Source organism: Musa acuminata, chromosome BXJ3-8 (genome assembly GCF_036884655.1).
Source record: "Musa acuminata AAA Group cultivar baxijiao chromosome BXJ3-8, Cavendish_Baxijiao_AAA, whole genome shotgun sequence".
Taxonomy (NCBI): Eukaryota; Viridiplantae; Streptophyta; class Magnoliopsida; order Zingiberales; family Musaceae; genus Musa; species Musa acuminata.
This window is the reverse complement of record NC_088356.1, coordinates 6,795,220-7,077,500: the sequence shown is the minus strand read 5'-3', so window position 1 is coordinate 7,077,500 and position 282,281 is coordinate 6,795,220. Positions and strand designations below refer to the sequence as shown.

Here is a 282,281-nt window from a genome sequence, read left to right as displayed (position 1 = left end):
AGCTGCTGCCTTAAGGCTGAGATCTGATCTGCACTGCACCAGAAGTACTAGCAACAACTGGAATCTTGGATGAAAAAGAACTTGGTTCTTATTCTGGTAATGATCAGAAAATTGATGAATTGTTCTTCATGCTGAAGTAAATAACTGGCTTCCGAGGGTGACTATCGCTGTGCCGTCACCCATGACCGTTGTCAGTGCCATCTCTGTCTCAAGAATCCGGTCAAGCTCTACAACAACAGCTCTCATCTTTGGACGGCTGTGCTCGGATGGATTCAAGCATTGAAAAGTCAGTGCAATTAGCTCTTTCATCCCTTCAGAAGTAAAACCACTCTCTAGCCGGCGATCAATGAGATCATTTGAGCCCATATGTGCTTCCACCTTGTATAAAGAACCAAGGTATCAGAGGTGAACTAAAAGAATATATATCGAGAAAAAAGAGTACTTGAGGACTAGTATAATTATTTGTCTATTCAATGTCATTCTCGACAATATATTGATCCAAAGCATTGTAACTAATGAGAATATCCAGGCCGCAAGTACAAGACGGGAATGTACCAGAAAACTTCTTAGCTTTCAAAACAAAACACAAGTGAATTTCACAGTTTACGAAGGGATTGTAGTATATTTTCCTGGACAAATCCTGCAATCTTTACCTGAGATGTTGCAAAATTTTTTGCTATCTTAGACATATTGTGGCCTAGTCATGCTAACAGTACCATTACTGTTGATGGAACAAGGGACAAAAATTAAGAAAATTAGACATTTATTAGATGCGTTAATGCTCCAGTCAAAGTCATTTTAAATAATATCGAAAAACCTGAACAAAAGTTGGCCTAATGCACGAGACTCTTGTCAATTTGAGATCTAATATACAGACTTAAGTCAGCAAGCAAAGAGTTTGTTCTTGTGACTCAAATTATTGTCACCCAAGTCAGGAAGAAGCAATTTATCATGGTACGAAGCCTCTCCTTCATGAAAAGGATAGTCAAGTGCACAAGCTGGCCAATGCGAGTCATGAAGAAGATCAATGCATGCAACTTGATCCTTACAAGTGGAAAGGTCATTTCGATGACTCGCAGCCTAGTAAGCCGAGACACATAGAAGTAGTCTCATATGGCACCAAGATTCACCCTTGGAAAATACGAGCAAAATTACCCATGGTATTCATGTAGAACAGTGATAATTGATAAAGGAAGTGTGCTTCTCCTATGTAATCTAAACAATATCCATAAAAAAGGATCAATATATGTACATTAACAATCAAACACCACTGCCGAGGCTGAGAAATATGCTAGATTTTTTTTTTATTGTTTACAATATATCATTGATATAAGCCTTAACATGATGAGATCTTGGCTTTTGTTCTAATTCATCTTCATCAGTTTCTTACGAAAAAATGCATAATGAACTACCATTTATATTAAGCAAGGATGACATCACAGACAAGCTTGGCATGTGATAACACTTCATAGCTCATAAGGCTTATTTACATAAATATTGGCAGCTTAAATGCTTCATTACTAGCAAGAAAATGAAACAATTAGTGCCTCTAAGCATTAGCACTTTGATACCACCATTTTTCCCTGGCCATTTTGTTATTAAGAGGCAAGAAATATGTCATGAGTTTGAGATTTAGATTAGTTCTTGACAATATACCAGAAATTATTGCCGAGTATGTTGATGACTCAAATATCTTTCATGAGTCAAATTTCACTAGAACCAGAGATTCTTTTGGTTGGACACCAACGCTGAACAATAGTTGCAATTTTCTGGAGATAAAATTCCATACTAGAAAACTTGTTTGTGAAGCTGCACTAGATTTGTTCTATCTGTTTAAAGATAGGTTGAAGAAAAGTGTCCAATTAGATAAGTGCAGGATCAAAGACAGGGACTTCATAGAAGCAGAAAGTTAGATTATCCTCCTCTAACCATGTTGAATAAATTAACCCCTTCAAGATCTCCAATTGTTGTATATTTATATCTAGAAAATTTTGTTTCTTCAGATTGTAAACAATAGCCGGAGACTATAGCAGCCGCTGCAGTTTCCTTATCATCTACAAAAAATTGGAACTTACAATGAAGTGTTGCAACATGAAAACTATTCTGTTATTTGCATTCCTTAGAAATACACTTTGAATGCCTTGTTGTTTCCCTATCAGATCTCTGTCAGATATATCGATACTAATTAGTATTATTATCTAAATGCTGGATACATTTCGTATAGGGGATCCTCTATGGAACTCTCGCTAAAATATTCTTTACTTGAATATTTGTCTTGTGATTAAGGGCAAGATGAGCATGACTTTATGAACATTGTTTTATGACAATGTATAACGAAAAAACATGACTGTAACCAATGAAATTGAAAGAATGATTCTGTCTTACTTCATGCATCTCAATTTCTAAGTATCTTCGCTCTAATTTTGGTTTATTATATTTAACATATGAAGTGTAACTAAACTCATGTTGGATCACTGCACCACACCCAGATCCATGCTTCATAGGCATGGTTGCCATTCTATGCAAGCACAACAGTGACATACTTCTTGTCTTGAAAAAGAAGTGCCAAGACATTCTTTGTTGACTTTTATACGTGGCATAGTTTGTCATGGCTAAGAGCATGTATTTAGCCTAAAAGTTGTTTGGATGGTTATCCCAGAAAATTAATGAAATACTTATTTGCAATATTTTCTGTTGTTCTTGTGCCCATTTTGTTAATGTGAAAGCACAGTAGACCATTATATCAGCCAGCTGACCTTTGTGATCATATACGGTTCGTAGATTTCTTGCTTATGATTGCTTTTGTCTGCAAAATACATCGACTCAGGTGTGCAAGCCTTTATATAATGCCTTCTCTATTACTTACATCATCAACAACAAGCTACTTTCAGAAGAATAGTAGATTAACGGCCATTCCTTGTTATCTTGCATTAGCTTTTCCATATTACCAGCTCAGCTTTTATCATTAGCAAGATGTCAACTAGACTAAACTGTCTCTTTACCTGATTCTTCTCCTAGACCAAAAGGACTTGTTTCAGCTTTATGCATCTGTCATCTTTAAATCCATTTGGTGAATTTGTCTTCTGTTTATGCCTTTCAGTAAATGGTGATTAAATAATTACCAACTAACTAATTTGTTCACATAAATGGTAAAAAAATAGAGCATCTCCTATGATGAAAGTTGGTCGAAATTTCTCGTTCAATTTTCAAGTGATAGAGATTATATCATAGAAGTTTTGTAATAGCTTACACATACATAGAACCTCTTAAAGGTGGTAATAAAACTAATTTCATTATGTATAAATTAAATAAGACAATATGTAACAAAATTAGATTCTCGGGCCTACATCATATTCTGACCCAATCATATGCACCAAGGAACTCTTCCTCTTCAAGTTTCTTTAACCTATAAATAACATATTCTTTTGAACTAACAACTACCAGAATATGATATCAATTTCCCTGATGCATTTAAAACCCATGAATTGTTCTGGAAATTTGTATCCAGCCACCAATTTGTCACTTGGTTTAATCTATTTGAGACACAGATGTTCAACTAATAATGCACATGCAAATAGAAATTGGAATCATATTATGAGATAATTAGAAATGGTGATTATAGTTTCTCAAAAGTCGATCTCATAGAATTTTATTGGCTACAACTAACATACAAAATGCTCATCAAACACTTAAAAAGCTTCATCTCTATGCACAAAAAATGCATGTTCTACAACTTATCCTTGCAAATGAAGGTGCATCAACAAATTCAGAGGCCACATAATTATCAATTAATGCAATCATCCCGAATATATAATTCAATCTGCTCATAGTATGAATATTATTGTGAAAAGAAATTTGTTCATCTTTTGTCACACTGGGGCATCCTTAAAGAAAAAACAACATTATGATATATGTCTATGTTTTCACTTTATCATCAAGCCGAATATAAAGCAAAATGGACAGAGCAAATATACTCTTATCCTACTTGGTTATGTTTGGTTCAGGCAGACATTTGCTACTAATCTATCTATCATATATCAATGGGATGAGGTTCATTGCTTGTAGTTTTGGGTGTTTCATTTAATGGCTTATAACAACTGTATAATCAAGGAAAACATATATTTGCATCAAAAAATACATATTTTTATCAAAACATATATCTACATGTCCTGAAATAGTTTATTAGGTTTCGGTGTATCAACTTACCCACTGGACTAAGAAACTGTATGAATCTTGAGAGATGCAATGTGTCACTTCGATGCCACTTATGAGCTCTAGAAGAAACACCCCAAAGCTATAAATATCACTGGCTTCAGAAAATCCCTGTAATTCTCCAACCCTGGGAAACAACATATGGTTGTATGATAGTGATATAAGTCAATATGATGGTCTATCAGTTGGATGGCAGATATAAGAAACAAATTTTAGAAAATTAATATACCCTGGATCTTGGAAGATATTGCTACTTCCTTGAGGTCCAACTTCTCCACTTCCTTGTAGTAATTTAAAAAAACCTGCATCAGCAACTTTTGCAATAAAGTTCTCGTCAACCAAGACGTTGCTTGTTTTGAAGTCTTGATGTACTAAAGGAGGTGAAAGACTGTGCAGATGGGCTAATCCTGCAAATTAAGATTATGAATAGTTTTGCTTTCAGTTTATGATGAGGACAATTTCTACTCTCTAGACTATATAATGTATTAGCTTATTGTCCTTGGGCAGATCAAAAATCAATAGTTACCTTTGGCTGCTCCAATAGCTACTGCAAGCCTTTGTTTAAATTCAAGCCTTGTAAGGGAATGTTGTTCACTATCTGCCAGAAAAACAAAGCAGGTATAAATGAATAAAATAGTAACAAAATATCTTCCCTTTTGAGATCAATCGATCATTACCATACAAGTGATTGGAGACACTTCCATTAGGCAAATATTCAAAAACGAGCATTTGCAGACCACCTTCCTGACAATAACCAATAAGAGTAACTAGATTGCGATGCCTGATTTCTGATAAAATCATAACCTGTTTAAAATTCAGCAAATGTAGATTTTAGTATGCACTGATACTGAAAAAGTATATTGATTCTGGTGAAGCAGGCTCAGGACACAAAAAAAAAAAGAGTTCTTTGCAAATGCTCATGAACAAATTCAAGTGAAGCAAAAGAAGTAACGAAGAAGCAACCATGCCTCCATTATCCGATCTATTCGGAGGCCATACAACCTGATGTATTCAGAGTTCTTGATAAAAACATAGAGTACAGGAGATTAAGCACAAGAAAATCCTAGGTTTCAACAAGCTGTCTTACAAGTAAAAAACTTGAGAGAAGCTTCAGATCTAACTTGTAACAATTGGTCAAAGTCAATCTGTAGTGCAATGTCCTCTAAGTCAATAGCATATCAAAGTGATGAAACTTCTGGTTGGCCTTACAATATCAGTAAATTGATAAACTTATTAATCATGTAGGAATTTCCTATGGGCAAGTTCCACATCATTCTTGGATGGAGGAAAAAAAAATTCAAAAGAAAAAAGGAAGAATTGGTAGGATGATGAACAAGAAATTGCCGACACATTTTATTTCAGAAGAGCTGATTTACCTGTTCAATAAACGCCTGCCTTGGAACACTTACACGCCTTTTTATCGCTACAATGGTCCCATCAAGAAGCAAACCCTTGTACACCATACCGAAACTGCCAGTACCAACAATGTTGCTTTCACTAAAGTTCTTGGTGGCTTCTTCCAATTCTTCTAGAGTAAATTGCCTGGCACCCTGATGTTCGCTTGCAAGACCACAACCAGCACATGATATCCGATCTCTCCTACCCCATTCCACTGCCCATATACAAGTACCAAAAGAGCAGATTATGTATCGATCGATTAACATAAGCAATCAGAGACCTTAAATACTTGATGCAACATATATAGCGTGTTCAGTTACCTGGATTAGATGGGTCCGAAGAACCAGTCTCAGAACTTTTATTTGCAGGGGTCCTACAACACAAAATGTAGAACCACAGAAACCCAATGATGATCGCCAACAATGCAAGGCCACCTGCAGCAGCTCCAACTATGGCTGCAATCGAACTTGACATCTGGTAGAGGCTTGACTTGGTCCAATAAACCAAAACATGGATTCTTGGATGGCAGACGACGACACAAGAGACAACAATGTTAACAACAATGCATAACCTATTCGATTGAATGGAGTCCCGAAATGGAAAGAATTCAATAGCTATAGCACATTAATGTATTCCAACATCAACTGAAAATTTCCCCGTGATTCAGTTGTCCGCTAATGTGCAAAAGCATAGATGACCAGATACTTCTCCTTCCCGTGGCAGGGATGCTGGATCCAGTATCATGCTTCTTCATCACAGCAACTGTACAAATGCTGCCTGTTAATACTGTTTATTTGGCTCTTGAAGTGGTCAATTGCAGGCAGCTACAGCTTATAAAACACAACTGGCATGATCCTCAAAACCCACTCAGATGAGCTGACAAAAGAATTAAAATAGAAGACAGGCTGAAACAGCTAAACGACCAACTTGAAGCAGTCCACTGAATCACATATCACACAACCTTCCCGAGAAAACAATAACCAACATGCACAAGCCAAAGAGAATCCCAAACCACATACAAAAAACAATCAAGCTGACATATACCGTCCTACATTGTCCAGAACTCGTGGTAGTCGACGACCATGGTCTTTTTGAATTGATTAAGCACTCCCAACTCAGGCTCACACTCACTCCAGTGTCCTCAAGAGGTCCCAAAGCAGGAAGGAAGAATAAACCAACCAAAGGAGTCCAGGAGAGGAGAAAGGAGGTGCGAAGCCCCACATGTCAAATGGATGATGTGATTTTAATCAAAGGTAATTGGGTGAGCAGCCAAGGTCTGCCTCCCATGTGTCTGTATGTGCTGTATATACCAGTCCAGTGGAATCTCTCCATCCGAAGACAAGCTTGAGGTGGGGAGAGGCAGTGCACATTGTGTATAAGGAGGATTGGAGGAAATGAAGGTCATGTGGGCCTGTGGTTACCAAAATGTAAATGTGGAGGGAGGCGGGGTTTACCAGCAGGCAGAGGACAGGGGTGAGGGGACAGTGCCTTTTGATTGGATCAGAGCAAAGATGGTCATAGTGGACACAAGGGATTGGAGAAAGATGGTACAAGATCTCTCAATCTCAGGATTTCTCCCCCCCACCACCAAGATTCCACCCTGCCATTCCCCATGGTCTCATGTGGGAAAGAAGGGATGAAGGGCCTGCTTTTCTAGTACAAAAGGTTGAGCTTCTGCTGTCACTGAGGTGAGAGCCCCCACCCCCCCTTCTTCCCTCCCTGCTGTGGTAGACATGGTTTCACCTCTCCCAGAGCTGAAATGAGTGGCATGTGGGTATTCTTGAGAGTGGTAGAGTGCAGTCTCCCTCCTCCTCTCCCCGCCAAACCCACCCCCCTTCTTCCTGTTTCTTGGTGGCTAGGCTGGTGGCGGAGTATCTATGGATCCATCCATCTTCTCTCTCTACAGTGAGGGATTGTCTTTTGCTGCTGCTCTCTCCTGTGATGTTGGGTGTCTGTTGCATGGGCTGGGATAGGCTGGAAAGCCTGGTAAAAGGGATGGGTGGATTTGTCATGTTTCGTGAGGCAAGACTGAGCCTTCTGAAAGCTTCTTTCTACCTTCACTCTAAGCTTCACTCTGGAACGAGCTTCTTCGACTAACATTCTTTAATTGCAGCTGCTAAAAGCCACTTGGTGATACCAAATGATCTCTCTGCCATTACATGCCAAACTTGCCTTCCTTACTCATTTCAATCTTCCAGTTTTTACATACATATACATTATCTCTCTTTAAATGCTAACATAAATTAGAGTTCTACAAGTTTTTTATGTTTTGGAATGATATATGTATACATATATATATATGAAATTTTCAGTGCCTACCAAAATTAAGATGTTTTATAAGGGAAATTTGTGTTGGAGCAGCAGAACAGATTAAGCCTGTTTTGATTGAGAAAACTAACAAAAAATTGGAAGAGAAAAAGTCCTCATAAATTGAGATGAGAATCTCATATCTTTCTTTTTACTGTAAAGAGTTGCAGTTCTGCTTGAGAGAGAGAAGAAAGAAAAGGAAAAAAGAACTGTGTGTTCAGAAGTATATTGTTGGATCTAAAACTTTTGTAGACAAACTTCTTGTATTCATTCTGATCAGTACACAGGAAGAACATGCACATCATCGTCTGCATGTTCCCTGTGACAGCATGACAGCCAATAAATCATTCCATTATCGTCAGAGCTTTCTTCTTCGCAGAGAGTTGTGTTGTGCACATGAGAGGGTTCTTAGAGACAATGAGAGATGAGTTGTGCCACCAGCCAAGTTGGAGTTTGGTTGCAGGAGCAGTCCCGGACTGTGATGTGCAGTATTTTGGAGCTCAGCTGGGGGGGGGGGGGGGAGGAAATAGAGCTTGTGAGCTTCGCTGGCTTCCCTGTACTGCGGCTGTAGACAGGGAGAGGGAGGTGTAGGGCATGAGATGGCTTGGAGTTCTCCCGAGTACGGCTCTAAATAAGCCTCGGAGGAGGCAGCACAGTCCCCACTCATCATGCACTTACAGGCTGGCCATTGGCAGCAGCAGCAGTCATTGGATTCTCTCATCTCCATGTGTTCTTCTTCTTCTTCTTCTTCTTCTTCTTCTTCTTCTTCCCAACTATTCTAACCTTCCTCCTCCATCCACTCCATGCAAATATTCTGGTGATCAATGGGTTGCAATTGCATTTATTCCTATAGGTCACTGATAGATCTCAATTACTGTGTTCATAATCTGTTTCAACATCTGTGTCCACGTAAAATTGAATCTAAATCCATATTTCTAAGACAATATCAAAAATCTCAAACCTCTACATGTTGATACACACACAGCAAGTGTTAGCACCTCAAGCTTGTTCTTTGAGATGGCCTTTGATCTTAGCTTCAATGGGTGTATACCATCATATCCCAATGAGCCCAACGAGACCGAGGAATCCTCGTGTTGCATGATGCCCAACTTCTACATTGAGCTCCATATCACGCGCCGCCAGATGATACGCCGACGGAAATGGTGCCCGAAAGGTATTCGACCCAAGTCCGCATCCGCCGACGCCGCGCCGAAAGCAACGTGCCATGCACAGAACGGTGGACTTGGTGCCGAGGGAATTGCATCTACGTGAAAGCAAGCTTCGATTTGTTATCATTATCATCAATCATCCTAGAATCAATCAATCCATCCATCAATCAATCAGTCAGTCTCTCTCTTTCATTTTAGGAAAAGAGGACCTTTCTGCCATGTCCCACCTCGCCATTGCTTCACCTTACACTTTGTTGTTCTTCCTCATCTTTATCAGCAGGTAAAGTTGCTGGAGAACAGATGTTGAAATGGCATGTCAACGATCCGCATGCGCTTTCCCATCTCCTTCCACAGAATTCTTCCGCATACCACAGACTTATGAGTGTGAATCATGTGCTCAAATACATCTTAATGAGATACAAAAATGAGAGAGTTCCGAATCTTATCCCATAAATTTTATCTTCATAAAAAAAATATTATATATATTGATAAAGACATTTAATCACACGTTAATTTTGAGGAGTAAAGAACCTACTGAGATATTTTTTGGGTTCATCCCGAAAAGATAAAACCATACGAGATCACCAAAACGAATAATTTCTCATGAGTCGTTATGATCGCACATGAGTTATAATTTAAATATTAAAATAATTAATAATCTCAAAATCATCCATTATATTTGGGCATTATGCAAGATAATACCCTCAAATTAACTTAAAATCAACTAAATTAATGCACATAGCATTAATTTATCTCTTCTCATTTGTTCTAATCAAAATTTGCATCGAATTACCTAAATAAAAGGGAATAATAAAATAATGCTTCCGAATGAAAGAAAGTTGTTTTCACCAGTGACAGTCACTATTTCTTGTACAATAACTTACTTTTATGAGCACTTCAGCAGTGAGGAGGTGTTATTTGATATATGTTGATGGACTTCTCAAGAGAGGAATCATAAAACACAATATATGATCCATATCGATGGACAGCTTCTTGCCCTAAAGATGCCATATCACTGACCTTTTACATAGGATTCTATCTGAAATTTTTAGACAGGACATGGCACTGAATCTTGGATGATTGATGTGAGAGATATCTGAAGGATGGCATTAGCTATGTGCACCAAATCATTTCTAACACAAAGATCCATTTGAGAGTCAGCCATAATTTAGTGCTTGCTGGAAGTCAATTTAGATGCTCTTACTTTTGAGATTCTTAGCTTGTTTCTCAAGTTATACCTGTTGGGTTACTGACCATTGAGCTTGTCTTAATTACACAATTAATTAAGCCAAGTAAATAATTAGACTGTTTTCCTATGAACTCTAAAAGTCTACACTTAAGCAACACTTTGTTTTGTTTTAAGAAAAAATTATTATATCAATCTATCACTTGTGCAATAATACACTAATGAATCCGGATATCTAATTTTTATAATTTAGTAAAACTTAATACAGCAGTAATACGATAAATATACATCTATCAAAACAAAAATAATTATGTATTATTAAATTATTATATCAAAATATTATATAAAATGTCATATATGATACACTAGTAAACAATGCATTTACCAATCAGATATAATAGCTTTTATAATTTAGTAAAGTTATTATATAACTTTTATAATTTAGTTAAACTGCATGCAGTAGTAATAAATAAATATACATATATCAAAACAAGAATAATTATGTATTATTAAATTAAATTTATATTCAATATAGAAATATAATTAATCCATTGAAACATGCACTCCTTTCATTCGAATAAATGTCTTTCTTTCTGAAGCCAATAAACCCCATGGTTACCATTGCTATCACTCTTCTGCCAACAACTAGTATTAGTTTATAAGAATTTGATTGATTGATATATACATCAAGATAATCAACTTATTTAAGTTCGTTGAGTTTAAATGTTTGATCTGAATAAACCTAAGTTAATAGTTTAAAATTTTGATGTCATTATCATGATTTATCGTAGTTCAAAATTAGATTTCAATATGATGCATGTGAAACGTAGCCCTGAGATGACTATATGTTATAACGTATTTTGTAATTGATCATTTCGTACTCGAATCATTATCATGACTTATTAGTAAATCGATTCTTGTATATATCATTACAATTCAGTCTGATAAAATAAATAATATATTGTAGTCATCGATAAGAGACTAAACTAATTATAATTACAATGTTATTGTTTGAATTATATTTGACAAATCTATGGATGTTTTATTGGGTGTTTGATCAAATAAATATAATAATAATTTCTTGAAAAATCTAACATATAGTTGAGGCCATCTTTATTTCCATCTGTTTAGAATATATGAATCCATGATAATGTAATAGGACTTTCCAAAAAAAGATATGGAATTTGCAAAAGTAGAATATTATTCAGAATTTCTATATTCTATGGAAAAAGACATTACTACTTCTATATCTTAAAATTGAATAAAGTATACAAATAATTCTAGAGCTAAAGGGGAAGTAACTTCCAAGAATGACCAATGAATGACTGTTAGCAAACCATGGGCAGGAGTTGAGCTTCAAATCCCCTACTTCATGCATACTTGCAGTCCACTTCTTTATCTCATTTGAAGTGCTAAAGGCCTCAAATTTGGTGGATTCTAAGACCCACCATTTGTTCCTCCATGGCTTCCTATTCTAACTAAGATGGCCCCACCATATCACACCACCAGTCATTTCATCTCCCAAGGGACTAATTCCAAACATGTGCACATAATTTTATATACATATATATATAGTAGTCTTTTCCACTTCAAGCTTCTGCATGCTAGATAAATGAAAAGGGAGTATTAGCAATAAGCCTTCGGTAGCTGCCTCAAGGCATCCCATGGTGCAGTTTGGCCCACACAGATGCTGCCTTCTAGCCATCCAAGAAAAGGAAAATACTCGATCCTTATCACAGACACAAAGTATAAGAGTAGCCTTGGCATCAGAATGTGAAAGTGGGGAATGGGGGTAGCATCACTCTTAATTTTTGTATCAATGCTAATTAATCATATTGATAAATAATCTAAAAGAATAAGTTAGCAAATGAAACATAATGCATATTCTGAACACTTGGTCTCATATATAGATAACAAATGACTCAATCATGGAATATTAATAAGTGTGGTCTGATGAAGATTTGAACTCAATATATTTCACTTTAGTCTATCATCTTAAATGGTAGATTGTTATTGCATCTAAGAGCTTAAGTCAATAAATAAGACATAATCCTAATTTATATTCTTCATAATCACAAATAAAATACTATTAAATTGTCCAGTTGAGCTTGGTTTGAGTACCTGGACCAGCAGAGGGATGAGCCAGAGCCCCTTTCTGTGCAATGATCAGGGGGGCATTTTGGGCAATCCGGCACCAAATATCTTTGCCCTGTATAAATAGCTCACCACGGAGGAGCTCAACCCACCACAACCTTCTTCCTAGTCCAGCATACAAGCCCTGTGCAGGTTTGAGCACTCGGTTGCTTCCACAGACTGCCACCTGTTTATGCTGGCAGAACGTCTTTGGTGCTGTGTCCTGCATTTGTTCTCTCTCTTTCTCTCACTCTCTTAGAAGTGCTTGCAACCTTGCACTCATCTGCACCAGCTTCCAGTTGCGGGAATGGATAGGGTGAGGAGGTTGGCGTCGCAGAGGGCGGTGGTGGTCTTCAGCCTGAGCTCCTGCTGCATGTGCCACGCCATCAAGCGGCTCTTCTGCGAGCTGGGTGTGAACCCGGCCGTCCACGAGCTGGACGAGGACCCCAAGGGGAAGGACATGGAGCGAGCGCTGGCCAACATGCTGGGCCGCAGCCCCCCCGTGCCCGCCGTGTTCATCGGCGGCAACCTCGTTGGCCCGACCGACGAGGTCATGGCACTCCACCTCGGCGGCAAGCTCGTGCCGCTGCTCCGCAACGCCGGAGCACTCTGGCTCTGACACCCTCCTCGACCTCCTCCTCCTCCTGTCTCACTCTAATACCTGCACTACGCCGTCATGTTTTGGCTGCTGTCTTCTTTAACCTGTGTCGGGTTAAGATGTACATTGTATCAGTTGCTGCTGCAACTACAAACCTGTCAATACTACGTCTTCCATGGTGTTCGAATCATGGCGGCACAGACCCTGTTCGAGAAGGCAACACTTACAGTGTCACATTCCAGCTTTTACGTGTACTCCTCCTGTCTGACCTAGCTAGATTAAAGAGAAGGAAATATCAAACCAAACATGTCTGAAAACTAAGAATCATTTAGATATATATGCTTACTTTACTCACTAAACCGAAAGCTCTAATAAAAAAGGAAGAACACAAAGAACTCAACTTTTAGCAGCGGTTGTATTCCACCATATCCAACTGACCAAAAAGGAGACATCGTTAGATCGCCAAGGATGAGAGAATATGCATCTCTCGGCCACTCACTCACCTGTGCATTACTGTTCCGCATAACCTGCACGCATGGGTGACAAGGCAAGTGCTCATCCTCACTCCTTTCTGACACAGATTCTTCTCTCCTTATCAGCTTGGCTACAAACAGAGCCCTCTCTCTACTCCTGCACAACTTGACATTCCAATCAAGTAGGACCGACCATATCCAAACATTCTTTAAACTAGGCGTACAAAGAATCCAACAGTTTCACAGGACAGAGAAGAGAAGTATGCTTCACTGTGCCAAATTCTAAAAGAACCTATAGAAATCGAGAGAAATAATTAAAGGGTCCCACCTCTTACTGGTGAAAAGATATTGGCTATATGTTAGCTCAGATAATGATGAATAATTTTGTGAGTCGCATGTTTGGATATGACTAGAAGAATATTGTATTGCCATATCAGAAATAATAATATGGTCGAGATAATTTTATAGCTCAAGTGATTGTGCAATCAAGATGCTCTTTGTCTGGCCAAGAATTTGAATCATTGTACTCTCTTTCCTCACATGAGGTCTGAACAGCCTAAGTGTATGATAACAATCACGAGTATCATTCCTATAAGCAACCAAATGCACTCATCATTAATTCCACATATCGGTTTCTAGTATACAGAAATATATATTCCAGATTTTAAATAAAAAAGTTTCGAACAGGATAAGTATACAATGCTGTTACTACAATTCGTCTCTACGTTATTATTGAGCCAATTTCATCCTAATAATTCTAGTGGGCATAAAGACCATTTGTTTCTCATACTAGATTTCAGCATACATTTTAAGCAGATTAGATTAAAACTCAAACGTTTTCCCGGAGATTGAACTTAATGTCAAATGATCTCCTCAAAACTAGAGGCTGAGAAGTAGAAGGTGTTGATCATGCAAGATGCCAGAGTAACTCCCAAACTATTCACTAAAGTTATGATGTTGTCAAAACCTGTGACAGTCAATGATGATTTAAGTAATGGTCGCTTGATGTTCATGTCGATTATACCAGTAAAATTGACACCTACCAAAAAATCATATCGATGTACCTGAAATTTCAAATGTACAAAACAGAACGCCTAAGTAATCAGTCCTACAAAGACAGCAACCTCCGGCTTCCTTCTCTTGAACTCTTCTCTATTTTTACTCACTAAAGTGTCACCAACTACAAGCTCACAAATCAACAAGTAAATGCATCCATAAACAAATCAAGAAGTTATTGACTTCTTCTGAACATTTGCCTACAATCATCATAGAGAAAAAAAGATGTGATAATGATATTTAAAATTACTAGACTTGTACAGATATGACCAGAAATTTGCTTTATTTCTACTATAACAATTACAGATGGATAAATCCATGTTACCATTATCTAAAATATCACAGGAGAATCGCAAGTCTTATTTCTTGATAAAGGAAATATGTAAGGCAAATGCCAGAAAATAAATGTGCCTACCACACTGTCCATGATACTTCAATGCTAGGGACCTAAATACACGTCTTTAACCATTCTGTTCTTCTATTTGTTTAAATAGTTATCTTATACATTTACAAACATGATCAATCCTGTCTATATTGATTTAGTACCTCATGACCTATTGCCATGTAGAGGATCGAGATCCATTAACATATAATTTTGATACAATAATCTAAAAATTCCTTCTTTTATCTCTTGTTAACTCATATCTACTCTTGTAACTTTGTTGCCATTATTTTGATCTGACTCTTGTCCCATAGCTTTAAAATGATGATACCAAGGATGACTGGGCAAAATTTTGTCTAATTTTATGCCTGATACTACTAATTAAATTTCTATATGACATGAATCTAATTGTTTTATATGAATCTCATATAAATATATTCGTCTGTTATGTACCTGATAAACAAGTTGTTATTTCATCTACTCAATTGAATGATTGAATGACCAATATGTTCATCTAGTTATGTATTTGATCTTTCTGATTTTGTATTTGGCATTTATGTTATATCTATGTGGTATTTTTTATTAAAAATATTTGATATGAAATATATGCCTGCAAGTCAATCTCACATTTTGTCATATATACATATGTATTTGATTTCCAAATGGTTATTCATTGATATACCTATTAGTTGTATCTATTTTATTCTCTCAGGTGTCCCTTTATTAATGTGTTTGGTGATACTTATGTTATTGATCTACATGTTTGATCTGATTATATTACCACCTAAATTTATCTAAGTAGTATATCTATGCATGTAGGTAGATATATTACTATGTATATCATAATCATGTGCATTTGCATCGATGATGAAGTCCTGATTCAGTCTCTTCTGGTTATGTATACATTGGTTCAAGTAATAACTGTAAACATGTCCAATGTAACTTTGTTTGCTCTTGTTCATGCATTTATTCCATTGATTTAAACATTCATCAATACCTTAACATGAATGAAATTCTTTTATGATTAATAACTTCCAAGTTTACTAGCTCTGCTCTGTGATGTCAGATAAATTCTTGGCATAACAAGAAACAGGCAGCAAGATCCGCATCAAGAAATATTTCTAGAACTATAGTTGTTGGAAGATCTAGTTTTCATGACAAAGTGCGATTTACAAGCTAGAAGCTCCATGTCATAAGAAGGAAATGATACTGCCAAAGAATTGAAGCATGATACAAGTGATATGCCCTTGAATAATTTATCATCTGATTGCTGTGTTCCAATTTCAGAGTACATCTTATAGCCAATCAGTGATGATAACATACAGTTAAGTCACTTACTATGCTTGGACAGCAAACTAGTAGTGAGTTTGACCCTATTTTTTTAAAATAGCTAATCAGCTATTAAATATTGAGCGAAATAAGAAACAATCATTGTCAGTCCTAAAGAGACTTTGTCGATGATGGATGTGTTTTACTATGCCACTACGTTTCTGAAATCTATGCATCATAGAGACCTATTTTTCTTAGTCTATTGGATAAAGTTAAAGAACTGGTCGTAGCTTTCTGTGTTGCTTGACAAAGGACAGATCTTTTGGACTAATTAAATTAGTTTAAAGATAATTCTTTATGTTTGTGTGAAAGGGTATACAAGAAGTTCTAAGTTTTGATTTGGATTAAATCGATTTAATATATATCTTTATTGCAATAATTTTGATTCTCTCTGTAAACATATGCAAATGACGTTGAACCATGGAACTTTTGGGTTTGTGTTTTACTTCCTCGTTGAATCTTTTTATTGATTATTTTGTTGTTTCTTCAACAACGATACTCGAGCTTTCTATTCCATGACAGATTCATCTAAGTTTGATTCCGGAACACAAAACCTAGGAAATTCAATCAAACTGACACAGATAGCCTATCCCCAAATCTAATATTTTCCAGAACACAACATCAAAAGTTTCATGCCCTTGACATGTTGTATTAGAATCGACATGGATATTAGCCACCAAGCACATTTAGGAAACATTATACCGAAAAGGAAGGGGTAAAGCAGGATTCAGGTATGCAACCCCATCACCTGGTAGAGAAGCCGGGCGTTGTCTGGTGTCGACGGAAGCCATCATGCAATTGTAAGGTACAGCCAACGCCTGCTTCGATCTTTCCACAGTACCTAAAGGCTTCGATTTGGGGCTCCAACCAATGTGGCGAGGGAGGTAGGCATAGCGGACTGAGATGTGGGATCAGGGTGTGGGGAAAGGTCACTTCGAGGGCCGCCGGAGTAGGGAAGAGATGCGGGTGAGGACAACGTCGAGGAATTCGACGAATAGAGAAGAGAGTTTAAGCGTAATTAATGTGAAACCGCCCAATTCCCTGTTGTTTCGACGGTTCAAAGGAATGCGTTAATGAGAATGCCGGTGCGGGAAGAACTCGAATTCGAATTCAAATTTATAACTGCTGAATTATCTGATCAAATAAATTGATTGTATTTAAAGGTGTTAGCTTTCCAATATAAGTGCAAGGGGTTATGTCCATTCTATTTCATGTAATTTGGGTCCTACGTCACTTAAGTTATTATGATTTATTTATATCTAAAATATTTTTTTTATTTTTAAAAATATAACATATAAGTCTTTCTCGTTAAATCTAAATTAATAGATATTATAGTGTACTTACGTAATAGACTCATGATAAACTATTAATATAATGATATATATAATTTAAGTAAAAAATTATTAAGGTCAATTTTAACTTAATAGGATTTTGGTCATCGATTACTTAAGCTCTTACAATTTATTCGTATCTAAAATAACTCATATTTTTAAAAACATAACATATAAGCCCCTTCAATCAAATTTGAATTAACAAACATTAAAGTTTAGATTCATAATAAGTCATTAATATAATGACATATGTAATTTAAGTTTAAAAAAAATTAAAACCACCATCAATAACAAGATGAGACGTCATCATGGAAGTGACTACCAGCAACAGTACCAAGCCGCTATTATCTAGCAGGGTATCGTACGTATGTAGCCTCTATTGCGTTGATGATGAGCTCTGAAGCTTTCAGCCCTACCTTAGGTGGATGTGCATCGACTAGCCCGACACTATGTCATGGACAAAATTACAAACGGGATATTCAATGTAATGCTTATGCATGTTCATCTGTATTTTTTGGTTCGTTCATGTTTTGCATAGCATGTAGAGGGACAGTCGAAGGCTTAATAGACCTATTTTAGTTGGGTTTGATGGTCGTTTTATGCTTATAAATAAATGTTGTGTCATATGGGCACTTATGGAAGATTTCGATCTGTAATTGACCATTTTGAATCCTTGATTGTGCAACCATTAAGAGCTTGTGAAGTCTGTTTGTAATTTATATTAATTATGAAGTGTTTGTTGAAATGATTGCTTATGGATCCTGAGTGAAACGCTTTATCTAACATATTTTCTCCTTTGTAATGACCTTTGCGGACGGACATACAAGGGTATCGCACGATTTAAGCAAAATCAGTTAAGTGCGTGATAGTTAGACATGTAGTGGTCTCCTGATCCTTCTTCCTCCTCCTGGACGTATTCGTCTCCACTACCTCCTACTTCATCATCTCATATACCCTCACCCACCGTGTCTATTACGTGATAGTCCAACTCTCTATTACCTTCGCCTTCGACTTCTATTACCTTTGTTTCTCCACCTTCGTTCATCGCTACGGCTTTTGTCATTTTCTCTTTATTGACAAGATAGATGTTTAACTATTTTTTAAACTTAAATTTCATGTGTTATTATATTAATATCAATAAACTCTAATGTTTATTAACTCATACTTGATGGGAGGAGCTTATATGCTATATTTTTAAAAATATATGAGTTATTTTAAACACGAGTAAATCATAAGAGATAAAAGTGGTCCGTGACCAAAATCATATGGGCTAAAATGGACCTTAATTTTTTTTTATTTAAATTATATATGTCATTATGTTAATGATTTATTATGAGTCAACATGTTACGTAAGCAGACTCTAACATATGTTAACTCATACTTGACGAGATGGGCTTATATGCTATATTTTTAAAAATATAATAGTTATTTTAGACACGAGTAAATCATAAAAATTTAAGTAATCTATTCAAAAATCACATTAGCTAAATTGGGCTTTAACCCTACTAAAAATATATATTATTTTTCTTAATTTTTTTCTCCTCCAATAATAACTATTTATACTATTGATATAGTGATGTTTGCTTCAAAGTGTAGCTGAATTAATGTTTATGACTTCAACGGCATCGGTGAATATGCTAGCTAAAAAAAAAAGTCAACTATAACCTTAGCTAAAAACTCTTCATCAACAAGATGGATCTTAACTATTTTTTAAACTTAAATTTTATATGTCATTATATTAATAATTATATTAATATTAATAGACTCTAACGTCTGTTAACTCATACTTTGGGAGGAGCTTATATGTTATATTTTTGAAAATATATGAGTTATTTTAGATACGAGTAAATTATAAGGGATAAAGTGGTCCATGACCAAAATCACATGGGCTAAAATGGACTTTAATTTTTTTATTTAAATTATATGTATCATTATGTTAATGATTTATTATGAGTCAACATGTCACGTAATCAAACTCTAACATATGTTAACTCAGACTTGACGAGATGAGCTTATATGCTATATTTTTAAAAATATAATAGTTATTTTAGACACGAGTAAATCATAAAAATTTAAGTAATCTATTCAAAAATCACATTAGCTAAATTGGGCTTTGACCCTACTAAAAATATATATTATTTTCTTAATTTTTTTCTCCTCCAATGATAACTATTTATACTGTTGATATAGTGATGTTTGCTTCAAAGTGTAGCTGAATTAATGTTTATGACTTCGATTGCGTTGGTAAATATGCTAGCTATAAAAAAAGCCAACTATAACCTTAAGCTCGAGTCGCTTCGAGTATTCATTGTCATCATATCATTGTGCAACACTTAGACGGATTCATGTGAAGCTATAATGAATGCGATCCTATAATAGAAAGTGAACGATAAGAACACATGAACGATGACAAGATCTCGTGGTAAGGGGCGATAAGGCCTTGCATTGGATGCAATGGGACGAATGTCATATAAGTGACTAATGATAATAAGGGACGGAGATGATGGCGCACGAGGTAGATATCCCAAGTAATTTTATCTTTTATGAAAAAATATTTCATTAGAATAAATAGAAAAGGATGCTCAAATCATCAAAAAAATTAAAATAATATTTTTTTTGAAGAAATTATCCAAAACAACGAGGGATGTGACTAATGACACTTGCAACAATAATAATAGTGATGATGATAATAAGAATAATAAAATTATCTTTTAGTGACATGACAAATATTGTGATAATAATAATATAATAGATAGCACGATACTTGTAGAGACGATGAAAATAGTGATGACTATCACGATGTGGTATTTGTGACGATAATTACAATAAATGATAATGGTGGCACCAATAGTTGTGGTAATTCCAATGGTGATGACACCATCAACATTTAATAAAAGCAGTGATACAAGTGATAATATTATTAATAATGATAGTAACAATCATATAATTTTACATTGGTAGCGATAATTGTGAATTTGATAGCAATGATAATTATTTTATTTTACGAGTGATCGCAAAGGTTATAAACTTTATATTTTTCATTTTGAAGACAACAAGAGAAAACATTAGGATAACTTAGGTTTATTAGATAATCATAAATTTTATTATCCCATTCATGAAAAAATTATTAGTTTTGACAAGTATTTTTAAATTTCTGAAAACCAATAGTACTGAAAGAGAAGAATATCTAAGTATGAAAAAAAATATTTTTTTGTAAAGGTAATGAGCTCCTAAAAATAGAATTATATTATTCTATAAATAATTAAGTACCCCTTGTATCTTTAAGTTTAGGTGGGAAGCAGAATCTGAAAAAAAATATTTTGAGTTTTTCTTTAATGATGAGAAAAATATATTAAAAAAATCAAAATTTATGTATGAGGAAATTTATATTTGAGTTAGAACTAATTTAAAGGTATTTATAATTGATCTCTATTTTCTTGTAGGAATAAACAAGAAGTACAAAACCATGTCTACATTTTTTCGATTCTGATTTGGTTATTGATGATTTTTTCTTTAGTTTAACTTTTTTTCTTATAAAAACTTTTTAGAAAATTGTATACAGTTAACACAATGCACCTTAAGACTCTCCAAAAGTAAAATATTTATGTAAATTATCCTAAATAATTAGAACATATGATTTTATTATTATTATTATTATATATTAATTTATTCATGTTACAACTCATTTAAGAAAGTTAAAATATGATTTAAAATTCTAACAATGAATATAAGTCATTCAACATATCATATCGAAAGTGTATGCTACTAATTATATTAGGATATTTATGTTTACGAAAGTAAAATATTTAATTTTGTTTCTTCTCACGTTAATTTTGCTAACGAAAATATCACACATAATTTTAGGATTCTAATGTAAGTTTTGAAAGTAGAAAGATCATAATGTCATAGGTAACTAATTATATGTATACGACGATACTAATCATAAACGTCTTAGATGGTGTTGTATAACTAAATTTCCTAGAGAAAAATAATAATTTATATAAATAATATATCTGAGGAGATGTAATAATAGTCAAAACATGTTATTAGCTACTCGAATAAAATGAATAATAAATACTTGTATAAATAAAAATGAGAGGGTGCATGAAGCATGATAATGGCGACGAGGATGGAGCAGTTGGCGGGAATCCAATTCCATTACCCTCGCACGCGGGCGCACGAGTGTTGCACATGCCGATCTCTTATATATATAATGTCCCTCAATAACAATTGGAGCCGCTTTCGCTCCCCATTCCATTGCGACCTTTTTATCTCTCAACCTTTTACTCAACGCAGAGCGAAACCCTCGCCCCGCTTCGGTCGATGGCGAAACCCTACGATTCGGAGAGCTCCTCCGAGGAGACCCCCTCGAACGGCTCGATCGCCTCCGAGGACGAGCGCAAGAATGTGGCAGAGGCCAGTCCCGATGAGGAGGTCGACGAGGAGGAGCTCGAGGCGGTCGCCAGGACGGCCGGCCCCGACGACGATGAGGCCAAGGACGACAACGGGGACGAGGACACCAAGGACGAGGACACGAAGAGCGTTGATGACGACGATGAGGACGAGGAGGAAGATGAGGTAATTTTTGGTTTTCTGGTAGCAACAGGTGATCGATCGCGATCCGATCGATGGCACCGTCGATGCCCAAAATTTTCCCTCTCTGCCTTGTGTATTACTTTGCAAATTTTAATTTTATTAGGGGCTCGATGATCGCTCTGAAATAAATTATATATAGATACACTTTCGTTGATCCTTTTCAATGCATTTGATGTGCGTTCTTCATGTTTATAAAAGCGATCTAGTTTTTGATCGTTAAGCGGGTGGTACCGAAGTTTGGGCATTTTTTGGAGTTATTTTCCCGGATTATTCGCCATCTGGGACCTATGATCTTGCGGTTGGTGGACTAGATTTGGTGGACATTTCTATTTCAGATGATACGTGGATGTATAGGCATAATTTGTTTTGCTCCTCTAGCATTTCTTACATGCTCATTATTTCAGACGATTCTGATTTTTCCTCATTTCTAATGACACAAGTCGTTTTGTTGCTTTCTATTGTAGATAGTGGAGGTCCTTGTGGGCTACAGAGTGATTTATTGAATGTTCTTGCAGGAAAATGCTAAATTCGGAAAGCGTGAAAGAGCCAGGTTGAGAGAGATGCAGAGGATGAAGAAGCAAAAGATTCAAGAAATACTGGTTGCACAGAATGCATCTATTGATGCTGACATGGTCAGTGATCATTAATAATTGCTATAGATGACACATTAGCAGATATTCACTCGTTCTGGAATTACATTTAGATATCGATAAAAATACGTGTCTTGTATGTCATTTTCTGACCTGGAATTTTATGTTGTCAACTCACACGCAAAACAAACTTTCTTCCATCTTGTGGTTGATGTACTTATGAATCATGACAGGGAAGGATCTAGTCTGTTTCAAATGGGCAGGCATTTATTCAGTTCTAACCCTAACCTTCATGCAAATGGCATTGTAATTTAAAAAATACTAAAGTGCAGTTTAAAGCAACTACTAAATTGTAGTGGAGACAAGAAAGGAATGACAGAATAAATGCATTACATTTAAACATGACATATTGGTTTTTTAAGATAATCATTGTCAGAGTATTGAGCTTCTGGATTTGAAGAATGAGATTGCTGGTGATATTATTGTTTTCTGCTTTATGTTCTGTATATTTCAGGAATGTAATTTAATGCTCTTTTACATAATTGTCATTGGTCATGATTGTGTTTTCTGTCAATCATGTTTCATGAAAACTAACCCAGAAACTTCAGATAATAAAAGTATTATTAAGTTTTTTCTTTTTTGATGTTCATAATTGACTGAAAAAACCTGTGCCAACACTGCAAAGATGCTGTTTTCTTTGACTAGCTGCCAATGACGGTATCTCTCGCAGACAGAATATCTAACACGATAATGTTACCACAAGAAACAGATCAAAAGAACTTGTCAGTTATATCTTTCATATTCATGTGTGGATTTTGCCCACACCATGACCATCTTTATGTTGTGATGCATCTACACATCATATCCCTTGCTTCTTTTGAGGTTGTTAATATGGTGCAAATATCATGCATTTTTTATGGCCTCTGAGAAATTGATGCATTGACAGAATAACAAGGGAAAAGGGCGGTTGAAGTACTTGCTACAACAGACTGAGATTTTCGCTCATTTTGCAAAGGGTGCCCAATCTGCATCAGAAAAAAAGCCAAGAGGAAGGTAGTTTTGTTTGTTATATAGTCCTTGCATTGTATACATGTGATAAAGATAGCAAAGTTGGGTATTATGAAATAAGGCTATGAAAGTTTGTAGTTATGGTATAGCGAAGTTGTGTATTATGAAATAAGGCTAAGAAAATTTGTCGTTATGGTACTATGGAAGTGAAAAAGGGAGCCAATTGTCCTTACACTAGCTATTCATAGCTTGTTTCTCGTTGGCTTCTGATTTCTTTAAATCTTTCTTCATAAATCCAGTTCAGTATTGCTACCATTTTGTTTCTTGCAATTAATTCATCAGAGACAAATGTTAAATGTTTATCATTGCAGTGTAGTAAATTATATAATTTTTTGGTTGGCTACATGTTATTTTGTTACATTATTTTTGTGTAACCTCTGTTAGGAGCAACAATCTCATTTGGTTCAAGGGTTCAGATGTTGCTTTTAACTTCTTTGGCAAGTCTTATATAATCGACAGGTTTCAATGCTCTTGTTTAGTCGAACAGCGCCTGATTCTGAATTTGCGACAGTAAAATATTTACTTATCATATTCTCCTTCTAATTCTAGTTATCTTTCTTGACATCCATTAGTATCTTGCAGCCTGAATCTTTTTAGTGAAATAAAATCTTGTTAATGTTTGAGTCAATGTGGGTTATGCCATATATTATAAAGAGCAATGACCGAGTATAACTGAAGCCTTGGTGTTATAACATGATAATTTAAGGTTGGCCCTTTATCCATTGTTTGCTACTATTTGATCAGTTACACTGGTTGTTCGGTCCTGTATCCCTCATGCATGGATGCAACGCATGACAATTCATGATGTTCTTTATTCATGGTCTTAAGATAGTGATGATCTCCCGATGCCCAATCCAGACTTAGAAAATACTTAAAATAGATTCAGTATGCTTGAGAAAAGATGTTGATTTGGTTCTTAAAATGCCTCCAATTTTGCCTTAATTCACAGTTCAAGCTCATGATAGGAAAATTCATACACTATGCTTTGTTCCAATTCTTGTTGTGGTTATTCTAAAGTTTCTTGAAGGCGGATCTCGGTGCTTTAGGATTTGATTTTCACGTAATATATGATGGTAATTCTGTTGCATGACATGTAACCTGTGCTAACTTTCTCAGGGGGCGTCACGCATCTAAAATTACAGAGGAAGAAGAAGATGAGGAATACCTTAAGGAGGAAGAGGATGCCTTTTCTGGTGCAGGAGGAACCCGTTTGGTTTCACAACCATCTTGTAAGATTTTAGTTGTGCTTGGAACTTTTTTTTCCAATCTAATCTCTTTGTTCATTCTCCATATTCTTCTAGGATATGAAAATTTGCCAAAACATTGTCTTTGTATGCATTTTCTTTTTTTTTTTTTCCTTTTCCTACTTTTTTTTATAAATGATTAAAATGTAGTTACTACTTTCATAATAAACTAATAAAGTAATCAACAGCTTATATCCACCTGATAAAGCTATTAACTCTTGTTTGATGCCAATTTTTAGATTGCTTTTTGTTCAAACTTGGTATATATAAGCCCTAGGGGATTAGCATACTATGCTTTGGTCTATGATTTGAAGAACATAAGTCAGTGTTGTTACTGATGGCCAAAGATTTTTGGTGATTTGGTGTGAGGTTTGGTATTTGTAGTTTTGGCTATATTTAATGTTGTATGAACTATGAACTTCAAAATCTTGATAGATACTAGAAAAATTAGGAGAAGAGAGAAAATACTTCCATGCACTGCAGGCCATGAAATATAGACTATCTAATTTGAAAGAACAATGAACGGACAAAAACCTTAATTTTATTTAAGAAGATAACTATTATGTGTCATTTATTGCATATCAATAATTGGAGTTTTGGTCATGTGGACTTTCATGATCTAAAAAAATAAATGAGAAGTGTCATGTGCAAATTAATAACTTTGCTTTCACGCATTAAAGTTCATGTGTTGCAAATCAAATTTTGTATTACAAGCAAGGATTTTAATTTCGAACGATACCGCCTGTACCGGGCGGTATGTATTGGTCCGCCAACAAACCGTTACACGGATCGTCCGCTACCGTCGATTGGGGCTGTTTTCCGTTATCGTCCTAAATCGGTGGTGATCAAGGGAGAAGAAAGAAGAGGGAGAAGGAAGGGTGGTATTAACCGAAGGAAGAAAGAAGAGGAAGAAGAAAAAGGAGAACCTAGAGATCGGTGTCGCTCTCCCTACTCGTCTATTGGCGACTTCTCATCTGCGTAGGGAGAAGAATCCTTGGTGTTGCGGGGAGAAGAGAGGCGACATCGTGGGCAGGAAAGAGGCGACATCATAGAAAACAGTTTTTTTTACTTATACACACACACACACACACACACACACATATATATATATATACACACACACACACACATACATACATAGAAAATGAGGCAACGTTGCCTCGGTTTTCTCCCTGTGTGGGGGAGAAGAACACGTGCCAAAAGGGGGGACGAGGCAGTTGCCCTTTTTTTTGGAACTATATATATATATACACCAAGCGGTATATCGAAATGTACCGCTCGATATACAGTACTGTGTCGTACCGAGTGAATCTCGAAACTTTGGTACGGTATGAAATTTCACTCCTTGATTAAAAGTATATTTTTCTTAAATAATATATTATTATGTCCACTTTCAGTAGAAGATGAAGCAGTGTTCTTAAATCATGGCCCAACAGTTTTTCATGTCATATATTATTAACCAGTTAGCGAAATATATTCAGCAAGCTGATGTTTCTTGCATTCTTCTAGGATATTGCTACTAAACAATTTATGAATTGATATGAATTTTAAGGATCAATGTTAGATTTATGGTAATTAAGTGAAGGAATTATCTTTTCCTCTATGGAAAAAACACATACATGCCCTTGAAAAATCATGATTTTTTGCATAGACTTCAATTTGATATGGTTTGCATATCAGGAATAGTTCTTTTCATGTATACCCTCTTCACGATGCATGAAAACAATGTTTCAATATATGTTTCATGAGTCCCTAAATAGAATATTAATGATAAATTGTAATGTTCACTGGATGCATGATTTTTCATTTAAAGTGGTAAGTTTATAAATTTCTTGTTCTGCAGAGATACATGTAAAAAGGCCATTCTTTTTTTTTTTTTTTTTTGGGAAAAAGGAACTGCCCAAGCTTTTGTGCACATTAAAAATTATTGTTGAGGAATCAGAAATAAAGTTGAGGAATCAGAAATGGACTAAGAAAAGTTGAGGAATCATAAATAAAGGAAGAAGAAAATTATTGTTTTTTCCCTGGAATGCTTGTTCTTTAGGAGTAGCTTTAAAAAGCCACTGTTGTAGAACTTATTGGTTGTAATCTATTTAAATAATTATGTCTTGATAGTTGACTTTCCTAAAGTAAACACCTGAGTTATCTTTTATATTTCTTCCTTCTGGATTCTCCACTGGTCTCAGCTCTGCTTTTTGCACTGTTAGTTGCTAGTTTTGTAGCTACTTTCAACATTAATGACAACAGGACCTTAGAAGCCATTGCTGTCAGATGTTGTCCTAGCCTGTTATGATTGCCACTCAAAACATCAGACTACCTAAATAGAAAAGTATACTTTCTCTTCACTGATCTCTCTTCTTCTCATGACGGCTCTTAGAAGTTGTTTCTGTGTTGCTTTTCTCCTTGCTTTCATCTACTTTCGCTTTTTGATGTTTCTTTCAGTTTCTTAGCGATAGCAAAATGCAGATTTGTTCCTGGATGTTTGATAGGTCACAAGATGTTTGTGCACTTATATCATTAAATTTTCTTGATGGTTTCACAATGTTTCTTTCAGTTATTTAGTGATAACAGAATCTGGTCTATGGTTTCCTTAATTTGTTAAAGTAGGCATTGTTTCCACAATATTAAATCATCAATTTTTGTCATGGTGACTTCAATAATTATATGAAGCTTCAAGCGTGTTTGTTTTCTATGTTTTACTTGCACTATCTCATAATAAATGCAAGTACATATCAGATTCTTTTAATATGAATGAATTGAATAAAATGTCAAATATGACTCTTGAGCTCATGCCTTGCTTTTTGATCTTGATTTGTTTATATGTTGCTCTTTGTTTCTTTGTTATGAAGAAATCAAGTGAAATGACAAATATGACTCTTGAGCTCATGTCTTGTATTTTGATCTTGATTTGCTTATATGTTGCTCTTTGCTTGCTTGCTAAGTATGAATCTAGTAAAATGATATATATGACCTTTGAATTCATGTCTTGCATTTTGATTCTTATGCCATATGATTTGCCATCACTTATGTCATGGATATGATAGTGGCTTATTGAGTTTTGTCTTATTGTTATATATATTTTTTAGGTTAGCTTGTCTTTACGTGGGCTAATTACAGATTACCCTCTATAGTTAGACCACTTTAGTAACCCGGTTCTTAGACTTAAAAAAATTACATTGAAATTCCTTTAGTTGTGAAAGTGAAACATTTAACTCTATTTATCTTAATGTCTTTTTTGACATGAAAACGATGGGCAAAAAGATAATTTCAACGTCTTAATTACGTTTTAGATGGTGGTGAAAGACGGTGTCGTTGGGGGCCGTGGGTGGTTGTGGTCTACGAGAGCGATGCAGTGGTAGACAAAAATGCTGGGGACTTTTTCGGCTTCTTACAAGGGGAGGAGGATGAGGAGGGAGAGTGGCGGTGAGAGGTGAGGCAAAGGGAGAGGAGGAAAAGAACGACGCAGATGTTAGTGCTTTACATCTGTGTCGGTGCCGCTCGAGATTTGTATCGGTGCCGATAACAATGCGGGGAAGGACGATGCTCATCCTTCTTCCCCCTTTCGCTGCTCGACATGCACAAGGGGGGAAGAAGGATGAGCGATGCAGAACGATGCCCATCGTTTTTGTGGCATTTCTCCATGTGTTGTATCTTCCTTCAGTAAAACCGATAGCATTAGGGTAAATGGAGTTCGATGTTTCACTTTCATAACTATAGGGATTCCAATATAAATTTGTAAAGTCTAGGGAACGGGATGTTAAAGAGGTCTAACCATGGGGGTAATATGTAATTAGCCCTCTTTACGCTCATGCTCACGTTAGGTTTGGGCTGAGGCGGTGGAATGCTAGAAGATTGTAGCATGTTTCTGTTTTACAAGATGTTATTGTAAAAGAACAGTTTGATTGTAATGTTGTCCAAAAATTGAGTTAGATGTTTGTTTTGTAAATGTTATAGGACATCTTATATTTTGTAAGTTTAGAAATGTTAAATCTTACATTTTAAAAATTTTGACCCGCTTTTGAATCACTGTGGTTACAAGTTAGTGGTGGTGGTTCACAATTTATCCATTGGGAACTTAAGAGTTTTGACTTAAGATGACACTGTAATCCATAGCCAAGTCTCTTTCATGGAAAATATGGATGGATATGACATTACTCTAATAGTTACTATCAAAATATGTAGCTATATATATGCTAGAACTCAGTTTTTATCATTACTTTTATTGGTTGGCATTTGATCAAACATTTTGATTTTCTATCCCAATGTGTACTTCTGCAGGTATACAGGGCAAATTAAGGGATTACCAGCTAGCTGGATTGAATTGGCTAATACGATTGTATGAAAACGGAATCAATGGGATTTTAGCTGATGAAATGGTACTGCAATTGAAAGATTATGTCGTGTTTAATACCTTTGACCGGCATAACTTAGAGTTTAGATACCACTTAATTTGGAAAATTTTCTTGTCATCAGACTGAACTATATGGTTGACAATTGAATAACCCTCTTATTTAGGGTCTTGGAAAAACATTGCAAACCATCTCTCTACTCGGCTATTTGCATGAGTTTAGAGGAATTACTGGTCCTCACATGGTAGTAGCACCAAAATCTACTCTTGGCAACTGGATGAGGGAAATTCGGCGTTTTTGTCCTGTTTTGCGTGCTGTAAAATTTCTTGGGGATCCTGAAGAAAGAGTATGTCTGAAGTTTAAACTTTCTTTATATATTTAATTCATATATTTTACCCATTGTTAGCCTCAGGAAATGATCTCTGGATGTGCCTTCTGATTTTTTCCACTAATTTGGCAGAGACATATACGTGAGGATTTGTTGGTCGCTGGGAAGTTCGATGTTTGTGTAACTAGTTTTGAAATGGCTATCAAAGAAAAAAATGCTCTAAGACGCTTTAGTTGGCGCTATGTTATTATTGATGAGGCTCATCGGATTAAAAATGAAAATTCTCTTCTTTCAAAAACAATGAGACTCTACAATACTAATTATCGCCTTCTTATCACTGGAACACCTCTTCAGGTAATCTGTTATCCTTTTTAGTTCTGCAGTTTTCTTTCCTGAGAGCATGTAGAGTTTGAGGTCCCTATTTCAGTGCATTTTTTTTCACATATTATTGTTCTTGAACTCTTCAATCCTGTCATTATCCCATAAGCATCTCTAATATGAAAATAAAAAAATTTCAATTTTCTTGTGCAATTACCTGTCTTGTTTTGTTATGCTTCATTTTTCTGTTTTTGTTAAAAAAAGAGTTATGCAGGAATTAATTACAGTCATTGTTCTCCAGAAAGGTGGATGTTTGTGATCGTATAAATAAGAAATGCTTGATATTATTTTCATATGTCCTGTTGAAAATCCTAAGATTTACATTATCATTTGACATTTCTATAGAATATGTAAATATTTTTAGCATTGTCTTTCATGAGGAAACTGTTCATGAGGAAGCTGTGTCATGCGATCTGAAACCATTAGTTCAAGAATTTGCCATGTGGTCAACAATATCTACTATGTGCAGAACAATCTTCATGAGCTGTGGGCTCTTCTTAATTTTCTGCTTCCTGAGATATTTAGTTCTGCTGAAACCTTTGACGAATGGTTTCAAATATCTGGAGAAAATGATCAGCAAGAGGTTGTTCAACAGCTTCACAAGGTGTGTTTTCATGTGTCAAATCATTCTTTGTTGATTTGATCTATGCAGTTGCAAGCATTAGTTTTCTGTTTTTTTTTATTTGAAGGTTCTTCGTCCATTTCTCCTCAGACGACTTAAATCTGATGTTGAGAAAGGATTACCTCCGAAAAAGGAAACTATACTCAAGGTAGGAATGTCCCAGATGCAAAAGCATTATTACCGTGCTCTGCTTCAAAAAGATTTGGAGGTCATTAATGCTGGAGGGGAACGCAAGCGTCTTCTGAACATTGCTATGCAGCTGCGTAAGTGTTGTAATCATCCATATCTCTTCCAAGGTGCAGAACCTGGGCCACCTTATACGACAGGAGATCACCTTATTATAAATGCAGGTAGCTTAAATTCTATAAACATATTTTCCTTGGAGGAAAAAAATGCTTGTTTTCTGAACATATGCTTTTGCAGGAAAAATGGTTCTGTTAGATAAGTTGCTGTCAAAATTGAAAGAACGGGATTCCAGAGTTCTAATATTTTCACAGGTTTATATCAGTAATGTTTCTTGGTTTCTACCTGAATGATATTAACTAAATAATTTTGCAAGGGAAGTAATGTCTATGAGGAGGCATAGGCAAATAATTTTCATCTGGAAGAACACGCAAAGGTTGCATATGCAATTTTTAATGAAACATTTAACCTATCGGGGACTTAATATAGTTTGACCCAAAAACTTCAGAATGGCTTTATCTATTTTTTTGTTCTTTTAACATGTATAGATAATTTTGACCTGTTTTTGTCATTTAAAAGCATCTGTATGCTTTGAAATATAGATGACTAGACTTTTGGACATCTTGGAAGATTATTTGCTGTATTGTGGATATCAATATTGCCGGATTGATGGGAATACTGGGGGAGAGGAACGTGATGCTTCAATTGAAGCCTTTAATCAACCTGGAAGTGAGAAGTTCATTTTCTTGCTTTCTACAAGAGCTGGTGGACTGGGGATTAACCTTGCTACTGCAGATGTTGTCATTCTCTATGACAGTGACTGGTACATATTTCTTTGTATGTAATAATATTTATTTAATGATTCCGTTAATTACCATATGGTCCATGTCGTCATGTTCGCATCTTTTAGGAACCCACAAGTTGATCTACAGGCACAAGATCGTGCCCACAGGATTGGCCAAAAGAAAGAAGTTCAAGTGTTCCGTTTCTGCACAGAGGTTTGGCCTTGCCTGTGGATCTTACTAAATGCTGCAATATAAATGAATGATGTCTTCGAGAGTATATTGACATATGTCTGTAAAATGCAGTACACTATCGAAGAGAAAGTGATAGAAAGGGCATATAAAAAGCTTGCGCTTGATGCTTTGGTAATTCAACAAGGTCGGCTGGCAGAACAGAAGAGTAAGTGTATTTTTATTTTACGAGTTACCCGTCTTCACTTCAACAGCAACTAATCTCATTGGGACACATGAAACTTATATTATATATTATTGCAGCTGTTAACAAAGATGAACTTCTACAAATGGTAAGATTTGGTGCCGAAATGGTGTTCAACTCCAATAACAGCACAATAACTGATGAGGACATTGATCGCATCATAGCTAAAGGAGAAGAGGCAACCGCAGAACTTGATGCAAAGATGAAAAAGTTTACAGAGGATGCCATTAAGTTTAAAATGGATGACAGTATGTTGATTGTTTTTGCTGGCATATTTTCTTGAGTAAGATCCATGTTGGATTTATAAACTTCTGTTCTTCTTTGCAGCTGCTGACTTGTATGACTTTGATGATGAGAAGGTATACCTGCTGAACTTTGAAGTGTTACTTTGGTCAATGGTCACTGTGGAATGACAGACAGATTCTTTTTCACATTTCACATATTATTTTTTTTGCTGATGATTTTCAAGTTTGGTGATGACTCTTGAGGAAATTTGTTTCACTACTGGTTTGAGTATTGTTGTTGTGTTTCATTTTGCCTTTCTTGATTGTGAAGGATGACAACAAGGTTGACTTTAAGAAACTTGTTACCGATAATTGGGTTGAGCCACCTAGAAGGGAAAGGAAACGCAAGTAAGATGCAACATCGATTGCGAATTATGCATATGGATTTAACTGCACCTGTCCTAATATATTTTTGTGGTTTGTTTAGTTATTCAGATGCTGATTATTTTAAGCAAGCACTGCGCCAAGGTGGTCCTGCAAAATCGAAAGAGCCACGAATTCCTCGTATGCCTCAATTGTAAGTTGATTTCTTGATTTCAGATATCTTTCCTTTTGTATCCTAATGCTATATACTTAATTATTCTATTCGTGTATCATATCTTAGGCATGATTTTCAGTTTTTCAACACACAGAGATTAAGCGAATTGTACGAGAAAGAAGTTCGATATCTCATGGTGTGCCTCTCTTACATCTTTTGTTTTTTTATTGCACCTACTCACACCTAGTTTTTCCCTTTGATTTAAATAGTAGATATGCAATAAATGATGATATAGGACAAGTTTGTGACAAACAGAGTGTTCTTTATTTGAGAATGGAGAAAGGGAAAATGAGAGGAAGGAAAGATGATAACAGTAAAAAAAATAAAGAAAACACTGCTGGACTGACTTTGACTTAATGAGTAACTTACAAGAATGAAAGTCTATACCTTTGCACGGTTCACATGTGGACAGTAGAATCACAATTGGAAAGTAAAATGTGATCTGACACCACACACATTGTGAGAACATATTTTATCCATTTTTTTAAATCTTGAATTAAAATTCATTTCTTACTTTTTGTATACCCTCAGTATAAGAAACAATGTAAAAATGAGGAGGAAGACAATAGCATCCCATAAATCAAGGCATATTGAGCATTGCATCTTTTAGTTTTCTAGGAAAGGTATATTTTCTTATTTTGACAAATAATATTTGATTGATGGACTTATTCTTAAGATCTTGAAAGCTCCTTGTATATAAATCCTTGAATCAATTGTTAAATCACCAATCAAACTCAAGATGTATCTCTTTTTTTTTGTTTGACTTCCCTTTTTTTCAACAATTTTGATGACTAATATGAAATTGTAGAATATGTTGCCATATGACAACTTTTCAAAAAGGCGCTTGTAACTATAAAATTTACTCGAGAGAAATATAAACCAAAATGATCCAGCATCAAATAATTATTTTGATCAATTGATGTATCTTTATTTTGTTTCTTTTATCATTGATCAACATTTAATCCTGAAGCCTGCCAAGACTACTTGCTTTGTTATGATAAGACCTATCAAATTTCTGCACTATTCACTCCTATTTGTCATTTTCTAAACCAGGTTCCATGTTTAATTTCTGCTGTTTTCTTCTCTGATTTCAGCAAGCGCATCAGAAGAATCAATTAAAAGATACAATTGGTGATGAAGAAGAACCTGAAGGTACTGACTTTATTTTTTCACATGTATTCTTGGTTCAATGATCATTTAAAATACTATATTTGGTCGAACCAGACTTAGGTGAGCCGCTGACTGCAGAGGAACAGGAAGAGAAGGAGCGGTTGTTGGAAGAGGTGAGTCCACTAGGTGATGTTCATACTGATAATGAAAATCTTTCTAAAAGTTGCTTTCTATATTCCCAGGGTTTTTCAACATGGACAAGGAAAGATTTTAATACATTCATTCGAGCATGTGAGAAGTATGGCCGCAATGACATAAAGAGTATAGCATTGGAAATGGAGGCCAAAACAGAAGAGGAAGTAGAAAGATATGCCAAGGTCTTCAGACAGAGATACAAGGAATTAAATGGTACTTAAATTTCAATGCCTACCTAAGTGATTTCTCTTCCAAGTATATAGCATTTATTTTTTAAGTATTGTAGAAACTTAAAATTGTTTATAGAAAGTGCTCTTGTACCTACTAAGATCTTATTTGGTGACTTTTCCAGATTATGATCGTATTATGAAGAACATAGAAAGGGGTGAAGCGAGGATCTCTCGCAAAGAAGAAATAATGAGAGCAATTGGCAAGAAGTTGGATCGCTACAAGAACCCATGGTTGGAACTAAAAATTCAGTATGGCCAAAATAAAGGAAAATTGTATAACGAGGAATGTGATCGCTTTATGGTAGTTTAAGCTCCTTTATCCTTTTATACTTAAACTCCCTCTTGTATTTTCCAACACTTCTAAACATTTGCTATCAATTGTTTCAGTTGTGCATGGTGCATAAACTTGGTTATGGTAACTGGGATGAGCTCAAAGCAGCATTCCGTACTTCACCTTTGTTCCGGTTTGATTGGTTTGTAAAGTCTCGTACAACTCAGGAGCTTGCTAGACGCTGTGATACCCTTATTCGTCTGGTAGAGAAAGAAAATCAAGAGTATGATGAGCGGGAGAGACAAGCACGGAAAGATAAAAAACTTTCTAGGGTACAATCATTTTCCTTTGTTTTCAGATAGTATCAAAATTTTCAGTTACCTGCATAGTGTGTTCTCACGATCATAAAAAATAACGAAAGTTATCCTTGTCTCATGGTTGCATACCATTTTTCGTGCAGCATGTAGAGCTTGTAGCCCACTCATCTTAATGTTCTTTAACATCACTGTTCCATTGTCCTTCTAACATTTGTTGAACTTTTTATACCTTTCAGACACCAACAAAACGGTCATTATCAAAGGCACCAGCTATGGAAACTCCTGCTTTGACCTCTTTCAAAAGAAGAAAACAATCATCCATGGATGACTATATGAGCTCGGTAAGCTCTTTCGATGTTGTATATTTTCAGTGGATTAATTTTTGTGATATATATCATGATTGGTCTTATCGGTTTGTATCGATGTATCGATTCACTATTGATATGATACGTACTAATTTGTACTGATATATTGGCACATAATATGGTGGGATATATCGACAGATCGGTATGTACTACCCATATCGGTCTTTTGTCGAATCGGTATGTACCACCTGTACCGGACGGGTATGTCGTGGTATGATGAACCTTGATATTTATGCATAATAAGTCAGTCTAGTATTTGAATTTTTTTTTAATGCTTGTCGTGTTCTGCTGATCTGCTCTGTTTAAGATAAGTGGACATTAAATATACCCGAGTGATGATACTTAGCTGACAGATGTAGCTTGTAAAAGATTCTTGACCACTTAGAGGATATGATGGATTGCAGTAACTAAAATAATTGCAACTTGCTTTCCTCAGGGGAGGAGGAGGAGATGAGGTGATCCAGGGATGACTACCTTGGAGCGCAAGACAAGCTGTAATCATCTTGATAGCTGGATATTGCCTTCGTGTGGTCAAACATCGTACTGCAGCAAGAAAAATATTTCGTTTATCCTTATGAATGTAGGCTATATTATGGATATATACATGTGGCTATGCCTGTGGTGGCATTAAAATCAATTTGTTCCCATTCCGCTCTGTTTTGTCATTGAGTGGATGGATCACTGAATCTTTTTACCTTAATAGAACATTGCTTCCATCAAGCTACGACATCTGAAGGCCTAGAGCACATCATGAATGAGCTTCAACTGTGGTTAGAATTATCATAATAGAGACTTCTGGATTACCTTATAGATGTGTGTGCACATTACAGGTTTCAGTTTCTCTTGATGTGTTGGTTTTCTTCTATATGTCAGATTCATTCTCATATGAAGACTAATGCTGTCGTTTCATTTAGTCTAACCTTTTAATTCGGATATAGTTCAGACCAGAGATAGGCAAATTGTCTTGATTATTAAATCAGATTTGAGCCAAGCTTTGTTTGGCTTGACGCAGATGAACCATTTTGGTGGTGGCCCATTTTGGCTCTGCTTAGCGGCGCATTATTGCACGTTGAAACTAGCTTATATTCTTGTTGATAAACTATGTATACTCTCTTAGTTTTTACGCTGAGTTGTGTGTAAATATTTAGGAATGATTGATTATTCATCAAGCATCTTTTAATTTGCTCCATCGACAGTTCTATTTTTATATGAACTTCAGAATATGAACTTTAGATTATTAATGCTCCTATATATTTTTGAAATATAAATAATAAAAGAAAACTTTTAGCTAACTATAGATTATCTCTTGTAGTTAGTTATTTAGTGTTTCAGTTATTTTATTTTAAAAAAAAAATATTATTATTTTAATAATTACGAAAGTAAAATATCTATATCAATTTATCCTAATGTCATTAGTTTTATTAATAAAAATATGAAAATAAATAAAAAATAATAATTTTAATATTTTAGTTGGTGGTGACGAACGATGACATCGTTAGGGGTCGAAGGTGATTGTTGTGGACGAGGAGTGATAACAAAAAGTTAGGACCGCTCTGCATCGATATTGACGTAGTTGTTTAGTGACGTCACTCAGTAATTGTATTGGCGGCGACACAGATATGGAGCGGTGAAAGGGCACTCGACAAAGGTGTTGAGTGGGGTGTTGAGTGGCATTCCTTTACATCGTGATGTAGATATAGAGCAGTCCTCATCTTTCACTATTGCTCTCCTTAACCACAATAGCTATCCCTAGTCTCTACTAGCATCACCATCACTAATTAAAATATTAAAATTTATTTTGTTATTTTTTTTAGTGTTATCGTTGGTAAAATGGATGACTTAGGATAAATGAACTTGAATGTTTTATTTTCGTAACTATAACGATGTTAACTTAACTTTTTAAAATTTAACTATCAGAATACTAAAGGTCACACAGCTAAAATTCCTTGAGGTTGATGCTTACATGGATTCACATACTCTCTCCGGTTGTGTTAGTAGCTTGGAACTTAGCCAATTAGGTGTAATCGTCTCCTATAGATTTTGGCTTATTAACGTGGCATCTTTAGCATAAAATCAGGTTGATATATTCAATCAAGTATCATCATTTTCTAAATATATAAGTCAAATTAGTACTCTACTATTATGATTCAGACATTAGACATTGTTTGGAACGGGGATTTCTTCCCACATCCTAGCATTTCACCTAAATATTCTGTTAACTATCGCCACAAATTACAATTAGCTACTTGACTCTCTCTCTCTCAAAAAAAAAAAAAACAAGGACCTAACAAAATTTGTATATTAACATAATATGTATAGGGAGCCCCCTAATTAAATAAAAAATATATAAATTGACTATTTATACGTGAGAGTTCTAGTTGGGAAAACAAAATATAAAACCTATAGGAAATATTATGGTATCACCTCACAACGATAGTCGGTAACAACTTGAAAATCAATATTACGTTTCAGAATTGATATGATGCACACGCGTGTTACAACCTTGAAGCGACGTAGCAGACTCAAGAACGACACGCAGTCGTGCCCGAGATCGTACAAAGCAATCTCTTAGGGCATGAAATCGTAACAGTCGGCCCATGCCATTAGAATTAGACGAACCGATCACCTGGACTATCAATGGTTAGTAACAATTTACATATGACTAACCCTCGGAGAGAGGTATAAACGTCGACCTCCTTGCGGATCTCGAATACTTAATATTACAATAAAAATTTAACTTAAGTTTCGAAAGGGTTGAGCCAGGGATCCCCCTCCCGGTATCGACCTATTGTGTAAAGACTCAGCACCAGAGGCAATCCTAACTTCTCCTCGGGTCAACCTAAGAGACACTTACTATTGCTTCGACCTCGCCCTCATCTCTGCCTCGAAACACCTACGTGGATGCCCTAATACGATCAAATCAAACCGTACCAACTTTCATACCATGACATAAAGATCACAACACGATTACTACTTCGAACCTCATTTAAAACATTTGGAGAAGTCAGTCTCAAGATTTTTAATCCTCGTAGCAGGCCTTTGATGGTTGATGCCAAAATTATTACTAGTACGGTTTATAGTAGAAATACAGCTCAAAGCTAACCGGTGTTAATACTCTTCTCCTTCTACCCCCAACGCCCTTAATACCCTCATTCCACAATTAATGATTTGCTAATGGAGTATCAAAGAAGATAATCATTGTCAATAATTAATAATAAGCAATTTCTTCATTATTCTAAACATATAGCCAATGTATAAGTAATAATACCGTATATTTTCGTAGTTTATTCCCATCAAAGTGGGTGTTAAACGAGCTATCTGTGTGATGCAAGGGCGGTCTGATCCGAAAAGTATTCGGGATCCGGATCCGATAACCATCTCGGCCCACTATTGCCATCGTACGGTCAGGATTTCTCTGCTGCGTATTCCAACGGTCGGATTCCTTCTTCGGCCCTCCGCTCTCTTCTGTGTCTATTTAAGAACCCTCCAAAAACCCTCCATTCTCCCGATCGGTCTTCGGCGCCTCCAACGTTAGCGGCGCCGCTCACCGCTTCCTCCGGGCGAGCAAAGCTGCAAAGGTTAGCAAGCTGTAGCCTTCTTCCCTCCCTGCGCTCGGAATCCTCCGTCGACCCAAGACCGTAAACCCTTGTCAATCCGGTTCCGTTAGTTTTCCTCTTCTCCTCTTCTTGATCGACCTTCCACTTCTAATCCGAAACCATGAACTCGAACCATTCTGTCTCCGTAGCTATGGAATCACGGTGTTGGTTCTTCGTTTTCCTTTTCCTTGTTTTGAGTTGAAAAGTTTTCATCTTGGTGCTATGACCCCTTTGAAGTTCTGCTTCCATCTTCTGTATTGTGAGAAGACTTTCTTTTCTTTTATTCTTCTTGATCGTTGCTTCATTCCTGATTCGATGAGATGATATAGGTCGGTGGTGTTGAGCTGACTCGGAGATGTTGGTGTTGTTCGAAACCCCTGCGGGCTTTGCCCTGTTCAAAGTTTTGGATGAAGGGAAGCTGGATAAAGTTGAGGTGACAACGTCTTTTACCCAGTATTTGTCGATTTATCCTTTGAGTTGTTATGATCTTCTTCGTCTCGTGTTCATTTGGCTTGCTTGCTTTACCGTTTTCCACAATTTGCTATTTCAGGATTTGTGGAAGGAGTTTGCTACATCAGAGTCGGCTAGACAGGTCACTGCATATGTTGCCTTCTCTGTTCTGTTTTTTTTTTCCTTTTTTTGCTTATTTATGCGTTATCATCACAGATAGAATTATTCTTTCAAGTAGTGGATGCGACCATTATATACCATTGGTTGCTTTACGACACTTGTTTCTGTCTAATTGTAGTTTGGAACAATAAACATCAGTCTCGATGGATTTTGCTTATCAAATTCTTTGTCTGTGATCATAATGCTTTTACTTTGTTGTTCTTTCATCAGATCGTGAAGCTGAAAGCTTTCAATAAATTTGAGAACACTTCTGATGCATTATCTGCTGCAACCTTGTTGATTGATAGCAAGCCCAGCAAGGGTCTCAGGAAGTTCTTACGTGCCCACTGTGATGGCGAAACCTTGGCTGTGGCTGATTCAAAACTTGGAAATGCCATCAAGGAGAAGCTGGTTAGTTGTGTGTTGCATAACATGCTTGGTTTGATCATTGCAGAATCTCAGTTTTTCATGTTAAAGTACAATAGTAAATGGTTGATCTACAGAAAATTGATTGCCTCCACAACAATGCTGTGATGGAACTAATGAGAGGGCTTAGGAACCAACTGACGGAACTTATATCTGGGTTGGCTGTGCAAGATTTAGCTCCAATGAGTTTGGGATTGTCACACAGCTTATCTAGATACAAGCTAAAATTCAGCCCTGATAAGGTGAGTCCTTAATTTATTGTTTGCAATTTGTGCTAGGGTGTGTCAGTTGAAATGCTCAATTCTTTCTGTGTTTCAAAATTCTTATGCAAGGAATTTTCTAACTGATGAAAATAATAGCAATGCCAGCATGTACATTCTTGTACCTTTCCAGTTTCACATCTTTGTGGACCACATTTTAATTCTAATCCTGTACATTTTTATCTTTCTTCATGAGTGTAACTTCAATGTACCTTGACTTAATATGCCTAAAAGCTTGGAGATCTGTATATGGCTAATTTGTTTTTGGTTGACATATGTTTTGGATTCTTTTATAACTGCTTGTCTTGTGATCTTATTAGGTGGACACAATGATTATTCAGGCCATAGGTTTGTTAGATGATCTTGACAAGGAGCTCAATACGTATGCCATGAGAGTTCGCGAATGGTATGGGTGGCATTTTCCAGAGCTTTCGAAGATCGTACAGGACAATATTCAGTATGCAAAGGTAGTAAAGCTGATGGGAAACCGTACGAATGCTGTCAATCTTGATTTCTCTGAGGTAAATCACTGACTCTCTTAGAAAATTATTGAAACAAAAGAGCGGTTCTAATTGCCAGTTATTTTTTTCTAACAGGTACTCTCTGAAGATACTGAAGCTGAGCTGAAAGAAGCTGCAGTGATTTCAATGGGAACTGAAGTTAGTGACCTGGACTTAGCAAATATTAAAGAACTCTGCGACCAAGTTCTTGCTCTTTCAGAGTATAGAGCGCAGCTTTATGATTACCTTAAAAGTAGAATGAATACCATTGCACCAAATCTGACTGCTCTTGTTGGGGAGCTTGTTGGAGCTCGTCTTATTGCTCATGGCGGTAGTTTATTGAATCTTGCAAAGCAACCAGGTAGCACAGTTCAGATTCTTGGTGCAGAAAAGGTATGTTCTTGATTCAATGCCTTTGGCATTTTTATCATGTCCTCCTAAACTTTAGAAGACCTCTCATGAATATATCACACAGTAGTAATAAGGATTCTTTTACTAAAAAAGGTGGCATCTAATCATCCTATATTAATTGTGTCATTATCAAGTAATATAATTTTTGGATTTCCAAGCTTGAATGAGTATGTTTCTGGTTGCTGCTTATACAGTTCCACCGTGGCCTTTGCGTCAATTGCTTATGCCTAGAAATACTATTTGGTGGTTGGTTATTCTTATATATTGTTGTGTTGGTTTTTGCAATTAGCAAAAATTATATTCTTATAATTTTCAAATCTTTAGATGACCTGTAATCTGAAATCATTGTTGTTTTGTTGTTTATGTAGTTCGTATGTTGATGTTAGCAACAAAACAATTAATGCTTTATGACTGCCTTGCATCAATTATCTGTGTTGGCTTATTCCTTGAAACCCTAATCCAGTATTGCAGATTTCAATATTTCTTTCATAAACTTGGATTAAGATATTATATTTATTATGACAAAAATCTGTATAATTTTAGTTTGTCCCTGTTATTAACCGTTCATATCCAAAAAGCAATTTGAGTTACATAACACTACTCACTTTCTTGAAGCTTGATTATTCTAAAATTTTTTATTCTTTCTAGAAATTCACATATTTTCATAATGGCTTTATGTATTATAATTTAAGTATTTCCTTGCTTTGGATCTAATGTATTTATCTATTCTTAGGTTTTCTTTAGCTTCTAGTTGAATGCATGTCCTTCTAATCTATACCATCTCAATCGATGATTTTGCTTGTGCATCTGTATTTCTCATTCAGCGAATGAACTATGATTGTATTGCTTAGGGGTGGTGCTTATCTCATCTAATAGCAGCGTCATGGGATAGCCTCTCTTCTTATTGTGGGTATTGCTGTATATACTGACCCTTCTCAGACCCTGGATTGGCATGACTCTAATACATTGGTCCCATTTGAGGTTGGTACTTAACCCCATTGGTCCATGAGGGGGTTGTACCACCTACGGATTATGATCTGCAGTTGTGTTTCAGATTTGTGGCACTTTTTCCTAAACGGTGAAGTTGTTGAAATAAATGATCACAGTTTAATAAGTATTGTTTAATCTTATATGGTTAAGAACTGATGCATTGGCTATCTCCATACAAGAATAATACTCAAACTAACATAGCATCTACACAATTGAAATCCAGTTCAAAGCTTGTTAGTTTTCTTCCACCATTGGTTTTGGGACCTTATTAAACATAAAGCTAATGACTAGTAAGACAAAGGTATCTTATTTACTTTCCAAACAAGAGAATCTCAGAACTTTATTCTTGAGAACAATGAGAGATGTTCTCTTAAAACAAGTTGGAAGAGGTTCATGAGAACTGTTTTAGGAGAACGTATTTGCATGTAAACAGGATTATATGGGTGAGAACAAATGAAAAAGACCCTAATTCTTCTTGTAGTTGTAGATATTGAAACATTTTCAGTAACTGAGAACAAGAATTGTTTCATAGATGTCCTATTTTTGATTTCTAGAACAAGAAATAATGTTTCAGATACAAGAACAAATATGCCTTTAGAGCTAATATAGTATTTGATCCTAATAATAATAGTGCTTCTCAAGTTCTCATGTATATCAAGATAGGTGGCATATCCCATTCCTGTTATCTGGGACATGGAGCTTTCCAAGTAACTATGTTGAGACGAAGTCTGGATGAATTTTAGCCTCTATACAAAATGAATTTTGGTTTCTAAGCATGAAGGAGGACTAAGATATGCAAAAATGATATTGGAGAAGACATGGGACATATGAAAAGTGATGGGACGGAAACTATTGAAGTAATAAGAAATTATATTAGAAGTGGAAGAACACCGGAGATCTTTACAAGAAACTGTTGAAGGCAGAAAACCTTGTCACTAGTTGGGTTATATTCTTAAATATGATTAATATCTTCAAACATTTCAGCTGAGTAGAATATGAGGCCCTAAATTAAATTGACTGATGCAAATCATTTTCAAATAAAAGACGAGGCCCTAAAATAAAATTAAGAGTCATGCAAATCATAATTAAAATTCTGAACTTACAAGGAATTTATGGATGAAAAATATTAAGAGTTCCTAAAAATATAAATTTGGATGAAACATGCTAGGTAAAATTTTAACTTTTACCTAGATGCTTTAGTATGGATTGGGTTATATCAGTTCACTTCTGCTATAAACAAACAATCATTTTCATGTGATGACTTGTCATGGAAGTGTGCTGATCTCACAGCTGAATTTTATAAAACACTATTCAGAACATGATAATATTGAATTTTATAAGATTCTTATAGCTTTATACTTATAATATACACATTTTTGTAAAAACATGAATTTGAGATAGAAAATACTAAAAAATCTGAAATAATGAAGAGTAGGTCATGAAATCATAATTATTCTGTATTTGATAAAAATATAATTTATTCACTTACAAGTTTGAATTTAATGATTAGCTTTACTAGGATCTCAATACTTCTCTGATCACTATGCTGGTAAAGTGTGAGGCAATGCAAAGACAATAAATTATTTTAATAGAGTACACATAGGATTTCAAATTAGTTTCTAATCACATGACATTTTTCTACTATCTTCGTTATTTTCTCTTTTCCTTTGTCGTAGATGATAGTGAACAATAATGCAACAATGATGAAGGTCGATGAATGTTATTGTTGCAGCAAATGCAGATGCATTAATAATTGAGTCTTTTACACTATTCATAGTCAATTGTTTTTTCTTTGTCTTTGTTTTAATTTTTTTCCCTCCTTTCCCAAATAGCTTCTGTCTCTTTGTTTGAAGCTATGAAATTGACTAGACTTGGCTAAAATCTGGCAACTTTGAGTTCAATGATTCCTAGTGGACGTCACCTGATTTTTGACAAATAAAACCTAGCCGATGATAATTAATTTCTATTTTTTGGTAGATTTTGACTGGTTTCCACAACTAGGCCTAATTTTGATTGTTTTTTACAACTAGACTTCCGGTCTTGGAAAACGCCATTATGAATCATGCTTATTGTGTTAGACTGAGTGATAATGCAAGGTATAGATTTTGGTATTTACAGAGGTCTTCATTACGTGAATAATGTCTAATGTCTGAATCTTACATTCTAACATGGATATAACACTCAGGGTTATTCCTTGAGAGAGTATAAAACAAGGAAGAATTATATAAGATATTGGTACATTCCAAGGAATACATTAAGGGAGTGTGTTTAGTGTTAGAACTATATATAGTGTGTTCATGGAGTTCTCTATTAGCACAATATTACATCAAAGATCCATACTAAGCCCCTACATAATTGATGAACTTACTAGTCACTTACATGATAAACCTCTCTAGTGCATGTTATTTGCTGATGATTTTGTTTTAGTTGATGAGAGCTTAAGTGAAATTAATTATAAATTTGAACTATGGAGGCAAATCTTAGAAACTAAAGGTTTTAAATTAAGACTAAAACTAAATCTATAAAATATAATTTTAGTGATTCTAGAAATAGACATGAAAATATAGTTAGACCTTAGAAACTGAAGGTTTTAGATTAAGACAAACTAAATATGTAAAATATAATTTTTGTGATTCTAGAAATAGACATGAAAATATAATTAAGTTGGATGGATAAGAAGTCTCTTTAAGTAAAAATCTTAGATATCATGGATCAATTATTCAATAAGATGGAGAGACCGATGAAGGTATTATTCATAGAGTAAAAATAGGATGGTTAAAATAGCGAGGGGCGTCAGGAGTTTTGTGTGATCATCGGATACATTTGAAATTAAAATAAAAATTTTATAAGATAGTTATGAGATCAACAATGCTTTATGGATTTGTGTTGGATAGTTAAGAAACAACATATACAAAAAATTTGTGTTACCAAGATGAGAATGCTAAGATGGATGTGTCGAGCTACTAAGAAAAATAAGAAAAAATATTTTTATTTGTGAATAATTAGATATCTTTTCGACAGAGGATAAGATGAGATAAAATCGTTTAAGATAGTATGACTATGTGCTTATGACACTTTCGGATGCGATAGTCAGAAAATGTGAAATGATTAATAGTAGTGGGAAGAGGAGAGGGAGAGGAAGACCTAAAAAGACTTTAATAGAAATTATAAAAAAAAGATTTATGTATAATGAATGTAATTAAACATATGACAATTTTACATATCTCAATGATGGCAAAAAATCCATGTATCCGACCCTAAACAGTTGGGATTTACAGTTTTGTTATCGTCGTCCTTGTATAGATACATTCCAAGGGGATATATAGAAGTTGTGTCAATTGCTATTATTGGTGCAAGGAGAGGTAGAGTAAGACCTATAAGACTTCTAAAAACAAGATTAAAATTTGAGTGATCTTGGTTTAATTTGAGATATTGTGTTGTATATAACTCAATATTAGTATTGGATCCATATTGTTGACCCAAATAGTTGGGACATAATTATGTGGTATGTTGTTTGCTGCAGTTGGCAGTCATTATGTCAGCTCCTTATGAGGTGGAATACCCATGTGCATTCTTCTCCATTTAATCATTATAGCCAAAGGAAATCTGATATCTTCAGAGAACCATAATTCTTATCGCAAAGATTTCATTGTTTCTAGCTTCTTCTTCCTTGTGCAGATGTTGATAATCATATGTGCTTTATTGACATATGCAGGCCCTGTTCAGAGCTCTCAAGACCAAACATGCTACACCAAAATATGGGCTTATCTTCCATGCATCTCTAATTGGTCAGGCTGCACCAAAAATTAAAGGGAAGATTTCTCGTTCTCTTGCTGCAAAAACTGCTTTGGCTATAAGGTATGATGCTCTTGGAGATGGTCAAGACAACACTATGGGATTGGAAAATCGAGCTAAGGTAACATTTATGGTGGGACCTCATACCTCTAAGGGATATATGTATATTTGTGTTGACATGACATTTTTTGAAACTCTTGAACAGCTCGAAGCTCGCCTTAGGGTTCTTGAGGGCAGAGAATTGGGTCGCTCTGCTGGTTCAACAAAAGGAAAGCCCAAGATTGAGTTTTATGATAAGGATCGAAAGAAGGGTGCAGGGGCTCTGATCACTCCAGCAAAGGTATGAGTGGCCATATTGCCTAATTCAGCCTTCTGATTTGTTTTCTAGTAAAAAAATCTTGCAAAATTATATTTCAAGGAAGAAGCCCTCTAGAGAGCCCATAAAGTTCTGTTATGGTCGTCCACAAACACTGATTTCAATAAAGTCGGAAGTGCAAGCGCCTATTATGTATTTGTATTCAAGTAAAATAAGGGTTACCATACATTTTGCACATGATCACTATTACTTGAATTTATAATTTGCTTTTATTTTTTTTCATATACATACACAATCAATATGACATTCTTGTTCAAGAAATTAATTAAACAGTTTTTTTTTGTTTTTCTTTGCTTCTGCAGACATATAATCCCTCAGCTGATCTTGTGCTTGGGCAAACCACTGATCCAGCTCCAAAGAAGCCAGATAGTGAACATGAAGTGGCACGACCAAAGAGGAAGCACGGCGAAGCAGAACTGGCACCTACTGGAGAAGCAGCTGAAGGCTCTCTGAAAGAGGAGGGCGATGGCGAAGGGGAGAAAAGGAAGAAGAAGAAAAGGAAGGTCGAGTCAGTTGACACTGTCAATCAAATTCCCATGGATGAAGCAGAGGAGCCGATGAAAAAAAAGAAGAAGAAAAAGAAGGACGAAGCACATGCGTCAGAGTTAGCAAACCGTGATGACAGTGCTGCTCCAGAATCCAAAGAGGAACTTAGCAAAGAGGAAAAGAAGAAGAAAAAGAAGAAGCAGGCTGAAGAAGTGCAAGAAGCAGGTGATTCGGCAAGCAAGAAAAAGGACAAGAAGAAGAAGAAGAAAGATATGGGCCAGTGAGTTATATCTGTGTGCTCTGTGGCAAAATGTGCTTGGGAATGGCCTTGCTGTTCTCTAGTCTTGAGCTTGAGCTTAGAGAAACATGACAATTATGTATAAGTTTTTGTGTCTCTGTGGATTGACATTATGTTATTGTGGCTTACATTACAACTCCCAAATTGGAAGAGAGAAGATTTTGATTGGTTGTTACTCTACTCTTCCTGTTCCTAAAGCAGGTTGTTGATGCCACCTTTTGGCCCAAAGCATCAAACCTTCCCCACTTATATAAGTCATATAAGAAGTGCAGTGGCTTCAATGATGAACCCTTGATAGATTTCATGTTACAAGAACACCAAGATTAACACGCGAAGCCATCAGAACACATCACTTACACGTCAAAGCCGCAGGAGTTGTCGAAGATTCATGGGAGATACATACTTGGAGTCCCCATCAACAATATACTTGGCAAGGAAGAGATTGGCCGCCTCGCTCGGGTGATAGGGATCCCAAAAAACGTAGCCTGCGCGATCCTCGCACATGGACGACATCGGTCCGCACGGAATGATGCCTTGATACTGCCCGCCATTGCCACAGCACGCGTAGCTCGCGGTCTTGAAGCCTGCACAGTCCGGTGTGTCACGATCGAACACCTTCAGTGATTCCAGCCGAACCCGAAACGATGCTTACCGTAGGATCGGTAGTTCGTGACCAGCTCCATCACCAGATCATACACATTGGCAAGAACAAATCTGGCTCCGGGGAGGTTGTCATTGAGCTCGGCGAGCAAGTCCCTCAGCTGGGCATTGTACCGAACGGCGAGCAGGTTGGGCAAGCTGACACACTCGTTCTCCTTGATTCGGTTGATGGTCTTTTGGTAAGGGATGCATCCGACGGGTCCTACGTTGGACACCACGATCTTTCGCGCGTCGAGCGAGTACAGCCGCTGCCATGGAGTTCACGGAGAGAGTAAGTGAGGGATTAGTTGGGTGGCATGGGAAGGAGCGACCAAGTGTTCGAGGAAATTACTATGAGTTGGCTGCGCATGCTGGTGATGAGGTCGTTGACGAAGCCATCGGGTGAGTCGATGAGTCGTTCTCCCGCGGAGAAGAAGGGGAGAAGATAGTTGTTGAGGAAGTCATTGGATCCGATGGTGATGGAGAAGATGGCCTTCTTCCACAAGAACTGCTTTGCTTTGGCCTTCCCCAGCAGTCCATCCAATTGTCGCCGAGTGATGTTGAAGTAGTCGATTTGGACGTCCATTCCAAGCCGATTAACCTATCCAAGTTTGGATCGCATTACGTGCATGTTTATATATACAGACCAAAATTACACATATATCCCTCCACAGATAGTTCTTTTCATATTTGTCCACCCCATATATATATATATATATATATATATATATATATATATATATATATATATATATATATATATATATATATATATATATATATATATATATATATATATATATATATATATATATATCATCAAAAATAAATTTATGAATATGTCATTATAGTCAATTAGCTGATCACTAGCAATATTAAATGATATTAATACCCTCGGGAACCGTGGGGGGGGGGGGGGGGGGGGGGGGATCAATTAGTAATATTAAATGATATTTTAGATATTCAAGTTTTTATTTTTTAAAATTCAATGATAATCGTGACATTATAAGGATTCGAGCCCAAAAAAAACAAAGGAGATTATGATATTATGATTAATATTATAAATATCAATTGCTCTTAACAGTCGAGATATTTTAGATTTTTTTAAAATTTAAACTAATTAATATTACTTCCTATAATTAGTTATATTTAGTATTCTAATCTCTACATTTTTAAAGGTTATATTGGGATACCTATATTTACGAAAATAAAATATTAAGATCTCAGTATAAAATAAAAATTTTTTTTACAAGATTAAAAGTAAGGGATAGAGATTTTGTTGCGACAATGTTATGTTTCACTTTCGTAAGTATAAAAATATCAATATAACTTTTGAAAATATAAGAATCAGATTACTAAATATAGCTAATAATTAGCACTAAAAGTTCTGATAAATAAGAAAATAAATTTTTTTCTAGTGAGCAAGGAGAAGAGAAGCATACAAATATTCTTCCTGTCCCATTCAGAATTCCTGCACCTCCAGATGCATAGTTCACTCCATTTAGTATGACTGATCCTGTTGTATTGGGTGCTAAAAATGGTTGGGCATAACTTTTCTGCCCAAGTAACTCTCCTGCAGTATGTCAAAGTCAAAAGGAGCTTTAAAGACTGTAGAACACAAACTTGAACAAAGTGGATATGAAAATGCAGATGCAGATCCAAGAATTTGTATGCTTAATCTGCCCACAAAAACAGGGCTTCTAATCGAATGGGCTCACTGTTGTATCATTTTACCACCTACTAAGATGAAGATTTTGAATGAGCTTATGCACAACTGAAGCTTCTGTTCCTTTCTTTAAAGAAGTAGATGTAGGTTGCTGCTGTTACACTGCAAACGTGTGCAGCAGCACCAAGCAATCCTACACTGGAAGATTGCAGTTCACAATGCCCTGCATTGTGATGTCTGCAATGGTCAAGAAGAGAGGGAAGCTTATACCAATGATGTCCGCAATGGTCCTCCCGTTGGTGAACCTTCCGGTGGGCTGTCCACCGGAGGCCGCGAAGTCGATGCCGTTCGGTCGCAAGTCGGCCTTGGACAGCGAAGGAAGGTAGTTGTTGTTGCCGGCGTCGACGAGAGAGTCACCGAACACAAACGAAGCTCCCACAGCCTCATCGCCCTCACAAGCAGCTGCCATGGCGCAAAGCACCACAACCACCAAGGCCGAATCCATGCCCATTCCCTCACCGGCCTCTCGCTGTCACTCTGTGAGATGCTTAAGGCTACGATGGAGTTTATAGACCCTGTTTTCTTGACGAAGAGTAAAAAGAGCAGCAAAGAGTCAAACTTGCAGTACTGGCAGTGCTTGCTTGCTATAGCAAGTGGAGTTGGGTTTGACGCTCTTCATGTCGATGGAGATCGATGGTGGTTGATCCACCACTCTCAACGTAGCACACATTCCATGGCTTTTCCTCCACACTTTGTGAAGCCAAAAGGTGCTCCAAAAGATTGATCGTGTTAGCTTCATAATTTTAGGTAGCAGTTGGGAGAAAAGAATGAATGCAAATGGCGAACATTATCTTAGGTTTACTCATTTGAGATCTCCTATCGGTGGAAAAGGCTGCAGATTAAAGAATGAGAGGAACAAAGATTGCTTTGCTTGTCCACTCCGCTGCACCTCGTGAAGACTTGCACGTCTAGCTGAAACCTCTCGAGATTGGTCTTAGATCAAATTGTGGTTGACCTAACCACATATAGTCGTCAATGTTGGATTCAATTTGCAATTTGGGTTATCCACGTTACCGTAAAAAATGAGAGCTAATTACATATTATCCCTTGTAGTTGGACCTTTTTAGCATCCTGATCTATATACTTAAAAAAATTATATTCAAATTTTTAAAATTATAAAAGTGAAATATTTAATCTTATTTACCTTAACATCGTTGATTTTATTGATGAAAAAGACAACATGTGATAGCATATGCATGAATGACATAAAAATGATGGATAAAAATATAATTTCAATAATGCTGGTGGACGATGGCACCGTGGGTGATTATTATAGTGGTGATCAACAAGAACGATGTGATGGTTAATCTTATCAATGTCGATCTAAACATCGACGACGAGGAGAAAGAGGAAGCAAAGTTGTGAGACATTTGCATCAGAGTTGACGTCGGAGGAGAAAGAGGAGAGAGGTGAGGTATCTACGTCGGCACAACATCGCTCCTCATCTTCCTCTTCTAGTAATATGGTAGTCGACAAAAATGAAGAGGAGGCAAAGCAATACGATGTCAACGCAAAGGAGGCAGTGCAGTGCTGCACCAAATGATATGGTGGTCGACGAGAACAAAGAGGAGGCAAAGCGATGTGGCGCCGACGCAGATGTCTCACATGTCTCCTCAAGTGTTGACGTAGATACAGAGCGATGTTTGAGGAGGAAGAGAAGGTAGAGCGACACTGGATGAGGAAGAGGAGAGCAAAGTAGTGTGATGCCAACCCGGATGCTTCACCACTCTGCCTCCTCTTCCTTATCGTTGTTGATATTCAGATTGACATCGAAAAGACTGACCATCGCATCGTTCTTACTAACCACTACCACAACAGTCACCCACGATACAATCATTCGCCATCATCATTAAAATTACCTTTTTGCCTATCATTTTTATGTCATTTATGTACGTATTATCATGTGCTGTATCTTCCATTGCTAAAATCGACGATGTTAAGATAAATGAGATTAAATATTTTATTTTCATAGATATAAATTTTTTATAGAGGTCAGAATTATCATGTGCTGTATCTTGGTAGGGGTCAGAATTATGTTCTCTAGCAATATGTTTTCCGGTAGCCGAACTAATTAAAATATATGTATATCTTTTGTCCATTGATTTCTGATGAAATGGAAAGAGTAGCAAACACAAAATAGATCGAGAAATCCCCACACATCATGACTCGCTCACAGTCTGAGCTTTTTCCGAGCTGTTCTTCTCTGAAATGGCCACCACCTCTTCTGCTTCCTCCACAAAGATTGCCTCTTTGAAGTCCGCAGAGTGTTCACCCACTGACTCCCCTGCAAAACAAGTCATATTCAACGAAGAAGTTGTGATGAACAGCTGCAGCATTATTTATCGTGTCTTAATGATTCTGACATCATTTCAATTTATTGATGCTGCTTTCTTTTTAGATTCTCGACGCGTGATACGTTGGCTTGTGTTCTTGATATCGAGTCGTAAACAATATCATAAGATTAATTTGATCGTTCAGCATCTTTGTTCTAACTCAAGGATTCATGAAATCGTAGGGATGCGTACCGTCGTCGACGTCTCCTCTCGTGCTCGTCTCCTCTTTCTCCTGTAACGCTTTGGAGGTCTCATCCGCGCTGGTCTTCGATTCAGAAGCGTCAGCACCTCTATGCACGCCCGCAGCCATCTCTACGTGATCGGTTCCCACCGCATCGACGTCGGAGTTAGTCGACACCTCGAAATCCTTCGCGTCTCGCTTTGCCGACGACAAGACTCCGTCCGGTGACTCCGTGGACGCGAGCTGTGCCTCCTCGCCGTTGACTTCGTGTAGCCGTTTGGAGCCGTCGTCGGTGGCCGTGGAGCCAGTTGTGGTCGAGGACGCCTCGCTGTCAAAAGCCACACTCGATTCCTTCCGGAGAGGACGACGAAGGCTGACCGTGTTTCCGGTGGCCACGTCCTGCTTCGAGCTACAGCAACCCATTTGCCGTGGACGAGAGAGAGGGAGGAAGAGTAAAGAGTCCGAGAGAGAATGCAACGAAGAAGAAGTTGGTGAGATAGGAGAAAGAAGAGACATCAACAGCTTCCTTAAGAAAGATTTGACAGTTGTAATGACAGGAGGATATAGAACAAGATTTGACCGCTGCTATTTTTGTTGGATTATGTCTATTTTTGTTCCTTAACACATAAGACTGCTGCTATTTCTGTGACTTGGAGTTGGAATTACTTTATTATTATTATTTTTATTTTTCAAGAAAAAAATTATATTATATACAATCTACTCTTATATGAAGTCAAAAACATATCAACTATGCAAGAATGATTCAAGGAGGACACAATCTAATTTGATGTTTTACTTCTGGCCATTTTCTATCCTCTCATGCTTTACCTGTGAAACCCACAACTTGGATCCATTCTGTAGCCTTCTTTACCCTTTCATCTTCTAGTTGTGAACCCTACAACTTCCATCTTGGAAGAACAGCTCCACAGATCCAAATGGCCTTCCAACATTTGGGTCCACAGCAATTAACCAGATATCACCACCAAGTCCTTTGTCACACGCTTCTGGTGGCAACCTCAGTCAGATGCAGGCACTATTCTCTACTTATTGTGAGTCACAGGTATCCCCTGTCCATTGATGAACTGCGATAGATAGATATCCTCCAAAGAGGTACAAACCTCACCTTCTACCCTCTGTTTTCTACTGAGGGAATGCAGTGGTGAGAGTAACTTGGTATGTTTTCAGCTGTGACAATGAGATAGAACAGAAGTGATGCCCACAAGAAACCTAACATGGACAGACCTGTGAATCACCAGTCTTATCACTCATCAATCCCAATCATGGAGGCACATCACCCCTTTTTGGTTCTGTTTTCCCACCTTAATCCAATTCCTTGGTGTCATCACACCCCACACACCCATGTTATTTGATGCCTCAAGTTTGTCCCCTGGCACCCCATGCCAACCTGTGCCATGCCTCCTCCATCATCTTCTTCTTCCTCTCTCTTCCTCCTCTTCTAAACCTTGTTTCTCTCACTCTCTCACAGGTTTAGTTACAATGGCCATCGGCACCATCCTCGCCTCCGTTTCTTCCACACTGTACCACAGGAAACTGCTCTTCTCAGCCTTTGCAGCGCTGCTGCTTGTTGTGGGGAAGCCCAGGCCTGCTCACTCTTTCCCTCTCAAGCTGAAGACCTCCACCATCTCGGCGGCGCCGGGTATCCTCCCTTACGACCCCAAATTCTCGTCCCTTGCGCCGGCGTTGGCTCCAGACGTAATGCCGGTGTTCCCCACCCCCGGGGGCAGCGCCGCGGCGCCGCCGGCCAGCTCGTTGCCCACCATCCCATCCAGCCCGAGCCCGCCGAACCCCGACGAGCTGCAGCCCAATTCGGCCACCGCTCCTTCCGGCTCCGCCGCCCTGACGTCGGCCGCGGCGCGCTCCAGGGGCAGCCTCGGCGGCGTGAGCGTGGCCATGGTGGCTGGGCTCCTCCTCATGTGGTGGTTGGATGTTGCGGGCAAGTGATTCCCTGCACTGCCTCTGTGATTATTTTAGACTATATTACTCGTGGTGGAGTTCATCTTTTCATACTGCTTGTGGGTTGTCGTGAATTTGATCTCATTGACCGCATAAATTATTGGAAAACAGGTGGTGAAATGATGTGTTATCATTCACCGATCATATTTCTTTTTGCTTTCATTCACGCACTCCATTGCCTGCTGCTGATACAATCCACCATGTTCTTCTCTGATTGTGACTGAAACATTAGCACAGTCTCTTTCTTCTCTGTGCTACAGAATTAACCAGTAGCAGTGATGCAATCCACAATGCAACACGACCCTAATCAACCAGTGAGGATGTGAATCCTTAGTGAGGTGCCAGTCATCAAGGTTAGGCAATCCACACTTGAGACCTCAGTCAACTGATGGAGATGAGTCACTGCACACAACTGTGGCAGAAAAGAAGGCTTGTTTTTGCATTGCTGTGGCTCTAACATGTCCTCTGCATGTGAACAAGGAAACAGAGGGTCTGCAATGATAGGAAAAGGACAGTGTGGAGGTTTGAAAGGTAGATGGGGCTATTTGGCTTATACTGCACATGTGATGATGGCTTCACCTCTTGAGACTCTGCAGCCAACCTTCTTAGAAAGATTAACTTTCCTCATTCATCATGAGAGAATACCACAATAGTTACTCATTGTTCAATGCAACATCAAGTCAGGGAGTGAAGCATCAAATCAACCATGAATGACTGGTAAGTTCTTTTTTGTTTCACCTCAGACAATGTCTTCAATGTCCTTTAGAAGGCCAACAAACAGAGTAATTATCATTGTCATTTGATCATTAATTACTCACATGAGTTGCCAATTAGTAGTGCTGCAAGAAAAGGCCAGCAAGACATCTAGTGGAAGACCAAAAGGTCATGGAGTACAAAAGTGACTCTGGAGCCACCAGAATGGTAATTTTATATTCTAGAGAAGAACAGCTGCTTTTTGTCCTCAAACATGAACAGCATCAAGTGAAAAAAAAATCTTATTTCAATTAGCACATAACCAAATGCAAAACATGCATGAAGAACAGAACAAAAAAAATATAATGAAGTGTTGCAGTTTTGCTAATATTCTTACCAACTACAACTATATCATCAACCATATGCAAACTTTCAATGTAAACCCAGTAACATATATTTAAGGGGCCTAAGTATATATTACTAGGTTTCGATACTTACGAAACTGAAAATTTTAATCTCGTTTCTCCTCACGCTATCGATTTTATTGATAAAAATATTGGACATCCTATCACATACAAAAAATAATATTAAAATAAAATTAAAAAGATAATTTTATAGTGTTATTCTCATTGTTCAAAAGAAAAAAATTTAAGAGAGAAATATTTTGTTGGGAAGAACAGAAGGGCCGGCCAAGCCCAAACTCAAATCGAAGTAAAACCTTCAAGATTTAATTAAAGTTTTCTCAGACTATTAAGGAGGATACCGAAGTCAAAGAAAATCATAAAAATTATAGAAGAAAAAATTAATATCGATAAAAATAATACTATAAAAATATTTTTTTAATCTTATTTTGATATTATTTTTTGTATGTGACAACACATAGATATTTTCATAGCAAAGAAAAACAAAGTTAGATGTCTCGCTTTCATATATATATATATATATATATATATATATATATATATATATATATATATATATATATATATATATATATATATATATATATATATATATATATAATTTTAAAAATATATATATATAAATTAAAAATAACTAACTATAAGCGTTAATACGACTATGCTAAGGAGTTTGCTTTAATTTAAACCATATAAGCTCTTCAAGAAGACAACATACTGCCCATCGAAGAGCTTCCACCACTCATCTGCCATGTTCGATTACTTTCTTACGTAAGGTGTTCGACAAAATTCCTAATATGAATTAGCTATCCCTATAACATTAACAATCATCTATTTTGATGGGGTGTTCTCTGACACGCCATGCACGAAGACACGTCTTCTTTCTACGCCATGCACAAAGACACGTCATCCTCTTCTTCCCCATCCTCTGCTCTTTCTTTGGGGGAAGCTAAAAAACCGACGTCTTTTTCTTTTTAGTTAGCTGCATGTTCAAGTTATTATCTTATTCTGTAAGAGGATTTTGATCTCATTTTCATTGCATAAAGTCTGGAGTTTGTAGTAAGCTGTATGATCTCATAGAATGATAATTGATATTGGGCTGGGTCTAATGTGCAGGAACATGGTTAATGCTGTAGCTGTGCTTGGTGGCACCGAGGGTGTTGGTGGTGTTATCTACTTCAGCCAAGAAGGAAATGGTAGATTAAGTGCCAGTTTATCGAGTCATGTTATTCTTCATAATCCGCTTTTTTCTTTCAATTCATGTTAATGCCTTATCCAATGTGTTTGGAGGTCCAACTATGGTGAACGGGAACATCTCTGGCCTCTCGCCGGGACTTCATGGCTTCCATGTCCATGAATTCGGTGACACCACAAATGGCTGCATGTCCACTGGTAATCACGTCCTTTGGTTTGGATCTTAATGGACGCAATCTGTTTGACATAATGACTGAAAGAACAACCATGATGTTTCTGTGTTTTGTTTGCCGTCACAATGAGCAGGGCCACACTTCAATCCAACCGGAGAAGATCACGGGGATCGCGAAGATCCGGTCCATCATATTGGTGATCTTGGAAATGTGATAGCTGGAGACGATGGTGCTATTTTTTTTTACTCTTTCTCCACCTGGTTATGATTATGATGTTGTAGCTACCTTTGCTTGAGACATAGTCGAGACAAAATTCTTTGTTGTTTACAGTAGTCGTTCATCTGACATATTGGTGATCTTGGAAATGTGATAGTTGGAGACGATGGTGCTATTTTTTTGACTCTTTCTCCACCTGGTTATGATTATGATGTTGTAGTTTCTTTAGCTACCTTTGCTTGAGACATAGTCGAGACAAAATTCTTTGTTGTTTACAGTAGTCGTTCATCTGACATCTGCTTGTCACTGAATTATTAATAGCTTTGCTTTCCTTTTTGTGTGTATTTCCAGGCACTGCCAATTTTACCATGTTTGACAGCAAGGTTGTGACAGTACAGTTTTAATTCTGTTTTTTTTTTCCTTCACCTCTTACACAAATTGTAATCTTTTTTTTTTTTTCTTTCCTGGCACGCAGATCGCACTCGTCGGATGCGACTCCATTATTGGCAGAGCTATTGTTGTGCATGCTGATCCTGATGATCTTGGAAGGGGTATTCTTTTTCCCTTTGTGCTATTCGGTTCCTTGAACTGATTTGTCCTCAATTAGCAATATTGTTTTGCTATGATACTCATATAATGTGAAAGTAAGTGAATTCCACTGTGTAATTTCTGACAAAATGTTGTAAGAGATATAAATCCAAATTGAGATAGTTAATCAGACAAAAAAAAAAAAGTTAGAACAATGCTAAATTTCTTCAACTAGTTTTGATTCCATTCTAAGGTTTCTGTGTATATATAACTTCAAAGTAGTTTCTAAGCTTCCAAACTTGTTTTCCTACCTTCTGTTTTCAATTTATCTTCCTAGCTTCTGCCATTCAGTGGATTGACAATCTACTTCTCTGAGCTTCTCTCTCTGATATTTGAATTGGTCTCAAGAATGCATCATACCCTCCTCCATTCTCTCCTCTTGGAGAAAATTCTCTTGGTAGTGAATCATGGGGACAAAAGCAAGACTAATGTAATCAAATCTTCTGAACAACCATCTGCTTGTCCTTTCTGTGTAATAACATCATAGACAGTAATTATTCTGTTCTTTGGCTCATGTAGCTAAGTTTGGCATGTTTTAGGTGGGCATGAACTCAGCAAGACCACTGGAAATTCTGGTGCAAGAGTAGCCTGTGGTAAGTATTCCACTGTTCTTCCACAAGTCTGGTGCATTCCTTGTTCCTTGTGTTCCTGGTTTAATCCTGTTCTTGTGGCAGTATATACCATGAGGCATAATGTGTGTTATTTCTTGACATATCTTACCAGGTGTCATTGGGCTTCAGGAGTGACTGATCCAAGGGGAATGATGGCTAAGAATGGAGATGAAGCTGCTTGTACAGTTGCATATGAGCTTTGAGTAGTTCACTGCTTTTATGGAAACACTGCTATTATCACTTACAAAAAGAGTGATGGCTTCTTTTCTTTGGCTGTAACTCGAGCTTTTGCATGAGAAGATATTAGAAAATAGTTCTCGGGATGAATGGTTAGTATGTTATCTGAAGAGAGAATATAGTATGAAGACAAAAGGTTTTGCAACTCAAATTAATTCATGTAATAATACGAAAATAGAATAATATAAGGTCTTATGACTTGGAATCAACGTCAGCTCCAATAATGTTCGTCTGAGAACATTCTCTATCTCACTTCAGAGGTTTGTGTGATTGATCACCGAACACTCCGACGTATAAAGAAAGTGTTCCTCGTGTTTGGACGAAAAGATCTCGCCAGTGAATTCTCCTCGTTAAAGTTCAGCGTTGTAAGCCCCAGTCGAAAGAGAAGAAGAAGACGAGGAGGTGAATGATAAGAGGACTGAGAAGGTTTGTCCTTCCCACCATCCTCCCATCAAGAAGCCTAACATCGACAGCAGGACCTCGCAGATCGAAGTACCTGTTCCGAACTCCCATCGCCAATGGCTCCAGCATCTCTTCGCTATCCACCCACTACCTGCTCGACGAAATGTCTCAGACAACTGTGCTTGCCTTTCGTGCTCTCAGTTTCCTGAAGGGCACTTTCGTTGAGCCTGATCTTGTTTCTTCCGTCCACTGCTTGTCGCTTAAGGCCAATGCGCTCTCCGACCTTGCTGCCCGTACCTCCCTCCTCACTGCATATGCCAGAGCTCAGGATTTGCGCTCCGCCATGGCAATTTTCGATGAGACCGCTGCGCGCGACGTCATATTTTGGAATGCGATTATTAGTGCCTATGTCCTTAATTGTCATTACAAAAGCTCTTTTCTGCTTTTCCAAGAAATGGTGGAATCCTTTGGCGAGTTCGATTCGACGACACTGCTGATCATGCTGATGGCTTCCTCTCGCATGCATTACATGAATTACGGAACAACTCTTCATGGCACTATAATGAAGAGAAATTTTCTCATGGATGGTAATCTTTGTAATGCTTTGATCGATATGTATGCGAAGTGTGACAACATGAGTTCTTCAGAGCTTGTCTTCGAGGAGATGGAAGTTAAGGATATCTCTTCATGGAACTCTATGATCAGCGGATGCACATTTAATGGTTTTCCCGAGAGATCGGTGTATTATTTCAGGGAAATGCGACGCTCAAATGTCGACGCAGATGCAGTGACCCTTTCGAGTGCTGTAACGGCATGCTCTTTAGCGGAAGAGTATTGGGGTCACGGGGAATCAGTGCATGCTCTTGTGATCAAAATGGGGTATGAAGCAAACACTTATTCTTCTTTATCAAATTGCCTTATTTTATTTTATTTCAGATGTGAAAATGTGGAAGCAGCAGATGCAGTGTTTAAGGGACTTGCAAATAAGAATGTAGTTTCATGGAACGCGATGATTGGTGGGTTGTTGGACGATGGAAGATATGATGAATTCCTGAATCATTTTTGGGAGATGCAGTCAAAACACATGATTCAGCCTGATGATACTACACTAATTACCATTATTCCAGCATGTCGTGAGTTGAACCTGCTTCGTGAAGGGAAATCTATTCATGCTTTTGCCATCAAGAAGGAAACAGATCCCTTAGATTCATCTGTAGAAAATGCCTTGCTTGACATGTATTTAGAGTGTGGTGATCTGAACTCTTCATTCCTTCTATTCAGGAAGATGACTAATAAGGATATAATTTCATGGAACACCATGATATTTGGATTCTCTCGAAATGATTCGTCGAAGGAAGAGGCTCGAGCCTTGTTCTGCGAATTGCTTCAAAGCGGACCGAGATGCAGTGTGGTTACTTTCTTGGCAATTCTTCCTTCTTGCACTGGTGCTGAAGATCTTAGATTTGGGAAGGCACTTCATGCTTGCCTCATCAGGTATGGATTGATGATCAGTATGTCAGCTATGAATGCACTTATGCTAATGTATATTAATTGCGGTGATCTAAGTGCTTCCATCTTACTATTTGAAAGACTTCTACCCATATCAGATATTGTCTCATGGAATACAATGATAGTTGGCTGTGTGCAGAATGGTTATTACAAGGAGGCACTTGGCATGCTCACTTCTATGTGCTCCTTACTGCTTCCAATGCCTGACTCCATCACATTTGTCAGTGCTGTATCAGCATGTGGGAACTTAGGACTGTTATCTTATGGCCAATGCCTTCATGGCTTAGCTCTGAAGAGTCTGGTAAATTTTGATATCCGTGTGAAGAATGCATTGCTGACCATGTATTTTCATTGTAATGATTCCAAGAGCGCGGAGACGCTGTTCAAATTAAATGGTGACAGAAATTTGTGTTCCTGGAATTGCATGATCTCTGGTTTTGCACAGAACAAGGAAGGTGACAAATCTTTGCAGTTGTTTCAGAATATGGAAGGCCTTCGACCGAATGAATTTTCCATAGTCGGAGTTATCTGTGCCTGCACTCAGTTAGTAGATCTCAGCCATGGCAAGGAAGTTAATGGCTATGTGTTCAGGTTTTGCTTACAAAGGAACACATTTATACTGTCAGCGCTTGTCGATATGTACAGCAAGTGTGGAAGACTAGATATCGCCACTCGAATTTTCACAAGTTCTAATGAAAAATCTATTGCCTCTTGGAACTCCATGATTTCAGCATACGGGTTTCATGGACAGGGAAGAAGATCCATGGAGCTTTTCTCGTGGATGTGCGGTTTAGGCGTCAAGGCGACCAAAAGCACATTCATTGCTCTTTTATCAGCTTGTAGCCACTGTGGACTAGTCGATGAAGGATGGAAGTACTACCACGCTATGTCGGAGAAATTTGGGATTGAACCCACTGCTGAGCACCATGTTTGTATGATCGATATGCTCGGTCGAGCTGGAAGACTTGGAGAGGCTTTCGAATTCTTAAAGAGATTGCCCGTCGAAGCAAAACCAGGAGTATGGGGTGCTCTGTTGAGCGCCTGCCATGATCATGGCGATCTCGATATCGGTAAAACAGTGGCTGGAAAACTGTTTTGCTTAGAACCTGAAAACACAGGCTATTATGTTACGCTTTCTAACTTATTTGCGTATTATGAAATGTGGAGTGAAGCACTGAGAACAAGAGGCATGATTCTAGATGAAGGATTGTTGAAGCCCCCGGGCTGCAGTGCTATTGATGTACTCAGCAGTTGAGAACTCTCAACCTCCTCTGTGCTTTTCATGGATATATTTATCTGATGGGTAATGCGCTAAACAACTGATCTTTTTCTCAGAGAATGTTCTCGTCAGCTTTTATCTGCGTCAGTGCAATCCATGTTTGATTTCCTTTATCCAGATTGGCTCCATCCAGAAGACATTTTTGCTGCTAAACTCTTGCCAGTTTAACAAACAAGTTCAGACAAAAAGTAAATGATCTTTCGTACTTCATTTTCCAATCGAACGGCATACAGAGAAAGAAAGAGAGAGTAAAAGAAGAAAAAATGTCATAGCTGTACAAGAAAACAAAATTTAATATAATAAAATATATTTTTTTTATTGTTGTAAAGAATAAATGTGACATCCACTAAGGAAGAAAGATTACCAGTCACAATAAATCATTATGCTCATAATAGAACAAAAATTGGACAACATAGATGGCTAAAACATGATAGCTGAGATCAGAGACACAATAACTTTACCTCTGAGACAAGCCCATCGTTATTATACAAAAGCAACAGAGCAGCAGCACTGAGACAAGACCTTTATTATACCTCTGGTTAGAAGAAAGACTAGAAGCAAACGTTTAGAGCATCAAATGTGATGGCGGTGGGTGATGTCGGTGCCGGTGCTCAGCGAGCGAGAATGGCTTCTCCACGTACGGAATTGTTGGTGAAGGGCTCACTTGCATGAACATGTAGTTACCTGCAAAGAGTTCCCCCAGATAAGGCCTTCCCTCCTTCAATCTCTTGAGCACCTTGGCCACTGACACCCTCACTGCAGCCCCCACTACGGTGGCCTTACTCAGGAACTTCCTCAGCCCGGCCACCCGGACCCTCGGCTTTCGCCACCTCCCACTTCTGTTCAGCCTCAGCCAGCCGTGCCGCCTCCTCTTGAACACCACCGCCATCTCTTTGGATCCGCCACTGATTTCATCCTCTTCTGTCTCTGGAGGAAGCTTATTTAGCCTCTGGTAACGAGGCTTGTGGCAGCTGCAAGCCATCAAGCTCCACTGCCGGGTTGGATGGGGTGAGGTGAGAAGGAGGAGTTCAGCTCCCAGTCGATGAGAAACCTCGGATTCCTTCTCTCTCATAAAGAGGGATTTAAAGGAGTTGGATGGATGATGTTAAGGCTGTTTAATGCATGGCTGGAAGGAGTAGGGTGGAGATGGTGGAGAGATGAGGATGTAGGATAGGAAAAGGGTTGATGGAGTTCATCAGGTGGTTGCAAAAGATAAACATATAATGACTCTGACAATAATCTCTCTTGCATTTGAGGTGGGGGCAGTAAATGTCACCATCAATATCCCCTGTACCAGTCTCATCTCTGCCTCTGTGCTTCATAAGAGACTACAGCTCTGGGAACTTAACACAAGTTAAATTTGCTTTTCATTTCTTTAGAACCCAACCTTTAAGAGATCTTTAAGAGTTGGTGGAATAATCTCACCTGTGAGAGGGGTTATTGGCTGTAATCTTCAGTTTCAGTGACAGACAGCTCCTGTTGTAGATGGACAATTGGTTAGTGAACAATATATGCATTGTAAAGTTTCAGGATTTTTCCAAATTGGCCATATTATTATGATCTCTAACCTAATATTATGTGATTAAACCCAATTAATTCAAAACTGGCCCAACCAATTTAATTGTAGGTTTTATTACTTATAATCATGTCGAATTTTGACCTAAATTATTACCCATAATTAGGACAAAAATCATGCACAGAACAGTAATATAATCAAAGGCAACTTTAGTCTGAACCATTTGATGATCACAGTTTAATGAAATTATGATTTAATTGCATAAAATTGGTGAATCTGCACTATATCATTATATGATCAATTGGATCCATAATTGTGATTCCTTACTAAATTTTCCTAATTTCATCATCCTTGAATGTGATTGATTTATCAACCTAAGATCACCTACACCCAAATTTTGATGCTTTTCTTCCCCTTCAAGTATTTAAGCTGGCTTAGGGATCAAAATATCTTATGTAACAAACAAAGGAGAAATCTCTAATCTGGAAGTGTGTGGAGTTCTTCTAATGGAATTACAAGTTATCCTAATGACATGTTATCCTTCTCCGACCCCTCTCTTCTTCTTCTCCTTCTTCTCATCTCTCCTATACCTTTTTATCCATCATGCTCATAAGTCATCCAAATGACATGTTATCCTTCTCCTACCCTCTCTTCTTCTTCTTCTTCTTCTCATCTCTCCTATAACTTTTTATCCATCATGCTCAGCTACACAACTTCATGCAAGTATCTATTTGATTTCACCAAGCCTGTGACAAAGTATGCAATTTTTTATGTATGTGTCTTAATCACCATACATTATTAAGTCCTATAACACATTTTGGAGGCATTTGAATCAGAAACCAGTATGTGCAAGCAATCAGCTAACTCTGACTCTACATAATGCATCAAGGCTTCCACATTATTGCATGAATAGGCAACTATTGATGGATGAAATTAAATTGCAAGTTCCTCTTTCCAAGTTTGTCTTGCTCGACCAATACAAAGAAAGTGAATGCAGACAGGGAATGAGATTGACGTACTTGCTCAGAGAATCTCATGTGGGCAACCATTACTGCTTTAATACAGTATGAGAAGAACTTTTCTTTGCTTCCATGTTCGCAACAGCACTAACCTGAATTCATTTGAAACACACATAAGAAAATTGGCAAAACATAAATAAATGGGTTAGTATTACTATCACAAAAGAATGAAAATTTACAACGAATACTAGATTAAACAGCCATCTTTCGAAAACTCACTTATGAAAAGGTATGTATATTTCAACATATACCAAGAGCTCATTCTTTAGAGGAAGACCTCATCAACAGTATCAACTCATATATCTTTTTACTGACAAACTTCTCATAAGCCCAGAACAAACCACATGATATCATCAGAGTTTTATGCACAAGTGAAAAACATGGGAGTGTGAACTTGAAATCAAGGTTCGCTGTACCGTACCGTACCGACGTTTCGACCCGGGCTCGGTATGGTATGGTACCGATGTACCGGGCGGTACATCAGGGCATACCGAGCAGTACACCATGGTGTACCGAATATTTTTTTTTTATTTTTATACTGTAGCAGTGCTACAGTATAATACTGTAGCATTGTAACGGTACCAGATGGTCCGTGTACCGATAACCTGTCGGACCGGTACATACCGCCCGATACGAGTGGTACACTTCGGTACGATAGACTTTGTTTGAAATTAGTATAGAAGTCAAAAAAAAAAAAATTAAAAAGCAAGTAAAGCTTGAAAGTACTCAGAGAAGATATAGTTGCCAATTACCAAGCAACTCCAAATAAATTTCCAAATTTTAGAAACCTAAACATTTCAACTAACAAAACTAAACCTAATCTAATCCAATTACCATTCCACATATTAGTAAAAAATGAAAAAAAAAGGACTTGACTTGATTAAATCAACCAAAAACATTCTCAAACATGACAATACCTTGGCTTAATATAACCTGCTACAAGTGACTGCATTAATGTGTAAGATAACTAAACTCGTCTCTGTGAATATATCTGATGTCAAGCTGATTCCAATTAGACTTGCAGATTTTGTATCCGTTTACAAATTGGACTTGGGCTCAACTGAAAATGATCAAGTTACACCTGTACAAGTTGTGTTTCTACGTTCATCTAATCATCTCGTCTTGCATCAACTATCCATTTTTTCTTTGTCCGTTTCCCTGATAAATGAAATGCTAGAGCTAAAAAGTTACCTTTGAAGAATGCAACCAAACAGGTTGTGACTATAGTACCACGTTAGAAAAAAGACAGAAGAACAAGTAATTCATGAATGGCATTACTTCTGACAGAATATTTATTGCTAATAGAAGGACAACTGTTGAAGCCAAACTCCATCCATGTGCTCCTTCCCTAAAAATCGACGACCAACTATTTAAGATGTTTCTAGTTCACAAGAATCTAGAATCTTATTTCGGTTCTTTCTCAGTTGCAACCTCTGAATTCTTCTTGTCTATATAGACAAACAAGGCTTCGAGAAGGGATGTCCAACAACACTGTCTTCTTAAATCTTCACCCTTTTCCCTCTTCTACAAAGGCCATATCACACTCTTTGATCCTCTTTCCTTTTTTTAATGCTAGAACGAAAAGACTAGTGCAATTGGCAACTAACACCACAACTGACAACCTTCTTCATCCATGTGTACATTTACATGTGTGCATTTACATGCAACGATAACTAATATATAGTAGCAAGATAATTCAGGGCTTCATCCATGTTCTTAAGGTTTCAGAACCAGCAAATGATCATAACAAACCAAAACCATGATTTGAGAACCACAGAGGGGAAAAGGTCCATGTTAAGAACCAAAGAAAAAGAAGATGAAACGAGGATCAATTCAGAAAGAAGAGCCTGATTGAGAACCACAACCGAATTAAACCAAAAGAAAAATATCAGATCATAAAGAAATATTACAAACAAAATCAAACAAAATAAGAAGAGAAATAAATCAACCCAGAAAGAGAAAACAAGAGAAGGAAACACCTGAGTGACAATCAAACAACAAAAACAAGGAAAGATCAAATGCGGGAAACTAAATATTTGTGTCGAACAGGAGCCATGCAAATATTTTCTATATCGTTTCAATTCAATTGGATGTTTCCAAGAAAACATTTCGATATCTTGTCGACTCCTATGTAGAGCAAGTTATCAAATAGATCGTGAGTGGGATTATTTTCCTGGCCGCCACCATCTTTAAACCCTGGTTTAGCCGAGCCTGACTTGTGACCGGCCTTTGCATGTCTCTTAGGTCTGGCCCAGTGATGTGCCAAGTGAAAGTTAATACCCAAAATCTAATATTCCTCGCGTCTATTATTCTAATATTCTGTTCCTCCATTAACAGTAGGAAATGTAGTTCTAGATTCCAACCTGCCCATTTATTTGTCCTTGTGATTGACCTTGATAATAGGGAAGCACAATATTTGCCCAATTTTTAAAATTTTCACATAACACAACTTTAGCATTGTTCCTTTAGAAAAGAATATTATTCATATTAATTACCCATAATGTTTTAGTGTTACTAACACTATACGCTAATGTAAAAGATGTCATATGAACTGTACCAAGCTTGTATTACACCCTTTTTTCTAAACATTCATTCAAACACCTCCACGGTCCACAAAGAATTTCGTATTCTTTAATAGAATCATGTTGGAGGAGTAACAGGATGAGAGAGCATATATGGGACACAAGTCCTCTTGTTAATGAAAATGCCAGTTGAAGAACTAATAGATGAACTCCAAGTATCTATTTAGACAGATATCTAACACGATAGGCTTTACTACTTCAAATGCTTGGGTTATTTGGTGAATAGCTCCATCTTTTCTCATTAGCTATTTCATCCATTTATTTTGTCCTCTGCAGGACACAAAACTCCATCACTATCAAACACACAAATGAGATGGGCATCTCGAGTATATGGATTCTTCGAAATTAATACCAATGTGGTTATTCCATAACTATATGAGAATTATTACAAGGGATCATAATGGCATCGCCTTCCAAATTTCTACTTGTTTCTCATTTACTTCACATTGGTGAGAGGATCTTCGTAAGGTACTCTGTACTGTAGTACATGAATCCAATTAGTTCCACAAAATTAGATATATAATATGAAGCGCAGGTGAGGATGAATGTGAAGCAATAGATATGGGGTCGTTCATGTTGCTGAATAATTCCTAAGGTCAGTGACAAAGAGAAGCAACTCCATGTTTCCGGGGTTTGTTTGCTCAACAATAATTGGGCAAAACAAAGGCAAAGAACAAGTGTGATCCTATTGGTAACTATGAACAATCTGCTGATAGTAAAGGAAATTATTCACTATCGAGGATCATGAATGGATGGCAGCTACCCCAATGTACCCTAGGACTCAACTGGCAAGAAAAATTAACACTTCAAAACATCATGCTCCATTAAGTTTCTTTTTTGAAAATGCACAATTCATATTTTTATAGATCAGTTGCAAAGCCATGACTCGGTCATAAAGTACCAAAACCAAAAATCTCTCAGACATAAAAAAGTAAATCTGAAATATAGAATAAATAATATCTTAGAATCAGGCTGTGAAGACCAATATATTTTTCTTCTCAGCTACAAAAGCAGAAAGAACATGAGGACATGTTATCGAGTAATCTTGCTATTCAAATAAAAATCATTGTCTTTACAATGCATCACGCACTAATGAAAGAACGTTTATGAACAGCTTAATTTAGAACCACCTGTATTCATTCAGTCCCATTAGATAAACACAGGAAATAAACAATGACAGCTTAACCTAAAGCAAATGTTGCTTTGTTACATTGCAAGAACAGTTTTCATGGTGAACAAGAAGGTTTAGTAGGCAAGCCACCTATATATGCTTTCACTGCATGTAAAATACACGAAAATATACTTATCCACATGGTCAGTGTCTATAATTAGAGAGAAAACTGATGCAAGCAATGCAGCGTAGCAGGTTCAACATTCTGTACAAAGAAAAGTCCAGACATGATTTTCAATAATTCTGTCAAACTGGTACCTACTGCTAATAATCATAATGAACTTCAGGACATTTATATTTAGTTGCATTTTTCCAAGCAACTTATGTAAAGCAAGTAGTTGGTTTACTGTCACTAATGGAGTTTACACATCATCAACCTTGGTCCATTCCTCTTCTCCAGCATTTCCCTTAGTGCAGAACTTACTTCTAGACCCATTCCAGGTTGCTTCTCTAATTGAATTTATTAAAAGCCGTAATTGCAACAGCAATAGAAAGGCATCATCTCAAGTTCAAGTCGCATGCCAGCATGTTATTGTGGGAGAAATCCCAGTCTCTTCATAGTAAGTAAACTACAAGATCAAAACACATTTGCCAAAAAATATGCAGCGAGACAAGCAGGAAATTCAACACACTTTAGTATTAGGTTATAACAAATCGAAAGCGAGTACTGCTCAGCTGCTGAAGGGTCGTATCTAGTTAAAATTAAACAATGATGCCCATATGCTAGAAAATCCGAATACCGAAACACCTAATATTAGAATGAAAAAGTGCAAGCGGCCAAGGCAAATAACAAGAATCAATTGATGTGTTTCATGTATTAAATATATACTGGACGCATTCATGATAAATGGAACTGTGTGCATTACTACCCAGAATTTGATCAGTATATATATTTTATTTTCACTGCTGAATTCATCACAATGGTGTGTGATTCGAAAGGGGATGGCTAGTTTAGAGTAGAGTTCTATCTTGTGTTGAATATTTATAGTCCATGGTTGAGCAAAGAAAGACTAAAAAATGGAGGTGATATCCAGAAGTCAAATAAGTTGGAAGAGTAAAGCGTCAGCCACCACAATCGATAAGCTTCTTCATTCTGTTAGGCAAAAAATGCAACGTAAGTAGACAACTAACAGCAAATTTGAGATTCCATCCATGTTCTTAGGGTTTCAGAACTTGAAAATGATCTAAACAAACCAAACAAAAGAACCAAAAGAGATCGAATTAGGAACGAGAAACCTATTAAGAACAACAGAGGGGAAAAACCTAATGAGAACGTAAAGGGATGTAAAAGAAAAAGGAGATCGGTTCAGAAAGAAGAACCTGATTGAGAGACACAATCAAATCAAACCAAATAAAAATGAAAACGAAGAAGAGATAGAACCGACAGGGCAAGAGAGAGAATAAATTGGGCAAGATCTAGATTTATGCATGAAAAACCAACTAATTTAACGAGCGAGTTCATGGAATCCATACATATTCTTCGGGTGTGAGAACCTGAAACGTATCAAACAAACCAAACAAGAGAGTTCGAATCAGAAGGATAAACCCGATCGAAAACCACCCTACGCAAAGGAAAGGAGACCCTATCAGAAACAAACTCCTGATTGAAAGCCATAAACAAATCAAACAAAGACAAGGAGAAAGATCCAAGTAATCACAGAGCAAACAAATCATTCCTGAAACAAAAACACAGAGAAATCAAAGAACCACGGAGCCCAGAGATCGAATCAGAAGGATAAACCCGATCGAAAACCACCCTACGCAAAGGAAAGGAGACCCTATCAGAAACAAACTCCTGATTGAAAGCCATAAACAAGTCAAACAAAGCCATAACCACAGAGCCCAGAGATCAAATGACAAAAAAAATTTGGACCATTTCTCGATTTGTGCGTGTTATCCTTGCGCAGGGGCCATGCTAATCTTCTCTGTATCGTTCCAATTTTATCGGAGGTCTCCGAAGAGACAAATGTTTGTCTGATCATTGCCTATATAGTGTACATTATTGACAAACAATTAATCGATGTGGGACTATATATTGCACGCCGCATTAAAATTGGGCCGTATTTCGTCGTGTCAAAGCCCAACTTTAGTTGCTCGCTTTGGAGCAGGTCGGCCTGACCCAGTGATCTAGACAGGAAACAATAAATCCCTGCCACGTCCATGAATCATATATATATATATATATATATATATATATATATATGTATATATGTATATATATGTATGTACATATGTATATATATGTATGTATATATATATGTATATATATATACATGTATATACATATATATATACATATATATATATATATATTTATATATGCGCAAAACTCAAAAGCTTGTACAAATGGCGTTGTAATTTATAATATGGAAACTTCAAATAGGATCAATACCCATAAAGAAATTATTATATATTTCATAGAGTTTTGCGTTTTTGTGCTTTTAGAGTTTGTCTTTTAATGAAAGTATCAGAGAGACTTTAAGATATTTAAATTTTAATATTTTGAAAATCATTGGTAACCATGGTTGAGTATAGATAACCAGAGTTCAGTTTAACTCACATAAAGGACCGAGAAGGAATTCTAAGAACTGCATCACATCAGTAAAAGCAAAGAATAGATGACGACCAGTTGTCCAACAGTTGCAACATTAATGACAGGTGAAATTAGTGGGAGGAGATCAAAGCCTCTGTCTGATTCATGATGAAAATGATTGATTCCACCAAAATTAGCTAACCAATGCAAAGCATAGTTTCCTTCCTGATAAATGTGTGATGCCCTATGATCCACAAACAGATAACAAGTATTGTCGAATTGAAGCGCAAGTTATGAAAGAGGAGGCATCACGGCCTACTTAAGACATGCAATAACAATGGATGATTTGGGCAACACTTCGAACAGCTTTAACTTCAGAATTTGTTAGGCATGTACTGAAATGAATTGACCAACCATCTACGATCTGGGACCCAGATCAAAGGTGCAAGCAGAAAACAAAAATAAATGCACCTTCAATAAAACAGTCATTCGCAATATTTTTTTCTATTCTTCAAAACTGTGTAATAGCACAGCTAAAGCATAGAACAAACTGTGTAATAGCACCCAATAAATTTGGTACAAGAACAAAAGATGTGGAAATGAGCAAACAATCACCATTTAATCAGAAGTTATAAAGCACAAAAACACCAGCCACTCCACTATTTGATGGGCAAACACATCTTTTTAAACAAGTAAATTCACTAGTTTTTCAAACGATTAAGCTGAGAAATACAACACAATATAACAAGGCCATGGATTAACAGAGATCAAAGCTACCCAGAATAACCAAACTTATTTAGTAGCAGAATGCTTACAGCAACTGGGTTCAACTAGAACTAGAATTAGAACTTGAAGAACGAAAAGGCCACAAGTATGACCATAGACTCCTGCGTGAACGTCCACTGTTTCTCAAACTACTACCTGGACTTTGATTACTCGATCTTGAACTGCTGCAACTGCCAGAACCCTGAGTTGGCATCTCACAACGGCAAACTGGACATGAGTTATGCTGTTCTAACCATGGGATGATGCACTCAGAGTGATAGAAATGCTTACATGGCATCTCTCGTGCCTCGGACCCTATTTCAAACCTCTCTTTACAAACGGGACAGTGTGAGTCTCCATGTAGATGCCTCTGGTTGATTTTTATGGTGGGCATGGCATTAATAGATGATTGTGAGGCAGGTGGTGGTCCGTGCCTGTTATTCTGCATCAGTTGTTCAATCAGTTCATCCAACCCTGGACCAACAAAATAGTCTGCCGTGCCAGTCCGTCGAACTCCAACACCATGATGCCCATCAAGGAGGACTTCCAATCCATGGTCCTCGAATGCATGAACTGGGATCTGTCCCCTAAAGAGCAACCAAGGTCCTGGTCCAAATTCCATGCCAAAACCTGAATTCATGTTGGCTCTTCTCATGATCCCACCGTGAGGTCTTCTTCCCGTCCTCCCCTCCCTCATCATAACAGAGATGGCCTCCATCATATTAATCCATGGTTCATGAACAGCATCAGGATCCATCCCAACAAAGTGGCTCATGGTGTCCTCCATCTCATCAAGCTCCATCACAAAACCAGAATCACAATTGGGACAGAGCATGTCCCTCTCACGAGGTCGGACTCTTTGCCTGCACTGGTAACACCAGTGCGTGCTCCTGTTGTTTGACATCCTTCGCTCTCTTCTACTTCAACCTATCACTAGTATCTAAACCACGATCTGCAAGAAACTCAAGCAATTTCCAACAAAATCTTCACTTCAATTTGAACAGAATTGTGAATTAAAAATAACCTCATGCATAGCATCAATCAACAGCACACTGAGATTGAGTTAATATTATATGCTTTTCTTTCAGTTGTGTGCATAAAGAAATATGACAAGTAGATTCCTTAATTTCATCCAGAATTACTTGCCTTCATTTACCAAGGAGAAAACTAGTTGCTTTTATCAGAAATCAATGCACTGCCAAATCATAATAGTGTTGAAAGCTAGTCACAATTAACACTCCGGAGATTACATAAATTTGTTAACCCATCGTATTCGGCATAATTTACACATCAAAGGAGCTACTATTTCCAATGGAAAACACAAGACAGAAGATTAACAAAGCTTCTGAACTTGTGATATATTACATAGAAAAATCAGCTTGAAATCATGGGTAAACGGCATTTTGACATATTATTTAACCAGCATATTCCAACTTCAATTGCCGACAAAGCAATAAAATCATGTCTAATAATAAAATTAAACCAGAGATAGGAAGACATACTCTTGCTAAGCCATCAATCATCAAGATCAATCCAGCTACTACTCCCAAAATAACCAACAAAGGCTTCAGGGTCACAAAAATCTATCTATCCCAAACGCTACATAATAACAACCCTAGATCATGATTTTCCAACATGAACATACTAGCATCTCTAATCATCCAATCTTTGGTTCCTCATCTACTTATTAACAGAAGCGTAGCAGGAATTTAAAAAAAATGTTATATCACAGAAATATCAGTTTAAAGATCACGAGAAAGGGCGTAACATTATACCAGCACATACCAACTTCAATTGCCAACAACAAAAAAAATGAACTATAACATTAAAACTAAACCAAAAGGGGAGGACATACTCTTGCTATATCATTAATTATGAATTGCAATCCAGCTACTTCTCCCAAAATAACCAAAAAATACTAGGGGTAACAAAAAGCCCTCTACTTGCAAAGCTAAATAAAAATTAAAGAAAAGAAACCCTAGATCAAGATTTGGCAACATGAACATGCTAGCAGCTCTAATCATCCGATCATACTTCAGTTCCTTGTCTATTTCCGAACATAAAACTCGCTCACCAAATCAAAGCAGCAAGACAATTAACAAAAGAAAAGATTTGCGGGAAGCCAAGGCGAGCTCTTTTACCTGACAACAGGAACCATACATCAAAATACAAGTAACCAAGGGGAATAAATTAAGATCTATTGTACCTTAAGCCACGGGAAGAGAAGAAAAAAAGAGAAATCCACACAAAGAGAGATCAGATTGTGAGAACAACGACGATTGACTTGACTCCCATCACTGACAACGTCGAGGAAAGGGAGGGATGGCTCGCTCTCCGCTACCCATTCTTCCCATGGGGGAAGCGAAACCGATCGTCAATCGGCGAACGGTTAGATATAGACTCGGTCCTCAATCGTCTCGTTCCAGCCGTTCAATGAACAATCAAAGAGATCAGCGCCGTCCGTTCGATGATGGACGCGACCGATCCCTTAGGTTGTTCTCTTTGATTGTCCGACGCAACCAAGTGGGTCGTTGTTTAACTACTACAGAGAAGGATGGCAGTATCGTCAGTTAATGATCCAAGACTGTTATCAGGACCGTCCATTTGATCAATGCCCGTGGATCTATGATGTGATCAATAATTTGAATGCCAACTTTTCTTTGAAGTCGAATCTAAATCTGATTTGGGTATTTATTCTCGGGATCGGATTAATTCTGAATCGAATAAATAATATTTAAATAAATATTATATATCCAGGTAATAAGAAAAAATATCCAAGTTATTGAATTTGGGAATCAATAAAAAAAGTATAATACTGATAAATATTGATGTAAATTTCTACAATTTCTTCTTGTTTCGATTATCCTCTCCCTACCCCAACATGTGTTGCTATTTTTTTTCTTTTTAATATTAATCTTATTTACCCACATATGGATTTACTATAAATCCTCGTGCTAAGTAATATAATAAATAATTAATATATCATCTTTTACCTATTTAAAAAGCTAATATATAGCGACCTCACAAGCTTAAATTAAGGTAGATGAAAATATCTATTTTGGTTTTTTCATTCAAAAATAAGGAAAAAAAAGAATATAATTAGAATTAGGTTAAGCTTGACTCAAGTTCAAATTTACAAGATCAAACTAGGTTTAGGTTCATAAACTTGATGTTTGCCTTGATTGATTAAGATTTTTTTCATAAATGATCCTTCTCTAATATATAATCTTTTAACCGAATATAAGACATAAACTCGATTTCTTAACTAGATGTGTTGTGATCCAATAACTTATTTTGTTACATCCGAAACTAACATCATCTGATTTCTCTTACTTGTACTTCTTATTATTATGTTCAATTACTGATAGGTTAATTATCTCACTAACTTAGTCGAGCTTGAACCACCAATAAAAAATATTTAAACTTGCGTTACCAGACCATCCAACTAAATCAATCAAAATATTTGCCTACTTTCAGCATGGAACTAAATCGAAATATTACAACATATATTACATCTTACTTCCAACTTGGAACTAAATCAAAGTGTTACAACATGTGTGGATGTTATCTATCCTTTAGTATTGGAGTTTTAATGGTATCAATTCCCATCATGAATTCTTAAAGATTAGTAGGTTATGCTTTTTTTTCATTCTTAATACTAAAAGTTTGAAATATTTGATTTCTGATATATAAAGATCATCATAATTTTTTCCAAAAAAAGATGTCAGAAGAGGAAGAATGAAAGAAAAAAAGATAATCCATGCACATTTTTAATCTCAATTATTTATTTGTTTAAAATAATATAATTACTATATTGGAGGATTTGAGTCACTTAAAAGTATTATTAAATTAACATATTAAATATATAAATTATTTATAAATATTCATCATGATTCGTATTATCAATCTGTACTAATATATCAATCAATTATCGACACATACATATTGAATCATATCGAATGTATTGATACGTAATACAATGAAACATATCGATGTATATTAGATCGGTACATACGGTGGTATGATATGATAAGAAACATATGACAGTCTTTATTATCTACATTACATGCTGTTAATAAAATGAGAAAAATCGGTTCGAGCATCTGCTTAGGAGATTTCTGAAAGCGACGACGCTTCTCTTTTTCTTTTGGCTGCATTATTGATGGCTTGCGGGCTCTGCCTGATCACGCACAGCACCTTCTGATCCTGCAACATATATGGATCAGCAATAGAGAAAGAGGACGCAAGCTACACGGAGACGAAGAATCAGTCAGTAGGAGCTGAACGCGATCACCTTTGTGCCGTTGTTATCATAGGGTGGAGCAAAGAGTAAGTACTCGTCCATGACGAATCCGGTGCACTTCTTGACTTTGCCGAGGTAAAAGGACAGGTTGCGTTTGTGCCCCACGGTGACCTCATCTCCGTTGTCGCAGACGACGTTGACGGGCGTGCCTGTCTTGCTGGTGTTGAGCATCCAGGTTCCGTTTCCGGCCTGGCGTTGCACCCGCAAGCCGGAGCTGGAGGTCCTGAGGGTGGTGAAGAAGTAGGCCCTCTCCCGGCCGTGGAGGAGCGCCTCCGGCTCCTGGGAGTAGACGTCGGCTTCCTCGACGGCGTTGCAGGAGAGAGGCATGTGGTGGATCCACTCGCAGAGGTAGACGACAAGCTCTTGGTCGCTGGGTTGGAAGGTGAAGCCTGGGGGAAGCATGGTGGCTCGATGCTGCTCTCTATGAGTTCGGAGAGACGTCCGCAAGAGAGCGAGCGGACTTCGTTACTGTATATGTAGACATCACTAGGATTTCCGAGTTCGGGGAGGATTCCGACCTGATATCGTTTTCTGTTCCGATCATTACGGATATGGTTTCCTGTTCTGATCACAACCCGCAAGCGACCGAAGTGTTACATGGGTGAGATAAATCAACGGAGATTAAATCCGCCACGTGTAACATTTTTAATAGCGAAGACGTTCCGCCGTATATGTGTGATGCGCCTCATTGGTGATCGGATTCGGAAATCGGAGAGGAAAAAAGGACGGGGAAGCCATGGAGGAGAGGACGGTCAGAGACCGAGGATTTGGGCTTCGGCCGGCGAGGAAAGCCCTAGATCCTTCGTCTTCCATATGGAAACCCATGAGATCTTGTCCCGCCAGGGATCCTAAAGAAACCTCCGCTGAAGCAATCCGGGAAAGGAGTAATCCCCACCTTGATGATGACGACAATCTCCGGTCGCCAAATTCCCCCTACTTGGTCGGGACCTGCCCCGATATGTGCCCAGGTGCGGCTCAGTCTACCTCATCTGTTGCTCGATTTATTGTTGGATTTGAAGCCACCTTTTGTTTCGCCGAGGGTTTGAATCGAATAGTTGAAATTTTTTAGCCTGTTGCTATTGTAGCGAAGGAGAGAGCTCAGCGCGAGAGGCTCAGAGATTTGTCAGTGTTTGAGAGATTGAATGGAAATCCTGCAAGAACTTCTCCCCATCTTGCTGTGAAGAAGGTAAAGATTAGAATCTGCTGTATATTTCATTTGCAGTTTTGTAACAAGTGAAAACTACAAACGATTATTAGAAAGTGGTTCGGCTTTCTAACTTTAATATTGTTAGAAAATTTGAACTTGTCTCGACTATCTTCTTTGCAGATCTTAGGAGATGAATTGTGATATAATTATGAAGATGTTCATATTGAAATTTAGAAATTTTGAAGTAACCTTTTGATTGATATTTTTCACTAAATCTCAACATGTAGTGACTTCTAAGCATTGTCCTGTCTTGTACCATAGTATCTTTGACATCTTTGTGTGTACAGCTTACACTATAAAATCAGTGTATATAACTATCGGGATCTTCGTAATCTATGTAATGAGTCTATTTGCTGTTTTCATCGTTGCCAAGCACAGCAATCTATTTATTCACATGACTCAGTTCAGCATATTAGGCTTTTAGATGAAATTGCAACCTTTTCTTTCTCCTAAATCTGATAATTTTTTGTAATCTAACTTTTAGTCTCTTGTAGATATCTTTGACCATTTTTATTATTTTAGTTTTGCAGAACTATCTCCACTGTAGACATACAGGAATCAGATATACGGTCTCCTCCAGTGTTACAGAGAACATTGAAACATCTTATAAACTTGGTGAACTCTGAAGAGCATCCATTTGAAGTTGTTCATGACTTTGTTTTTGATAGAACAAGGTCCATTCGACAAGATCTCAGTATGCAGAACATTATTGATGACCAAGCAATTTCTATGTATGAGGAAATGGTACAAGTTCATTACAACATGCATGTACTAATAGTTTCAGGGTTAATATTTGAAATCTCTCATGCATTTGCCAATTTCTTCTGTTGTTTCCAAGGGTTTTTGCTGAAGCACTGCTATTAATCTTGAATCTTCAGTTCTGTTGGTCATTGGTGAAGATACAGAATATAAATACTATTTATCTGGCCATTGATTTACAAATTTCGTTCTGGTTATTTAAACAAACATGTTAACAATATAGGTCCTATCAAAAAGTGGACTAAGGTGATTTAAATTAAGTGTAAATAAGCAGATGCTTTTCTGGCTGTTCTCAGAAACCATTCATTAGTCATTGCTAATCTGATAATGCTTTATCTGGAATAGCTAAATAGAACTTGTGAACTTCTTTAAAACCAGAAATTTGCCTTTTGAAGTTCTGCAATGTATGCCGTTACTAGAGAACATGATGCATTGTTATTTATGTCTCATTTGTTCTAATCAATAACTTTTCCATGTTTCCTTCTTGTACGAAACTAAGATTTACTGTGTTAGGATAATATGACTTATGAAAATACCAAGAAAAATATTTACATCTGTTTTCAACCTTACCTTTTTATCAGTGTTTCCTTCTTGAAATGCCATCTTTTTTGACTTGGAATAGATGACTTATTCGAGGTTTATTATCTACTAAAACTTTTCATGTCATCTTCTTTAAAGTCTTCCATTAAGCATATAAGGAATGTGCTGATCATTTGATATCCACAAAATTCTTTCAGGTCAAGTTTCACGTTGTGTCACACAATAGACTTGCCATGTGTTGGGGGAAGTCTGACTTATCTTCATTGTGCCACCTCAACATTGAACAACTGATGAAATGCCTCCTTACTCTTTTCAAGTTGTACGATCTTAATAGATTATCGAGGTCACTACACACGAATGAAGCTGAGTTTTACTCATTTTTTGTACTTCTGCATCTAGGGGGTAAGATCCCAAAAATGGTCAGTTTCTGGCTTCTCCGTGTATATATCATTTCTTTTTCCACGTCAATGTTGCACTCATCAGAGTACAGGACCACATCACTGCTGTTCTATTTGTTCAACAGGGTGATTCACTTTCTTTATGGTATCGCCAACTATCTCTTCCAATTCTTCAATCAAAGAACATGCACTTTGCGAGGGCTTTGATTAGGTAAACTTAGCTTAAAATTAGGTACAAGTCATATTACTTTCTCATTAGATCTTCATTCTTATATTATTGATGCTCCCCTATGTTTCAGTAGCTTGATTGATGTTTTTCCTTTTCTTTTTATTAGAATTTTTACTCTTGGTCTGTTTTCCACTTTCTCATAGGTACTCTCAAATGGGCAACTACAAGCGTTTCTTTTGTAGCCTGGGAGCTGAAGCAACAGACCTGCAGTTGTGTCTTGTGGAACCTTTTCTCGATGAGGTTGTTTTCTTGTAATCCACTGTTTTTATAGGCCTTGCTGTTCTGCCATCTAGAGTTGTGTGTTTATCATTTACTCTCTGTGGTTTGCAATAGACCACTTTAGCATGCACTAAAAAAATTATTGAAGTGCATAAACACTTTCCAGAATATCTCCTTTAATTAAAACATGGGAAAAGATATGTTTTTTGAAAAGTTATTTTCTTATTTTCAGCTTTATGTTTGTTTTCCAGAAGACCATCAAAGTACACACATAGGAAGAAGCAAAAGTATTATATTTCATTGCTCCATATTTCTTTTAGTTGCTACCTTATCTTTCAATTGTTCTCTTTTTATGATAAGGAGGCGAGCATTAGTGGTATGATAAAGTTGTGTTCCATTCCTATCTGGATATCTAGGGTTTAAGTTTCAGAATCTCTCTTCTTGTAAGAGTAAGGTTGCATATCCTCATCGGTGGGAGGCTTATGCCATGATAAAGTTACAAAATGACCTTTCTTGGGAAACCATTTCAAGATATTCAAACAAATAATATTTGAATATTTTTTCTTTCTAGAAATGCTGGTGAACTAAGGTTTATTATGCGAACATTGAAGACTTGGAATAAAACTTGTTGATTTAAATATTCTTATAATTGGTCGATTAGAAATTCATAAAATATGAAAAAGGAAAATTTCAGTTATTTTGCAAGTTACTTAAGTACAAGCCTTCCTCTATATTTTGAGTGATTTAGCTTAAAAAAAGGCATTTTATAAGATAGTTGTATGGGTAGTCATGTTTCATGAAGTAGAATGTTGGACAGTCAAGAAACTTATATACAAAAAAGGGTTAAATAGTTGGGATGAGAATGTCGAGATTCTTGAGGGGATGTGTGGAGTTAATAGAAAAGAACGAGGAATGTTTTTCTCTGTGAACAATTAGGTATCAAAAAATCAAATGAGGATATAATGAAAGAATAGTCTAAGATGACATACATAGACAAGTTGATTAGAACTAGTGGTATGGGAAAAGGAGGGCTAATTACATATTATCTCTTGTACTTGGATCCTATTAGCATCGCGGTCTCTGTACCTAAAGAAATTACATTGGAATCCCTATAATTATGAAAGTGAAACAAATAGTTTCATTTGTCCTAACGCCGCTAGCTACATTGATGGTAAACACAACACGTGACACCACGTGTTGGATCGACACGAAAATGATGGGCAAAAAGATAATTTCAATATTGTCGAGATGCCCTGCCACCTGGGCCGCCTCTCGCTACGTCACCTGGATGCTCAAGGCGTGGTTATCGTCCTGCCTGGCTCCTGGCGTAGCGAGAGCGACTGCTATCGTGATGCTCAGGGTGTGGTCGTTGTCTTGCCTGGCTCATGGTGTGGCAAGAGCGCGACCCCTCCTTGCCACCAAGGTCATCCTTGAGCCCCTCCTTGTAGCCATGTAGCCTAGCTTCCGCTACGACGTCTCATTCTTGGTCCTCGTGACGTCACCTTCGGCGTCAGCGACGCCCACGTCGTCCTCCTCCGCACACTCGTCGCCTATGCTTGGTTCGACATCGAGACTCGGATCGATGGCCAGGCTGTCTACCTCCTCTCGGCTTCCTTCCGCTTATCCCCTTACGTGACACTGCTCCCATGGCTCACCACCTTGCCGTTGGAGCTTACCGCCTTCGTCCTCTTCTAGGTGGCCCAACTTGTGCTACTATGGAAGGGGATGCATGACATCAAATCGCTACAGAAGTTAGCATGCCCAACGCTTGCTGACGAAAGGGGGAGAGCATCCTAACGCTGCTTCCGTAGCACTCTCCCTTTTGTCAGCAAGCATTAAGCATCTCGGTGGTAAGGCATCCTGGCCTTCTGTTACGATTTGATGCCATGCATCCCCTTCCACAGCAACACGAGCTGGTCCACCTAGAAGAGGATGAAGGCAATGAGCTCCAATGGCGAGCCACAAGAGTAGTGTCATATAAAGGGACAAGTAGAGGGAAGCTTCAAGGAGGAATATGGCTTGGCTGCTGATCATGTGGGCGCCGCAGACACCTAAGGTGGCACTAATGGGATGTCGTAGCGGGTGCTAGGCTACACGACTGCTAGGAGGGGCCGAGGAGGGTGACCTTGGTGGCGAGGAGGGGCCGCGCCCTTGTGACACTAGGAGCTTGGCGGGACGACGATCACGCTCTGAGTATCTCGGTGGCAGTCGCTCTCACCATGCCAAGACCCAGGCAGGATGACCACACCCTGAGCATCTCGATGACATAGTGAGAGGTGGACCAGGTGGTAGGGCATTCCGATAATATTAAAATTATCTTTTTACCCATCATTTTCATGCCAATCTAGCACGTGGTGTGTTTCCCATAAATGTAGTCGATGACGTTATGGTAATTAGGGCTATTTGTTTTATTTTTAGAATTATAAAAATCTCAATGTAAATTTTTTAAGTATAGTGATCATGATGCTAATATGGTCTAAGTACAGAAGGTAATATATAATTGGTCCGAAAAAGGAAGAGTGAGATTTGAGAAAAACTTTAATAGAAGCAATGATAATACGTATCAATGACTAAATTTAATTAAATATATTCTTATATAGAGCTCAATGGTGTAAAAAGATTCATGTAGCGGACCTGGGTAGTTGGGGCATTTCAGCTAGTTGTTCACTTCATGGGAAATTACTTCAAGAGATTCAAGAAAATAGCATTTTTAAAGTTTAATTAGGAATGTCAATGTAAGGTTAGTAATGATAGCTCTGAAGACTTAAGGTAAAACTTCATGACTTAAATATGCCTATGATTGGTTTTTTGTAACTTCAGTTTATTTTTCATTGGCAAGTTTTCTAATTACTGGAGAAGTTACAGTTTGCATACTTCTCTAATACAGATTCGTGCACAAGCAATCTCACATGTCAATTACAGTGGGTACAAGCTTCATCCTTACCCATTGATGCATCTATCAAAAATCCTGATGATCAAGGTACTTTGGTTGTTCTCCCATTGAATGTGATTGTTAAGTATAGCAAAAATAAGAATAATAGAAAATTGGTAAAGTTGGCTATTCAAAATTAATGTGACATCAAACACTACCATTAACCAGGGAAGGCGAAAATGGTAACCATTGTTTCAACTGCAGATCTAATGCTCTGTGTTTTGATCATTTAGGAGTCTGAGCTGGAGGACCTGTGCCATGTTTGTGGCCTTGAAACAAGCATAGATGAAGCAGGAATGAAAGCATTACCTGTTAAACAAACAAAATTCAGTTTGCCTAAATCAGGATTTCGGAGCTATTGCCTTTCTGCTATTGATGATGTCAAGAGGTATGTCAGTCTTTTGATTAAAATATTTACATGATGCTGCCTTTGCTCCTATGCTGCCGTAACTACGCATGTAGCAAGTGTTCTATTTATCCGTTGCTTCTTTGTAAAGGCCAATAATGTGCGATGACGTGCCTCTGCCATTGCGCTAGACGCAATTCTACTTAACCAAACCGAGATAATTACTCATTGTAATAGTCTATCGATTCTTGGTATTATGTGTAGCATCGACCCTACCTAAAAGACTTCTTTTTCCAGTCTTAGTTACCTTTTTGCTGTTTGCATGCATAACCAATCGTGTTCATATGTTTCCACCAGGAGGAAGGATTTATGATTCAGAAAAAAAAGGCTCTGGCAGTTATCAAGAGTTTTGGGTATGCTGAACATATATAAAACCATCCTTTCAGCTCTTTCTATTGGATTGAAGATTTGAAGCTTCAAAGAGAACATTTTGGTGTTACTGTACCTAAATATCAGTGTAATTGCTCATCACTTTTTAGAGTTTGACTGTAGTAAAGTGTAAGATTTCAAGAGGGAACCAAAATGTAACAATGAAAGGGAAATTTCAAGTGATAAATGGTTGTGCTATTAGCAGCATTTATGTTATATAGGCCAAAATTCCAGCTAATCTATTTGCTTCCTCTCAATTTTACATCAAATGATAATATTATGTGGTTGTCTGTTACTCATCATCTCTCTGAAAGTTCCATACAAAGAATAATAAGCAATGACTCCAACTTTTAATCTTCATCAGGGAGACTGAAAGATTAGCTGACTCAGAAGTTGATCCTCAAGAACACAATTGCCACCTATGGTGGCCTCAGCCAAAGCTTTCCACCCCTCTACATCCAAACCCATCTTCCTTTTTATCATCTCCTCCAAAACAAAGCAAGCCTCCTCCAGCTTCCCACTCTCACACAGCCCCAGTATCAAACACCTAAAGCTCTCGGCGCGGGGGGAATGCTTGCTCGCCAGCATCGCATTCAAGACCCCCACTGCCTTCTCAAACTCCCCAGCCCTGCAGAAGCCATCCACCATCATGCGGTACGTCGCTGCATTTGGCTCGCAGCCTTTGATCTGCATCTCCACCAACACCTTGTACGCTTCCGCGGTTCTCCCTGCGACGCACAAGTAGTTGATCAAGATGCCGTAGATCACCACGTCGGGCTTCAGCTTCCTCCTATTCATCTCCGCTAGCAGCTCCCTTATCCTGTCGAAATCACCTCTCCTCCCGCGATCGCTCATCAGGACGCCGTAGTTCACCAGCGTCGTCTTGCAGCCCTGGTACTCCATGTCGAACATCAACTTCCTCGCCGCATCATACTTCCCCTCCGAGCACAGTCCTTCCATCAACAAGGCATAGGTGATGGCGTTCGGCTGAATCCCCTTCTTCACCATCTCCTCCTTTAATCTCATGCCGGTTACCGAGTCGCCGTTTCTACACGAGTAGCCGATGAGCACATTGTAACTCACGACCGTAGGCCGAACTCTCCTCGCGAGCATTTCATCGAACAGGAGACGCGCGCTGCCCGATCCTTCGTTCTCGCAGCAGCCATGCAGGAGTATGTTGTACGAGACGGCATTGGGGCGGATGCCAAAGTCTGCGCACCGGCCGAGCAAGGCCCTGGCCTGGTCGAGCCGGCGGTTATCGACGAGGGCGGCGAGCGCGGAGTTGAGGGATTGGAGGGAGGGGGCGGAGGGGCAGTCGAAGGAAGGAAGGTCGAGGAAGAGGGCGAGTGCCCTGTCGGGGAGACCAGCGCGGCCGAGGCGGCGGATTAGGGAGTTGAAAGCGGCTTCCTTGCAGGGGATGCGGTGGGCGCGGAGGAGGGCGAGGAGGGAGTTGAGCTCCGGAAGAAGGCGCGCCTTCGCGAGGCGGTAGAGGAGCGAGGAGCAGACGGGGTAGCTGAGGACGTCGGGGTCGGCGTCCTGGAGGCGGCGGAGGGCGGCGGCAGGGTCGGCGGTGGATTTGAGCTCCTCCAGAAGAGGGATTGGCGTTCGATCTCGAGCGGGCTTCCGAGGTCGGCTTCGTTTATCTTTAAACTTCGAGGCCCTGCGCAGCATATTATTATTATTACTAACACTTCACTTTGGAAGAGAGAAGGAATTTGATGGGTATATATATGGCAGTGGAACCCTTTTCTGTATATGACTGTTTATTGCTCGACGAAATGCTTCCAATAGGACACCGCAGATTGCACCACGCCTCACGTCTCTGTTGACCTGATGAGGCACCTGGTCAAAGCAGATCAAAACACCTACCAAGGCACATTAATACCCTACTCAGGCTCGATTCCCCACGCCACGCCAACAGCAATGTCAGACGCTATCAGAAGTACGATCCTGCTCCCTACGGGCAGGCACATCATGCAACGGTAATTCTCACTATAAAAACTCTCGCGCTCCGAGGAAGAGGATGGAGCTTAGCTAAAAAAACCCCTGCGACTATCCACTAACTTGATCGTCGGAGGGGTCGGGCCGAGCTCCCCGACCTGACCTTTGTGCAGGTGCGAAGGCGGAGGTCACCCACTAGACGCATAGGCGAGGAGTTCTTTCCCTGAGGGAATAGCGACCGCATCCCGATCGGACCACCATAATCGGCCACCTCAGCAGTCTCGAGGAACGTCCCAGAGAGATCCCCCATCATCCGTACCCGAACCAAGCCGCGTCGGCCCCGAGGCCACGGCTTAAAGTTGTTTATACCAACATTTTGGTGCTAGAAGGAGGGGCTAAATGTCGAGGGATCGGCAGATCGACTCAGATGAACCCGCAGCAGAGGGGTTACACCCGATCGGAGCTCCGGGGGGACACCCCCCGCGTGGAGAACCTCGTGATGAACACCCTATCATGACCTCAGAGTGCTATTGGCGGATATTCAACGACCCGGGCCGGTCGCCGCCTGAAGGTGCCCCAGCCGACCCGTCGCCCGTGTCGTCCGAAGCCTTTCTAGACCTCGCTCATCAAGTCCGAGCTCTGACGGGTATGGTGCAAACCATTATCCCGCTCGTTTCTCAATCGGCGCACCCGCCTGCAATCCAACCACTACGGCAACAGGAGCCGCCCGTTCGGGCCTGCACGCCACTTCCGGAGCTCCCCACTTCGCCTCGGGTCCGATCGACCCCACTCAGGGATCGAGTGATGGAAAACCCGAGCGGTCGCCCGGAACCCGAGGCATTATCTTAGGATTCAACGGACTCCCTGCGAGCCCAGCTATGCTTTGTTAGTCAGCGGCTCGACGAAGTGGAGAAGGAGGTTCGCAGGTCAAAGGGAGAGCTCGGGGAGGACGCACACCAAGGGTCTCTGTTCGCGCCCGAGATACAAGATCAGACGGTTCCCCCGAATTTCCGGCTCCCCTCTTTGGACGCATATGACGGCTCCACCGACCCAACGGACCACGTAGTCGCTTTCCGTGCCCAAATGGCGAGCCCAGCGAGCCCAGCTATGCTTTGTTAGTCAGCGGCTCGATGAAGTGGAGAAGGAGGTTCGCAGGTCAAAGGGAGAGCTCGGGGAGGACGCACACCAAGGGTCTCCGTTCGCGCCCGAGATACAAGATCAGACGGTTCCCCCGAATTTTCGGCTCCCATCTTTGGACGCATATGACGGCTCCACCGACCCAACGGACCACGTAGCCGCTTTTTGTGCCCAAATGGCACTATACGGAACCTCTGATGCTTTGATGTGTAGGGCGTTTCCCACGACTCTGAAGGGGCTAGCCCGCACATGGTACAGTTGTCTGAAGACCGGGACGATCGCCTCCTTTGATCAGCTCGTCGAAGACTTCAAGCTTAACTTCTTGGCCTACGCCCGGCCAAAGCCGTCCGTTGCACTGCTCCTCGGACTCAACCAAAGGGAGGATGAGCCCCTCTCCCATTTTGTGAATCGCTTTACAACATAAATCTGGGGGTTGCCGGACGCTCATCCCTCTCTGTTAGTGCAGGCATTTATGACAGGCCTGCGACCTTCCAGATTCTTCTAGTCCCTCGTGGAGCGACCCCCCACCACAGTATCAGATATGCTCCAGCGGGCTAACCAGTACATCGTGACGGAGGCCTAAGTGGCCATGAGGAGAAGGAGCGACTTTTGGCAGCGGGCTCCATAGAAGAAGTCAAACACCCGCGGTGGCTATTCGATGTAGTCCTCGTAAAAGGAATATAGGCCCTGCCTCAGTCTCTTCCGAGTGAAGGCTTAGTATCTACCTGACCGCCTCCCGGCTCGCGGTTAGCTCCGGCCTAACCCCCTTTGGTATCTACACAGCTCGGTCGCAGACTGCTCGAGTCCACCTCAACGCGCCCTGCCCTCCTGAGTTGTGTCCCCCGAGACCACGCCTGCGCGGCCAGCCCGCCTGCGCCGTGCTCCTCGGTCGCATGTTCCCCGAGACCACGCCTGCGTGGCCTGCCCGCCTGCACCGTGCTCCTTGACCGCATGTTGCCCGAGACAACGCTCGCGCGGCCTGCCCGCCTGAGTCGTGCTCCTCGGCTACGTGTCGCCCGAGACCACTACCTCTGTGCGACCTGCTCGCCTGAGTCATGCTCCTCGGTTGTATGTTGCCCGAGCCCACTACCTCTACGCAGCCTGCCCGCCTGAGTTGTGCTCCTCGGCCGCACACTACCCAGGGTCATCGCTGCACATCCAACCCTCCTTAGTTACTAAACTCCACGATTCCCACACCCCTGGCAACGAACCGACAAACACATGGCAAGGACAGTTTCTTAAAGCCAAAGTCATGCCTCGGAAACCCCTTACAGCAACCGACGCATAGCTTCCTTCGGGGGGGGGAATATGATGAGGGTAATAATTGCGATAAGACTCGCGTGACATCAGCTGCCCCAGATGACGCCTCATGCCTTTGTTGACCTGATGAGACACATGGTCAAAGCGGACCGGAACGCCTACCAAAGCACATTAACACCCTGCTCAGGCTCGATTCCCCACGCTACGCTAACGGCAATATCAGGCGCTACCAGAAGTACGATCCTACTCCCTGCGGGCAGGCACATCATGCAACGGTAATTCTCACTATAAAAACGCTCACGCTCCGAGGAAGAGGATGGAACTTAGCTAAAAAAATCCCTTACAACTATCTACTAACTTGATCGTCGGAGGGGTCGGGCCGAGCTCTCTGACCTGACCTGTGTGCAGGTGCGAAGGCGAAGGTCATCCACTAGACGCACAGGCGAGAAGTTCTTTTCCGGAGGGAATAGCGACCCCGTCCTGATCGGACCACCGTAATCAACCACCTCAGCAGTCTCGAGGAATGTCCCAGGGAGATCCCTCATCATCCGGACCCGAACCAAGTCGCGTCGGCCCCAAAGCCACGACTTAAAGTTGTTTACACCAACAATGGGAAGAGTGAGATTACCGCTTGTCTTTGCAGCGTTCTTGGTGAGAGTTCAATGGCAATTTCTACTGAGTTGTGGCATTCCAAGGTTTCCACGGAGGGAGTACAATGTCTGCTTCACATGTAAGTATTAAGCTCTCATGGTGCTGTAAGTATCATACGCTTATGGATGGCAACATCTTAACTTTCAATTTAAGACTCTACATGAGACCCAATCTATATATTCATATTATTAATGCTTTCTTCATGTGAACAAACACTATTCCAAGCGACTTCTTGACAGAGATCTGCAATCTACTTATATACCCTTAATTACGGTGACCACGATGTTATCATGTACGCCTTGAGAGACATGAAAGATTTACGCGTGCGATTTTACGCGCGGGGCTGTGGGGGTAAAATGGGGAATCCACATCCACCGACGACTCCCACGTGTCGCGTAGGGCTACATAAGTTTTGTTTCACATGAAAAACGTACGAGGCTTTGACAGCCGTGTGATCGTGTGATCTTAATGGCTGAGGAGAGAGAGCCACTGCCTAGATATCCCTTTCCCCTGTGACATTACCGCCTCAAAACGAAGAGCTTCTCACCGCTTCGGCTTTTGGGATCCTCCATTCCCGCACGCTGCCGTTGAGGTCGATCTCCCTCCCTTTGTTCCTTTTGAGAAAAAGATTCGGGGTTTCGATCGGCTTTTCCTGATCTGAAATCGATCCTTTTACGGTTGATTTTAATCGTATATATGTTCTCATCCGTGATCTGTTGTAATAACTTGTGCTGTTGTATCGTTCCGCCTTAGCATATGGGAGAATAACCCAGATGTCGTGTCTTTTTCGAAGATTCGCTTTTCTCATCTCCCTTTTCTTGTTCGTGATGGAATCTGTTGAATGATATTTTTTGGTTGTAGATCATGCGACGGTCACTTGATTGTCTCTGTTGAAGTTTACTTACCATGGATGCAACATGCGTTTATGCAAAGATGATTGTAAATCTTAGCAGAAAATATTGATCTATTGGCAGAGATTAGGGTTCCGATGATTTTCTTCTAATAGATTGTTTTGATTTGTAGATCTAAACGTTTTCTTGAATTAATTATTATGATGTGTGGTTAATTAGGACACCTTGGATATGTTTGTATGTAACTAGGAACTCACAAGCATGTTCGTGCGGTCTGGTGTAAAATTTAGCGAAGGTTTATGACTGGTGGTTCATGTAGTCTAGAAATTAACGCAACTTTCTCCGAGTAATTAATGGATCTTCATGCTTGTGCATGCATAAACTTCACCTGGAAAGATACCTTTGTTCTTTTTGGGAAAGAGTTTTCGTTAGATTTGACTTTCCATTTCTAGTTGCCATCTAATCTGGTAGGTTCTGATCAGATTTTGGTGGTTCCAGCTGTAACTATCAATGTTCATATGAAACCAGAACATGTAACTTCAATATATGTATTTAAAAATATCTTTTTGGCTTCTTTTTAATTTGCTTTACTCACTTTTGATATATCATAATCTATGTGCTTCTTTTTGAGGTTTAACTTTATTTATATGAGTTATTAGCTGTATTTTTACCCGTGAATAAATTATGGGTTCTCAAAACATGCCACTATCATTATTTTTATTCATTAGGTTAATAAGTAGATTTGGCTAGTTTGTGTTTCTTGTCTTTGGAACAAAACAACATGTGTCATCGGATTGTATGATTGATTGGAAGTGTTGCCAGAAGATTAAAAAAAATTGACGAGTATCTTAACGAAATAGAGTAATATACTTACCTCCTTGGTTTCAGTCAGATACTATGATATCTACTATTCATTAACTTTGACAAGATGGTGCGAAGAGCTAAGAGCTAGAGGCACAAGGGTCGTAGATTAGGGCATAAAAATGATGATCCTGACCATCTTTAACATCTTTTGACGAATTAGAATTAACTCGATCTTATTAATCTACTGGTCCTTCTTAAAATACATCTGACAACCGGTCCTCTTGAGAAAGAGCAAACAACACAGGCTAGGTGTTTTGCATCTTGTTCCTTTTTAAAGGAATGAAAAATTTAACTACTATAGTTCTGCCTAAATATGTTTTAGAGAATTGAAGAAAAAGGGATTTTTTTTTATTTTTTACTAGAACTAGATGGTGAAGTTTGAAACGTGTTAATATGAGGCTTTTTAAGAGTATCTTGGGAAAGGAAAGGATTTGAAATTTGTAAAGAAATGTTGCTAGTATCATGTGGATTATGATGGCCGGTAACGGTAAGATTAAAGATCAACAGAAGTTCTTGGAGTAAAGGTGTGAATGTTTGTCAAGGGAAAGTTGGTGGTGGTGTGAGGAAGTTCCAAAGGCATTTACAGCATGTCCTAAAGATTGGTAAAATTATGAAAATGAGTAGAATTTTGGAAGGCTCATTGTCGCTATAAAAGGAGGCTAAAAAAGATTAAGTGTGACCATATACAAGGTTTACAGTATTTTATGATAACTTCAAGTACTAAAGTTGGGGGAAAGGACATCTGCTGCCCTATTAAAGTTAGTGAAAACATCAACACTACCTAAAAGCTTAACCTATTATATAATAGGTCAACTTCAGAATATGTGGCCTGATTCCTTTTAGGTCTTAGTAATGCGGGACTATTCTTAAACCTATCATAATGCTCATCTCAGAAATTAATATCTCAGATCTTTGAACAATCTCCCCCTTCCATGTGTGACTGGATTAGGTTTTCATGTGTGGCTCGATCAGTCCTATTGGGTTTGGTCATCTTCCGCTCACTTGTTGAGTGCCTAGAGTTCTTGAGGGTTTAGAGTCCATCGTTATGCATATCTTGTCTGCATCATCCCTAGTGGCATCGGTATGACCCATTGGCATCATCCAGGTTGGCTTCATCCAACTCTTTGAATATTATTGGATCCTGATTCAGGCATGGTTCATTAGCTTTGTTGATTCTAGCATATGTTTGTATCATATAAACTATTCAACTTATCTTGACATCTTTGGTATATTCAAACCTCTAAACTTGATCTAGGCATGATTCATCAACCTTGCTAATCTTAACTTGAAGTCAAAATTTTGTTACTTGGATCTTTGGACTCTAATGTCATACTGAGAATTTAGAAGGTAGAGATTTGGATTTTTTCAGATGTTTTAAAGAGTACTTGTTAATGATATTGAAATAAGGGAAGATGCATACATTATTTTAATGCATTATTTAATAAACATTCTATAAGTGTTTTGTTTTTGGAGGTATGACTAAGCAAGGTTCAAAATACAGTCCATATCAGTTGCTATGGAGCCTTATCAAATGCTGAACAATCCATGGGGGACCAAAACCCAGAAGTTAGCTTGCTGTTTGGTTCCTGCAACAATTTTTATTAATTTCAGCAACTGTCACTTGCAGCTGCCATATTTTTCATTTTCTCTCTCCCCTCCACCTCTACTTGTCTGTCATTCTGCTGCTGCTTCACTTCCTCTACCTTGCTGTGTCGCTGTCATCTCCTTCTCCGGGTTGCTATTTTATTCTGTTGGTACTCCTCATCCTCTTCTTCTGCCAGTTCTACTCCCATGTGAAACTTTGACAATTAAACCAAAAGAATTTAGACGGACAATAATTTTCTAAATGTAAAAGTTTGAAATATCTTAGTTTTATTATTCAGTGGAAATAAGTGATCAATGAAGATCTTTTTGATTTTTCATGACCAAATCCACTGAGCGTGAAATTGGTATTTGAAAATTGAGTAATATCTTTAGCAGTCCTTTTCAATTGATTTTACATTTTATGTTTTATTATCCTTGATAATAACGTACATGCCATAGATATCTTTTGTTGATGTTAATTTAATTTGGTACATAAGTACTTCGAAATGTAATTTTGGAAATCAAGATTTCATATCTAAATTTTTTATGAAGGAAGTTTGAGATAGTAAAATTGGCATACAGATGGTGGATATGTGACAAATGTTAGTCTAACAATATGTGGGTGCCAAATTTTTCCTGCCCCCAAAGTCACGATTAGGAATAAATTTGGCATGTGGATTTTGAATTGTTGAGAATGCCTTAACCTATGTAATTTATTATCAGTAGGTTAAATGAATTATACCCATTATAATAAGGCCAGAGGGGAGTTTCATCTTTGGGCTTTTCTCCTTCATTGATGCATAGCTAGGTCACCTTTGTCTGGAAGATTCATTTTTGCGACCTTTTGTGGTCTAACGCTATCATTATGTGATTTTTGAAATTGTACTTTAGTAATAAGCTATGAGGGATAGTCTACGTGAGGTATTAGGTGTGTGCATTTTACTAGTGTTTTGTGGCAAAAGGGGGCGTTTTACTTTCGTTAATCATTTTACTTCTCTCTTTTTTTATCATTGTACTTTTCTTGTGCTACTTTTACAGTTCAAAGCTCTCACTTTTAAATTGTCATATAATCCTCTTTCACACTATTGATTTAGCTTTCTTTTTTTGTTTGTCAGATTAAAGTATAACTCATTTTACCTGATTTCTGAAGGGAAGCTTATGGTTTTCCCATGCTTGCTGACCAGTTACTTTAGTCTAAAATTGTAGTTAGTTTTTTTACTTAAGGATTAGATTACTAGTCGATGTTTTTGGACCTGATGCGGATGTTTCTTGTGTTTACTGTAAATCTTGAACATGTTAGAGCTATACATGATTTCTGAAAGGAAAGCTTATAGTTTTCCTGTGCTTGTAGACCAATTACTTCTAGTCTAAATTTGAAATTATTTTTTTACCCATGGTTGCGCTAGAAGTCACTGTTCCTCAACCAAATGTGGATGTTTATTGTGCTTGTTGAAATCTTAAATGTTGTTAGAGCTATACACTCTGTTATTTTTGTTCATGAAATTGCGTTTTCAGCATCCCTTCATTAAGCTGTTTCAATCTGTGTGGCATGTATGTACGTATGACATAGGATTCCTTTTGTTCCTCTGATAGTTCATAGTTAGTTCATAGTTGTTGCATACTTTCCATGTAAATTTAATATATATGTACATATATTCATTCTTTTCAGGTAGATCTACCTAAGCTATTTCTTGTGTTAGATTCATTGAAATGGCTGAAACAGATAAGAACATTGAGATCTGGAAGGTCAAGAAATTAATCCGGGCTCTGGAAGAAGCTAGAGGTAATGGCACTAGCATGATCTCTCTAATTATGCCACCTCGTGATCAAGTTTCTCGAGTCACTAAGATGCTAGGTGATGAATACGGAACTGCTTCGAATATCAAAAGTAGAGTCAATCGGCAATCTGTCCTAGGTGCAATCACTTCTGCTCAGCAGAGACTGAAGCTTTACAACAAGGTTCCTCCAAATGGACTAGTTTTATACACAGGAACAATTGTTACCGAGGATGGAAAAGAAAAGAAGGTCACAATAGATTTTGAGCCGTTCAAGCCCATCAATGCATCTCTTTATCTCTGTGATAACAAGTTCCATACAGAGGCATTAAATGAGCTTTTGGAATCTGATGACAAGTTTGGTTTCATAGTAATGGATGGCAATGGCACTCTTTTTGGCACTTTAAGTGGAAATACACGTGAGGTGCTTCACAAGTTCACAGTTGACCTTCCAAAAAAGCATGGGAGAGGAGGGCAATCAGCATTGCGATTTGCTCGCCTTCGGATGGAGAAGCGCCATAACTACGTCCGCAAGACTGCCGAGCTTGCAACACAATTTTTTATCAACCCTGCCACAAGTCAGCCTAATGTTGCTGGATTGATTTTGGCTGGATCTGCCGATTTTAAAACAGAGTTGAGCCAATCTGACATGTTTGATCAACGATTACAGGCTAAAATTCTTAATGTGGTTGATGTCTCTTATGGTGGTGAAAACGGTTTTAACCAAGCCATTGAACTATCTGCTGAGATTCTGTCAAATGTCAAGTTCATACAGGAAAAAAAATTGATAGGTAAGTATTTTGAGGAAATAAGTCAAGACACTGGGAAGTATGTTTTTGGTGTGGAAGACACCTTGAAAGCTCTTGAGATGGGTGCTGTTGAGACCTTAATTGTGTGGGAGAATTTGGATATAAACAGATATGTCCTTAAGCATAGTACTAGTGGGGAGACCATCATAAAGCATTTGAGGAAGGATCAAGAAACAGATCAGAATAACTTTCTGGATTCTGCTACCTCTGCAGAGCTGGAGGTGCAGGAGAAAATTTCTTTGCTGGAGTGGTTTGCAAATGAATACAAGCGTTTTGGATGTACCCTTGAATTTGTTACTAATAAATCACAAGAGGGGTCTCAATTTTGTAGAGGCTTTGGTGGCATTGGTGGAATTCTTCGTTATCAGCTTGACTTGAGAGCTTTTGATGAGCTGTCAGATGAGGAATTTGATGAAGATTCTGAATAGCAATCAGCCAACCGTTCACTGGATTCGGTCCAGGGGGAGCCTGTGCTGGCCCCGCCTATGATCGAACTTGCTCTCGGGGATTTCACGTCTCAAAAACTATATGAGGGGTTTGTTATATTTTTCTATTTTGCTTAAACATTAGCATTTACTTAGTTTCCTTCAGATTTTCTTAAAAGATTTGTATTTATATCTCAGGAGCTGCCGAACAGATTCAGGTGAACAGTGTGAGACATAGCTGGCTGAAATGAGATAAAATAACTCAGATGATAAAGGTTTCTCAGCGAAGGAAGAAAGATGTGGTGAACAGGGAAATTCAGGACAAATTATTTGATGGATAAGATAAGGAGACTGTAGTCACTAAGTTGGAAGAGCTGTCATCAGACTCGAAGCTTGCAGCTGTTTGCTTATGATAAAACTTAATTATATCTACGTCTCACTTTGTGTCCGACTGATGTGAAACAGCATAATTGAGTGATATGGCACTCTTAACAATATTGTATTGGAGTTTGATCAGTTGAACTCCTTGTTTGGATCGTAAACTGTATCTTCAGGAATGGATTTGTATGTTTGCATTTCAGTAATATGCCAAGTTTGCAGGATCAACTACTGCTCTGAGATGCTCCATGGGCTTGGAATCTATTGATATCTGTGTTTCAGGGATACGAGGTTGGAAGGATTTGGCTGCATGAGGCTGCCTGTTTGAGATGGAAGCTTCATGGACGTGGAGCCAGTTGAATGCAGTCTTGGAACAAAGAGGTACTGCTGCTTTCTGTCCTCTGCAGTAGCTCAGGCTTTTGCATCTTCCGTTTTCTTTCTTATCTTGTTATCGATCTTATGGTCATCATCCTGATCTGTTTTGCAGGGTTCAAAATCTGATTTTGGATATGCATGGGCACTTCCAAGTCTGTCGCTCCGTCCGTGTATGAGTTGGAGATGATAATGATCTCAAAGCAAGTATAACATCGGGTAAACTCTTTTAACTCACCCTCTCGTAAGTTACAGCAATTGAGTCCCCTCTTGGATCCTCTGCACAGCCCAACCTGATGGGGTAATGTCCTCCAGTTTCACAAATTTTGCGTTCGGTAATCTTAGAAGAGTCCTTGTTCTTCCCTTTAGATCGGAATCACCATGTGTTATGGTGACTTTCGTGCAAATTCAAGAGTACCAACTTTGTGTTAGGTGAATATATATATATGGCCTTTTTAATTTTTAATATTATATATATTCCTAAAAATCTTAAGAACTTTATTTGAAAGAATAGAGACTATAAAAGAGCTTGAGCTTGGATTATTTTTTAAATTAATTATATTTAGTATCTTAGTCTTCATATATTAAAATATTATATTAGAATCCTTATACTTACAAAAGTAAAATATTAGAATTTTTATGCAAAATTAAGAAGATAATTTTAGAGGATTAAAAATCAAGCAGGAAAGATTTTGTTGAGATTAAATATTTATATAGAGATTTTAAAATAATTTTAAAAAATATAAAATAATTAATTATATGAGCTAATATGTAATTAATTGTGTTCTTGATAAGCTCAGCGACTTCCAACTGGGTGTACAAGAATTAATTCTTCAAGATCATTTCAACCGCATCAATCAACTCGGTACATCAATGAAGTCGGAGACGAGCCTTGGTTAGCAGCCAGAATCCTAGGGTACTCTCTCAACTACTGTCATGTAAATGCCACAAACATCCCTCGTGTTCAAAGAGAACTGAGAAGACCCCATGACCACCCCAGCGAACGAAAAGGACTCTCCGCCTTTCTCACAACACGGGAGAAGCTCGCATTTATGGGCTTGATAGGGTCGGCCACATCACAAGCCTTCAATGCCTCCACCAACTTGAAACCCCGAACAGCTTTTCTTGCATCCATAGATCACACATTTTCGCTTCCTCGCCCACCCTCGTCCCTCCCACCACATTAAAACCCGCCCAAGTTTGGATCTTGTAAGTCCCAGGTAATCGTCAGCTATGTGAGAGCTTGAAGGAGCTCAACCACCGCTTTGCCGTGCCAACTAACAATGCTGGCTCTTTCTCTACCGGGCGCGGGCTTTACTTGATTGGAACTTGGACGAGCTGAGGAGAAAAAGGGTGAGAGATCTGATTGGTCATCAGTAACTTTGGAGCCTCCGACACGGAAGTATTTATTTGCCTTTTCTAAATACTTTTAGGTGGGGTTGATGAGCAGACCCGACGGCAATTACCAAGGCAACTGCCAGTGTTTTGCTCCTTTCGGTGTTTAATTTGGTCAGACAAAGGTGGAGTGGGGCGATTGAGGCGTTTTACTACCGATTTATGCTTGAAAGCTGTGATCTTTGGCTGTTTCCTTGTGGAGAGATCTACAGTTGGTTTGGTCAGAAAGCGTGGTAGAGATCGGCTGTCTAGTACTGTGATTTTCCATGACAAATTTGTGTATTTAAGCTGAATAAGTTTTTGTATTGTCCTCCAGGAGGTAGAAAATATCTTGGGCTGAGATACTACGTCGAAGAGCTGTCATTTGCCCGTTGGAAACCATCTCTCAGCAAATATTATTACTTGCCAAATTAGTCGTTTGAGCGAATTGGAAGTTCTCTGTGTTTGCTGCTCGAAAGAAGATGGTTGGCACTGTCGAAATTAATCATAGTTCTGTCAACTCGAATGGATCCCGTCACAATTCCAATGGAGCTGAAGAAAGGCTAGATGAGCTCCGCCGTCTCCTTGGCAAGACTGATGGTGATCTGCTTAAGATTGTTGGTGTAGGGGCTGGTGCCTGGGGCAGCGTGTTTGCTGCCCTCTTGCAGGATGCATATGGTCATCTTCGCGATAAGGTTCAGATTAGAATATGGAGACGGCCTGGCAGATCAGTTGACCGTTCCACAGCGGAGCATTTGTTCGAGGTTATCAATTCACGGGAGGATGTTTTGAGGCGTTTGATCAGAAGATGTGCGTACTTGAAGTATGTGGAGGCAAGGCTCGGTGATCGAACACTGTATGCGGATGAGATATTGAGGGATGGATTTTGCTTAAACATGATTGATACCCCACTTTGTCCATTGAAGGTTGTAACGAATTTGCAGGAGGCAGTGTGGGATGCAGATATTGTGGTTAATGGTTTGCCGTCTACGGAGACTAGGGAGGTATTTGAGGATATCAGTAGGTATTGGAAGGAGAGGATTACTGTTCCAATTATTATCTCTCTTGCAAAGGGTATAGAAGCGGCTCTAGATCCTGTCCCACGTATAGTAACACCTACTCAGATGATCAAATGTGCAAGTAAGAGTTCCCCTTGCTCTTTCTATATGCATAAACAAATGCATAAGCGCTTAGGCTCCTCAGATTCACAAATATATTGTGTGCTTCCATCATGATACATCTGTTTTTATTTGTGACATTTGCAATTTCCGTCTCTGCAATTCTGCAAGGAGTGGAAGAAAATAATTGAAAAGAAAAAGAAAAATTCATGTATACCATACACATGAAAACATAGAAAAGCTTGTTATTCTTCCATGACACGCAGAATGAAAAATGAAACATCTTGTACCATCACTTTAACAGCTATGGTAATGTGTCCTTCGGTCCCTAAATGATAGTGCTAATATGCTAAATGTGTCTCCAGAAAGCAAATAGTGTTAATGCACTTATCTTTGTGAACGTAATTGAGATTTTAACATTCTCTATGTGGAAGCTGAAGTTTAACTAATGTACAGTCAGTTTCTATAAGGTTCTTTTTTGTGGATATTCACATTATTTTATTTTCTGCAAGTCTAGGTATGGGATAGATGGTTAGTTTGCAAAGTTGTTTTCTTCTTATAGTTCTGTGATTGAGTGTGCATTGGCAGCTGGAGTTCCAATCGAGAACATTCTCTATCTTGGGGGTCCAAACATTGCTTCAGAGATTTACAACAAGGAATATGCTAATGCTCGAATCTGTGGAGCAGAGAAGTGGAGAAAACCTCTTGCCAAGTTCTTGCGGCAGCCACATTTCATTGTGTGGGATAACAGCGATCTAGTCACTCATGAAGTGATGGGTGGCTTGAAGAATGTTTATGCTATTGGTGCTGGTAAATTTTATTTTATTATCAATAATGCTTTTACACCCATAAAAGGAAACCGTGTTAAACTTCCATCATTATTTGATATGTGTATTAAACTTGTTTGATTGGTCTTCTGTTTTCTTTCAGTTGATTGTCTTCCACTTTCTTAACTTCCTTTTTCTAATTACATCCTGCTATTTGACAGAAACTATGATCACTAAAATGTGGCTAATAGATTCTACAGGCAGTGATGAGATATTAATAGACTCAAATTTTGGTACAAGAAACATTCAGATTGTACAATTTGATGTTTATATCATGACTATTCTGCACAAATGTAGTTTCATGTCATGACTGGTCTTATATTTGAAGCTCTGAAAGCAAACCTGCTTGGAAAGCAATGCTTACACTAGGTACAGGAAAAAGGCTACCACTTAAATTACTCTAATGATTCTGCTATGACAACTCAGGCAAATTGCACCCGTATGTATGTTAATAGTACTGCATGGAATTGTGGAATATTAGTTGATGGATACAATTGATCGTAGTCAAGTGACATCTCAAGCTTTTATGGAAATTACTCCATTCTTTTGGTTTTGGTTGTTCAAGTTTGGAGTTCGGAACAGTTTGAGCAGAACATTGTCTGTAAACATTTTTATTCTCTTAAGCAACGATATAAATACTCTAGGATAAAGTTGAAATGTAATAAGTAGGAATTCTGTACTAGTGATGATTCAAATATTTCAATGATAAGGGAGACAGGGGTCAAGATCCATCTTAGTAGTGTCATATTAGATGAGGCCATGGTAAACATGTCAGATCTATAGAGATGTTGTATAAATAAACTATGTTGTCTATTGCATCATGTAAAACAATTGCTGCGGAAGAGTTCAGGAGTTAAAAATCTTGTAACAGAAGACTTAAAGAAACCAGAATTTGTTTATATTTAGCATGGATGGAAATGAGAGAAGCCTTAGTTAAGATATCCATGACGTTCAACAGATGATTGATCATAGAAGTCCGTACATGTTAGGGCCTAGATAAAGCTTCGTTGAGGATTTGGAGAAGCAAGCGCCAGGAAAGAGGATATGAGAAGGTAAGAGTTGCATCAACAAAGAAAATAATAGCTGCGGAATCAGAAGTGTCCTACTTCCATTCCAGAAAAGTTGTTGGCATAACTCCTGCAGGGAAGGTATTTGATGCAGTTTACAAAGGGGGAATGTGTGAATTGGGATAGAGTTTGGCATGTATTAATTCACAATGGTTTCTAGATGGCAAAGAGAAATGCTAGCTGAAAATGCTAGTGGAAAGGTTGTATAATAGGGCCAACTGTGATTAAATTGTCCCTGAAAATTCAGGATTCAATAGGCTTCAGAGCATCCTTAAATCATGATCACTTCATAGGTACAGGTTGGTACAACTGCATACTCCATTTATCTACTATTGTGATTATCTGTGCCTGTTTCTATGTGCTTGCATCAATGTGTTGACGAGCCACATGTGCGTACTATTGTTGTCTACAATGTTTTGTTGTGTGCATGCATGCATGCATGCAACTGTGCATGTGCATGTGACACATTTGTGAACATGAAAGTCGTGGATTTACATGGATGCATGAGTGGTGTCTGAGTGTTAAGTGTATCTGAGTATGTTCCTACAGGTATTAGTGTGCTTGTGGTGTATGTGAGTTTGCTTGTGTATGCATAGATGTGTGGCTTTTTTTATATGTCTGGACACATTTAGAGAGTGTGTGTGCTTTGACATAACAAACTCAATGCAGAAGACTCTCGCCCACGGTGTCTCAAAATAGTCAATATGTATTCTTTTTTCTTAAAGTAAGAGTCTAATTCTGTGACGCATACCCATGTTATCCAAGTCACTGAAGAGCAACTTTACCGTGTTACCAAAGTTTGTCCTCATAAAATTCAAAGCAGGGTCCTTGTGATGAACGTTTAAAATTGTACTTCATTGCTGCATGACTGTTCTTTTTCCCACAAGTGCACTTCTGGTTAGAAAAAAGAAAAAAAGCTGAAGATTCAAAAGGTGGCTAGAATCAGGAAATGAAATATATTCTTTAAGAAGTTGCTTCTTGTAAGATATACTAGGGACCTAGAGTGTATATATTGTAATATAAGGAATAATCAGAACTCTTCATGTGATTTCTCGATGTAACCTCCTATTATAGTTGCACCAAGATATATGCATTTATTAGGTTTTTCAGTGTGAAAATTTTATCTATCTGGTCTGCTGATGATAAATAATGGGTAATTTTCCAAGAAATTGATGTAGAATTAATTTAGTTGAATCGATATTTTGAAAATGGATGTAACCTCTTATTGATGTATTATCATTTATTTCCTTAGGAATGGTAGCAGCTCTAACAAATGAGAGTGCAACAAGCAAATCAGTATACTTTGCCCACTGCACTTCTGAAATGATATTTATTACTCATCTGTTGGCCGAACAACCAGAAAAACTAGCTGGTCCTTTGTTAGCCGATACATATGTGACCTTATTAAAGGGTCGGAATGCATGGTATGGACAAATGCTGGCCAAGGGAGAACTGAGTCTTGACATGGGTGACAGCATAAAAGGAAAAGGAATGATTCAGGTGTGCCTCTTAATTTGCACTTTCACAACTATTCTTTTCGTAACTGGAACATCTAGATTTCGGTGACCCAACTTTTACATGTTTCAATAATGTTTTTGCATTGCATGATGTTTTCATTTTGTCGGAGCTGTTTGTCAAGTATTATTTATTTCATTCCTTCCTGTTGTAGGGAGTCTCTGCAGTTGGTGCATTTTACGAGCTACTTAGCCAGTCTAGCTTAAGTGTGTTGCATCCTGAGGAGAAGAAACCCGTTGCTCCGGCTGAGCTGTGTCCCATCCTCAAAACCCTTTATAAAATACTGATTAGAAGGTTCAGCTTCATTTCTTAACATTGTGATTATTCTACTTTTTTTTTTTTGGAGTTAGCTTACCGAAAAATCATTTTTGCTAGTTTTGTTTTATGTATTCAATTGAAGTTGATCTTAATACAAAATATAACTATAGTTTTCAGCCTACTATGTCCATGAAACTTAGGTGTATACCTTTTCTAGGTTCTCATTTATTCTCTCATGCAAGCCTAAAATAAATAATCTTAAAATTTGTTGTGTTCAGGGAGTGTCCTTCACAAGCTATTCTTCAAGCGCTACAAGATGAAACTATGAACGATCCTCGTGAAAGGATAGAGATAGCTCAGAGTCAAGCTTTCTACAGGCCATCACTTCTCGGTCAACGTTAACATAAACCGTTGATGGTTACAAAACTAAAATATCAAAAGCGAAGTCTTGCTGGTCATGTTGGAGCTGATACTGAGATTTTATTGCTTTGGTGGCATGCTAAATGTTTGATGAGAGAAGCTAAATGGTTAAAGAATGTAAATTTCTCCATCATGTAATGGGCTGCTTCTGCATAAAATCGAGTAAACTTGCGATGCGAGTGGGGTGTTTAGTTGTACTTTATGAATAATTATAATTCATTTATATCAAGTTGTGTTTAGTCAAAGAATAGAAACTTGTGTTATAATGTAATTTACAATGGTTGTGTTTTGTTTCTTGAGCTGAAGGTGCCAATGAATATGTTCCAAATTCCTTAGAAACTGGTATCTCAGTATTAAAACTCTTAATTCTGCTTTCATGGGTTCTCTCTTGACCTTATCTTATTGTCATAGATATTTCTGAAATTGACTAGGAGTGTATGAACTAATTTGCTATAAACTTATCTAACTTTTCTTTCTGGTGGTGTGAAACCAAGCACTTCATATCATGCATGTAGTAACTACATGTCAAATGCAAATTCATTGGAACTGGATATTCATATGTTGATTTGCTATTGATATGAAATGGGTTTTATTCCCTTTAGTAAATCACATGCATTTTAAAGAATACACCAATAAAAGTTTGCAATGTGCTTAGACTAATAGTTGTTTAGTTTGCTAATCAAAGCCCATAAAGTGAGGTCACTTTATAAAAAATATATATCTTTATGAAAAAAAGCATGTAATAATCTTTAAATGACAAGGGCATATATGGCATTTCATTGCCTTGGGGTCGTCCACAATAAATTTCAGATTTTTTAGTAAATTATATATATATATATATATATATATATATATATATATATATATATATATATACTTAATTGGCACACCGTTAATACGATGAATTTGATGTTTACGGAAGTGCCACGAAGACTTGTTTGACTGTTGTAATGCGAACGATTTATCGCGAGATGTGAGGCTGCAATCCCATTAGGATGAGCGAGGTGAGTCGCGCTCGCTGCTGCAACCGGCGTCCCCCTCAATGGCTTCATGTCTCATCACTCTCCTCACGCCCATGGTGCCAACATCCAGCTCACCTCCTTCGCCCGGTCTCTGCAAGCCACATGCCTTCGCTCATGCTACCAATTTCTTCCCTGTCCTCTCCTCCCCCCGTGCCCTTTCCTCTGCCTTCAGAGGCCACCACCATTTTAGGGGTAATGGTACCATGAGGAGGAGGAGGAGGAGATTGGTGGTGAGGGCTGGGCCCCCTAGCACCAACAGCCTTATCTTTGCCTTCGTGCTCCCGCTTTCCCTCCTCCTCGGCACCATCTTCACTGCCGCGCGTGTCGCCGACAGGCTCGACGAGAAGTACCTTGAGGAGGTACGAGTGTGGCCCGGGACGTGTTCGACATATGTCTTCATACATCCCTTCTTGCAGTAGCAACAAGCCGTTTGAGTGATTTCCGTTTGCAGTTCTTTTGCTTCTTCGTTAATTTGAATTCGAGTTCCTTGTTTGCTCGTGAAGCTCGCGATGAATAAAGCGATCATGGAGGAAAAGGAAGCAGAGGAGGATGATAGTGACAAGGACGGAAAAGTGGCGGCAGAAGAAGATGAAAGCATTTTGCCGGACGAAGAGGAGGGCGTTGCAGCCGTCCCACGTGTTCGGAACCGCCCCAAGCGAGAAGCACAATTGTAGGCCGCATGTGAACTTGTAAGTTCTTGAAGCGTTGGCATTCATCTATGTGTTTGTTCTATGTCACTGACGTGCATAAGGCCTAGAAATTAGCTTTTCTAGTGCAAAAATGTGAACTTGTCATTCAACTCGCTGCATATTATATGTTGAGCCTGGTGTTGCATCCAAATTAGTCTCGTGTCATCTGACTTAGAAGTGGAAGTTACATGATGTTATACCAAATTGATTGAGATACATTATATTGAACAAACTTGAAAACCATCAACGTGAAATGTTAATTCTCCATAGAACAACAAATGCACATCAGTAGTAGCTACTAAGAGTTCATTAGAGGCTTATGGCCCAGTGAACATTCTGTTCCTTTAATCCTTGTCTTGGCAGTCCTATACAAACCTGTGCTCTAGATCCCAATCATACCTTACATCTCTGAACTTCAGATAAGATGCTCCTGAAGATTGAGCAGAATAAAAAGCCTACGAAGCAAGCAGATTAAACTACTTTTACATTCCAAAATGTATTATGCAGTGCAAGTATTATTTGAAGGTTAGGAAAGATCATAACTCTTTTCTTTCATTTTCCATATAGGGTAGACAGCAGCATAATTGGAAGGAGCTTGGATATGATTATAGCCTATTAGATGATATTTGCTCCAACAATAAGCACCAAAAACATAATTTGCATGACCGAGCTCCTGTAACCTACATGGTGTAAAGATGAAACTCAATTATTCACTTAGCAGTTGGCATTCTCTAACTAGACAACATAAATGGAGGAAGCCGATGTATATTATTTTGTATATTTCTTCAGCGTGGCTAAACAGAAGTATGAGAAACTTATATATAGGAATATTGATATCAGTTGGTTTTTGTATGCACCAATCTTAAGATCTCAAAGTTCTTCATATTTATCACATACCCTGCTCAGCTCAAAGTTTTGAGTACCCTGTGCATAATGCTAAGACAATAGCCAATCTGCAGGCTAGCAGCTGTTGGCTTTCAGCATTTTGATCATAATAGGCACCAAAACTTTTATATCAAAATCAAATTGAATTATTCTCAAAATCAGTGTTATGTTACAAAAATCAAAATGCCAACTTAACATCTTGACATTAATCTATCATTATGATATTTGCATCCTGTACAAGATACGTACTAGTATTGATCAATCAATTTGTTATGACCATTCAATAAAAAGAAAACCAATTGTCTTTTTTTTGTGTCACACAGACAATAATGCATATTTTCATTATTAGTGAAATTTTACATTCCTATAGCACTTGTAATCATGAATATATATATATATATATATATATATATATATATATAATGGCATGTACATAAATAACTACAAAACATTTAATGGCAGTACATCTAAAGAAGCAAGAAAATCCATTAGCAGAAAGTCGAGGTCTTTCTGTCTGGTAACTCAAAACACAAAGGGTATTCATCTTGTTGGATGAAACACCACATCTAGTAACTCCTAGGAGGGTTTGAAAAATAAGGATTTAAGTATTGTTAAATAGTCCATTTTTGTTCCTAAAGTTCTTAACCCAAATTCTTAAGCTCCTTAGGTGTCATGTGCATTAATTTAATATAGTCCAAAACATGTACAGGTTCTCTCATTCTTGAGTGATGTCTAAGAGAAAAAAAATTATCTAGAGTAAGAGAATGTCCATTACCTGTAATTTCTCTTTAATTTGGTCTCCATAAGCTTATTGCCTTGAAAAAAAAAAAGATATTTAGGGAAGTTCAAAAAGAAACCATCAATTCCGTCAACATGATATCACTTACATATTTGCATCCAAGCACTATATTTATCATTTATAATAGGAACCCCTTTGTGAGTGTGGTTATATAAGATATTTCAAGTTTCCCCTCTTATGTCAGAAAGCTTGAACACTATATTAGAATCTCACATAGGCTATAATGAAATGGATATAGAAGGATCCAAATATACAAGTAACTTGCAAGTACTGATTAAAGAGCAAGAAAATATACTACTGAAGATTAACAAGCATATTGAAGAATTCTAATTTAAGAAGCATATTTGTTTTATTTTTTGTTATGTTTATTAGAAAACTAATCTCATGAATGATATCAATCATGGGAGGCTTGTTTTGTATACCCGGACATGTTTTTTTTTTCACAATGATAAATTGAGATTTTTCTGCCATTACAAATAGTTAATCTGTAAAAACTACCAGTTTATTCATTTGAAATTACGCTGGTATCTATAAACCCTCTTGACATCTACCTAGCTCATGAACAGATTATGCTGAACAAGACCATCCCATTGATAAGCTTATGAGAATGAAGCAAAGATTCAGCTCTGCCAACAAAAGCCTCCAATTATTTTCCTCCACAATTCTTCACCCTGTTGAACCCCAAGTCTCGATCGATAGCTTCTCCTTTAGTTAAAAATCCAAGTGATTCGAAGCTTGTTATTTAAATGTGATGTCTAATGCTTGCTTGATTGTTTCCTTCATTTGGTTGTTAATCTGTTAGCCACAATGTGTAGAGGTAGAAAGGATGGCACTGACAACCTTCAACCTCACAACCTTATCATCACTTGCTTGTTTTATGCTTCTATTTGTTGGTAGCATTTGCCAATTTTTAATGCTGCTGATGTTCAAGGAATTCCTATGGTTATTGTCTCTCATCCAATAGGGGACGATCAGCCTTTGGTTAGGTTAGGTTTGATCGTGCGTGCCGTGGGTGATCAGTATTTGAGTTGTGAAAATATGCCTTTAACTTGCAATATGTTCACAAGACTTGTCTTTTTTTATTTTTCGTTTTTTCTCTCTCATCTAAAAACAATGCAGTTGATATCTTTTAACAAACAAAGAGTAACATAGTCTCGATACCACCTTCCAGTTTCTGGCTTCAAGTGAAGTCCTCATCACTGACCTTTTTACCACTCTCACACATCCTTGGAGATCATGTTTGAGTTCCTTTATGCTGAATCTTGTGCAAAAGGGAGGATAAAAAAGCTTATATGAGGCACAGATGAATCTTCAGCACTGATGCTAGAATTAGAACTTTGGTGTTAAAATTAAATCCAAATAGTAAAATCTTTCTTTTGCTGAAATTAAAGCTTTGCTGATTGATTGAACCAGCTGAAATGTCATAACAATGATTCCCCATAACACAAAAATATTTATCACATTGAACTATAGGAAATCTAGAAGATCCAATTGTTTTAGACCTTTAACGGCATGAAGCATGCACACAGCATGGAATTTCACATGTTACATTACTTAGACAAACAAGAATAAGATTTAACAGTGTGAAAATTAGCATCATCTTCACATTACCATAGAACACCAAGAAAGAACACGACAAAACCTATCATCATGGAGAAATCCATCAACATATAAAATTAGCTGACAGCATCCTCTTCATCCTCAAAACTCAAATTTAAAGCTTGCAACTTGAAGCCTGCTCCTTGTATGGCCTCAAGTAAATTGGAAGCCACTCCAGTAGCTTGAACCGTCGTCTGTTTTGTTAACTGCAACATGAAAAGCCATTTATAAGAAGTAACAGCATAGGAACCATTTAGATGATACTTACACTTGTACAAAGCAACAACTTGCTGAGTTATCCCTTTCTTGCCCAAACATATCCACAAGTCACACCAGTGTTAGAAATGGGTTTCCTATAATGTACCTCTTCCATTTCTCTTGATACAAGAGAATGAGATCACTAAAAGACTTGTTCTTGCTCTTCCATTAATGACTAATTGCATGTTCACAGTTAAGAAAGATCTGGTGGGGATTGATACTCAAAAGAAAATCTCATGAAAACAATACAAGTATCCTATATATGATGCTTGGGCTTTGCCTTTCAATGAAGCAAACAACAATGCAAAGTAGCATACTACCAAGTGAAATAAAGGAGACGGGAAGACTGTCCTATGCTTAGCCGACACGACAGAGATGAAAAGATAAGCAAGACTCGCAGGGGGATAAAAGAAGGAAAACACGAATAGAAACCTCTGATAGAGATAAAGAATGATACGAGCATCCGACGGACAGAAACTACTTTATCCTGAATTGAGGAAATTGAAAAGAAAAATAAAGAATACATTCAAGCACTGGACAGATCCAGTGAAACATAAAAAATCGAACAAGTTGGTCAACTTGATGGAACCGCAAATCAACTGCTGAACAACACAAAATATTGTCATCTGAAATCCAGCATATGACAGTATGAAAGATACTTGATATAACGATAGAAAAAATCCTTTCCTAGGAGATTTACAAGGCTATTGTTTCTCCAAAGTTTTGCCAAAGCAGTCAACCTCATCTCCTCATAAGAGGAGCCACTTCAGTTCCTAAAATCTCTTCCTTGGCTAGTGCTACAGCAAATAGAGTCTGCTGCACAGAATAGCCAAAAAGAGGGATGAACAAGACCCTAAACTGGCTGAACCTGTCGCTTGAATCAGGGTAGGAGTTCAGACTAATCTGTTATGCAGCACTACCAGAAAGAAAGCTATTAAAGCTTAATTACAATATGTACAAATTTTATGTGCATATGTACCTGTTTTCTCTTATTAGCATGTAGAGAAAATAGATATTTCCAACAAAAAGGAGGACAGTGGATTATATGAATGCAGGATTGCTAAGACATTTGATTGCTTCATGAAAGTTGCAAGGTATAGTGAACCAGAAACTTAGAACTACTTTCTAGCAATATTAACTTAACATGATCAACTCATTGTAATAACCGGCGTTGTGTATGTAGTTCTTGCTAAGTGTGGGCTTATAAGAAACACTACATTCATCCTGAATTCGACATAAGTTTCTGCCATGGCTCAAAACAATATCCGAACAAACCCAAATTCCAAATGACTTAATGCATGACTATAAAGAGAACAGTCTCCATAAATACCGTCGATATACCTCAACAGTTGCAATACCCTCAGCCACTCGAACATTCAAATCACTGACTCCTTCCTGTCCCTGGAAAATACATCAAATTAGCATAATTCCGATTCAGGGATGATCATATCTTACAGCTATATCACAACAGGAAAGAACTTAGTCAGTACGATCATCTTTAAGATAAACTAACCAACCTCTAAAGCCTTGCTCACACCAGAAATCGCCGACTCATCCATTGTTCCTTCGGCCTTCAAATCCGCACACCGAAACCATATGAAACACCCGCAAAAACCGAATTTTTAGGGCACAAACAGAAAAAAGAGATTGAAAAAGGCGGAACCTGGAAGAACATGGTGAGCATGTCCGAGGGCGAGACCGCGACGGCGACCGTGGCATCCTCCTCCTCCGCCGTCGTCGCCGCAGCCGCTACTGCCTCCGCCGTTGGTTCCTCCTCCGAGGCCGCGGCCTCCCCTTCGGCGACGGCCTTGCGGGATCTCCAGGAGGCCGGGAAGGGCTTCGACGGAAGGAGGAAGAGGCTCCGTCGGATGAGAGGGGATGGGAGCGGAGAGAAGGAGAGGGAGAGGAGACGAGGAAGGGGGCGGAAAGAACGGGGAACGACGCCTCGGTGAGGGATAGATGAGTAGAGTGAGGTAGAGACTGCGGAAATGGTGGCCATTCCTTTCTCCAAGTTGCGACTGCGAAGGCTTCAGTCGAAGGTTGAGACGAGAGATTTAGGATAACGCGGATGGACGAAGAGGAGAGAGAGACGGGTCATAACGGCGTGAGCCATTATCGACCAATCTCTTGATTCGGCTCAACCGGTACGGTTCGACTCGGATTCGTTCTCGAGCGGTTCTGTTTCGATTGAGTTGAGTCAAGTCGAGCGGAAAATGGACCGTCGGTTTGTGTAACCCGGCTAGGGTTAGCCAGGTTGATTCACCAGGGTTGTTGATGGTCTTTTATTTTTTATTTTTTTTATCCTCAGCAAAATTGAATATATATATATATATATATATATATATATATAAATATCAACGGTTTATTATATTTGTATATAATGTTATGAAATTTAAAAATAGTTAATCTAAATAACATCATATTTTTATATTCCAAAGTTGCAAGGATCGATATGTAAAATTCCGCATGCTTTGGACTCGATTCCATACCCTCAGCCGGCGTCGTTCAACGCACCTCTGCTTTCTTCTCCTTTTCCTTTCCATACCCCTTGCCGGCGTCGTTCAACGCACCTCTGCTTTCTTCTCCTTTTCCTCGACAACGCACGCTTTGGGACTCGATTCCATACCCCCGGCTGGCGTCGTTCAACGCACCTCTGCTTTATTCTCCTTTTCCTCGACAACGCACGCTTTGATCGTTCCGAACTCGACCTCCTCGAGTATTCTCATCTTCTTTGCCTCCCCCATTTTCTGAGATCTCTGCTTGAGGTGTTGCGTCCCTTTGGATACTTAAGCTTAAGCCACGCGGAAGAGTTTCATCTGTTAGATCGGTCCAATGGAGGGGAACAGTTGGGGGCTGGCTGAGGGTGAACTTTCCGCTGCCGCTAATGGGAGGTCTGCCGACTGGAGGACCCAACTTCAGCCCAAGGCGCGCCAGATGATTGTAAATAAGATGTAAGTGGATTATATGTTTCTCCTTCAAATTTCCTTCTTTTTGATTTGCTTTTAAAGATTATTAATGATGTGACGGTGGATCATCACCATGGATTATGAATTTGATAGATGAGTTATCGATGTTGGGTGAGATTAGGTCGTCTCTGTTGCTTGGTTGTGAAATTTTGATGCTTTTGCAAAAACATCATCGTGAAGTGTTTTTGCAAAAACATCATCTTGAAGGAGTAATATTTTATTCATATATCAATCTATCGAATTTGTTTTCTTGAAGGAGTAATATTTTATTCATATATCAATCTATCGAATCTCAGCTACTTCAGATTCCCCATTTACTCTTCCAGTTTCTGTTCTTCGGAAATTGAGTGAATTGCACCCCACTTAAATAGTAACGTTACACCGGAGATACACAATTTGATTGTTACCTATTACACTGGAGATGTCGCTGCACCTTAACTGCCCTACCTTGCCATATGAGCCATATATTCTTCCAGCTCCCCTTTTTGGTAGACAGATTCATGGTGTAAAGAACTTTAGAGTTGTTTCTAAAAAACTAACCATTTTGTACTTTTGACCATCCATTTTATCTATATCCTTTGTTCTTGGTTTAGTTGTACCTATTCTGAAATCCTTGTATCTGGAGTTTTTCTCCTCAAGTTCTAAATAGGAATTTTTGTGAATGCTGCTCTCATAAAGGAAAGTAATTTAATTAGGACCATTGGAACCATAATAGATTGCTTGGAAAGTTAATTCATATATAGTGAATTCAAATATAGGCTAAGTTGATCATGCTAAGAGGAACTTTCTTATGTACTATTGCCATGACACAAGAAATTGCCCCTTATGAATTTTATGGATCGGATGTTGACATATAATGTATACCTCTTCATTTATTTCTCAACCACAGTGTTAGTTATGTTTAAAACCCCATCAGATACCTTTTCTTAGTTCATAAGAACCCTTTTCCCTCAGTTTTCCATCATGTATATTTATGAAATTGATAGCACTGGCATTGATATTAAATAAAATTGTCTTTAGAAGTCTTGTTTTGTAATTTGAATCTTCGTTCAATCATTTTCTTTCGGAGTTCAATATGTCTCAAAGTTCAATATGTTCAATCTTGACAAATTCTTTGTTCTTGCACATAGGTTACATGGTTCTTGTCCTTCTATCACCTATAATCCTATTGTTTCTCAAAATTTCTTCTGTTCAAAACTTTTGTTGTATTATTTCAATGTTTTCTGTTTGTAGACTCGAGACTTTGAAGAGGCACCTACCAAACTCTGGACCTGAGGATTTGAATCAACTTCGGAACATTGCTGCTCGGTTCGAGGAGAGGATATTCACAGAAGCTGATAATCAGGTACATTTTATTAGACTGACTTCAAATTCAGTTGTTCTAAATTACTACTCTGTCTGATTTTACTAGGATGGCATTACCCTCTAATAGGTACATGTTCAACTAGTTGTTATGGAGGCATTTGCTTCTTGTCTGATGATAATCAATACTTTCGTATTTTCTTCCCTGTGGTAATGGCTACAAGTAAAAAGAGCATAGCTTTGTAGTACAGAAAGCAATTTATTTTTTGTTTCTTTGTTGGTGTGTGTAATTAAATCACAGATAATTCTGTTTGTTAGAATCTCACCCTTCAGAAAACATATGTTACTTATGAACCGTTGGCTAACTAAACTGTACGTATGTTAATATACTTTGTAGATGCATTGTTATAAGCATTTTGAATGGCAAACTTTGGCCCCTCCTTGTCTTTATCCTTGTATATGTTAACTAAACTGCACTTGTATTTTTTTCCTTTTTCTTTCCTGTTGTTGTTGCTGTAAAAGTAAGACTTTGAAGAAGCACTCTTCTAACTCTTTGTCTCTCAGTCGGAGTATTTGAGGAAAATTTCTCTGAAATTGCTCTCAATGGAGAGTAAAACTCAGCATTCTGCATCAATCAACACTTCAGTGTCCAACAACAACAACCAAAATTCTACAGATCCAGGTACTTAAAAGTTGAGTTCCTTTTAGTCACAAATCAGGTATTTTTAATAATTGATGTGGCATTTTAGTTGGAATATGGAAGTCATTTTTCCCTTTTCAAGTATATTAATTTTGTTCTTTTTCCTTTTAAAGATGAAGTGTTAATTGCACTTGTATATTGCTGAATCGAACTCTTTATTTCCTTGCTGCTAGCTGCTCAAGAATTTCTTCCTGTGTTCTTTACTGTCAGCATGATATGGCTGAAACCTGCTGTTTGTCCACTGGAACTGATTGTCCATTATTACTAGTCAAGTTTTTGACAGGGTATTTTTGCAGTCTGATTTTTCTGCCACCTCTGATCTATCCTGTTTTTCTTTTTTTTTTTTCTCATTTTTCAAATGTATCTCCTTCGAGACAATTTCTTAGTTGGATTTCTGAAATGGTGCTTATCGTTTTGACAGGAGCATAATTTTCTTATCCAATTTATTGCTTGATTTAATTATTTTGTTTTGTATCCAATCTCCGAATTGAATGAACCAAGTTCCAGAGTTTCCTTTCTCTGAACTCTAAATTGTGAAGCTGTTTTCCATCAGCTTTTGATATGCCTTTAGCGAATAGACTAAGGTAACCTTCTTGATTGTTTTAACCCTATTTGAATGTTGAATAATTTTGCATTAGAGAATAGCTTGTCACTCTCACTAGCTGGTTTTACACTTATTTTGAATATATAAAGAATGATGCTTTAGTGTTTTTTTCATAAAATCTTTGGTCAAGAATGCTAGTTATGAAAGTTCTTGAGCTGCGATAATATTATGGATGAATTGTTTGATTTAGTTTACCATATAAAACAACAATAAAGAATCATAGAATAATAATATTATGTTCTGATCTAGTGAAATGTTTAATTGATATTGATGTGGTGGATGTCGGTGATGCCCCAGTTAGCCCGACTTGATTCAAGGCCGTGTGCACAAGAAATTTGAGGTGGTTTGGATGTCCATCGAGGAGCCAACCTATACGAAGATCGAGGTCAATGGGGTGCTTGACTAGGTCCCTTCGACGCTCGAGTTAAGGTGGAAACTAGAGTCACGAGAGAATAGTAACTAATATGAGAAATAGTAAATTGGTGGGTTTTATAGTGGGATAGGCTCAAGGAATATTTTGCAGTATGGGCGGACTATTCCTCCTTAAGTCCAGTACTATAGCTATGCTTTGATGGTTGCCATCCTGGCTGGGTCCCATCCCTCTCGTAAACCGAGCTGCCACATGGCGAGCTATTATTGGGGAGTGAACTTCGCCTCTGTCATTTGTCCCCCTCCCCAATGGTGTGCTTCGAGACCTTCCTATAGGTATCAAAGCATGGCCTAGTATCAACTTAGTACATTGCGTCTAGGTCATCATGTGTATGGTGGTTTGGACGTGTCGTGGTTCTGGTGTCCCATACTAGGAAGGCATCTAGGGCATGTTTTCATGCTCGACTCAAGGGAGGCATCTCGAACGTGTTTTCATGCTTTCGCCCAAGGCGCTTCACTCTTGGGTCGAGGGAGGTGTCTCGGGTGCATTTTCTCACTTGGCTCAAGGGAGGTGTCTCAGGCGCATTTTTGTGCTTAGCCCGAGGGAGGCATCTCGAGTGCTTTTTCACGCTTGGTCCGAGGGAGGAGAGCTTGTTTTGATGGATAATCAACTTTCCCTCCGGTCAACCTTCGATTGGTGGGAAAATTGCAAGTGTTACATCAGCATAACATCGAGTGGGAACTTCTTGAAGTCGAGGTGATGATTTGATGGGACCTTAAGAATTTTAACCAGTGCTTAAGGACTATGAGAGGGCCTCCTACTATAGTGGGGCTCACCTTGCATCTAGAGTTCCACCTTGCAATCTTTAAGCCTTCTGCCTTTCCTCTTCCTCTCTCAAACTTCTAAAGTATTGGATGTCTTCTTCATCAGGTCGAGAAGATTTCTTCTATGTCATTCAAGTCCCAAGGGAGTCGAAAACCTATCCTTGGATAGCCCAAGGATGAGAGGGGGTGCACTGTCCTCTTCCATCTCAAAAGAGATAATTAGAATTGATCTAAAGGTCGATAGGGATCTTCAGGCTATGAAGGATGCCTATGACCAAGTCTAGGGTCATAACTCCCGAGTACTTGAAGCACTTGCACCTTAAGTATTCTATCCCAATCGAGTATCGAATGTAGGTACCTTAGCCTGGGTAATGACCCTTTGATCCAATGTGTAGTTACTTTTGCCCATATTGTCTATACGTCGGAGGCAAGACTTGTGGAGGATCTCCCCATCTGAGATGGTGCCCAACTTGTGGCATTGTTTGGTGGCTTTCCTTAGGGAATGTTGCCGGCATAACTCCGACTTTGAACCTGTTCCTCTCCTGCTTTTGAGTTTGCAAGAGGGCAAATATTTATTTTCTTGCCCCTCGGGAGGGGTTTATAATAAAGGGAGCCTCGACTTTCAATAAGGGTTGGAAGGGGTGGTATTTCTTCATCACGATCGATTTGGAATAGGGCTTTAGTCTGGACTGGTTGACACACATATTCACCAACACCCCACCCTTCCTGATCGAGAAAGAGAGAAGTCAGGTGGTTCGGCTGGGAGAAATCTTATCTTCCTCTGCCATAAAATACATGGATGAGGATTAGTTAATCATTGTTGGCCTAAGTCCAGCTTCTCGAGGTAGACCCTATCTCTTGAGGTGTTTCAAATTTGGCTTTCCTGACATGCTGTTGGCTTTCTTGTTTCTCCTCTATAGGCATGAATCTTGGAGAGTTGAAGCGATGGGTCGTAACGGCCATGTCGAGGGCATCGACTCCTCCAACGCTAGTGCTAATGCTAGCACTAGTAGAGCCGTTGGCTTTAGCTTTGCCCGAGCTAACCCCTACGACCCCTTGGGTGGCCAACACGGAGCCTCAGCCCCAGTTGTTGTCAACCCCAGCAACACCTCGAAAGCGAGGAGTCATTCAGAAACGGAAAGCTTCCAAGGTGTTAGGGAGCCACCCCTCGAGCCCCTATAAGCCTACCAGGAAGACCTCGTGTCGGGGTCTCGTTTAGGACTTGTACAAGTATCGACTAGTCCCTTTCGTAGCCATGAAAATAGGGGACCTCCCCGACCTAACTAAGGGAGTGCCATTAGATCCGAGATGGGAGGGGCTAAAGACCTCCCAAATTGTCCGGAAGGACGTCCATCAAGCCACTGAAAACCTCCGAGGGGCGCCAATCACCCCCCTGGCTAAGGAGGTTTACACAATGCCTTCTGAAGCATTGATTGAGGCAGTGGTCAAGCTGGCGGTTGTGGTAAGTTGTTTCTTGAGCTGTTGCCCCTCAGTCTTTTGCTTCTCTTTCTTTTTCACTAATTGTCTATATTTCCTCCCTGCAACACATTCACTATCTGATGGGGCTGGTCGATCGAGTTCAAGACTTGGGGGTTGTCGTCTCCAAACAAGCCGAAGAGATCGATCGATTGTTGGCAGAGAATGACCAGCATAAACAAGTGGTTGACCTGCAGTTGGAAGAGAGGGTGGCCCAATTAGAGGTGCAACTCGGTGCCGAGAAGGAGTGGGCTAAGGGCCCACAAAAGCGCAACACCTCCTATGCCGAGCAATTAAAGGCAATACGTGACAAGTATCGCACCATGGAGGACAACCTACTGAAGCATGAGGCTGAAATAATGGAATTGAAGGTGCAGCTCAGTGAGCGAGATCGCCACATCATAAAGCTGGAGGAGCAGCTCAAGGCTGAGGCAACACTACTGCCAAAGAGGGAGACTAAGGCGGTCACTCGATATAAGACCTTGATCGGGTTCAATAAGGGGTTGCTGTGTTCGGGTTACTCCTCATTCCAATATGGCTACCTCCTTGCCCTCGCACGCTTCAAAGCAAAACATCCCGGGCTGGAGGTGGAGGAAGACCCGTACACTGACCATCCGGAGGACAAGGACGTATCGGTGCAACTAGAGGTGCCCTTCAATTACAATCCAACTGACTCCTTTATTAACGTAGGCACTCTAGGCACCTTGGCCGCACAAACCCCCTCGACTATCGCTCTCGCCCTGGATGCTCCTCGAGCAACCGAGTAATATGTTTCCTTTTGTTTGTTTTTATCTTTAGTTTTTGTGAGTCAGATTTCTTCTACGTTGAAAGCTGTAAAGACCTGAATCATATACTATAACTTGTCCTTCTATAAGTGAAAGTTCCTCATATTTCATTTACAAGTTGTTTATTGATGCATCCATCATATTTCAGTTACAAATCTCTTGTACAAGTTCCTCGGTTAGTTCGCTCATCGTTTGAGGCCCGACATAAGGGGTAGAACTTTTTTAAGTTTGATATGTTTCATGTACTTGGGAGCAATGTCCCTCTCGTCGTCTCAAGTCGGTAAGTTTCGTCTCAGACCACGTTAATGGCTTGATATGGTCCTTCCTAATTCGGTGCCAGCTATCCTTTAGAGCGAGTCGTGTCACTTATTTTCACCTTTCGAAGGACTTAGTTACCAAGCCTAGTACTTTAGGGATAGACACATTTGTTGTAAAGCTTGGTGACGACTTTCTTGTAGTTGAGCATCTTGAAGTGTGCCTTGGCTCAGACTTCATTATTATAGTCTAGATTTGCTCGAAGTCCCTTCTTAGAATGACCTCATCATAGCACTCGACTCGAGATCGGGAACACCATCTTGAGAGGTAATTTGCCTCTGTGTCGAATGCCAAGCTAAAGGGTGATTCGCTTGATCCGATCTTTGGAGTCATCCGAGAGGCCCACCAGATGTTGGTCGGCTCCTCTTCCTAAATACCTTTTGTGCTAGCGACCTGTTTCTTGAGTCCTTTCAATATGACTCGATTTGTCAACTTGGCCAGTCTATTGGTTTGGGGGTGGGCCACTGAGTCGAACCTTAACTGAATGTCGTAAGATTAGCATAATTCTTTGAACTTTGTATTGTTGAACTAGTGATGTAGAACAGAGTAGAGAGAAAGCAAGAACAAGATAACAAGAGAGGAGTGAAATTATAAAGGAGATTAAGAGATTATAAGAGAGAAGTTGCAATTCATTTAATTCAAATCTGAAGTGATTTATCCATTGATAAACTCCACTATTTATAGGGGTTTAGGTGCCTTGGTATAATCAATAAAGTCAATAATTCCTAAGAATAATCTCTTAGGGAACTTGTATGCCGTTTAGAATCTCGAAGACAAATGTGGCTTCTAGGATACCTAAATAGTAAAGAGTGTACTTAATACAAGAGCACACTTAATAAAGTAGAGTTCTTAGGTTAATACCAAGAAAGATCTAAAAGACTTTTCAGTTTTGCACACAACTCTTAGAGTTTCCATGCTAAATAATTGATGACATTTTGTTGATTTCTTTGCCTAGAATAAACTCTTCTGAATTACTTTATAAAGCTATATGGGTCTCCATCATTTTCCCCCATTGGAAAAAAGTCTTCTCTAATCTCAATCCTTTCTTTCTATCTTGCTCTCTTGCTTCTCTCTACTTCTCTCTACTTTGTTCTACATCAATTTGGTCTCATTATTACTTATTAGAAATGATAACTCCTAGAATCTTGAATCGGGTAATGATGTATAACCATATGAAACCCTCGTGATGGATGCAAGCGGCTAAACTTCGACCCACTTTATGAAGTAGTCCACCTTGACTATAATGAACTTGCATTGTCCCAAGGCCAGTAGGAAGGGGCTGAGGAGGTCCATGCCCCATTATGTGAAAGGCTAACCGTAGTTGATCCTGACGGGTATCACTAGCTGATGCTGGACTTGAGCAAACCTCTAGCATTAGTCACACTTCTGGGTGTGGGAGATTGCGTCCTTTTTGAGCATCGACCAGTAGTACCTTGTCATAACCTTGAAGGCGAGCATCCGATCGTCGATGTGCTATTTGCATATTTTCTCATGCACCGCAACCAAGACATGTTCATCCTCCTACGACGTCAGACATCTTAGGAGAGGTTAGTTAAAGGACCTGAGATATAGGCTATCATTTATGATGCAATACTGGGCTTTGTGGTATTTGACTTGTTTCGTCGAGGAATAGTCAGTCGGGAGCATGTTGTCCCATTTGTATCGCAAGATATTGTCCATCCAACAAGACTCATCTTCGATTTGGGAAACTTTCAGGGCGCCAATATGTTAGGACTCTAGCTAGGAGAGTCCTAATTGAGAGGGACATTCATGTAAAACCTACCTAAGCCGACCCCTATTAAAGACGTGAAGTGGCTGGCTAGGGTTAGGAGGTTATTTCTTAGAGAAGAATAAGGAGTTGTAAAGGAATAGGAGTGTTGAGTAGGAGTCTTATTAGGAGTTGGTTAGAAGTAGGAGTCTTGAGTAGGAGTCCTACTAGGAGTTGGTTAGAAGTAGGAGTCTTAAGTAAGAGTCCTATTAGGAGTTAGGGTTTAGAAGCCCTATAAATAGTCATGTATTCCACCTCTTTTCATAAGCAATAGATGAATCTTTTCTGCAGCCTTTAAGCAGCAACTTGGAGGGAGGAACCCCTATAGAGTTCCAAGGAGGCCGATCCCCTAAAGAGATCAATCCCAAGTCTAGAATCTGCAAGGGTTCTAACACCTGGTATCAGAGCAGCGTTCTTGGCGTCTCGCTGCCCTTCCACAACCATCCATCAACCCTCCACAATCGCCCAAAGCAATTCCCACAATTGCTTAAGAGATCATTGCCAAATTCCGCCGTCATCTCTACCACTACGGATCATCCTTTGATCTCCCCGTGAATTGCAACAGGTTCTGGTTTTCTACCTTACTGCTGCTGCAATTTAGTTATCCTTATTTGAAAATCCCAAAAAAATTATTCCTATATTGCTGTATAAACTTTTCGTCATAAAGTTTTCATCTCTACGACGAAAGATACATTGCAGAATTCCAACAGTATAGCACCGTCTGTTTGATCTTGCTACTATGTTTTTTCTATCCAAATCTCTACGAAATTTTTATGACATCTTTGACATTTCCTAACAGCAGATTTCCTTTAGTTTTGTCAAAAAATTCTCAGTATAAACCATTGATATTTTACATCTAATCTGCTATACTTGAAACTCTGCACTGCAAAATTTCAGCCGCATAGCACTATTTGTTTGATTTTGATACTACGTTGTTTCTATCCAAATCTCTACGAAATTTTTATGATAGCTTTGACACTTCATAACAGTAGAATTTCCTTTGGTTTCATCAAAAAATTCTCAATATAAATCACTGATCTTTTACGTCCAATCTGCTATATTTAAAAATCTGTGCTGCAGAAAATTTCAGCCGCATATTGTTGCCTTAACCCATCTATTTGCAATCTTTTTTGAATGAAATTTCTTATACACTTCATAGATCAGCTTGGCTTCCATCTATGATTGATCTATTAAGAAATTCATCTCTAAAAACGATTTTGTGTTGCTGCAAATTTTTGTCGTAACCCGCTGAAATTTCTCGACGAGAATTCTGCAATCGCAACTTGCACCAATTTCCTTGCTGTTATACTGCCGAAATTTTCTTGATTAAATTAGATATCCTTGCTGTCAAATAAACTGTGATTTTGCTATCAATTCCCTCCTCAATTCTCTCAAGTTTTTGGTGGTAATTACGTCGAGAAACCGTTGTTTCTTCGACGATAATTCTACTCTTACAGGACAGCACATACTTGCTGCAACTTTCACTTATTTCTATCAAACCTTTGCTACCATCTACCACAAATCCAAAACTTTCATCTACAGTCCTAAAACTCCACCAAACCACACCCTCAAACTGCACCCAAAATAGCCACAAAACAAGCCTAAACTGTAGCCTACATCCACCGATCTACCAACCCTTTCGACCATCACCTCTCTCAACCAATACATGCCTTTAACCCGACAACAAAAGAGAGATCTTAACATCACAGATTTGGTGGCATATACTATGACATATGAGGAGATAATCAATGCTAAATTCGAAGCCTTCGAGGCGCGAATGGAGGATAAGATTCGGACGCTCTTTACCGAACTCAGATTGGGCCGACCACTAAGCCCGAAGAAATCACATCAAGGAGAGAGCTTTGCCCAATCGCACCAAGCCCAAAGATATGACTTCCAAGAGAGGGGAAGCTCTATGACCAACCCCAACTATCCATGCATGAGAGTGGATTTCCCTAGATGGGAAGAAGGAGACCCGATTGGTTGGATCTCGCGCGCGGAGCGATATTTTCGGTACCATAAAACCGCGGATGCATCTATGGTGAAAATTGCAGCTATACATCTTGAAGGGGATGCTATATAGTGGTTTGACTGGTTTGAACATACTTATGGAGTCCTTTCATGGCGACAATTCAAAGAAGGACAGCTGATCCGCTTCAAACCAACCGATTACGAGAATATTGACGGACAACTAGCAAAGATCCGACAAACCTCTACCATTCAGGAGTACCAAACCAGGTTTGAAAGGTTATCTAATCAAACTTGTGATTGGTCTCAAAAACAACTATTGAGGACCTTCATTGAGGGCTTGAAGTCGGAGATCCGAGAAGAAGTTAAAGCGCGATAACCATATACGCTTATGGCAGCCATCTCTTTCGCACGACATCAAGAGGAGCAATTGAACCATGAAGCTCAAAGGACTAGGGTCGCTCCTCAACCAGTAATATTAAAGCCCTCAGCCCCCCCTACTATAGACCAAGTCCCTACACCAAAGAGGTTAATAAGAGAAGAGCTTCGGGAGCGATATGTGAAGGGGTTATGTTGGCATTGTGACGAGCCGTGGAGCCGTGAGCATCGCTGTAGTAAAGGGAGACTTCTTATGATTGAACCAATAGAAGAAGAGGTCATTAAACATCCAGAAGAGAGCCTTGAACATGAAGAAGAAGATGCAGAAGAAGAGCCACAGCCGACCGAAGTTACGGTACATACACTAGCTGGCTACTCAAACCCGCAAACGATGAAAGTTGGAGGCCTTCTCAAACAACAACCGATCACTGTTCTCATCGACACGGGCAGTACTAATAACTTTCTAAACAGTAAGGTTACTATCCAGATGGCCTTACCTATCGAGAATTGCAACAGGTTTGACGTTAAGGTCGCCGATGGATGGATTTTGAAGTATGATCGTAAGCGCCCACAAGTGAAACTGTTGCTGATCATGAGGCCTTACCAAGAGATAATTACATATTTCTTCTTTCTCCCTCTTGATGATCATGAGGCCATGCTCATAATTAAATGGTTGACGACATTAGGTGATATTTCTTGGAATTTTATGCAACTAATTATGAAAATTTACAGTAAGGAGAAACAGGTGATATTGAACGGGAAACGTGGGGGCGACGTAACGACGATTTGCACACAACAAATGGAGAAGGTTTTGCATAAAGCATACAGCAGCTTTTTGGTACAACTTGAGCAGCAAACTAAGGGAGAGCCAATAGAATTTGAAGATCCAAACCTACTTCCTTTGCTTGCTGAATTTTCAGATATATTTGACGAACCGTACAACCTACCTCTTACCCGTCGGCATGATCATTATATAACGATTCTTTCAGGCAAACCTCCAGCAAATACTCGACCATATCAATATCTACATCTCCAGAAGGATGAAATAGAAAGGATTGTAAAAGAGATGCTCGAAACAGGAGTTATTCGGCCAAGTTGCAACCTCTATTCTTCACCGGTGCTACTTGTACGCAAGAAGGACGGAATATGGCGATTATGTGTTGATTACCGAGCTCTCAATGGCATAACCATCAAGGATAAATACCCTATTCCAGTAGTAGATGAGTTGCTAGATGAAAGGGAGCACAAATCTTCATAAAGCTGGACCTTCGATCCGAGTATCATCAAATACGAGTATGCGAAAAAGACATGTCGAAAACCACCTTTTGAACACACAACAACCATTATGAATTTTTGTTTTCTTCAAAAGAAGGTGGAATATCTTAGGCATATCATATCAGAGGAAGGTGTGGCAGTAGACCCCTTCAAAATTGGAGCAATGCAAAACTGGCTGACCCCGAGGAACATAAAATTGCTACATGGCTTTCTGGGTTTAACAGGCTACTACTGCAAGTTCGTGAAAAACTATGGAGAGATCAGTGCACCACTTACTTCCTTACTGAAAAAAGATGTCTTCCAATGGTCGGACAGAGCCTCCGCTGCCTTCGACAAACTTAAGGCAACCATGACGACGACGCCGGTGCTAGTACTACCAGATTTCAGTCGACCCTTCATTATTGAGGCCGATGCATCTGGAGTCGGAATGAAGTCATTCTCATACAAGATGGTCGACCACTCGCATACACTAACAAGGCATTATCTCCCTCCCATCAAAATATATCAACATATGATAAGGAGATGCTCGCCATTGTGCACGCAGTAACGAGGTGGAGACTCTACTTGATTGGTCGACGATTTCAAATTAAAACCGACCATAAAAGCTTAAGTACTTTTTGGAGCGAAAGATATCATCCCCTGAGCAGCAAATATGGGTAACAAAACTTCTTGGAATTGATTATGAAATAACTTGCAAAAAGAGGAAATAGAATGTTGTTGTAGATGCGCTTTCGTAGCTACCCGAGCAAGCTGAATTTTTGGTCATTTCACTTTCGACTAGTGACTTCCTTGAGGATATTAAGATGGAATGGCAAGAAGATTTGGAGACCAGTAAGATCATAAAAAAATTGGAGGAAGCACTAAGCTCTGTGGCTCATTACAATTGGGACTCAAAAGAATTATACTATAAGGGACGCATTGTGCTTATGATAAATTCTACTTGCATCTTCACGAGCAGATTTTGGACAAAGTTATTCCATATGCAGAGTACTAAATTGAAAAGGAGTATGACATATCACCCACAAATCGACGGCCAGACGGAAGTTGTAAATAGGTGCTTGGAGACAGCCCAAAGCCACCCACCAAATATGACTACCCAAGGAGAACTTCAAACTCAGCCAAGTCCCATTATTGATCGACAGATCGTGACTCGACGATGACGATCCACTACTGAATTGCTAATACAGTAGGCAAACCTACTAACAGAAGATGCCACTTGGGAGAACTATGATGACTTGAAGATCAAATTCCCAAAATTCATGAATCGTCAGCCTCGAGGACAAGGCTGATTTGAAGAGAGCGGGTTTGTTAGGACTCTAGCTAGGAGAGTCCTAATTGAGAGGGACATTCATGTAAAACCTACCTAAGCCGACCCCTATTAAAGACGTGAAGTGGCCGGCTAGGGTTAGGAGGTTATTTCTTAGAGAAGAATAAGGAGTTGTAAAGGAATAGGAGTCTTGAGTAGGAGTCCTATTAGGAGTTGGTTAGAAGTAGGAGTCTTAAGTAAGAGTCTTATTAGGAGTTAGGGTTTAGAAGCCCTATAAATAGTCATGTATTCCACCTCTTTTCATAAGCAATAGATGAATCTTTTCTGCAGCCTTTAAGCAGCAACTTGGAGGGAGGAACCCCTATAGAGTTCCAAGGAGGCCGATCCCTTAAAGAGATCAATCCCAAGTCTAGAATCTGCAAGAGTTCTAACACAATACTCCTTGAAGACGGCATCTCGACCTACATGTGGTCTTCCTTCGTTGTTCAAGTCGAGGCCAACCTTGCTAATGCATCCGCTTGTGAGTTCTCTTGATGCACCTGAAAGATTTCAAATTTAGAGAAATGGGGTGTTAGCTTTTGTACCTAACAAGGTACTTCGCCATTGTTGTGTCTTAAGCCTCGAAGTTCCCCTTGAATTGGTTCACCATCAGTTGGGAATCGTTATAGATCGTTAGCTCTCGAATGACGAGCTCCTTAGCTAGTTGAACATCGGACAGGAAAGCCTCGTACTTTACTTCATTATTGGAAATCTTGAATATGACGTGGAGAGCCTACTTGTAAATATGCTTGTTTGGGCCTCTGAGGACAAGACAGGCTCCTCCTCCCTCGGTAGTCACTAGCTCGTCAACAAACAGGTCCACATAATTCGAGAAACTTTCCTGAGTTCAGCATTTGAAATGTTTCAACTATATCGACCAAGTGTGCATCAGTTGTTTTACTTTCCATAATCATGTTGTCCATATAGGCTTCGACGTTCCTCCCCTTATGGTTTTTTAACATCTTGTTATCATTCTTTGATATGTTGCACCCGTGTTTTTTTAGTCCGAAGGGCATAACTTGGTAGTAGGACGTCCCTTGGTTGGTGATGAAGGAGATGTATTCTGGGTCATGAGGTGCCATTCGCATTTGGTTATATCCCGAGAAGGTGTCTAAGAATGTAACTTATGCCCCGAGGTGACATCTATCAATTGATCAATCCGAGGGAGGGGGTAGTTTTCCTTTGCCAAGTTTTTAATTTTGTACTGTACCGGCTGGTATGGGTAGTATGTAACGGTCTGCTATCCTATTAGCACGCGAACCGCTCGTTACCGGATGGTACCAGATTTTTGGCCCTGTATCGGGTGATATGGGGCTGTTTCGACCATTACTGACTTGTATCAGGTGGTACTAGTCGATTTCAACCGTCACCAACCTGTATTAGGCAATAACGTTGAAACCAATCGTTATCGATTAATATCAATTTTCAAACGGTCAATTTGACCATTGGAGGCATCTTAAAGGGTTTTTAAACCCTTTCCTCCCCCCTCTTTCAATCCATTTCACATTCACGCTCTCTCAAACTCTCTCAAACTCATTTTTACTCATAATTTCTCTCTTATTCTCATATTTTCACTCTCCTAAACTCAACAAAGCAACGGTTTGACGATTTGAATCGGACCAAAATTGCTAACCTTCCACAAGGCTACTCCTCAAAGTTCAAAAAAGATATGTGGCACTATTCTTACCTAATTTACATTAGTTTTGCTAAAACTATACTAAATGTATATTTATTTCTAACTTAAAAACTCTATCCTAACTTTATTTTCTATTTTTAAGGTATTTTCGGAGGGTTTTATGCTTATTTTAGGCATACCGCTCGGTATGTCAGTACATACCATATCGAGCAAAGCTTGGTATGCCAGTACAATATGAAATTAAAAACCTTGGTCCTTTAGATAAGTTTTGTTCAAGTTGGTATAATTAACGTACATCCACCAGTTTTTATTAGCCTTCTTAACGAGAACAACATTAGCTAGTCGTTGTGTGTATTGTAATTCGGAAATAAAACCAACACCTAACCACTTATCTACTTCGACGTTGATGACCTACAAGCTATTAGGTGCAAACTTGCATGACCTTTGTTTAATTGGTCGGGCCTCCAGAAAGATGTTCAAATGGTGCTAAGCTACATCTGAGTCTATCCCAGGCCATGTCCCTTGGGGACCAAGCAAAGACCTTTGCATTAGCCCGTAAGAAGTTTATTAGTTCCACTCGACTAGACTCGAGTAGAGTTGACTTGATCTTCAGTGTTCGATCAGGTTGAGCCTGGTCTAGTGGTACTTCAAGAAGGGTCTTGATCAACTCAGGATGGGGTACTAGCTTCATGTTGTCCTTGGGATCCATCAGCAACACCTCGAGCCGGAGTTTCTTCGAAAAGGACATTACGGTTAGGTAGCATTTGCAGGACTCCCTTGGATTGCTCTCTAATTCCCCGACTCCAGACCTTGTCGGGAATTTCATGGACATGTGGTAGGTTGACATCATCGCCCAAAGTCTATTCAACGTCAGTTGACCAATGATTGCATTGTACACTGAGGAGATGTCGACCACCATAAATTTAGTCAGCATTGTCTTAGAATTAGGCTCCATGCCAAAGTTCACATGGAGATTGATCATGTTGAGGGGTGAGATGGAGTTGATGAACCTCGTGAGATAAGACATCGAGGTCAAGTTGTTAGTAGTCAATCCTAACTCTTAGTAGTCAACCCTAGCTTGTGAAAGGCATCAAAATAAAGGATGTTAGCGGAGCTACTTGTGTTGATTGTGACCCTCTTGACTAGGGTGTTGATCATTCTAACAAGGATGACTAGGGCGTCGTCATGGTTGAGGTTGAAGTGCCCTACCTACTCCTCTTTGAAAGTTATTTCCGGTTCACTTTCTATCGTTTGACGCTTCTCTGTTGCGGCTTGGGCATAGGCCTTCTCGTTAGATGAGCTATCACACTCGATGTCGGTTCACCAATGATTATGTTGATCTACTTCTCCACTGGGCCCTCTGGTTTCGAGTTTGGCTCGTCTCCTTTGGATGAAACACTCAAGGTGCCCTCAATGAAATAAGTTCTTCGATTTGCTCCTCGAAGTGGCTGTCCTCAGTGTCTTGCTCGTGGTCTTGGTGGAACCAATAGAATTTGGATCTATCTCTTCTTCTTGACACAAACCTCATAGGGCGAGGGTTGCAGCATCTCCTTATCTCTGATTTATATGATCACTCCTGTGCACGACATGTCGAGAGGGGGAAGGTTGACTCTCAACCAAAGTCTTGCTCGATCGAGAACTTTATGCCGTGAAGACCTCGGCATTGGGCACGTGTCGAGCGCTCCTACTTTAGGCACTTATGTGATTGCTTGTACCTTTGGCCACCATTATTTAGGCCGTGATATATTGCTTGGTCCTTCGAAGCATCTCAGGCATGGTGGTCGGTTGTCTCTCTATCAATGACCAGAATAATCTAATATACCTCAGTCACACCATAAATGCCTGTACAAGGACAGAGGGGTGAGCATTAGTGTCACCTTGGGCTTCATTGGTAAATCAGGTGGCAAAGTCCGATAGCAGCTTGCCCTTTGTATGTCAGCTTCCCAAGAGGGTAGTGGTCTAACGTCGAGGGTGCACGTTCCCAGCAAAGTGCTCCTCGAACTCTCTTGCCAATTGAGCGAAGGTACTCACTTGGAGGGGTTTTAAGCGGGTGTACCACTACCACGTTTAGGCCGCACCTTTTAGGATTATGGGGAAGGCTTAGCACATCATGGCGCCCAAAGTGCCATACAACATCATTTGGATATAGAATGCTGATACATGCTTTGTGGGATCTGCCTTTCCATTGAATGCTTCTAGATTCGATAACTAGAAGCTCAAGTGGACCAATTCCTCCTTAATCTGTCAAGTAAAGAGGGACTCGATCAAGGTGAAGTCTACGGGGTTCCTAGTTCTTGTCATATGGAACTCGTGGTGCAGGTCCTCAAGGCATTGGTCCATTTGCTGGAGCTACGCTAGGAGGGTGTCTTTTGAGTTCACCAACTAGGCCTCGGACTCGAGCATTATTGACTACGGGTGGTAGGGTTCGTTAAACTTGACAATAGAGGACCAAGGCAACCCCTTAGCCAAAAGGTTGGTTGGCCAAGGAGGCTCTTGGGCAACCTATGTCTGGGTCGATCGAGGCACTTAGGCAAGCGTTTGTGGTGCGACAAACTGTTGCAGTGGAAGGGTTGGCACCGACTGCGCCAATTGAGGTAACATAGGGACGACAGATTGTATCATCCTTGCCAGTGTTTGAACTTATTGAGTGAGGTTCATGAAGACCTTAGTCAGGTCCAACATCTGGATCAGGGTCTCTATTGACAAAAAGAGACTAGGATTGTCAAACAACTGCCAGTTCTGTATTGGTGTTTGTGTTGAGGTGGATGTGTAAAGAGTTGGAAACGTTGGTTGTTGTCCACTTCGGGTGAAGGTGCTATGAGTCGATTACGGAGCACCCTCAATCGAAGACCTTAGTCAGGTCCAACATCTGGATCAGGGTTTCTATGGACAAAAAGAGACTAGGACTGCCAAACAACTGCCAGTACTGTATTGGTGTTTGTGTTGAGGTGGAAGTGTAAAGAGTTGGAAACGTTGGTTGTTGTCCACTTTGGGTGAAGGTGCTATGAGTCGATTACGGAGCACCCTCAATCGAATGCTCATTGAGCGGGTTGGCAAAATGGCATTCTTGCAATATGGGCCCTCCTTCTAATGCCAAAATGATGTGATAGATGTAGGTGACGCTCCAATCAGCTCAACTTAGTTTAGAGCCTTGTGCACAAGAGATTCGAGATGGTTGAGGTGATTCGGATGTCCACCGAGGAGTCGACCTGCACGAGACCTAGGTTGGGTGGTGTGGCCGACTTGGTCCTTCCAATGCTCGAGTTAGTATTGAGGTGGGTAGTGGAGTCAAGGGTAAATAGTAACTCACATGGATAACAGTAAATTGATGTGCTTTATTGTAGGCTAGGCCCTGGGGATATTCTGTAGTATGGGCAGAATATTCCCCCTTGAGTCCATTATTGTAGCTATGCTTGGGTTAGTGCCATCTTGGTTGGGTCTCACACCTCTCGCTGGCCGGGCATCTTCTTAATTGTAGCTATTACTTTTAATTTGACTTTTGGTGGATTTTCTTACTTTGAGCTTGTATTTTCTTGACGATAATATGAATGGCGTACTTTTGGACTGGTTAAGCTTGGTGTTGAGCTTACAATATAAGAGGGTAATATAAGTAATATAGACTGTATTAAGACAAATAATTAAAACCATTATATTTATTTATTTAGCATGAGACATTCTGTGTGCTAAAGGTGTTTAGTATCATCCTGTTAGGTTTATCCTTTTAGGTAGCAAACCCTTAAACTGATGATAGGTGTTAATTCCACTAACGATGTCCATGAAATGGGACTTCTAATCCTTCAGTTTCAAGTGTATTTTAGCAGCACCAAGATTCTTGCTTTTATGATAATTACCATGCTAAGACATGATGGATGTGATATACATTTCAGACATGACAAATATGAAATTATAGGTCACAAAGAGAAAGAAGAGAAAAGAGAAAAAACAAGAAAAGCATAAAAAGAGCCACATTTTGGATGATATGTATTGTTGTATACAATATACAAGAAAAGAATGTGCAGTACGTATATCACATATGGGACGTGGTGGTCTGACATGAAATGGTGGAACAATGAAATATGACATGTTATTGTTTAATTTATATAAAATCATGTTACTTGCATATGATTATGCTTTGGTTTTCCTTATATAGTTTCCTTTTAGTCATACATCCTACACCTATTTGGCTCTATCTATTATGAGGGATGCCTTTTTGTTGAGTACATTTGTATAAATATTATTACCTCTCCTCGTTGCAGGAACTCTTTTCACTGGATCTGATGACTCTGATGAAACCAGTGGGTGAGATGATATTTATTTAAATTATAGAATTAGAAATGTAGTTATAGTTAAACGATATAGTGTTTTTTCATATTGTTATAAAATTTTTATTGGTTATTCTTTAGTTGATATGCTATGTCTTTATTGCTTCATCATCTCTCTATGTGTGTTATGATGTGCATATGCTTTTTGATGACATGCATATTTTTTTTATTATTCATGTTATACCTTAGTCAGTGATTTAAAAGGCGCTAGGCGCCAAAAGGCGCCAAGGTCCAAAAACGCTCGAAGCGCTAGGCGCTCGCCCGAGCGAAGCGAGGCGCTAAAATATAAAAATATATAATATAATTAATAAATATAATTATTTAAAATTTTAAATAAAAATATGCTTTTAAATTAAGAAAATCTAAGATACAAAATCACAATGTCACATTAACAAAAAGTTTCAAAATTCAAAACAATAAAATTTTACATCAAAATAAAAATCAACAACATTAAAATCAAAATAATATATTATTAATCTATTAACAGTATTGAAAATTAATCATTTCAAAATTCAAATAAACTTAATATTAAGAGTATACTGTATACTGAGCCTGACGGAGAAACGAGGAAGCAGCGGCGAGCTGTCACGAACGGTCGTCGCGCACCCGCAACAACTCCGTTCAACGAACCGTTCGTCGCTCACACCTGCATGTACAACTGCTTGACAGCATGTTTTCTCTTGGTTTTGGGTCATTTTGCTTGTAAATATGTAAGTTCGAACAAGCTGCAGCGTTACAAAGCGACCGCTCACCGAACCGAGCAAAACAGCCCCAAAACAGCTCCGTTTTCGCGTGCCGCGGGAGGTGAGCGGAGAACTGCCTCCGCTCACCAAAACGTCAACCATCTCAGACCCCAGGAACCCCCCGGGTGGCACAGGGCTGGATGGGGCTTCGGTTATATACCGGGCGTTGAACTCTCTTTCGTAAGTTCGCACGTGACCTTTACGGGAACTTGTCTTCGCGCCCGGGACCAGGTGAGCGGCTGTTTGTGGGCTTGCAGCTGTTCGTTCATCCTTGAAAGCCTTGTTTTTCTCCCTCTCCCTCTTTTCTCTTGTGCACACAGGGTGTTCGTCGAATTGCTTGTAAAGCTTCCCCTTTTCGCGAGACTTCGGGACTTGTCCGTTGCTCGTTCTTTCGAACTAACCATCTTTCTCTTTTACAGGTCCTTCGGGACCTGCGAGAGGTTACAAAGTGGGCTGATCCTTGCGGAGCAATATCGCAAGGGCGAAGCGCGACTTAGGCAACGCAAGCTAAGTTCGCGTCTTTGCCACAAGAGTGACTCGCGGCTTAGGCAACGCAAGCTAAGTTCGCGTCTTTGGCTGTAAGGGTGCCTCACGCCTTAGGCAATTCCAGCGAAGGTCGTGACATTGTGGTATCAGAGCGGGCAAGCTCTTCGATCGAACAGCGAACGAACTTTGCAACTTTGCCATGGCAAAGCATCGTGGCGAATCAAGCAAGACGGGGCAAGCCGAACCCTTGCCCCAAGCAACCGTAGGTGGGCTGTATGTGCACACTCGCTCTCATGCTGTTGGAGCCGCTCAAGAGGAGCGCGACAGCGAACAGGATGAGCGAGAAGTTGGCTACTCTCCGCGAGCGGAGGAAGCGCAATCTGGTGCGCTAACTGGGAAAAAGAGTCATAAGGAGAGACTCACGACGGCGGAAACCCGCCTGGATGTTTTGGAAGCGAGCATGGAGGAACTCTACCATGGCCAACAAAGACTTGTTGGGGTAGAGAGCTCGCAAGAGGAAGCGGAGTCCAGGATCGACAAGGTCGAGGCCCTAGTCGATCGACTGTCTGATGACACCAAAGACTCCGTACAACACTTACAGGATGTTGTGGCGGAACTCACTGCAAAGGTGGCTATGCTCACAAGAACACTAAATGCGGGAGGAGGCAACACCCGCGTTGCACCGCCACAAAACTTGAGGGCACCTGAGCCTCATGGATATGGAGGGGCCAGAGATGCCAAAGAGCTCGAGAACTTTCTGTTCGACATGGAGCAATACTTCCGAGCTACGAGGCCCGATTCTGAAGATACCAAAGTTTCTATAGCAACAATGTATCTGAATGGGGATGCGAAACTTTGGTGGCGAACTCGTTGGGAGGAGATCCAACAAGGTCGGTGTCGAGTCGACACATGAGAGGACTTGAAGCGGGAGTTGAGAACTCAGTTCCTACCGGAGAACACAGAGTTCGTCGCAAGAAGGAAGTTGAGACAACTCCGCCAAAGTACCTTCATCCGAGACTATGTGAAACAATTTTTTGCACTAATGCTGGACATACAGGACATGTCTGAGAAGGACAAGTTGTTCAGCTTCCTCGATGGTTTGAAACCATGGGCTCAACAGGAGCTAAATCGAAGGAATGTTACCGATGTGGTCGGGGCAATTGCTGCTGCAGAAAGGCTCACCGACTTTGTTTTCTCTGAAGACCCAGCGAGAAGGAAACAATCTTCAGGCAATCGCCCTCCAAAATATTCTCGAGGGAAGGAGCTCGGGGGCGAACAGAAGAAGAAGAGCTCCCACAAAGGGCCGAACCCGAAAGGCAAGGCCTCAAAACCTGGAGGATGCTTCTTGTGCGGAGGACCGCACATGGTAAGGGAGTGCCCACAAAAACAGGCACTCAATGCTTTGACGGCTTCCATCCACCCTCCCCGATCGGACAAGGGCAAAGCTGTTGCCCTTAGCTCAAGCAGTTCTGAATCCAGCAGCGACGACGAGGAGTCGCAAGGACCCCGAATGGGAGCAATTCGTCTGTTGAACGCTATGCGGGGTCAAGTGGGGGAGAACATGAAGACCAAGGTACAAAAAGCAGGAAGTAGTGAACTGATGTATGTGGACATCAAGCTGAATGGCCAAACGACCTGTGCAATGGTGGACACGGGCGCTACCCACAACTTCATAGTCGATCGTGAAGCACAACGACTTGGGTTGACCTTGGAGAAGAGCCCAAGTCGAATGAAGGCGGTGAACTCGGAGGTCAGGTGAATCTCCGGGTTGGCGAAGGGAGTCCCCATCAAAATTGGGACTTGGAGTGGAAACACCAACATGATGGCCGTGCCACTGGATGACTTCCAAGTGATTCTTGGAATGGAGTTTATGCACGCGGCGAAGTTAGTGCCGATGCCGTTCTTGAACTCCCTATGTATGATGGGAGGCGATGACCCCTGCGTGGTTCCCGTCTCTCGGAGAGGAACCAAGGAGCCCCAACACATTTCGGCATTACAATTGAAGAAAGGGGTGCGAAAAGGCGAACTAACATTCGTGGCTGTAATGAAGCTAGAGCCACTCAACAAGGAGGCCATTCAGGAACCTGCTGTGGTGGCGAACGTCCTAAAAGAGTTCAAAGACGTTATGCCACCCGAGTTGCCGAAGACTCTCCCACCACGCAGAGGCGTGGATCACAGCATCGAGCTGGAGCCAGGAGTGAAGCCTCCAGCGAGACCACCCTACCGCATGCCCCCGCCAGAGTTGGCAGAACTCAGGAAGCAGTTAGGTGAACTGCTAAGCGGTGGTCTCATCTGCAGCTCTAAAGCACCTTTCGGAGCTCCAGTTCTCTTCCAGAAGAAACAAGATGGGAGCCTCCGATTATGCGTCGACTATCGAGCCCTCAACAAAGTGACAGTGAAGAACAAGTATCCCATCCCGTTCATTGCGGACTTGTTCGATCAATTGGGCAAGGCAAAGTATTTCTCAAAACTCGACCTTCGGTCGGGGTATTGGCAGGTGCGCATTGCTGAAGGCGACGAAGCAAAGACTACCTGTGTGACCAGGTATGGAGCATTTGAGTTCTTGGTGATGCCTTTCGGCTTAACCAACGCTCCGGCCACGTTCTGCACTCTCATGAACCAGCTATTCAAGGAGTATTTGGATAAGTTCGTGGTTGTCTACTTAGATGACATCGTCGTCTACAGCCAAACGCTCGAGGAGCACGTCAAGCACCTCCGGACGATTTTCAAGGTTCTCAGGGAGAACACTTTGTTCGTAAAAAGGGAGAAATGCTACTTTGCTCAAACTGAGATCCTATTCTTGAGGCATCGAATCGGTGATGGATCCATTCGGATGGATAAGTCGAAGGTGCAAGCAGTTGCGGAATGGCGAACTCCAAAGAAGGTGCCAGAGTTGAGATCCTTCCTTGGTTTCATCAACTACTATCGACGCTTCATTGCGGGATATTCGAAGCGGGCAACCCCACTGACGGAGTTGCTGAAGAAGGAGCAGCCTTGGAAGTGGTCTGACAAATGTGAGAAAGCATTCCAAGATCTGAAGGCTGCTGTTCTAGAAGAACCAGTACTCAAATTGCCAAACTACGGAGAGCCCTTTGAAGTCCATACAGATGCTTCGGACTTCGCTATTGGGGGAGTACTCATGCAGGAAGGTCATCCGGTGGCCTACGAGAGCCGCAAACTCAACGAGACCGAGAGGCGGTATCCAGTGCATGAGAAGGAGATGACAACAGTGATCCATTGTCTACGAGTTTGGTGACACTACCTCCTCGGGTCGCGATTTGTGCTGAGGACAGACAACATCGCCCTGAGCTATTTCCAAACTCAGAAGAAGCTCTCCCCAAAGCAGGCACGGTGGCAGGACTTCCTGGCTGAATTTGATATGGCAATGGAGTACAAGCCCGGGAAGGCGAATGTCGTGGCCGATGCGTTGAGTCGGAAAGTGGAATGCGTGAATGCTGCACAACTGGAGGGCAGAGGCCAAGCAAGTCAGTTACACTCCAACTTCCTTTCCCGAATCAGGGATGGACTGTATAGTGATCCCCAGGCAGTTATCCTGATGCAGCTCATCAAAGAAGGCAAGGCACGACGATTTTGGGTCTAGGAGGGATTTGTTTACACAAAAGGAAATAGGGTTTATGTTCCCCGAGTGGACAATTTAAGGCGTGAACTCTTAAAAAAGTGTCACGATTCCCTTTGGGCTGGACACCCAGGCATTCACAGAACGTTGGCTCTCGTGGAGAGGGCATTCTACTGGTCGAAGATGGGGATTGATGTGGAGGAATATGTTCGAACATGCCTTACTTGCCAACAAGACAAGGTGGAGCGGCGGAAGCCGGTGGGTTGATCGGTTTTCAAAGTATGCAACTTTCATTGCTGCTCCCCTACACTGTTCAGCAGAAGAGGCGGCCAGACTGATGATGAAGGATGTAGTGAAGTATTGGGGAGTCCCGCACAATATCATTAGTGATCGAGACGCTCGGTTCCTGGGACGATTCTGGACCGAGCTATTCAAATTGTTGGGGTCAAAGTTATACTTCTCTACAAGCCTCCACCCCCAGACGAATGGCCAGACTGAAAGAATAAACTCGCTCTTGGAGCAATATCTCCGGCACTACGTGAGTGCCAATCAACGAGATTGGGTGAAGCTGTTGGACATTGCCCAATTCTCCTACAACTTGCAGCGGAGCTCTGCATCCAACAAGAGCCCTTTCGAAATTATCACAGGACAACAACCGTCGACTCCGCACACCATGGCAATTGGGTATACTGGGAGTAGTCCATCAGCCTATCATTTCGCAAAGGAGTGGCATCGAAATGCAGATATTGCGCGGGCTTACTTGGAGAAGGCGGCAAAGAGGATGAAGAAGTGGGCCGACTTGGGAAGGCGACCGCAAGAGTTCAAAGTTGGCGATTTGGTGTTGGTAAAGCTCCAACCAGCATCACTCCAATTCTTTAGGAACAGAGTCCACAAAGGATTGGTGCGCAAGTATGAAGGGCCCTTCCCAATTATCAGCAGGGTAGGCAACGTCTCTTACAAGTTGCAGCTGCCGGCGTGGTTCAAAATTCACAACGTTCTTCACGCCAGCAACCTAAAAGCCTACCACTCGGATCCGCAAGATGCTTCCCGAAGTGTTCCAACTCGGCTACCTCCCATCACAGCCTCCTACGAGAAGCGAGTGGAAACCATTCTGGCGGATCGCAAGATAAAGCTACCCAACGGAGCTAAGCAGACAAAGTACTTGGTGAAGTGGCGAAAGCTTCCCCGAACTGAAGCCAGTTGGGAGCCTGAAGACGCCCTGCGACATGAAGAAGAAGTCATCAACAACTACCAACAAGCGTCGACGAGGGCGTCGACAGTTTAAGTGGGGGAGAATGTCACGAACGGTCGTCGCGCACCCGCAACAAGTCCGTTCAACGAACCGTTCGTCGCTCACACCTGCATGTACAGCTGCTTGACAGCATGTTTTCTCTTGGTTTTGGGTCATTTTGCTTGTAAATATGTATGTTCGAACAAGCTGCAGCGTTACAAAGCGACCGCTCACCGAACCAAGCAAAACAGCCCCAAAACAGCCCAAAACAGCTCCGTTTTCGCGTGCCGCGGGAGGTGAGCGGAGAACTGCCTCCGCTCAACAAAACGTCAGCCATCTCAGACCCCAGGAACCCCTCGGGTGGCACAGGGCTGGATGGGGCTTCGGTTATATACCGGGCGTTGAACTCTCTTTCGCAAGTTCGTACGTGACCTTTACGGGAACTTGTCTTCGCGCCCGGGACCAGGTGAGCGGCTGTTTGTGGGCTTGCAGCTGTTCGTTCATCCTTGAAAGCCTTGTTTTTCTCCCTCTCCCTCTTTTCTCTTGTGCACACAGGGTGTTCGTCGAATTGTTTGTAAAGCTTCCCCTTTTCGCGAGACTTCGGGACTTGTCCGTTGCTCGTTCTTTCGAACTAACCATCTTTCTCTTTTACAGGTCCTTCGGGACCTGCGAGAGGTTACAAAGTGGGCTGATCCTTGCGGAGCAATATCGCAAGGGCGAAGCGCGACTTAGGCAACGCAAGCTAAGTTCGCGTCTTTGCCACAAGGGTGACTCGCGGCTTAGGCAACGCAAGCTAAGTTCGCGTCTTTGGCCGCAAGGGTGCCTCACGCCTTAGGCAATTCCAGCTAAGGTCGTGACAGAGCGGCGGCATCGGGAAAGGGAAAGGGAGTGGGAGGCGCGAGCAGCAGGAGGGCTCGCGGGAGTCGCGAGCAGCGGGAAGGCTCGCGGGAGGCGCGAGCAGCTGGAGGGCTCGCGGGAGGTGCGAGCAGCGGGAGACGCGAGCAGCGACAGCGACGAGCAGCTGCAGCGGGAGGAGGAGCGACGAGCAGCGAGATCGGGAGCGGCAGCGGCAGCGGGTTAGGGTTGGGTAAGGGTTAGGGTTGGGTAAGGGTTATATCGGTTTAGTTGGTTCGATTGAACCAACTAACAACTGAACCAGGACCGAACCAGACCTAAAATCTTGGTTCGGTCACTTGGTTTACCCAGGCGCTCGCCCGAAGCGCCCAGCGCCTGGGCTCGGGCGAGCGCCCAGGCGGCGCCTGTTTGAAGCGCGTCGCCTGGGACATTAGCGAGGCGCTCGGGCCTCGCCTCGCCTCGACCGAGCGCCTAGGCGAGCGCCCGAGCGTCTCTTTCAATCACTGACCATAGTTTTTATGGGATGACCATATTGATCTAAGAATTTTGGCTAACAGTTTACATCTCATGATAACTGTTGGGTTCTTGTCTCATACTTGGTTTTGGTGCATGACAAAAAAGGGGCCAAAAAAAGATGCATATTCATCCAGCCATAGAGGAGACCTACATTTCTTTGAAAGTGTATATAATATATAGACATTTTTATAAGAGCTAGAGTTTATGCAAGATGGAAATCCCAATGTACAGTTGAGTGACAAAAATATTCTTGGCAGGATATTATTCAATGACTTATCTTGATCGTCAGCTAATCAATGTGAGAGAGAAACTTCTTGAATGCCATATGGCCTTCCTCACCCTCGAAGAGGTTTTGAAATGATCTTCTTTTTCTCTTTGGAACTACATTTTCCTTACTCCTACACATATTTATCTAAAATCAAGGAATGATTACTTTTATAGCCATTTCTTCACAACCAAATATGTTTTGAGAAGCCTTAATTATTGTCTTTGCTTGCAAAATAATTTATGGCAATTCACTTTTAGGGTAGGATATGATTAGGATTTACCTTTATGATACAAAAAAATATTTAATAACTAATGAGACAATAATTGAATAATAGTTTTTATGGAAGGTAATATCCCTTGGGCTTTTCAGTTTTCTAATTTGTTGTAGTGAAGTGATAGTTCTCTGTTTGTCTCAAAGAGTAATCCTGTTAATTTCATTTTCAAGTGTCTAAACAATTTGGTTGAATGGAAGGGAACAGATGGAGTCTGGCTGAGGGTGAAATTTCCGCTGCTGCTAGTGGGAGCTCTGCCGACTGGAGGACCCAGCTTCAGCCCAAGGCACGCCATATGATTGTAAATCAGATGTAAGTGGATTATACCTTTCTCTTAAATTTTTCTTCTTTTTTATTTGCTTTTAAAGATTATTAATGATGTGACTGTGGATCACCACAATGGATCATGAATTTGATAGATAAGTTGTCGATGTTGGGTTAGATTAGGATGCCTCTGTTGCTTGGATGTGAAATTTTGATGCTTTTGCAAAAACATCTTTCGTCATTTGTGAAGTTTTAATTATGATCTTCTTCTTTCAAGAGTGAATTTTTTTCTCCAAGGAGGAGAAATATTTCATTCATATATCAATCTACTGAATCTCATCTACTTCGGATTCCCCATTTGGTATTCCATTTTTCGTTATTCATATATTGAGTGAAATGCACCCCATTAAAATAGTTACGATACACCAGAGATACACAATTTGATTGGTACATATTACACTGGAGATGTCACGGCACCTTAACTGTCCTACTTTGCTATATGAGACATATTCTTCCAGCTCTCCTTTTGATAGGTAGATTCAGCATGTAAAGAACTTATAGAGTTGCTTTTTAAAAACCAAACCATTTTTGACCATCCATTTTATCTATATCTTTGGTTCTTGGTTTAGTCTTACCTATTCTGAAATCCTTGGATCTGGAGGTTTTCCTTTCCTTGAGTTCTAAATAGGAATCTTTGTGAATTCTGCTCTCACAAAGTAAAGTATTTAATTAGGACCCTGGGAACCATAGATTGCTTGGGAAGTTAATTCATATTATAATGAATTCAAATATAGGCTAAGTTGATCGTGCTAAGAGGAACTTTCTTATGTACTATTGCTATGACACAAGAAATTCCCCTCATGATTTTTATGGATCGGATGTTGACATATAATTTATACCTCTTCATTTATTTCTCAACCACTGTGTTAGTTATGTTTAAAACCCCATCAGATACCTTTTCTTAGTTCATAAGAACCCTTTTCCCTCAGTTTTCCATCATGTATCTTTATGAAATTGATAGCACTGGCACTGATATTAAAGAAATTCATCTTTAGAAGTCTTGTTTTGTAATTTGAATCTTCGTTCAATCATTGTCTTTAGGAATTGAATATGTCTCAGGGTTCAATTTGTTCAATCTGGACAAATTCTATGTTCTTGCACATAGGTTAGATGGTTCTTATCCTTCTATCACCTATCATCCTATTGTTTCTCAAAATTTCTTCTGTTCAAAATTTTTGTTGTATTATTTCAATGTATCTGTTTGTAGACACAAGATTTTGAAGAGGCACCTACCGTTCCCTGAACCTGTGGATTCGAATATACTTCAGAACGTTGCTGCTCGGCTCGAGGAGGCGATATTCAATGCAGCTCATAATCAGGTACATTTTATTAGACTGACTTCAAATTCAGTTGTTCTAAATGACTACTCTGAGTCTGATTTTACTAGGATGACATTTCCATCCAGTAGATGTGTGTTCAACTATTTGTTATGGGGGCATTTGCTTCTTGTCTGATGATAATCAATACTTCCGTATTTTTTTGTTTCTTTGTTGGTGTGTGTAATTAAATCACAGATTCTTCTGTTTGTGAAAATTTCATCCTTCAAGAAATATATGTTACTTGCAAGCCGTAGACTAACTAAACTGCACTTATGTTAATACACTCTGTAGATGCATTATTATAAGCATTTTGACTGGCTAACTTTGGCCCCTACTTTTCTTCGTCCTTGTATATGTTAACTAAACTGCGCTTGTTTTTTTTTTTTCCTTTTCTTTCCTGTTTTTGTTGCTGTAAAAGTAAGACTTTGAAGAAGCACTCTTCTAACTCTTATTTTCTCAGTCAGAGTATTTGAGGAAAATTTCTATGAAAATGCTCTCAGTGGTGAGTGAAACACAGCATTCTGCATCAATCAACACGTCAGTGTCCAACAACAACAACCAAAATCCTACAGATCCAGGTACTTAAAAGTTGAGTTCCTTTTTGTCACAAATGAGGTACTGTGAATTATTGATATTGCATTTTGGTTGGAATATGGAAGTCAAATTTCCCCTTTCGAGTATATTAATTTTGTTCTTTTTTCTTTTAAACATGAAGCATTAATTGCTCATGTATATTATCGAATCGTACTCTTTATTTCCTTGCTGCTGCTCAAGAATATCTTCCTGTGTTCTTTACTGCCAGCATGGCAGGGCTGAAACCTGCTGGTAGTCTACTGGAACCAATTGTCCATTATGACTGATCAGGTTCTTGACAGGGGGTTTTGGCACTCTGATTTTTCTGCCATGTGTGACCCATCTTCTTTTTTTTTTGCTCATTTTTGAAATGTACTGCCTCCGATACAATTTCTTGGTATGATTTCTGAAAAGGTGCTTATCGTGTTGACTTGGACATTTTTTTTTTCCTAATTTATTGCATTTTTCCTCAACCTTCCAAAAATTAAATCTTGTTTTAATTATTTAGTTCTGTTTCCATTGTCCGAATTGAATGAACCAAGTTCCATAGTTTCCTTTTTCTGAACTCTAAATTGCGAAGCTGTTTCCCATCAGCTTTTAGTGAATTGAGTAAGGCAAATCCTTTTTTATTGTTTTAGGCCTATTTGGTGGTTGGGTCTAGTTTAACTCAATAGTTTTGCATTAGTGAATAGGTTGTCACTCTCATTAGCTGGTTTCATGCTTATTCTGAATATATAAATAAAGATGTTTTAGTGTTTTTTTTCATAAAATCATCAGTCAAGCGTGCTAGTTATGAAAGTTAATGAGCTGCTATAATATTATGGATGAATTGTTTGATTTAGTTTGGCATATAAAACAACAATAGAAAATCATAGAATAATAATATTATGTGTTATGATCTAGTGAGATGTTTGATAGTACAATGTGAAAATAAATTGGAATTTATTGTAAATGACAACAGCATATGTGATTGATTAATTAATTGTTTCTACTAGAACTACAAATTGATGTACCTTATTAGTAACTGTGCATTGTAACATAACATTCTTTCTAGAATGTGAAAGGACAAATAATATTTGTGACCTCTTTTTTTCAATAGGGTTCATTAGATTTTAGAATACTTGTCGACTCGATGGTATGCACAAATTATTTCTTCTTAAATGGACATTCTATCTTGTGGTAGTCCTAATTCTGTTCTTTTAATTTTCTTATACTTTTTAAATTTAGTCTTTAGAAGCAAAAACTGGCTTCTCAAGGCCTTTAAATGATTGTCTAATTAAATGAATCACAATGGTGATTGGAAGGGACATGTCTAAACCCTCTTTATCTAGAAGTTAGTAGGTGTATGGGCTTTATTTTTATAGCTTGAAGAATATGATTTGAGCAAAAGGTCAACCGCAGTTGATCAAGCTGACGGGTATCACTAGCTGATGCTGGACTTGAGCAATCCTCTAGCATTAGTCACACTTCTGGGTGTGGGAGATTGCGTCCTTTCTGAGCATCGACCAGTAGTACCCTGTCATAACCTTGAAGGCGAGCATCCGATCGTCGATGTGCTATTTGCATATTTTCTCGTGCACCGCAGCCAAGACATGTTCAGCCTCCCGCGATGTCCGACACCTTAGGAGAGGTTAGTTAAAGGACCTGAGATATAGGCTATCATTTATGATGCAATACTAGGCTTGGTGGTATCTGACTTGTTTCGTCGAGGAACAGTCAGTTGGGAGCATGTCGTCCCTTTTGTACCGCAAGATATTGTCCATCCAACAAGACTCATCTTCAGTTTGGGAAACTTTCAGGGCGCCAATACTCCTTGAAGACAGCATCTCGACCTGCATGCGGTCTTCCTTCATTGTTCGAGTCGAGGCCAACCTTGCTAATGCATCCGCTTGTGAGTTCTCTTGATGCACCTAAAAGATTTCAAATTTAGAGAAACGAGGTGTTAGCTTTTGTACCTAACAAGGTACTTCGCCATTGTTGCATCTTAAGCCTCGAAGTTACCCGTGAATTCGTTCACCATCAGCTGGGAGTCGTTATAGATCGTTAGCTCTCGAATGACGAGCTCCTTAGCTTATTGAACATGGGACAGGAAAGCCTCATACTTTACTTCATTGTTGGAAATCTTGAATATGACAGGGAGAGCCTACTTGTAAATATGCTTGATTGGGCCTCTAAGGACAAGACAGGCTCCTTCGCCCTCGGTAGTCACTAACTCGTCAACAAATAGGTCCACACAATTCGAGAAACTTTTGTAAGTTCAGCATTTGAAATGTTTCAGCTATATCGACCAAGTGTGCATCAGTTGTTTTATTTTCCATAATCATGTTGTCCATATAGGCTTCGACATTCCTCCCCTTATGGTCTTTGAACATCTTGTTAATATTCTTTGATATGTTGCACCTGTGTTTTTTTAGTCCGAAGGGCATAACTTGGTAGTAGTATGACCCTTGGTTGGTGATGAAGGAGATGTATTCTTGGTCATCAGGTGCCATTCACATTTGGTTATATCCTGAGAACGTGTCTAAAAATGTAACTTATGCCTCAAGGTGGCGTCTATCAATTGATCAATCCGAGGGAGGGGGAAGCTGTCCTTTGCCAGGTTTTTAATTTTGTACTGTACCGAATGGTACGGGCAGTATGTACCGGTCCGCTATCTTATTGGCACGCGGACCGCTAGTTACCGGATGGTACTAGATTTTTGGCCCTGTATCGGGCGATACGGGGCTGTTTCGACCATTACCGACTTGTATCGGGAAGTGCCAGTTGATTTCGACAATCACCAACCTGTATTAGGCGATAACGGTCGAAACCAATCGTTACCGATTTATATCGATTTTCAAACGGTCAATTTGACCATTGGAGGCATCTTAAAGTGTTTTTAAACCCTTTCCTCCCGTCTCTTTCAATCCATTTCACTTTCACGCTCTCTTAAGCTCTCTCAAACTCATTTTTACTCATAATTTCTCTCTTATTCTCACATTTTCACTCTCTTAAACTCAACAAAGCAATGGTTTGACTATTTAAAACAGACCAAAATTGCTAACCTTCCACAAGGCTACTCCTAAAACCCCAAAAAAGATATGTAGCACTATTCTTACCTAATTTATATTAGTTTTACTAAAACTATACTAAATGTATATTTATTTCTAACTTTAAAACTCTATCCTAACTTTATTTTCTATTTTTAAGGTATTTTCGGAGGGCTAAATGCCTATTTTAGGCGTACCGCTCGGTATGTCAGTATATACCATACCGAGCAAGGCTTGATATGCCGGTATAATATGAAATTAAAAACCTTGGTCCTTTAGATAAGTTTTCTTCAAGTTGGTATAATTAACGTACATCCACCACTTTTTATTAACCTTCTTAACGAGGACAACATTAGCTAGTCACTGTGTGTATTGTAATTCGGAAATAAAACCAACACCTAACCACTTATCTACTTCGATGTTGATGACCTACTAGCTATTGGGTGCAAACTTGCGTGACCTTTATTTGATTGGTCAGGCCTCTAAAAAGATGTTCAAATGGTGCTAAGCTACATCTGAGTCCATCCCAGGCCATGTCCCTTGGGGACCAAGCAAAGATCTTTGCATTAGCCCGTAAGAAGTTTATTAGTTCCACTCGACTGGACTCGAGTAGAGCCGACCCGATCTTCATTGTTCGATCAGGTTGAGCTTGGTCTAGTGGCACTTCAAGAAGGGTCTTGATCAACTCAGGATGGGGCACTAGCTTCATGCCGCCCCTGGGATCCATCAGCAGCACCTCGAGCCGGAGTTTCTTCGAAAAGGACATCACGGTTAGGCAGCATTTGCAGGACTCCCTTGGATTGCTCTCTAATTCCCTGACTCCAGACCTTGTCGGGAATTTCATGGACATGTGGTAGGTTGACATCATCGCCTAAAGTCTATTCAACGTCAGTTGACCAATGATGGCATTGTACACTGAGGAGATGTCGACCACCATAAATTTAGTCAGCATTGTCTTAGAATTAGGCTCCATGCCGAAGGTCACATGGAGATTGATGATGTTGAGGGGTGAGATGGAGTTGATGAACCTCGTGAGATAAGAAGACATCGAGGTCAAATTGTTAGTAGTCAATCCTAACTTATAGTAGTCAACCCTAGCTTGTGAAAGGCATCAAAATAAAGGATGTTAGCGGAGCTACTTGTGTTGATTATGACCCTCTTGACTAGGGTGTTGATCATTCTAACAAGGATGACTACGGCGTCGTCATGGTTGGGGTCGAAGTGCTCTCTACCTACTCCTCTTTGAAGGTTATTTCCGTGTCACTTCCTATCGTTCGATGCTTCTCTGTTGCGGCTTGGGCATAGGCCTTCCCGTTAGATGAGCTATCCCCACTTGATGTCGGTTCACCAATGATTATGTCGATCTACTTCTCCATTGGGCCCTCTGGTTTCGAGGATGGCTCGTCTCCTTCGAATGAAACACTCAAGGTGCCCTCAACGAATAAGTTCTTCGATTTGCTCCTTGAAGTCGAGGCAGTCTTTAGTGTCATGCTCGTGGTCTTGTTGGAACCAATAGAATTTGGATCTATCTCTTCTTCTCGACAGAAAACTCATAGGGCGAGGGTCTTGCAGTAATTCCTTCTCTCTGATTTATATGATCACTCCAGTGCACGACATGTTGAGAGGGGGAAGGTTGACTCTCAACCAAAGTCTTGCTCGATTGAGAACTTTATGTCGCGAAGACCTCGGCATTGGGCACGAGTCAAGCGCTCCTACTTTAGGCACCTATGCGATTGCTTGTGCCTTTTGGCCACCATTATTTAGGTCGTGATATATTGCTTGGTCCTTCGAAGCATCTCAGGCATGGTGGTTGGTTGTCTCTCTATCAATGACCAGAATAATCTAATGTGCCTCAGTCCCATCATAAATGCCTATACAAGGACAGAGGGGTGAGCATTAGTGTCGCCTTGGTCTTCATTGGTAAATCAGGTGACAAAGTCCGATAGCAGCTTGCCCTTTGTATGTCAACTTCTCAAGAGGGTAGTGGTCTAACGTCGAGGGTGCTCGTTCCTAGCAAAATACTCCTCGAACTCTCTTGCCAATTGAGCGAAGATACTCACTTGGAGGGGTTTCAAGCAGGTGTACCACAACCACTTTTAGGTCGCACCTTTCAGGATTGCGGGGAAGGCTTAGCACATCAGGGCGCCCAAAGTGCTATACAACATCATTTGGATATAGAATGCCGCTACATGTTTTGTGGGATGTGCCTTTCCATTGAATGCTTCTAGATTCGATAACTAGAAGCTCAAGTGGACCAATTCCTCCTTAATCTGTCAAGTAAAGAGGGACTCGATCGAGGTGAAGAATACGGGGTTCCTTGTTCTTGTCATATGGAACTCGTGGTGCAGGTCCTCAAGGCGTTGGTCCATTTGCTAGAGCTATGCCAGGAGGGTGTCTTCTGAGTTCACCAACTGGGCCCCGGACTCGAGCATTATTGACTACGGGTGGTAGGGTTCGTTGAACTTGACAATGGAGGACCATGGCAACCCCTTAGCCAGAAGGTCGGTTGGCCAAGGAGGCTCTAGGACAACCTATGTCTGGGTCGATCGAGGCACTTAGGCAAGCGTTTGTGGCACGACTAATTGTTGCAGAGGAGGGGTTGGCACCGACTGCGCCAACTGAGGTAACATGGGGACGACGGATTTTATCATCCTTGTCAATGTTTGAACTTATTGAGTGTGGTTCATGATGACCTCAGTCAGGTCCAACATTTGGATCAGGGTCTCTATCGACAAAAAGAGACTAGGATTGTTAAATAACTGCCAGTACTGAATTGGTGTTTGTGTTGAGGTTGAAGTGTACAGATTTGGAAACGTTGGTTGTTGTCCACTTTGGGTGAAGGTGCTATGAGTTGATGACGGAGCACCCTCAATCGAATGCTCATTAAGTGGGTTGGCAAAATGGCATTCATGCAACATGGGCCCTGCTTCTAACGCCAAAATGATGTGATAGATGTAGGTGACGCTCCAATCGACTCAACTTAGTTTCGAGCCGTGAGCACAAGAGATTCGAGATGGTCGAGGTGATTCGGATGTCCACCGTGGAGTCAACCTGCATGAGACCTAGGTTGGGTGGTGTGGCCGACTTGGTCCTTCCAATGCTCAAGTTAGTATTGAGGTGGGCAGTGGAGGCAAGGGTAAATAGTAACTCACATGGATAACAGTAAATTGATGTGCTTTATAGTAGGCTAGGCCCAGGGGATATTCTGTAGTATAGGCGGAATATTCCCCCTTGAGTCCATTATTGTAGCTATGCTTGGGTTAGTGCCATCTTGGTTGGGTCTTGCACCTCTCGCTGGCCGGGCATCTTCTTAATTGTAGCTATTACTTTTAATTTGACTTTTGGTGGATTTTCTTACTTTGAGCTTGTATTTTCTTGATGATAATATGAATGGTGTACTTTTGGACTGGTTAAGCTTAGTGTTGAGCTTACAATATAAAAGGGTAATATAAGTAATATAGACTGTATTAAGACAAATAATTAAAACCATTATATTTATTGATTTAGCATGAGACATTCTGTGTGTTAAAGGTGCGTAGTATCATCCTGTTAGGTTTATCCTTTTAGGTAACAAACCCTTAAACTGATGATAGGTGTTAATTCCACTAACGATCTCCATGAAATGGGACTTCTAATCCCTCAGTTTCAAGTGTATTTTAGCAGCACCAAGATTCTTGTTTTTATGATAATAACCATGCTAAGACATGATGGATGTGATATACATTTCAGACATGCCAAATATGAAGTCATATGTCACAAAGAGAAAGAAGAGAAAAGAGAAAAACCAAGAAAAGCATAAAAAGAGCCACATTTTGGACAATATGTATAGTTGTATACAATATACAAGAAAAGAATGTGCAGTACGTATATCACATATGGGACGTGGTGGTCTGACATGAAATGGTGGAACAATGAAATATGACATGTTATTGGTTAATTTATATAAAATCATGATACTTGCATATGATTATGCTTTGTTTTCCTTATATAGTTTCCTTTTAGTCATACATCCTACACCTATTTGGCTCTATCTATTATGAGGGATGCCTTTTTGTTGAGTACATTTGTATAAATATTACTACCTCTCCTCGCTGCAGGAACTCTTTTCACTGGATCTGATGACTCTGATGAAACCAGTGGGTGAGATGATATTTATTTAAATTATAGAATTAGAAATGTAGTTATAGTTAAATGATATAGTGTGTATTCATATTGTTACAAAATTTTTATTGATTATTCTTTAGTTGATATGCTCTGTCTTTATTGCTTCATCATCTCTCTATGTGTGTTATGATGTGCATATGCTTTTTGATGAAATGCATATATTTTTTATTATTCATGTTATACCTTAGATTTTATGGGATGACCATATTGATCTAAGAATTTTGGCTAACAGTTTACATCTCACGATGACTGTTGGGTTCTTGTCTCATACTTGGTTTTGGTGCATGACAAAAAATGGGCCAAAAAAAGATGCATATTCATCCAGCCATAGAGGAGACCTACATTTCTTCGTAAGTGTATGTAATATATAGACACTTTTATAAGAGCTAGAGTTTATGCAAGATGGAAATCCCAATGTTCAGTTGAGTGACAAAAATATTCTTGGTAGGATATTATTCAATGACTTATCTTGATCTTCAGCTAATCAATGTGAGAGAGAAACTTCTTGAATGCCATACGGCATTCCTCACCCTAAAAGAGGTTTTGAAATGATCTTCTTTTTCTCTTTGGAACTACATTGTGTTTAGTCCTACACTTATTTATCTAAAATCAAGAAATGATTACTTTTATAGCCATTTCTTCACAACCAAATATGTTTTGAGAAGCCTTAATTATTGTCTTTGCTTGCAAAATAATTTATGGCAATTCACTTTTAGGGTAGGATATGATTAGGATTTACCTTTATGATCAAGGTCTGCCATACCGAAGCATACCGCCCGTACCGGGTGGTATGTACCGGTCCGACAGGTTACCGGTACGCGGACCGCTCGGTACCGCTACAGTGCTATAGTACTATACTGTAGCACTACTATAGTATGAAAAAAAATAAAAAAATATTCGGTACACCTGGGTGTACCGCACGGTACGCCCTGATGTACTGCCTGGTACACCGGTACTATACCATACCGAACCCGGGTTAAAACGTCGGTACGGTACGATACAGCGAACCTTGTTTATGATACAAAAAAATATTTAATAACTAATGAGACAATAATTGAATAATATTTTTTATGGAAGGTAATATCCCTTGGGCTTTTCAGTTTTCTAATTTGTTGAAATGAAGAGATAGTTCTCTGTTTGTCTCAAAGAGTAATCCTTTTAATTTCATTTTCAAGTGTCTAAACAATTTGGTTGAATGCAAGGGAACAGTTGGAGTCTGGCTGAGGGTGAACTTTCCACTGCTGCTAGTGGCAGCTCTGCCGACTGGAGGACCCAACTTCAGCCCAAGGCACGCCATATGATTGTAAATCAGATGTAAGTGGATTATACCTTTCTCTTAAATTTTCCTTCTTTTTTATTTGCTTTTAAAGATTATTAATGATGTGACTGTGGATCACCACAATAGATCATTAATTTGATAGATAAGTTGTCGATGTTGGGTGAGATTAGGATGCCTCTGTTGCTTGGATGTGAAATTTTGATGCTTTTGCAAAAACATATGTTGTCATTTGTGAAGTTTTAATTATGATCTTCTTCTTTCAAGAGTGAATTTTTTTCTTCAGGGAGGAGAAATATTTCATTCATATAGCAATCTACTGAATCTCATCTACTTCGGATTCCCCATTTGGTGTTCCATTTTTCGTTATTCATATATTGAGTGAAATGCACCCCATTAAAATAGTTACGTTACACCAGAGATACACAATTTGATTGGTACATATTACACTGGAGATGTCACGGCACCTTAACTGTCCTACTTTGCTATATGAGACATATTCTTCCAGCTCTCCTTTTGATAGGTAGATTCAGCATGTAAAGAACTTATAGAGTTGCTTTTTAAAAACCAAACCATTTTTGACCATCCATTTTATCTATATCTTTGGTTCTTGGTTTAGTCTTACCTATTCTGAAATCCTTGGATCTGGAGGTTTTCCTTTCCTTGAGTTCTAAATAGGAATCTTTGTGAATTCTGCTCTCACAAAGTAAAGTATTTAATTAGGACCCTGGGAACCATAGATTGCTTGGGAAGTTAATTCATATTATAATGAATTCAAATATAGGCTAAGTTGATCGTGCTAAGAGGAACTTTCTTATGTACTATTGCTATGACACAAGAAATTCCCCTCATGATTTTTATGGATCGGATGTTGACATATAATTTATACCTCTTCATTTATTTCTCAACCACTGTGTTAGTTATGTTTAAAACCCCATCAGATACCTTTTCTTAGTTCATAAGAACCCTTTTCCCTCAGTTTTCCATCATGTATCTTTATGAAATTGATAGCACTGGCACTGATATTAAAGAAATTCATCTTTAGAAGTCTTGTTTTGTAATTTGAATCTTCGTTCAATCATTGTCTTTAGGAATTGAATATGTCTCAGGGTTCAATTTGTTCAATCTGGACAAATTCTATGTTCTTGCACATAGGTTAGATGGTTCTTATCCTTCTATCACCTATCATCCTATTGTTTCTCAAAATTTCTTCTGTTCAAAATTTTTGTTGTATTATTTCAATGTATCTGTTTGTAGACACGAGATTTTGAAGAGGCACCTACCGTTCCCTGAACCTGTGGATTCGAATATACTTCAGAACGTTGCTGCTCGGCTCGAGGAGGCGATATTCAATGCAGCTCATAATCAGGTACATTTTATTAGACTGACTTCAAATTCAGTTGTTCTAAATGACTACTCTGAGTCTGATTTTACTAGGATGACATTTCCATCCAGTAGATGTGTGTTCAACTATTTGTTATGGGGGCATTTGCTTCTTGTCTGATGATAATCAATACTTCCGTATTTTTTTGTTTCTTTGTTGGTGTGTGTAATTAAATCACAGATTCTTCTGTTTGTGAAAATTTCATCCTTCAAGAAATATATGTTACTTGCAAGCCGTAGACTAACTAAACTGCACTTATGTTAATACACTCTGTAGATGCATTATTATAAGCATTTTGACTGGCTAACTTTGGCCCCTACTTTTCTTCGTCCTTGTATATGTTAACTAAACTGCGCTTGTTTTTTTTTTTTTCCTTTTCTTTCCTGTTTTTGTTGCTGTAAAAGTAAGACTTTGAAGAAGCACTCTTCTAACTCTTATTTTCTCAGTCAGAGTATTTGAGGAAAATTTCTATGAAAATGCTCTCAGTGGTGAGTGAAACACAGCATTCTGCATCAATCAACACGTCAGTGTCCAACAACAACAACCAAAATCCTACAGATCCAGGTACTTAAAAGTTGAGTTCCTTTTTGTCACAAATGAGGTACTGTGAATTATTGATATTGCATTTTGGTTGGAATATGGAAGTCAAATTTCCCCTTTCGAGTATATTAATTTTGTTCTTTTTTCTTTTAAACATGAAGCATTAATTGCTCATGTATATTATCGAATCGTACTCTTTATTTCCTTGCTGCTGCTCAAGAATATCTTCCTGTGTTCCTTACTGCCAGCATGGCAGGGCTGAAACCTGCTGGTAGTCTACTGGAACCAATTGTCCATTATGACTGATCAGGTTCTTGACAGGGGGTTTTGGCACTCTGATTTTTCTGCCATGTGTGACCCATCTTCTTTTTTTTTTGCTCATTTTTGAAATGTACTGCCTCCGATACAATTTCTTGGTATGATTTCTGAAAAGGTGCTTATCGTGTTGACTTGGACATTTTTTTTTTCCTAATTTATTGCATTTTTCCTCAACCTTCCAAAAATTAAATCTTGTTTTAATTATTTAGTTCTGTTTCCATTGTCCGAATTGAATGAACCAAGTTCCATAGTTTCCTTTTTCTGAACTCTAAATTGCGAAGCTGTTTCCCATCAGCTTTTAGTGAATTGAGTAAGGCAAATCCTTTTTTATTGTTTTAGGCCTATTTGGTGGTTGGGTCTAGTTTAACTCAATAGTTTTGCATTAGTGAATAGGTTGTCACTCTCATTAGCTGGTTTCATGCTTATTCTGAATATATAAATAAAGATGTTTTAGTGTTTTTTTTCATAAAATCATCAGTCAAGCGTGCTAGTTATGAAAGTTAATGAGCTGCTATAATATTATGGATGAATTGTTTGATTTAGTTTGGCATATAAAACAACAATAGAAAATCATAGAATAATAATATTATGTGTTATGATCTAGTGAGATGTTTGATAGTACAATGTGAAAATAAATTGGAATTTATTGTAAACGACAACAGCATATGTGATTGATTAATTAATTGTTTCTACTAGAACTACAAATTGATGTACCTTATTAATAACTGTGCATTGTAACATAACATTCTTTCTGGAATGTGAAAGGACAAATAATATTTGTGACCTCTTTTTTTCAATAGGGTTCATTAGATTTTAGAATACTTGTCGACTCGATGGTATGCACAAATTATTTCTTCTTAAATGGACATTCTATCTTGTGGTAGTCCTAATTCTGTTCTTTTAATTTGCTTATACTTTTTAAATTTAGTCTTTAGAAGCAAAAACTGGCTTCTCAAGGCCTTTAAATGATTGTCTAATTAAATGAATCACAATGGTGATTGGAAGGGACATGTCTAAACCCTCTTTATCTAGAAGTTAGTAGGTGTATGGGCTTTATTTTTATAGCTTGAAGAATATGATTTGAGCAAAAGCAATTTCTTGTGTTGTGACCATAAATACCAAAGGCATGATAGGAGAAAAAGAATATGATTAGTAGTTATATGGGCTTTATTTTTATAGCTTGAAGAATATGATTTGAGCAAAAGCAAGTTCTTGTGACCGTAAATATCAAAGATATGATAGGAGAAAAAGAATATGATTAGTAGTTGTATGTGCGTTTTTTTTTAAGCTTGAAGAATATGATTTGAGCGAAAGAGGGTTCTTGCAACCATTAATATCAAAGACATGATTTGAGTAAAAGCAAGAATATGATTTGTCTCAGAATATGGAAACCTTATCCAGAATTCCACAAGATAGGGGAAAAAGAAAATTGTTGACGTCTGGCTATTTGGATATAGCTATGGCTTCTTTGAGTCCTTTACATGACTGTCTAATTAAATGAATCAGAATGGTGATCGAAGGGGACATGTCTAAACCTTCTTTACGTGAGAAGCTAGTTGCTGTATGGGCTTTATTAATATAGCCCCAAGAATGAGATTTGACATAGCAATCTTATAACAATTCACAGTGCCCTTGCTTTATTCTTGGTTCCTTTACTTTCTTAATATCATAAATATTCAAGACAAGATGCATTTTTGTCTCTGTATCTATTACCCTATTCAGAATAGTACTCTAAACTCGTTACCTCCTTTTAACTACACTATTGGACGAATTCAGCAGTAAAGATAAACCATATAAGAGGGAAAATACAAAATTCCAATTATCATGCATTTATCCAGTATTTGTTTGATACATGGAACTCATTCGTCACCAGCTTTCTCCAGGATTGTCTCATCAATCAATTCTAGTCATTTAATTTAGCTAGATGCACTTGTTTCTTTGTTCTAGCATTAGGTGTTTCAGTATTTGGATTTTTTGCATTTGGACCTTTATGGGTAGTACTGTTTTAACTTTTAACAACATACGACCCGTCAGCAACCGAGTGTTTTCTCTTTGAATTCGTTAGACCTGGTATTCAAATGTTGTGAATTTTCAGCATGTCTCCACATAATTAAAGAAACCTGGTTGTCACCTGAAAAGTTATATGCAACCAATGTTTTCTCGGCATAATCATAACCAACTGAGTGCGAAGATTCATAATCCATTAGAGATTTTTGTTTCCTTCCATTCTAATTTTGACTGATTTCCATTTATCATGCATGATCTTGTAGTTTTCAAGTGCTGCACTAACTTGTTTTGCACATATTTGTAAGATTGCTAAGACACTAGGATTGCCACTGAGAAGTAGCTGCTAAGAAGCTTTTAACTGAGGTGGGGCTTGGATCGAGAAGCAAGAAGCAATTGGCAACGGGATATAAGAGTAATCGGTTCATGTTTCTGGTGTAAACTCAATAAACTGTGATGTTTCAAGAGTTTGGAATTAAGATTTGGTGTAATCAACTTTGATTATCAATGCAGTGCGTTGTAATCGATTCGACTTGATTTGTTATTTCGGTTTTGTAGTGCTTGGAGATGGAGAATACAATCGAGAGAGAATTTCTCTGTAGCTAAAGATGAAATTCTTGTATTTAATAATGCTTATTTCGTTTCAATAAAAGACTATATTGGATATGTCTAATAGGATTCTTTCATCGATCAAATTAATTTTAGTTCATCGATCGTGGACGAAAAATATTTGTTATATAGATTAATTTTAGTTAATATTTTAATATGTAAAAAAATAATATATACTAATTACCAAACATAATTATTTCTTATCATAGATTAAAAAATACTATATTCTTTTTCTTATTTTATTTTATTTGCCATGATTGACTTTTTATTTTTTAGTCATTTTTATTTGCTTCCATTTAAAACTTTAATGTTCGTTTATTGCCTTTTATCTTAATTTATCTTTATTTTATTTTTATTTTCTTATATTTGAATTTTTTATCTTTTGGGTGGAAGGCGCAGTTTTCTTCTCGGCTGCTGTGTATATGTTTGAAGGGAATCCCCCACCGCACTTCCTCCCTTCCCTCAAAGCTTTCTTTCTACGCCCCCCCTCTCTCTCTCGGCTCTTCGCACGTTTCTCGCTCGTCCTCGGCAACCCACTTTTTCGTTGTTGCCGGATCGATTTCCCCGCGGATTCCTATCTACTTTGATTTCCCCGGCTCTGAGATCTCAATTTGAGTGGTGCGTGCTTTAGATCCTTCCGATGGAGGGGAATAGTTGGAGGCCGGCTCAGGGGGAGAGCGCCGCCGCCTCGGATGGGGGATCCGGCGACTGGAGGACCCAACTCCACCCGGAGGCGCGGCAAAGGATTGTAAATAGCATGTAAGTGGACTATTTCCTCTTCCTCAAAGTTTTCTTGGTTTTCCTGATGTGCAGGCGTCTTTCATCGCTCGATTTTGGTTGATATTTTTGAATTTATAGCAGTCTTTTGTGTGAGATTAAGGTCCTTCTGTGGGTTGGATGTGAAAAATCTAAAGCACTTGAGAAAAAAATATTATTGTTGTTGTTATTACTTTGTTAGGGTTTTTGTTCGTGTAATTTGTACCACGGTCTTTTTCTTTCGATAATGAACTCGTAGTTTCCTTGAGAAACGAGTCAAATTTTCTTTTAGTCACCTCTCTATCAACTTCAACTTCGTTTCAAATTTTGATATTCATTAATCGATCACATCGTACCACCTATGCAAATACGCGTGCTTATGACATGTCCAAAGGGTTGATCTCTCAGGGTTCTGGTCTCGATTTCATTTGTTGGATCATAGGCTGTGACTGAGGAATGCTCAAAAAATTTGTTTTTGTATCCGACCAGGAAATTTTACATGATATCATATTAGTAAACTGCTGGTGGATTGTATGATTGGAACTAAGAGGGAGCTGTACGGAAAAATTCAAAATGGGATCTTTCTTATTGCATGTAGTAAGCAGAGGCCGTTGAGTCTGTTGAGGGGGGAGAAAGTTTGATCTCTGATATCTTTGGATTTTCAAATGGGATACAGTTAAGATTCCTATACATCTTTCACTGTCTATGTGGCCGATACAGATTTCCATAGAGGCTCATGCTTTTATTGGGGAAGGGGGATGGATTAGGTAAATATTTTTGGGAGAGAATTGAAAGATAACATAAGGCATAGTTCCAAATCAACGAGTACTTTACATCGTGAAGGATTTATACATCTCTGGAGATGGAGAAATAGCCAATTTGAGAAACAGGTGCCACTCAGGTTTTTTGTCCAACCAATTAACTATCCATCCATAGATCTAAAAGAAAAGAAAATATCATTTTTTGGAAGCATACTGTTTTAGGTAGCATTTTTGGTGTGTGATAGCAAGTAGGAATAATTCGGTCTCCATATCAACCTACAATGATGATTGGTCCCCTCGAAATTTGCCGCTTTATCATTCGCTTAATAGATCTTGTCAGATGCATCAAGTGACTTATGAAAAACTATCTTGTTGAAATAAGCAATGAAGTCGATGATGCTCATTTTTGTTGGCCCCGACATCATTGTGACACCATAAAGGTCAGGCCTCTTTGTTTTTTGAATAATTTAATCCAGTCTCTAAGCTCATAGAAATCCTCATCTAGATGTCTCACGTATCTCTCTTGGGTTGGGAGGACAACATGCTTCGCTATCAAGGACCATTGGTTGTATGTGCTAGGATCTTATGAAAATTGAACTACGTTGTAATTGCTTTTCTAAATGGAAGAGATTCAAGCTAAGAATGGAAGAATAAACATAAGCCCCAACCTAATTGCATGAAAGTATATTATTGATTAGGTTCAGATTTATCTTAATTTGGAAAGAAATCAGACCAGATCTTGAGATTTCAATCTTCCTATGTTCCAAATCAACCTCCCTTAGTGATCTTCAATGAAGTTTTGAGAGATTTGGATTTTGGGGGTTGGGCTGGTTGGGGTTGGTGGGTGATTTTAAAGTGCCCAAAGAGACCCCCCCAATGGGTTTCGTTGGGGCACATCATATCTGGGTGGGTTTATCGCCTGGTAATGGATCTGTATTAGTTGGTAAGTCCTGTACAAGGGGGTTATGGTTATAACCAAGGATTGCCATACCGACCCGTACCGCCCGGTACGAGCGGTACGTACCGGTCCGATGGTATATCGGTACGCAGACCGCCCGTTACCGGGCGGAACGAATAATAATAATAATATATATATATATATATATATATATATATATATATATATATTAATAATTTAAATAAAATCGAGGCGACGTCGCGTCGCCTCAGCGATGTCACCGAGGCGACACGACGTCGCCTTTCTCGGCGACGTCGCTATATATATATATATATATATAATTTAAATAAACGTCGCCTCGGCGACGTCGCCCCGTGTGGGGAAGGAAAAGGCGACGTCGTCGAGGCGATGCGACGTCGGCCAATAAAAAAATAAAAAAAATAAATATAATATATATATATATATATATATATATATATATATATATATATATATATATATATATATATATATATATATATATATATATATATATATATATATATATATATATATATATATACATATATCGCTCGGTATACCGAGCGGTATACCGTTCCGTACCGTACCGAGAGATCGTCGAAACTCCGGTACGGTACGAAATTTCGAACCTTGGTTATAACCCCTTCAACTGGTCTTGAATCTGTCAGTAAAGAGTGGTATGAGTCTTGGCTACCAGTTGGAGTGGTAAATACCACCCGTACCATAACGGTGTGGGCGGTAAAGAGTTACTTAATGCAGCCATATAACAAAGAATTCAATCAAAATCGAATTTCCCTCGGATGATATGGATATGGATCAGATGTATCGTATGAGAATCTGGTAATACCACAAAAACACAAACTATGCCTAATTGTCCAGCAGTATGGTGAACATGAGTTATCTTGAAGCTAAATTTTGAAGTTTGTATCTGTTAATTAGATTTGCACTTGGTGGGTGCACCATACCAGAGATGTCTGCAATTTGACTACCCTGCTCTTTCTATATGAGAGACATCTTCAAGCTTTCCTTTTTGGTAAATAAATTCAAAGTGTAAACAATGTACAAAGTTGTTTCCTGTAAACTTACCTTTGTGTTTTTAGTATCTTTAGCTCTATGTTTAACGTTACTAATGGCTTCATCATTCTTTTCCCATATCTTTAGCTCTATATTTCATGATACTACAGATTTTTTTTTTTCTGTAGTTACTAACTTGTAACTTGGAACATAGGCTGACTCCGTTTTTACCAAAAAAATAAATAAATTAGCAAAATAATATACGTTGTTGGAACCTCATTGGAACATGCTTGGGAAGGTAATATGCACTTGTGAGTTCAAATATATCGAGTAAGTCTATTGTAAAAAAAGGAACATAATTGTTTAAACCTTTTGTTTGGCACTGAAAAGTGATCCATCATGCATTTTGTGGATCAGATACTGATATATAATGTATAGTCATGGCTATACTGACATATAATGTATACTCATGGCTTTTTGTTAGTCATTAGTCACTATGCTAGTTACACTGGAGTCCCTATCATACACCTTTTCTTGGTTGATATAATCAATAATTCTTTTGCTCTCGGTTTTCCATCACATGCCAGTTTTAGTTAGTGTTGGCCAAGGAATGCCATATCGTGTACCGGACCCATATGGGTTGTTGGTCGGACCAGTATGTACCGATCATTACTGGCTTATCATGTAGTATCAACACATGGTGCATTGGTATCAATCAGTGTTTCGAAGACGAAGAAGAAGGGGAAGAGGAAGCAACAGTAGAGGAGGAAGAAGAGGATGCGCTGGAGGAAGGAGGAGGAGGAAGGATGAAGGGGTGGTCGTGGAGGAAGAGGAGAAGAGGGGGGAGCGTACTAGGGACTGGTGACAGTGTACAACAATGATAGCATTGGTTCCATGTGGCTCACGAGAAGAGGGCTCACACTTGTGAGGCCTAATTGGTGTTTTTGTTTTCTTTGTTTTTGTATGGATTTGTACTGGACTAGTACAAAGCTGAAGGTATGTACTGGTACTGGCATTGATTTAAAAGAAAAAGTCGTAAGAAGTCTTGATTCATATTTTTACTCTTTTTTCCACTCACTTTATCAGAGTTTCATACACTATTTGTTCACACTCTAGCATGTGCAATTTTGGAAAAAATTCTGTAGATCAGTTAGTGGTTGTCATTCATTTGTCTTTCTCCTGGTTCTCAAAATTTATTCTGTTCATAATTTTCATTTTGTAAGAGTACAATGTTCTCTATATGTAGAATGGAAACTTTGAAGAGGCATCTGCCTATCTCTGTGCCCGAGGGCTTAATTGAACATCAGAAAATTGCTACTCGGTTTGAGGAGAAGATATATACTGCAGCTTCTGATCGGGTAAATTAACCAATTCGTCTTTAATCTTCGTCTTTGCTTTGCCATTGTTAGGTGCGTTCTCAACCAATGTTTGAAATGCTGGTTGGACCAGTACATATAGACTGGTGTTTATCGGTCTAACTAAGGTGCAATACTAGTTGGCATTTAAATTTTTTAAATTTTTTTATGCTACCGGATTGTACAGTTAAGCATATTGCCCAGTGTATTAGTACTATGCTAGTCTGACCATTTGCTAAAAACAGTACCAGACTGGGTTTTGAAACCTTGTGGTCGTTGCTTGTTTTGGTGGTATTTACATTTTGGTTTGATGACAATGTTTTGATAGTATTTGCCTTTTTCGTCTATTGATAATATTTTTATGAATAGTCTTCTTACATGCTGGAAAATGAAGAAGCACAAAAGATAGCCTTTTGTAGTACTCTCTTGCTGCACCATAGTAGCTCTTTTGTTGCATTCGAGTACCAGAATTTGTTGTTTGTTATAATTTCATCCTTAAGAAAACCTGATGCTTACTGGCTATAAGCTTGATAAATAAACAGTACATGTTAATAGGCTGTGGATGAGATTACTCTTGAGCATTTTGCATGACTAATTTGGATCTGTACCATATATGTCTTTCAGAATCCAATATATTTGTTTATTCTTGCTTATTGGTATGAACTGTAAGCACTGTATGAAATATTTTTTTCTTTCTAATTTTTCAGTTTGATTATTTGAGGAAAATTTCTCTAAAAATGCTTTCAATGGAGAATAAGTCTCAGCATCCTGCTTCAATTAACCCTTTAATATCCAACAGCGCAGTTCTCAACCAAAATTCTGCAGACCCAGGTAGGTACCATGAAATGCTTTCTTTTCTGTACAAATTAGACATTCTGAATTATGGATAAGATATATTTTATTCAAAATATCACAGTCAATTTTGTTTACTTCATTCCTTTTGTGTATTGTGTATATTATAATATTACTACTTATATTCATTCTTTTTCATATAAAATGAATCTATAGATTCTTTTTTATTTTGTCCTGTGTACTCTGTGGTTCTCGAGTGTTTAAATGACATTTGCCAGACTTTGAAGTTATTGAAGATTTTATACTCCATCCTGTGCCCATCTTTTATCTTGTTGTCATCTAGGTGTTTGATCTTTCATGTATCTTGATTTTCATCTCTTTGTAAGTTCTTCAGTGTTCATACTTTGACAAGAGCTATGCTATTATTTGATAAGTTTGTCATGGTTTTGACTGGATTATACTTTATAAAACCTAGAACTTGAGTTGTTTAAATTGATCTTCTTTTACATTGTTCTAAATTGCTGTTGTGGTCGAGTATTTACTTTTTGTCCTTGCTTATACATTAATATAACTGAGGAGGTATATAATAATCTGAAGCTGGTTGTATATTAATATAACTTGCTAGGCAAGTTGGACTGGCTGAGAAGCTGCCTCCTCTCGAATGACGGCCTTTCTGGAGAGGTGGACCTTATTATTTTTCATTTGTTAGTTTTAAACATTTGAAGCCTTTTAGATAAAGAACAATCCAGTGATCCACCAAATGTTTCACTGGATCTTAAAAGTCTGTGCAGAAAAGAAATTGGTCGAAGTCATTTGGCACACGCTGTCACCCTAAACTGATTTATTTACTATGTATAGAGGGGACTTTAAGTGTTGGCAAATAAATCAATTTATATTGATTCTGAGGCCAAAAGGACTTACAGGAGAGTTGAAAGAGTCATATGCTAAAAATTTAATGTTTTGTGCATATTGGATTTGAAGATGCAGTATACTAAGAAATAAAACCATATTTTTTTAATTATCTTGTCCTCTTACTACTAACCAAGGTTCGTTTTACTAGTCCATACTGGTGTACCAACAAACTGTCAATATGATATGTACTGAGTTGTATCAAGCTATATTGAGCATACCAACATACGGTACATGTGACCATACGAATGTCCCACTCATATCGGTCCCTTGTCGGACCGGTATATACCGCCCATACTAACACACGGTACGTTGTGGTACGACGAACCTTGCCACAAACTATTGTTCTTGAGTAGTAGATACTCTAGGAATGTGGTAAATTGGTGATTTACGGATAATTGTGAAGTATGACACAGGGAAGACGTATTAGATTCTAGCTAGATCAAATAACTTGTACACTTAAATTTGATTGATGGCTTACGGTGATAAGCAATAGTAAAAAGAATGATACGATTCCTCTCAGAAATATTACAAGGCAAAATTATTTTGTTACATCTTTTAGATTGGAAATGCTAGCTAATCAGCTAAGACATTATCGTGCTTACCCAAATGACTTTTCCATTCCATAATTAAAATGTTCATTTAAATGATTATAATTAGTTGACAATTTCTGTGGGGGATATGCTTCTTTCACGTTATATATTCTGCAGTCCCTACACGCAGTTATAATCATTCAATTGAAAACTTGTTGGTGGTAGTTAAGTTTTGGATGTGCATCTCAATATTACTTAATGGTGAGGTTTGGCATTTAAACTAGATGAGGCTTCATGCAACTACAACCCTTACTTGAAAATAAGTCTGCTCGGTCAAAATTTGTTAATGTTTATGTTCTCCATAAAATCAATGTATTTTTATTTATGAGTAAATATTGATGTGCATAATGAATTACAATCATGTACAAAGTCTGTGAACTCTTTTTGTTATTTTGTATTACGAAACAAGGTTCAAGAATTTAAGCTTCAAATGGGAGATATAGGTTCATTGAACTTGTGAATTTGGAATTACTCTGGGAAGCTTTTCCCTTGATAACACCATTTTAAAAAATATTTCTTAGAGGATGTCAAAGCAGTCTTACATGTGTCATAGCTCTAATCATAATGGCATTTTTTGTGCAAAAGAAATGATAACTCTGATAATAGTTCCAATCTAACGTGTGAAATTGCTATTGCAAAGTGATTTTAGTAAAACTACTTGTCACAATATCATTTTTCACAAAACAAAATATGCTATTTACAACATTAATTTTAGGCTTCCCTAAGTCATAAAAAATGATGTTTCTTTTACGAATATTATAAAAAGAGCTATTTTCAAAATATATTTTTGAAAGGTCTATTTAGGAAATATTTTATTTTGGATGAAAGAATTTACACATATATTTGGTACCTACAGATTGTTTGTTGCAATAGTATAGGTGTGGGACTGTGACTATATCCTATTGACATAGAGCACATTGATCAATTAAACCATGTTTCAATTCCAGTATGTGAGTTTGAAACTATAATAGATACCACCTACCTAGTGTTTGCTAGTTACAGGTGCCCTGCAAGTCAATCACGTAAGTGATGACACATGTGACACGCTACATAATCTTTTTTGTTATTATTTTTATAATATTTTTTTATTTTATATTTATGATGAATATATTATGATGTCCTTCGATCTGTGCAATGAGAATTGGATCATGATTAGATTATGATAATGTGACTAATTCGTCATTAGATACAAACCCTAAATATTCTCGGTTGTAGGTTACTTGAGAGGGTCATCAAGATAATCGGATTGATCGGTGTGCTATATACCTGTTCATATGATGGAGGCAACTGATCTCATAGCTGCTTGTGTGGGGATACTGTACTGATGCTCATTGGAGAATAAGTTTATTGAATGATCCGCTTACGGAATGCTGGTTGCTTAATAATACTTTATCATCAAATAGTGATTCCGTAGTTCCGATTGTGAATCTGGTTCTTAGACTTGAGACACCAAGGATGCCTTGTTTGAGTACTTCATTCTTTAATACCAGACTTATAGGTCTAGAAGTTCCAAATCTAACACATTCGGTCATTGGGAATGATAGTCAATCTTATGAAGACAATTGAGTGTCAATAGAAGATCATCCACTCTCGGTATCATAAGAGGAATATCATGTGTGTTCTCACTTATGCAAATCCCTAACCAGGGTCGATCGGATCGTGATAAATCCGATAAGCGCGAGATTCGGATTCAAAGACGAGTTCTCCGGGAGAATCTAATTATAGTAAGACTCGGATGAATTTCGTATGGCCCTGATAGCACCATGCTCTATATACGATCTCAGGGACGTTAGATAAATGAGAGACTATAGATACACGGTAACTGAGGGTAGACAGGTCCAATAGATTAGATCCCTCTGTAACATCTGGGGACTATGGCATAGTGGCTTAATACGATAATGGTCGATGAGTTGAGTGAATTATTATTGAGATAATAATTCACTTAGTCAAATGAAGTTTTGACAAGTGCAACTCACGGCCAGCTTAATATTGGGCATAGAGGATCATACACATATGGTGGAGAACGCACGAGTAGAGGATTGAATATGAGATATCTAATAATTCCCTATTTTCTTGTATCCATTTGGTTAGACCCAATAGGGTTTAGAGTGGTTATTGGACAGGGATCCAATATCCATTTAGTCAAGATAATTGAATGGAGATTCAGTACCCATTAAGGCAGGATCCATTATGGTAAGTAAATAGGGTTCTCAATATATAGGAGTTGAGGCTTAAAGGGATCATAAGCTAGACCCCTATTGTCGCCACCTCTTTCATCTCCTCCCTGCTTCTTCCTCCAGTCGACTATCCCTCTCTGGTGTGGTGCGAGAGGATAGCAAGAGGGATCGACCCCTCCTTGGTTGTTGCGGCATGGTGGTGCGCGAACACGAGGAAAGAACGTGCTGCACTAGAAGGTGCATCGTTGCCGCATCCGCTGTGTGGATCACCGCTAAAGAGGAGTTTACGAGAGCTCCTTCATCCACGGACTGAGATCTACATATTAGGGGATATATGGTTTCACCTAGGTGAGAACGTCTCACACCCCTTACGTTGTTTTATCGCTTTCGAGTTTTTCGCTTCCGATCATCGCACCACGATTCGATAAGATTGTTTTGGGAAATCAGTTTTTGTTTTCACTTTCCACTGCACATGTAATACTCCCCAAGGTTTCCCAATAGTGTTGATGCTCATTTAGCATTTTGGTTACTGGCTTAAGTCACCTGATAATAATAAGATGAGTGGTATTCATATAAGGGTTAGGTACTTGAACATTTCAGTGTTGATAAACCATTAGAGATACAAAAATCCTTCATTAAACATGGGATTGTTTCTGCTTATTTTCCAGAAAAGGTAAATGTATTGGAATGATTTTTACATTTTGTCTTCAAAATTTACCACATAAGAAAGGTGTAGGCACACACCATGCCGAACTATGCTGAAGGTGTTGAACTATCGCTAAGCTATCTTTTTGGCTGTGCCAGCTGATAGAAAGGTGTGGACTGACATGACATGCAATCTAGCAATGCTAGAAAGACATAGGAGACTCCCATGCCACAAAGTGGCAATCCTTATTCCTTGTCTCAACATGTGTAGAAGCACATATGAGATAGCTCAACAAGGACTTGCAACCTAGTTGAAGCTACACCGTCTATATAAATATTCATGAGGAATGAGGACAACTAATAGAAACCACAAACCTCATTGCCCAACCAGCATATGTTACTGTGGGGAATATTCACTAGATGTGGCCTGCATCAAGTGTCATGGCCACATGGGCATGTGACTCACATATGATTGGCATCGGGGCATCATGGTGTCATGTAGTAGGTCGTGGTTGGGCACCATTTGTGTTGCTGCAAGTAAATGTTTGTTAATGTGACAGATTTTTTTCCCAGAGCCATCCCTATAAGAAGTTGAAGAAAGCATATTAATCCAAGGTTTGTTAAAGTAAAAGCTGTGGTTGGAGGCTTGGAACTTGTAAACATGATATTCATTTTTCGAGGGTTCAAACTTCTTGGGACTGACCAAATATGCTTCCTTGATAGCATTGCTTGGTGTACAATCACAAGCCAACCAAGGGCAACCATTATCTGTCTCTATGGTGAATCAACCTTCAGCAAGGCAACAAATTTTGTCCCAGAATATTCAGAACAACACTTTGGCCATGGCACAAAATCCTGCCAATCTTTCCTCTGCATTTAATTTAGCTAGATGCACTTGTTTCTTTGTTCTAGCATTAGGTGTTTTAGAATTTGGATTTTTTGCATTTGGGCCTTTATGGGTAGTACTGTTTTAACTTTTAACAACATATGACCCGTCAGCAACCGAGTGTTTTCTCTTTGAATTCGTTTGACCTGGTATTCAAATGTTGTGAATTTTCAGCATGTCTCCACATAATTAAAGAAACCTGGTTGTCACCTGAAAAGTTATATGCAACCAATGTTTTCTCGGCATAATCATAACCAACTGAGAGCAAAGATTCATTATCCATTAGAGATTTTTGTTTCCTTCCAATCTAATTTTGACTTATTTCCATTTATCATCCATGATCTTGTAGTTTTCAAGTGCTGCACTAACTTGTTTTTCACATATTTGTAAGATTGCTAAGACACTAGGATTGCCACTGAGAAGTAGCTGCTACGAAGCTTTTAACTTGAGGTGGAGCCTTGGATCAAGAAGCAACTGGCAACGGGATATAAGAGTAATCGCTTCATGTTTCTGGTGTAAACTCAATAAATGTTTGTAAATCAATTACTTATTTACACCTTTTTAAACTTGTTTGGAAATTGCAATTGAATATAAACGTAGTGAAGTACAGCATTAGACTGATATGCTACATTATTGTGATAACTAAAAGTGGACAGACTTGTCAAATAGCCCATTCTGTCTTCCTCTTATGATTAGTTGCAGTGTATCTTCTTGTGACAGAGTTGCCGAAATTTCTATCCGGAATTTTTTTTGACAGGATTCTGATATTGCTCTGCATCAAAATTTTCTCTCTAATTATAAATGCTGACCATGTTGGCCAGTATTTTTTCATGTATTTATAAGCATATTTGCTTGTGGGATAAGATGGTGTTGTTTCCGAGCTGCTCTCTAGTGCTCGAGCTGCAATCAGTAGGAAACCACCCAAAACTTGGGGGCACTTATGCGAAGTTACTAAGCTTAGTTTCTCTTATATGGATCGTATCATAATAATGACCGGTCCTCATAACTGTTGAACAATCACCATTTTATTGTGCTGTGTGGTTGAAAATAACAACCTAATGGATCCGTCTCGTCCGTCATCGAACAGACATTATTATTTTCTTGAATTGTGTATCGGACGGTTCGAACTATCCGTCCATTGATCATCAGTTTAGCTTTTCCTTTTGGAATATGGGAGTCATGACAATCTTTGTTGGCAGTTGAAGTAGGTAAACACTGGTGATGTTCAGGTGTGATGTTTAAACTGTGTTGTTTCAAGAGTTTGGAATTAAGATTTGGTGTATTCAATTTTGATCATCAATCTAGTGCGGTGTAATCGATTCGACTTGATTTGTTCTTTCAGTTTTATAGTGCTTGGAGAGGGTTCTTAAGTAGATGGAGAATGCAATCGATAGAGAATCTCTCTGTACCTAAAATTGAAATTCTTGTATTTAATAACCCTTATTTCGTTTCAATAAAAGACTATATCGGATATGTCCAATCGGATTCTTTCATCGATCAAATTAATTTTTGTTTATTGAACGTCGATGAAAAATATTTGTATACATTTAAAAGAGCTTAAATCAAGACCTGTATTGTTATATAGATTTATTTTAGTTAAGATTTTAATATGTAAAAAATAATATATACCGATTACCAAACTTAATTATTTCTTATCATAGATTAAAAAATACTATATTCTTTTTCTTATTTTATTTTATTTGTCATGATTGACTTTTTTTTTTTAGTCTTTTTTATTTGCTTCCATTTAAAACTTTAATGTTCGTTTATTCCCTTTTATCTTAATTTATCTTTAGTTTATTTTTATTTTCTTATATTTGAATTTTTTATCTTTTGAATTTTGAATTTTTATCTTAATTTATCCAACGCATGATGTTCGTCATGTTACATATCTTTTATCATTTTTATTCCTTTTGAATACCATAGATAATTTATAAAAAAAGGATTTTTCACACTACTTTTCTATTTCTATACAATGATTTGCTCTTAGTGTCTGCACCATTTACAATTCTTTTTTTTTGTTGGGGGATAAAGTAAGATTTATAATTTAAAAAATTCAAAAAAATAACTCCAATCGGTTGAAAGATGTATTAAATTGTTTCCAAGATTAAATCAGTATAAAAAAAGAGCATAGATCAAGAAACAAACATCGATAACTTTTTTATAAATACATAAATTATCACATTAATGACAATAAAGGAATGAAAATTTAACTTATTATTGCTTATAATAAATGTTTTTTATTTATTATTTTTTGAATACTTATTATTATTTTTATATTTATGATAATTGTAATAGTATGATTTATGAAAAAATCGATCTTTTTTATTTTTTTCGAAAGGTGTCCCTCATTTTTTTTTTATTTAATATCTTTTTTTTCCTCTGATGCCCTAAATGCTCTTCATTGTTGCCCACTGCCTCTACATGATCGCCTAAGATCGATCGCCTCCATATGATCGTTTTGACATGCTCTCTCAACATAGTCTTCTACGTCTTATCTTATTTTTTCTTCTTGTTATATTCAATCACACAAAAACGATGAAGCCTCACGATGAAAAAACATTGGGATATTAGATGAAAAATTATTAAATAATAATAAAAAATTAGGATATCTTTTCATAAAGCTAAAATGGAGATCTTTTTAAGGAAATCATCTATTTGTAATAATATTTAAATTTCTTATATATAAAAATATTTAAATATCTAACTCTATGTAAAATATTTTTAAGTTAATTTTTTTAAATATATATATTTTTTTCTCTATATCTTCTCACCTCATTTATATTAATTATTATATCTTTTTAAAAGACATCATCTATATGTCTCCGTAACACTCATCCATCGTTATAAGAAAATGACACCTCAACCCCGATGATAAATCAGATCTTAAAAATTCACTAATATAAATTCTTTTATATCTGAAAGTAAAAATATCAGCTAATTTAATTAGTAAAAATTCTGATAATTTATCATAGGATCTTAACTCGAATATTATATTTATTATTTATTCTTTAAAAAATCACCTATGTCTATCATTAAACTACATTGGTAATTCTCAAACCTATAGGTGATTGATTGTTGAGTATTATTTTGGAGGACCGACCCATTGCAAAGTGGCGACCAGGTTTTCTTTTAGAAGGGGGCAAATTAAGAAACAGGCGGCCTCAAAAAGGTGCTGAGCGCAGATTCGCTGGGTATATATCTGAAACAAGTGTGCCATTATTCTAGCGGCGATTGGAACTTGTCGATGGGGTGAAGAAACATAGAGTGCATGTCCCATAAATAATTTGCTCATTCGTCAGCATCGGACTACTGGTATTGGTGGGAGGGAGTAGTTTTCTTCTCGGCTGCTGTGTTCGATGTTTGAAGGGAATCCCCCACCGCACGATTCCTCCCTTCCCCCAAAGCTTTCTTTCAACGCCCCCCCTCTCTCTCTCGGCTCTTCGCACGTTTCTCGCTCGTCCTCGGCAACCCACTTTTTCGTTGTTGCCGGATCGATTTCCCCGGCTCTGAGATCTCAATTTGAGGGGTGCGTGCTTTAGATCCTTCCGATGGAGGGGAATAGTTGGAGGCCGGCTCAGGGGGAGAGCGCCGCCGCCTCGGATGGGGGATCCGGCGACTGGAGGACCCAACTCCAGCCGGAGGCGCGGCACAGGATTGTAAATAAGATGTAAGTGGACTATTTCCTCTTCCTCAAAGTTTTCTTGGTTTTCCTGATGTGAAGGCGTCTATCATCGCTCGATTTTGGTCGATATTTTTGAATTTATAGCAGCCTTTTGGGTGAGATTAAGGTCCTTCTGTGGTTCGGATGTGAAAAATCTAAAGCACTTGAGAAAAAAATATTATTGTTGTTGTTATTATCTTGTTAGGGTTTTTGTTCGTGTAATTTGCACGGCGGTCTTTTTCTTTCGATAATGAACTCGTCGTTTCCTTGAGAAACGAGTCAAATTTTCTTTTAGTCACCTCTCTATCCACTTAAACTTCGTTTCAAATTTTGATATTCATTAATCGATCACATCGTACCACCTATGCAAATACGCGTGCTTATGACATGTCCAAAGGGTTGATCTCTCAGGGTTCTGGTCTCGATTTCATTTCTTGTATCATAGGCTGTGACTGAGGAATACTCAAAAAATTGGTTTTGTATCCGACCAGGAAATTTTACATGATATCATATTAGTAAACTGTTGGTGGATTGTATGATTGGAACTAAGAGGGAGCTGTGCGGGAAAGTTCAAAATGGGATCTTTCTTATTGCGTGTAGTAAGCAGAGGTCGTTGAGTCTGTTGAGGGGGGAGAAAGTTTGATCTCTGATATCTTTGGATTTTCAAATGGGATACAGTTAAGATTCCTATACATCTTTCACTGTCTATGTGGCCGATACAGATTTCCATAGAGGCTCATGCTTTTATTGGGGAAGGGGGATGGATTGGGTAAATATTTTTGGGAGAGAATTGAAAGATAACATAAGGCATGGTTCCAAATCAACGAGTACTTTACATCGTGAAGGATCTATTCATCTCTGGAGATGGAGAAATAGCCAATTTGAGAAACAGGTACCACTCAGGTTTTTTGTCCAGCCAATTAACTATCCATCCGTAGATCTTTAAGAAAAGAAAATATCATTTTTTGGAAGCATACTGTTTTAGGTAGCATTTATGGTGTGTGATAGCAAATAGGAAGAATTCGGTCTCCGTATCAACCTACGTTGATGATTGGCCCCCTTGAAATTTGCCGCTTTATCATTCGCTTAATAGATCTTGTCAGATGCATCAAGTGACTTAAGAAAAACTATCTTGTTGAAATAAGCAAGGAAGTTGATGATGCTCATTTTTGCTGGCCCTGACATCATTGTGACACCATAAAGGTCAGGCCTCTTTGTTTTTTGAATAATTTATTCCAGTCTCTAAGCTCTTTGAAATCCTCATCTAGATGTGTCACGTATCTCTCTTGGGTTGGGAGGACAACATGCTTCGGTATCATGGACCTTTGGTTGTATGTGCTAGGATCGTATGAAAGTTGAACTACGTTGTAATTGCTTTTCTAAATGGAAGAGATCCAAGCTAAGAAAGGAAGAATAAACATAAGCCCCAACCTAATTGCATGAAAGTATCTTACTGATTAGGTTCAGATTTATCTTAATTTGGAAAGAAATCAGACCAGATCTTGAGATTTCAATCTTCCTATGTTACAAATCAACCTCCCTTAGTGATCTTCAATGAAGTTTTGAGAGATTTGGCATTTGGGGGGTGGGCTGGTTGGGGTGGGTGGGTGATTTTAAAGTGCCCAACGAGACCCCCCCAATGGGTTTCGTTGGGGCACATCATATCTGGGTGGGTTTATCGCCTGGTAATGGATCTGTATTTAGTGGTAAGTCCTGTACAAGGGGGTTATGGTGATAACCCCTTCAACTGGTCTTGAATCTGTTGGTAAAGAGTGGTATGAGGCTTGGCTACCAGTTGGACTGGTAAATACCACCAGTACCATAATGGTGTGGGCGGTAAAGAGTTACTTAATGCAGCCATATAACAAAGAATTCAATCAAAATCGAATTTGCCTAGGATGATTTGGATATGGATCAGATGTATCGTATGAGAATCTAGTAATACCACAATAACACAAACTATGCCTAATTGTCCAACAGTACGGTGAACATGAGTTATCTTGAGGCTAAATTTTGAAGTTTGTATCTGTTAATTAGATTTGCACTTGATGGGTGCACTATACCAGAGATGTCTGCAATTTGACTATCCCGCTCTTTCTATATAAGAGACATCTTCAAGCTTTCCTTTTTGGTAAATAAATTCAAAGTGTAAACAATGTACATATTTGTTTCCTGTAAACTTATCTTTGTATTTTTTGTATCTTTAGCTCTATGTTTAACGTTACTAATGGCTTCATCATTCTTTTCCCATATCTTTAGCTCTATATTTCATGATACTACAGAAATTTTTTTTTCTGTAGTTACTAACTTCTAACTTGGAACTTAGGCTGATTCTGCTTTTACTAAAATAAAATAAATTAGCAAAATAATATACATTGTTGGAACATCATTGGAACATGCTTGGGAAGGTAATCTGAACTCGTGAGTTCAAATATATCGAGTAAGTCTATTGTAAAAAAAAGAACATAATTGTTTAAAACTTTTATTTGACACTGAAAAGTGATCCATCATGCATTTTGTGGATCAGATACTGATATATAATGTATAGTCATGGCTATACTGACATATAATGTATACTCATGGCTTTTTGTTAGTCATTAGTCACTATGCTAGTTACACTGGAGTCCCTATCATATACCTTTTCTTGGTTGATATAATCGATAATTCTTTTGCTCTCGGTTTTCCATCACATGCCAGTTTTAGTTAGTGTTGGCCAAGGAATGCCATATCGTGTACCGGACCCATATGGGTTGTTGGTCGGACCGGTATGTACCGGTGAATACTAGCTTATCATGTGATACCGACACATGGTGCATTGGTATCGATCAGTGTTTCGAAGACGAAGAAGAAGGGGAAGAGGAAGCAACAGTAGAGGAGGAAGAAGAGGATGCGCTGGAGGAAGGAGGAGGAAGGATGAAGGGGTGGTCATGGAGGAAGAGGAGGAGAAGAGGGGGGAGCGTACTAGGGACTGGTGACAGTGAACAACAATGACAGCATTGGTTCCATGTGGCTTACGAGAAGAGGGCTCACACTTGTGGGCCCTAATTGGTGTTTTTGTTTTCTTTGTTTTTGTATGGATTTGTACTGGACTAGTACAAAGTGGAAGGTATGTACTGGTACTGGCATTGATTTAAAAGAAAAAGTCTTAAGAAGTCTTGTTTCATATTTTTACTCTTTTTTCCACTCGCTTTATTAGAGTTTCATACACTATTTGTTCACACTATAGCATGTGCAATTTTGGAAAAAATTCTGTTGATCAGTTAGTGGTTCTCATTCATTTGTCTTTCTCCTGGTTCTCAAAATTTATTCTGTTCATAATTTTCACTTTGTAAGAGTTCAATGTTCTCTATATGTAGAATGGAAACTTTGAAGAGGCACCTGCCTATCTCTGTGCCCGAGGGCATAAATGAACTTCAGAAAATTGCTATTCGGTTTGAGGAGAAGATATATACTGCAGCTTCTAATCAGGTAAATTTACCAATGTCTTTAATCTTGGTCATTGCTTTGCCCTTGTTAGGTGCGTTCTCAACCAATGTTTGAAATGCTGGTTGGACCAGTACATATAGACTGGTGTTTATCGCTCTAACTAAGGTGCAATACTAGTTGGCATTTAAATTTTTTAAATTTTTTATGCTACCGGGTTGTACAGTTAAGCATATTGTACAGTGTATTAGTACTATGCTAGTCTGACCTTTTGCTAAAAACAGTACCAGACTGGTTTTTGAAACCTTGTGGTCGTTGCTTGTTTTGGTGGTATTTACATTTTGGTTTGATGACAATGTTTTGGTAGTATTTGCCTTTTTCGTCTATTGATAATATTTTTATGAATAGTCTTCTTACATGCTGGAAAATGAAGAAGCACAAAAAATAGCCTTTTGTAGTGCTCTCTTGCTGCCCATAGTAGCTCTTTTGTTGCATTCAAGTACCCGAATTTGTTGTTTGTTATAATTTCATCCTTAAGAAAAACATGATGCTTACTGGCTATAAGCTTGATAAATAAACAGTACGTGTTAATAGGCTGTGGATGAGATTACTCTTGAGCATTTTGCATGACTAATTTGGATCTGTACCATATATGTCTTTCAGAATCCAATGGAAAAAAATCTATTTCTTTATTCTTGCTTATTGGTATGAACAGTAAGCTCTGTATGAAATATTTTTTTCTTTCTAATTTCTCAGCCTGATTATTTGAGGAAAATTTCTCTAAAAATGCTTTCAATGGAGAATAAGTCTCAGCATTCTGCTTCAATTAACCCTTCAATATCCAACAGCGCAGTTCTCAACCAAAATTCTGCAGACCCAGGTAGGTACCTTGAAAAGCTTTCTTTTCTGTACAAATTAGACATTCTGAATTATGGATAAGATATATTTTATTCAAAATATCACAGTCAATTTTGTTTACTTCTATCCTTTTGTGTATTGTGTATATTATAATATTACTACTTATCTTCATTCTTTTTCATATAAAATGAATCTATAGATTCTTTTTTATTTTGTCCTGTGTACTTCTCTGTGGTTCTCGAGTGTTTAAATGACATTTGCCAGACTTTGAAGTTATTGAAGATTTTATACACCATCCTGTGCCCATCTTTTATCTTGTTGTCATCTAGGTGTTTGATCTTTCATCTTTCTTGATTTTCATCTCTTTGTAAGTTCTTCAGTGTTCTTACTTTGACAAGAGCTGTGCTATTATTTGATAATTTTGTCATGGTTTTGACTGGATTATACTTTATAAAACCTGGAACTTGAGTTGTTTAAATTGAACTTCTTTTACATTGTTCTAAATTGCTGTTGTGGTCGAGTATTTACTTTTTGTCCTTGCTTATACATTAATATAACTGAGGAGGTATACAATCATCTGAAGCTGGTTGTATATTAATATAACTTGCTAGGCAAGTTGGACTGGCTGGGAAGCTGCCTCCTCTCGAATGACGGCCTTTTCTGGAGAGGTGGACCTTATTATTATTTATTTGTTAGCTTTAAACATTTGAAGCCTTTTAGATAAAGAACAATCCAGTGATCCACCAAATGTTTCACTGGATTTTAAAAGTCTGTGCAGAAAAGAAATTGGTCGAAGTCATTTGGCACATGCTGTCACCCTAAACTGGTTTATTTACTATGTAGTGAGGGGACTTTAAGTGTTGGCAAATAAATCAATTTATATTGATTCTGAGGCCAAAAGAACATACAGGAGAGTTGAAAGAGTCATATGCTAAAATTTAATGTTTTGTGTATATTGAATTTGAAGATGCAGTATACTAGGAAATAAAACCATATTTTTTTAATTATCTTGGCCTCTGACTACAAACCAAGGTTCGTTTTACCGATCCATATTGGTGTACCAATAAACTATCAATATGATACGTACTTAGCTGTACCAAGCCATATTGAGCATACCAACATACGGTACATGAGGCCATACTAACGTCTCACTCATATCGGTCCCTTGTCGGACCGGTATATACCGCCCATACCAACACACGGTACGTTGTGGTACAACAAACCTTGCCACAAACTATTATTTTTGAGTAGTAGATACTCTAGAAATGTGGTAAATAGGTGATTTGCTGATATTTGTGAAGTATGACATCGGGAAGACACACTAAATTCTAGCTGGATCAAATAACAACTTGTACACTTAAATTTGATTGATGGCTTACGGTTATAAGCAATAGCAATAAGAATGATACGATTCCTCTCAGATATATTACAAGGCAAAATTATTTTGTTACATCTTTTAGATTGGAAATGCTAGCTAATCGGCTAAGACATTATCGTGCTTACTCAAATGACTTTTCCATTCCATAATTAAAATGTTCATTTAAATGATTATAATTAGTTGACAATGTCTGTGGGGGATATGCTTCTTTCACGTTATATATTCTGCAGGCCCTACACAATTATAATCTTTCAATTGAAAACTTGTTAGTGGTAGTTAAGTTTTGGATGTGCATCTCAATATTACTTAATTGTGAGGTTTGGCATTTAAACTAGATGAGGCTTCATGTAACTATGACCCTTACTTGAAAATAAGTTTGCTAGGTCAAAATTTGTTAATGTTTATGTTCTCCATAAAATCAGTGTATTTTTATTTATGAGTAAATATTGATGTGCATAATGAACTATAATCATGTACAAAGTCTGTGAACTCTTTTTGTTATTTTATATTACGAAACAAGGTTCAAGAATTTAAGCTTCAAATGGGAGATATAGGTTCATTGAACTTGTGAATTTGGAATTACTCTGGGAAGCTTTTCCCTTGATAACACCTTTTTAAAAAATATTTCCTAGAGGATGTTAAAGCAGTCTTACATGTGTCATAGCTCTAATTATAATGACATTTTTTGTGCAAAAGAAATGATAACTCTGACAATAATTTCCAATCTAACGTGTGAAATCGCTATCGTAAAGTGATTTCGGTAAAACTGCTAGTCACAATATCATTGTTCCCAAAACAAAATATGTTATTCACAACAATAATTTTAGGCTTCCCTAAATCATAAAAAATGATGTTTATTTTTTAATTATTATAAAAAGAGCTATTTTTAAAATATATTTTTAAAAGGTCTATCTAGGAAACATTTTATTTTGGATGAAAGAATTTACACATATATTTGGTACCTACAGATTGTTTGTTGCAATAGTATAGGTGTGGGACTATGACTATATCGTATTGACATGGTGCACATTGATCAATTAAACTATGTTTCAATTCCTGTATGTGAGTTTGAAACTGTAACAGATACCACCTACCTAGTGTTTGCTAGTTACAGGTGCTCTGTAAGTCAATCACATAAGTGATGACACATGTGACATGCTACATAATCTTTTTTGTTATTATTTTTATGATATTTTCTTATTTTATATTGGATGATAAATATATTATTATGTCCTTCGACCTGTGCAATGAGAATTGGATCATTATAAGATCATGATATAATGATTCGCCTTTAAACACAGACCCTAAATATTCTTGGTCGTAGGTTACTCGAGAGGGACATCGAGATAACTGGACAGATTGATGTGCTATATACCTGTTCATATGATGGAGGCAGCTTGTCTCATAGCTGCTTGTGTAGGGACACTGTACATGTGCTCATTGGAGAATGAGTTCACTGAATGATCCGCTTATAGAATGCTGGTCGGTTAATGATATCTTATCGTCAGATAGTAATTCCGTAGTTCCAGTTGTGAATCTGGTCCTTAGACTTGAGACACCAAGGATGTCTTGTTTGAGTACTTCATTCTTTAATATTAGACTTATAAGTCTAAAAGTTTCAGATCTAGTACATTCGGTCATTGGGAATGATAGCCCACCTTGTGAAGGCAAACGAGTGTCAATAGAGGATCATCCACTCTCGGTATCATGAGAGGAATATCCTATGTGCTCTCACTCAAGCAAATCCCTAACCACGGTCGATCAGATCGTGATGAATCCAATAAGCGCAAGATTCGGATTTAGAGAGGAGTTCTCCAGGAGAATCTGATTAGAGTAAGACTCTGATGGATTTCGTATGGGCATGACTGTACCATGCCCTGTATACGATCTCAGGGATATTAGATAAACGAGGGACTATAGATACACGGTAACTGAGGGCAGATAGGTCCAATGTATTAGATCTCTCAGTATCGTCTAGGGACTATGACATAGTGGCTTAGTACATCCATGGTCGATGAGTTGAGTGAATTATTATGGGGATAATAATTCGCTGAGTCAAAATGAGTTTTGGCAAGTGCAACTCACGGCCAGTTCAATATTGAGCCTAGAGGGTTATACACATATGGTGGACAACACGATGAGTAGAGGATTAAATATGAGATATCCAATAAGCCTCTATTTTATTGGATCCATTGGGTGAGACCTAATAGGGTTTAGAGTGATTATTGGACAGGGATCCAATATCCATTAAGCCAGGATAATTGGATGGAGATTCAGTACCTATTAAGGCAGGATCCATTAGGGTAAGTAAAGAGGGTTCTCTATATATAGGAGTTGGGGCTTAAAGGGATCATAGGCTAGACCCCTATTGTCACCACCTCTTTCATCTCCTCCCTACTTCTTCCTCCAGTCGACTGTCCCTCTCTGGTGTGGTGCGAGAGGATAGCAAGAGAGATCGACCCCTCGGTTGCTGCGGCGTGGTGATGCGCGAACACGAGGAAAGAACATGCTGCACCAGAAGGTGCGTCATTGCCGCATCCGCTGTGTGAATCACCGCTAGAGAGGAGTTTGCAAGAGCTCCTTCATCCACAAACCGAGATCTATAGATTAGGGGATATACGATTTCTCCTAGGTGAGAACGTCTCACACCCCTTAGGCGGTTTTATCGCTTTCGAGTTTTTCGCTTCCGATCATCGCACGACGATTCGATAAGATTGTTTTGGGAAATCAGTTTTTGTTTTCACTTTCCACTGCACATGTGATACTCCCCAAGGTTTCCCAACAGTGCTGATGCTCATTTAGCATTTTGTTTACTGGTTTAAGTCACCTGATAATGATAAGATGAGTGGTATTCATATATGGGTTAGGTACTTGAACATTTCAGTGTTGATAAACCATTAGAGATATGAAAATCCTTCATTAAACATGGGATTGTTTCTGCTTATTTTCCAGAAAAGGTAAATGTATTGGAATGATTTTTACATTTTGTCTTCAAAGATTTACCACATAAGAAAGGTGTAGGCACACACCATGCTGCACTATGCTGAAGGTGTTGAACTATTGCTAAGCTATCTTTTTGGCTGTGCTAGCTGATAGAAAGGTGTGGACTGACATGACATGTAATCTAGCAATGCTAGAAAGACATAGGAGACTCCCATGCCACAAAGAGGCAATCCTTATTCCTTGGCTCAACATATGTAGTAGCACATATGAGATAGTTCAACAAGGACTTGCAACCTAGTTGAAGCTACACCTTCTATATAAATATTCATGAGGAATGAGGACAACTAATAGAAACCACAAACCTCATTGCCCAACCAGCACATGTTACTGTGGGGAATATTCACTAGATGTGGCCTGCATCAAGTGTCATGGCCACATGGGCATGTGACTCACATATGACTAGCATCAGGACATCATGGTGTCATGTAGTAAGTCATGGCTGGGCACCATTTGTGTTGCAGCAAGTAAATGTTTGTTAATGTGACTGAGATTTTATTCCCAGAGCCATCCCTATAAGAAGTTGAAGAAAGCATATTAATCTAAGGTTTGTTAAAGTAAAAGCTGTGGTTGGAGGCTTGGAACTTGTAGACATGAAATTCATTTTTTGAGGGTTCAAACTTCTTGGGACTTACCAAATATGCTTCCTTGATAGCATTGCTTGGTGTACAATCACAAGCCAACCAAGGGCAACCATTATCTGTCTCTATGGTGAATCAACCTTCAGCAAGGCAACAAATTTTGTCCCAGAATATTCAGAACAACACTTTGGCTATGGCACAAAATCCTGCCAATCTTTCCTCTGCATTATCATCCATCACAGGCCTTAGTCAGTCCAACATATCTGGTGTTAGCCAGATATCTAACCTACAGAACATGCCTGGCATATCACAAAACTCTGCCAACAACTCTCTGGGACAAACTGCAGCACCAGATCTTTATTCAAACACACAAAGGCCGATGCAAGGAAGGCAACAACAGCAACAACTTATTTCTCAACAGCAGCATCAAACACAAAATCAACTTCTATACCAGCATCAGTTTCAACAACAGTATATGAAGCAGAAATTTCAACAATCTTCACTCTTGCAACCGCATGTTCAGCAGCAGCAGCAGCAGCAATCTCTGATGCAAACAACCCAACTGCAATCTTCTCAGCAGCCTCTGATGCAGATCGGGTCCAATTTTCAGTCAGGCCAGTCCGCCATGCAGCAGACACAGCCTGGAGCAATCCAGTCAGCTGTACAACCTGGCCTTCAACAAAATCAGCTAAGTACTGTTCAGAAATCTGCCCCCTCCTTGCTTCAGCAACATCCACAATCAATTGCCAGACAACAACAGCAATCACAGTCTGCCATGCTTCAACAATCAACTTCAATGCAGCAACAGCCAACTTCAGCACCTCAGCAATCAAATTTACCCATGCAGCAGCATCAGCAGCAGCAAATAATAGGTCAACAAACAAATATTTCAAATGTCCAACAGACCCAATTAATTGGGCAACAAACGAGTGCCACAGAGATGCAACAATCACAGAGAGTGTCAATTCAACAGAATAATCTTTTAAACATGCAACAGCCCCACCATTTGTTGAATCAACATCAACAACAGCAGTTAGGCAACCAAAGTAACATGTCAGGGCTTCAACAACAGCAGCAACAACAGCAGCAGCAGCAAATACTTGGGTCTTTATCTAATGTCTCAAATATGCAGCCACATCAGCGCCCTATGCATATACATCAACAACCAAAGACCACAATACAACAGCAGCAGCAAAACCAGCAGGCACCACTGGCAATGCTGCAACCACAAGGTCAACAGCCCCAACATCAATCATCACAGCAGCAATTGCTTTCTCAGTTCCAATCTCAGCCTGCATCATTGCAACAGCAACTGGTGCAACAACATCCAAGTTCCATGCAACGAGAGATGCAACAAAGAATTCAAGCTTCAGGTTTGCTTTCCCAGAATGCAATTGAGCAGCAGAAGCAATTTGTTCAATCACAAATAGGACTTCAGGAGGTCTCATCTAGTAGTAAGTCATAACATTTAATGAATTCAGTTGTCCCCCTTAACTGGTGGATGTTTTCTTATAACTTATTTGCTTTTTGTTGCACATAGTGAACATTTGATGGTATAAAGACTAAAGAGTATATGCTTGGTTTTATGATTGGTGGAACAATCAAGAATTTAATACTGGTGCCTTCTCAAAATCTCAGGGTGTCACATCCTTTCTAGAAATTTGACTTGAAAATCTGGCTTATTATGTTAGATATAGCTGAAAGGCAATGATTTTTTTTGTGTGGCAATAGGCCATAATTTTTCATATTTTGTTTAAAATGATCCTTTTACTGAACAACTATAATTTATTGTACCCTTTGGAATATTCTAGACTTTAAATCCTCTTGGATATACCTGCCATCATTAAAAGGATCATTGGGCTATGCATGCTACAACAAAAAAAAATTATAATGTCTCGACTGATGTAGGACAACCCTAAAAGGGATGCTTAATATGAAGAGAAATGGTGGGGTAGGTAAATAAAAAACGCTAAAACGGGGAGAGAGTGGAGGTGAGAGAAACTTGATTTGTAGACATATTAATTTAAGTAATAAAGAACAAAAGCTGAAGTTCAGCGCATACCAAGATCATCAAGGAGCACTTTGGCATCCTTATGGTTGACTTCTGATGATGAGAGATTGATTTATGGGTCTTCGTTGTAAGTTAGCTGAGGGGAGAGAAAAGTAGGAGATAATTGTGGACTTGCTCCAAGTTCTTTGACTCGCATCAGGGTAAAGTTGTGACCTCACTCCACTCACATAGTTTGTGGGAAACAAAACTATTATTCATTCAAGGTTTGATGATGCTATTATAATGCTTAGCCTCTTTATATAGGCCACAATTATAATAAAAAAAGAAGTTAACTAAAAAGGATGAAAATAAAAGTTGCTTAAAGATGATTTAATAGTTTTGTATATAAAAGTTGCTTAGCCTCTTTATATAGGCCACAATTATTATAGTTTTATTTTTTATAATACTTTTATAAAAAATAAAAGTATCTAGTTATATTTTGAGAAAAGTTTTCAGAATAGTTTTGTAAAATAATCTTCCTTTATGTATGATATTCTTCTTTTCTTGCAAGATGATGATTTTGTAGAATAATTTTCCTTTTTTGTGCATGATGATCATCCTTTTTCGAAAGATGATTCTTGTAATATTCTCTTATTTATTTTCTTTTTCTACTTTATTATCAATCTAGGAAATGAGATAGTAATTGTGCAAGATGTTGTCACGTTGCAACCCTAAAATGTCAATTGAACCCGAACCTGAGTTTACCATCAATTCAAAGTGATTCGGTTCGACCCTTTTTCTTTCCACATCTTTGAAATTTAGCCTGATTTTCATCGTCAACCTTTTGAGGTTGGCTACATATGAAGCTTTGTTTAGGGCAACATCACTTGTCAAACCCAGTGCAAATTTATCTTTTCGTTGTTTCTAGTAATTTTTTCTTATGTTCCTCTATTTCTCCTCTTAGCATTTATCTTAATTAACTCCGCTATCTAATTTTAACATCTAAAATTTTCTGAGACATCTCCATGCCACCTTAGTAGCTTCTCGATCATTTTTATTTTCTATTGAGGCTATAATTATTATTCATGTGTGTAAACATTTTTTTCTTTATGTTTTTTAATAACTTCATCAATCCATCTCAACAATCCCATTTCAGCATCATTGATCTTTTGCATATGTTTTTTCTCACTGCATAACTGATAGAATTATTGAGAACAGTGGTTGTATGTTATATAACAATCAACCTAAGGGGAACACAATGATCAAGCATAACTCATGATGATCCTCTACAATTTAACTGTTCCTTCTTTAACTCTGAATTATGTCTTCATTAGTCTCTTTTTCCTGTAGAATAATAGATTTAAGGCACCTAAAACTTTTACTTCTAGAATTTTCTTAGCTTTCTTAAATCTTAACTATACGTCTTACTGTTGTCTTGATATAGCTGAAATTACAGTTGGTGTATTTTGTTTGACCTACTTAGTTTAGAATGCTTAGTTTTTAGTGTTTGTCACTGAAGCTCAAGTTTAATATTAATCGAATTAAATTTCATCAGCAAACAACATGCACCATGAAAGTTTATAATGTATGTTACCAATAAATCCATCCATTTACTAAAGTGAGAATTTAAGGACTAAAGGCATATCCTTGACTTAGATTTAGTGTTATAGGGAAATCTCTAGGAACTCCTATAATTCAAACACTGGTGACAACTCTTTTTTTCTTGGAACTAATGACAACTGTATTACACAGCTTTTATCACATCAATATAACTGCATTGCCCCCTATTTTCTAAGAGCAATTTGACAAATCTGCAGAACCCATTTGTCGTTTTTAAGTGAAGAGTTAAAGGACTCAAAGCAAACCTCTGATGCACATTTCTAGGGTAATCCTATAGTCCTAACATTTATAATAACTCTATATACATCACTTTTATTACTTCAATATAACAACTAATTGCCATTTTTCTATGATCCAACACAATAAATCTTTATGATCTCTATTGTAGGTTTTCTTAAGATCAATGCAAATCATGTCGAGACTTCCTTCTTCTTTGTATATATATTTTCCCACTAATTGTCTTTCTGACATGATTAATCTTTCAGGCTTTGAAATAAATGATTTTCAAGAATACTTGTGTGATATCTTAGTTTTTTGTTTAATTATTTATTCTCTCTCAAAGTTGTGTGACAAATTTGGTAAATTCTTCAACAATATGAGTAGCATTGTACATCTCCCTTATTCTTGTATATTTGTACAGAAACTTATTTATTCATATGTGCTGCTTTAATGTATAAAAATATATTACTTTCTAGCTACTTCCTACTTTATGTATTGTGCCCATGTTAACATGGCATGACACAACTGATTGTATGAGATATGAATCTGACTTGGCCAGAATAACCAAAAGGCCAAACCAGAGTTAAAAGGAAGATAAAAATATAAATTTTGCTACTTCTGAAAAATAATAATCAAGTTTCTAATCTCATACTTGGAAGCTTACAATCTCATCTATTTGTTGAGATTGGCTATTGTGCCCAACCTCATACTTTAGAAACATCACTTTGGATCATCATGGTTATTTGTGTAACCTTACCAAAGTTTATGTGATCTATGTACTTACACTGATGCTGCTCATATCAGAAGTAGGGATCATAACTGGACCACCTCTGTTCCAAAAGTTGGGTGATATTTTGAGCTTTGATATCTCCAGGGCTTTTTGTGACTGTGCTTCTTAATGATTTAATATATTTGTTATGGGAAAATTATCACTTTTTATGGCAGTGGACAGGATTTTCTTGAACGAATGATGATGTCAGCGATTTACATCTTGTTCCCTGCTGATCAATGTTTGCTTTAGGTTCTGTTTCTTCAACATCATATCATGCTAATCTAAATCTCACAATTTAACTCGAGCTGTTGTTCTTCAATTTGCTTTTAAATAGTCTGTACTGGTAATCTTTGAGCTTTGAATAACTTTTGCTGCCAATTGGGAGTGCATTACTGGTTTTTACCTACTTAGGTTATTTTATTTTTATGTTTACTTTTTTTTTTTACAGAGGCACTGGATTCTTCAGCTCAAACAGGACATGTTGGCATCATTGATTGGCAGGAGGAGATTTATCAGAAGGTGTATAACATAAAACTTGAGTTCTTTTCTTGTTTTTCATTCCTGTTTTACCTTGATTTCTCAATTATGGAAGAATTAATTAAATTAATTGGCCTGTATGAAGTTGGAGATGTATTAAGAGATAAATCAATTCATAGTTGGTCTGATGCTGAACATGTTGAATATCAATCTTCGATACAATGTAAATACTGGTATTTTTATATATTGTAGGATATTGCCCTATAACGAACTCAGTGATGGGTAAACATTTATGTAGGCACACTAAGATAGATACCACTATTCTATTTTTATTGCCAAGTGACATGAGCTTAGAGTGTCATTTAATTAGGTTCATTTGTGCTGAGCAATGACATGTTATAGGAAAACTCTTAGAACCTGAGTAAAAGAAAAACTCTTAGAGCCAAAGACATCATCCAGTAGAATTCACACAATCTTTTCTCCACTAGAAAGGTTCCTAACATCTTGCCTCTTTGAAATTGTTATAGCAGATTTCACCATCTCCAATGTACCAAGGATGGAAATACATGCACTGCTCTGTGCAGATTTAATGTTCTTTCTGTGAATTGGCATTTCTAAGTCCTGTTATTTGCCTATCATTTGATTATTATTTTATTTTCTGGTGATGTTAGGCCTTGAGTACATGAATGTTTTACATCTTTATATAGATATCTATATGTGGATGTCAAATTTATGTTACTGAGCTTTGTGATGAAGCCATAAAACTATGGTAAAGCGACATATTAATTGAGCTCTATGATGAAACTTCATTTACTTTTTTATGGGCAGATAAAATCCATGAAGGAGCTCTACTTTGCAGATTTGACTGAGCTTTACCAAAAGATTGTTCTAAAGTTGCAGCAGGTTTTTGAGTTTCTTATTTGTGGTTCACTTTCTTTTAAGATTCACAGGATTTCTGAAAATAAAATGAAACTTATTTGGTGACATTTCCTTTTATGTTTTCTCTTGTATCTTGCTAGTTGCAGCATGATGTGCTTATGCCGTCTGTGAAGACATCTGAACAATTTGATAAAATGAAAAGTTATAAGATTATGTTAGAGCGTACATTACATATTTTGCAATTACCCAGGAGCAATATTCAACTTGGTTTGAAAGACAAACTCCCATTGTATGAGAAGCAAATAACGACTTTTCTAGCTACAAATAAGAAAAAGGTTGTCCCTTCACAGCCTCCTGGACAGCAACAATTTCAGCATCCTGGTGGACATCCTCAATCCATGTCTCAACAACAATCATCTCAAGTTCCTCAAGTGCAGCAACATGACAATTATGCAAACCAGCAAATGAATCTTCAAGGTTCAACAACTTCAGTGCAGCCAGCTGCTATGCCAAGTATGCAACATGGTTCTGTACCTTTATCAACACATTTTGGTGTTCCAACACCTCAACAGAACATGACAAATGCATTACAGACTGGTTCTGCAATTGATTCTGCCCAAGGGAGTTCTTTTAGTTCATTGCAGCAGGGAGGAATTGCATCCATGCAACAGGGTGGTCTGGTATCCGGGCAAGGTTCTATTAATGTTCCTCCGCAGACCAATGCCAATGTTATGTCAAACGGCTCAATGAATTCACTGCAAAACAATATTAATTCCAAGCAACCAAGTTCTAATGCAATACAGCAGCAGCATTTTAAGCAGGAGCAGCAGCAGCAGCAGCAGCAGCATATGCAAAATCAACAACTAAAGCAGCAATTTCAACAGCGTAATATGCAGCAACAAATAATTCAGCAACAACAAAAGCAGCAACTACTTCAGGTGCAGCAGCCTCTGCAGCAACAGTTGCAACAACAGCAGCAAAAACAACACCAAACATCACAGCTGCCAGTACACCAATTGTCACAGCTCAATCAATCAAATGAAATCAATGAGTTGAAGTTTAGACAAGGGCCTGGCGTTAAACCAGGACTTTATCAACAGCATTTCTTGCCTAATCAACGCCACAGCTATTATCAGCAATTGAAATCTGGTGCTGCTTTTCCAATTTCATCACCTCAAAACTTTCAAGCTTCATCTCCCCAGATTTCTCACCATTCTTCTCCTCAACTCGATCAGCACAGTCTGCTATCATCTCAAATAAAAACTGGAACACCTTTGCAGTCGGCTAACTCACCATTCGATCCATCTCCTTCCACACCTATAGCCCCCTCACCTATTCCAGGAGATGAGAAACAAATTTCTGGCATTACATCAGTGCCAAATGCAGGACGTGTTGGACATCAACCAACAGCTGTAGCTCCTCAAGCTCAATCACTTGCTGTTACTACGCCTGGAATATCAGCTTCACCTTTGCTGGCAGAATTTACCAGTCCTGATGGAAATCAGACCAACCATACAAATTCAGGTGCTGCTAAAGCAATTACAACAGAAAGGCCATTTGAACGCTTAATAAAAGTGGTTAGTAATTTTTTTTTCATTTTATGAATCTTGGGCAGAATTATTTAGTAGCATGGTAGATAAAGTTATCAAATGTATCCTTTTATCTCCTGCGCAAAGTGAGATGTGCAACGGAAATTCACATGTAGCCATGCAGCCCATGATAGTAAGTAAATGTATCTGCTGAATGTAATGACAACAAACTACAAAGATTATGTATCTGCCCAATCATACATATCTTTCTAAGTAAATCATGAGTTACAAGATGTAGTTTAAGAGTTCCAGGAGGCCTGGCCTAAAAAGAAAACATGTATTCATTTTGTAGCAAGCGGCAAAAATAAGTGTAAAACCATTTCCTCCTGAAACAATCAGTATTCTTTTACCTGTACCATTTACATCACTGTAAGACCTTATTTTTCTAGATCATTTAATAAACATTTTATAGATGATTTAAGTATAGAGATGGACAATAGCGATAAGTTTAAGTATCATAGATTTGTTCATAAAATTAAATAAAATATGGTATAAGAAACTCTAAAAAGAATTGAGAATAAGTAAGAGTGTGGGACCTAATGGTATCCTTATTTAGGGTTTGGAAGAATTTAAAAGATCTAAGAGTACATTGGTTGATTATATTTATTTAACAATTTTGAATATAAAAAGATTGCTGATGATTTATTTAACAATTTTGAATATCAAAAACCTTTTTTGGGGAAGAATTTAAAAGGTCTAGGAGTACATTGGTATTTACCAATTTCGTAGTACCAATTTGTAAGAATAAGGGAGATATTTAAAGCTACTCTAACTACAAAGGAATTAAGATAATAAATTATACTATCAAACTTTGGGAAAGGGTGGTTGAAGGTAGATAATAAGTGAAATAAGTTTTTTTTTTTAACCAATTTAGTTTTATGTCCAGAAGATCAATCATCATAGAAGTTATTTATTTATCAAATAATGAAAAAATTGTGCATGATTTTTAATAGCTTAGAATAGCCTTTGATAAAGAGTCTCTCGAGAGAGTCGACACTATTATGGTAAATTTTAGAACACAAAAGATAAATCTATTTATTACATAGTTGACACAAAATATATGCATATTATCTATTATTATTGTACTATCATGATCAATACCTAACATGAATGAAGTTCTTTCAGATACGATCATCAACACCCAAGGCCCTGAGTTCTGCTGTTAGTGATATTGGGTCCGTTGTTAGCATGATAGACAGGATAGCAGGTTCAGCACCAGCACCAGGAAATGGTTCTAGGGCTGCAGTAGGTGAAGATTTAGTTGCCATGACAAAGTGTCGTTTGCAGGCTAGAAGTTTCATGTCACAGGATGGAAGTGCTACTACCAAAAAAATGAAGCGTGACACAAGTGCCATGCCCTTGAATAATGTGTCATCTGCTGGAAGTGTAAATGATAGCTTTAAACACTCATATGGTCTTGATACATCCGAGTTAGAGTCGACTGCAACATCACGTGTCAAGCGGCAGAAGGTTGAGGTGTGTTACTGTGCAGTTGATTTTTTTCAGGCAATGTGCAACTTTTATGCTTATTTTGCATTTATTTGGTTACTTTCCTTTTGTGTGGATTTCTTAGCTTCTTTGTAGTTTCAAATTTGGATATGCTATATAATCCCATATCTAGCCAGTTCTCTTTCAAACTTCTGTATAACCATTCAAAGCTTAATTTGTTCATGTATTGTTCTTCTGAAGTTGCAATTTTAAACTTTTGAACCCTAAAGTAGTAATACTGAATATTTTCATCTGGCTGTTGAAGAAAAAGAATTGCCTTTGCACATGTGCATATAATTTTGAAACCTGGTGGTTAAGATTAGTTTAAGAGATATTTACATAGAAAATTGAGTTGCTATGTAGCTGTATATCATAATTTATAAAAGCACCTATGCCTACTCTAATTATAGCTGTGCTACCATTGGATGCATACGTGTGTATATGTTTCACAGTTTCTTTGTATTATTCTAGTTGCATAATACTAGTATTAATGCCCATTTATTGGTAATGAACCGAAACCTCATTGTATCTCCTCCTCAGTGTACCGGAGAAATTTATCTGTTGAACCATCTATTTTTCTCCCATCTACCTTTTTTGTGCATCTGCATGCACACAGTACGGATGGCCAAACATATATGATCTATTCATTTATCATCTGTGAAATAAAAATTTTAAAAGAACCTGTTGATTCCTACAAATTTTGAAAGAGGAAAAGAATTTGTTCTTATGAGGAATTGTATACTTGTGTAATAAGGAAACAGATCAAGTGTTTATGGTTGGTATACAGAATTAAGAGAAATCTATTTCTGATCTTTTAACAAAGAAATGTGTTGTACCTTACATGTTTTCCTTTGTTATAATTAGTTATAATAATTCTTTCCTTTTTTTTCATTAGATCTCAATACTGTTTAACTGCAGGTAAATCATGCATTACTCGAGGAGATCAGGGAGATAAACCAGCGGCTAATTGGTACAGTGGTTAACATAAGTGAGGAAGATACCGATTCAAATTCTGCTGCTCCACAAGGTGAAGGAACAATAGTGAAATGTGTCTTCACTACTGTGGCTTTATGCCCGAGCCTGAAGTCTCAGTTTGCTTCGGAACACATGGTGAGCTTCAACTAGTACAATAGTTTATGTACATGAAGTACCTTAAGATCTGCATTTGATGTTCATGTTTTTCTCACGTTTTTTGGTCATCCAGAGTCCAATTCTACCTTTGAGGTTGCTTGTTCCTGCTAATTATCCAAAATGTTCTCCTGTTCTCTTGGACAAGTTTCCAGATGAGCAAAGGTTAGACATAATACTAAACATTATCTGTCAGCCAGTAGTGGGAGGTCAACAGGAAGCTGACCCAATTTTGTTATTCTGATGTTATGGTAGGGAATCTGATGATCTGTCTGTCAAGGCTAGGTCGACATTCATCATTTCTCTCCGTGGCCTATCACAGCCCATGTCGCTGGGAGAGATGGCAAGAACATGGGATGTCAGTGCCCGTAAGGTAATAACGGAATATGCACGACAGACTGGAGGAGGCACCTTTAGCTCAAGATATGGTGCTTGGGAAAATTGTGTAGCTGCTTGATGTTCCATCCATGATGTGGTTGAGGATGCTTGTTGGAAATCATCACGCTGCTAAGCTAGGCCACTATGGATAATACTGATTATTTCTTGCTTCCGAAGAAAATATGTGAGGAATTGGCATGAACCGATTCCGAAGAAAATAGGGCAGGAATTGGAATGAACCGACAATATATTTACAGGTCTTCAATTTTTATAGTATTCCTGCAATGGTCTGTAATTATCAGCATATCCTACCAAGTACGGAAAGCTTATCATTATCTGTTGTATCAAGTATTGTTCTCTCCCAACTTTCTTGTCTGTGACTTGCAGAATTGTAAAACTGCTGCTTTAAGAATTCTGTGGAAGTGATAAATGTTTCATGTTTAATGACTTGGGATCTATCTGACTGATCATTTGGAGAATATGCGGAGTACATATACGAGGAAGCATATTTGACTTTTTTCCATTATAAGGGTTTTTGTTTTCATTTTTTATTTTCAATTTGAAGTCAATGCAGCTCAAATTCACTACTAGTAACGGTTCGTTTACAGGGTTTTATATATCATAGTGTTACATGGTCTTGGCTTCACCAGATTACAAAATGTAGGAAGGGAAGAGTTATGGCTGCAGATTATGTAGTTTGTGTAGTTTATGTAGTTTACAAAAGTTGAATTGGTTCAGTATTGAGGCCAATTATGATTGTAGTTTGTGTAGGTTTTGGAGTACTAGAAAAATCCTTTACGAATGTCCAAAACTAAATTCTGTGAACTCATGGATATCAATTAATACTTGAAGACTTCGATGAGAGTTCCAGCGATGTCCTATCATTAATCTAAATTTAAATATTTTACTCAAAAAATTGGAGGTTGTGAAGATCGGTCGAGGGTGCATTCTTAAAACAAATTACTTTGTGAACTTTTTTTAAAGAGTTCTTATACATACAAAAATTATTAAGATAACATCCGTAGTAGTCGTGTGAAAAAATCATTTTACCTATTCTTTTATCGGATTCATCATCGTCCACATCTCATGAGGGTTACCTTTATTGATTTCGTCAGCCCCTATTGACTTTGTCAACCCAACAACTTCACACCTGGCAGAGATAGTGATGACGAAGGTATGCACCCTCCTTGGTGAGGGGATCCCTTCTCTTTCCTCACTTGTGGTCAACGACAAAAGGAGTTGTGGGCAACAATGAAATATCCTCTTCACTTTGTGATCGACGACAAGAGCGCACAGTGGCCCCCTCTCCTTCTTTTCTCGTAGTCGATGGCATGCCTCCTTTCTTTCTCCCACGTAGGCGAGCGAATGACAATGAGGAGACGAGTTTGTAAATAATAATGACAAAGGCTACGAGCATTTGTTTAAGATAAAAAAGGATAAATAATGGGGTAGAGACATGACGAAGGACGATGATTGATAGGGGTAAAAGGGTTATTTGAAAAAAAAAAAGCATTGTATAATTTTTTTAAAAAAGTATGAGTGTTTTTTAATATATATATGTGTGTATATATATAAATATGTATAAATATATATATGTATATATATATGTATATCTATATATATGTATATGTATATATATGTATATATATATATACATATACATATATGTATATATATATACATATATATATATATACATATATATATATATATATACATATATATATATATATATATATATATATATATATATACACGTGGACTTAAAAGGGATTAATATGAATATGTGCAATTTTCCGATACAAAACCTCTTTGTCTTTTTCATCGAGAGGAAAAAGCCCCATCTTCTTACCCTTCAAGCCTAGCGCAACTCCCTAGGCCGAATGCTCCGCTCCGGCGGTGGCGAGCTAGTGCAGGTGACCCGGAGAGAGGTTGGATCCCTCCTCAAATGCTATTCCCGCTTTCTTTATTTCGCCCTCGCATCGTCTCTCTCCTTTCATGTCTTCGCTCGGCGTTTCCCGTGGTGTCTTCCTCTCGGCCGGGTTTCCAGCCCTAAGTTCGCCTTCTTCTTTAATACGGCTCGCTTCTTGCTTCGACTACCGGAGAAAGGAGGCTTTTTTTGAGACCGTTCGATCATTCCGAGGTGGTTCTTCGGCTTGGCGAGCAAGATGAGTGACCAGAAGGTGATTCCTTTTGCAATTTCGGAATCTTCGAGTCATATTCAATTTGTTTGTATGAGAACCCTTTTTGGGGTATTGATTTCTGGAATTTGCATTTTCAGAACTTCCGAAAGTTAGGATCTTGATTAGGTCGGTTCCCACGTAATAATGTTTGGGTCTACAAATTAGCCAGTATAATATCAGGTAGCAAATTGGGCATCCATTTGTGTGCAGCTACTGGGGTGACTAATGCCTTGAAAACAAGTCTCGTTGCTACCAAATCTTCATGTCTGAAACACCACATCATGTGTATTGTCGGAAATTGAACTTGTGTAATTTGGAAAAAAAATTACTTGTGAAATTACTGTTTCAATTGTACTCGTGTCATCTCTTTTTTTAATACATATAAGGTTCTTGCTTTTCTTTCTAACACCACAAGTAGTACATGGGATTGACAATTCTGATGCCTGCAAATTTATAATTCCATTCATGTGGTATTGTTCGAACCTTTGTAGCCTTTGCACTTTCTTTTCCCTCTCTCTTTCCAGTTCTTCTTTCCCCTGTCATTGTTAAACAAGAAAAAGGAATCTACATGTTGTCACAACTCACAAGTGTCTTTGTAGCAGTGTAAACCCATCAGGTTTCTGTAGCTTACTAGTCCATGCCAAGCACCAATGTTGTTTAGCCATTTATTTGCATTCAGTACCAGTTGGAGCTCATCTCTTGGGAGATCCCTGACACACTAAATTTTGTATTTGGATGCCTAGTACTGGCATAAGTTGGTACTTGAATAAATTTCTGTGGATACAAGTTTGGTTATGGAAGGATCTAGTTTGCTATAACAATGTAGATGATCGTTATACCAATTTAGACAATTTAGAGAATATGGAAGAGCGATCAAGTTAGAAGGTCTTAATCCTGGGATTGAATGTTGTCCTTCTTTGACTTGAGTTGGTATGTCTCCTTCAATTCAGACAATCCTAAATGCAATGCTAGTAGTCCAAATATTCCTTCCTTCTTTTGGAATTTCTGTGCATTCTCCTATCCGATTAACGGGCCATTGGTAGTGTTGAAAATCATCTGTCAAGCTTACCATATTAGTGTAGCAGCCATCCTTACCAAATTAGACAATAAATGCTGCTAAATTTTGATGTCATCAACATGAAAGGGCTCAACGACAGCCTAACCTCAGGTGATGCTATATTAGGCTGCCTTATACAGCTGGCAGCCCTTAGGAGGGCTACATTAAGCTCTGATTTGGGCACCCAATCTTTAGTACATGTTAATAGTTGCGGTGTATTGTGCACCCAAATTTCCTTAATTTGTTAATCTAATGTGGTTTTTGCACCAATATGTATTCTTGCCTAAACAATTCTGCTAATGTTGTTACTAGTCATATCACTTTGTGACAAGAGATCATTTACCTTGCTTTTTTTATTGATTAAAAATCTTCATTGTCAGCCAGAAAGATTTTTCTTCATGAAATTATAACTTTTAAAGGTTTTGTCATAATTGTGTTTGAATTCTGATCTTTTGTTGATTATATAATTGTATGCATTTCTTTAAGCAGGTCTTGATATTTGGGTCATTCACTGAAGAAGAAACTAGGTTGTTTCAGAGACAATCTGCAGCGTGTATGTGTTCTTTCGAAAAGGCAGGACGACATTTTGGACCGGTGGACTTTGCCTCTGAATCAAAAGAACATAATTCATCTGCAAGATCCAACAGCATTCAAGTGTCAAATGTGATTGCAGATCTGGCATGCAAAAATGAACCGGGAAAAATTAATAATTGGTTACAAACAAGTAAAGCAAATGGAGAGGCCATCAACTCGTGCCAGGATGATGAACTCATGGAGAAACGGAAGGATACTTTAGGTTTAGTTTCTCCCCATATAACTGAAAAGGGAGTTACTGGTGCAGAATTGTCTGCAAGCCCAAAGGTCCAAGAAGGATGGGTTCAAGCATCAAAAGCCAACAGTATTTCTGTTGATTCTTCAGCCATTGAGTCTCCTGTAGTGGACATTCCAAAAGCATTGGCTGATAAAGCACCAAATGTTAAAAGTATACTCCCAAGAGGCTTAATAAATTCAGGAAACCTATGCTTCTTGAATGCAACATTGCAGGCACTACTCTCATGTTCACTGTTCGTACAGCTTTTGCAGGATCTGAGATCTCAAAGTATTCCAGAGGTTTTGATCATATGGAACACTTTCTTTTTTTTTCTTGTTTCCTTTGTTGTTCTCTCTTTCTGACCTTTACAGTGAGTATTTGTTTCAATTTTAGATTGGCTACCCAACCTTGCATACATTTATCAAATTTATATCCGAATTTGACATGCCCGATGTTTTAAGTGCAAAGAGTAACGTAAAGGTGACCTTTGAGAGTGGGAAATCTTTCAGTCCAATTATGTTTGATGCTGTTCTAAAAAGGTTTACTCCAGACCTGCCAATTGGAATATCAAGCAGGCCAAGGTGTGTACAGTCCATGTTCTGTTGCTTGATTTCTATTGCATGGATGACCTATAATTGTTCTGGATTGAAGTACATATATATGCAGAACCCTGCATCTCAATTTTGAAGGACGAAAACCATTTACTCTATTATCTTTGATGTGGATAGCATCTGTTCTCTCATGCTTGTTATTTTTCATCTCAGTGACAAATATGTGAAATAATAAGCTTGGTTAACTGAATCTTAAAGAGGCACTATGGTTCAATTGATTCTTGGTGAAGTTGTTGAATGGAATATGAATTCAACCATAGTCACCCACTGTCTTGAGATATACATACCAAATGATATCTGCAGCTTGAACCTTTTGAAGTTGGAGCAGTTTCCTTGCACTCTCGCTCCAATAGTTCCAATGTGCATTCGATAAAAGATAAGGTTGCATATTAACGTGATCAGTTTACTAGACAATAACCTGAGGTGCAGCTCTGCCATCATGCATAGTTGCGAGGATCACTGCACACCCTTGGGACCTTGAGCTCCATGTTCTGGTTCACTATACCCTTGTGTTGCCAATGCTTGCGATAGGAAATTTGGTTCACAAAAATTAGAAATTTTGAGTAACATCCAGTTTGATAGAAATCAGCTAATAACAAGTATAATCCATATAGGACATTCCTATTCCAAAATTCATTCAAGAGGCTTGAAACAACAAAGTAATGAGCAACAACTAGTATTGAACTAATACTTTCAGGTCTTCTACCACTGCTGTTTTTAACAGAATTATATGTGCCAGTATGACTTGGTTTGATCTCAATATCTTTATGTAGTAAGCAGTTTAAATAAGTGGTTTAATGCTTATCATGTTTGAAAATGAAGGACCAACTTGTCTTGATCCATATGTATCTTGAATCAAACAAAGTGGAGTACCCTGTCGCTGCACCTATACCATGGGCTAGCATTCCACATTCTAGTTAATTAGGCACCAAGATGCTATAATCTACCTGAGTTGGAAAATAGTCTTGAGCAAGGGAATGTTTCTTGTGTATCTCGATTATTTGTGGAGCTTGTTTTTGCTTAGAGAATAGTAATTCATGGCAATGTTTGCAAGATAAGTATGGAAATGGTCATGAATTTGGCATTAGATAAGCAGGATTGGCTGGATCAGAGATTATTTGAAAAAGGTTGTAATATCAAATTGATAAAGAATATAGATAAAGAAATATAAGAACAGTGACAAACACTTTGCAATCTACAAAATTCTAGAATGCAAGTATATCAGTATTATATTTTTTTATGATATACCCTATTGCTTTAAATTTGTGGGTGTTTATCTACGGAAGGTTTATGATTGGCAGATCCTAGGAAATCTATGATATGGGTTTTGGGCCTCATCAATGTTGATTTGTTGATCACAGATAATCATATACATGAATTGATGCCCTTTTCTTCACATCTCATAGATTTGTGTTTTATGGTTTTTATCAATTCTAATAATCTGAACTCTTATGACATCTTGGAGGTGTATCAACTTGTTAGTGCTAATATGCATATTTGCATGATTGATACTTGATGATAGGGATCAAAAGATTTTCCACTATACTTGCATCAGACAAGCCTTACATTGCCAAATGAATATAGGAGAACAGAAAATATATGTACATTGCACATCTATTGCCATGCTACATAGTACATACTCTTATAAAAAATAAGGAAGCATTATAGACACGATAGTATCTCTTTATCTGCTTTTATTTAATTGCTCATTTTCTATCCATCACCTTTCAGCATGTTCTTGATGATTATCAAAGCTCAAAAGTTCCCATTTATGTACTGTCTTAGTGGTTATTTGATGATCATAAGTAGATGCTTTAGAGTGTGTATACCTTTTGCAGTATCTGGATTTACCAAATTTACCTTATCTGATGCCCATATCTGTCACTTGGAGAAACCAGCATCTCTGTCGCTGTCAACCACATGGTGCTCCAGTAGAAATAGGTTGTTGTCAGAAGTCTGAGTCATATTTTGCCTTGAATAAGTGAGAAAATGAATCAAGACAAGGAAACCTGTTGGCAATCCTTGTTTAAGAAACTAGTCCTACTTGTCTGTTGATTTCTACAGTTGATTATTTTAGCATAAGCAATGTGATGTTTAACTGTTTCATCTTCGAGTCCTTGAACTAGGAAGTGCTTATCCTTGGTGGTAGAGCAGATTAAAATTGAAGGAGATCGTACTGGTAGCATTTATTGAGAGTGAGGGAATACTGGAAGTCATCTTAGAGAGGACTTCAAGTTATAACCCCGATTATATTATAAATATCTTTTGATGGTGCGATAGTTGCAGACTTCCTGAAATTTGTAGCAGTGCTTATAAAATTTATATTTAACATATAAAAATGTTAATATAGCATGAAAATGACCAATCTGGATGCAACATAATTCTTTGAGATTTATCTACACTATTCTGGGAACACTGTTAATGGGAAAACTAAATCGGTCATATTGTGCACAGGGTTTACGATTTAATCCATCTTACTCTCTATGTAGCTTAAATTGTCTACTTAATGTGTGATAACAAGCTGTGAATGTGTGGTGTGGAGAAAAAGGACAGTTCTGGCAGATACTTTTAATATTTACTTTTGGTGCCTAATCTTCAGGCCCGACCAATATTTTGAAATATGGATAATTTAAATTTATGGAACAGTGACCTCAATGATGTGCTTTACTAGCTTCTCTACTAATAATTCTCTACTAATTGTAAAAATAAATAAATAATAATTCTCTACTAATAAGTACCATTCAAAATCATATCTTCTGCAGACAAGAAGATGCCCAAGAGTTCTTAAGTTTTATCATGGATCAAATGCATGATGAATTGTTGAAGCTTGATGGTATTTTTGCAAGTACAGATGGAGGTGAAGTCCCTCTCATTTCTTCTTCTGAAGATGATGGCTGGGAAACAGTTGGACCAAAGAACAGGTCTGCTTTCACGAGAACACAGAGCTTTTTTCCATCTCGGCTTAGTGCAATTTTTGGGGGCCAACTGAGGAGTGTTGTAAAAGCAAGAGGTGAGTTACATCTTTAATATTTATTGGACACTGTTATACATGTTGCTCCAAGATTTTCTGAAGTTCTGCATTTATTCTCATCACTTGTTAAGTAGCTGTATCTTTTAAAAGTTGTACTGGTAGTATTTTGTGTAGATTCTTTACAGCACCTTGCTATCATAAGCATTGTAGGTGTTTCCTCTTTGTCTACTTTTCTATGATTGTCTTCTTGATGATATAGAGGTGTGCTATGTATATTTCATCAGAATCTTCTCAAACAAGAAGGAACTCCAAGTCATTTGGTAATATTAGTTATTAAGTGATCTCCTTTCCAGGCAATTATCACATACCTTTATATGCTATGATCCTCATAGAATCACTAAACACCTTGGTAAACTAATAAAAAATCAGTTACATGTTTCTTTTTGTTTTTAACAGTGTAACCCTGTTATTGCTTTTTGTTATCATTAAAATTGCCAATATCATGTTGACATATTGTATGTTTTAAGTTTTTTAAGTTATCAACTGATGCATGCAGGGGAGCCTTTCTTTTGTAATGATGGCTTCTGTAGTTTGTACTGGATTAGGACCTTGCTGGTACCAACTTGAGTCTTGTCTTCAAATGTTGGACTAGAAGTAAATTATTTGAAGGCATTAGAAGATGGATTGGTAAAAGTTAAGTTAGGCAAAAGAAATGAGAAATTACTATATTCATTGAAGTGCAATCATTTAACGACACTCCTTTGTTAGACTGCAGATGTCTGATATTTTGGCTTCTTTGACTATAGAATGTGTTGATTTCTTTTCACAGCTCATTGATACTTGACCACCAATTTCCTTAATTGTTTAAACATCAGATTAGAGTTCTTTGTAGTATTTCTATGAATTGAAGGCCGTTATTGTTGCCATCTATTTGGTTGATTTACAACTTGTGGTTCAGGAAACAAGGCTTCAGCAACAGTTCAGCCTTTCCTCTTGCTTCACCTTGACATTTTTCCCGAGTCTGTTAATACTATTGAAGATGCACTGCATTTGTTTGCTGCTCCTGAAACTCTTGAAGGATACAGGACATCAGCTGGCAAGGTATCGACTTTTTGATTATAGTATGGCTTTGTGCCAACTTCTTAAAGCACTAATCAAGAGAACCATATATTTAATACTTGCATTTAGTTCTACAATCATCCTAGGCTTGGGTAATGCTGAAGGACATCACGTTTGATAATATTAAGTTAACCCCAGGAGGTCATAGGAATTCATGTCTGCTTAATAAGCAATGTGGTTTTTATACATTTTTTATGCTTTCTAAATATTTTAATAAGATTGCTAATCATAACTCAGAGAAAATGGAACTGATTTTCAGAATCCTTAAGGGTTTTTGTTTGGCTAAAATTGATATTAGTCATCATGTGAGGTCAATGAGATGCACAAAATTTTCTAGTTATAAAACAACAATTTCTCAGAAGTTACTGCATTAAAGGTAAATTGGAGCTTTGAACTCTGCATTTTAGTATTTAACACTTTTCTATCTTAATTTCTGTAAAAAAACCTTTTAAAAAAAGTTAACCTAGTCTTTCAAGTTTGATATCCTAATTGGGAATGAAAGTTAAGGTCAGTTTTATGAGGAGAATGGCAATGAAGGCATTCTCGTTTACTTATTTATAATCGTCATTAACCATGGATAACATGGATAGAATACGTGATGACTAGAGGGGTACATATAGTCTAAAACTTAGAGGGATATATGTATATATATAAAAGGTTGCCTAGTGTAAGAGGCTCCTGTCAATGTATGCAATCTTACCCCTCTTAAGTAAAGAGAATCTTTTGCTTTACATTGATACTAAATTCCAGTAATTTAGAAGGATATATATATATTACAGTGTGATATCTCTATATGCAATTTCTCAACCATGCAGTGCCATATATGCTATCTTCCTATTTACATTTAATTGGGTTCAAGTGATGTCACTTTTGGGTTTAAAGTCTCTTATCATATCCATGAAAGCATTGGACAACTTTTATCTAAAGTTTATAGCTTAATTTTTCTTATTTTGGGAACAAAATAGATCTAGTTAATCGATGGATAGCATTAAATGTAGAATGAATACAACTTTACACACTGCAAGTGTCTTCATCATGAATTAGTACAATTCTGGTACCATTCTGATAAAATTAGTTTAACTACTTAAACTCAACTCCAAGTATTCCTATTGTATCGCAAAATTATCTAAAATTGTTTGAAAGAAAAAAGTCCTAGAGGGGTGGCCGGGTGGGTGTTCTTAAGTTTCCAAAGTTCATAGAATATTATATACGAGGTGTATTCTGAGTTTGTAACCTTCTCCTTACACTTTTAATGAACTTTCATGATTCCTTAGTCCGTGCATAGTTGTAAGTCCACAAAGTTGTACCTTGTTTTGTTTGGCAGGTAACAGCAAGCTGACATGCAGATTTGGACAATTTTATTGATCATTTGATGCTTCATGATCACTTCTTAAATAATCCTCATATAGCAGTCCAAGCAGTTATTAAGCTTTATAAGTATACTGTATACAAACTTAACATGTAAAGCTAATGCCAATATCAAGCTTTAGCTAAATGTGTGAACTACCTTTAACGGATCTCATCTTGTAAAAGATGGCCAACATGTTAATTGCATGTAGTCAAAAACAAGAATTGTTACTTGCCTTTGTAATCTTGTTAACTCATTGATAGCGATAACTAAGTGGGCTTTATCTTTCTTTGCCTTGAAGTCTCATTGTGCTCCCTGGTTTTGACAGATCATCGTATCTTCTCTTTTGCAGGCTGGGTTAGTCAGTGCCAGCAAATCGGTGAAGTTACAAAAACTGTCCAAGGTAATGATACTGCACCTGATGCGGTTTAGCTATGGAAGTGAAGGAAGCACAAAACTGCATAAACCTGTCCATTTCCCACTTGAGCTGGTTCTCGTCCATGAACTCATAGTCTCACCATCTTCAGAGGTCAGTTTCCTCTGCATGAACTCTTGATATTCCTGAGAAACAAAAGCGAATGTCTTTTTAACCTTCTTAGCTCCTTAAAAAAGAGACTTTCAGATCTTACTTTCTAAAATTTCTAATTGATTCATGATACATTTACCTCTGGTTTCCTTTCTCATTGGGGGAGCTGATGTGCCCGTGAGAATGTCATGGAAACCTTGAATTGTCCTCATTCTCCAGAGATTCTGTTTGCAGAGCCGGAGATATGAGCTTGTAGCCACCATCACGCACCATGGCCAAGGACCCTCAGAGGGTCATTACACTGCCAACGCAAAGTGTTCCAGTGGTCGCTGGCTTCACTACGATGATGCATCTGTCACGGCCGTCACTCCAAACAAAGTCTTGCATGACCGGGCTTACGTCTTGTTCTACAAACAAATACAGTGACATCATATTATTTATGGTCGTGTCCATCCTGATGAAACCGAAACCTGGCTGTATCTAATTGCATGTGAATACTCTCAGTTGCTTTCTGTTGGAAAGTGGAAAAATTACAATAGAACTCAGTTTTGCTTCGTTCCAGTTGATGGTTCCTTCTACTTCTTGGAAAAGGAAACAAAAACTAGATTCTCTCGAGATCTTGCTGAAGTCTCTCTGTGTTTGTATCTCTATTGTGCTAGAAAAGCATGTGAAGTGGGTTAGGTCACACTACATCTTGTTATATAGGATAATGACCACCTCTTCTTTTTCTAATTTGCATTTGAAGACATGTTATAGTTTGTTTATTGGCTAATGTAACTCCGAAGACATGATACTGACTTGATAGATATGTGGTCAATACATTATGCTAATGTGATATGTGGCTTTCATTTAGCTAATAGGATTATGCTAACGCGTTAAGTGTCAAAGATAGTGAAACATGAGATAGAAGCTTGTATCCAATAACATGCAATAGCAATCAAGTTGAAGGTTTGATATAATGTTCATGTGTCATAATAAGTTGTGTTTGGAGTCAGTAAACACTATATATATATATATATATATATATATATATATATAAAGAAAATTTATCAACCACTTGCATCGTTATCTTTTGGTTTCAAAGTATATTTGTGTATCATAAAGAATAAGAAATTTTTCAACACGTAATATCCACGTCATCATTCTACATGTATGGAGAATCATAATAGAAAATTATAAACTTTATTCTCATTCATGAAGTTTACAATGAGGATAATCCTAAATCTTCTTCTCCTTTTTTATAATAAAAGAAAATAATCATAAACTTTTTTTTCCTCTTTCAAAAGTATAAAAAGGTATCTTAAACAAGAAGAAGGACAATTCCTTGAGGAGAATTATTTTAATCCACATATGAAAACCTTATTAATTTGAGTGTCGTAGGGATCGGATCTAAAAATCCCACTTGACCTTGGTCTTCGTGTAGGTGACACCTTATGAGCATAATACTTCCACCTCAGAACCAAATCGAGAGCATAATATTTCTACATCAAATATACCTCGGACATTCTTATGTATATGGGTCTGGATCACGTCAAGCTGATCAAGATGTGAATAATATATTTTCCTAACAACAAAGATGAGAATGATATCTGAAGATTCCCAAAGTTCCATTACGACCTCCCTTGGACATTAGACGACATTCCAAACGTAAAGCAAACGTTGTCAACCTAATGCTTTTTTGATAAGTTAAGAGAAACTTCTTTTACAATAACTTTCTATTTCATTTAACATTGTGAGCAAATCTGGTCTCTTCCCCTAATCCTATCATTGTGTGCCGAGGAGAATCGCCTCCCATGGAGAGATTTCACTATACATTAAACATAAACAATTAGGAGAATAATTGCATCTTTAAAAAAATGAAAATGCCTCTTAACATTAGCATGATTAGAAACATTTCTTCTACAATGTAGATACATGTTTTCCTTTTCCTCTCAACATTTGTCGCTCCAACACCTAATTCTCCAAAGTAAATGGGAGAAATAGGGACTATGATGCTTGATATATCTTACAAAGTTTCCTTATCTGGATTATTAGTGCAAATGAATCAAATCTAAATCTTCCATAATATTTAAGTATATATTGGATTCTTTTTCCTAACAACTTTAAGCCTTTCAAAATTGTGAGGTCCAATCATTTTTTTAAAGATGATGTTAGAATGGATTATGAGTTTGAATTATGTATATATTTATTTTTTTCTAATATTTAATTAAAAAATTATCCATACACTTAATATTTATTCACACATCAAACCTATTTTAGTACATATTGGATTATTTCCTAACAACATAGGCCTTGGAGAATCATAATTACCTAATCAAAGATTTTTTGAGACACATAATAGGTTGCCAAATCCAAGTAAAGCTGAATTCAGCTTCTTCAGTGTAATCTACTGATTTATTCTTTGATAATAGAAAATTGACTTCTTGGATAGTTGAATAAGTGCTTATGGCATACATCAATCATGCCACTTACCAAAACTACCTAAACAAGCTCTTGGCCACCTCCCTTTTCCTTTTTATTTTATTGAGATAGACTATGCTGGCCATGTTGATTCTACCACAAGATGCTTGTGCAAATTGCATAATCTAAATCTAATCGGGTTTTAATCTCCCAACGAGGCAGATGTTCTCCTTGTCATGATGAACAATAAACTTAGCATAAGCTGAATTGGATGATTAAATAAACAAACAATGAGGTAATACATACAATGTAGTGACACTAACAAGATTCTGTCATAGATTCTGGGATCAAGAACAAAGTATTATTTTTTAAGACTTTTCTAGACTTCATCTCTGACCGTCGGCTTGACCCACCGGCGTAAACGTGGTTTCCGTTGATTGGGTCTTCAAATATTATTTGTTGGTGAGCTCAGCACAAGATCCCATAGATGGATGACCCACCTCGATTCCAGCCATGTTTGATCACGTGTTTTGACTCCTACGGTTGATTTGTGTTCGAAAAATCCTACAAGAAAACAATGACATGTAAATGGATCATCAAAATGTTGGAAAAATATAACAAAAAAGATGATGAAAATACTATGAAAATAAATAATAAACACAAGAACAAGAATACTTTAAGAAATATATTTAAGCTTGAAACGTATATAAATATTTCCTAAAAATGATATTTATATCCTCTTCTCAATAAAATTGCTATGAGTTTGATGCAAATAATTTTAGTAGATATGACAAGCCTTTAGAAGATCTATATTAAGCAAATAATAAAGAATCTTCAAAGAAAAATTAGAGAATGTCTAATTCAATCACTTGAAGAGTAAAGAAGAAAAGTATGAAAGAGATGTCTATATTATTTACCCTCAAATACCTATTTATAGATTATTTTTTTTAAAAGACACAAAAATAACTATCAAAATAACTACAAAAGAAACCACCTTTTCAAATAAATCTTTTGAAAAGATTTTTTTTTCTTTTTAATTTGAACAATTTATAACACTAAAGAGAAGATGATGGAGAAAGAATATGTCAAAGGTGCTACTTCTTCTATATACAAAGCTAAGCCTTTTCTTAACGTGGGAAGATAGTAGAATAGAGATTCGAACCACATAGAATTGACCTCCACTTGAGCATAGGAAAATAGGGACAATATCCCATGTACAGATCTCCAATCCATTGACAAAGAACACATCTAGAATGCTACAATTCATGTGATCGAATGGCAGAGACACATGAGCTCGTAGAAGCAAGTGGACAATGATACCTACGAGTTAGGTTGTATCCTTATAGGGTTTTCCCAAGGAGAAGATTTCTTGAGGGTGACCTCACTGATCGAGCGTAACCTTAGTGTTGCTTTGTTCTTGTTGGGTGGGTCATGCGTACTTGTATAGAGAACCTCACCAATGAGGGCAATCCATTGGAAGATTTAGAGAAAGAAAAGTAATCCATGTTGGATTTCATTGATTACATCAAATCTTCTCTAGTGGCCTTCTGCTTGCGTTTAGCTTAATTTATTGCACGACGAATTGCATCCAACATTGTGTTGGATCACTTTTTCTAGGTGACTATCATGAAAGCTACGGCTAGAATCATTAATGACCCAATTTGTTTGTCATTAATACGCAGTTCACCTTTAGATTTATCATATAATATTCATAAATAATTGCATTCATGTTGTTCCGTGTTCTAATGGAATTTGGCCATATGATCCGTCCTTTTAGTGCGCACTCGGAATCTAGTTTACTTCTACATCTACATGTATGTGTTTTAGTGGAGTTCATGAAAAGATAATGTTGGTAGACTTAACAAAGAATCGATCACATATAATTCAAACTAATTACATAATATTACTCTATGTAGTTTTTTATTTTTATATTTTAATTTTTCTACTTAAAAAAAATTATATTGATATTTTTATAATTACGAAAGTGAAACATATAGGTCGATTCATCCTAACAATATTAGTTTTACTAACCAAAAATATAAAAATAAATAGTAAAAAGATAACCTTAATAGTATAGTTTGTAGTGACAGATAGTGGCGCTAATGGTGTCGACGTCGACGTAGTTGCCGAGTGGCCCTTGTACCGCTCTATATCTGCATCGGTGCTCCGTCATCGCGGAATCAAAGTCTGCTACCGAAGTCATCATAGAGATTCGTCACCTCTTGAAGCAAGACCTGGAGATGCGTACCCCCCTCCTTGCCACTCGCCTCCTCAACCACCACCACCACCACTCATCCGCAACTGAGGCCTAGGAGAACGTCGTTGTTACCTCCTCAATCTCTTCATCTCCACCCGTGAGGCGCTCATGTGCACTCCAAGCATCCTCGATGCCCTTGCCATCATCCTCTGCCTCCTCTCTCCCATCTCTCTCTAGCATGGCGTCATTAACCTTTACAATCTCCTCTCCATCAAAGTGTACTACTCCATCATCGGATCAAAGAAGCCCCTCATCATCGCCCTCGGTGCGCCGATAGGTCCATTAAAGATGCACTCAAGGCCCTCTTTGACCTAACCCTCTATCCGCTCAACTACATAGCCCTCGTCGAGCTGGGTACGATATCACCCCTCTTTGCACTGGTGGTGAAGGATGAGCAGAGGGGGGTAGTGGAGGACGTGACAATAGTGGTCATCCAGGTGGCAAGGTGCGACAAGAACTTGAAGGCATTCCGGAGGGTGGACAATTTCCACGTTTAGTGGATCTGGTGGTTGGAGGGAGTAGAAAGGCGAAATAAAACGCTGCGGCTATGCTATTGAACTTAGTAAAGAGTGACGAAGATAAGGCAATGAGAGACATCAAGGAGGTGGATGGGGTGGAGGCGATCATGATGGCTCTGGCTAGTAATGACAACAAGGTGAGCACGAGAGGGAAGAGCAAAGCGGAGGCGCTATTGGGGCTTTTGAAGAGCGGGCGAGGTAGCTAATTGTTGGGTTTTGATAATTCCAAGACCGGCACCAATGACTCCGTGTCGCAAACGTCGCTCAATGACATAGTCATAGAGCGCTCCATTATTGCTCTGCATTAGTTACTATTGACACGCCACCAAATATTAAAATTATATATTTTATCTTTTATTTTTATATTTTTATTGATAAAATCGATAATGTTAGGATAAATAGATCTACGTTTCACTTTCATAATTATAAGGGTATCAATCTAACTTTTAAAAGTATAAAAATTACCTAACTATAGGATAATATATAACTAGCCCGATACAATTCTATCATCTCCTTTTACATTCAATGTATTATAGTGCATGCCTCTATTTAAAGAGAGTGAAATCAAAGTCTCAGTTCTCGATCGGCACAAAAAGACTTCTATCTTGACTAAGAGTCCCGTATTAAATTCCTATTTAATCGTAAATTTTGATTTAACATCCTAATATTTACGTGATTTCTACTCAGCAATAGCTAATCTTACATCGTCATGTATGATGTGCGCTTGGTTATGCCATGTACATGTCAAGTTGATGATTTGATGGCCAAACGAGACACAGTAATAAGTGGCGATGGTGGAACATGACATCAAGATGAGAAGTCTCACATGGTGTCCATGAATGGGTATTAGTGGCCCCAACGCTACGTCAAGACGAGGAGGAAAGGGCGGTGCTACTTGAGCCGTGCCTTTCGTCGTATCCATGCCATAGAGAAGATTAACCAAGAGGAAGCCGAGAGCAGCCCAATGTGGACAAACACAACATGGATCACTTTTAAGTGGTTTGACATTCTTGCTTCACTATAGTTGCATGTTCCCACACTTTAACGTTAGGTTGACGTATAATTGACAACCATAGTGGGCCTTTAGCTCACTTTATGATTTGTATGAGTTAAATATTCGTCATTTTGGTAGGAGGAGTTGGAAGCTCCACGTTAGATGGAAATCAGACTCCTCCAACTCCAAATATTTTAATTAAAGCATGTTAAACAAGCATAATATACGCCACATTCTGATTCACTATCTATCTAACAATTACACTAGTTGAAAAGGCACTGTGTCATTGTCATTATTATTATTATTATTTATTTTAATATAAAACACATAATTAATGGTTAATGATGAGCTTAAAATTGATTCCCACTAAAATTTTAGAAGCATTTTAAGTCACTATAACAGGAGAGCTCTGTTCAAATCCTCTCTTACGATAGGTTGATAGATATTTTTGAAGTTCCGATAAATTTACGATTAAAAATAAGATTTGATTCTTCTATAAACAACGACGCTATCTAAGAATAAAAGGTAAGTAGTTGTTCTATGTATACATTATGCTTGGGATGTTTGATTCACAGAGCCGTGAGTTAAGTCGTGGCGTGGGTCGTCCGTTGTTCCTCCTGGCGTTCCACGCGGACGCAGATCGATCGAAAACGGGAAACGGACGGTGGATCATGGCGGAACGCCGCGCGGGCTTCGGCGCGCCCGAGGCTCGCGGACCGAGTCGAACTCGAGCCCCGGACTGTGGCTGCATCGCGAGGCCTGGGGTCGCCTAATCCGAGGCAGTCCCTCTCTTTATATTTTCCAGCTCATTATTTATTCTTTTTCTTGAACTCTTTCGAGGGACGTGATTTATCTTATATTATATACACACCCTACATATGATAACAATAAATAATATTATTAGGTTGGGGGAGAGACGGTAATGGTGTGCGTCGGGGGAGGAAGCTGTGGTTCGGTACGGCTCTGAGCGGGGATTAGCTGGAATTAGCGGAGGACAGCTGTCTCGTACGGCGTCATCGCATGAATCCACGGGAGAAATCCCCGGACGTCCGCCTGCGTCGGCACCCGCTCGCCCACAGGCCCCTCTCCCGGGTCCCGCTTCATCGTCCGGTGCGTCATCGTGGGTGGAAGACGGGGGTGGGCGGGGGTCGGGTAACGAATGGTGTAGCTGCCCATATCAGAGGGCAACTCCCGTCGCCGTTCCTCCGCGTTTGTTGTTATATGTCGAGAACTGTAGCCGCGCTGTCCGCTTCCTTTCCCTTTCTACCCTTCGCTGATGGGGCTGGATATATATGATGAGTCAGGATGATAAAAGCAAGTAATTGAAGTTAAAAGGCTGGGCATGGGAATCACCAAGAAGTACGTATACAGCGATTTGTTGGGAATGATATGATTTGATATGATGTGACAAGCAGCACTATGTTTTTAATTACGAGTTGGGAGAAAAGAAACAATGAACAAATGTCATCAGAGCACGTAGGAATGAGATTTACCGAGCGAAGCAGTTCCTTAATTACTGTATCTATCACCGGGTCCCATCATTCGTTCCCCAAGGTGATATGGAGGTCCCAATTTGATTCGGTGGCATCATCGCAAATAATCGCGACGTCCCTGTCCTAAACGGGAGCCGATATAAGGGACGGTGGAAAGGGAGAGGGGTGGGGGGGCCCCGTCGTCAGAGGTCCACAACCGACACGAGTCAAACGCCAGCCCAGCTGTGCACATCCGATATTTCGTGACGGGAACAGGGGCGTATTAGTCATTTTGAATGCTGAGGGGAAAGGAAGGCGCACGGAGCACGCACTCCGCTGCGCATTGCAACGCTACATTTGAAATTTTCAATGTTGCCGTGCCCTTAAAAAGGGATTAACTAATTAATTAACCAATTAATTAAAGCGCAAAACTCACCTGTAAATAAACCACTCCATACCCTCCCCTCTGCGCTCGCTCGGTCGCTCTCTCTCTCTCTCTTTGTCGCTCGCGTTCTCTTTAGCGGTCGCTTTCTCTGTTCCATTCCTCTTTCGCTCATCGGCGCGCTAGCAAACGCTTCATCTCCTCCGCCGGCGGCCTCCGTGGTGTCCGTGCCGGTGGATGGAGTGAGGAGCACGGAGGGGGAGCGGGAGGACGCGGGATGGGGAGGGTGGGGTTGGGGGTGGCGGTGGGGTGCGCGGTGGTGACGTGCGCGATCGCGGCGGCGCTGGTGAGACGGAGGGCGCGGAGCTGGTTGCGGTGGGGGCGGGCGGTGGCGGTGGTGGAGGGGTTCGAAGAGGGTTGCGCCACCCCGGTCGGGAGGCTGCGCCAAGTGGTGGACGCCATGGCCGTCGAGATGTACGCTGGGCTCGCCTCCGATGGAGGGAGTAAGCTCAAGATGCTGCTCACCTTCGTCGAGACGCTCCCCGATGGGTAATCGCATCCCGCTTCCCTCGTTGTTGTCTTATTTTCTTTTCTCCGTCTTTTTGTTTTGTTCACGGAAGGAGATGCTTCGGTTTCCTGTTCTTCTCGTGCCGGTAAAGATCTTGGAGAGTTTGGGATGTTCTTGTTTCTATTGGGATTCCTCGGTCGATGCGATTGTTTTCTCTCCGTGATGTAGATGCGAGCTTTTAATGTTTGCTTCAATGAATGTGCTTGCGTTTTAGTTTGCTTTGGTGTTATGGGGGTGAACCAAGTTGGAATTTTGCACGTGCTAAGGTTGTTGTATTATTATTTTTGTTGTTACTTCTTGTGGAATGTTGCTTTTTGTTGTGATTCTTGTGTTTTATTTTCTTCTTCAGTTTGCTAGATAGATTTCTAATGTATTCACTCTTTAATATCTATATGTTTCCTTCTTGTGTTTTATTCACTCTTTAATGAATTGCGTAATGGTAGGGGTCTGATATTATTGTCTTACATCTTTGCATAAATGCGTTGGTTTTTGTATATTAGTCTCGTGAAAGGTAGGGAAAAGAAGGAATAGTGTTCCGTTTACATGCTCCAAGATACCAGAGCTTTCAGTATGACATGGTCCTGATCCCAAGAGAACGAGAGGAATTTGTGCTGATATTCTTTCCATATTCTTTTATATTGTGATCAATTAACTTGTTCTATCTTGATTTTTTTAAATACTAATTTTAATCACTTTAAAATATTAAGGTCACCCAATTCCCACTATTTGTTTGCAACACAGTTGTAGGTACGTGGACACAAGAATATGAGATGGATGTGTCTGTGTATCTGATTTCCCAAGGAGACAATATGGAGATACAATGTTTCACTGGAGACAATGCAGCATGAGCCATGAACTCAATTTCTCTAGTTTTCATTACATGTTCTGAAATTTCGACCCAAAAGAAATAGTGATCAGGTAACTACCTTGCATGTCAGTCTTGTCTTCAAAGGAGACCTTTGCATATGCGGAATTATGTTGCATGAATGAAGGACTATCTGATATGTACAATCATATAGAGAAGACTGTGGTGGGTATAGATCTTGAGCCGAGTCATGACCAATTAGTAACACATACAAGTTGAATGAGTAGAAGTCCCAAAAGACAGGACAAATTTGTTATTTCGGTTGATTCAAAAGTTCTATTGTTGGGCAGTTAGGAGTAACTCTGGATAGTTTGCTGATGGTCTTATTTCAGTTCTGTTACTCTGGAAGAATTGAGTCAGCTGGCATATGATCCAGCTGTTGAAATTTCACCTTTGTTGGGGAAAACCTTCCAGGTTAGTCTGCTCTTAATAAGGAGGAGTATGGTGGTGGCTGTGGTGGAAGGGTGTCTCTTGGCCCTTTTTTATGGACCTTTATAGCTGCAGGCTGTCCTTTATAAAAGAACCAAGCGTGTGGCCAACTTTTTTGTATTAGTTCATGAGCGTTGCTGGTGATGAGATGCTAAGAAGAAAGGTTGGATAGATTTGTGGATAGGACATTGGAGACATGAAAATGTCTCTGTTAATACATATACATATTTTTTTGGTCAATGACAATTCATAGTTTTTATCCATCTCTCTCTCTCTCTCTCTCTCTCTCTCTCTCTCTCTCTTTCTTGCTTCCCTCTTATGGAAGCATTCTGGTTGAGTCATCTGGTAGTGATGATGGAAATCATATGGCAGCTGGCGGACCTGTGCTTTCTGAATGTGAATCCTAGATTAAATGTACTGTTAGATGGTTAAGTACATTGGACATATGAAATTTGATCTATTAAGGAATTCCTGTTTTGCATTCAAACTTCCTTAAGGATATATGAGGCTATTGCAGTGTTTGGAACTAACAGCAGTTAGTCCTTTCTATATTTTGAATCCTGATCCTTATATGAGATTGGCTCCGTGATGACAGTTCAGGAAAGGGATTATGTTTGAGAAATAGAATCCCGATTTTTAAGTAATAAGAGTCCAAAACAAGTGAAAGTTTTGACTTATAGATAGAAGTAGATATTTGGTGTTTAATGGTTTGTGTGCATCATTTGACAGAGAAAAGCACAGTACTTAAAGGGGCTCTAAGTCTCATGAACACCAAATTCAAGAGACAAAGAAGTGTGCATTTTAATGAAGCAAGTCATATTTTTTCCGAAACTCTGAGGAAAATATTTATTACTACGATAAAAACATAGACTAGAGGTTGTAGCAATAACATCATTTACAAGAGAGATACTGCCAATGTTTGTCAGACAAGCAACAACATCAACCATACTTGTCGCAATTGGCCAGATGAACAATAAATTGTTGCATCATTCATCTAGACAAAGGATAGTAACACCAACCAAGTCATTAGTTGAGAGTGTTGGAGAATGAGGAAAAGATAGATGGTTAAAAGGGAAGAGTAGTGGAGAACCAACAAATATCTTGTTTGCTAATTGTCAATGATTGTCCATAAAAATTAATCTACTACGATAATTGTTCGTCGATGTTGATTGTTCCCTCTCTGTGTGAATTAGGGTTCTATGGAGTTTGAAATAGTAATTGATGTAGGAACTTAGAATAAAGTTTATTAGTTTAAGTGGTCAAATATTTCAATCAGACCTGAATTGGCCCATGCTCGAAGTGAGTGAAGTGATCTTCACTTTCTGCACCTAGACTAGTAATGAACATACCAAAGTCGACACAAGAGGCGCATAACTCTTGTCATATATATTATCTATATTGGGGAAACATGCATTTGAGTTTTTTTTTTAATTTTGTTGTTATGTTGATATTTGTCGTTGTTACACAGAAGCCTGGATATAATATATCGATTTCTTGGACCTTTGACCATTTGTTGTCATTTATTTCTGATACTGGGGAGGGTAAAATGCAGAATGGATTTCGAAAGGAAACCGACGCAATAGTTTCTCAGATAGAAAATGTCACAGTAGACAAAGAACGAACTCTTGAAGAAAAGTCGCAGTACAGTTGTATTTGCTGAAATGAGTGTTTTAAATAGAAAAGGCACGAACTCACGATAAAACTTAAAGAAGATTGAAAAATAGTTCACCACCAAGTTAAAATCACAGAAGGATACAGAAATTTACTACCCCAATGATTATAAACGAGGATACAGAATAGAAATCAAAAGACTCACCACTCAAAGACGCATCCTAGAGATATAGAGTTTAAGGGAGTTCTCCAAGAGAGCTTCTGCCAAGTTATTATATATATATATATATATATATATGAGAAAAGGGCGACGTTCAGTGACGTTGCCGAGGCGACGCGACGTCGCCCCGCATAGGGAAGGAAAAGGCGATGTCGCCGAGTTATATATATATATATATATATATATATATATATATATATATATAATATAATATATATATATACCAAGCGGTATATTGAATGGCATACCGCTCGGTATACAATTTCGTACCGTACCGAGCGAATGTTGAAACTCTGGTACGGTACGAAATTGCAGACCTTGTACCAAACTGATACTGGGGAGGGTAAAATGCAGAATGGATTTCGAAAGGAAACCGATGCAACAGTTTCTCAGATAGAAAATGTCACAGTAGACAAAGAACGAACTCTTGAAGAAAAGTCGTAGTACAGTTGTATTTGCTAGAATGAGTGTTTTGAATAGAAAAGACACGAACTCACGATAAAACTTAAAGAAGTTTGAAAAATAGTTCACCACCAAGTTAAAATCATAAAGGGATACAGAAATTCACCACCCCAAGGATTATAAATGAGGATACAGAACATAAATCAAAAGACTCACCACTCAAGGACGCATCCAAGAGATACATAGTTTAAGAGAGTTCTCCAAGAGAGCTTTTGCCAAGTTATTATCAGTTTCTAAAGTTCTTTCTAAGTTCTAAATACCAAAATAAATAGTAGTGCATGAAACAACCCTTCATGCATAGGGAATTTCGAAATTAAGTGTTTACAGCTGCTAACCAACTCCTTTAATGCATTCCTTGGTCATGAAGACATGTTCACAACTGCTAACCAACTCCTTTAATGCATTTCTTGTCTTGAAGAAAAGCACCTTGAAACAGCTTTAACTTTGTGCAGGGAATATGCTAATTAACTGTCGTATTTGAGTGGGCTGAGTTAAAGATTATGAGGCATCATTGTTGGCTGAAAAAAATACCATATCATAATCAAGGTTCATATGATTATATTGTAGTAAATTAGACACTCCCTTGTCAATTTTCTTGTTGGCTTGTAATTATTGTATTAATTATATGATTCTTAGATAAATAATTGATTTGACAATGTTTACATATACCCTTTTCCAACTTGAACTCAGTCTTGTATGTCTAATTCTTTGCTAGTTATAGTTGATGAAAAAAATTAATTATATATATATATATGTATATATATATATATATATACACACACACATATATATATATGGGGTACCTAGATGAGTAGGATCATCAGTATGCTCTTTAAAGCATTGTTTACATTCATTAGCATACCTCTATTACTTCATAAAAAGATTAAATAGTTTCATGTTGCATCCACATGCTCGTGTCTGGCCATCTACTTAATGTGTGCACCTGTCCACATGCTTACATTGTCCCCTTCAGATATATATACAATATAAAATGAATTAATCAATTAATCAAGTTGGATTGACAAAAGCCTTTATTTAAATATTTGACCACGATATTCCCTCTTCGAACTTCAGTTTTCCTTCTTGTCCGTCATTAAATGCTCAACATTCACAAAGAAAAAGAAACTATTTCCAAAAGATTTTGGGGGTGCACCAATAAGGTTTAAAGACCCTTCATAACAGGTGTGATAGGCATTGCAAAAATCTCATGACATTATGGAACCATTATTAGTAGCTTCCAACTTATGTAGCACAATATTGCATATAAAATCATAAGTTTGAATAGCTCCTGTTAAGAGGTATTCATGAAAATTTACTGGAACAATGATTGTCAGCCACCAAATAATTTGTAGTAATAATATAAGCAATTTGTTGATTAATTTCACATTAAGCTGGCATACTGTATCGGTGCATCAACCAAAGAATGATTTTGATGAATTGCAATTGGATTTAAAAGTAAATATTTCTGTTACATTATGTCCATTATGATAGGCAAGAGCAGGTTGTATGGATTTTATCTTTTTGCTTGTCCCTAATTCCAATCAATTTATAGCAAGCAATTAGGCTTTTAGCTGTGGCTTCATAATCCAATCAGACTAGTATATATCTTATCAGACCAACCAAGAATTGGTAGAGGATCATATGGTTCAGTATCATTCGGTATATATCTTTTTATTTTTATTTTCATGATACTGAATGGTGGAACAAATTTTAGCGGATGTAGTCCAGGAGACTGCCTAATATACTAATATTGTATCAGTTTAATAGTATTGTTGAAACTGATAATGGACCAGTATTAATTGGTATTTTCAGCCATAGTTTGAGCAAGCACTTATTGCATCTCCTACCTATCCTGAACTCGTGTTTTAGCAATCTGGAACTAACTAAATAAACACTGAAATTAGGAACTAACCCATATATAACCAAAATGTCATTTTAGATCATATTGATATCACTTAAATATTTCTAAATATGGAATTAAATTACTTAAAATCAAAGAAGACCATTTCAATAAATTGAATTCACACTGGCTTGAACATGGGTTGTATTGGTTCTGTATGCATAACACAATGAAGCCTCTTTGAAATTATTACGATAGACTTTGACATGGTTACACTAGCTGGACAGCAGCATATTGTCTGGTGCTGGTCTGACAAAGCACCAATAATGGACCATACAATTTGATACCACTTGGTTCTTTTTATTATTTTTCACTGATACCATGCAATATTAGTTGGTGGGCTAATATGTATCTCTGTACTATAAGCATTGTCTAAACCAATTTATAAGCTATTTGTCTCAACTTCTACTTTATAGGTAACTATAGCTTATTGGGACAATGTTCATTTTTCAGTCCCTCGTCTGATGATAGCGCTCATCACACTGATGAGATCTTTTCTTTAAGTTATAAAGCCCAAGTGTTGTTTTAACTTGTTTTTGGTTATCAGTACATTCATTATTATGGATTTGCACCACTATCATCTTTGCAGTATTATTGTCAGTTTCTACTTTTCTTTTTTAGTTTGATATCTTGTTTTGTTGATAAATTTGAAATTCTGTTCTAATCTCTTCAAGCTTGCATTTCATTTTATCTGGTGGCTGAAGGGGATAATCAGGTTGCTGCATGGATGACTTACATACATGTATTCTTTGGGTACACTATCTACCTTAGAAGGCTAGAATGACTGAAAGTAGGACTAGGAGGATGCTTGATTCTTTATCTTGATACACAAAGATTGGAGAACTGTTTATTGCCATTTAAGCTCTTTTGCAAGGATAGTCGAGCAGCTTTAGCACTGTCTAAGCATTGATTTACCATTATAATTTTCCATGGGCTGTTGCATTTTCTTTCTTTTATAAGGGAATATGTATCTTTTGCTTCGTAAGAAGACTTCTTTTATTGTTCTTTTATAAATGACTTGTTTTATTGCTCTTTAAAAATGATTGTTTGTTGCTAATGAAAATCTCTGGTTAAGCAGGGATGAAGATGGAATATATTATGCTCTTGATTTAGGAGCTACTACTTGCCAAGTCTTGAGAATTCAACTTGGTGGTAGAGGGTCTAAGATCATAAACCACAAAGTTGAACTACATCAGATTCCCCAGGAATTGGCATCCAGTACAAGTGAGGTAACTGTGGCTTTTTTTCAACTGTTTAGCTCCATGTGTTGGTTATATAACAGTTTATTCTGTTATCTTTGTATACAGGAACTTTTTGATTTTATTTCTTTGACATTAAAAGAATTTGTTGAACGAGAGGAAAATGGTATCGATCAAGCACCAGATGAGAGGAAGGAACTTGGTTTTACATTTTCTTTTCCTATCAGGCAATTGTCTATTTCTTCAGGTGTTCTTATCAAATGGACGAAAGGATTTGCAATTGAAGATGTTGTAAGTTGACTTTTCACGATGGGTATATGTTCAAATTCCTGATAACTGTACTGGTTAAATTTAAGGGCAATGAAATTATTTGATCTACATACTCTATTTTCTGGCAACTTTGGTAGTGGTTGTAAGTTGTAACTGATCCTGCATGGTATCTTCTAACATCTATACTTGAACAATTTGTTAATGAACACAATCTACAATGTTCTATTTGCTGTTAAAGTTATTGAATATTAATGCATATATTTTATACAGCTTCTATATTTTGAGTATAATCAATTGATTCCCCAAACACCATGATGAGCTCTTATATAGCGAACTTAGACTGAAAATCCTTTTGACGAGATGTTTGTTGTGCAAGACTTAAGTGATTTTAACATGTCTCAAGGCTATCTATGTGACTGCTAACAGAAAATAAATACCATACACTTCGGATTGTTAAATTGGTTTTGCATTTACATAAGCATTAATGTTCAAGTTTGTGCATGTTAATGGACCATGATTCTGATTTTTATTCATCAAATTGTAGAGAGCGCCATGTGTTGAGATATCATCATTGTGTTTCTTTTCTATATCTTGGATCAATGATTTTTTTTTGGTTCCTATTGCTGATTAAAAAAGAACTAGCAGCAGTCTTTTAATTCTTAAGAACTTTTTAAAACTTGTATTTTATTAGTTAGCTTATTTTGATGCTTTTGACATGAGTGCTAGATTTTGTTGTTTATGGTGCTCTAAAATTTACTTCAGAACAACGTAGCCTTTGTGAAATTATAAATCAACTTGTAAATGAGAATTTAAGTTGATTAACATTAAGTACTTGTAATTTTAGATTTTTTTTCCCATGGAACTTGTACTTTATGCCAGTTGTGCATGACATTGCTAACTTCTATTTTTATTTTCAAATATTTATGAATGAGGATGGATCTAGAAATTCTTTTCATGTGAACTAATAACTATGATGAAGTTTGACTTGTTACATTAAATGAACTTCTTTACATTAAATAATGGTATGTTAGAGTATGATTTATACTCTTGGCATAAACTAATCTAGTAGCTCATTTTATAGTGTGCTTTTCCATATATACCTTATTTTGGTTGATTGAAGAGGGTGAGCATATGCTTTCTTTGCCTTTTCATCATTAAAATTCACACAAGTATTTATAAGAACCAACTAACTTCACCTTTGCAATTTAGGTTGGAAAAGATGTTTCGCGGTGCTTAGAGGAAGCCATGTCAAGAAATGGATTGAATATGCGGGTGGGAGCTTTGGTACGGTTTCATAATCCTCTTTTTTCCTAACAAATTTTCCTGATTTATGGAATCACATTAAAAGAATACAGAACTGCTGTAATCTTTTTTTCTGCTTGTGTGCAACAGCCTTAATCTGCATTCGCTCAAAGCCGTGTTTAGTAATTATTATAATCAAGTTGTACCTGAAATTGTTACTTTTGTGTATTAGTAGTTGTTAAATGCTGTCTCCTTGTAAAGTTTTCAATGTAAACCAAACAAAAGTGAACAGAAATAGTAAGATGTATTTAGAACTTATTTAAGGTACACATACAAGGATGGAGTGGAAGCATGGTGAGGGGGGCAATGACCTCATTCTACTTTTAATTTCTAATTGAATGTCTTCCCAACTGCCCCCAGTTGGCCTCTCTTTTGGATATATCTTTGGAAAAAAAATTTATGAGTAATATATTTTGAAACAAAATTATTTGTCATAACTAGCTCCTGATTATCAGATTTATTATGTTCACTAAATGCTGTGTCTAAGTTCTCTTTCAGATTAAGTAATTCATTTATGGAAATTATAGTGGCTTGTATTTGTTCTCTAAAATGTATCAACTCTAAGAGATAATATATGGAACTTTATGGCACCATTATGATAAATTTAATAATTTCCAGTTCAGTGATAAGCAGATAATCACAATTTTTCTAAAAATGAAAGTGTGCTTAATGCGTTTTTAATCTGCAAAAAAATTATAGAAATGGATTTTTCTAGAATTTCATGGAAATTAATCCAATCCCTTCCACTTATCCTTTTTCTCCAGTTAATGACTTCTCAAATTGCTCATGTTTTTCTAGCACTTCAAGAACAGTGGAGTAAGTATGCCGCCTAAGTAACTTAGTGGGCTTTACATTATGTCCATTTATGCAGGTGAATGATACTGTAGGCACATTAGCTCTTGGCCATTATTATGATAAAGACACTGTTGCTGCAGTGATAATTGGAACAGGCACCAATGCATGCTATGTTGAGCGATCTGATGCACTTATTAAGTCGCAAGGCCTTCTTACAAACTCTGGAGGCATGGTATCTTTTAGTTTAAATTCAAGTTGCATGATTTTTGAGTTATAGAGTTTTTGCATGAGTTTTGTAGTTTGCTTACATACCCATTTATGTGCTGACTAGGTTGTCAACATGGAGTGGGGAAACTTCTGGTCAGCACATCTTCCAAAGACCTCTTATGATATTGCTCTGGATGAAGAAAGTCCAAACCGAAATGAGCAAGTAGGTTTCCTGAAATTTTATTCATTTTGATTAAATTTTACTTCCAATTTCTACAATTGAGAGACCATTTGACATGGTTTGCCTCGTTTCAGGGTTTTGAGAAAATGATTTCAGGGATGTATTTGGGTGAAATTGTTAGAAGGGTACTTCATAGGATTGCGGAGGAGTCAGATATTTTTGGAGAATCTGCATATCATCTGTCAGTACCATTTATCTTGAGGTATGTCATTGGTGATACAGCATCACAAAATCATGCATGCAGATTATTTATAATAGCATCTTGACATATTTTCTGGCGGCGTGAATCTTTATCATTTCTTGCATCTAGAAGAAAACTTTCTTAGATATACATGTTTAGGTGTTTCATTCTGATAAATTCTTGTCACAATTCCTATTTTGCATAATTTCTTGTAACAAAATGCAATATGGTTTTCAGAAAGTCACATGTGACACTTTGCTTTACCCTAATAATTCTTGTGATTCTTGGGAGTGTGCATTACTGATAATTCTTGCGTTGGAAGAACAATAATATTTTCTCTAAGTTTTAGATTTTATCTCAATCAAGTGAGATAAAACATATTTTCTGATATAGTGCATGGTGAGCATTAAATGCTCCCAAGTTCCAAGATAATAAATTTTAAGTTGAACCTTATCAAATTTCAGAAAAATGGTTCATATCTTAAAATAATTAAGAAAATTTAAAACCACCAAATCACAATGTACTATGAATTTAATATTTACTGTAATTTGTGCTTGAGTTTTGGTAAATTATGGCTCATTAATTAGGTGGTTGAGGAATTCAATGTACAAGAGATCTATAAAAGAGGAAGGAAGAAAGATTGATAGAGCATTCTAAAACTAGAAACCCTATCGAATTTTTGTACTTCGAGCTATTAGCTCTTCGTATCTCTTAAAATAGAAAGAGTTTTTTTTTATCCTCTCATATCTTCCTTCTTTTCTTATTTTCTCATTCTCTCTTTTTTTTTCGTTTCATATCATTTCTCAAATATATTGTTGATACAATAAATTTTTTCAAGTGAGTTATGAACGTCCATTTTGTAAAAACACTGTACCTTCAAATTAAAAAAAAAAAACTAAAGATTCTCAGGTCCATAACTTTCGGTCTCTATAATTCAGGACACCTTTGATGGCTGCGATGCACGAAGATGATTCTCCTAACTTAAGAGAAGTTGGAAGGATACTTGAAGAACAATTTCAGGTGAAGGCATCACCATGATTGCTCCTTTTTTGGCATAATCATTATGGCTCTGTGTCGTAATCATAAATATGTTCTTCTGGATCTTAACAGATGCCTGGTATCTCTCTGAAAGCAAGAATGCTTGTTGTGAGAGTTTGCGACATAGTTACCAGAAGGGCTGCTAGGTTAACTGCAGCCGGAATAATCGGTATACTAAAAAAAATAGGAAGAGATGGGATCAGTGGCGTGGCTAGTGGAAGAGCCAAAGGCAAACCAAAGAGATCAGTTGTCGCAATTGAGAGGGGCCTTTATACGAATTATTCAATATTTAGGGAATATATGAATGAAGCCATCACAGATATATTAGGGGAGGAGATTGCCCAAAATGTGGTTCTCAGGGTGGCAGAAGATGGATCGGGAATAGGCGCTGCTCTCCTTATTGCAACATATTCATCCAAACGATGAATCACCCAATACAAATATTTTTTTTTCTGTGCAAATGTAAGAAATTGTTTCATAGTAAAATTAGTATATATATTTGCAAAAAAGAAAAAAAAATATATATAAGGTGGTGTTGTGCAGAAACTCCCAGTATCTTTAAATCTGTTGTGGTGTGTAAATATCTTTGTTGCTTGCTGAACAACAGCTCTGCTGGTTTTCATAGGAAGTCACAATCCATCCTACTGCTAAAAAAGAAGAAAATATGTGAAGTATTCAGATATCATCTCTTTTGAAAAAATATAAAAAATAAAGTCGAGTGAAAACTATGATATGTCTGTGACATTTCCCCACCATTGTCAGCAACTATATTCACACCTCTTCTTTCGTATTTGGTTTTGTTGTGCAAGAAATTTTTGCTGGACTCCATAATGGTCGGGATGAATTTTTTGTATAAATCAAATATAAAACAGGACAAAACTATTTGATTACTAAGTTTCTTGGTAAATCATTTCAAAATATACAATGTGGAAGACCCAAATTTCTTCTTTCATGTTGACATAACTTTAACTGTTTCGGGGAACAATGGACTATTAGATCCTGTCTAATATTTTGCATACAACACTATTTTTATGATAAATTGGAATTATATATTAGATCTTTTTTTTTACAATAATACATTAAATCTCTGGCATTATAGCGTACGCGCAATCTTTAATAAATTCTTTGACATAAACGTATGTAGCCATGGTTGCGTGCAACACATCAATTTTTTAAGAAATCAGTACTACTAGGCAAAGCTTTGAAAATTATTCATAAAATTTCATTGATGTTGATCGATTTTTCACAACTAAAATATTAATCTGATAGTGGTAAATTAAACTTACCAAAGTTTCTTCCGACATTTTACAAACAGAAACTGTTTTGCAAGGCCAGCATTTGTCATTTTGGAACTCAAAACTAACTTCCAAAGCACAGAGAAAGTTAAAAGGAATAGTAGAAATAGTTCTATAAACCTGAACATTCAGCTATCTCAAAACTAACTTCTCTCGTGCAAAACACAGAATTGGCTTCATGCAAGTCCACAATGGCGATTTGCAGATCAACAATGATTGAAGTCAGAATTTAGCTTCATATAGGCCAATACTGAGCACAATTACTTCCACGATGCTCCTACTCCGTCAAGTGAATCTGCAAAGAAAAGCAAAATGAAGATAGGAGTTAGATACAGAAAATATTACAACAATGAGAAGAACGAGAATTACTCCACAACCTCACTGACGAAAGACTATGTAATGCATGCAAGAGAGTGTTTCTCAGGCATGAAAATACAAGATAGCCAGTGGCGTATTCTTGAAGAAACTCATGTAACCAGCACCTTCGACGAACCAAGAGTTGATGATGCCACCATGACTCGAATGCATTCCATTAACCCACCTTTCGACAAGCTCAAAACCAAAGTGCAATGCAGTGGAAATTATTGAGCTTTCATCAACTCTTCTTTGAATGTGGCATAATACAAGGGCTGGCTTGCAAATCCCATTTTCCCGGTTGCTTATCAGCTCTCTTGCTGTCTCAAACAGAGGTGAAATAGCATCATAATTGTAAGTTACATCAGTCCCTATGATAATCTCAAAACCTCCACTATGTCCACAAAGATCCTTGATGGCTTTGATGTCCTCGGTATTTCCCCAGAGTAACCTCTTAACCACAATTTTATTAAGCAAACTTGTTTCTAAGTTTGATATGATATTCTCTCTTAGAAGGCTAAGAGCTTCTGTATCTCCATCAGTAGAGACCACCACCTCTGCCAACTGAGCAGCAATCATTGAGCAGATACCAGCAGAGCCACAACCCAATTCCAACATCTTCTTTCCTGCAACAATTGAAGGGTTTTCTGCCAATAAGTTGCTCATTAGATGAGCTGATTCCCATATCATAAGTCCAGTAGATTTGCAGGTATGTTGATATTCTTTAGCAAGTGCTTTTATCTTAAAGCTGTAGTCTTTCACTTCAATCTTGATAACCTATTTCTTGCAATCACAGGACAACCCACAAATTAAAAGCAATATAAAATATTGTTAACTTAGAACAATTAAAGGATTCTGTCATATGCAAACTAACAACATAAGAGATGGATACATCGAAGCTTGATGCATTTTTATTTAACCTACTTCACAAGATAATATAATTCAGTGGTTGCTTAAAGAAAGAAGCAACACTGTCAATCACATATTGATCTTATCCAATGAAAATAAAGAAAAGAATATCAAAGAAGTAGAAAAGAGAAAAAGGAACCTTTCTTGGCAAAACTTTGTTTTTCCAACTATCATATCTTTATTCTCTATGATAAATGTCCTGGAACTATATCTTACCACCTATGACAGTATTACTACAAGAATCTATCAAGGAAAAGAAATAGCTAATATAACTATCACTAGCGTTTATCCAATAGTTATTAAACAAATGATTCTATTATCTAACGATCTACAACAATAGAACAATGATGTTGGATAATGCAATAACTCAAATTTCAACTGAATCCAGATTATAAGCATGTTCAAGACTTCATGCTAGGATGACAAGAAACAGTAAGAGCACAATGCAGTTTAAAAAAGTTATCACAGCTTCATGCTATGAGAAGAATATCACTACTTTGTCTGAAGAGAATGTGAAGCTTAATATTAAGATTATTTTTGTTCACAATAACATGGATGTTTTATACAGTATTAAATTGTAAGGTACCATGAATTAAATTGATGGAGGAAATTTGATGGAAATTAACAACTGGAAAAAAAAAATAGTGAAGGGCTTTGCTATTAACCTGCATTTTTGTTGCTCTAGGTTGCCACACTTATGGTATTGGAATACAGTAATAATCAATTGCAAGCTGAGCATATTGATAATAGGTCAAATCAGAATTTGTATTTACAATGAGGCAGAAATGACCAACATTAAACATGCTGCTTAATATGGAGGTTTTTATTTTTATTTTTCCTTTCAATATTAAAAGTCATGTTCGTTGTCCCTATGGCAGCTGGATCTTAAAAATATGCCCACACCCATTGCTCATCTTCTCATTGTGAGAACTTGTGACCAATTGGACATTAAACATTAAAAATCCAAATTCAAGTCTGTTTAATGAATAAGAGATAATGCCAAGAAATCGATAAAGTTGCTTTGAAACATGATAACATGTGTTTAGTCAGAGTTAAACTACAGGTGCACCACAATCCATGTCCATAGAGAACCAGAAGTTTTATTACAAACTGATAAGACAAAAGAAATAAGAAATAGCTGCCATTTCAATCTGTAGAGGCTTACTACATGAATGGCAGTTATTCCAATGAGACTTTATCAGCCCATATTATCATAAACGTAATGTTAGAGCAGTCTATATTACTATAACATGTAAGTCCTTTTCCATATTAAAACAGATAAGAACCTAGCAAAAATGAGCTTTACATTGCAAAATGAAAAAATGACTATTATTATAAAATCCAGTTTAAAATGACACTAGTATAACAACAAGACATTTCAAATCATCTGCCACTGACTCTCAACAAACAAGAACTAAACGAAGAACAATGTTTTGTTACTAAGCTCCAACTAGTTCAAGAAATTATATATAATAATTCTTTAAGAAAAACAGTGCAAAAATTCACAAGAGCCTAAAGAGTTACCTCATCAGCAGGTGGTGACATGCCAAACATGTCAGCAATACTGTCAGATACGTCAACTTCTGTATCATCGTAATTGTTCAAAAATTTCTCGGTGATCGACATGTTTTCATGCATTTGGACCAAAGATCTGTTGCAGAAGACGGCTTGAATCCAACGCCTAAGATAATGACCAAAAGCAGAAAAATAAAACAAATTAACACCGATCACCATAGCAGTACCGAGGTTCTTCAGAACAAGAGATACCCAAGACGTGAAATGTAATGGAGATACCCAAGACGTGAATGTAATGCTAACACTATAATAAACAGTCCTTCACAGAAAAAGACAAGGCAGCTAGCTACATAGTGACTGCACATCGCAGAATAACACATTGGAAAACAATCATAAACCTATAGGAATTATGTCAATGAAACCATGCTGGAGTAACCACTTATGGAAACTGAGGCTGCTGGAAGATGAAAACAAAGATTTGCTTAAGATAAAGGCAAAAAAAATTAATAAGCGAAATTAATAATCCATTCCTCATATAAGTAACAAATTATGCTACCCACGTTACATTAAATTTTCACAAAAAATGAATCTCATATTAACATAGAAAGTGAGAAGAATTATTACTAATCATGAAAAAAAGATGTAACTCATGCAGCAATATTTTTACATTTATGTGCACAACTAAGCATGAATGCTGGATTAAAATCTCATCATTTTTCTCAGCACTAGTAGATGAATGAACAACAACTACAATCATATAGCTTTAATCAAGGTTTTTATGATGCATATGGTAATATCTAGCAGCTAACTTAATCACAATTTATTGACTTAAAAAATATCAAAGACGATATCAGGATTTTAAATGACAATTTAAAAAAAAAAAATTCTTTCAACAATAAAGAGTTACTCCAATCAGTACCTATTCATCACTATTTCCAACGAGCGATTCTCAACTTGTTTACTGCAGATGCTAACTTCCTCGACACTAAACCCATTTTGCATAAAGAGATTTGCCAAGAATTTTTTGGAAAAGTAATAAGCACGCTGTGCAGGAAAGTATTAGTAAGAAAAAGGAATCCGGAATATCAAGTCCGTGTTAAAACTAAGCTCATCTATAACTTACTGTTCCATCACCTCTGACATAGAAGTTCTCACTAATCTGCTGCTCTTTGCAAGTGAGCCTTTCCTGTAAAATATTTGTAATTATATGCTTGTTTGTTAGAATTACCAAATCCCAGAAAGAAGTATAATTATTCCCTGGTGAAGCAAAATAGAGAGTTCAGTACAAACTGAATGGGAACATGGCAACCAAAATAAATTCAAACCAAGTTGCCTGTTGATTAAAATAAATTCTTATGGTGAACAATTTTGACAAAACCAATATGAATAGTGATATTGCAAGCAAGTTCTGAAGAGAAGAACATTCTACATGCAAAACAGACAAGTAGGCAAGGGGCCACATGTAAGTTTTGGTTAAAGAAATTGTACCTAAGAGATAACTAGGCAAGGGACCACAAGTTTGTTTGTCTAGATCTTCACAAAGTAAACAATGTAAAGCAGATAGTCTTCACATAGCACAAAGATTTCAGTGAATAACATTAAAAAAAATTTAAATTAAAATTCTAATAAGTTTAATTGGTCATAAACTGTAAAAAATAGATTCTTATTAGAACATTAGATTCAAAAGACATATAAAGAATTTAAGTAATCCAACTAATGTAGTACTAACATAACTCACCTGCGCAAGGTCACCAGTGGCGTAATCACGGAAAAGTACACGACCATTTGGCTGAGAACAAGTCAGGCAGGAAATTAGAGGTGCCTGTAGACTATAATGATGCCCTCATTACTCTTTTTTTTTTTAAAGGAAAAAACTTACTTTAAGAACTCTCCTTATATTATGTAGCACCAAAGGCATCTTCTCCGGAGAAACTGCAGACAACACAAAAACCTATTTAATGTGTCAGCAGTTGGGCTACTAATGGTATCTCAACTAGGAATCTAAAACAAAGACCCAAAATAGAAGATATTAATAGTAACAAGAAGAAAGGGGAAGCTATCTAAAAAAACCATTCAGAAAGCCTTGAAGAAGAATTATTACATAGATTATAATCACTTACCATGGTTACAATGTCGACAGAAGAAGGTTCGATTATCTCACTGAGGGTTTGCACTGTGAGATCACAAACAAATGCATTAATGCGATCGGCTGAGAAGTCTTTGTGTCCCTGCAAAGCAGTTTCTCAGGTAAGGTAATGAAAATTTTAGCAGTATAAAAAATATATATTAATATCTTTGACCAGAACATGCCAGACGTATCGTTGCATGACAGTTTATTTCATAGAGTCACATCATAAAGGGCATACTTAGTGAAAAGGATGATGCAGTCTTACGTTGTTTCATGAGGAGATCAGGTTGTAAGGGAACAACTCTTAGGGTCACATCCTGCTTGTAGAAAATGATATTCTGGCAAGCAACTCTAATTTCAGTTTTGCACCATTCACTGTAAGCTTGCTTGGCGCCTTGAAAAAGGATGCATAAACAGTTTATATGTTTCTAGTATGACACTTAATCTTTTCTTAACATCAGATGTTCAATTACTCTCCTTACCACACTCTTTTCTCATGTTTTCTATGTGTAAAATTCTGTACTACATAAGACCATTTTAATGATCTGCTGATCCCAAGGTGTTTTTCACATTCTAAAAGCATGTGTATGTATCGGTAAGAGGATATATCCATGAAGAGAGAAAAGTAACAGAGCAAGAAAAATTCAAAATGCTTGTTGTTTTTGTTGTGTTCGTAATGGAAAATATTCGTGAACACTCCTGTACATGTGTTAAATGCTTCAGTATACACGCAGGTTATTCACAAACAATATTTTATGTTATTTTCATAACAGGATATAGCCAAGGTTCATAATTTCGTACGGTACCGGAGTATCAAGTTCAGTTCAGTATGGTACGAGTATACCGAGCGATATGTGCTGGCGTACCGCTCAGTGTGTGTGTGTGTGTGTGTGTGTGTAACAAAAAAGTTAAGAAATATAAAAAAGGGTGATGTTGCCTCATTTCTTCTCCCGCGAAGCCTTGGTGGCGTCACCGAGGCTTCTTCTCCACGCACGGATGAGGAGAAGTCACCGACAACGTCGAGGCCTCGTCGCCTCAGATGAGGAGGCGACATCTCATCTGCGGCGTCCGACGAGGGAGGACGGCGACGAATCGGGATAGTCGAGGGAGAGCGGCACCGAATCTCGTGTGTGTGTGTGTGTGTGTGTGTGTATACATATAACAAAAAAGTTAAGAAATATAAAAAAGGGTGATGTTGCCTCATTTCTTCTCCCGCGAAGCCTTGGTGGCGTCACCGAGGCTTCTTCTCCACGCACGGATGAGGAGAAGTCACCGACAACGTCAAGGCCTCGTCGCCTCAGATGAGGAGGCGACATCTCATCTGCGGCGTCCAACGAGGGAGGACGGCGACGAATCGGGATAGTCGTGGGAGAGCGGCACCGAATCTCCAAGTTCTCCCTTTTCTTCTCTCTCTTCTTCCTTCTCCCACCGACCGATTTCGTGTGGTAACAGAGCGAAAACAACACCAATCAACGGTACTGCCCGGTACAGGCGGTATCATTCGAAATTAAAAACCCAAGATATAACCAACTTCACACATATAGACAAATCAATCAAGGTTCAGTATATCAAACAACTAGCAGAGCTATTTTGGACTAAAGCCACATATAAGTATCTTCAACCTTAACTTGTTAATGTATAAAATATATGCAGGATATCTAAAGATCAAGTACAGGAAGCACTCAAAATGCATGTTGGACACTAGCAATATGTAAATATTTTGTTTCCTTTTTTTACATGCAATGAATATGAATGATATCTTTGAAGACTTAGTATCTTCTATTGGAAAAATTAGCTATTACTTCACATAAATTACACACTGTAATGATGGAAGATTCTCTAAAATAAGGATTTCAATCTCGGCCCACTACCAGTTTCAGCAACCAATCAGACACTGTTACGAGTAGATTAGACACCGTTATCAGTAGATTAGACGATATACTGACCCATACAATCTAGTATCACCAGAAAAAAATTTAAAAATATATATAGATTGGACCTAGCCTAAATGGTCCAGTACCAGTCCTAAGTTGGACCAGTGAATTCCTATTTAATTCCTTGGTCAATACAAAGCAAGGCTTTTAGCATTTGCCAATATTAATAATGCCTACATGAGTGAAGAATATCTCCAAGATACCAAACTAGCGATGCACCATAGAGGAAATATAATGTCAAGTTAAAAATCCAAAATGCATAATTAGTTCTAATTGAAAGAAGTTCACTCCACAGAAGCTTTCAACTATTTAAGGGTTAAGGACACTTGTCCTCCCTGTCAGTTAGATCGATCAAAAGCCAAAATCTCGTCAATTTAAGAGCCATCATGTCACTTTATGCTACTGTTCATACAAATTATAGGTCATGCTTCTGTCTGGTTCAGCTCTTTTTGCAGCAACTTGTCCCCTCTTAAAAATTACTTGTTTAGATTGTTCTAGATCCAACTTACCACAAGTCTAATATACTTCTTTATGAATTACAAATACAAAGCAGACAAATTACCAATACTTAGCCAGTTATACCAGATACCAAATCATGAGTCTAAAAAGACAGCCAGCCCACGTGGCATATACTTGGCTCATTTCAATGACCAAAGTCTGATAGATATCCAGAAAATTCTTTAAATTGTGCTATAAACCTATGCTTCCATACTTTCTGTTGATGTAATAGCTATTTTACAGGATCTGGCAGATTATATTAATGAGCATTACGATAAAACTTAAACTACCTTCAGCATAACAAGATTCTAGACAACAAAATTGTATCACGTGATAGTATGATTTTGGAATCTGTTTACTTTTAGCAGTTACATCAAATTTAATGGAACAAAGATTGCAAGAGAACCTCTAGAAAGAAAATTACAGGAAGCAGAAAACAAACCTTCACTAAGTCAATGGCACGTGACGAAAAATCACAGGCATGAACAATGATATATGGATATGTTGCAACCAAAGGAAAAATTGTGTTTCCAGCTCCACAACCAACCTTTCAATAAATTCCACAAATGATGCTTAATAACAACAATAATGTAGAATGAAAAGCAAACAGAAAAATAGATAAGGCCAGAAAGAAGAAATAATTAGATCTATATCAGTCATGAGAAGATTGCATAGAAGACAGATTTTGTGATTGAACTTCATAAAATAGTCAACAATATAAATCCAAAGCTAAACTTCTAGCCAAGGTAAATTTAGGCAAAGCAAGAATGGAACTAACAAGCATGTACAAAACTTATCCTTTTTTATAGCATTACAAGCCCAAGGAACCAAGGGACGACTCCATGAAATTCCCTATACAAGCAATTAATTGAAAACTACAGAAAAATAAATATCATTGTTACAGGACAGCAAATACAAAAAAGGCCAATCGAAAGTTTGAAACCACCCCTGAAGATCTATCATAACCAGGAGTTCTTAAAAGTTTGGCTATATACTAAGGGAACGAAAGAAGAATCTCAAATTATTTTTCGCAAAAGCCAAAGAAGAGACCAGCACCCATCAACCAAGCCAATGTTGTCAAAAATGAAAACTTATATAGGCATAGAAAATTGAAATATATGATTTATACTAGACTTGCTTAAGGTTAACCTAAGCTGGAACATGGAATTTGAAATACTAAATCATGTAACGTTGCATGCTCATCGTTGTTAATGAAGCTTGCAACACTAAAAGAAAAGAACAATTTCACCTTCTGTTTTAGCACAATAAAGATGGTGGCCAGGTTGAAATTGAGTGATATATAACTTAAAGCACATTTATGTTAAACTTCTCTTCTTTTTAATATCCAAACAGATTTATCTTGTTAATAACGCTGACATTGCTTGTCTTTTAAAACAAGCAAATTCATTAGCTGGGCTACAAAAACACCGACCATTTCAGAAAAAATGTCTGCAATAAGAAGAAATGGCAAGCAATCATAAAGCTAAGTCTAATAGTCAGCTAGATTGGAAAATACTTAACAACCATAGTTTTAATTGTATATACTAAAAAGACATGAAAAATTTTAAGATACAAAACATCAAAGACATTTAACAATTAAACGAAATGCATCACAAGCACCAATAAATGGTTAAAACCAAATAATTAGAACGAGAGACACAAGACCATAATATGAAGAGAAATTTTTAAATATATTCCATAAGTTTCAGAAATTCGGAAAACTTAATGTGTATTCATTAAGCTAAATTTGGAACAAATTTAATAGCATTGAGTAAAGCCATAAGTAAGATGAAAGGTTGACGGTTACCTCTAAAACAACAAGGTTTTTGCCATCCTTATCCTTGAAGAAGAACAAGAATGATGAGAAACAGAACAAATCAGTATACCAGAATTCCTCAGTTAAAAGAGATAAATTCCATGACAGAGAAAAAAAGATTTACAGCCAAGAAATAGTGGCCCCATTCTTTGTCCAAGTAATGTCGGTCCTTGAAGAACTTTGCAACCCCCAGAACACATACAAAATAACAAATTTAATTTCTCAAAAAGGGAAAAATTTACCAACTACATAAAAAATTCACAAACAAAAATGAAAGAGAAACTCACCCTGTCTTGGTGTCGCTTGTAGAAGATATCCCAGTATTTCTTGGCATCCCTTTCATACTTCTCTGCACAAAGATATCAGGAAGGAACAAAGATAAGATTAATGCATGATTGGACTATCTTTCATTGAATATTGACCTATGCAGAAGATTTGGTGAGGAAGCACCTTTGTTGTTTGATGCCCAATACTTTTGTGGATTTTAGGAAAAGAGGCAAGATTAATGGAAAACATAATTTTAAAAGGTCTTTCTTTCACGGATGGATAGCCTATATGAGAGATTTGGTAAGGAAGCAGCTTACTTGGTTGATAACAACTTTCTTCTTGTGAGTTTTCGGAAAAGAATCGACATTAACACAAAGTAACTTTAAAATAGTTCTCTTTCATGGATAGATGACCATGGGAAATTTGGTGCGGGACCATCTTTCTTGATCCACGCCCACATCTTTTGTGGATTTCAAGAGAAAAGGCAAGATCAATGCAAAGGGTAACTTTAAAGGAAGTCTGTTTCATGTATAGATGTAAAATTTGGTGAGAGAGCTCCTTTCCTTGATCAATGTCCACTTCTTTTGTGGGTTTAAGTAAGACAAATATATTAATACGAAGAGTAACCTCAAAAGAATTATTTTTCATGGATGGATGATCTATACGGCAGATTTGGTGAGTGATCAATGCATAATTTTGTGGGTTAGAGGAATATACAATTTTGACAGTAACTTTATAAAACTCTATCATGGAAGAATGACCCATAGAAGAATTGGTGAGGGAGTAGATTTCTTGATCTAGGCCCTTCTTTTGTGGGTTTTATGCGACCAGTGTCTCGATATCTTCACCGGTGGACTACCTCTTCGTAACATTTGGTGAGAGAGCACGCGATGCCTACTTGTTCTTGTGGGTTTTTGGAAATATACAAGATTAATGCAAAAGACTAACTTCAAAAGAACCATTTTTATGGATAACCTATACGAGGATTTGGAGAAGGAAACGGAGCGTCCCTCTTTGATCGACGCCTACTTGTTTTTGCAGCCAAAAGAGATGGTTTTACCTTTCCAAAAAGGAGTCACTTGCCTAGCTGAAGAGGACGACGATGAGGACGAGTATATCTGAATCTTCTTCACGCCCTCCGCCACCGCGGCCTCCGCCGCTGCCACGGGGTTCGCCGCTGCGTCCCCCGCCATCGTCGCCGCCAAGAGAACTCCTCAAGAACCAAAATGCCGCTCTGGTTTGGTCGGTCCACCCCGCGTGCCAGCTTACTTAAGGACTATGAACCATCGGTCCAATCAATTAGATCGAACCGGATAACTTTACCGTCGGAACGAAACCTCCATCCGAAGTAATTTTGAGGCTCATTACATATTAGCCTATGTAATGGTATTTCGATCGATTCTTATACTTATAAAAATAAAATATTTAATCTATTACTCTAATAAAAAAATTATTTTTAACCTTATAAAATTATTTTTTAATCTGTATAAGCACATTTGACATCTTTTTTTTTTTCTTTTTGCACTTTTAAAAAATGATAGAAACTTCTTTTTTTCTTCAGCACATTTGGTAGCCGTTATGGATTGTGGGCCGCTCAAATTTAATATCATAGAAGAAATGAGAGGATGACTGAATTGTATTTTAGGATAAATGAGTCATCCATCGGAGTAATTTGGTGATTATGGTTTTTCTATTTCAAATAACTTCAGAAGTAATATCAAGATGAACATTTCCTAATTTTTGAGTCTCTAATTTAAGGATAAGAAAAGAACATAGCCTTAAAATTGCAAGAAAAAGATTTAACCACGAATAAGTCACACTAAACATTCTTAAATGCTGGATGAACAAACCACATGAAACTCGGTCATTTAGGGCTACAGCATCCAAACAAGTGAAGTTAGTTCAGTCGCGGCAAAATTGGTGCCTGCTACAATCTAAAGCTTTCAACATTTTTTATGGTCGAAGGCTACCAAATTGTCATACACACGCGATGGCATACCAAACTTTGTTGCAGTACTTTTCACATCACAATGGAAACACCTCTTTAAGATTTAGTGGCCACGCGTACAGGCACACTTCATTCCCTCCAGAGAGAGTTACATGTGAATTGAAATATAGTAGATAAATACATCAAATAAATATTCAAAAATCCACAAGATCACAAGTTCATGCCGAGTACTCAAATTAATAATTAAAACATCACAAACTACTACTTGTGCTATTTTATGAGTCCCAACTCTTGTCTAGCCAATCATGAGTAGAAACCTACTGCCTGGTATTGCTCAGTTAATGAGCCCTAGAGTTACAAACTAAAATCAAGATCAAGCACCATAAATATTTTAAAGGGAAAAAATAATGCAGAAACTTTGGAGCTGACTGAGAGTTAATTTTGTTTGCAGCAGACAATAGATGTTATGTAGTTTTTTTTAATATTTTGAAGTAGGTAGAATATTTCTTACTGTCTATCAGTTGAGAGGATGGCGGCAGCCTATCACAGTCAACCTGACCTGCTTAAATCGGGTTTGGATAGATATGATAAAACTTTTGCGGCCAATACATTTGATAAACCAAGAATCTCTTACATAATGGAGAGAAGTATAGAAATTAAAGGGAAAAAAATACCAATTATACTCACTTCAATCACATTTGACGGCACCTGTTGACATCCACATCTCAAAGATCATGCCTCTTACAAGCAAATCTCCATGCAACCAAAAACACTCAAGCTGCAGAGAAATGCTTAATGTGTAATAAAAGCTAAAGAATCCTTCGAATACTATTGCACTTTTGTGCAAGCAGAAGGATGATGATGAGAAACACAGTTCCCAGCGTCCAATATCAGCTTTGAAAATCACAACTCAAAATTGTATAGATAGAATTTCTGTCTGTCAGAACCCATAAGTGACAACTCATTGCTTGATGAGTGTAAGAGGCAGGCCAGAGTGAAAGCCTTAGCAATAAAAGTCCCAGGTTGCTGTCTGACAAGAATCATGACCAATATTTGTTCAAGACGAACTGAATTTTCAGTCTGAATTATGACCACAATGTTGCAACAGATACAGAAACAAACCTCTTCTTGTATGACAAAGAAGTTACTGAATGATTAAAATTTTGCAATTTAAGACTTCCTGAAACGAATTTTGAGTCCGAATTATGACCACATTGTTGCAACAGATACAGAAACAAGCCTCTTCTTATATGATGAAGTTACTGCATGATTAATATTTTGCAATTTCAACATCACAAAGCTCATTTCCAGACAAAATTCTGGACTCCTCAGAGTGATCGACGTTACTAGATACAAGCAACTCCTGGACTATAACCATTTCATTTGAACTTTCCCCTACTTTCTGTGAAGTTGCTTCTATATGTAAACCATTATCATGTCTGCAAGAAATAAACTTCTGATCTTCTGGATCAAAAGACTGCACACAGTAAGGCCCATTTAACAACTCAGTTTTTAAAGCAAATGTGGACTCATCTCTGACACATGGAGAACAATCTTTCTGTTGATCCAAATAATCCTCATCATGAACTACCACTGAGGAACTTTCAGATGTTCCACTATGAAGCTTTTCTTTGGTATCTTGTTCCTCGGTAATAATAGTCTCTGCAATGGGGAATTCCATAGACTGAATCTCATGGACTACAAGACTTTGTGAAAACGGACACACCGGAGCGCTTCTTCCTCGGCATTTATGGCACTTGAATCCAATGAGATTATTAATTTCTTCAAGAGCAAGGCTATAAACATCTCCATGAAACCAATCTGCACAGAACAGTAAGAATTAAAGAAAGGAAAAAGAGAATATGGGAAATATACACAAATTATGAAGAAAAAAAAATGACAGCTTAAGAAGAAAGTTCTATATAGGTATTCCGAAGTATATTGCAGTTTAACATTCAGTTACTGAAATACATGTTTGATGGCAAGGGTTAATTAGAATACAATTACATAAAGAAAAAAATTGCGTAACATTGTAGTAAAGCAATTGAATGAAAAACAAGATAGAAAAGCTTTAACCAATTATTCATGAACAGGAATATAACCAGAAGTTACAAGAACAACAAGAAAATTAATAGGATATAAGAGTAAAGTTTACCTTCACAATTTTGGCAACAAACATACATAACTTCTGAATTGTATTCTGTAAGACATAGGCAGCATACTGGTTTCCTAGAACTTCTTCTCAACATTTGAAATGGCAGAACAACATTTGTTTTTCTGAAATGCTTTCCCCGTTCATCATCTGCTTTTCCCATCCATAGAAGGCCATTCAACCAGAAGGAGTGATGCATAGTTGTTCTTCTTTTCCTCTTATGATAGCCAATGCCATCCTCACATTTTCTTGATTGAGCTTTTCTAATTTCAACTTGTTTGTGCTTCTTTTTTGGATTTGGCTTCTTTTTATTTTTCACCAAAACACGTTTTCTTTTCTTTGGCATAGCCACTGACTTCTTACCAGAAGATTTTTTCTTCTTTTGCAACAACATTTTCTGCCTTTGAGTTTTAACATTCACAGATTTTTTTGTCTTGCATCTATAGCAAATATACTTGGTACTTATAGCACCTGCAGTTACTCTGAAATGCTTTTGGTGAAAAGAACCTGCAAGGTCAATAGTCTCACAATTAGCATGTGACAAAGCAAGTGTAACTACCAATTCATTGTGCTCAATTACTACAGGTGAATATCTGAGAGATAAAAGATTAAATGAAAAACAGAATGTTCTAATTATAAAAAGAAAAAAAAAATGTTTATAACATCCATTATAGAGAAAGCTACATCACAAAGTAGAGACAGTTTTATAGGTAGAGTTCAAAGTAATATACTGATCCAAATTCCATAGGTTGCTTTAAAATACACTGTCAGCTTTAGAGAAAGAGGAAATCCAAGTCAGTTATAACAGAGGTCAACACTGAATCTCTACTTGATAGCATCATTCAACAGACACCATTTATCAAAAGAAGATATTAACTTGGTATTTATAAACATAACTAAAAAAAATAAGAAAAGGACTGCAATTTTTTCCTACAAGAAACAATCTAATAACTCAAATATAAGGCGCCTAAATAAATAAATAAACTCAAATATACGACTCCAGAATCAACAAAATGAAATGAACAAACATGGTGAAATTTCTACCTGAAAGATAATAACAAGATGCAAGGTCCCAACCATTTGGGATCAGCCAAAACGACCTTATCCCACCAATGAGCTCATCAAGTTTAATATTAAGGCCTCCTCTACATCTTTTTGCACCACCAATCTTTATTGACTCACCTCATGTAAGAGAGGCTATTTTCTTACTTTCAATAATTACAACCAAGGTTTAAAATATTGGTTTGCTGCCAATACCGGTTGATGGTTGGGCTAGCATACTATGGATATAGAGCCTCATAGCAATGGGTCGTACAGGAGAGAAAGGACAGAAGAGGAAAGTTGGAGGAGGCATATAAGGAGGTGGAAGAGTAGGAGAAGCCAGAAGTAGAGGTGGAAGCTGAGACGTATCAGTACAAGACAATGATCCAGACAAGGTGGAAGAGGAGATGTACCAGTAGGAACAATGATCCAAATAAGAAGATGACAATCAAGACAAGGGAGGAGGAAAAGCCAGTAACATACCAAGACACAGGTGGAGGTGGCAACATGGCAGGGCAGATGCAGCGTAATGATACAACTAGGAGGTGGCAGATAATAGAAGAAAGAAGAAAGAAAAAGAGAAAAAAAAAATTTATTGACAACTGTTATAAAATAAAAACATGGTTGATAAAGACAATGGGCAGTGAACTTATCTCCTGGTACAGTATGGTACTAATAACTCACCACCCAGTAAGCTTGATATGGTGAACTTGTCAAGTGGTACAGCGCATACTGTAAAGCTAAATAGTTAATATCAGACTGAACTGAGCAAAATCACCAAATCCAAATTCCAGCTGGCTATCCGGCTAGTAAATACTGGCCTATTCCAGTCAGTACGAGCAATACTAAAAACCATGATTACAAGTAGAAATGAAGCTATAACTGGAATACAAGTTTGTTCCATTAGAAAATAAGGATGTAAATGTAAATTATTAGGTTCTAACTTTCTTAAAATGAAAATGCACACAAAAGACAGTTAACATAATAAAGATAAATTGGACACCAAACGTGGCAGCAGTTGCCTGCCAACACCAATGATATTTTATAAACTCTACACATATATTAACTTCGCTAACATAAAAATCACATAGTTTACGGCAAAGATTGAAATTTCGTACCGTACCAGAGTTTCGAGCTTCACTCGATATGGTATGGTATTGTGTACCAAGCGGTACACCAGAACGTACCGAGCTATCGCGGACAAAATTATAAACGGGATGTTTGATGTAATGCTTATGTATTGTCCGTGTCTTTCGATTTTGTTTATGCTTTGCACAGCATATAAAGGGTTGGCAGTAGGCTTAGCAGCCCCATTTTCTTTGGTTTTGGTGGCCATCCTAGGCTTGCAAACAAAGGTTATGTCATGTGGGCACTTATGAAGATTTCGGTCTGTAATGAACCATTTTGGACCCTTTGTTGTACGACCGTTCAGAGCTTGTAGAGTCTGCTTGTAATTTACATTGGCTATGAAGTGTTTACTGAAATGATTGCTTATGGATCCCGAGTGAGACGCTTTCTCTAACCCGTTTTCTGTTTTGTAGGTCCTAAGGGATCATAGGAGATTTCGAGGAGCTGACCTTTGTGGACGGACACACAAGGGTACCGCACGACTTAGGCAAAACTAGCTAAGTGCGTGACATATGATATCAGAGCGGGACAAGTACTCATAGAAACACTTGGCATGCAAACATGGGGGACCTAGCGGGGCTGCGTTGAGGGCAACCAGCACGCGTGACCGTTTGGGGGCAAACAGACATGAAGATGTAGGGAAAAGGAGTCGCTCAGAGGAGCGAGCATCTGAGATTAGCATTCAAAGGAATGGATAACCCTTCGCGCAAGAGGCACCACGAGGACAAGCAAGCTGGGAAGAATACGTAGCGCACAAAGGTTGGGATGGTTGAGTCTAAGCTACGGCTCAACGTTGGCAACCATACTTGATGGTTCTCAAGGCAAGCGAGGCGCTTGGTAAAGGATGAGACCATGCAAGGTGGAATGGATTATTCAGCGACCGAAAGAGTTGTGCAAAGTTCACAGAGGTGAGAGGAATTGCTAACTCGAAGAATTTGGTACTCATGCAAGGGCTTGTATGTGAACGATGGAGTGTTCGTGGCCATCCTAATGCGACCGAAACTCGACGCCATGGAGCATTGAAACTTTCTCTTCGACATGAGAATGATACGTTCGTAGGAAGCTGAAGTGTGCAGCGAGTTCAGCATGTTGCTGTAGGGAAAAGGAGTCGCTCAGAGGAGCGAGCATCTGAGATTAGCATTCAGAGGTATGGCCAACCCTTCGCGCAAGAGGCACTACAAGGACAAGCAAGCTGGGAAGAATACGTAGCGCACAAAGGTTGGGATGGTTGAGTCTAAGCTACGGTTCAACGTTGGCAACCATACTTGATGGTGCTCAAGGCAAGCGAGGCGCTTGGTAAAGAATGAGACCATACAAGGTGGAATGGGTTGTTCAACGACCGAAAGAGTTGTGCAAAGTTCACAGAGGTGAGAGGAATTGCTAACTCGAAGAATTTGGTACTCATGCAAGGGCTTGTATGTGAACGATGGAGTGTTCGTGGCCATCCCAAGGCGACCGAAACTCGACGCCATGGAGCATTGAAACTTTCTCTTCGACATGAGAATGATACGTCCGTAGGAAGCTGAAGTGTGCAGTGAGTTCAGCATGTTGCTAGGCCTTGAGGGGTGCAGCGGGGGTTGTATAGACGTGGAGTCACAATCTAGCAAGTGCGTTTCCGGGAGGAAGAACAATGCACAATTTGTTCAGCAAGGTAGAGTAGTCCAAGGGGATGGTGGTCTCCGAAACTTTTAGAGAGAAGGAAGCGAAAAGAGAAATTGCTCCAACGGGACAGATATCTAGGAGGGATAAGTCCCGACTCTCCAGAGGGAGAACCATGTGCGCAACGAAACGCACATGTTGAGGAGTACCTCAAAACAACTTCACAAAGCTTAACGGACCGAGTGAGCGACGAGGAGTCGTCGCATGATCTCGCTTGAGATAATGCATTGGGGGGATGCATTGCGAGATCAAGTGGGGAAGCGACCCAAGGCAACACAAATGAAGGCACACTTGGAGTCGATATAGAGATCGGATTCAATGGAGGGCTAACCCATGGAATGGTGGGCGTGAGGACCATCATCAACTCAATGCAAATCGAGGAGCGGAGCGACTTGAGTGCAACTTGGCGAAGCACACAAGCCACATGAAGGGAGCCGACATAGAAGATGGAACATGGAGCGAAGGCACAGAGCTTTCCTTAGACAAAAATCAAGGATATAAACTCTTGCAGAGGCAAGAGCGGGATCATGTCGTTCCATGGATCCTTCATTCTGATGGAGCGGACTCATGTTGCATGGTGTCAAAGACGAAGGGAGCTTCTGGGCACATGCACCTTATCTCGGAGAAGCATTTGATGGAGGAGCCAAAGCGACTCAACTTGCGAGGCGAAATTGGGTTCAGAAGGCCTTAGCACGCGGCAAGAGGACGCGGAGGCAGGTACTCTTGAAGAATATGCCATAGTACTGCTATTCAAGTTACCATGAAGGAAGTGGTGCGTAGTGAAGATTGTGCTGGTAGGGGCAAAGGCCCAGGATCCAGACAATGGTACACCAATTTCAGCGAAGTCGATAAACTTCGGGAGCTACTAGGCGACGGACTGTCCTAGAGCGATGTTTCATCTAGGTGTGACTCGAGAGCAGGTGGACGAAGGTCGATTGCCAAAGAAGCAAACACAATCGAAGATGGAAGAGGTCCTGTGATGTGTTGGCAGAGGCCACACATGGAGGGATCACAATCCAAGTTCATCCCACAAGGATCAGAATGCAATGGAGATATCACCAAGAGGCGACATGGTGCAGCGGATCGTTGTGGAACAGTTCGTGGCAATGCGATACACACGAATCGAGTCCCACGAGGGACAATATCATACGGAGGTATGATCGAGAGCTATTGAGAGATCCACTTTAGTGAACAACACGACGACAACAAGGGCTATGGATTCAAGGAGTGAAAACTATGGTACCGCAGAGGCGAGTCTTCTGTGCGTGTATCAAATTTTGCATCGGATGAAAGCCTTGGTCATCAGCATATAAGGGTTGTGTACCATCGAGGGAAAAGTTCGAATGCAAGTACCAGTGAGTCCCATGGGAGGGACTTGATCATACAGAGGTATGATCGAAGCGGCTGGAGAGTTGAACTGCTCCGAAGCCCATATTCGCTTAAGGGAGCCCGGCAAGTCAAAGGACAAAGCTGAGTAAGCGAACGTTGCTACCAAGGAAGCTAAGGAGAATAGAATCGATGTGAACCCTGTAACATGATGGCAGAGGCCATGCATGGGAGTTGCAATCTGTCTTTCCATCAACCAAGAGGAACTGCTTGGAGAACACAGAGGTGTTGAAGCAGAGCGTCGAAAGGGGCGAGGAAGCGACGATAAGTCCAGAGGGACTTAGCTATCCAAAACCAAGCATCGGTTAAAATAAAGGTGGACTCGGAGGAGTGCCACAGAGGCAGATCTACCGATCGCGAAAAAAGGGATGCAGATGCGAGGCGACGGATAGTAGGGCCATGGGTATGGCAGCGCCATAGTACCGTAGAGGTAGGACTTCCATAAAGTCATCGATCCCTTGCTCTCATGGAGGGAGAGCGCTTGGTCGTGCAAGGGGCCGAAGAGGTAGAGAATGCAGAGGCAAACTCTAAGTACTGAGACAAGGCTGAAGGATAGAGGCTAGGGAACTTCGCAAGACTGGTGTTAACGAACTTCTCATCAAGATAGCCAAAAGTGGAGGACTTCAAGTTGATGCAAGAGTGTACGACCAAGGAACGAAGCAAGCAGTACGCGGTGCTGTACCTTTGCTACTCAGCGGAGTAGGCGGCTGGGATGATGGAGAAGACGGTACAATCCCAGAGGCGACCAAAACTATTAGAGACTTACTCCAAGTTGAGGTGAAAACTTCCTGCATTCCAGAAGTTCGATGGCATTGAGAAGGTGAATCACAGTAGCTAACTCAACGCAAAGAGTGCAAACACTTCAAATGCTCTAGAAGTGTGAGCAAAGAGCGGGCAAAGGTTAGCAACCAGCTCGATGCATAGAATACAACCCTCGAGGAGGCGGGCGAAATCAAAGTAACATTTGCCTTCTCAACTCTTAAGAGAATGGGCGAAATCGAGTACCCCAATTCTCTTATATGTCTAGAAGAGGAGCTTTGCATATGTTCAAAGACCCTTCGAAGAAACCAAATGGAAGACAATAGTTGTCAAATCCTCACCAATGGTGATCAGTGCTTTTGAGAGTAGATTATCCACTTCATTTCCCAACAGAATGCCAATTGAAAGCGGAAGTTATGCAAACCTATTTGGAAGTGACAACTAAGTGAAAGAAGAGTCAATGGGCAAATTTTGTGGAGGAATGACCCAAAAACTTCAAAAGTTTGTGAGGCGATGCTCATTAAAGCTCCAATAGGCATTCACCCAGTTCAAGCGACATGAGGCATTTGAGAGACCGGCGCATTCTAAGGATAGTCTTTTCCTTCATCTGAAGGATCCACAGGAACCAACGGTGATCAACACAACTCGGCCTACCCCACACTAAAGTCAGAGTCATTGACGAGTTAAAGCAGCATGGTGGATTAAAAGTTCGACTACTCAATAACAGCAGTGAAAAGCAGCTGGGGACCAAGAGGTGCATTGCAACTGGAGCAGAAAATTAAAGACTCAGCAAAGGCGAGGAGTTGTAGCTTCAGCAAGAGCTTCGACAAGGACGTCGAAAGAATAAGTCATGGAGAATGTCACGAAAAAAATTGTAAACGGGATGTTCGATGTAATGTTGATGTATGTCTGTGTCTTTCGGTTTTGTTTATGCTTTGCAGTAGGTTCGCCGTATCGTACCGTACCAGTGTTTCAACCCGGGCTCGGTACAGTATGGTACCGGTGTACCGGGCTGTACATCATGGCGTACCAAGCGGTACACCCTGGTGTACCGAATAATTTTATATTTTTTTATACTGTAGCAGTGCTACAGTATAGTACTGTAGCACTGTAGCGGTCCGCGTATCGGTAACCTGTCGGACCGGTACGTACCGCTCGGTACGGGCGATACACTTCGATATGGCAGACCTTGCTTTGCACAGCATATAAAGGGCTAGTAGTAGGCTTAGCAGCCCCATTTTCTTTGGTTTTGATGGTCATCCTAAGCTTGCAAACAAAGGTTGTATAATGTGGGCACTTATGGGGATTTCGATCTGTAGTGGACCATTTTGGACCCTTTGTTGTGCGACCGTTTAAAGCTTGTAGAGTATGTTTGTAATTTACATTGGTTATAAAGTGTTTACTGAAATGATTACTTGTGGATCTTGAGTGAGATAGTTTCTCTAACTCGTTTTCTCTTTTGTAGGTCATAAGGGACCATAGAAGGTTTTAGGGAGGCTGACCTTTACGAACGGACAAGCAAGGGTGCTGCACGACTTAAGCAAAACCAGCTAAGTGCGTGACAGAGTGGTACACCAGGGTGTACCGAGTAGTACACCTTATTTAAGCATAAAATCCTTTGAAAATATTTGAAAAAAAAAAAAAAAGTTAGGATAGGATTTTTTAAGTTAGAAATAAATATAGTAATAGTATAAGTTTAGCAAAACCAATGCAAATTAGGTAAGAATAATATCACATATTTTTCGGACTTTGAGGAACAGCCTTGCCCAAGGTTTGTATTTCGGTCCATTACGGATTGCTCTTCTGTAAATATTGAATTATCTACAGAAAAATCACTTGAATTGTCAATTCACAAATCATTACTTTGTAGAGTTTAAGAGATTATAAATGTGAGAAAAAATGAGTTTGAAGTAGTTTAAAAGAGTGTGAGAGTGAAATAGGGGAGAAGATGAGTTTAAAAACCCATGAGAAAGGCTCCAACGGTCAAAATGACCGTTCGAGCACTGTTACAAATCGGTAATGGTCGAAATCAACCATTACCGAGCTATGTCGAGCAGTAACGATCGAAATCGACCGTTATCGAGTTGTGACGGGCGGTAACAGTCGAAATTTTGATCGTTACCATCCGGTATACCCCCCCCCGTATCATCCGATACGGGACAACATTAAGCGTTCCACCCTATAGCGAGCGGTCCGCGTACCGGTATACTATTGGACCGATATGTACCGCCCGATATTATTCGAAATTAAAAACACTGGTTTACGGTATTGAGTGCTTTTGATACATATGGTCTAATCTTTACCAATTAAGCATATAGGTGCAACAGATTTTGGCTGATTTCTCAACCTCGTTGCTAGACACAGATGGAAATGGTCGAGATAGACAGAAATTGATTGGATCTATTGGAGTTAGCCAATTCCCATAAAATTTTATCAAATCTCATAAGAAAAAGAAAGGAGGTGTAAGAAGAGATCGATGACTACCAAATGTTGTAGGCACAAGAGAGGAAGGAGAACAAATCAGGAATGACGTTGAGGAAAGATGGAAAAAAAACGAATATAGCCGCCAAGCCAAGGAGACATTTCATTGTCGTCAAGTTAACAATCAATTGTTGAACAATAAAAAGAGGAAAAGATAGAGAAAAGGGAATAAAAGGATCACTCCAAATTTTTAAAGGGAATAATCATACATGATAAAAGAGGGATCAATGCTCTAACTAAAGAAAGTCCTTTTATCTGTGTCTTTATTTGACCTAGTGATTCACCTCCTTGGTAATTACAGTCACAAGGACAAGCTCTGGGACAATCACTCATTTTGAAATTGGTAGGAAGCTGTGAATCATTTTGTATAACATATGGGCAATAGTTAGCTACTATACTAATATCTTTGTCTAATATAATGGATACTTCTTACATAATATATCTGATCTGTTAGCAGTGCTAGTCCCAATCATTTATGATCAGCTTTATGGAACTTTTCTGGCTCATGGAGCTTTATTGAGGGCAATATCTGTGGTCAAACATATATGTATGTTAAAAACATAAATGTTAAAAACATTTATTGTGGGCAATATCTGTGGTCAAACATATATGTATGTTAAGCTCTAAAATATATAAACTAAAATATAACAGATAAGTTGCATAAACTGTAAACCAAAAAGAAAATGTGTATCAGGAATCAGGAGAAACTTTATACATCAAAATCAAAGACATCAAGATCAACACATACATAATTATTGTAGTGATAAGTATATAAATTATAAATATATGAGTTCATAATACATACCATTGCACAATTGGCAGTTCACAGCTTCCCTGCAATATACAAAAAGCACATATCATAAGTAATAGTATTGACTGCATAGAAGAAAGTTGTGTAGTTTCAGGATAGTAGAAATCAGTGCAGACATCAGCCACTCTTGCAACATACTTAGAACTAGAAGTATTTAAGTTGAATGTTCTTGCAAATAGAAATTTCAGGATTACCAAAATACTATCTATTTGAATATGAAACAAATTCCAATTTCTAAGATTCAAGATAATTTTCTCTTTTTCACCCATAATTCAGTTGGTCCAACCAAAACAATCAACCCTAAGTTCACAACATTTTTTGTAATTTTAATATTTTGAAGCTTTGCCTCACCTCCTAACCTCCAATTTGTACTTTAAGACTTCCAGTCTATGCTGGAAGCAAAAGAGTATGAGCAATAGTGGCATTATCTTGCAGTCCATTACTTATGGAGTCAAGTTTATGGCCTTAAGAGTATACTACCCATGAAATTAAAATGTCTGAATTTTTTTATCTTGGATTACATGTTTTCTCAAGATAATGTTGCTCAGAGATATTAACATGCATATCAAAAATTGTTTATGATAACCTAAGGATCCATAAAACCATTTTTCCGTCCCTTTAACTATCATGTGTGGGTTTTTCAAAACTATAACTATAATCTACAACTGATGCAGACCACAACCCACCTCTCACTATAGCAATGATGATCCCTTTAGTAGTAAGAGCCACTAATAAGAGATGACATATATAGTTTGAACTTTTTGGTTATGTATTGTTAAGATGTGTTCTATACCTTTAAGTATGTGCCCGCTCTAGTACATTTAGGTACTTTAAATTTTCAAGCATGTGCTCGTTCTATTACATGATATTTTGTAGTGTACCTTTAACATGCATATCAAGGACAGCTCCAAGTTGCAAATTAGTTTTTAACAAGAATCATAAAAAATTAACTGTGAAAGGTACACTACAAATATTATAAAAAATTCTTACCTGATTGGCACATTTTTGTTACACTGTCCACAAAGTTTTGCCTCCATCTTTTCTGCTTTAGATATTAGGTAGGAAAGTCCTTTTGATCTTTCAGGCTTCTTTGAACCAAAATCAACTACATCATGGGAAAGCAACTTAGAACCTGTCTTTTTAATGGAGCGGGCCAATTTCTTTGCCTCAAAAGCCTTAATAAGATATAAAGGAACATAATTTTCACCCAACCAAAATTTTTTCCTTTCACTAGAGGGATCTTCATGAATCACCCCATATCTTATAACAGTAGATGGAATGTTCTCCCTTTTACCAAAATCAAGAAGATATCTCACAATGGCTCCCTCTATACTCTTTCTACGGATTATTACCTTCTTGAACAACCTTGCTAAACCCTTGGATTCCTTAATCAACTGAGGAAAAGGTGGAGTCTTACAGAGTTCCAACCACCTAATATTTGAATCAAATTCTTTGGTCTGTGAAAAACAAAACTTAATAAGATCATGGTAAAAATACTAAATAACAATATCATAATATCATATCAAAATTGTCACTTAGACTGTTGGTATTAAAATTTTGCTGCTTACCAGAAAAGCGAGCTGAGCAACAGTTTCTGACATCTCAACTGCAGCTCGCCAGGTGATAAATTTGTTTCTCCTGGCAAACTCCGGAACATCAGGATAAAAGACATTTGATATCTTTTTACATCCAGCTGTACAAATTGTAATTCAAAAGACATTAATAATCTTTAATCCAATTTTCATAAACAAATTTCTAAACAATATTACACAAGTTAACCTTGACGACCACCCTTGGAAGTTAATGACCGAGGTAACATTTTCCAATGGAACACCCGACGGGATAGTCGTCCACCTCTCCACCAACAAACATATGATGCAGCAGCAGCTTGGGATATATTAAACTCAGAGCCAGAGGTGGTTCTTTTCCCTTGCTTTCTGCTACCACCACAATTTGAAAATGCATCCATTGAACCAATCAAAATGTGAGATGCTGAACCAACCGTATGAGCAAAATCAACTGGTTTCATCCAATCTGATAACATTGCAACACGCCTCAAATTTGATTCCAACTGCAAAAGACAATTGTTAATAGTTATTCCTCTTGTTACAGCAAAGATAAAAAAAATAAGTTACATTGACGTCTTAACTAGCACCATTGGTAGGTTAGTGGTGCAATGTCAATCAGTACTTACAAGAAGAAGCATATGTTTCAGTGATGCAACATCAGATGCCTTCATAACAGCCTTTCGCCAAAGGCTACTATAGTGTGGATTCTCCCAGGGACCAGATAAAAGGCCATTCAGATGATCTTCTATTGACAATATATCATGCATGACAGAGACAATGTGACTTTTCTTTTTCTTTTCAGAGTCAAGACCTACAGCATCTGATTTCATATCTTCAATATGCTTGTCATTAACTACAAATGCACAATCACTGCTGCTGGATGTTTTACAGGAATGACACCAACCACACTTCTCTTTTTGTATATCTAAAGATTGTTGTAGGAAGCTATAAGAACTAAGTTTTGGACATCTTTTAAAAATTGCCTTCAGCTGGGCCACCACCATGTCCTCATCTGACTTCTTGGGTTCCTTATTGTTGCCCTCGGATGATTTAATCATCAAGTCCTCAGCTACAGATGAAGCTACTCGACCAAAAATATAATAGTTAATGTAACCACAGGGATCAGACTGTAGTTTACATGTCTCAGCCTTCTTTTGCACTTGCTCGGATATGAATGATGTGCCACCCAAATCAGTAATTGCAAAGTGTTTACTGTTGTCAGTAGATATAACAACAGGTGTAACAGAGATAACTTCATCTACAGGATTATCAGTAGCAATGGAACAACTATCCGTAGTTTGCTGAGTTGATTGAAGATAGTTCACAGCATGAGCCAACTGCTCTGCAGGCTCTGAAGATACAAACAACAGCGACATCCCAGAGGCATGATCTAAGCTTACCAGATTTGTCTGGCTCAAATCTGATGCATTTGCACTAATAGGGTCACTATGTTCAGAATTAGTACAATTATCCTTTGAATTCTTAACAATATCATCATTGACAACATTTGGATCTGAAGATAATAAGTTCAGTTGAGAATCTAAAGCCTCATTCCTGTTGATAATTTCATGGCATGATTGGCCAATGGAACTACGGCTATCCAAAGAAATTCCCCATTGCGCAGAGATTGTGTTTACGATTGCAGTATAAGAAGCATGAGATGATTTCAAAACTCTGATAAGAATTTCTAGATCATCTTTATTGTAAAAATGAGATGAAGAAACACTCTCACATGAATCAGATCTGCAGATCCAACATAGACAATTTTTGAGAATTTGTTGATCAGCAAAAAGTTGTGCATACTCATCACAAAAGAGTTATTTGAGTATTGTGGGAAAACTTACCAGGCAAACTCAGTTCATGAAGCTAAAAATAGGAAATAAGAAAGAAAATAAAGAAAATATGAGATTCATAGAAATAGTTACATATTTGATTACAATGTCCACTTCCTTAGTAGCTTAAATCACATCAAATACAGAATTGATCCATAAGCCCCATATATTTTAAAAATTGAGACTAACATGAGGTGTCATAATCCATATTCAAACTGAACGAGTACAAGTCTACAAGATCAGAATTGATAGACATAATACAACGTATATACATATGTATTCATCGACACCAACATGGCACAGTCAACAAAGTATACTTCTGTAAGGATTGAGCCTTAAATCTTTATGTTAAGATAGTTTAAATTACATCATAGAAAAGGTCTTAACAACGAATTGGGTTGTTTGGTACAAGTAATTCTTTCAATAAACATTTTTATATAATTGTGATTTTAAAGAATACAAATAGTTTATTTTTTATAAGAATCATCTAAATTAATATCAACAGTTTATATTATATAATTATATGGCCTACATAGTACTTTAACAGACCAATTTCCCGGCAACCTGAAGTTTAATGTCTAATTCAGAAGTGCCAAACTGATAATTCTGGGTTTGTCAGCCTTGAAATAACTTAATGAACTTTTGGATTGGGAAATCAATTGACTATCTATGTACAAAATTACTAAGCTATATCCCCTTCTGATGAAGGCCTAAATCCTCCAAGGACAATAGTGGCTCTTATTCATTTAATCAGACATTTTATGCACTTACTGCATAAACTGAATTCACACAACAAATAAAAGCACAAGATTGATCCTACTATAATAGACAAATCATACCTAGAACATCATCATCCATAAAAGAAAAAGAGTGGAGAAAATTTTGCACCAATTTTCAAGATAGCCATTGACAACCATGGCATTTCCAGATAATCCAAATTCTTTACTGAAAATAACTTAAGAGAATTCTATAAAATTAATAATAATACAAAACATAACTTTACAAAAACTACATAAGAACACTCCTCAGCAGCAATTCATTCCCAAGTACAGAACAGGCATATATATTTTTATGATTTAAGTAAACAATATTTCTGCTAAGGTAGTGACGGTATTGCAAATTGCAATTTCTGTGAGCAGTTTTCAACTAGGGTTATAAATGATTTGAAGCAAGGTCAATCCACATCTGATCCAACTCATACAATAACCAATCCAATCTGGTTATCCAATCAGATTGGATAACTCCATGGATCAGCCTGAGGTTGATCCATGTCCAAATTAGATCTTCAAACTGGTTATCCAATCCAATCGGAAGGGTCAACCTAGCCGACAATGAGCTTGACAAATATAAAATGATGAGAGTATGCAAGGGTAAAGAGACTGGAGAATTAGGGAGAGAGAACCAAAGAGGAGGTTGTGGGTGGTTCGCACTCATCATAAGAGGGTAAGGGAAAGTGAGGGATAGATAGAAGAGGCAGAGGCACAAAGAGTTGAAGAGAGAGAAAGAACCAGCAAGAAGAAAGACTACGAGGAATAAAATAAGGAAGAGAAAATGACAAAATGGTCAAAAGCTTTTATTAAAGTCAACAAATAAATACAACTTCTTAGTGTCAGGAAAAGCTGGTGCAAGAAAACCTTTAAATTTTATGGCAGGGACACTGGCTAACACAATAAACTCACTGCTCAGATGCTCTTAGCATAGCATGAAACTTAATGTTGATAATATACCAGCAGAATAGGGGATGAGTATTAGTACCTCAGATTTGAGGTCAAATATATTCCAAGTCTAATGTAAAGATCAAATTGAGTCCAAGATCAAGGTTTTTATTTTTCTATGTTTTCCGTATTTCCCTGGTTTTTTTACATTTATTTTGTAATTTCATTAAGATCATTTTTAAACATGTTTATTAATGCAATTTATATTAGTTGACTAATGTTGACAAGGTTCATGTGAATTAAGATTTAGGGCATCAAGAGGACCTTTCCTTAGTACAAGAGGATAGACTTCAGACAAGGGGCAATACGAGCATGAATCTTACTGGCTTATTGTAGTTTAATTGAGTCAAATTTCAAATTTGTTTGGTTAGAATTAGGTTCGCATGTAGTCACATATTAGATTCTTGTTCTAGCGGTTACAAGTCCTAGTAGATAAGAAAAGAAACAACCATTTAATTGAGGGGAAAAAGACATTTAAAGAAGTCTTCAGCTTGAGAGAGAACAATTGGATCAGCAAGTGAAGTTTTCTTCTTACCGAATATGCCCAAATGAGCAGATATGATATGTAATTAAGCCAGATAAAGAACTAACACATGGACCTATGGTCCATAAAAATATCTAAAAGAACTATATCAAAGTATTATAGATAGAATTTATAATATGCGAAATAAGGTAAAGAAACATATTAAAAAAAAAGATATGAACAAGCAAGCTTTGCAGAAAACATACACCAAAAGATAGCCACAACTGCTAAAATATAGGCGTCCATGAGGATCGATACCCAAAACCTCTGCTCCTCGTGAAGTCTTTGACAACTTTGTCAATCCATCACGTTTGTCCATCAAGCACTCAGGACAGTACCAATCACCTTCAGGCAAAAGATCTTTAGCAACTCCAACACATCTAGAATGAAATGCAGCAGGACAGCCATCGCAGCATATCAAGCTACCATCCATCCCGCAGAGACAACAGTCATCACTGTTTCCATCAGCAGTTTCTTCAGGCATCTCCTGGACCAAAGAGGCCTCCAAACCAGTTATAGCTAATCCGATCCTATTCTTATAAACATTGTTATAGGCATCCACATTAATTTCACAGTCAGTCAACCTTATATTGAGTTCTGATCTCATGCCATCGACTTCCATAACATCATCACACAAGCAGCGAAGCATCTCAAGCTTTACACTAGCTGGCTGCATGTAATACTCTGCAGCCATAATATTTGGATGTGTAAGCTTGACAAGAGATTTCATTGTTGAACCATGAATTAGTGAGTATCCAGCAAGATATACAGGCCAGGTAACCAAGTCCAATAGCTCCCAATTTAGAGTCCTGAAAAGAGAAGCAGGTTGTGATCACTATTTAAACCACTAAACAAAATTAAAATGATCAAACAATCCACTAATACATTTCAAAGGTATAAGTTGTAAGCAAATATAAGAAAGTACCTAAGGGAATCAGTAGCTGGCTGATATCCTTCTTCAGAAAGGAGCTCCAAGTGTTGCTTCAATGTTTGTAAGATTGAAAAATGTATATGATCAATCAAAGAATTAGGAAATTCACACCTTAGAGCTGACAAAAACATTGGTAGACTGAACGGACTCAAGAATAAAACCCTGCTGAAGGACCTCAAAAGAGTGTAAACAGAAAATAAATCAAGAATGGGCAGACCATTCAAATCCAAGTCACTAGAAGATGGTGGCAGTTCTGGCTTGGAATCCTCAGGAACCACATGATGATCTTTCTCGTCCAACAGACAATTTTGAAATTCTGACTCGCTCTTTAAGATGTGGCTGTGAAGAGGATCTGAAGGACATAATGCTGCAGCACTTGCTCTACGAGCACTCCTTCTCAAAGGCATATCTTGCAGAGAGTATATTTTTCCAGATAGTCTTCGCCTCTTTTGAGGGCCACCTTCATCCTTTTCCACAAAACATGTAGTGTCACATCTTTGATTTTCCAAATACACGCCATCAAGTACACAGTCTTCAGATTTAGCTTCTTTTACTTTTATTTGTTCACTTCCTTTCTGATAGGCATTCCTCATGTTACGTTCCGATAATTTCCCAACTCCTATACTAGACTCATCAGCATCACCAAGATCACTTTCTGCCTCCAGCTTCTCCGCCTGAGGGGTTTCCACCAATCCCTCAGAGGAAGCATTTCCGCTAATTTCCTCCTTTGGATAACCATCGTTCCCGGTAATTTCTGCAGGTACTCTCACAATACCATTTTCCTTCAAGATCCCTTCATACCCCCCACCATTGAGCTCTGAAACTTCACCTTTCCCGCCACTACCCTGAAAAAGTCCATTTTGCTCGGACAATTCCCCGTCCTCCCCAATTAAACTCACACCTACAACCTTACCGCTTCCGAGATCAACGTCCTCGGGAAGATCCAGCTCGCCACTCGTCCGCTTCTTCGACCACCTGCTCCTATTGTTATTCTGATTTTGCCCCATCGGTGACGCCTCCTCGCCCATTTCCATTAGCATCGAAGCGATCTCGCCATAATCCAACTCCTCGGAGTCCCCATCCTCGTAGAGCACCTTGAAGTAGCCCGCGGATGGATCGTACGACTTCACGACGCCAGAGAAGGTCCCGAACCCGGGAAATATCTTCTTCACCGTCCTCCCAACCAATTCCATTTCCGGAATTAGGGTTTCGATCCGCCTCAAGAACTCCAGGCAATCAAACGCGGAAGAAGAAAACCCATAGATCAGAGTCGAGGGGCGTCAGAGACGACGGGAGGTGCCCAAGTGTCGCCTTTAATTGATCGATCGTCTCCTTCCCAAGAGAAATGGGGGCAAATTGGGAGGCAGCAGCTCACTGCTACAACAAAAGAAAGGTAAAATCGCATGCATCTTCCTCCAAAGTTAATTATTTGCATATTCACTCCTCTAAAGTTTAGCATCTACATCCCTACAAAACTCTAAAATTTTGTAATTGTACCCTTGAAATAATAAAAGATATTTTTTTTAATTAAGTGAAAAATAGTGATTAATAATATTTAACTTAATTATTAATTAAAATGTTAACAAAAGTTCTACATAAATGATTTAAATATTTGGAAGAATTTATATGTGAAGTCAAAATTTTACAGAAATATATATTTGTAGTATTAAAACTTACGCTATTCCAATATCTTTGAAAGGATAGATGCGTAAAATCACAAAACATTAAAAAAAAGTCAAGATCTCTCAACTGTTCAAATCCCTATTCGCTGTCCCTCGGGAACGTTTTAAATTAACGTAGTCCCATGGTGCAAATGAGGCCGTGCGTAAAATGAACGGATGTGATTTGGTGATGGAATGATGCGGCGAGATCGTTTACCATTTGTCGGAATATTACTGGAGGTATTGGTTAAGGTTTGTGAGAGGGTGGAGAATGGCAATTAAGAGAGTATTTACTACAAGGGTTAAATTAAATTAATTTGAGGATTGTGAATGCTTAGTTTGGGAGTTAACGTTTGATGGAGTCTAATCTATGGTTGGAGAACTGAATGGAATTTATCTCCACATGGAACTAAAAGATTTGATTGACTAATCCAAGTGGTATCTTTAACATTGTGAAAAGAGAAAGTTAATTTGTGGTAATACTTTTCTTTTAATGATTAATTATTTAAGGGTCATCATGATATATCGAAGAAGACATTCTAAAGTGAGAAATAATCATACACATTTTAATGATTTAGATAGGTAAAAGGAATATTTAGAGCAAAAGATCAAGCAGAAGATTAATTATATTGGTGGAAGTAAGATTGACTCCTTGTTAAGTGGGTTTTAATTGGATTTGATTGGTCACCGAATTATGTAACATGTATTATCTAAACTTAAAATGTGATGCATATTAAATTGATTTAACTAAAAATAAATAAGATAATGCTATAAATACAGGCCCGTTGGAACTATTTGAGGTTCCTCAAGAAGGTTTATTAGAGTCAAAAACAACAAAAATCCACATATGTTTTGTTACCGCAAAGAATTTGGGGTTTAAAGGCTTTAAAGAAACTATTATAAATTGATAGTCTCAAGTCAACATATAGATCACACTTTGACTCTTTGATAGTCTCGTCGCTGTTGACGAACTCCATTAGGAGTCTCTATTCAATTTACATGTAACATTAACTGTGACTCTTATCAAATAGTTATTGTGCCTTGAAATTTTGATGTTTTCATTTGACCAAGTTAGAACGATTTTTCTTTTTTTCGTAAATTCAATATCAGTCATTTTGGAATTAAAGTTTGAGTGGCATAAAATAATATTTTAATATTTAAATATATTATTATACACATTGAATCTCTCAAAATATCTCATTGACTAGAAATATTATATATTAGGTATGCCCTTATCAATCATTTTAATAGTGGTTTTGTGTTTTTGTATAATTATATATTTATGTTTACATTTTGTCTTTTTTTTTTCTTATCGAATACTTATAACAAACTAATGATGAAAATTATATTTATTGTTTGATTGTTTGAGAGTCATAATCCACCTATTCTTTCTAAGAATGCCTCCCTACACTTCAAGGGAATAATCTTAAGAGTAATCTCTTCAACGTTGGAAAAAGTTAGCTCTTGACCTTGTAAAAATGATTAGTTTGTTGGTAAATGGTTTACTACTGAGTCCATGCAATTGACTGAAAAAAATGTGGTTTATGATGCTTATTAAAACCAAAAGGTCTTTGAGGACTAGAGGTGTGATCAAACTACTATAAATGTGTTTTTGTCTTTCATTTTTGTTTGCTATTTGTTTGTGATATTGCTTAATTACACAGTGTTAATTATCATGTTAATTGCATGATCTCGATCTATGAATTTTAATCGATTATTTCTCTATTTGGCTATCCATTAAAGTGGCTAATATATTTGAAATTTGTATTGAATGAATGAGATTGTAAACTCTTAGTCAGTGTGATTTGAGCATTAAGTGGTAGTGTAATATGTAACCAAGAAAATCCATTAACTTTGAAGAGTTGTTAGTACCACCATTACTTCTTCCTCACTCACTGATTCATGAACTGATGCATCCCACTAAACAAAGAATAAAAATTGTTCATTATTAGGTGGAGAAGTATGCATTTAAGTTACTAGAGAAAACCCAATAATTGTGCTTAATGTTAATCTCATTCTTCTTGTTGTAGTGGACAAAAAGAGATCAGTCTGTATAGATATCTTATGTGTTTTTCTGAATTATTTTAGTTGTTTTAATATATTTAGAGAGAACGAGTATTATTTTCTTTCTAGTGTACAATAGGCTTAGAACTTGAATTTCAATTAATTAAAAATCTTTTTTATATTTTTATTATTATATAATAGATATTAAAAAAATTATTTCATATATGAGAACCTAGAATGTCGATTGGTTAAAGATTCTGTCCATTATTTTTAAATTTATGTTATTTTTATCAATTTTCATAACTTTCATTTGAATATATTTTTAGAAAAAACGAATAGTTTTGATAAATTTGCGTATATTACTTCTACTTTCTTAAAAATATGATATTACCTTTGCCTCCGTTGCACAGGTTATTATCTCTAACTATACTCATTCATTTCTTGCTTGCTATTCACAACCCCCAACCCTTAGGTTATTATATTTCTTTTATCGTTATCGATAATAACCAATGCGTCCTGGCTCTCGACACTCTTTTTTCTCACCTATAGGCATACACCCTTGTCTTTGCTCATGTTGTAACCTCCTATTTCCTTGTCTATAACTGTGTGCTCTTGCCCTGGCTTATGAACTATAGTCTTCACCATTTGTTTATTACTCTTGTCTTATTCTCCTCTATTATCGTTAACGATAATCTCATATACCCTTGCCTATGATCTCCTCTTTCCTCACCCAGATCTTTGCCCTCGCTAGTAGCCCATGACCCTTTCTCTTCGCTTATCACTCAACAATGAAATAGAAAAAGAGAGAAGAAGAGGTGAGAGCGAAACAATAATGTAAAGCGGAAGCAATGGTCAACAGAGAGCGGGTAATATCATTATTTAAAAAAAATATTATGCAAGGATTTTTGAAAAAAATATTTTGTAATTTTTTAAAAAAATTGGTCTCTAACTTTGGACTTTTTCAAAAATAAAAGTTCGGACTTTATACCTTTTCCCGCGTGGGATGAAGGCAGCCGTTTGATACGAATAGATGGCTTCATATGATCACCGTCAGATGCTACGATCCGACGGCCTGGATAGAAGCCCTAGCCGGAGCTCGATACCTGTTTGATGATGGGCGAGATGACGGCCATTCTCCTCTCGGCTGCTGGCAGTCGGCGCCCCAGTCGAGCATCATCCGGTGAGATCTCTCTGCCCGTCCTTCTGATCCCTTGGTAATTGTTAGTTGTTCTGAGATCAAACATGACCATTGTATTAGAATCGTATTTCGATGTTAGATATTGGAGTAGCAGTTTTATGTGTGTTTGTTACGATGAATTGCTCAACGATCTGTTCTTTGTTTCTTCATTTAGGTTCCAGGATGTCGTGTCTTTTGGTATTCCAGGATCAAACATGACCATTCTTCTCATGTTGTCTACTGCATCATTCTTGTGCTGGTCATTCCCATCCCAAGTATTGTGGCTAATGTTGGTGATAGTCTTGAAACTCTCCATAGTTGCATTATTTGCATTCTGTGATAGTTTTTATATCGAAGTGTGAGGACAAAGCAAGCTCTTTTTTCTTTTTAAAATTTAGTATACTTTTGAACCTTCATGCTTATCTCAGGAAGCTTTGCCTCTGCTTTCAGCTGCAAGGTATTTTGACTGACTTTTGCTTTGTGGCTTTGTCCTGGAGGCATATATTGAAGATTTCAGGGGGATATCATGTCCTGAGTTATCTTCTGGTTGACTTAGGATATCATACTACCTTACATATTCAAATAAATATGATTGCATAATATCATTTTGTTTTTTGATATGGTGTGGGTCTGGAATAGTATGGATTATATCAGACACAGATCTGATAATGACTAGATATTGCTTAAGTTTGTTTTGATTCGCAGCAGGTAGGTTTATAGCACGTTTTTTAACCTGTTATACATGAGACCGAAGTAGGAGATATAATAGATAAGTACTTGTGTTGATAGTTTGATAGTATAGACTCGTACAGACTTTAAAGGATTTCTGTTTGGATAGTATAAATAATATAGATGTGTATGAACTTGAAAGGAGTATCTCGACCATGCCATGTAGACCTCTTGTTGTTTTACATGTTATTTTTTAAACTATAGCCTTAGAGGTGGTTAGACACAAATAAAAAGAGGAAGAAGAAGAAGAATACCTTGAGGGGTCAAACTAAATACGACAAAGAACAGCTTTTTTGACCAAATTGGAAGGGGAAACTAAGGCAAAATTGCATATATATATATATATATATATATATCAATCAAACATTAAAACTTTAGTAATTCCACATCATTCATTTGTTGTGTGTCAGTTTGTTTATGTGATTGACTCCCTCTGACTTTTGACTCCTCATCTCAGTAGGGGTTTCCATATTTGAAAGACACCTTGTTTGTTCACAGTTATGGAAGATGACTGACTCATCATATTGAACTGGATTTTAGGATGACTGCTGTGAGTTTATGTATACTATTTTATTAGTACTAGGATTATATCACTGATCACTGCTTTGATGTTCACTTATAATATCTTGTTTCTGTTGTGGCAATTCTTCGACATCAAACATAATTTGTATCTGGATCAATTTTAGAGGTATCTTCACTACCAAAGGAGGGACACATACCAGTTGAGCAACCACGGATCGTAAGCTCTCTCCATTTCGTCTATTTTCTGGTAACTTCTATGCATGATATAGTTGTAAAACTGCTACTATTAGATTCACATCAATGGGGTCTATCCACAAAAGAATGGATCATATTCTCTTTAATAACTTGTTTCAATATACAAATATTAGAAAAAAAAAAGAAGAATATTGTCTCAAGATACGAAATAGTCGATCTTCAAGTGCCTTAGGTTGGTAAATTATGTTAAAATAAAGGATCTTCTTATTATATCGGGATGAACTTTAGTAACTGACGCCTTGTGTTGGACAACATTGTTGAAGCAATCATTGCTCCAGGCATCTACTGAGAAGGTTTGTTATTGAACATTGTTTTTATCATCTTAACCTTAGTATTTGCAAAAATTAAGTTTTTTGAAGGGGGCCCATATAAAAAGAAATGGGCCTATGAAATGAAAATTGATGTGATGTTTTGTGTCTTCTTGGTTCTCAAATCAAAATAAATTTAATTATGGTTCATCTGGTTCTTCTCTTTTCTTGTATCTATGCTTTGTCTTATCAAGTTTTGTCACAGTATTGTATTGGTAACTTAATAATGTCTTATGAGGTTATCTTGGTAGCCAATTCAAATTACATAGTTCAGTTGTAGTTGATGTCTTATTGAATCCATAATCTAGAATTATGTATAGTGTATATATACTATCTTGTGATTTCTATTTTTGCTAGCTGCTATATAAAATATAATATGTTGACTCCTTATCGTGTTTCTGTTTTTACACCAGTGTACATGTTAGAACTCTACTAGTTTGTAATAGTTGGTGATGCCTCCTGAAAGAGCATTTTTTACTGTTGTATTGCTTTAATGTCTCCTCTTTATTTTGCTTTAGTTGATTCACAGCCAACCATGGAAGAAACTATCCTACTAGGTGATGACCTTATGCTGGGGCTTCCTTCACCTATCATCCCCCCTGAGATCGCATCTCATGTTCTTGAAGGTGTTGACTTATGTGATGGAGTTTTAAGGAATCTTTTCTTATTAAAGTGATGGCAGATCATCTCATATGACTCTATAGTGGCGAGTGCTACGGGCCATCTTGTCTCCAAAGAACTATGATTGCTATCAAGTCGGTGATCTTTATTTTGGAAATAAAAGGGAAAGTCATTTAGTAAATGCCTTCGGCTTGAAATCAACAATATCGAGCCATTTTGCCAAGATGAGATTGTCTTGTATCAACAGTGTGCTGAGAAAAGGGTCAGTCACATTTATGTATTTTTGTGTTTTACGGAAATTGGACTGGTTTTTGCAACTTTCTACTTGGCTTGTCAATTTGGATTGAAATGCTAACAGGATAAGTAGTTAAGACAGAGGCTCTTACATAGTGAGCATAAGTTGGGGTTGTCCATGCCCTTTACTGCAGCAAAGGAAAGAGCTGCTGAACTCCAATTGGAGGTTACATCTTTGGAAAGGTGCAATCTTTTACCTTCTATTGTCTTTTGATACTTGGTGGTCAACAACCTTATGGAGAATGGAAAAATGAAAAGACCTTTTATTGTGTCACTCATGTAGGTTCTCATGGAACATTTATGTTATCACAGTCAATTAAGTAGCCAGAATTGCATCTGTTGTATCTACAAAAAATTGTGGATTGACATTTTATCTAATCTACCCCTTGTTCTGCTTGTCCAACTTTTTGGATTAATCTGATATGAGCCAAAGGAAGGCAAAACTATGTGACCCTTTCTTTTCTTTACTGACCTATTATGTATTCAGTCAAAGTGCACATTCTTGATTAGTAACTGCTTATATTTAGGAAAACAATGTCCTTGTAGAATCTCGGCAATGTCTGCTCAGTGTATCTTAGAGTTGGAAGAAAATCCAGTATCTACAATACAAAGCAATAGTTACTAGCTAAGTATGAAGTTTCATTCATCCTATGCTCTTCTTTAGGCACATGATTCTTGCAAGTGGAATTGAAATCATGGAACGATTTCACCAGCGCTGGAGTTTGCATGGACGTCTTGAGGATCCTAAGTACTCATGTTTTCTACAATTTATGAATTCTCTTTATTAAGATGTGTTTCATATGATTTGACATCACAATTATATGGAGTTCATCCACCATTCGTATGTGTGTGTGTGTTTGACATGTATAATGTCATGTCACTCTATCTTATGTGATGTTATCAGAATAAAAACAATATAAAATGTAAAAACCTTTGAGAATCAGGAGTTCAGTTTAACATCGTTGTCTCAGTTGACATCAAATATCTAATACTTAGTGAGTTCCAAAGTTGTTTGACTTGTGGGTATATGTACAATTCTTGGGATTGGATGCCAAGGGAATAGGTTACCACCTTGGATACAAATACAATTCTATGCTCCTGCAGGTTTGTAGATTTGATTAGACTTAAGTTTTCTAAACCTGATAGTCATCTGTATCAGAACCAAAGCTCTATTTACTCTTTGTTTTTTGCTATTGTTTGATTTCAGACTTTGTTTTAATGTGCAGAAGAAGATTGGAAGCTTTAAACTGGGGAATTGTGAAAAGGAAACCTGGCAACATCCAAGGAGAGCCTAAACGAGATGCAGTTAGGAAGAAATGGATTTTTTGGTAGATTTGTTTGTGTTCTTGTGATTTCTGGTAAGTAGGCCTCCAAGTGCATGTTAGTCTGCTTTTTGACTTTCTATATACAAAACTCTTTAGAACTGTTGTCACTGTGCTTTTCATTTTGAACTTGTAGAGCAATGATTTGCTTTGGCGTACTTTTTTTGACCCTTTTTATTTTTGCTTGGAATATGTTCTAGTTGCAACTAATTGAGGTAATGTACCAAAATAAAACCAATAATGGTTGATGCTAGTTATTGCTGCTTTTTTGATAACTAGGTTTCATACTTGACGTTGTGATCTTTTCTAAATGTTCAGCATTATATGATGATTGAAGATCTGTTTTTTTTGGAGAATAGAAATTTAATTGTATCCTTCCTCTTCGAGTCTTTGTAGGCAAGAGTTGACTTGTTGATGCTAATCAACAAGTCAACAATGGTATGGACATATACAAAAGGAGATCTATAGATATTGTGATTATCTTAATTTTTCAACAATAGTATGGACATGAATGTAGATGTAGAAGAGTACAGTATAGTTACAATAATGTAATAAATCCCAAATCCAATGTTGTGATTGAGTGTAATATTTAAAATGCACTGAGAAAGATTAAATAAATAAAAACTAACACAGGAGGCCAACACGACTTTTCTTCAACTATTGAAGAGGCAGTTTCAGTAAAATATATAATCTTCTTCAATCATCTTGTATTGCATTATTGCTATAAGACAATTCTTGGATCACATACTAACTTAGATTTCCTTCCCCTATACATGCCTTGAGAGTCTACTTATATATATCTGACACCAGTCAACAAGCAATAAATTCCCACCCGTTCTGTTTCTCTCTCTCTCTCTCTTACTTTATAACAGCGCAACTTCAGGAACTTGCAATAAATAATATTGCTTGGAAGATGACTGATACCCTCAATCAAAATAGAGGATGATTACAAGAAAAGGGCAAAGTAACAATGGGTGGTCTCTATGGTTCTTATTTACCTTTACCTTGGATTTTGGAAGGGCAGAGGGATGGCCCTTGGTCTGTAAGGATGCCACAGCATGATCTTGGAGCAATCAGCAGGAATGCCTTTCAACTTGATGTCATCTTCTCGTATTACCTTTTGGACAAACTTCATTGAGTCCTGCAGTTGCAATCACCAGAAATATATCAATGGTTTAGAATTTAGAGAGAGAGAGAGAGAGAGAGAGAGAGGAGGAGGAGGAGGAGGAGGGGATCAACAAGTTCTGCCACAAAAGATTAAAGTTACAGAATGGTGGCAATTGGTAATTAGCTCCCTTGGGCAGTATTTGGCAGAGGCTGCTGTCTACTAGAGAGATGGTGAGACAATGAAATGACATAAAGCTCATCAAGTAACAATCAACATGCTAACTTGCGATGTGTCGGGCACCGATGTGGGGCGGCCCCATCTCTCAGGATCCCACAGAATCGTACTATTGAACGCAAAGGCTGATATGTCGATCTGTAGAGATTTCCCCTTCATGTCGGCATCGGTCATCGGACTCCTAACAGTGGCTTTGTCATTGCTCGAGTCCTTGAAGAGCCATCCCACGACCTTGGAAGAGCTGCAAACCGGCCCATCCACCACCACTCTCCTCCTGTTTGCCGATGCCGTCGCCAATGGCCAAGTCCCAAAAACCCTGCATTTGTTGATCAGAAGAGCTTTTACTACGGGGAGGGAAATGTCAAGAGAAGCATTTCGATGTAGCACAGGAGGAGGATCTCAGCTAATGCTGCAAACTCCTTTCGATACCAAACTGCAATCGGGTGTTCTTGAAGTCGTAACAAAATGAGGACAGAAGGCAGAGGAGATGCAGATGGGAGAGAACGCATACTTAATCTGTCTGATCTCTTCGAAGAATTCGAGATCGTAGACGTTGGATGCGTCTGCGAAGTGAACGACCCCGGCAAGCCGGTGATACTCCACATGATTCAGCGCCACGTTCCTCTGGTGGTCGGCCTCCGCCGCCGGGTCAGTAAAGTTCTTCTCGAACGTCAGGTGCCTGTACATGACGCCGGTCTTCCTCAGCATCTCGGCCGTCACGGGGGCTGCGGCACGGGCTTGGACAACGATCCAGAGCAGCGGCGGGGGCACCAGCTTCAAGGTGCAGGCCAGTCTCCTCAAGAATGCCTCTTGCAGCCTGTCGTCGGAGCGAGTCGTCGTTATGATGATCAGTTGCCGATCCAAATGCGGCTCAGGAGATTCTCCCACTGGAATCTCAGCCATTATGCTCCGGTTGGCGATGCCAGGGTCGGCGAGCTTCTCCAAGGCAGGCACGGGCTTCGTCGGCCGGTCAGAGGAGCCGATGCGGCGGGAGAAGATGGAGGCGGTACTCGCGGGGGCAAAGCCGGTGAAGAAGCCCATCACGAAGCACAAGGCGAAGTGGATGAGGGCCTTCTTCCACAGCTGGATCCTCTTCCTCGGTCGGTCGAACGAGCCCATGTTCCGTTCCTCTTAAGGATTTGGCTCAAAGAGGAGGCGGCAAAGAGGGGACAACCGCGACGGGGAACAGATAGAGAGAGTTCTACTACTTAATAATGGGGGCGGAGTTGAAGGGGGAAGGTTGCGGTTGGTGACAGTTTTAAAAGCGCGGGAGCACAACGGTCGAATTGGCTAAGGCTTGCTGTGCGGTGGTGATGATGCCTTTTGGTTGAGCTATCATTATTAGTCACCCACTTCATCTCGCTTCTGTTCCTCAATAGAGAAGCTGTCTCTGCTTTCCTTTGCTGCAGTGCATGAAGTCATTTCTTGAAGCTAAAGAAAGTATAAAGGCCAAGGGGAGCAGCAAATTTGCTGGTGGGATGTGAAGGCACCACCTAATTTGTGATCTTTTGTTTGAAGCAAGCAAGCCAACCCATTCAATTTAATGCTGCTTAACCTCAATTTCTATGTGCCACTTGTTGCAGGACAACAACAAAAGAGAAACCAATGCATGGGTTTGTGTTTGCAAATAAACTACTCTCTCCCTTGTAGTGTAGTTAGCACCAGAGTGTCACACAGCACATAGGAGGAGTAATGTAATTGTGGACTGGTAGAAATGGAGAGTGTTGAAGCCATGAGATCGGTACTTGTTCGGACTGATGACATGGTCATCTCCTCTTTCTAAATGAAGCTTAGCTCACATCTAATATAACTTTATGATCATTTTGTGATCATATACAGAGAAATGATGTAGCTTTCATGAATCCATGTAACTCTTTGAGAATATTCTTTGTCAAGATCATGAAGCTTTGCTTCTTACTTTGTTCGCTACGGTATGGTATAGTAGGTGGAAGCTACTCCACTTAATATTTTGTATGTTATTGTTTATGAATATAATATTTAATAAGAGGTTGAGAGAACAATATAATATTTATAATATTTTTATAATAAAAGTATTTTTTTTTCTCTAATAAAGTTTTGTTAAAAATAATAATATAAGGAAAATTAGTACCTAAAATGTTACTTTGGTAGTGATATACTCACTTATCGGGTAGAGAGCTCGAAATTTCATCCGATATAATTTACACTTAAAATCGGACCGAAGTTAGATACAAAACTTTATATATAGATATAATATTTGAGAGTAAGTGTACCTATCAACCTATAAGAATCCATATCCATTTCTATCTATACTTTTTGACCAACTCGTAGTGTTTTGGCCACTACTTTGTTTCTCTCAAACGATATTCTTTCTCTTACTTGTTTAGATAAATCGGAAGAAGATGGATATTATAATCCCTCGTAAATTGATAAGTTTTAAATTATTTTATAAAAAAATAGTACTTAAAATATTACTTTGGTAGTGATATACTCACTCATCGCACTCGAAATCTTATCCAATATAATTTATACCTAAAATCAAATCGATGATGAAGTTGGATACATAACTTTATATATAAATATAATATTTTAATGTAAGTGTACCTATCAATCTAGAAGAATCCATATCTTACTCTACCTTTATTTTTTGACCAACTCGTTGTAATGTTCTTAAGGATACTCTTTCCCTTATGATTTTTTCTATTTATTTTTTTTTTCTTATTTTTATAAAAAAATTATTATTTTTAAAGATAGAAAAAAGAAAAAGAAAGAAAAGGGAAGGATAGATACATTCATGCATAGGGGATCCATGCATGAAGTTATCTTTCAGCTAACTTACAATGTCTCGAGGCAATATTCACAACATGAATTAGTTTGGTCCAAAACCAATGACCTTGATTGATGCAGATCATCAATTACCTTTTCAAGCTTAGACTGAGTTGGATCGGATATTCCACCTCAAAGTGTCTCTCCTCCTCTTCGTCGTAAGAGTATCAAGGTATCACGAAACCTCATCGACGAAGTCCACAGTGGTATGATGGCCAAGTTGGCTTTGATGGAGAAGTGCCGTCCAACCTTCCAGGTTGACAATCAGCAAACGATAGCGAGAGAGAGAGAGAGAGAGAGAGAGTTCTCTCGGCATCATCATCAGTACGCCATCCTGTCTGAATGAAGGAACCGAAGAGAGAGACAGGTGCTGCGATACAAAGAAAGCGCAGGGAGCAATAGAAAGATGGAGAAAAGCTTCGCATGTCTGCAGCAGTATTGGGAGCATATCATCTCCATCTCTTCCCAATCCATTTCCGGGACCGACCGAGCTAGTGGGAACTTGCCAAGATCCCAGCAACAGTGACTGCCGTGTGGGCCTGCGTGGATTTGATGTGGACTATTATTGAAAGGTTGAAGAAGTAAGAGTGGGACCGATCAGATATGACCATCTTCGATGAACTCATGATTTCGATATCTTTAAAAATGAAAGATGAGAATATTTTAGATATCTTGGAAGAAGATAGATATTATAATCCGATAAGTTGTAAGGTATTTTATAAGAAAAATATCATCTAAAAATTTAAAGAAATCCTCGTTTTTTCGTCTAACCGAAGATATATAACACATTGATTAGTCTCATATTAACAATTAATTTATAATGATATATCGATTTAAGATTAACGAAATTGATAGATCAATTATCTCATTAAGTAAGATCAAAATAATTGATAACAAAATTAATTAAAAATTGAAATAATCTAAAATTAATTACAAATCTCTCTCCTTTATGTGTTTGATACAGAGAACAACACTCTTTACTAATGCTGAAACCGTAGGAAAATTTCTTGTACCCATAAAAAATGAGACATTAATTAGCTATAAGGTGGGAAAACTCGTACAGCACATCTCCCATCACACACTACAAAAAAACAGCAAATAAAGACTTCCTCCAACCTCAACAATGAACGGAGGCTCTGATAGATGCGGGTTTCCATGGAAGGTTGCTTTCTTGTGCGCCGCGTGCATGCGGCACCAGCTTCACTCGCACCCCACACACTGCTGGAAACTTGCGGCAGACGACGACGACGACACGACCCATTCCAAGTCTCCGCTTATGAAGGTCGGCAAGCATTTGGAAGCGCAACGTTTTCAGCACTGCAACGACGATGGCGCAATCAATTCAGACGGGCTAATTGGTCCATCGGTCGATGCCGCCGCCGCTGCTTAGTCTTCCACATTGCACACAGTTCATTTCGTGGCCCTTCGGTTGGGGAATGGAATGTTCTACCTTTCAAGGCTATGTATGACCTGCTGTTAGAACAAAGTACTTGGAAAGTAGGGGATGACCGATTCTGCTCATGCATGGAAGCTGTGTTTGAGGTGATCGATTCTGCTCGTCGATGAGGATGCATCCGTGTGCACAAAGTTCTCATTTTGATTTAAGGATCACTTTTTCTCATGTCAAAATCAATAGTAAAAAATTGACGAGGCTCCATCGATACATATTATTGGATATAAAAGGCTATTTCCGATACTTGAACTGACATCTCGGATTCACATATGTTAGAGTTAGCCTCAGAAAATTTACCAAAGGATAATTTTGGCAACAACCCAACAAAGACAATAAAGCGGAAAAGATAAAAGCGATAAGAACATCAGATTTACGTTGTTCGGTCAATTGACTTTGACCTACACGGATGAAAGAGAAGCAAATCACTACTATAAAAGGGAGTATCTGACTTCAAAACTCAAACCCTTATTTATAATTCCAATAGGAGATAATAAGCATGATTTTTCCGATATGGAACCATGGGACTTGCCAAACTAACAACATCCACTGTATTGGTCGAGTCATATTCTAGTGTGATGTGCGTAATGCCTGCCTGAATTAATTTATGTCAAAATAATTATTATACACAGACAATAAACTAATAAGAGAGATTCTAATTTTCTCTGCCTCTCCTAAATTTGTGCCTGCTGAGACTACACAGCAGACCGGGATCTGACGCAAATGTTCTAACCTGCTGACGTCATATCTGTCAGCAATGGCGTCGTAGTCTCCCCCTCCCTATATATCTCCTCTGCGGGGCAAGAACGAGCCACCATCTCCATTCAAGAGTCCATATTATTCTCTCCTCCCTCTTTCCACCTCCTGCCATGGACTCCAGCGACACAAGCACAACCGGCTTCCATCACGTTTCTTCCTCCCCAGCATCTTCTCCCATCTCATCACCTCCGTGCCTCCCCGCCACTCCGACGACAGTAGTCATCCACAGCCCCTGTGCCGCCTGCAAGATCCTCCGCCGGCGATGCGCCGACAACTGCGTTCTCGCGCCTTATTTCCCGCCGACAGAGCCGCTCAAGTTCACCACCGCGCATCGCGTGTTCGGTGCCAGCAACATCATCAAACTGTTGCAGGTAAACTGCCTCCGTTAAGTCTTCCCCGCAAAGTTTCTTTCTGTCTTTATATATATGTCCTACCGCACTTCAATTGGATTCGACACTCTCAGGATCTCCCGGAAAACCAGAGGGCGGACGCCGTGAGCAGCATGGTGTACGAGGCGAAGGCGCGGATCCGAGATCCGGTGTACGGGTGCACTGGTGCCGTATGCCAGCTTCAGAAGCAGGTGGATGAGCTCCAAGCGCAGCTGGCACGGGCGAAAGCCGAGCTCACCAACCTGCAAGCCCAGCACGGGAACCTGCTCGCATTAATCTGCATGGAAATGGCTCGAACACAGCAAGACTGCACGCCTCAGTCCGTCGATGACGCCCTCGCTGCCAGCCCTTGCATGTTTCAGAGCGATGCAGACTTCCTCGATGAGATCAGCCAGGGCTTAGTTTGGGATGAACCCCACTGGCTATGATTCACGGTTCTGAAACCCATGTACACTGCTGATTAATAATCCGGTCGTCTGATGATGAGAGATAGATGATTTGTATTTGCATTACTTTTAGCGATGAACGATTACTGTTTCCCTCTAAAGAATAAGATTCTCTACAGCAATTATGTTGATGCGATTTGGACTAAATCCATATTCTAGACCAGTGGAACAATCTGGAAAGGCTAGCTTCGTGTGCTTGACATTATAAGCTTAGATGCACAGAATTCCATGAAAGAGGAAAGTTGCATGCAACACAATTATAATCTCCTCACCGAGCAGAATTTGATGCTTACGAACTCGGAAGAGTCCTCTTCCTATAACTTGGGTTGGAAATTCTAAGCTTGTAGTCCATATCTTTATCACCACGCAATGATCCAGCAGTTGGGAGCAAGCAATAATCCATCAATAAAAGTTGGTACTTGGCCACAGAATAACTTCTTCGTCTTTTTAGTCACTATTGGAATCGTAATTCTATACCTTTTAGGTTAGTTGATTTGCCACCTCTAAGGATGCCACCATGCGTCATGTGTACGAGTCTAAGTCTTGTAGACCTACCGTGTCAGCATCACGCAAAACTCCATTGACGAAGCTTGAAGCTGGATATCATGTACTGCGATTCCACAAAATGCTTGACTAGAGATCACAGAATCATCTTAGATCAACCAGTGCCAAAACCTAAAGTGGTTAACAATACTAGTCCTCACCATTAGATAACAATATAAATTCTAGAATATGAACTGTATTGCATGAAATATGGTCACCGCATGCAGATAATATGACTCCCGAGTGGTCATAAATTCAATGTATACACAGGAAAAACTGAAGAGTGGTATACTTCAAACTTAGGGTCTCAAGTCTGCCAACTTTCTTCTTTTTCCTCTTGTGAAACCTACGACTTAGGGTTTGATGGTAACGAGAGAGAACAAAAGTCAGATAACCCAGTGGAGAAGGTGGGCAGAGAAGACTGCCTTCAAGCACTGTCTTAACTATTAGATAGTCATATACTTTTTACAGTTCAAATGTGGATTTTAAATGGCATGTCTTATCTATTTGTAGTAGCATTTCATTATGGTTTTTCTTTGTTCATATCCGAAATCATGTTGTGAAATGAGTTCTATTTCAGTTTGCCTTTCTTACATATGTTCTAATCACTGGACTTGAGGTATATTAATTAGCATAGTAGTATGTGGGTCACTCAGCCAAGATACAGGAGCTGCATCTTCCATTATCTGCGAATGCTAAAGTCTCATAACATACATTGCAGATTGCAAGGATTGATGCTGCTAATCCATCCAAAACTCGAGATTTTTTAGGATGATAAATCCTAAAAAACTTGGATATAGGAAACATGCCTTCAGAAACATATGTGAAAAGTTGCAGGTTATGATCTGCACCACTTAAAAATGAGTCGAACACTGAAGAAACATGAAATTTGTGGTACACATGATGTGTGGCACCGACTGTTTCAGGTACCAAATCTTGTGCTATCAATCATACTGATAAGTAGATGTGAAAGGAAGTATAAGCAGAAGCTGATAATTAAGATAGGGTTAGCAGAAGAGAGAGTATGAAAACAACAAGATGAAGTCTGCTTACTGTGTGGGGTACCTATTTGTCTCAGAAAGTTCCTCATCACACAGTCTCTCCAAGCTGCATGGGGCCCTTCAGCAATTGCTATGCATGTCACTTTGTGGAGCAGTTCTAACCTGTGGAAAATGGCAGGTTCCTTTCTCACTCTGGAGAGTGGTTTCAGATGCGATCAAGGATGCCCCAGGCTGCGCTTTGCATCCACACCCAACCCTTGCTTTCTCACTTGGAGGATGAAGCAGCAGAGTTCAGTCTTGATGCTGCTGCTGGATAAGTCCCCATAGAGATGTTTGCTTCCTTCTTCTTTAAGTAGAAGGCTTCTTCTTCTTCTTCTTCTTCAGATCAGCAGCAGTATTTCTCCGATACTGCTTACTCTGCTGCTGAGAAAATATCATGAAGCTTCAAGAAGCATCATGGCTCTCAAGTTAAAAGTGAGGGGTAGGAGTCTAGAAAGTGATAGTAGTTCGACTGGAATTCAAAGATCCCATCGAGTTGGCAATACAATACCAACTAAATAGCATCCTTCAAAGGCAACTCCACCTGCGCTACTCACGAATGAGAACTTGCTGCAAGAACTGGGAGATCGCCTACTTCACCATACAAACACTGGACGGAGAGATAGGCGACTGCAGCGAGTCTCGAATGTCTTCACTCAGTCGCCATAAGATCTATGCTTTCAAGCGTGCAAACTATCACAACATTCACAAGGGTAAAGCAGATAACCTCCGCTAGCAAAGATCATAATTTCCTAGATATGAAAATTCTCGAGGGAGCTCAAGATTGACGCTAACAAAATATATTTATTAGCAATGATGATGAACTGGTTCGGGATAATTCCATCATAATAGTTCATCTCAAAGGCACAAGAACTAGGGAATTCCCGCATGAAATCATCTCAAATCCTCCATTACATTACTTTCGATGTCATCCGTCAGCATAGTTTAACTGCGTTTGATTAATTTTGATGACAAGATTGGCATGCTAATCTTCATATTGTTTCAACTTTGTAGAAATGCAAAAACACTTGTATCTATCAAATCTTAATTAAGATTTTGTAATAAAGAGAAGATGCTGGCAGAATCCAAGGTAAATTAAGCTCAGAACTGGCAAAATAGAGTGTCATCGGAAAGCTAAATGAGTCTTGAGTTGGGCAACTTTTCGAGTTCCCATATGACGTTATGGTCCGAATAATAATTTGGGATCTTTTTAAGTCCTTTTAATTTGCCGTACGTCAACGAACTTTGATGCTTAAAAGTTCGTGTTGTCTTGGAAATCTCCCAAGTTGGAGTCCACATGAACTCCCAAGTCATGCTGGAAGAGTAGTGGTTTATATCCCTTTTGATAGCACCTATTTGGTTACCAATCTGCTAATTTATGGATGCATAATCCATGTAGCTTTGTTGATTTAGATACATACTGTGTCTCGTTCTACAACGTTTCTTTAATTTTGACAACAAAAAGAAGTAAAGATGAATCAAAAGTATTACTCCAATTCATGTGATATTGAGAATTGGTGGAAAAATAGAGTCCAAACTCCGCTGGGAAATCCCGAAACAGAAACAGAGGAAGAACAAAATTTGATGCAGCACATACACATCCTGTTTCCCAAACAGTTGTGCATTGAAGAGGGCCAAAAAGATCATATACATGTACAACATTTCTGGAGGAAATGGATAGGGAACACTAAACAAGAAGAAGAAGAAGAAGAAGAAATGAGGAAACAAAGTCAATCGTAGCGTTTGCATCTCCATGCTGCAATGGAGAAGAGCGGTCGGTCCTGCCAACACAACAGGAAGCACCCGTTCTCCTCCTTCACCTTGTAACCCTCGCAGCCGAAGCTCTGCAGCAGCCTCCTCGCTTGCAGGAGGCCGTAGTAGCTGAGAGGCAGCGGTCCGAACCCGGCCATGTCCATCCTCTGCGCCCACCTCTCCAGCTTCTCGTGCCGCTCCTTCCTCTCCCACCCCTCGCACGCGATGATGTTCTTGATCTCCTCACCCAACAGCATCTTCTCCACCCGCAGCCGCTCGACGGACTGCCTCGGCACCGTCGAGTCCAGGCAGTCGAACAGGGCGGCGTAGTAGAAGAGAGCCTCCACGAACCGCTCGTTCAGCGCCGGCACGTTGTGGTTGGACTCCTGCTCCGTCACCACCATGATCTTGGGCGACAGACCCCACAGCAACGCCAGGAAGCTCTCCATCCTCGCCGGCGACGATGCCGGTGCGAACGGCGATGACAGCGCCGACTCCGTGCTCGGGCTGTATCCGTTCGCGACGTGGTCCTTCTCGAAGTAATCCCCTAAGGTCAGCTGGCTGACTGGCGCAGTTCTTTGCGCCTGCCGCGGGTCGCCGGCGCCGTCGTTGCTTGCGAGCAAGGAATGCAGCTGGAGGACTGTGCTGATGGCCAACGCCTCCCCGGTCTTGACGCGGAGGCTCTCGACGTCGAGGTTGTCAAGCCTGCTCACCACGGCGTTGAATTGGAACGGGATGTCGAGCCGCTCGGCCTCATCCGAAAGGCGCGCGGCCGTGTGGTTGAGCAGCTCCTTGTGCTCGTGCACGCCGGTGATCTTCAAGTGCGGTGGGCCCTCCGGCCGTGCCCGTAGCCCTTGGAGGAGGGAGATCCACTGGGTGGGGTCCGACGCGTTGAGGTCGACGACGTGGACCACCCTCTCGCCCTCCATCGCCTCCATGATCGCCTGGTTGGAGACAACATACGACAGGCGGAGGAAGGGGCAGAGGTCGAGGAAATGGCGGCGGGCCGCGGCGGCCTCCGCGAGAGGCAGGACGACGGCGCGGGTGGAGTCGAGGGCGTGGTAGAGGCCCGGCCAGAGGCGGAGGGCGCGGCGGGCGAGGGCCTCGGTGAAGTGCGAGGCGATGCGTTGCATGGCGTCGCCATCGGGGGCGGCAAGCAGGGCGATCTGCTCCAGGAAGGCGTTGGCGCGGTCGATGCTGCCGGCGGCGACGTGGTTGGCGCAGTTGAGGAGGAGGTGGATGAGGCAGAGGCCGCGCTCGTCGGACTTAAGCTCGCGGAGCCACGGTGAGTAGGGCGACAGGGAAGGAGGGGAGAGAGACATCAGGGAGAAGGTCTTGAGAGGGGACGAGGTCACCGAGGACGACCCTTCGTCTTGCACTACGTTGGCCATCAAAGGCGCCATCGCCCACTCGATGCAGGCGTCGACAGCAAAGCACTGGCCGCAAACAGAGGACCAGACTCAACACAAGCTAACGGCCGAAGCCATCAGAGCAAGACTCGGATGAGGGGGGAAAGCAGGGGAATTTCGTCGAGCAGGAAGTAGGCTCAGGAAGGATCAAGCTTGTTGCAGCAGAAAAAGACGGCCAGCTCGAAGGATTACGATCTCTCCAACAAGCCTCCCGTGACAACGGATCCAAAAGCTCGCCACCTGAGACGGTAGGAAGCTGTCCTTCTCCACGGGAGATTTGCTAAGATATGCAACGACCCTGCCCTCCCTTCCGGGCCACACAAGTCTCTCTGCCGTCCCCCTCAAAAGCCAAAGCCGGTCATAAAAGCACAGCAGCTAAACGCCTCCGGTGGCGCTGGCGACAAAAGCGAAGCCTTTTGTCCGCACCGCTTCCGTGTCCTCGTCCGGAGGCCTCCGCCCCCCTTAAATTATGACCACGGTTTGGAGCCTTGTCCGATAGCGAGGGAATCAGCGTGGCCGCTTTATTCCGTGGCCTCGCAAGTCGCCAACGGCGCCTCAACAAAACAAAAACACCACTCCTTGTGGTTTTGTCTCTTCTCCGGGGGAGAGAGCAAGCGAAAGGGGGATGCGCGGGGCGGACCTGCTCCGATGGCTCCAAGCCTCTCCCCTTGTCATCTAGTGCGCGGCATGACCAGCCACATTGTCTTGATGCTACGGGGATGAGGACAAGAGGAGAGGGGAGTTTGGGGTGACGACAAAGATGGCGAGGCATGGTTCCACCTGTTCGACCATTTTCCCGTTCTTTCTTCTTGCCCTATCTGTCGATCGGCTCCCAAGATCAAGAACTTTTTGGCGAATGGGTCACCGTTGAGGTTGGAATTATGTGTGAGAGTTGGTGGATCGGGCAGTCTTTAGGCTGTGGCAGTCACATCTGCTTCTGATCCAAAGCCCCTCTTTCGTGCACCGACTCCCCCACTCTAATCAATGCATATGTATCCATTCACATTTACTTCCCACCTAAATCCCACCTTTTTCTTATAATATTTTTTTAATTTTCATAATTCTTTTAATTTTCTTTGGAAGAATTAAATATATATCCATTAGAAAATCTCTATCATAAAAAAAAAGACATTAATTCCACCCTCAATGTGATATATCTATCGTACAAGTCTCGTGACAGCTATATACAATACATGACATGATTTTATACTGCATGGTATAAGATGATATTATATGATGATAAGGGGGGTCTTACATGTTATGGTAGAATGTCATGTCATCCACATAGTTATGCCAATTCGAGCACTTTCTCAACCCCACATGTCAATAGGATATCTCTGTCGATTATTACGTTAAGTAATTGCGTTTATCATAATACCTAATAATTTGAGAAACTCTGAAATAACACCAAGTGATGCCATGTAATTATCGTGTGAATCAAGAGTTTGTGTACTTATGTTTATAAGCTCTCGATTATATGATTTGATCTTTCTTTCTCTCGTTTTTTTTTTTTATCGAGATTTCTCTCGCTCTTTTCAGCTTTACGAAACTCTTTGCCAACCTAAGCAATTAGAGCTCCAATCTAGTTTTTAGGTAACTCGACTACTTCTTGACATCGACATCGAAGCTTACGATAAATTCTGAAACTAAGGTGAGCTTCGACTTTCGATATATCATAAAATTAAAAATATACAATAGCATGTGATAGATACACCTTGAAATAATAAAATCAAATCCTTTAGTTATGCTTGGCTCTTCGTATGGATTAAGAAATGTCATTAACTTTATTATACTCATGGGTATTTTATCTTGAAAGAACCCTCGATTGGATCAAATTATAAGAAACATTAATCATAAAAAATCGTATAGTTTTTAACCATATCGAGATGGATGAGAAGTGGGAGATGCAAAGTGCTTATGGTAAACTTATATTTATTTTATGTGTGATCTCATATGTGGATCACAAACATAGTCTCTTACTGCATGCTGAATGCCTCCACATATTATGTTGATGACTGCTAGATTCGCTATACTGATTGCCCATACTTGGAAAGAAGAACTACAATTTCAAAGAGAGGGAAACACTTGATAGTGTGTGCGTGTGTGTGTGTGTGTGTGTGTGTGTGAGAGAGAGAGAGAGAGAGAGATGCCAAGACATTTGAATCTGTGATGTATTACTTGTGGACTTGGCAGCGGCAAGCTCGAACCAAAGATAACAGTTGGGTTGGAAGGAGGACAAAGCTTGGAGTTCTGCCTCGATGGAGACCTGTGCATGTAAATGCCATTTGTTTTTAGCAGGTAAAAGAATCGAATCGTACAGAGACAAGTCTGAAGGCCAAATTTTGTGTTGACCTGTGGCCATTGGACTTTGTTGGTGCAGGGAATAACCTTTCCCACTTCGTTTCTGTGCATCTCCTTTTGGCTGCCTCCACTGCTGAAACCAAGAACAACAAGGCACGAGACAGATGAGCAACATGATTCACGTTCCTCCCTACTGCTGCCTTTGGGAATGACTTGTGTCTTTTCTGGGCGAGGAATACATCACACCAGGAAAACTGGGAGCAGAAACAGAGGTAGACGATGAATGCTTTTGGCTCATCTGAGAACCATCGATGGAGATGTCAAGCTTGTAGTTGTCGAGATGCAAGGAGCAAGGAATCTTAGATAGGTTCCAAAGGATAACTACATCTCTTTGGTTTTTGCTGTGCCTTCTTTAGCTTGGATAGACTCATCTGGGCATGCCATGGGCGGTGATGGCCAACACAAAGCACAAAAGAAGGCAGAAGAGGTCAGGTTGAGATGTCAATCAGAACAGATGAGAGTAGGGTGGCTGTTTGAAGGTCTGCGAGGACGGGCAGACTCCTACAAACTCACAACTCATCAAAGATTCTTTCAATCCCCATGATCTTATCACTAGATTTGAAACCTTGGGTTCCCCAAATCGAACACTAGATTGAGGATGAGAGTTTATGGTTCTCACTTTTTATCTTTTGGTTAGGAATATTGAGATTTTATTTATTTATTTTGGGTCGGAGAAGTACAATCGCTATCTACAATGTGAAAGATTTTTTCTTCAAGTCCATGAATAATTGCTTATTTTACAAAATTCGATCCAATTAATTGAAATTGACTATTTGGTACAATGAAGTTGTGATTCATTGATTATTTACTTATTGAAAGAATATCTTACTTTTATATTATCACTAAAGTTATAGTTCTAATATTGATGAAATTTCAAAGAAGCCCTAAATATCACAATGACAAGAAAGGAGTATTTTAGGGATTTTGGAATTTAAGGTGTTCTATCATAAGAACACTAAATGATAGAACCCTCCTAAAATGAGACATTCAATAGGATAAAATCCAACATTGTGATGGTGAATTAAACATCAATCAGGTGGGAGAAATTATTTTTAAAAAAATAACGAAGAAAGTATTCGAGCTAAGAATCTTACGATAATCTATTAAAACACAGCAGGTTTCTTCTGTCTTCTCCCAATGGCCAGCAACTCCATTTGGAGTTTGCTGCTGCAATTTACAGCCCAAATCGTCTGTTGGAAAAAAATTATTATATATATTTTTTTCTCTTTTTATGTATCAAAATAAGTTTCTCATCAAAATATCAATTTATTATCAAAATTAACTATTAACTAAAGTAGTATAAATAATAGAATAATAAATCAATCACAAAGTGAGATATCAAAATTTTTATGTGAAAAATCCAATACGAAAAAAATCACGCCATAGTCCTCTTCAAACTTTCACTATCACCAATAATGATAACTTATTTATAATAAGTTCTTCAGAATAACCAGATGATCATAATAATATTAAGAACATAAATCTTGACTTAACAATAATATATCATCATTATCATAGATGAATTTCATAAAAAAAAAAAATTATGTCTCACCAAGTAAGTATAGTAGAAAAATACTTTAGAGAGGATAAACTATAGATCGATACCATTAAGATTGTAAAACTTATTGTAAAGATTCTTCATATAAAATTTGGGTTGATGAAATTTAGTTGTTTGATCATCTAGCAAAAACTTCAAAATCTTAACTTTCTCTCTCCTCTTCTCTATTTATTCCTTTTCTCTACGTCGTCGTCTCTTCATTTTTTTATTTTAAATATATTAGATTTGGGCTTATTGGTCCTATTGTCCAGTCCAAGCTCACATATAGGATGAACCCAATAATTCTCCCCCTCCAGCTCATATGGTAGGCTATACTAAGCTCGCTCTTCGTCTACATACTTCAATCTTCTCCTTAGATAAAGATTTTATCAACATGTCTGATTTATTCTCATTGGTATGCATATTTTTTAAGTATAATTCTTTCATCTCAAGCACATCATGAATTTAGTGATATCTTACATCAATATGCTTAGTTCTAGAATAGTATGTTGAATTATTGGAGAGGTGAATGATACTTTGACTATCACAGTAAACAATATATCATTCATGTTTCAAGCTCAATTTCTATAGAAATTTTTTTATCCATAAAGCTTCCTTACATGCTTCAATAATTGTTATGTATTCTACTACTATGGTTGATAGAGTAGCACAATTCTATAACTTAGACTACCAAGAGAGTGCTCATCCTGCAAATGTCATCAAGAACTCCGAAGTGGACTTTCTAGAATCAGTATCACTTGCCGCATCCGTATACCCTTTTTAGCACAGGTTTACCATTGTCAAAATAAAAACATAACCTAGGAGTACCTCTTAGATATCTTAATATCCATTTAACTGCTGCTCAATGTTCCTTATTAGAATTAGAGAGAAATTGACTAACAAATCCAACTACATAAGCTATATCTAGTCTAGCACGAACTAAGCATACATCAAACTACCTATCACATATAAGTAAGATACTCTAGATATTTTTTCTTTTTCTTTCTCACTTGTAGGATATTGTTTCGAATTGAGTTTGAAATAACATATAAGTAAAGAATAAACTACTTTAGTTTTACTCATATTGAATCTTTCAAGAATCTTTTCAATATAAGTGTCCTGAAATAGTCAAATCTTCCTATTCTTTCTATCACGAATAATCTTTATATCGAGTATTTGTTTCACCGATCTTAAGTGTTTCATAACAAAAGACCTACTTAGCTCTCTTTTAAGCTTCTTAATTTTTTCAACATCATGGCCAACAATTAGTATATCATCAACATATAGCAGGAGAATAATGAAATCATTATCTAAAAATTTCTTTGTAAACACAAGTTATATTATACTGATGCCTCATCATAAAGGAATCAAACTTCTTATACTACTGTTTGGGTGTTTGTTTGAGTCCATATAAGCTTTTCCTAACCATGCACACTATATTTTCTTTTTTCTTAACTTTGAAACCTTCTAGTTGCTCTATATAAATTTTTTCTTCTAAGTCATCATGAAGAAATATAATTTTCAAATCAAATTACTCAACTTCTAAGTTCAAACGGGTAGCTAAACCAAGAACAACTCAGATATAGGATATTTTTACCATAGGAGAAAATATTTTTTCAAAGTCAATACCTTTCTTCTGAATAAATCTTTGTTGTGAGCTATTATTTTTAGCCTTCAATTTATAAACTTATTTATTCTTGAGAGTTTTTTTCCCTTTAGGTAACTTTACTAAATCATAGGTATAGTTCTTAAGCAAGGATTTCATCTATTCTTGCATGGCTTTAACCCACTCTTTTTGTGTTTATGTAAAATATCTTCTTGGTAAATTTCTGACTCTTCCCCGTCATTAAGCATAACATACTCACGTGGAGAATATGTAATAGTCGGTTGTTACTCTCTTGTGAATCTTCTTAATAGAATCTCAACTGATGGTGGAGGTGCTTGTTTAGTTTGTTCAACATCATCAATTATAAAAGTATCATTACTGACATTCTCACCATAATCTTCTTGTTTATCTCTCCCATGATCATCATGAACTACAAGTGAAGGAACTTGATATAAACTCTGAGGAATATAAATAGAGGTTTTTTGGATTTTTAACATTGTTACCATTATCAAATAATATGTCTTCAAAAAATACAATCTCTACTTCTAATAATCTTTTTGTTCATTGAATCTCATAATCTATACCCAAACTCTTTATGACAATACCTCAAGAAAATACATACTTTTGCCTTATTATCAAGCTTCGACCTTTCATCTTTGAGAATATTAACAAATACTTTGCACCCAAAGACTTTCAAGTGAGCATAAGATATATCTTTTCCTTTTCACACTCCCTCTAGAACATCATATTTTAGAGAAACTGATGGAAAAAGATTTATCAAGTTAACTATAGTTCTCATAGCCTCCCTCCAAAATGACTTAGGTAACTTGGCATGGGAAAGCATACACTTAATTATTTTTTTAATAATTATGTTTATCCTTTCTATCACACCATTTTACTAAAGGGTTTTATAAACATGTAATAATTTTTTAAAAAACCCTTATACTTGCCACCATTATCTGCTCGAACATACTTTAGCTTTCTATTAGTTTTTCTTTTAAAACTAACATAAAATTCTTTGAAAACATCGAGTACTTGGTCTTTAGATTTCAAAACAAAAGCTCAAACTTTTCTAGAATAGTCATCAATGAAAGTAATAAAATAAAAATCACTTTTAAGAGTTCTATTTTATATAGTACATACATAATTATGAATCAAATCAATAACATTTAATCTTATAGATGATGGATAAGTATGAAAGACAACTCTATGTGTTTTTTTTAGCTAAACAATGATCAAAATATTTAAGAGATATACTTGACAACTCCGGTAAGAACTATTTTTTAATAAGATTTTGAAGTCCCTTCTCGTTGATATAACTAGGTCTCTTATGCCAAAAATCAATGCGAAAGAGTTTAGCTTCTTTCCCCTCACCGCAATTATATTAATCTCACATTTGTGTAGCTTAGCTTCTATGACATAAAAAGAGTTTAGCTTCTTTCCCCTCACCACAATTAGAGAACATTTAGTGTATTTTCATTTGCTTTCACTAAAATAGTATGTAAATCTCTTATCATCAAGTCTACCTATAGATATCAAGTTAAGACGAATATCTAAAATATGTCTAACATCTTTGAATATCAATTTGCTCCCAGTACTAGTTTCTAAACAAATATCTCCAACACTCATAATCTTAGATGTACTATTGTTTCTCATTCTAACATTGCCAAAATCACTAGTAGTGTAACACCATGATAAGTAATATGAAATAAAGTACTAGAGTCAATTACCTAATTACTGTCTTAAGCTACAAGGCTGACACATTCGTCATCACAAACAATAATGATATCACCTTCAGTAGCAACTGTATTGGTCTCTTTCTTATTTTTCTTCCTTTTATTCTATTCTTGTTTCCAAAACCTACACTCTTTCTTTATGTGACATGTTCTATTACAATGAAAATACTTGATATCTCTTCTAGACTTGGATATTCTTATATAATCATATAATTTCTATTATGACTTTTTTTATATGTTTTTATTTATTTTTCAATAACAAGTGCACTAGAAGAAGATTCTTCCTATTCTTTCCTTCTAGCATCTTTATTTAGCAAACTATCTTTAACCATGTCTAAAGTTAGAGTCCTTTCTCGCGTGGAGTTATAAATTGTCACTACATACGTTTTTTAACTTTCTAGTAAAGAGCTGAGAAGTAAAAATCCTTGCATTTCATCATCTATATTCATTTTTATACTAACTAACTTGTTTGCAATACCTTGAAACAGACTTATGTGCTCAACAATGTTGTCACCATCTTTATATTTTAAATTAACAAACCTTCTGAGGAGAGAAATTCTATTTTTCACTATCTTTTTCGTAAAGAAAATTTCTAACCTTTGATAAATAATATCAGTTCTGGCTTCATCAGAAATATGCTTATGCAAATTTATATTTATCCATCTTTTAACAATAGCTTTTCTATGTTAAACATCTCATTTCTAATCTTTCATAATTGAGGGTTTGTCTTTAATTTTGATACGCTTATATAAATCTTTACAATAGAATAAATTTTCTATCATATATTTTCAAGTGGAATAATTTGATAAGTTTAATTTAATCATATCATTTGGCTCTTCAATTTCAATTACACAAAAAAAAAAGTAGCACCAAACAACTTGAAGCTCTGATACCACTTGTTGGGAAAAACTATTGTAGCGGAATAATTTTTTTCCCTCTTTATATATCAAAATAAGATCCTTATCAAAATACTAACTTATTACTAAAAGTAAATATTAAACAAAGTAATATAAATAGAATAATAAATCAATTACAAAATAAGACACCGATTTTTTTACGTGAAAAATCTAATACGAAAAAACCACGAAACTATTCCACTTCAAACTTCCACTATCACTAATAATAATAATATATTTATAATAAGTCTTCTTCAAATAACTAGAGGATCACACTAATATCAAAAACACATATCTTAACTCAATAATAACACATCATCATCATTGAATTTCATTAAAAGAAAATTTTAGGTCTCATCAAGTTGATATAATAGAAAAATATCTTAGAGAGGATAAACTATAAATCAGTACTATTAAGATTATAAAATATATTATAAAATTTTTTTATATAAAATTTGGATCAAAATCGATGAGGTTCAGTAGTTTCATTATTAAAAAAACTTTAAAACCTTAACTTTCGCTCTCCTCTCTGTTGCTTTTATCTGTGTCGACACAGTTTTTTCACCGCACGCCTCTCTCATCGTACGCATGTCTCTTTTTTTCCTTTTAAATATATCAGATTTGGGCTCGATGGCCATATTGTTCAGTCTTAGCCCACATATGGGCTGAACCGAACTTCCCCCAAATCAGATAAGATTCTTGACTTTTGGAGGAATATTGAAGTGCCAAGTCAGTTTCCAGGGACCAATTGCTTTAAATCTTGTCTCACAACTTTCTCCAGTTGCTGATGTGATTATATGTACGTAACCGCTGAGAACACTCGAGCATTGCCGGGCCTCCTGCAGCTCAAAGGAATTGAAAGCATTTGGTTGACCACATCCATATATTATCCTCTCATATTTAGCAACTCTCTCTTATTGCAAGCAAGAATCCTTAATGGAATGTTTTTGCTGTAAAGGATGAATGGCACAGTTCTCATTGTTTGCCTGAACGCTTGGAGAAGGCTGTCAAGATGCCTGCAAATAGAAGACAATCAGCACCTGCAAAAAGCCAATCTCAAATAGATCGACCTCAGCACCGTTGATTTTTTTTTTTTTTGAAAGAGGCGATGGATATCAAGAAATCATAGAAAAATAATAAAAAAATAAAAAGAATATAATGATACTCAAAACTAATTTTTTATATTAAAAAATAATGCTACCGAAATAAGAACCCATCACTGGGCATACACATAATCATAATTATATCACCTAAAACATAATGGGTTAATATTCACTTTAGTTTATGTAATTTTGGTCGTGGATCACTTAAATTCTTATGGTTTACTCATGTCTAAAATAATCCATACATTTTTAAAAATATAATATATAAGTTTCTCCCGTCAAGTCTGAGTTAACAAACATTAGAGTATGCTTATGTGATATGTTGACTCATAATAAACTATTAATATAATGATATATATAATTTAACTTTAAAAATAAATTTATTTTAACCCTTATGATTTTTTTGTCATAAATCACTTAAGCCCTTATGATTTTACTCGTATTTAGAATAATCCCTATATTTTCAAAAATATAGTATATAAGCTCTCTTATCAAGTCTGAGTTAACAAATGTTATAGTCTACTTACGTAGTTATACTGACTCATAATAAATTATTAATATAATAACACATGATTTAAATTAAAAAATTAAGACCACTATCAATAGTGGGAGTAGGCGTTGTCGTGGAAGTGACCACCAGTGGCAATACCGAGCTGCTGCTGCTTAGTAAGGTGTCGTACACACGTAGCCTCTCTCGTGTTGACGACAAGCTCAAGAGCTTTCGATCCTGCCATAAGTGGATATGCATCGATCAGTCCAATGTTATGCATGCAATAGTCTTCGTTTATACCGTCTCTCACTTCGTCCTCTCCTACACCCTCACTCATCGTGCCTACATGTGATCCAACTCTCCCTCACCACCTCCTTCGGCCTTTTCTATCTCTGTCTCTCCGTCTTCGTCTGTCGCTTCCTTTTCATCGACAAGATATATCTTTTTTTAACTTAAATTATACATATTATTATATTAATAATTTATTATGAGTCATCATGTCATGTAAGTAGATTCTAACGTTTGTTAACTCAGACTAATTGAGAGAGACATATATACTATTTTTTTTAAAATATAAAAGTTATTTTAGACATAAATAAAACAATAGGCGCTTAAATGGTCTATGATCAAACCCACAGGAACTAAAATATTTTTTGTTAAAATTTAAATTATACGTATCATTATATTAATAGTTTATTATGAATTAATATGTCACGTAAGTAGATTTTATAATGTCTATTAACTCAGATTTAATAGGAGAAACTTATATATTATATTTTTAAAAGTATATAAATTATTTTAGATATGAATAAATTATAAGAAGAGATAATATAACATGGTTTTTTTTATTTTTTTTGAAAAAATGATTGGGATGCCACGAGCTTGAGAGACTTGTCAAAGAGATAGTGGAGAACATAAGATGCACCGAAAGGCATCCATCACGCATTAGCTGTGATCGATCACATTCCTAGTGGCACTTATGTCGTTGTCGGGATTGCCATCGGTCGTATGCTAACCACATGCACGTCGCACAAGCAAGATTGGACACCACGTGGCTGACACGGCATTCTATTACTCCCTTCGAAGAATACAAGTCGAGAAAGCTTGCAGCCAATTCCAAATAAATAGTCTACATGGATTTCTCTGCACATGCAAATATTTCTTGTGTTTGATGAGTGTCACAGTTATCGAATCCGACCCAAATCTCGAGCCAAATCTTATAAATCTCATAAAAATAATAAATATTTTTTATAAATAAAAATATTACAAATATTATAATAAAAATACATGTGTGAACATCATAAAATGCCTTCAATTTTGTTAAGTTAATTAATCCATCAATTTTATAAATCATTTATAAAAATAATTACATTGAATTTGATAATAATATTATCAAGATATTATTTTTTAAAAAATAATTATTTATTTATTAGAAAAGTAAACACTAGAGGTGTGGGTACAAAATTCTCGTTCAGGGATAAAGAGAAAATTTTAATTAAGGGAATTGGAGACATTTAATTTATATAAATAAAAAATAATTTAATTAATTAGATGAGTGTCATAATTATATTCTATTATCTTTCGTCATAAATATGTTCTAGTCCATCAAATTGATTAAAAAATTATTATACATGATATTTATATTAATTATTAATAAATTGTTATATAATTGATAGATCTCATTTTATAATTCATAATTTTTTTTAAAAAAAATATATATATCATGGCCATCAGCATCATTAACTTTGTTGGATGACAGCCGAGAGGCATTTTCTCATCTCAATTAATTCGATTGCTATAAAAATACCAGAATATTATTAGCAAAGAAAATTTTATCGTCCAATTTGGTTGATGGTATTTTTGACAAAAAAAAAAAGGAGAAGAAAAATTCTGGTCCGTCATCATCACCGCCACCACAATTCATCATCTCTGACCGTCCATCATCCGGGCGAAATCATCAAAGCAAACGAAGCCATCGCCGTCGGTATCCACCCCTTGGATCATGCAACGGCAATCCTCCAAGGTGCACCCGTCGTCCCCAAGCGTCACGAACACGCCCAGCAACTCCTCGGCCGAGATTTTCCCGTCCCCGTCCGCGTCGAACACCGCGAAGGCCTCGCGCAGCTCCGCCTCCGCCTCCGCGGCCGCCGGAAGCTGCAGCTTGGCCCCAAGGGCCTCCAGCTCCTCCACGGTTATGCACCCGTCGCCGGCGAGGCCGACCTCCGCGGCGACCGACGCGGCCTCCTCCGCCGTGAGCGGATCGGGGCCGAGCCGCCGCAGAACGGCCTCGAGCTCTCGGGCCACGATCTTCCCGTCGCCGTCGCGGTCGAGGACGCCGAAGAGGTCGTGGACGGAGAAGGGGAGGACGGATCTTGGGGAGGCGTGGAGGAGGGACGAGGAGGTGGAGGACTCGTCGGACGAGGAGGAGGTGGAGGCGTTGTTTCCGAAGGAGCTGTCGCGGCGGTTCTTGGACTTCTTCTTGTCGGCCTTCTTGGAGTTAGAGCCGAAGAAGGAGGCCACGCTCAGCTTCATGCTTTCTCCCCTCCCCACCTTACGGGATAGGAAGGCAGAGCTGAGGATAGAAGCCGAGGGGAATCGGATGATGGGCTGAGGGGGATTGAGAGGGAGGGATTAATAGCGAGCGGGATGAGAAAGGAGAAAGCCGGCGGGAAGCGAGTAGCTTCCGCGAAGTTTCCTGCAAAGTTATTTTTCTTTCTTTTATGGACGTGGGGCCCAGCATTAATCGCATGCGAGGAGAGGACATGACGAGGACAAAGTGTACAGAGGCCATAAAACAAAGTCTTAATAAGATTTAAGTTACTGAATTTAATTAAACATATATTAGACCCTTTAATAATAACTTAAGCTTTTATAATGGGGTTTGAGCTTTTGAGATGGGCTGTTACCTAATCATATCCAGGCTTGCTTGTGAAGGAGACTGATGATGAGACGTGTATTAAGTTCTTTACTAATAGGATCGGTGGTTACACAATTATTTCTATGTTTGCTGGTAAGAGACGTCATTTACTGCAAGATGAATGATTTGTTTTTTATTAAATAACCTTTAATTATTTGAGACCGTAGAAATCTCTAAAAACTATAGGGTTTATAAATGGATCGAGCAATAGGAGAAGCTCCATTGAGTATTTAGATCAGTTGTATCACAGTTTTGCTTTATGGAGATCGTTTAGGTGTATACAATTACCACTAATAATTGATTGGGGTTCTCCTCTCCGATGCACAAAATAAAAATAAAAATAAAAATAAATAAATAAATAAAAGGATTTGTCTGGGATAGATAAATTATCTTTGCAAAAAGATAAAATCTTAAACCAAAAGGTAATAAATAGATTGAGAACGATTATTGTATATACAGTTATTCTTATTTTTTCAAAAAATATTAAAAAAATATCAAAAAAAATAATTTGTCGTTGATTGAGCCATGCAACCCACAAAAGAAATATGTAATTATGACAATAACAAATCCTAGAAAAAAACTAACAAAACTATAATTAAAAAAGACATATGGTAGAACAACAATCTAATATACAAAGGTGGAAAAATGATTCCAAAGCAATCTCCAAAGAAAAACTTTGATTCTAGAATCTTTAAGACTCCAAGTTATCTTTCAAACCTCTCACCCTTCAATTTGGTAGGTAGGTAGAGTCATTCTTTAAGTATTTATAAATATTCTTGAAGATAGTAAGTCTAATCGGATAAGGACTTCAAATCCAAACATGTAGAAGAAGAATATTAAAAATATATATTATATTTTTTAAGATTTTATGTTTTTCAAATCGTTAACTATCTAAATAATAATAATAATAATAATAACGATGCATAATTATAATCGTATTTGTACTCATTCTCTTAAGATATATGCCTTCTATTCATCTCTTTTCATTTTCTTTTAGTATATTTTCCTCGAAAATCTCTTTCATTGGATCCTCATCAATTATCACTCGATCGATTAGTATTGTAATGCATGGCAAAAATCATGAAGAATATTGAATCAAACGAGACAAATAAAAAATTTTAATATAAAAGACAACTTCTTTCCTTTCTCCCTCCTAAGCGACGATCTTTGTGTACCGTTATTGTCTCAAGGAAAAAGAAAAAAAAAAGAAAATGAGAAGTCAATAAAAAGAAAATAACAAAAAATAATTAAAAATAAAAGTAAAAAATATTATATTATATTATAATAATTTATTAAACCATTACTATTCCACTTAGACTCGTTTGTTCAAAGAAAAGTGTGTAGGAGTTCAACGGACGTAATTGCCAACATCGACGAAGTTTCATTGCTGTTCTATTTCTTGACCACAATAGCCTAACGCACGGTTCGAGTTTGACCAAAGCATTCACAAAGCCTCAAACCAATAGCTTGTTTGGAGCACAAATTTGAGCGAATTGGAATTGATTCATAGACATTTATTATCTACATTTATAAAAAAAATTTAATTTTTTTTTCATGTGAGAATAATTTAAAGTACTTTTGAATAACAATAATTTTAAGATATTCAATATCGTACCGTACCGGTGTTTCGAGGTTGGTTCGGTATGGTACGATACCGACTTATCAAGCGGTATACTAGGACACCGAACAGTACACAAGGGTTTACCGAGCTATTTCCTCGTAGCACTATAGCACTGCTACAGTGTACAACTGTAACACTATAACACGGTTCGTACGGTAGCGGATAGTCCGCGTACCGATATGCTGTCGGACCGGTACGCATCGTCAGTACCGGACGATATCATTCAAAATTGTATACCATGATACAAACAACAGATTTATACACTATCTTACATAAATTTAATTTTTTTTAATATATTTTCTCTTATCTTTTCTAAATCTACTAAAAAGCCCACAAAATATTTAAAATATTTCAGCACATCTCATATAAGAAAATAACAAAAATCCTAATATCATAGTTTATTAGAAGAAAATTAACTCGTATCACTTCACCAGTGAAGCTAAGCTGCCACTGGGTATGGTGGGGACCCCCTTCTCCATGAGTAATCGCCATTCCTCCCTTCCTCTGTTCCCTCGATCTATTAAGAACAACAGTCATCTTCAATGAGGAACAAGCAACGATCTTTAGCTCATTAAGACTCCAGAAATGCGGTGTTGGATCTCAGAAATCATCGACGCAATTGCCTCCTCACCTCCTCACCTACCCCCCGCCCCCCCGCG

General features: G+C 38.1%; 27 protein-coding genes, 2 long non-coding RNA genes and 2 other non-coding genes across 49 annotated transcripts in view; 18 read left to right on the top strand and 13 right to left on the bottom strand.

The window, feature by feature from the left end:
- Window positions 1-7,711, bottom strand: part of LOC103993386 (putative serine/threonine-protein kinase) — an 8,030-nt gene extending 319 nt beyond the window's left edge. The window contains exons 1-7 of the mRNA XM_009413424.3: window positions 5,931-7,711; window positions 5,589-5,824; window positions 4,890-5,016; window positions 4,739-4,810; window positions 4,442-4,619; window positions 4,207-4,339; window positions 1-378 (exon numbers count right to left, since the gene is read on the bottom strand). The exon at window positions 1-378 is cut by the window's left edge and continues 319 nt beyond it. Coding sequence (XP_009411699.2) covers window positions 127-378; window positions 4,207-4,339; window positions 4,442-4,619; window positions 4,739-4,810; window positions 4,890-5,016; window positions 5,589-5,824; window positions 5,931-6,084 — 1,152 coding nt within the window. The 5' untranslated portion in view covers window positions 6,085-7,711 and the 3' untranslated portion in view covers window positions 1-126. The remainder of the gene's footprint in view (window positions 379-4,206; window positions 4,340-4,441; window positions 4,620-4,738; window positions 4,811-4,889; window positions 5,017-5,588; window positions 5,825-5,930) is intronic.
- A 4,737-nt stretch (window positions 7,712-12,448) lies between these two features.
- LOC135645006 (glutaredoxin-C1-like) lies at window positions 12,449-13,403 on the top strand. Its single transcript, XM_065163028.1, has one exon. It carries the CDS (start codon window positions 12,713-12,715, stop codon window positions 13,022-13,024), a length of 312 nt encoding a protein of 103 aa, XP_065019100.1. The 5' UTR covers window positions 12,449-12,712; the 3' UTR covers window positions 13,025-13,403.
- An 8,414-nt stretch (window positions 13,404-21,817) lies between these two features.
- LOC135646153 (ISWI chromatin-remodeling complex ATPase CHR11-like) lies at window positions 21,818-36,268 on the top strand. Its single transcript, XM_065165365.1, has 25 exons — window positions 21,818-22,152; window positions 22,686-22,802; window positions 23,707-23,813; window positions 24,945-25,057; window positions 29,351-29,448; window positions 29,588-29,767; window positions 29,882-30,103; window positions 30,597-30,731; window positions 30,817-31,099; window positions 31,173-31,246; window positions 31,535-31,755; window positions 31,843-31,930; window positions 32,021-32,114; window positions 32,210-32,398; window positions 32,478-32,509; window positions 32,706-32,782; window positions 32,862-32,951; window positions 33,039-33,108; window positions 34,067-34,124; window positions 34,197-34,255; window positions 34,325-34,490; window positions 34,630-34,808; window positions 34,895-35,110; window positions 35,332-35,436; window positions 35,897-36,268. Exons 1-25 carry the CDS (start codon window positions 21,898-21,900, stop codon window positions 35,912-35,914), a joined length of 3,246 nt encoding a protein of 1,081 aa, XP_065021437.1. The 5' UTR covers window positions 21,818-21,897; the 3' UTR covers window positions 35,915-36,268.
- Window positions 36,269-38,920: 2,652 nt separating this feature from the next.
- Window positions 38,921-47,387, top strand: LOC135646142 (probable nucleolar protein 5-1). The gene is made up of 10 exons (XM_065165347.1): window positions 38,921-39,038; window positions 39,386-39,489; window positions 39,607-39,648; window positions 39,897-40,076; window positions 40,169-40,333; window positions 40,672-40,872; window positions 40,948-41,244; window positions 45,968-46,168; window positions 46,253-46,387; window positions 46,726-47,387. The coding sequence occupies exons 2-10, from the start codon at window positions 39,412-39,414 to the stop codon at window positions 47,191-47,193; spliced, it is 1,767 nt and encodes a 588-aa protein (XP_065021419.1). The 5' UTR covers window positions 38,921-39,038; window positions 39,386-39,411; the 3' UTR covers window positions 47,194-47,387.
- A 92-nt stretch (window positions 47,388-47,479) lies between these two features.
- On the bottom strand, window positions 47,480-50,062 carry LOC135646143 (GDSL esterase/lipase At2g23540-like). Its single transcript, XM_065165348.1, has 5 exons — window positions 49,783-50,062; window positions 49,289-49,419; window positions 48,199-48,447; window positions 47,860-48,115; window positions 47,480-47,791 (listed from the first exon to the last, which is right to left on the bottom strand). The coding sequence occupies exons 1-5, from the start codon at window positions 50,021-50,023 to the stop codon at window positions 47,568-47,570; spliced, it is 1,101 nt and encodes a 366-aa protein (XP_065021420.1). The 5' UTR covers window positions 50,024-50,062; the 3' UTR covers window positions 47,480-47,567.
- Window positions 50,063-53,583: 3,521 nt separating this feature from the next.
- LOC135645722 (classical arabinogalactan protein 26-like) lies at window positions 53,584-54,048 on the top strand. The gene has a single exon (XM_065164370.1). The coding sequence runs from the start codon at window positions 53,584-53,586 to the stop codon at window positions 54,046-54,048; it is 465 nt and encodes a 154-aa protein (XP_065020442.1).
- A 1,824-nt stretch (window positions 54,049-55,872) lies between these two features.
- On the top strand, window positions 55,873-58,277 carry LOC135645183 (superoxide dismutase [Cu-Zn] 1-like). 3 transcript variants are annotated; one of them, XM_065163323.1, is made up of 8 exons: window positions 55,873-55,943; window positions 56,289-56,368; window positions 56,463-56,564; window positions 56,673-56,768; window positions 57,107-57,138; window positions 57,231-57,306; window positions 57,883-57,936; window positions 58,067-58,277. In XM_065163323.1, exons 1-8 carry the CDS (start codon window positions 55,924-55,926, stop codon window positions 58,087-58,089), a joined length of 483 nt encoding a protein of 160 aa, XP_065019395.1. In that variant the 5' UTR covers window positions 55,873-55,923; the 3' UTR covers window positions 58,090-58,277. The 3 variants fall into 3 exon arrangements, with proteins under 3 accessions (XP_065019395.1, XP_065019397.1, XP_065019396.1); XM_065163325.1 differs by having other exon boundaries at window positions 55,884-55,948; XM_065163324.1 differs by lacking the exon at window positions 55,873-55,943 and adding an exon at window positions 56,021-56,182.
- Window positions 58,278-58,394: 117 nt separating this feature from the next.
- On the top strand, window positions 58,395-61,494 carry LOC135645182 (pentatricopeptide repeat-containing protein At4g19220, mitochondrial-like). 2 transcript variants are annotated; one of them, XM_065163321.1, is made up of 2 exons: window positions 58,395-59,472; window positions 59,875-61,494. In XM_065163321.1, the coding sequence occupies exons 1-2, from the start codon at window positions 58,598-58,600 to the stop codon at window positions 61,355-61,357; spliced, it is 2,358 nt and encodes a 785-aa protein (XP_065019393.1). In that variant the 5' UTR covers window positions 58,395-58,597; the 3' UTR covers window positions 61,358-61,494. The 2 variants fall into 2 exon arrangements, with proteins under 2 accessions (XP_065019393.1, XP_065019392.1); XM_065163320.1 differs by having other exon boundaries at window positions 58,395-61,494.
- Window positions 61,495-61,741: 247 nt separating this feature from the next.
- LOC103993395 (uncharacterized) lies at window positions 61,742-69,536 on the bottom strand. Its single transcript, XR_001979494.2, has 3 exons — window positions 63,917-69,536; window positions 62,807-62,857; window positions 61,742-62,717 (listed from the first exon to the last, which is right to left on the bottom strand). It is a non-coding gene; the product is annotated as an uncharacterized LOC103993395 (transcript).
- Window positions 69,531-69,633, bottom strand: LOC135647807 (U6 spliceosomal RNA). The gene has a single exon (XR_010500504.1). It is a non-coding gene; the product is annotated as a U6 spliceosomal RNA (small nuclear RNA).
- Window positions 69,634-70,864: 1,231 nt separating this feature from the next.
- On the bottom strand, window positions 70,865-73,350 carry LOC135582730 (probable E3 ubiquitin-protein ligase RHC1A). 3 transcript variants are annotated; one of them, XM_065165095.1, is made up of 2 exons: window positions 73,109-73,350; window positions 70,865-71,919 (listed from the first exon to the last, which is right to left on the bottom strand). In XM_065165095.1, the coding sequence occupies exon 2, from the start codon at window positions 71,869-71,871 to the stop codon at window positions 71,029-71,031; it is 843 nt and encodes a 280-aa protein (XP_065021167.1). In that variant the 5' UTR covers window positions 71,872-71,919; window positions 73,109-73,350; the 3' UTR covers window positions 70,865-71,028. The 3 variants fall into 3 exon arrangements, with proteins under 3 accessions (XP_065021167.1, XP_065021168.1, XP_065021166.1); XM_065165096.1 differs by having other exon boundaries at window positions 70,865-71,929; window positions 73,174-73,350; XM_065165094.1 differs by having other exon boundaries at window positions 73,174-73,350.
- Window positions 73,351-75,074: 1,724 nt separating this feature from the next.
- LOC135645721 (NAC domain-containing protein 68-like) lies at window positions 75,075-75,672 on the bottom strand. The gene is made up of 2 exons (XM_065164369.1): window positions 75,262-75,672; window positions 75,075-75,173 (listed from the first exon to the last, which is right to left on the bottom strand). The coding sequence occupies exons 1-2, from the start codon at window positions 75,670-75,672 to the stop codon at window positions 75,075-75,077; spliced, it is 510 nt and encodes a 169-aa protein (XP_065020441.1).
- A 154-nt stretch (window positions 75,673-75,826) lies between these two features.
- On the top strand, window positions 75,827-82,545 carry LOC135644071 (SAC3 family protein C-like). 2 transcript variants are annotated; one of them, XM_065161491.1, is made up of 9 exons: window positions 75,827-76,238; window positions 76,356-76,456; window positions 77,000-77,221; window positions 77,974-78,195; window positions 78,300-78,385; window positions 78,547-78,643; window positions 81,510-81,602; window positions 81,788-81,942; window positions 82,258-82,545. In XM_065161491.1, the coding sequence occupies exons 1-9, from the start codon at window positions 76,007-76,009 to the stop codon at window positions 82,271-82,273; spliced, it is 1,224 nt and encodes a 407-aa protein (XP_065017563.1). In that variant the 5' UTR covers window positions 75,827-76,006; the 3' UTR covers window positions 82,274-82,545. The 2 variants fall into 2 exon arrangements, with proteins under 2 accessions (XP_065017563.1, XP_065017564.1); XM_065161492.1 differs by having other exon boundaries at window positions 76,034-76,238; window positions 76,361-76,456.
- A 122-nt stretch (window positions 82,546-82,667) lies between these two features.
- LOC135644070 (pentatricopeptide repeat-containing protein At1g07740, mitochondrial-like) lies at window positions 82,668-84,038 on the bottom strand. The gene has a single exon (XM_065161490.1). The coding sequence runs from the start codon at window positions 83,998-84,000 to the stop codon at window positions 82,690-82,692; it is 1,311 nt and encodes a 436-aa protein (XP_065017562.1). The 5' UTR covers window positions 84,001-84,038; the 3' UTR covers window positions 82,668-82,689.
- Window positions 84,039-87,774: 3,736 nt separating this feature from the next.
- Window positions 87,775-94,232, top strand: LOC103993398 (eukaryotic peptide chain release factor subunit 1-3). Its single transcript, XM_009413446.3, has 3 exons — window positions 87,775-87,910; window positions 92,287-93,736; window positions 93,825-94,232. Exon 2 carries the CDS (start codon window positions 92,328-92,330, stop codon window positions 93,627-93,629), a length of 1,302 nt encoding a protein of 433 aa, XP_009411721.2. The 5' UTR covers window positions 87,775-87,910; window positions 92,287-92,327; the 3' UTR covers window positions 93,630-93,736; window positions 93,825-94,232.
- A 23-nt stretch (window positions 94,233-94,255) lies between these two features.
- LOC135644032 (uncharacterized) lies at window positions 94,256-95,312 on the top strand. Its single transcript, XR_010498411.1, has 3 exons — window positions 94,256-94,385; window positions 94,492-94,595; window positions 95,177-95,312. It is a non-coding gene; the product is annotated as an uncharacterized LOC135644032 (long non-coding RNA).
- A 39-nt stretch (window positions 95,313-95,351) lies between these two features.
- Window positions 95,352-101,209, top strand: LOC135644031 (probable glycerol-3-phosphate dehydrogenase [NAD(+)] 1, cytosolic). 2 transcript variants are annotated; one of them, XM_065161400.1, is made up of 7 exons: window positions 95,352-95,729; window positions 95,810-96,004; window positions 96,088-96,890; window positions 97,457-97,678; window positions 100,015-100,262; window positions 100,432-100,571; window positions 100,814-101,209. In XM_065161400.1, the coding sequence occupies exons 3-7, from the start codon at window positions 96,233-96,235 to the stop codon at window positions 100,935-100,937; spliced, it is 1,392 nt and encodes a 463-aa protein (XP_065017472.1). In that variant the 5' UTR covers window positions 95,352-95,729; window positions 95,810-96,004; window positions 96,088-96,232; the 3' UTR covers window positions 100,938-101,209. The 2 variants fall into 2 exon arrangements, with proteins under 2 accessions (XP_065017472.1, XP_065017473.1); XM_065161401.1 differs by having other exon boundaries at window positions 95,352-96,001.
- A 675-nt stretch (window positions 101,210-101,884) lies between these two features.
- LOC135582717 (uncharacterized) lies at window positions 101,885-105,236 on the top strand. Of its 4 annotated transcripts, none has more exons than XM_065162272.1 (3): window positions 101,929-102,336; window positions 102,481-102,666; window positions 104,917-105,236. In XM_065162272.1, the coding sequence occupies exons 1-2, from the start codon at window positions 101,998-102,000 to the stop codon at window positions 102,649-102,651; spliced, it is 510 nt and encodes a 169-aa protein (XP_065018344.1). In that variant the 5' UTR covers window positions 101,929-101,997; the 3' UTR covers window positions 102,652-102,666; window positions 104,917-105,236. The 4 variants fall into 4 exon arrangements, with proteins under 4 accessions (XP_065018343.1, XP_065018344.1, XP_065018345.1 ...); XM_065162273.1 differs by lacking the exon at window positions 104,917-105,236 and adding an exon at window positions 103,234-103,558; XM_065162270.1 differs by lacking the exon at window positions 104,917-105,236 and adding an exon at window positions 103,239-103,558 and having other exon boundaries at window positions 101,931-102,336.
- A 554-nt stretch (window positions 105,237-105,790) lies between these two features.
- On the bottom strand, window positions 105,791-108,286 carry LOC135644574 (uncharacterized). The gene is made up of 4 exons (XM_065162269.1): window positions 107,871-108,286; window positions 107,725-107,778; window positions 107,549-107,608; window positions 105,791-106,155 (listed from the first exon to the last, which is right to left on the bottom strand). The coding sequence occupies exons 1-4, from the start codon at window positions 108,204-108,206 to the stop codon at window positions 106,027-106,029; spliced, it is 579 nt and encodes a 192-aa protein (XP_065018341.1). The 5' UTR covers window positions 108,207-108,286; the 3' UTR covers window positions 105,791-106,026.
- Window positions 108,287-108,660: 374 nt separating this feature from the next.
- LOC103994270 (uncharacterized) lies at window positions 108,661-151,746 on the top strand. The gene is made up of 12 exons (XM_065162266.1): window positions 108,661-109,158; window positions 110,407-110,518; window positions 111,040-111,157; window positions 128,137-128,179; window positions 136,357-136,461; window positions 137,681-137,792; window positions 138,253-138,370; window positions 145,492-145,534; window positions 146,768-146,872; window positions 148,092-148,203; window positions 148,665-148,782; window positions 151,389-151,746. The coding sequence occupies exons 1-12, from the start codon at window positions 109,040-109,042 to the stop codon at window positions 151,394-151,396; spliced, it is 1,113 nt and encodes a 370-aa protein (XP_065018338.1). The 5' UTR covers window positions 108,661-109,039; the 3' UTR covers window positions 151,397-151,746.
- A 342-nt stretch (window positions 151,747-152,088) lies between these two features.
- Window positions 152,089-163,191, top strand: LOC135644573 (mediator of RNA polymerase II transcription subunit 15a-like). Of its 2 annotated transcripts, none has more exons than XM_065162267.1 (4): window positions 152,089-152,448; window positions 156,386-156,497; window positions 157,202-157,325; window positions 162,334-162,878. In XM_065162267.1, the coding sequence occupies exons 1-4, from the start codon at window positions 152,330-152,332 to the stop codon at window positions 162,582-162,584; spliced, it is 606 nt and encodes a 201-aa protein (XP_065018339.1). In that variant the 5' UTR covers window positions 152,089-152,329; the 3' UTR covers window positions 162,585-162,878. The 2 variants fall into 2 exon arrangements, with proteins under 2 accessions (XP_065018339.1, XP_065018340.1); XM_065162268.1 differs by lacking the exon at window positions 162,334-162,878 and adding an exon at window positions 162,888-163,191 and having other exon boundaries at window positions 152,096-152,448.
- Window positions 163,192-165,681: 2,490 nt separating this feature from the next.
- LOC103993402 (mediator of RNA polymerase II transcription subunit 15a) lies at window positions 165,682-186,384 on the top strand. 2 transcript variants are annotated; one of them, XM_009413458.3, is made up of 11 exons: window positions 165,682-166,166; window positions 169,517-169,628; window positions 170,340-170,463; window positions 175,475-176,854; window positions 180,450-180,520; window positions 181,307-181,381; window positions 181,504-182,934; window positions 184,072-184,422; window positions 185,353-185,544; window positions 185,639-185,727; window positions 185,818-186,384. In XM_009413458.3, the coding sequence occupies exons 1-11, from the start codon at window positions 166,048-166,050 to the stop codon at window positions 186,017-186,019; spliced, it is 4,146 nt and encodes a 1,381-aa protein (XP_009411733.2). In that variant the 5' UTR covers window positions 165,682-166,047; the 3' UTR covers window positions 186,020-186,384. The 2 variants fall into 2 exon arrangements, with proteins under 2 accessions (XP_009411733.2, XP_009411731.2); XM_009413456.3 differs by having other exon boundaries at window positions 165,683-166,166; window positions 181,498-182,934.
- Window positions 186,385-187,753: 1,369 nt separating this feature from the next.
- On the top strand, window positions 187,754-197,127 carry LOC135582703 (ubiquitin carboxyl-terminal hydrolase 24-like). 2 transcript variants are annotated; one of them, XM_065161981.1, is made up of 7 exons: window positions 187,754-188,123; window positions 189,670-190,290; window positions 190,385-190,572; window positions 193,365-193,612; window positions 194,532-194,674; window positions 196,393-196,569; window positions 196,801-197,127. In XM_065161981.1, the coding sequence occupies exons 1-7, from the start codon at window positions 188,109-188,111 to the stop codon at window positions 196,990-196,992; spliced, it is 1,584 nt and encodes a 527-aa protein (XP_065018053.1). In that variant the 5' UTR covers window positions 187,754-188,108; the 3' UTR covers window positions 196,993-197,127. The 2 variants fall into 2 exon arrangements, with proteins under 2 accessions (XP_065018053.1, XP_065018052.1); XM_065161980.1 differs by lacking the exon at window positions 187,754-188,123 and having other exon boundaries at window positions 189,652-190,290.
- A 7,739-nt stretch (window positions 197,128-204,866) lies between these two features.
- Window positions 204,867-216,443, top strand: LOC108953547 (hexokinase-3-like). The gene is made up of 9 exons (XM_065163395.1): window positions 204,867-205,138; window positions 211,723-211,873; window positions 211,952-212,134; window positions 213,323-213,397; window positions 214,287-214,442; window positions 214,542-214,640; window positions 214,733-214,860; window positions 215,778-215,859; window positions 215,950-216,443. Exons 1-9 carry the CDS (start codon window positions 204,867-204,869, stop codon window positions 216,301-216,303), a joined length of 1,500 nt encoding a protein of 499 aa, XP_065019467.1. The 3' UTR covers window positions 216,304-216,443.
- Window positions 216,444-217,140: 697 nt separating this feature from the next.
- On the bottom strand, window positions 217,141-227,842 carry LOC103974857 (uncharacterized). The gene is made up of 13 exons (XM_009389758.3): window positions 227,654-227,842; window positions 226,614-226,675; window positions 226,451-226,504; window positions 226,318-226,350; window positions 224,953-225,057; window positions 222,071-222,178; window positions 221,830-221,901; window positions 221,689-221,739; window positions 221,074-221,136; window positions 220,870-220,994; window positions 219,960-220,116; window positions 217,550-218,303; window positions 217,141-217,467 (listed from the first exon to the last, which is right to left on the bottom strand). The coding sequence occupies exons 1-12, from the start codon at window positions 227,784-227,786 to the stop codon at window positions 217,593-217,595; spliced, it is 1,674 nt and encodes a 557-aa protein (XP_009388033.2). The 5' UTR covers window positions 227,787-227,842; the 3' UTR covers window positions 217,141-217,467; window positions 217,550-217,592.
- A 1,284-nt stretch (window positions 227,843-229,126) lies between these two features.
- LOC103974856 (DDT domain-containing protein PTM) lies at window positions 229,127-247,895 on the bottom strand. Its single transcript, XM_065164113.1, has 9 exons — window positions 246,522-247,895; window positions 245,803-246,405; window positions 242,153-243,269; window positions 241,738-242,029; window positions 241,527-241,651; window positions 240,949-241,415; window positions 239,953-239,981; window positions 230,697-231,200; window positions 229,127-230,362 (listed from the first exon to the last, which is right to left on the bottom strand). Exons 1-9 carry the CDS (start codon window positions 247,718-247,720, stop codon window positions 229,812-229,814), a joined length of 4,887 nt encoding a protein of 1,628 aa, XP_065020185.1. The 5' UTR covers window positions 247,721-247,895; the 3' UTR covers window positions 229,127-229,811.
- Window positions 247,896-251,258: 3,363 nt separating this feature from the next.
- LOC103993405 (uncharacterized) lies at window positions 251,259-256,437 on the top strand. Of its 6 annotated transcripts, none has more exons than XR_010498947.1 (5): window positions 251,259-251,372; window positions 251,545-252,837; window positions 253,702-254,281; window positions 255,325-255,456; window positions 256,304-256,437. It is a non-coding gene; the product is annotated as an uncharacterized LOC103993405 (long non-coding RNA). The 6 variants fall into 6 exon arrangements; XR_010498950.1 differs by lacking the exon at window positions 256,304-256,437 and having other exon boundaries at window positions 251,545-252,648; window positions 252,785-252,837; window positions 255,325-255,578; XR_010498948.1 differs by lacking the exon at window positions 256,304-256,437 and having other exon boundaries at window positions 251,261-251,372; window positions 253,702-254,066; window positions 254,163-254,281; window positions 255,331-255,578.
- LOC135646062 (probable beta-1,4-xylosyltransferase GT43A) lies at window positions 256,421-258,175 on the bottom strand. Its single transcript, XM_065165182.1, has 3 exons — window positions 257,274-258,175; window positions 256,811-257,078; window positions 256,421-256,561 (listed from the first exon to the last, which is right to left on the bottom strand). The coding sequence occupies exons 1-3, from the start codon at window positions 257,879-257,881 to the stop codon at window positions 256,421-256,423; spliced, it is 1,017 nt and encodes a 338-aa protein (XP_065021254.1). The 5' UTR covers window positions 257,882-258,175.
- A 3,673-nt stretch (window positions 258,176-261,848) lies between these two features.
- LOC103993407 (LOB domain-containing protein 1) lies at window positions 261,849-262,742 on the top strand. The gene is made up of 2 exons (XM_009413466.3): window positions 261,849-262,147; window positions 262,240-262,742. Exons 1-2 carry the CDS (start codon window positions 261,887-261,889, stop codon window positions 262,591-262,593), a joined length of 615 nt encoding a protein of 204 aa, XP_009411741.2. The 5' UTR covers window positions 261,849-261,886; the 3' UTR covers window positions 262,594-262,742.
- A 3,057-nt stretch (window positions 262,743-265,799) lies between these two features.
- Window positions 265,800-268,225, bottom strand: LOC135644662 (scarecrow-like protein 3). Its single transcript, XM_065162442.1, has one exon. The coding sequence runs from the start codon at window positions 267,347-267,349 to the stop codon at window positions 265,925-265,927; it is 1,425 nt and encodes a 474-aa protein (XP_065018514.1). The 5' UTR covers window positions 267,350-268,225; the 3' UTR covers window positions 265,800-265,924.
- Window positions 268,226-278,876: 10,651 nt separating this feature from the next.
- LOC103993409 (probable calcium-binding protein CML36) lies at window positions 278,877-279,711 on the bottom strand. Its single transcript, XM_009413468.3, has one exon. It carries the CDS (start codon window positions 279,614-279,616, stop codon window positions 279,008-279,010), a length of 609 nt encoding a protein of 202 aa, XP_009411743.2. The 5' UTR covers window positions 279,617-279,711; the 3' UTR covers window positions 278,877-279,007.
- Between the last annotated feature and the right edge of the window lie 2,570 nt (window positions 279,712-282,281).

Bases quoted from the DNA above. Each gene is read 5' to 3' on its own strand.
- LOC135645006 (XM_065163028.1), top strand. From the start codon at position 12,713: ATGGATAGGGTGAGGAGGTTGGCGTCGCAGAGGGCGGTGGTGGTCTTC.
- LOC135646153 (XM_065165365.1), top strand. From the start codon at position 21,898: ATGGCGAAACCCTACGATTCGGAGAGCTCCTCCGAGGAGACCCCCTCG. The intron at 22,153-22,685 runs GTAATTTTTGGT...ATGTTCTTGCAG, and splicing joins AGGACGAGGAGGAAGATGAG to GAAAATGCTAAATTCGGAAA. The intron at 34,491-34,629 runs GTACTTAAATTT...TGACTTTTCCAG, and splicing joins GAGATACAAGGAATTAAATG to ATTATGATCGTATTATGAAG.
- LOC135646142 (XM_065165347.1), top strand. From the start codon at position 39,412: ATGTTGGTGTTGTTCGAAACCCCTGCGGGCTTTGCCCTGTTCAAAGTT. The intron at 40,873-40,947 runs GTAAATCACTGA...TTTTTCTAACAG, and splicing joins TCAATCTTGATTTCTCTGAG to GTACTCTCTGAAGATACTGA. The intron at 46,169-46,252 runs GTAACATTTATG...ACTCTTGAACAG, and splicing joins GATTGGAAAATCGAGCTAAG to CTCGAAGCTCGCCTTAGGGT.
- LOC135646143 (XM_065165348.1), bottom strand. From the start codon at position 50,023: ATGGGCATGGATTCGGCCTTGGTGGTTGTGGTGCTTTGCGCCATGGCA. The intron at 49,420-49,782 runs GTATAAGCTTCC...GACATACTGCAG, and splicing joins GACCATTGCGGACATCATTG to GAGAGTTACTTGGGCAGAAA. The intron at 47,792-47,859 runs GTAAGCATCGTT...CGGACTGTGCAG, and splicing joins CACGAACTACCGATCCTACG to GCTTCAAGACCGCGAGCTAC.
- LOC135645722 (XM_065164370.1), top strand. From the start codon at position 53,584: ATGGCCATCGGCACCATCCTCGCCTCCGTTTCTTCCACACTGTACCAC.
- LOC135645183 (XM_065163323.1), top strand. From the start codon at position 55,924: ATGTTCGATTACTTTCTTAC. The intron at 56,769-57,106 runs GTGCTATTTTTT...GTGTATTTCCAG, and splicing joins TGTGATAGCTGGAGACGATG to GCACTGCCAATTTTACCATG. The intron at 57,937-58,066 runs GTAAGTATTCCA...ATATCTTACCAG, and splicing joins TGGTGCAAGAGTAGCCTGTG to GTGTCATTGGGCTTCAGGAG.
- LOC135645182 (XM_065163320.1), top strand. From the start codon at position 58,598: ATGATAAGAGGACTGAGAAGGTTTGTCCTTCCCACCATCCTCCCATCA.
- LOC135582730 (XM_065165095.1), bottom strand. From the start codon at position 71,871: ATGTCAAACAACAGGAGCACGCACTGGTGTTACCAGTGCAGGCAAAGA.
- LOC135645721 (XM_065164369.1), bottom strand. From the start codon at position 75,672: ATGCTTCCCCCAGGCTTCACCTTCCAACCCAGCGACCAAGAGCTTGTC. The intron at 75,174-75,261 runs GTGATCGCGTTC...TATATGTTGCAG, and splicing joins ATGATAACAACGGCACAAAG to GATCAGAAGGTGCTGTGCGT.
- LOC135644071 (XM_065161491.1), top strand. From the start codon at position 76,007: ATGGAGGAGAGGACGGTCAGAGACCGAGGATTTGGGCTTCGGCCGGCG. The intron at 78,196-78,299 runs GTCAGTTTCTGG...TTTGTTCAACAG, and splicing joins GGGGTAAGATCCCAAAAATG to GGTGATTCACTTTCTTTATG. The intron at 78,386-78,546 runs GTAAACTTAGCT...ACTTTCTCATAG, and splicing joins TTTGCGAGGGCTTTGATTAG to GTACTCTCAAATGGGCAACT.
- LOC135644070 (XM_065161490.1), bottom strand. From the start codon at position 84,000: ATGCTGCGCAGGGCCTCGAAGTTTAAAGATAAACGAAGCCGACCTCGG.
- LOC103993398 (XM_009413446.3), top strand. From the start codon at position 92,328: ATGGCTGAAACAGATAAGAACATTGAGATCTGGAAGGTCAAGAAATTA.
- LOC135644031 (XM_065161400.1), top strand. From the start codon at position 96,233: ATGGTTGGCACTGTCGAAATTAATCATAGTTCTGTCAACTCGAATGGA. The intron at 96,891-97,456 runs GTAAGAGTTCCC...GTGCATTGGCAG, and splicing joins TCAGATGATCAAATGTGCAA to CTGGAGTTCCAATCGAGAAC. The intron at 100,572-100,813 runs GTTCAGCTTCAT...TGTTGTGTTCAG, and splicing joins TATAAAATACTGATTAGAAG to GGAGTGTCCTTCACAAGCTA.
- LOC135582717 (XM_065162272.1), top strand. From the start codon at position 101,998: ATGGCTTCATGTCTCATCACTCTCCTCACGCCCATGGTGCCAACATCC. The intron at 102,337-102,480 runs GTACGAGTGTGG...TTGCTCGTGAAG, and splicing joins ACGAGAAGTACCTTGAGGAG to CTCGCGATGAATAAAGCGAT.
- LOC135644574 (XM_065162269.1), bottom strand. From the start codon at position 108,206: ATGGCCACCATTTCCGCAGTCTCTACCTCACTCTACTCATCTATCCCT. The intron at 107,779-107,870 runs GTTCCGCCTTTT...GCGGATTTGAAG, and splicing joins TGCTCACCATGTTCTTCCAG to GCCGAAGGAACAATGGATGA. The intron at 106,156-107,548 runs GTATATCGACGG...TTCATGTTGCAG, and splicing joins AGGGTATTGCAACTGTTGAG to TTAACAAAACAGACGACGGT.
- LOC103994270 (XM_065162266.1), top strand. From the start codon at position 109,040: ATGGAGGGGAACAGTTGGGGGCTGGCTGAGGGTGAACTTTCCGCTGCC. The intron at 110,519-111,039 runs GTACATTTTATT...TTTGTCTCTCAG, and splicing joins TCACAGAAGCTGATAATCAG to TCGGAGTATTTGAGGAAAAT. The intron at 136,462-137,680 runs GTAAGTGGATTA...ATCTGTTTGTAG, and splicing joins CATATGATTGTAAATCAGAT to ACACAAGATTTTGAAGAGGC.
- LOC135644573 (XM_065162267.1), top strand. From the start codon at position 152,330: ATGGAGGGGAATAGTTGGAGGCCGGCTCAGGGGGAGAGCGCCGCCGCC. The intron at 156,498-157,201 runs GTAAATTAACCA...CTAATTTTTCAG, and splicing joins ATACTGCAGCTTCTGATCGG to TTTGATTATTTGAGGAAAAT. The intron at 157,326-162,333 runs GTAGGTACCATG...CTTCCTTGATAG, and splicing joins CCAAAATTCTGCAGACCCAG to CATTGCTTGGTGTACAATCA.
- LOC103993402 (XM_009413456.3), top strand. From the start codon at position 166,048: ATGGAGGGGAATAGTTGGAGGCCGGCTCAGGGGGAGAGCGCCGCCGCC. The intron at 185,545-185,638 runs GTGAGCTTCAAC...TTGGTCATCCAG, and splicing joins AGTTTGCTTCGGAACACATG to AGTCCAATTCTACCTTTGAG. The intron at 185,728-185,817 runs GTTAGACATAAT...ATGTTATGGTAG, and splicing joins AAGTTTCCAGATGAGCAAAG to GGAATCTGATGATCTGTCTG.
- LOC135582703 (XM_065161980.1), top strand. From the start codon at position 189,652: ATGCATTTCTTTAAGCAGGTCTTGATATTTGGGTCATTCACTGAAGAA. The intron at 193,613-194,531 runs GTGAGTTACATC...CTTGTGGTTCAG, and splicing joins GAGTGTTGTAAAAGCAAGAG to GAAACAAGGCTTCAGCAACA. The intron at 196,570-196,800 runs GTCAGTTTCCTC...TTCTGTTTGCAG, and splicing joins TAGTCTCACCATCTTCAGAG to AGCCGGAGATATGAGCTTGT.
- LOC108953547 (XM_065163395.1), top strand. From the start codon at position 204,867: ATGGGGAGGGTGGGGTTGGGGGTGGCGGTGGGGTGCGCGGTGGTGACG. The intron at 212,135-213,322 runs GTAAGTTGACTT...TTTGCAATTTAG, and splicing joins GATTTGCAATTGAAGATGTT to GTTGGAAAAGATGTTTCGCG. The intron at 214,641-214,732 runs GTAGGTTTCCTG...GCCTCGTTTCAG, and splicing joins GTCCAAACCGAAATGAGCAA to GGTTTTGAGAAAATGATTTC.
- LOC103974857 (XM_009389758.3), bottom strand. From the start codon at position 227,786: ATGGCGGGGGACGCAGCGGCGAACCCCGTGGCAGCGGCGGAGGCCGCG. The intron at 221,740-221,829 runs GTAAGTTTTTTC...ACTTGTTCTCAG, and splicing joins ATATAAGGAGAGTTCTTAAA to CCAAATGGTCGTGTACTTTT. The intron at 218,304-219,959 runs GTAACTCTTTAG...TGCAAGAAATAG, and splicing joins TGTCACCACCTGCTGATGAG to GTTATCAAGATTGAAGTGAA.
- LOC103974856 (XM_065164113.1), bottom strand. From the start codon at position 247,720: ATGGAATTGGTTGGGAGGACGGTGAAGAAGATATTTCCCGGGTTCGGG. The intron at 241,416-241,526 runs GTAAGCAGCAAA...TGTTTTTCACAG, and splicing joins TTGCTCAGCTCGCTTTTCTG to ACCAAAGAATTTGATTCAAA. The intron at 230,363-230,696 runs GTAAACTTTACT...TGTTCTGTGCAG, and splicing joins TTGTTGCCAAAATTGTGAAG to ATTGGTTTCATGGAGATGTT.
- LOC135646062 (XM_065165182.1), bottom strand. From the start codon at position 257,881: ATGGGCTCGTTCGACCGACCGAGGAAGAGGATCCAGCTGTGGAAGAAG. The intron at 257,079-257,273 runs GTATGCGTTCTC...CAACAAATGCAG, and splicing joins GAAGAGATCAGACAGATTAA to GGTTTTTGGGACTTGGCCAT. The intron at 256,562-256,810 runs GTTAGCATGTTG...TTGCAACTGCAG, and splicing joins CGGTGCCCGACACATCGCAA to GACTCAATGAAGTTTGTCCA.
- LOC103993407 (XM_009413466.3), top strand. From the start codon at position 261,887: ATGGACTCCAGCGACACAAGCACAACCGGCTTCCATCACGTTTCTTCC. The intron at 262,148-262,239 runs GTAAACTGCCTC...CGACACTCTCAG, and splicing joins ACATCATCAAACTGTTGCAG to GATCTCCCGGAAAACCAGAG.
- LOC135644662 (XM_065162442.1), bottom strand. From the start codon at position 267,349: ATGGCGCCTTTGATGGCCAACGTAGTGCAAGACGAAGGGTCGTCCTCG.
- LOC103993409 (XM_009413468.3), bottom strand. From the start codon at position 279,616: ATGAAGCTGAGCGTGGCCTCCTTCTTCGGCTCTAACTCCAAGAAGGCC.